The sequence below is a fragment of the Lepisma saccharinum genome, chromosome 14 (genome assembly GCF_977018435.1).
Source record: "Lepisma saccharinum chromosome 14, izLepSacc3.1, whole genome shotgun sequence".
Classification (NCBI taxonomy): domain Eukaryota; kingdom Metazoa; phylum Arthropoda; class Insecta; order Zygentoma; family Lepismatidae; genus Lepisma; species Lepisma saccharinum.
This window is the reverse complement of record NC_139242.1, coordinates 48001865-48242855: the sequence shown is the minus strand read 5'-3', so window position 1 is coordinate 48242855 and position 240991 is coordinate 48001865. Positions and strand designations below refer to the sequence as shown.

At 38.6% G+C, this 240991-nt stretch overlaps 2 protein-coding genes across 3 annotated transcripts; both read left to right on the top strand.

Annotated features, from left to right (window-relative positions):
• Positions 1-500: 500 nt before the first annotated feature.
• Positions 501-58376, top strand: LOC145998353 (LIM/homeobox protein Awh-like). The gene is made up of 5 exons (XM_083134760.1): positions 501-644; positions 3444-3625; positions 43836-44053; positions 51237-51566; positions 58282-58376. The coding sequence occupies exons 1-5, from the start codon at positions 501-503 to the stop codon at positions 58374-58376; spliced, it is 969 nt and encodes a 322-aa protein (XP_082990886.1).
• A 52827-nt stretch (positions 58377-111203) lies between these two features.
• LOC145998859 (LIM/homeobox protein Awh-like) lies at positions 111204-226577 on the top strand. Of its 2 annotated transcripts, none has more exons than XM_083135536.1 (6): positions 111204-111257; positions 173911-174092; positions 191120-191337; positions 212197-212436; positions 215034-215135; positions 224661-226577. In XM_083135536.1, exons 1-6 carry the CDS (start codon positions 111210-111212, stop codon positions 224726-224728), a joined length of 858 nt encoding a protein of 285 aa, XP_082991662.1. In that variant the 5' UTR covers positions 111204-111209; the 3' UTR covers positions 224729-226577. The 2 variants fall into 2 exon arrangements, with proteins under 2 accessions (XP_082991662.1, XP_082991663.1); XM_083135537.1 differs by lacking the exon at positions 111204-111257 and adding an exon at positions 119728-119833.
• Positions 226578-240991: the final 14414 nt, after the last annotated feature.

Here is a 240991-nt window from a genome sequence, read left to right as displayed (position 1 = left end):
TACAGGTGTAGATCTGTTAATGGTCTTGAAAGAGAGAGAGAGGGAGAGAGGGGTGAGACACAAAGAGACATAGAAAGAGCATGCAAAATTCACAAACATGCACAGATTCAAGAGACAGACATTATCCTTCGTTCCTTTGAGTGTGTTTTGGATATTTTTCTTAGTAATGTATATTTGAAATCAAAACTAATTGCTCAAGTTGTAGCAAAACCTTTCCCCCATCCAGTAAAGTTTTGGTGCGGTGCCATGTTTAAGACCAGATTGTTGGCGGAGGGAATTATTCCTGTCCCCCTAAGGATTTCACACCCTGACCACTTGTACACTTTCACAGCACAGTCAAAACAACACATTTCCAATCTTTGGTCGTGCCCGAGTTTACATCAACACCGCAACACCATCGAACCACAGGGGTCAGCTGGTATTTTTCATCTTCTTGCTCGGAACAATACGAAGGAGTCGGGTTTCACACGGGGATTTGGTTGTTGCCCGAATGATAAACGATGTGCCAAAAGCTGTCGTTGCAAGGAACAGCCGCGGGTAAGCGGAAAGAGATAAGAGAAAACTTTATCGAAGATGACATCGGAGACTTTCGGGAATTCCTGGGCCGCGAACAATGTGGAGACAGCCCTTACGGTGGCTCAGGGGTCAGTCGCGACATTACGCTGCAACATTTCCACCTGTTCAGACTTGGCAGAAGCATTGTCCCTTCAGTTACTCCTGTTATTATGCTGTGACATCTCTCGCGGCCTCCCCGCACACACCCTGCCACGGTGAGAGTCCCTAGGCCCGCTGGAAATCCAATGCTACCGTCTCTCCCATTATTGATGATATCGTTATTGTGGATACTATGCAGCAACGCTATGTTTCTCTTGGTCACATCTCACGATAAAAGATAATGTCCATCGCATTAAGTGGAATGATCCTTCAAATAAAATAGCATCGACCATCATATTGAATTACGTATGCCGTCGTCCATTGGCAAGATCACCGATGCCTCTCTGATATGTGCTTATTTCTTCGGTAGTTAGGCTCTGTTCATTTAACGGGTCGTTAATCTTTCCTTGTTCGACATAGAATGTACGAATTTCCGCTTCGTTTTTAAAGAGACGTTTCTCTTTCTTCTCCTATTACAAATATCATGTATTTCACACCACCCCATTTTAATTCATGAACAAAAGTGTTCACACCCCTCTTTCAATTGAAATTGGTCTCCTAATTTAACACTGTCAACAACACTAGCAAAATATATATAAATTTTGTCTCAAAAAATGTATCTCGTATATTTGTTACTTGATTCTAAAATCAAAGTTATTGTCACAGGTTGGAAAAATCCTATTTTAAATGTCCGTATTTTATACATGTATATACTATATTAGCTTTAGCACCATTTTAGTAATTTCACTTGTAATTTCCGTATTTTCAAACATTTGAATTGAATTGAAATCTATTTATTTGAGTGTTGTGAACAGACTTACACCTTTATACAACACTGTGTGTTTAACATATATGCATAAAACTATTTACAGAATAAGGTTAGATACATAGAAGAGGGTTGTAATAACATACATTCACTACATAAATCAGAAATTAAAAAAAAAGAAGATTAATAATAGTTAAAACATAATCGTTCTTAAAATAACCTAGCCATTTTATTTAGCTCGGTGATCCACATGCTTAACGAAAATTGTCATTTCTCATAACTGTAAGTCCATACTTATTTCCATATTTCGATTAAAATGACTAAACATATATTTGCACATGTAATACTTATTCTGGTACCTATAAATCTGGTCCCTATTTACTTTGCAGTTGCTAAAACCAATTATGATAAACCATTTTCACTCACTTTCATTCTCCTCTCAACTATTTTACCCCTCTCTGTCCAGACATAAGGTAAGGAAGTTTCCAGATTCCTTATTTACATCCCTCCCATCCCCGCCTCTCTGCCTCTCCGCTTTGGTAACAATTTTCATTATACTCTTACTTCCTCAATACATTTTCGTCTTGCCTTCCCTTTCAAACTATTGAATTTTTTTTTTTGATTTTTTGGGGTCGAAGTTTGCATGTATCTAAAATATTACTGTGACTCTATATGAGAGATCATGCCAGTGAGATAAAACGGAGTGTGGTTACTACCAGGTGGTTATAATGAAAGTGACGGTGTTCAGAGTGGTACAGCACGGGCTGTAATGAGAGTAGCAGTCTGGAACTTCGTAGATATGCTAATGAAGCAATGCGCTCGCGAATTATGCAAAAAAAAAAAAAAAAAAAGTTCCAATTCTCGCCACCAGGGTAAAAAATGGCGCTGTAAGCAGTCAAAACGTGGAATTTTCCGTAACTCTGACGTCAAAGTCGGTGACATTGCCTAACCATTGTGTGAGCTCCCTGGTTGTTGTTGGTGACGCTTGTTGCTTTTTCCTTTAGTAATGTTCATGTAATTCGAATAGTGAAATTGTAGCGATATTTTATTACAAAGAGTATTGTTTTCTGCGATTTATAGTGTTTTTCCTGTAACTATACCAAGTTTTGACTGCTTGCAGCGCCATTTTTACCTTGGTGGCGAGAATTGGAACTATTATTTTTTTTTTGCATAATTCGCGAGCGCATTGCTTCATTAGCATATCTACGAAGTTTCAGACTGCTACTCTCATTACAGTCCGTGCTGTACCACTCTGAACACCCGTACTTTAATTATAACCACCTGGTATATTCGCCATAGCGGTTTCATGTGAAGAAATATACATGGTTGCTGGACATTAAGACTCTGCTGGACGCCAGGGCAGCTGTTTTCGAATTTTCCTATGCTTTCAAAAACCGCTGATATTCCAAAAACTGAAAAATTACACATGTTTAGAATTCCTTCTTTAGAATTAAATCAAGAAGACTTAGATGGGCAGGCCATGTGGCACGAATGGGAGAGGAAATAAGAGTTTACAGTATTCTTGTTGGGAGTCATGGCGGTACCTGTAGCAAGGCCAAGACTAAGATGGAGGGGTAATGTTGACGTGGACCTAAAGGAAATCGGTGGAAAAGATTGGATTTATTTTAGCCAGGATAGGAACAGATGTAAGGCTTGTGTTGCTGCAGCCATAAACCTTCGACTTTAAGAAGTCTAGAGAGTTAGTTAGAATTCCTTCTAGAGCATTCATGTTGATCAACATGAACAACAACAACAACAGCGAAAGGAAACCACATGAGGATTCACGTGACTGCTCTAGAAATAATTCTAAGTATGTATATATTTTTTTTAGAGTTTGGATTATCCAGAGGAAAATTCGAAAATGTCTGCCCCGGTGTCGGCCAAAGGTCCATTACATCCTAGAAATTCTGCAACCCATTTAACTCTCTTGTTTGTCTTGGTTGCGAACACACAAGGGGTTTATTTTAAACCGTAAGCCTTCCATCGCACGCTGAGTGATCCAAGCGTTCCTGTTGCGTTCCAGGTGAGCAACGAGGTGTGCCACGGCTGCCGGGAGGAGATCACGGACAAGTTCCTGCTGAAGGTGAACGGGAAGTCCTGGCACGGGAACTGCCTCCGCTGCTGCGTCTGCCAGTCCGCCCTTGACAGGCAGCCGTCCTGCTTCATCAAGGAAGGAAACATCTACTGCAAGGGAGACTATGCCAGGTAAGCACCCTATTCGCCTGGTCGCTAGCCGGGAGGGAAAGAAAGAGTCCATGGTCTTCTTTAAGCGTGTCACCGCAGCATTCGCCAGGGGTTTTTGAGGAAACCAAGAACATCCTGTTGCAGAATGTGAACCTAAGATCATATTTCCATTTTACAAGTGTTTAGTAATTGGTTAAGGTTGCAGGCTCACGTCCTCGCCAAAGTTTCCAGGGCTTGTTCCTCCTGTGGACCCTCACAATATGAGCATGCAATATTAATTGGACATTGTCCATTGTCTAGTGCTTTAAATCATACGTATTCTAACGCCACGTTGTAGGAATTTCAACGATGTACGTAAGTTCCTATCTCACATTGTTTTCTCCTTCCTTATTTGTTAAATTCTTATCGGGATCTAAGTACAGGGCAAAATATAACGGGGCTAGCGAGAGGTTATGTAAATGGGCCCAGACCACGATGAGATCGGAGTGAGGCCTCCGTCCTCCTGGTATGTACATACCTCAGCCCTTTCTTCTATGATGTTGTCTCACTTGAATCCAATCCAAAACTGGCCTCGAGTTTTCCTTCCGATCTTCTCAGATCCACTTGCAAGTCAACAACACATAGCCCCTCCCTACTGTACGAATGAACATTTTCAAATTAAAAAATTGTAGATCAAATAGTTGTTTATAGTTAACTCACAGATAGGCACGTCAAAATTTTAAAGAGGCACTAGAACCATCTCAACACTATGAATCGAACCCGGAACTAGTTTGATGGCCTAAAGTGGGTGTGTGTCCGGTTAGCGTCTAAGATGAATTGAAAACTCAAGAGGAATGGTTGATGATGGTCTCCGATAGATGTTCTCACAAACTACAAGATATTTTATAGAGCGAGGAAAACGTCACTTGAGTTTGAGTTTGTAAGTTCACTTTATGCACAGATAGGCTAATCGGGAATGTATCTACAGCTTAAAGTGGGATCAGAACTTCCACCGGGTATCGATCCCGGGGCCCCTTATTATAAGACGACAACGTTACCACTACGCTACCGGGGAGACCAAAACTATACTTGAATGTGCTTTCCGATGACGTCTGAAAGAACGTGTTCAAAGTATCTTGCGTAGTAACAATAGATCGTGTTTTTAAATATTTTTTTCTAACTTCGTTAATGATATACATTTAGCACTATCTCATTCGCATCTGAATGTAAATGTGCTGCAAATTAGTGTCAAAACGTTTGCTCGTAGCAACAACTTGTATATCCAGCTTAATAATGATCTAAGATTTGAAATCCACAGGAGAGATACTCACCCCTACCCTTTGTTTCCCCGTGTTGCAGTATTAGTTAATTTTTGAGAACATATATAATTCCAATCCTTTTCTATATTGCATGGTTACCCTTGGGAATAATATAGGACAATCCTTAGAGATATTCAGAAGAATATTATATCGCATTGGCGCGAAAACCCTCTGGGCTATACTAAACCTATGGTAGCAAACCAGCAGCTGGCATTCGAACACCATATTGGATTTCTGTAAAACAGGAGAGAGGGGACATTCAAACGAACATATCTCGTCCGAATTCGCGTTGTATCTCTCCGTAGTTCAATCTGATGGAACCATGGATGTATTTAACCTACAGAAACACCGCGGCCAACTAGCGAACTAAAGTGGACAGTCATTTGTTTCCCTCTCAGTATAGCCCCTTCGTTCTTGTTCTGGTTCGGAAATTACGATACAAGATTTTGGTTTTCAATTGGGCTGTAGAATACCCTTCCGGAATACAGATGAACGATATCGTAACTGGTTTTCCAAAGGTTCGTGGTACTAAGTCAGCAACTCTATTAATTATTTTAATCAAGACATGAAAATGCACTGGATAACTAGGACCGTTTATTAACAAGCTTAATAATTGCATTTGAACAATAATAATGAAATATATAAACTGTCACTGAATATATGGTAACAATTTCCACAATAATATTAATACAATTTTACGTAACCACAACTTTCATTTAATAATCAAATAGAAGTAGTGTGAAATAAACAAGTGACTCTCTCTGCTGTTTTATTCACTGGATTTAAATAACAATCCGAATTATACTTTTATTACATTGCGCATTATCTGTTATTAATAATGTATTTGTATATATCCCCCCGTTCTGTCTGAAAAGACGATCATTCGGATCAGAGCTCAACAAATAATATTAAATAATAATACTACTTCTACAAAACTAAATAAAATAGTGTTAATCAAAATAATACCGTCACGTCAGGTGTTTGGTTAGAATAGTTACCAAGAGTGTGCCAGCTGAAAGTGTAAGTGAATGCTTGAGAATACATTACATTGAAATCGGTGGGGTGGATGACGTAACACCACCACTGCGCCATCGATTGGCCTTTACATAAACTAAAATTTTCTATCATTCTTTCAGCTAGAGGTCAAAATTCTTCACATAGCTATAGCAGTCATCGCAGATGAAAATATTCCCGGGTGCTCTCGTGTTGCCATATTTACACCCTCCCTTCCTTACTTCGTTTGCAAAGAATTCAACAATGTTAAGTATTACCACAGACAAGTGTATTAGGCAGACATTGATCCCAGGCATCAAACCTCCTGCGGTTTAAATTAGCACCTGCAAGAAGTTCACCGTATCCTCCGCTTGGAGGCGCCCGCTTTCACTTCTGGAACAAACTCTCAAACAGCAGATGGCGCTGGTAAATTTCAAGCAACTAGAGAACGTGACGTCATGGAAGGCAGGTGCCCGAGACCTGTTTTCGCTGTGTAGGGCTTTCCCCTTCGTGATGTAACAAACACTTGGCACTGACAAAATATGACGAGGATGTGTTGAAGAGCGCCGCACATGTTGTTAATGCAGGGGCCGTATTGCACGGTAAGTATCTGATTGCATCGCACACGTACCTTCCGCTCGCTTAAGGATGAAAATGCAACGATAGCGCTAGAGGATTGTTTCTTTTTGGTACTTGTTCGTACCATTTATATGTTGTTATGGAACCATAATGTGGTTCAGATAATGTTTAGGAGAATAATGTTCGTATTGATACAAAGGTTTTAAATTGGGTCATGGGCAACTCGATTGTTGATGCAGTTATGACCATGGACGTCCGGATGCGGGGGCAAGGGGAGCCGTGCCCCCTTCCTGGAAAATGATTGTTAACCAAAAATTATATATTTGTCACATAAAATTTCATTTCAGCCACAATAATATGTGTTAATTATTGCATGAATATGATAAGTTAAGATTTAAGCAATATTTTTTGAGGGAACAACACTATTATTGGGGGAAATGTACCTTGTTTGCCCCCCTGAAAAAAATACCTTCCTTGCCCCTCCCTGGAAAAAATCCTGCGGACGTCCATGGTTATGAAATGTACCTTACAGAGGGGGTAGTTGCCTCCTAATAATTTTCACTTAAAAATATTATAGAGGGATTTCTATCGCCGTTAATAAATAATTTTATAATATTTAGAAAAGATGAAGCATTTGCAGGCCTTTGAAAGTTCCAAGCTACGAAGGGGGAATTATTCTAATGTAAATGGACTTGTCAGTGACAAAGTCGAGGGGTTTGAAACTTGTGTAGCAATTGAAGGAAGACTAACATTGCAGAATAGGATAGTTTCGTTATGTTAAACCTAAAACATTTTCAATGCAACAATAGTATTTGTATTGTATTTACTCCAATATTTAAACTTCTTATTATTGAATAGTAATTAGAGCACGTCAAATTAAATATCAGAATACTGTGAAGGCATGGCTCATGCAAGTCATTGAAAGCCATCTGGTTACACACCAGCACCAGAACCACCACTGTGTCTGCAAGTCTCGAAGGGCCTCATGTGCAGACTTCCGTGGCAGAATGTTTAGCACAGCGCACTACGACTCAGGGGTCTCGGGATCGAATCCCGGATCTGGGCATGAGTGTTCTTTGTGAGTGTACGTTCATCACTTATCCATAAGTGGCAGAGAACCAAGTCAAATGAACCAATGAGGCGTTGAGTCTCGTTCTGATCTTGCATTTTAGAAGGCTGTCCTGATACCATCCTTAGCGGAATCTACTAGAAAAGAATTATAATCTCTGTAAATCTTAAGCATGTGTATGGTACCCTGGTTTCTATTCAGTGTAGTTTTGCAGTGTTATTATTGGCCCAGCCATTCCATTCAATTCCCCATGCTTTTCTTTTCTCCAGCCGCTGAGTCATGTATATAGTTTCCCAGTTCCTCTGCACGGTTTCTCTTTCTTCTGAAATTCCGCGTCTATCATGCTAATGCCTATCCGTGTGTGTGCGGTGCCGACTCAGTCGTCAATCAAATAGGATTTTTTTTTTATTCCGGTGGTAATTTTGCCCCTTGCAAAGAGCAAGAGCGGGGGATAAAAAAAGAACAAAAGAGATAGCGAGAAAAGAGAAATACGAATAAAAAAAAGTGTGCTGCAGACGATTTGCATGTAGAATTCGCGGCGCTTAATTCGCACCGAAGTCCTTTGATCGTCCGCGAATGAGAAAGGGAGAGATGGAAAAACGGACTCCGAATCTGCATTTGAAATATTTTGGGTAACTATTTACTTGGAGCATTGCTCACTCCCTTGATTCTAGGGGGCGCTGCTGCTGTGTCGTCAGAATACACACACACGAACAAGCGTTTTGCTTTTCCACCCTCCTTTAGCTTCGATCAATAGTTGGGAATACACAATAAGATTACCATTTGCGCGCCATGATCTTCAATTGTTCATTCGACCGGAGCAAATACAATTACTATTCCGTGCTTGCTGCAAATCCTATCTCGTCCCCCCTCCCCCACCCAACCTCCTACCATTAGAAATTCACAGCCACCAGCGGTAAATACAGCTTCCAACGAGGCAGATTTCGCGGCGGAATCATTTAAAAAAAAGAACCGAAAGAGGGGGGGGGGCATTGTTCCAAGCCGAAAGCATAATGCTTGTTGACTCACTAGCTGGATTGCTCTGAAGATAACGTGCAAAATAGATATTTTTGGTACGTGTGTGATCACGAATCTGTAAGTACACAAGGTAGTTAAACTGTGATTTCTTCACGTACGAAATCACACGGGTATCGGTGATGAGGTACCTGCATCGACGAACAAAACATAACAACTTTGATTTGAATATCGCACCTGGAAATGAGCGAGAATTATACAGTGTTGCCTCTCCTAGTTTGTTTCCAGATCGCTGAAAACCTTTTCAGAGGAAACATTTTGTATGTTATCTTGATAAATAATTTTACAAACATTTATATGTTTCTAAAAATCCCAGCGTCTCTCTGATATCTGCCAAAAAAAAAAATCCACACACAGAAGAAAACTTTCCCCGTGAAATATAAAATTCGACTTTTCCCAAAGACTGAACAACCAAAATCTAAAACTCAGTGAAGAATTTTCATTAATATGTCACAAGCAATGGCGACAACTTCTGCTCCCTTGATGAATTTAGGGAGAGGAGAAAGTCAAAAGTTAGACAAACCGACCATCTGATGTACGAGAAAAGTTCCCAAAAATGAAAATATGTAATGTCAGAAAGAAGTCAGAAATGGTTTCAAGAGAGAGAGAGAGAGAGAGAGAGAGAGAGAGAGACAGAGAGAGAGAGAGAGAGAGAGAGAGAGACAGAGAGAGTATGATTTTATTTATTTTATTTTAATTAAGACACAACAGGCGCATGCCCAATTACAGTGTTCAATATGGGATGACACCATTACATAAACAAGAACATAACTAAGAAAATTAACAAGAAGTATGAATGACGCAATATACATTTTACATTTAAATACAATTCTGAGAAGAAATTAATTATTAGATTATAGAAGCAAAGGGAACACAGAGACAATAAAATAATAAATGACGCTAAACTGTTGGATATAACCTTACAAGCTGAATGAAAACCAAGATTCAATGAACAAAACAAAACAAAACATACAGAAATTCAGCGAATAGATCTAATGTTACAATTACATTTAAATAGGTCTACGCTTAGATTATTCTTAGAAACTGAGTTAAATAACTTGCACATTCTCCTCATGGGTTCAGCTTCGGTCATTTTGGTTCTTCCAAGGGGGATTTGAAAGAGATCAGTTCTGGGCCTTAACGTATAGTTTGGCACATAAAAATTTAAATTCAACAACAGATTAAAAGAATCTATTTTTACCATTGATAAGCTTGGATAGAAAAGTTATTTGACTTGTTTGCCTCCTTTCGTCGAGTGACGGAATATTAAAGATTTCGCGTAATATGTTGCTAGGAGTGAGTTTTGGATATGTACCATCAAGTTTAAATAGTAGATATCTGAGAAATTTATTTTGAAGCTTTTCTAATTTTTCGATATCTTTCTTGAATTGCGGGTTCCAAACAAGATAAGCATATTCGAGTTTAGATCTGACGAGCGTATAATACAGCAAGAGAAATGTTTCCTTTTTCTAAATTGATTACCCATTCTCATTATAAATCCCACATTTCTGTGAGCTTCGCTTAAAATGCGGGCAATATGTGATTGGAATGTTAACTTTTGGTCAAAAGTGACCCCTAGGTCGGTAACTATATTCTCACTTTGTACTAACATAGTAGAAATAGTGTATGAATGTTGAATAGGGTATCTGTTGTGGGTGAATGATACAAGTTTACATTTATTTAGCTTTAGGCTGACTTTCTTAATTTCACACCACTGAAGCAAGTTATTCAGCTGTTCATGTAATATTGTACAGTCATCAGCGTTTTCGATATTTTTATATATTTTAACATCATCAGCAAATATTAATGTCTCAGATTTTGTGACTAGTTCTGGCAAATCGTTTATAAAAATTAAATATAGCAAGGGACCAAGGTTCGACCCCTGTGAATCTCCTGAACTGGCCACGAATTCGGTTGATCTGCAGCCTTGATACACGACATATTGTCGGCGGTTCTGCAGATAGGAAGAAAGAAGGGTAATAAGTGGAGGAGAAAGGCTATTGTTGGCTAATTTCTGTATTAATATATCGTGGTGAACCGTGTCGAATGCCTTTGAAAAGTCTGTATATAAAACGTCAACTTGCCCTTTATTAGCTATACTGGGTGCAATGTAGCTTGTCAGTTCGACAAGATTGGTTACGGTTGAGCGCTTTTGCACAAATCCGTGCTGTTTGGGGGAAAGAATGGGTTTAATATGAAAATATATATGTTTGTATATTATCTGCTCGAAGAGTTTTGCTGGTACTGACAATTTTGCAATAGGCCTGTAGTTACATATGTCAGCCTTATCAGCGGCTTTGGGAATCGGACAGATTTCAGTTGTTTTCCACATTGCTGGAAATATCGAAGTTCTGATAGCCAAGTTGAAAATGGTGTGAAGAGGGTACTTAAGAATTTCCGAACATCCTTTAATTACATAAGGGGGGATTGAATCAGGGCCGGCGGATTTTTTAGGTTTGAGTTTTTTAATAGCTTCCTCAATTTCATTTAGTGATATTTCAGAGATATTTAAGATACTAGGAAGTGAGTTCATGTTTACATTAGGATGCGGATCTTAGTAGGAAGATGGTTCTTTGGAATATACGGATTCAAAATACTTTGCAAAGAGATCTTGGATACTTTCATTATCGTCAATGGTTTTATCATTATACTTAGTTGGCTGCAGCTTGTCTTCTCTTCATTCTCCCCACTCTTTTGTTTTGTCTTCTTTCTTTTTCTCTTCTCCTTCTTTGATCAAAGTTCTCGCCTCCTCCTCTCCCTTTCTCTTTCTCTGTGACACACTCATTTTTGGGTCTCTCCGATGGCACAGTGGTAACACCGTTTCCTTGTAATAAAGTGTACCCGGTTCGATTCCCGGTCGAGGCACACTGTACAGTAAATTAATCTAGTAGCACTGTGTAATTTATAGAGCGCAATTTTGATCCCCTCATTTTAACATTTTATAACTTGAATTTAAATTGTTTACACTCTCACTAAAAAGAATTAAAGATCATTTACACGAATAGAAAATTTCTATTTAAAAAGGAATCGAATTATGTCTGTCGAACTGCCTCGCTCAAAAATGTTGTGTAAAGAAACGAATTTAGTTTAAACTACAGGTTCATATCCGGATATCCGAATAATCTGAATATCTGGATAATTTGGATACCCGGATCGTACAGATTTGATGAAGAATTTGTTGAGAATCCGCACTGTGAAACACGAACATTACGAATGGAAAATATATGGGTAACTCGTAAAACGAACAAACGATAATAATGTACGGAAAATTCATACTTTCGGATATCCGGACATTTTGGATAATCCGTGTACCAGAATATCCGATAACCGGATAGAAAATTATCCGGATTTGGCCATCCCTAGTGTAGAGTTATCAAATTTGACAAACTCTCATTTTTTAAAAGAGGGGGTGGAGGGAGACGGACCTCAATTGTTACAAACCAAAATGGTTAATAATTAGCCTCGAGCAGGAAAAAAAATAATAAGGATCTGTGAAAGTCGAAGCGTTAATGGAACAGAAAAAAAGGAAGAGGTGTTTCAGTACTGGTTCAATGGAAGACCTGCTATACACAGTCCTCTGTTGATACAAGAGATATTCCACGCAGCCAGCACCAAAAAAGAAAGAAAAACAAAGTGTACAAAGGAAGGCACAAAAAACCACAGGGACCCTGCGGGAGGGCCCCTGTATTCCGTGTCATTCCGGCACCTCCATTGTGGGGGCAGAGGAAAAATTTTTGCAATCTCAGTCCCGGCGGAACGCATAAGCACCGTGCTATGACGCAGCGGCTTCTCTCCACAATGGCGGACGGGATATCTCCGTTGACCCTTTCCCGGCGCGCCGGTGGTCCGAGGGCTAACAATGCTTGTCGACGAGAGGTGGCGGGGGTCGCAGGAAAGACGTTGTTAACAAACACGGCACCTGTCAATTAGGGGGTTGCGCCGGTGCCTCCCCCGCGCTGTGTACACTCCGGCTCGCCCTCCCCCCCAATTCTTTCTTCTTGCTCTCCAAGATTTGTGACGAGGTTAATTAATGATGTTCGAAATGACGGGAGTTTCTTGGCTTGCTCCGTTCTAGAGCGCCAAGGGAACGAGTGTGCACTCGAGGGTCCTTTCAAGTGCGCGTTAACGCTTTCGCTTGATGGTGTGAACGGATGCATTGTAGATAAACGTTGGGAGAGGGTGAAGATGATGCAGCCTCCAAAATAATGAACGAAAAATTGAGAACATGATTGGATGATTCTGATTTATATGTATACAGGGTGTATCAGAAGTGAAACGGTGAAAAGTACATGATAGTAGAAGCAAAAAATTACAGGACGGAAGGCATAACAGGCACGTCACTTGTAAAGTGACAAGCGTACGATGTGTACAAACAATCAAGTCAGTGGTGGCTCGTAACCATACATTCGAAATTATCTCGTAAACGGTTCGTTCGCGACCCCATGTTTACTGAGACTTTTTGGTTTCTACTATCGTGTATTTTCACCATTTCAGTTTGCACTATTTCCTCTGATATACCATGTATGTATATATGTATATATATATATATATATATATATATATATATATATATATATATATATAAGTATATTGATGCGTTCACCGGATATTTTACCAACATTCAACAAGAAAATCATGATCTACATGAATGTTCAGTATGCGGAAAAAGTTACTAAGGTGTAAAAAAAATGTAAAGTATAGTCCGGCCAAGGAAGGCGAAACTACAGGGAAAGGACGATTCCAAACGCGAGAGGGGAAGCACGGAGAAGCACTCGTCAAAGTAGCCTGTGGTATTTCGCTTGTTGTATTTATTACCGCTTGCTGTGTTGGGTTTGTGATTTGTGCTGGCTCTTACAATTCGCAAGAAATCCTTTCGAAGTGGAATAAAGAAAACTGGGACGTTTTGGCCCCTGTTGCACATTCTACAAAGCACCCTCGTTGTACTAGAAAATGTCGCAAAACATTCAGTTACTACATTTATAATACTATGTAAAATAATACTATTATTAGTGAATACTATCCTGATTAATGTTGTGTACACTACCATTCTGCTAATTATAATATTTACTAAGGAGATCAATTTGATTGAATGATCAAAATAAAGTTACAGGTTTACAAACAAGTTTATCTACCAATGTGACGTGATGAATACTTTCCTGATATGTTCTGTTTTCTGATGTATTTCTTTCTGAACCCTTACATAATCCGTAAACATCCCTCTATGTATTTTCGCGTATACTACGTTGAAACTTACTTGTTTCCATAGCAGACGATTTTCAAGGAACCCACTTCCTGGCGAAAGTGCCGTCACCCCTATTTAGCCATTGAACACGTCCGGTTGGCGCATGCGCACTTCGGTCCATGGTCTCGGCTAAGGCAGCCAGACTGTAAAAACAAACGGTTAAAAGACAGCTATTGAGTGTCTTGCAAAATATTTTCGAAGTGTATCGATGGTCTGTGTAGGTATTCATCGAATCGACAAAGTTTTACACATTTTATGCATTACAGACGATTTATGGGGTTAATTATGGCATATTCATTTAAAATGTAAGTTTCTTTAGGAAATTACAAGGTGTACTGGCAACATTGGTCGTGTCAGAGGGCAGTATCAGGTTTGCCCGACATCTGGCTATGTTGTTCCTTCAATGCCAAGATGAAATAAAAGATTTGAAATTTATTGCACAAAAACTAACCTACCTATCCATCATTTTGGAGCTCGGCATCTTCAAGGAAGCCATGTTGCCATGCAATGGCAGACAGGTTGCAAACTCCAAACAAATCAGGTTTCCAATATCTGAATAACCATTATCTTATGAAATGGACAATGTTATGTAAATATTTCGATTTTTCTTGTGGATTTTAGTCTCTGGGTTCCGTTTTCGCAGGTAGCTTAACTAGTCTAGAATATACGCTATGTACAAATCAGTGGTTCCTTAGTCTTTTTCTGTTATTTCTGTCGCTTCTTCTTCTCCTTCTCTCTATCTCTCTTTTCTGTCTTATTCTTTCCCTCTCTTCTTCTTTGTGTCTCTAACTGTTCCTCATTTTTCCCTTTTCTCTGTCTGTTGTGGTTGTTTTTTCTCTTTTCTCTTCCTTTTCATTTGTATGTTAATGACAGAGGTGCAACCACGAATTTTTGTCTGGGGGGGGGGCAAGTACCAGGATAAACGTACCAATAATAATAATAATTTTAATAAAAACAATGTTACTAATAATGTTATTATTGATTTGCTTTATTTTACTTCGCTTCTCGTGCTACTTTTGGCTAATTTTTGAAGATGGGGATGAGTGATAGCATGATGGAAATGATGAATGGATACGTGCAAACATCCATGCCCAAGCCGCGGACACTAAATTGTGTACGTATTGAAAGTCTCTTTAATAAATATTATATACAGCATATATTATTTAAATACATTACACAACCAATCCATCCATCTCACAATAAACCAACAGCAAAAATTACATAAATTGTCTTTCAAATGTGCACGCTCCCTCTCCTCAAAAGAATTGTTCATGCATTTAAAACAAAACCAATTAAGACAAGTGTTATTTCTCTGTCTGGTCATTTACAATGGATTACAGCGAACAAACAAAAATTGCGAGCGAAGCGAGCAAGAAATTTTTGGGATCTAATTATTTTGCAGGCTGAAATTAATATCAATTTAATAGGGTGCAAATAATTTCACGGAACTCCATGGCATTATATCATTTACAACGTTTGTGCCTCCCCGATGGTGTAGTGGTAACATCGTCGCCTTGTGATCAATGGGTCTCTAGTTCGATACCCGGTGGAGGGACATAGTGGTTCGGAACCCACTTTAAGCTATAGGTCCAGTCTCAATTAGCCTTTCTGTGCATAAAGTAGACTTTAAAAAAGACACAAATCAATCATTCAATTTTACAACTTTTTTTTCATTTAGATCGTTCGGCACCCAGGGCCGTCTCCCGCTGTCCCCTAGCTACGGTCCTGAACACTTGATAAGACTAAGAAAATCAGGCATTGCGAGCGAAGCGAGTAAGAAAAGTTTACGAAAAGTATTTTTATTTGCGTAAAATTTGAAGTTCTGGGCGGTAATTGCCCCCTTCAGGTACACTTGGCCGTCAATGTTTGCCCCCCCTAGAACTTATTTTCGACCAAGGTTGGGGGGGGGGGACAATGCCCCCCTGTTCCCTCTGTGGTTGCGTCACTGGTCATTTAAAAATGGCTATTGGCGTTGTTCTATTTGAGTGGGCAGGAGGTGAAGTAGTGCTAAAGGTAAAGTCCGCGCGTTTATTATATTCCCATCGGCAACCCTTTTATAAAACTTAACACTGACAACAATAGCAAACAATAGCAAACAATAGCCAAGCCGCTCCCGATAAGCGCGTGCACTCAGACGTTGTTGCCACATTTTCTTTACATTTCTTGTAGTTGCAAGGCGCCTCTCATTATTTTTGCTCCATAACCACGTGCGGGGTTGATTCTTTTTAACTAGTTGTGTTGTGTTATGGTGCTGTTTTGTTGCATTGTTATAGTGTTGTGCTTCTAGTTTTTCCTTAGACTTTGCATAATGCAAGTTATCACTCACGGCTGCTAGTGAAAATCCTCCCCCCTCAAAGCCAATGGCGCATTCCCCCCAAAAATCATGTCATGCGCCCCCCCAGATTATATCATGTGCCCCCCCCAAAAACATCATTCGCGCCCTCAAACCATATCTTAATCCCCACAAAGTATTTAATTACGACAGCGTGTCTACCGAAAGTAACTTTTTTCTTAGCTTTACAGAACACTATACTTGATCTGCCCTTATTCCCTAAACAGGGGTGCCCATCACTCATGACCACCCCTAAAATCGTTCATAAACCTCCGAAAATAGTTTGGATGAATGTGTAATAGTTGATGTCTATTTGAATGAAATACCATGTTACATTGTCCATATTTTTTGATTGTTCGATTTTCGAAAAAAACTTATAGCTAGCACATTGATTGGTTAAATGTATTAAATTAAAATATGTAAATATACATATAAATAGTATTTTTGAGTGGGTTTATAAAACTCAATTTGAGTATTTAACACAAATTGTTACACAACTTAAGATAAAGATAGAATAATTCAACCTTGGCAAACCAAATAATATGCTCCAGCCGTATGGCAGATTCAAATTGTTTCACGAGACATTACAGAACCATAGCTAGAAATTCTTAACCTCAGGGCGATAATATAATAGGGTTCCTCTTTCAAAGAACTCACCCTCACCCAGTGGCGTGCCCAAGGGGGGGGTTGGTGGGGGTTATAACCCCTCTGTGGCCCAGTATTCCTAAGAAAAAGAGGTGGCCCAGTATTCCTAAGAAAAAGAATGTCAAAGGTAGGAAAATATGACAAAATGAGGGTTGACTGCCAAGAAAAAGTATACGTAACCCCTCCCTTTCGACAATCCTGGGCACGCCACTGCCCTCACCCCCCGTTTTCCTCGGGTAAATATAATTATTTTAGTAACAAACCATAATGCATAACAATAATTACTTGGATTTTATCTTCAGTGCAAATTTAAAATTTTCCTGTGACAAGTTAGAAATACGGATTCGATATATTTTTGTCCCAAATGATGCACCTGCTTTAAATTAAGCAGTATACCAACACTAAGCATTATATTTTAAGAAGGGATGTTATTAATGAATATCGAGAATATCGCTTATGTCTTGTAATGCAGCTATAGTATGAAACTTCACATTCACCTCAGTAAAGCGCCAAACACGCATTCTCGCAACACATGATTGCGGGTGAAGCGAGCAAGAAAATGTTTACACCCATTTCTTTGCAGGCTTTCAAGAATATTAATTTAATGGGGTGTCAATACTTCCTTAAGATCCCGAGATATTTTGTCTTTTCCAGCTTCTCTTTTGGCACGTTTGGGATCGAAAACGTGTACTACATACAATATCGCTAAATACAGTCTCCAAAATTTAATGTTCGAACTCTCTCTCCACTACAGAAATCTCTCGACAATCTAAGATTTAACACTTTATCAAGAGCTGCCTATTTCCTCTTTTAAATTTAATACTCAATCCTACCACCAAAATTTCCATGCCAATTTTAGACTTTCTGTCAATATTGAAGAGTAGATATTGCCTCCTCCAAAAAAAAATAATTCTCAGTCTCCACACCAGAATTTCCGCAACAGTCTAAGACAATAGTAATACACAAGAATTGGATACCCCCTCAATTTAATGTTCAATCCCCTTCTAACTAAAATACCAGCCATAATGTAAGACCTAGAGTTGGATACTGCCCCCCCCCCCCCACGTTTAATTCAGAATCCCTTCCCCCAGAACCCCCGTGTCAATTAAGGCCTAATATGTAAGAGTTGGATATCCCCCCCCCTTCGATAATACCCTTAAACACTTCCTTTTTAATCTTTATCTGTATTTCTTTTCTCTTTCCATATTCTTTAATTTTGTTTCTCTTCCTTTTTCTTTTTTCCTTACAATTTCCTTCTGCTTTTCCTCTTTCTCTTCAATTTGGCAACATTGCTTTCCTACTACAGTTTGTTGCTTCTACTTCAAAAGAAAACCGCCAGCTTGGGTGTTTCTTTTAACAAAGAGTACCGCTCCCTTTGTTAACCGCTGGGGATATAATGAACGCGCGGACTTTATTTTACGGGGGAATAGAGTGTATGTAGTGTACAACTTTTCGCCTTATTGCTTTATTATGTGGCTAATTTAGACACACCGAGGAAGTGGTTGTCTGATATCATACAGATAGATTACATTTATATGTGATGTTTACTGTGGAAAACTAATGCTTTGGTATATTTTAAACACTTTTAAAACCATTCTCATGTCTTAGTTTGAATTCGAAATGAGAACGAGGCTTTTACTTCGAGACCGAGCCGAGAACGAAACTGGAGTTTTAGACATCGAGATGAGACCGAGCAAAAATCCTCGGATTGTCTAATCTCCGTACAATCCCAGCACGATTGATTGATTGATTTAAAATTTTGGGTGCGTCGGCACGTATAACCATTTTGCAACCTTCAGTGTATACGGGGGGAAATCCCCTTATGTTAAACCCTTACCTTAAAATTAAAAAGGGGGGTAAAGAGCCCGTTGAGAAGTGTTAAAAATTCAAGTTGTAAAGAGACCTAGATAGGACAAACACAAAACTTTAAAAAGGTAGGAATAGTCTAAAAACCACTCCAGAAACAGTGTAAGAGGCCTGCTCTTTTCAAAGAGCTAAAGACATTGGATATAACACTGCCATTGTGACAAATCGTTGGGAAGGTTCAAACCTTACCCGAGGTAATTTAAATCGGCACAATCGAGAAGAATGTGCTGAACACTAAATTCAGCACGAAACTACAACAAAAGTAAATGTAAAAATACACGAGAATCGTTCTAGATGAAATTCCAAACAGACTTTTTTTGTCTGATCAGGGTGGTTCTTCAGAATGAGAGAATTAAAAAAAAAAGACGTTGACGGGACAGATCTAAGGCCCAGCTGATTGTTAGGTGTGTTGCATAACCTTCAGGGTACCCTGTCCGTAAGGAAAAATCGAAGAATTTCCACAACCGAAAACGGAGATTTCACCAAAAAGAGAGTGAGAATTTTCTGTCAGTAAGGAAGATTCCTCCCCGTTACAAAGGTTCCTCTCATATTCCATCTACACTCGCTTCTTCCTTCCCTCTCTCTGTCTCTCTCTTCCGCCCTTCTCCCTCTCTGGCTGTACGCGCCAGTCTCTATTTCTCCGCTGGAATCTTGGCCGCTGGGAGGGGAAGGGGGGGTTGCAATTCCTCGCATTACTTTCGATTCGTTTAGCGTGGGACGTGACTCGGTGAGGCTGGAAAATTGGATTACGCAGCTCCTGCACGCTCCAATCGCTCCGAAACTCGATTTCCGATGGCAGACGCCCGGCTCCTCTCGGGGCCGCTCAGCCTCCGCAGCCAACGCAAGGACCGACTAGAGGGGGACGCTGCGAACGGAATTTCAAAATGCCTCGATATGGACGAGTATGTAACCTCGTGACGCCGACAACGAGGCGAGGACGAGAACGAGACGCTCCCTTTCCTAAACTCTCTTTCCAATCGAGATTTTTGCATCCTTGTCCACTCCCCCGCTCCCGTGCCACATTTCTTGTATATGTTCATTCAAACGTACCAAGTGCCTTTTCCAAAATTTTGATGTTGCTGGATTACACTTTTGTTCATTTTTGACAATTTCAAAACTCTGTGGAGGATAAGTTTTAGAGGTTTTAAGAATTTGAAAATTTTGTGGAAGCTACGTTGTTTAGGCTTTGTGAATTTGCAAACGCTCTGGAAGTTACGTTTCTTGAGCTTTTGAGAATTTGTAAACTCTGTGGAAGCTACGTTGTTTATGCTATGTGAATTTGTAAACGCTCTGAAGGCTACGTTTTTTGAGCTTTTGAGAATTTGAAAACTCTGTGGAAGCTACGTTTTTTAGGCTTTGTGAATTTGTAAACTCTCTGGAGGTTACGATTCTTGAGCTTTTGAGAATTTGTAAACTGTGGAAGCTACGATTTTTAAGCTTTGTGAATTTGTAAGCACTCTGGAGGTTACGTTTTTCTGAGCTTTTGAGAATTTGTAAACGCTCTGGAGGTTACGTTTTCTGAACTTTGGAGAATTTGAGAACTCTGTGGGCGCTACGTTTTGAGAGCTTATTGAACGAAACTCACAGGAATATGGCATCACGTGCACTACACTGAGAACATTTTGAACTGTAATTACCCATATCAGGGATAGTTGAATTTACCTAGTCATGGACGTATTTCCCAGATTTGCAAATAAATGGCACTCCACAAAGGATGGGTTGATTCTTTAGATATTTTCTTTGGCTCATCAAAACTTGAAGATATAATGAAGTTATTCTTTTTATAAACAGGCGGGGCGGTGTAAGAAAGATTGATGCCTATCTGTCAGGGTGACAATTACTAAAATACCGATATTTCATACAGATTGATTTACACGACTGGCTCATACGGGTTATTTCTTTTCATCTTTGTTTGTTGCTACCAGAAAAATTACTTGATAATCGTTCGCAGCTGCAGAAAATACCTCCGCTCGCTATCGAGTTGTTTCGAGGTCCCTGGTTCTAGATCGACACAGAGTGACTCTCCGATTGCGTAATGGTAACGTCTTAATGACTTCTAAATATATATTTAGTTATTTTAATCAAACTGTGGTCTTAAATATGGACTTGATGGATTCGATAATGGAAATTGTCATTACGTAAGCGCATCATATAACAAAATAAAATGCATTAGGGTTACATGACATTAATTATAATGCAAAATTAAAATACCAAATGTGCTTTATTTTTTGTTACCAAAGCAATGGATTACTAAACATTCTTTTAAGTGCTGAGACGGGAATTTCCTCTTATTTTCCTTAAAGACAGATTTATATTGACTAAAACTGCGTTTCAATATCGCACGAAGTATGGGAAGGATATTTGAGTTGAGTTTAGTTTCTAAGTCTACTTTATGCACAGATAGGCTAATCGGGACTGGACCTACATTTTAAAGTGGGATTCGAACCGCTATGTGCCTCCACCGAGTATCGAACCGGCAACCCACGATTACAAGGCGACAACGCAGGAAGAATGCTTAAAATATGCAATGGATTTCACCGTGAAACATTGAGCTTGCATTCTCTATTATTGACAGAAATGTTAGAATAAAAGATGCATTGCCTATTGTCAAGATTTCAAATAAAAAAAGAGCTCAAAACGAGAACAGAGAAGAACGGAAAATTTTTGGTATTATACAGAAGAAGTAAAACGTGGCAATAGCATGAATATGGAATACATGTCGGAAAATGTTTGAACATATGGAAATTATATGTAAACATATTTAAAATATGAAAAATATGTACTAAAAGCTAATAGCTACACGTAAATACATGGAAAATGAAAATAGCATTTTCGAGCTTACATGCCACATTTCGGAAAGATAATACATTTCAGCATTGATTTTTGCATAATATGGAGATATGAGTATGTATTTGCATATAAATCATTAAATTTTCTGTTGTAATCGAAGTAGTGCTGTCATTTCCTGCGATGTGCGTACTGTACTTGACTTTGGAACATGTTTTCTTTAGTTTCATATACATTACCAAAGCATATATGTCTTTCGTACCTTTTCATTTACATGTTCCATAACGTTTTGCAATTAAAATTTCATTTTTCTGGAGTTTGACGAACGTTGGCTTACTTGGTTTTTCCCTCTGACCCTTGATATTAGAAATGTGTAAGTTTTATGTGGCTTGTATTGTAATAGTGAGTGTCTAAGTTCTTTAGATAGTTTGAAATCGTTTCGTGTAAAAAAAAGAACGAAAATTAAAACAAAAGCATATCCTTCCGATATTGAAATTATCTGTTCGGTAAAGGCAGTTTTGTATTCGCTTGCTAAATGAGCAAAAAGTACATCAGAAAAATCAGATTTCGCTCAGGTTTTCTTAATGTAGTCTGTGGGAATCGCTCGCCAGATCAATATTTTCCTTTTTGGACCCTGAATGCGAATTTTCACGGAAGAAGGAGATGTTAGCACAGACACATTCTATTCAACCGTAAGATATCAGTAGGCTATGTTTTGTGTTTATTATCATTTTCATTATTACAATTTGTATTTTTATAGTACAAAGTAGCAACATAATCATAACTAAGCTTTGTCTTTTGTATTTTTCTTATTTTCCGCAGCTTCTCTGCCATATCTGGTCAAATGCAACGATGAGAGTGATTACCAGGGGCCGGATATTGATAACATGTCATATTTTTTGCTTGTTTAGTATGCATTGCTCTTAAGTACGTATTAAAATCCTGAATACGACCTCTGGTTATAAAAATGTGATTTTTATTCTGCATTTCTTAGTTATATTTTCTATTTCTTAAGTTTTAGGTAATTTTTTTTCAAGTTTTCAGTCATTTTTTGGCTATTTTTCGCGTTTTACTTCTTTTTCTGGTCTTTTTTTTTGCATAATTGCAAAAAAATATAATGTAATTGCATTATGTTTCACTCACTCATTTTCAGCTAGGAACTGACATTTATCTCCTTGATGTCAGTAACAATGAAAACAAGATTTCTATCGCCACGCGATTGTAGGAACAAAGAAAGCAACATGCCTCTTGACATTACCTATACTGCAATAATTAATTCTGAATATGATTTTGATACCTACAATTCACATACACCATGTAATTTCAGTTCTAACATTACAGAAATAAGAAATAAGCCGTACTAACTGTCATAGCCTAAAATAAAGACAAATTTTTTGTAATTTTTTTTAGGTCATTTTGTTGATATTTTTAGGACATTTTATAGTTAATTTTTCAGATATTATTAGGTCATCAAATTCCTGACCCTGGTGATCACACACAACTCTTGCACGTTCATGCTCTGGTGAGGACTCGAACCTGGAATTTCTGGTGGCGAGATAGTGAGCCGATTATAATAATTATTCAACTCGCTTTGTCACCGAGACGGCGAACAACTTTTCTGATGAAATAATAATATAATAACTATCATTGCTTTGAACAATGGATAAATGAAGAGGAAAGAACTTCTTACTGATAAAGGAACAATGATAGAAAAGCTATGTTTTAATTCTGGAAATTATTATTATTATTATCATTATTATTGGGATGATGAATGCAAGTTAATCTTATACATGTTTAAGTTCGTGCCTTATATTTTTATATTAAACAATACAATCCATAACTTGAACCGCTTATCAGTCTACCTAGGTACATTAACATGTATCAAGAGTTGATTTTAATAAGGAAATAACTAGGACCTTCAAAATGGATTATAATCCTCCCGCCGTTTTCGGGAAAATTATCGGGAACATTTAATTTGAATGAAGTCAACCCCTTCCTTCATAGAATGCAGACTCAAAGCTTACATTGAAATCAATTAAATGATAAATTTCTCATATCTCCTCTCAGGGGGAATAAAAATCATGTTTTTTTAATGAAATTAAAATAAATTTAAATCGGATTTTAAAAAAATTAGATCGATTTTTTTTTTAAAAAAAAAACAGGCTTAAAATTGCTGGTAAGGCTTTTGGCACCATAGATATAGATATGTTTTTTTTTTTATAGAAAGGGCTTTCTCTAGTAAAGGGCTCTGTAAAATATTTGAACAGTTTGATATAGCAAATAAAAAAATAAATGTAAATATACATTTTTCTCTTTCTGATACTATATATATATGAACATACTATGGAAATGTTTGTTGAATGTGTTAATGAACCTATATACATAATTCCAGTAACTTCTCTTCCAGTGAAAATAAAATATTCTGGATGTACACTAAAACTTAAAATATTTTTTAAGTATTTCTAGCTGAATTTTGGCAATTTTTTAAATGATAGTTTGCAAAATATTACCTGCCATGTTTATTTACAATTTAATGATATTGACACTATTTATGGTTTAACATGAATAGTATTTTTTATATTTTTCTACAAAAAATATTTGCCATTTTTGCCTATAAAAATTATTGAATTTTAAATCAAGAGGATTTAAGAGTGTTTACAGTTTGCATATTACATTTCTTTTCGTGTGAAATTCACCCCATCAGTACATATATATTTTGTTTCCTTTCTTAGAGCCTAATAAACGCCATTAAATGATTAAGAGATTAATGTACTTTCACCGAAAGTGATTCCGATATCTACAAAATCCTTATGTACATTATTCTGTAAATTTATTTAAAGTGATTTAAATCAGTGATTTTTTTTTCCAAAAAAAAATCACCTGATTTAAATCTTGTTTTAAATCGCGATTTAAATCAACCTGATTTAAATCAATCGATCTTGTCTCCTCTCCAGGTTCGAAGGATTTTTTTCATTGTCTGTGGCAATAGGACCTTCCATACGGTACTCAAAATTTGAGAGGGGTTGAGCAATCTATTCTCCGACAATGGTGGGTCAGCTGGAAGCAAAATTACAACTCAGCTCGATCAACAGCTAGACAAGCAGTTTTTGCTTTGTAGCTGATCAATGATCGGTGATTGAATTGAATGAGACTTCTACTGTTTTTAAATCCGACGCTTCGGAGACCAGGTCTGTGTCCGTCGCCAGGGAATAGGCTAAAGAGTTGAGTTGCACTCGGTGCAAGTTTTGAAACTCCAATCAGAAAAATATGGTATATTTACATTGTACTGAAATGTTTCTCGAATTAAAATCTATTTTCATGGAAAATAACAAACAGTCATTTAACATTTATAGATTGATTTTGATGTTTGTTATTTAGCGTCGTTTTTCTGCCATTTTGGCTAATCGCGACAATAATGAGGATTAGTGATGATACGCGTATGATTAAATTGATGAAGGGACACTTACAGGGAACATCCACGACCAGGTCGGGATTCAAACCTGGGACCCGTAACGCAGTAGCTCGGTTTGATAGCTGGTAGCAACGAAGGTTGGAGCCTTAAAGATTTAAACACAACACTATTATGGTACTATTGGTTTATTTGCGTGCTTCTTCCTTCGAGTAGCTCATGACGATAAATAGCAAGTATATTTCCTTTTTCTTTCAGTATATCTAATTATACGTAAGTAAATTGAAATCCCCAGATTTAAATTTTGATTTGCACTAAAAATTTTCAGCGAAGGAATGCTCAAAATGAGTCCATGGTTGACAAGTGAACATCAGTAAGAAATTGATTTACAAGCGCAAGAAATATAGTCAATGATAGAAAACTTAGCAGTTATGAATATGCTAGCAGCTACCAGCTAAGGCTCGATGTATAAATTCAGATTAATTTCGCGTGAAGGATCAGTGCAAAATGACTGATATGAATAAATGAATGCAAGGTGCAGCTGCATAACGTGCCGAGAATAGATTCGTGTCTAGCAGTTGAAGATCAGTTCAGAAATCTACGAAAAGTTCCAACTTATTTCGTGCCTGATAGTTCCAAATCAGCAAAAGATGCAGTAAAAAACCTAAGAAATGCTCTGATTTGTTTCATATCTGATAGTTGATGATCTTTAATTAAATATATAATTAGAAACTTAAGAATTGTTCAGACGTGTTTCATGTAGTTGAAGTTCAGTGAAAGATATAGTTAGAAACGCTAGACATGTTCAGAGTTGTTCCATGCCTAATAGTTGAAGTTCAGTTAGAGAATGTAGTTTGCAACCTAAGAAATACTCAGACTTGTTTAATGCAGTTGAAGTTCAGTGAAAGATATAGTTAGAAACGCTAGAAATGTTCAGAGTTGTTCCATGCCTTGCCCGACCCTGTGGCCGAGTGGTTAGCACATCGCGCTGCGACGCCAAGGGTCCCGGGTTCGAATCCCGGTCGGGCTTGGTTGTTTGTGAATGTCCTTTCATCAATTTCATCATTTCATCACTCATCCCCATCTTCGCAAATTAGCCAAGAGGCACAAAACGCGAAGTAAAATAAACTAAATCAAAATGTTCCATGCCTAATAGTTGAAGTTCAGTGAGAGAATGTAGTTTGCAATCTAAGAAATGCTCAGACTTGTTTCATGTAGTTGAAGTTCAGTGAAAGATATAGTTAGAAACGCTAGAAATGTTCAGAGTTGTTCCATGCCTAATAGTTGAAGTTCAGTGAGAGAATATAGTTTGCAATCTAAGAAATGCTCAGACTTGTTTCATGTAGTTGAAGTTCAGTGAAAGATATAGTTAGAAACGCTAGAAATGATCAGAGTTGTTCCATGCCTAATAGTTGAAGTTCAGTGAAAGAATGTAGTTTGCAACCTAAGAAATGCTCAGACTTGTTTCATGTAGTTGAAGTTTAGTGAAAGATATAGTTAGAAACGCTAGAAATGTTCAGAGTTGTTCCATGTCTAATAGTTGAAGTGCAGTGAAAGAATGTAGTTTGTAACCTAAGAAATGCTCAGACTTGTTTCATGTAGTTGAAGTTCAGTGAAATATAGTTAGAAACATAAGAAATGATCAGAGTTGTTCCATGCCTGATAGATGAAGTTCAGTTAGAGAATGTAGTTTGCAACCTAAGACTTGTTTTATGCTTGAAAGCTGAAGTTCGCGACTGGAAGGTGAAGATGAAAGCTAGCCAAAGCACTGCATCTTCACATGTGGAAGACTGATTGCCACTGCAAGAAAGGTGCAGTTGGAGGAGAACTTAGACGGGTGAACAAAGTTCCGTGCCATACGAAGGGTGTTTGTACCATCGAAACCCAGTTTACCCATCGAGCGACCGACTGTTTTCAGGAGGAAAATCAACATCCACGACACGTTCTGTCGTTTCCCCTCTTCCTTCCCTGTTTTTTCCCTGGGTCCAAATTCCCTTTCCTCCGTCCCCGTCAGCAGCGCACACAACCCCGAAGCAAGCAGCGCGTTAATGTGTCAAATGAGCTTGTTGTTGCGACTAGCTAAATCAATTGCCGGAGCAGGGAGCCGGGTCCCCGGGGGCAGAGTACATGGAGCTGATTGGTTTATGCATGGGAAGCTGGCTACGGAACACAGAGGGGGGCTTCTCTGTGTTCGATATTCTTGTCTTCGGCCAAAGGGCGATTGGGTCATCCTGTTTCGCGAGAGCTGTTGACACTAGGTTACGTCTACCGCGCTGAACGGGGTATAAAAAGGGAACTACAGTGTTTTCGGGGTGCCTCTGGGAGAATATTGCAGAGGAAAATATTGATCGAGAATTTATGAGCTTTCGTATGTTGTATGGATGCTAGTAATGGAAATTCGGTCTTCGGTGTTGGCGGTGATAGGACCCGTATTTGCAGCGAGTTTTGGAGGTCCAGATTCACGGAGTGAACTATAATACGGTAACGATCACATGAACAAGCTCGCAGACCTCCGTGGCCGAGTGGTTAGCACAACGCGCTACGACGACAGGGGTCCTGGATTCGATTCGCGGCCTGGATGTGAGCATGGGTGTTCTTTGTGAGTGTCCCTTCATCAATTCCATCACATGATCGCTCTTCCTCATTTTGTGGAATCTTTCAGTCTTTTGCTGATGATGTGAAGTAATTTACTAAAGATTAGCCAAAACTGGCAGAAAAGCCAAGTAAAATGAACCAAATCAATTAATCGAAACAACAACCTCGCATTGTAGTTCATATACAAGAAAGCTAATGATTTCAACATTCATTAATCCAATGATTTCTGTGGTAATTATACAAGTTTGGAGGACATCCTTATTTTACTTAACACAAAGGGAATGCAGATGGGGATAGCATAGGCGCCGACTTGGGGGAGGGAGGCACTTTCTGTCCCCCCCCCCAATTCACGTAGAAGAACACATTTTATGTATATTTACATATGAAGGGTTCGGGTGTAAAACATGGTAAGTGACATTTTGGTAATTTTTGAGTTACAAAGTAAAATGTGCCATCCTTCAACTTTCGAGTGAAATTGCCATGTCATACAATTTGCATTGGACTCAGTGAAGCCCTGTGATATTGGTAAACACAACAAGAAAACAGTATAGCTTCTGATAACGTTTTATCTTAATGAACTCAGAAATGACCAAAATGTCACATGTCTTACACCCGAACCCTTCATATATAAAGTATTGTTTATGCCGATCTTGCCTCCCCCCCCAATTCAACTTGCCTCCCCAAAATGCATGAGCGAAGTCATGTATCAAGAAATCTTTATATTGCGTTCTGTGACGTGTTTGTTATTTTTATATAACTATACCTTTTGGCCATTTTTGACATATTCAAAGTTCCTAGTGAGCTACATTTTTTGAGCTTATGATACGCAACTGTTAGGCTTGTTACGTCATCAGCTGTCTTACAACTCGACTTTTGAAGTGCATATATTGCATTGTTTAAAGGTGAACAGACTGACAGATAAGGGCGAAGTCAATAAATTCGGCCAAAAATTCTGATCGCTATACGTCCTCTATGGGGCACTACTTTCTCCCCAAATCTACGAACTTCCAGATGCCTCTGACATGATGTCAAAACAAATCTAGCACAATATGTTAGAACTATTTATTACTTTAGGAAAGAACCTTCCCGATATTATAGTGAATGACTCCGTCGTCTTGTGAACATGAGGCTTTGCGTTCCATTCCCGGTGTCTCTGCATAACTGAGTGGGGGTAAAGTCGCCGTGCGTAGTGGCGTACCCAAAAGGGAGTTGGTGCATCCCTTAGAGCCAGCATTCGTAAAAAAAGTAAGAAAAGATGGCAAAATATAGGACTGACCACTGAAAAAGACATAACTCCTTGCCTTGTGTTTACATTCCGACCTCTTTCGAAAAATTCTTGGATACGTAACTGTATGGTCGCAATGCTCTTATCTCTAACCCCATTTTACGGTATATACACATGTTTTTTTTTTCTTTTTATAATGCAATGAAAATGATACTAAAGAACTACATTAATTCAAACAGCGAGCAGCATTTTATGATGTTTTTACTTTGCGTCTTACAAAAACGGGGGAGCCGGCCCCCGTGGCGGAATGGTTAGCACATCGCGCTGTGACGCCAAGGGTCCTGAGTTCGAATCCCAGCCTGGGCATGGATGTTTGTGAGTGTCCATTCATCAATTTCATCATATCCTCACTCATCCACACAAATTAGCCAAAAGTGGCACAAAAAGCGAAGTGAAATATAGCAAATCAATCAATCAATCAAGAAGGAGAGAGGAGGAGGAGGACCTGGATATAGTGGCGTTAGTGTGGCGGGGGTGACTGGGATGCAGCCCTAACAGCACCGAGGTAAATAGCGTTGGGGCGAAAATCTAGTTCGCATATTTACCGAAAGCAAACACATCCTGGCGGTGCAGTGTAAGGCGTAACTGCAAAGGAGGGTTCATTACATTCCTCTGCAAAGAGGCTATCTCTGTTGCATCTTCCCGCAGTACATATTTTACCTCACTTCCTCACCCAGAGTACAGCCCACATTGTTTCCAGCTTGTGGCAAAACAAACAAACAAAGGAGCGACAGCAACTTGCTGTGTGGTTCTCAGCATTCTCGCATTGTATGTTAACCATTGCAAATCACAGTTTATAGCTTTGAATGGGTCATATTCTTCCCTTTTCGTTCGCTGCAAACGTTTACCTTCGACGAGGTAACACGAGGCGGCATAAATCATGGGTCATTAAGAATTCGTGCAAAACAAGAATCAACCTGGAAGAATCCCTAAACATGGCGGAGAACTCCTTGTCGGGAGGTTGCCTTTCTTCAGGGTCGCAGTGCGCTCTCGTTCATGGATTCGCTTTCACCGTCACACAGAAAAGTAAATGCATCATTTGAAACAAACAAATGCATACAGTCTGTAGCTCAGATCAGACGTTTAAGTGCATCATCGAAAAAGATGCAGGTAGGTGCATCAAAATGCATCAACTCATGCATTGAAATGCATCTCGACTGATAGAAATCCTCACTTGTATCATATGATGCACTTTGGTGTTTCTTTCATGATGTACAAAAATGCACTAGAATTCATCAAATATAAATCTGATTCTTACACACTTTAGTGCATCAATCGATGCATTCTGGTGCATTAATCGATATGATGCATTTAGTTTTCTGTGTGTACAAATGGATGGAATATTTATTTACTTATCCTTCCTTTTACAATAAGGCTCGTGCCTTGTACACTCAAACATAACACTTCTCCTTATCTACATTAGATCATAATATTATCCACACAAAACAAAGAACATACAGCCCCTTCACAAAGGCTAGGAAGCAGGTACCTTAACCGGACCTACCATATATTTTTGTGCCGAAGACATACTGATCCTTTGTACCACATGTTCATTCGGACATATGTTAATGTATGTGTATTCCAAATACCTGTAGATTGCAAGGATTCACGTACATCTGGTGTATTTATCTAAATATGCGAATTCGTGCCTCAAACTTGCCAACACGATTGCAATTTTGTCACGGGTGCCACACTACAATTTTGTCATTAAAGTAACTATTCTACTGATAGTTAAGCAAATTTCTGTGCAGTGAATTATGAAAATAAACACGGTTGATTAAACATAACTACCCTTTAAATACTTTCCCAGATTTCTAGCTATAAGTGAAAAATTTTTGTGAATATTTAAATTGTGAAAAATAAATTATTTAAGACTGAGAGGGAAAGTAATTGTATCAGTTAAAGGGGAAATTAATTGCTTCTTGTTGTCACGGGTGGGATACAATACAAAATACAATACAAATCAAAAAGTTAAAATAAAAGAGCAATATGCAAAATACCTTCCAACTTAATTAAGTATAATACTAGAATGTTTATCCAAATGACAAGACTAGATTGTTGACTCACAAGATGAAAAAAAGTTACAGCATTTCATTTAATTTCAAAAATTGAGATTCAGAGGTTCTTTGACATGGAAAATCACTGGAATATCCATTCACAGCGCAAAACAGTTACTTTGACAACATCCTGTTTCCCTAAGGGCTGCTTTGGGGAGGGGGATTTTTAAGGTTGCCACTTCTTGCTCAAGCGGTAGGTCCTTCATGGGTAAACGCGACAACAGAGGGTCACTGCCATAAAGGCGGTCTCCGCGCCGAATCCTAGGCCGTCTCTGCTAAAATTTCAACTGTGATTAGTAGGCCACGTGACTTAATGTCTTAACATATTTTTCATTTGGCTTCGGATCTAATATTGGTGTGAGTTCTTTACATATCTGATGAAAATCAACCGAAATAGACAAACTTGACAAAGCATATTTTGACATATTTCACCAATTTCGCGTTTTTACAACATATTTCTTCAATTTTGTTGTAATAAGACATATTTCTGTATAATTTCGTAATTCTCTCGCACATAATGGGTTATTTCATATATTTTTCTTCGTAGATTTAGCACAAGGGATAGTTCATATTGTCGATGGCAGGATATGGAAATTACAGAGGAAGAAAGGTGCCGTCTTTTCTTAGTTCAGAACATTAATACCCCACTTCTTTTTATCCCGCCGACAATTGATAGCCATGCAAACATTATTGAGGAAAAATGTTCTCTCTCATTGTTGCACGGAAAGTAAAGAAGTTTCGTTCTCATTTCTTTGCCTTTTTCGCTTTTCACAAAAATCAGTCAAAAGTAAAAATAACATTCGGTACATTACAGCCCCTACTCTACTCTATCGGGTATGGGAGAAATTTGAGAGTACTGTTGTGCATATTTTTGGCTTTACTGGGAATATTTCTGCATTTTTCTGACATATTTGTAATTTTTCATGACATATTTTCCAATTCATATGACATAGTTACATACATATTTTACAGTTTTATAGGACATAAAGTCCCGGGCCCTAGTGATTAGTGTAGAATCAGTACGTATTTATAAGCTGGGAAACGCATTTGCATTGTTAATTACCTTTTGAACGCTTTTGTTTACGTCTCTGTGTAAACAATAACAATTGTCATACCTGTGCATCAAAATATCGATATTTTCAAAGTTTAGGAATCACTCTTCTCACTCTAATGATCAGTACACATGGAATACGTGGGAACGTAAGCACAGCTCGAACTACCTTTATTTCTAATCAAGTTGATTTAAATCGCGATTTGAATCAAAATATACATCAGGTGATTCCTTTGGTGTAGGTACATTAATATCGTAATCATTTTATGGTGTTCATTCGGCTCTAATATATAAAAAGAAAAGGAACAAAATGTATGTACTGATAGGGTGAAGGGGATACGAAAGAAAATGTAATATGTAAACTGGAAACACAATCTTGATTTAAAATTCAATATTTTTTATAGGCAAAAATAGTAAACATTTTGTGTATTAAAAGTATGCAAAATACTAATCATGTTAAACCGTAAATAGTGTCGTTATTATTAAAATTGTGAATAAACATAACAGCTGATATTTTGCAAACTCCCATTTAAAAAATGCCAAAATTCAGCCACAAAGACTTTAAAAAATATTTTAAGTTACAATTATAGAGTACATCCGGAATGTTTTATTTTCACTTGGCTAAAAGTTAATGAATTATGTTTCATTAACACACTCAACAAACGTGTCCATGTGTTCATATATGCAGTATCAGAAACAGAAAAAATGTACATTTACATATAATTTTTTATTTGGATTAATAAGACTGTTCAAATATTTTACAGGACCTTTACTGTAAAAAGCCTTTCTTTAAAAAAACATATCTAGCTATATGTACAGCGTGTAACAAAAGTTCTGGAACACTTTCAAGAAATTATTGTTGCCAAACGAGTAGCATTACAAAGTAACAAAGTACATCATTTCAAAGAGTAAAGTTGTAAGTTTTTCAACAACACTCACTTTACAAACACTCTATGTGGGAACCATGCGTGACCCGACAAATGTCGACGCGATAATCAAACTCTTCCCACACACGGCCTAACATGTCTTCCGAGACTGTGGCTGTTACTTGTTCAATTCTCCTTTTGAGTTCCACAACATCACATGGAAGAGGAGGGACATATACATGATCCTTTACATAACCTCATAAAAAATCATCCGTTGCACTCTTTGTTTTGTCAAATTCTAGCAGCAGAAAGCCTTCTCAGCTTCAGAAAGCGCCATCTTTATTATGACACCACCTAGCGACGATATATGGAACTACATGTAACACCTGCAATGAGAAAAAAAAAATACAACTTTACTCTTTGAAATGATGTACTTTGTTATTTTGTAATGCTACTCGTTTGGCTACAATATATTTTTTAAAGTGTTCCCGGACTTTTGTTACAAGCTGTATAGTGCCAAAAACCATACAAGAAATTTTAATCGTGTTTTTTTAAATAAAAAAATCGATCTAAATAAAAAAATCATCAAATATGATTTTTTGAATAAAAATCATGATTTTATTCACCTTGCTTCCAAGTGAATAGATTTGACCAAACCATCACAGACAAGAAGGCAGACATTGCCGAACAATAAAGGGAGAAAATCCTAGCTAAATTATGAGAAGAATCTGGTAGAGAATAGTGAAGAGAAAAGAATGATAGAGAGAAAGAAGGAAAGTAGAATGAAAGCGAGGCGGAAGATGGTCCTTTGACAGCCCAATGATATATGTGAGTCTGAATCCCCACCTCTTTATGCGGCTAAATAACGTAGGTCCTTTAACGGAGTGATGCATCAGAACTGGGACAAAGCGGCGATGTCCTCTGGGATATTTTGACTTGTCCCCAGTGCCTGTAATGAGTGGGAACTCGAAACGTGGGACAATTCGGAAACCTTTGAGTTAAATCTGGAGTCTGCTTTTGACATCAATAGCTAACGGCATCTGATATCCAAGGACTTTCATTCTAGGCTTGGGGAAGGCGGCAATGTCGCAAGAGAATTTTGTTTCGTTGGACTCAATGCTTTCAAGTCGTCTCTGCTTCGGTAGTTAAGTTTCTCTATCTTTCTTACTTCATTTCTATTTTTCTGACACCCTCATTTTCTCCATTTCTCTCTTGTCTCTTTGTGTCGCTCTGTTTCTGTCTTTCTTCTTCCTTTATTTCTCTGTCTTTTTCTTTCTTCCTGTTTGTCTATCTCCTTCTTTCATCCTCTAGTTCCCTGACTCTTTCTATATTGTTTTTCTTCCTCCGTTTCTCTATCTCTTTTTCTATATCTCTTGTCACTACTTTCTCTCTATCTCGTTATTTTTCCCTCTATTTTCCTATCTCTTTCTAACCTCTTTTTCTTCCTATGTTTTTCCTTCTTCTATTTCTCTTTCTTTATATCTTATTTTGTCTTTCTCTACTCTATTTCTCTACCTCTTTCAATCTTGTTCTTTTATCCTCTGGTTCTCGATTTCCTTTTTCTTCCTCTCTCTCTTTCCATCTTTCTTTATTTTTCTACCTCGTTCTTATTTCCTCTAACCGTTCCAATTGTAATTTCTTTCTCTGTTTCTCTATCTATTTTTATATTGTTCTTTCTTCCTCTATTTCTATACCTTGTTCTTTCTTTCTCTATTTCTCTATCTCTCTCGATCTTGTTCTTTCCTTCTCTTTTTCAAGCACTTTCTATCTTGTTCTTTCTTCCTGTTTTTCTATCTTACTCTATCTCCTCCACTTTTTCTCATTTCTCTCTCATTCTTCCTATCTCTTTACTTAGTGATCCCTGCTATTGTAACTGATTCTGAAAATTTATTGTGTTGGCTATTAGGTAGGCAAAACTATTTCATGGTAGTTTGAGCTCATCTCTTGTTGCGACGCCATCTCGTTCGACACAGTTAGTAGAGCTTAATATTCTGGTACTGAAACGTAGCTAAGTCTTATGTAGGGTGTGTGTGTGTGTGTGTGTGTGTGTGTGTGTGTGTGTGTGTGTGTGTGTGTGTGTGTGTGTGTGATGGTGTGTGTGTGTGTGTTGCACATACACATATTATATCGTATATATAAATATATATAAACACGCTTCCGAAACTTAAGCATGCGATAGTAAAATCAACAAGAATGGAAAAGTAAAGCTTTGTTTAACACAAAATTACACATCAAGGTAGCAAATGTGTTTATGCATTAAAGAAAACAAGAATTGTGTACGAAAATGGAAAAAAATATATTTACTTTTCGTGTTATATGATGACGTCACATTTGGTTCATTAAGATAATGATGTTTAAAGGCAAATGAACCAAACAAAACACAGTAATATGGTATGTGACGAAAACAAAACTTACATTAATATGGTATGTGACCAAACCGGACCTTCACACAAACTTTACAACGATTTTCCATGCTTTCAATGAGTTGATCAACCATCGCAGATGCGAGCAATGCCCATTCATCCATTAGAGCAGTTTTCAACTCTCTGAGACTGGCTGGAGGAGGTAAACGTGCAGAGACAGCACGCCCGAGGGCATCCCAAAGGTTTTCAAAGGGATTAAGGTCGGGGGAATATGCCGGCCACTCCATATGAGAAATGCTCTCACTTTTCAGGTACTTGTCAACGATGTTGGCTCGATGGCGACGTGCATTATAGTCCATAAGTAGGAAATCAGGTCCAACTGCTGCAGCGTAGAGTCTCACAATGGGGTCTAGGACTTCATCCCGATACCGCGCAGTCATCACAGAACCGCCTTTAAAGATGTGCAGCTCGATGCGGTATCCCATTGAAATTCCAGCCCACATCATGACGCTGCCATCTGAGAATGCGTGATGTTCGATCATGTTCTTGGCCTGATTGCGTGTGCCTCGTTCTCTCCAGTCTCTTACACACTTATCGTGTGATTCCAGGGCAAATCTGGACTCGTTCGTGAACAGGACGTTGCACCAATCTGAGACAATCCAATTGACATGTTGACGACACCACTTTAATGTTGCCCCTCTGGCTTGGAGAATTAGTGCAACACAAACACGTGGTTCCTGGGCGTACAATCCCTTCATGTGAAGCCATCGGTGCACAGTACTGGCAGATATTGTCTTACCAAGTGCCGCTGCAACCACGGATGTAACAATTGTGGAGGTCGCTCGTCGATCCAGCTTGGCTACTATAGCAATATATCGATCATCAGAGGGTGTGGTAACCGTTGGACGACCGGGCACAGGTCTCCGGACAACTGTTTGACTTGTTTGGAATTCTTTTCATAATCGAGAAATTATCCAATGATCAACGCCAAAGAAAATAGCGACATCTTTGATTGACTGTCCTGCTTCAATGCGTCCGACAGCACGCCAGCGCTCACTACCTGTTATTCGTCTTCTTTCGGCCATAGAAATACGAATATTATTAAAAATAATCCTACAAAAGTTATAAACACTTCTTATCAGCTTTTAAATGCACCTCAAACCCTTCAGACGAAAGTGTCATGATTCTTGCACGAAATCCTTGCTTTTATTCTATTTCAAGAGCACAGATTAAGCACCTAGGTACAGATGATTCACTCTCTACTTACAGAAAGGAAGTTACACATAAAAACTGACATCTACATTCGCAGCGATTTTCAGCCACTCAAATACGCTTTCGAAAATTTGCAATGCGTGCTTAACGTTTGGAGGGCAGTGTATATACGAGGGCTGCCGGAAAAGTTTCTGCAAACTACCACCAACAGTGGCGCTAGTGTTCCGCTATTATGAAAATCGGAAGAATAGACCTTTTTTATGTTTGAATTATCTTTGATTGTTTGTTTAAGCCTATTTGTTTATTTTCACAGCAGTTTGAAGAAGTAGCTTCGTGTGGGAAATGGAAATTACTCGTGAACACTTTCGGGCAATGATTTTTTTATGATTTCAAATGTAGTTTAACACCGAAACAATGCATCGAGCGACTTCATTTGGCTTTTGGGGATCAAGCACCATACAATATAACTGTGTACAATTGATTTTCCGAGTTCCAGCGTGGTCGCACATTTCTCAGTGATGAATTTCTTGAAGGTCGTCCATCCACGTCTGTTGTTGCCAGTAACGTTGATGCTGTGCGTGAAATGATTGAGAGAGATCGGCATGTGACATACCGTAAGATTCAGGCAACCTTGAACATTGACATGAAAGCAATACATACGATTTTGCATGGTCATCTGAACGTACGGAAACTTTCAAGCCTTTGGATCCCACACAACTTGATCGAAGCTCAAAAACAGGCTCGTGTAAATTAGTGTAAAGAAATGCTCAAAAAATTCAACCGAGGCAAGTCAAATTTGGTGTACTACATCGTTACAGGGGACGAAACTTGGATCTATTCATACGAACCCGAAACTAAACAGCAATTCACTTTTTGGGTGTTTCAAAGTGAGCCGAAACCAACAAAGGTTGTTCGTTCGAGGAGTGCTGCCAAGCAAATGACTGCTTGTTTCTTCTGTTATACCTGACATGTGGCAACAACAGCTTTAGAAGATCGAAGGACTGTAAATGCTGAGTGGTATACAACAATTTGTTTGTCATCAATGAATTGCGTAAAACAAACCAAAATCGTCGCATTATTCTTCACCACGACAACGCCAGTTCCCACTCAGCACACCAAACTGTTTATTTCTTGTCCAGTAAAAATGTCGAATTAATGACTTATTGTCCGTACTCAAATTATTTATCATCTAATGACTTCTTTTTGATCCCACACATGAAAAATAAGATACGTGGTGAGCGATTTGTGTCGCCTGAAGCAGTTGTTGACGCATTCCGAACAGCGGTTTCTGAGGTATCAGCTTCAGAGTGGAAGAAATAATTTCAAAATTGGTTTGAGCGCATGCAAAATTGTATCGATCTTAAGGGTAAATACTTTAAAAAACAATAAAGGCATTCCCAGAATTTCACATGTCTCTTTCATATTGATTGCAGAAACTTTTCCAGCAGGTGTGTGTTAAAAATTGGTATAAACGCACAATTTGTAACTTTGTTGGTAAATGCCACAAAACTCCTACAAGCAACCTACATTTACTATTCTCTGTCGGCTGTAAGAACGTAGTCAATGTAAACAAATACACTTGGCTTCTGGGTTGTTCGAATGGAAACTGTGCAGGAATTTTGCACTTAGAAATAGTGCGTGTGATAAATTCCTATCCAATGACAAGATTCGTGAAAATCGGCGTTTCATGACAATGCCCGCCCGCACTCGGCCAATCGGACGCAGGAACCTTTACAGGCCTTTCATTGGGAGGTTTTCGATCATCCGCCATATAGCCCGGATCTCGCACCAACTGACTACCACTTGTTTACCCACATGAAGACCTGGCTAGCAACGCAGCGCTTTGATGACGACGCAGACCTTCAGGCTGGTGTGCAGAAATGGTTGAAGTCACAGGCGCCAACTTTTTATGACAATGAACTTTGTAAGCTTGCTCATCGCTATGATAAGTGCCTAAACTTGTACGGCGACTATGTCGAAAAGTAGTGTAAGAGTGTCGCTTCAAAATGTATATAATAAAAAATGACTTCTTTTTATTCCAAAAGGTGAGTTAATTTCTGGATAGCCCTCGTGTATGTATGTATATATATATATATATATCTTGAGTTCTTAGGCAAAATTTCAAATTGCATAAACACAATGACAACTGTGAGATTTTCGTAGTGCGAACACACACACATATATACATATATATTTATTTATTTAAGCAGAAACCTTTGGGTGAGTTTACTCGTAACCATAAAAAAAAAAAAAAATTGTAGTCTTTACCAATTTTGGTAATTCCAAACAAATAGACTAGATTTAATCAAATTATCATAAAGATAAAATATTTATTTTAAATAAAGTTTACATTATTATTTTTTGAATGAATTCACTCACTGTTACTCTTATAATTGCTACAGTTATTATCATTAATATATTTGTTTATTATGGGGAAGCGGTGGTCTAGATATCAATCTCTACGGCGGAGTGAATATCATAGCGCGCTACGACGAAAGGGGTCCCGGGTTCGAACCCTGGACAAGATACGGATGCTTGTGTTCTTCTGTTCTAAATGAAAGAAATTGAGAGTTAAGCCAAATTTATGTGAAAAGACGTGAAAGAGAATGATAGGAGAACTAACCTTTAGAGGTTACCCATTCGAAATAACGTTGTTATGCTGTCTGACTACCATGCAAAAGACCCAGGTTCGATTCCCGGCATGAGTGATCATTACTGGTTTGTTATTATTAGAGCTTATTACATTCATATAATTTTTGCTGTTTAATATTTCTAGATTCATGTTCTGAAAGTGATACGATAACATATTATTAATTCAACTAAGAGTAACATTTGCAATGAAAAAATAAAGTTAGTAATTTCAAAAACTAATCTTCTTCTTAAACGCGTTACTATTTTTTCCTTTGTATCACATCCACTTGCCATAAAAACCCTTAAAACTTCTGGAAGTACACAAACAAGAGATCTTCATCAGAAATAATTTCACGATGTTTCAAAAGCAAAAAAAGAAGAAGAAAAGGATAAGAGAGAGAAAAAGAATGTTTGGAGAAAATTCAATTTCTCTCCCATCTCGTATGCTCATCTCCGCCTCTTTCCCTCTGCTGCGAAATCTCAGAGACAAGTTTCCGGGTAGCTTGTTAAGGATTCCATTCGGAAGTTTCACCGAGGGGGCGGGAAGGGGGGCGAGGGCGACAGCAGAGGCGTGGAAACAAACTTGGCATTCCCGACGAGATCTTCTCCCCGAGTTTATTCAATTTTCAAAACTCCACTGTTTGCAGTGCCAAGTGTCTTGCAGATTCACCCCGAGAGGAGGATGCTATCGCCATTTTCTTGGCAAGTTTCCCGACTCCGCCCCGGGGGAGATGAATGGATGGAAACTTTGCCTCCTGTTTCATCCTCTGCTACTTTTATCTTCTTTCAATTTCTTCTTCTTTTTTCAGTTTCTTTGGAAGTGGAAGTGAAGCTGTAGCTTTCTTCCACATCCTTCAGCTTCCAGAACTCTAACCACATTTATGTATGTACGTCATTGCAGCAGTTTTGCGCATTGGATTGACTGTACGGAAGAACTCCAAACCTCTTGAAACCTCCACGCGAAATATTAAGTTGGGTCAATTTTGAATAATTTAAGAAATACAGGTTTTAAACGTCCACTGGACAAGTTTTTTAATTCGCGTTTCATTTTCGAAAGTAATTCAATTTATGAACAGATTTAACAGTGCAGTGGTTCCGTGCATCATAATAGGGATCCACACGCTACTGCAGTTTGACAACACTCTTGGCCTTGGCTACCAGTGTACCTTCCTGGAACAGTCCAGGAACTCTATTCGTTCAGCCATTGTTTGAAATTTATCCATTGTTGATTTGTTATAGATCTCACATTTCAGTGGAGCACAATAGTGATCCGCGCGACATGACGGGAGCGTTTTCGGATTATAAGTACGTGATTCTAAAATCTGTTGCAAATATATGAAGTGGGTGTGCCTAGACGACCACAAATCTGTTTGTGAATTTTTTTGGGGAAATAAAATAACAAAATTAATATTTTAAGCTATGTATTTTTGTTCGGTTTCATCCAAAATCTCTTCTCTAATGTGTTGAGTGAAATAATTACAACTTTTTGTTAAATGAACCAGAATACTTTAAAAAGGGCATTCTCGCTATAAAACCAGTTAAATTTTGACAAATAATGGGTAAATACGATAATATTCTATGGATCACAATAGTCATCCGACTACCGCAGTGTTAATGAAAAATAGAACATTAGTAAATGTTTTTGCACCTATGTGATAATTTGAACGGGTGGGTATGAGACAGTGCGAAGCCACATTTTTCGTAATTGTGGAAAATTGTGGCCCCTTCAGTCTAAGGTAGCTTTCAGACCTACGCGACACATGTCGCTTGGGAACGAGACAGCCAACAGCAACGTTTCACACCGTAGTGAAATGACAGGCCGCATAAGCCTCCGTTCGAATGGTGCAGTCGTTAAGCGACACGCGTCGCTTATCGCTTCGGTGTGAAATCTCCATTAAGACTGAATGGGCTCGCGTCGCTTCCGTCTGAAGGTTTCCTAACCCATGGTGAAAATTGTCTTGGAAATGTCTGTAACGGACTTTCCTGCCAATTCATTTGAAATTTTTTCCAAGTGCTTCGAGAGACTAAATATGGTTTGCCACTGTCTCGTCCTGACCACTTCAGTCCAGATTTATCTGTGCAAGACCGGCTACCATTGGCTGTTGCCATTAGCTATATTAGTAATGGCGATAAGTTTTGTAAATACGCGACCGGCCCTTTTGACAATTGTCGGAACTGTCCTATTAGCAGCCCGGCGCTGTTCTTCACTTACTTTTTGACTTTTCGCCGCCTTTCAGGTGCTGTAGTGGTAAGGTTGCACTTGTACTTTCATAGTTCCCACTCATTTTGCTCAAATTCCTTTATTTTTCCAGGATTATTCAAATAAACCTTGAAGCTGTTTTGTAATGTTTAAACTTATTTTCACTTTGCTCACGGTATATTTTACATTATAAACATGGAAGTTATGACTTCGTTTGTAAGATGTACGTACAATTCAACAAGTACTTCTTTGTTTTACAAACTTGACACTTTCTATAGCCAAACGGCGTTTCCAAATATGCAAAAAAAAACCTGTTTTCACTGCATAAAAAATAATCACAGTTAAAAATATTTTGTGGTTTTTCCAAGTTTTTCAATATTAATAAAATATCCTGACTTTTTTAGTTATAGGTCGATTTCTCTGACTATTCAAGATGATGATGATGATAATACGTGGGTGAAACAAATATAAACGGGCATTTATTTCTTACTTGCAGGGAAAGTGTGGTGGAGTCCTGTGGCCTTGAGGTGATGATAGTGGGTGTATCTGGAGTCTGTTCCTTCCCTGGAGTCCTTGTCAACCTTTAACATCAGTCAGTAGCACGATGAGTGAGCAGGAGGTACACCCGTCCATTGCGCAACGCATCATTATCAAATTTCTTACAAACGAAGGGGTAAAACCAAGTGAAATTTTGACCAGACTTCGAGTACAGTTTGGTGAGTCGACCCTTTCAAAGACCCGTGTGTATGAATGGCACAACATTTTTTGGGAGGAGTGGCGGGAAAAAGAAGAGGCTGGGCCAGTCAAGGCCAAAAGCCACGCATCAGCTGGGAATATTCTTGCCACAGTTTTATGGGATTTCAGAGGTGTCATTTTTATTGATTATCTTCATGAAAGAAGAACAGTAAATGCTGCTTACTATTGTCAACTCCTGGAAAGTGTTAAGGCTGCTTATCGGACCAAACGACGTGGTACACCCATCAGAAGTGTTCTGCTGCTTCATAACAACGCCAGACCTCACAAAGCTTGTGCAACACGTGACAAACTGGACGAAATTCATTGGACACCACTTGAACATCATCCATACAGTCCAGACTTATCCCCTTGTGATTATTACTTGTTTGGAAACCGGAAAGAAGCACTCGGAGGTAAGCGTTTTCAGGATGACGCAGAAGTGGAAGTGTTCGTGTGCAACTGGCTGCACACACGACCGAGAACTTTCTTGGACAAAGGGATTGCCAAACTCCCTATCCGCTGGCAAAAGTGCATTTCAGTTCAAGGGAGCTATGTAGAAAAGTAATTACTTTGTTTTGTATTTGTATTTTGTTTCAATAAATTAATAAATTATGAAAAATAAATTCCCGTTTATATTTGATTCACCCTAGTATATCTTTATTCGGACCAACTGACCACGTCAGTATTTACATGCATAGTAATAGTGATTAGAATATAATGTAGTAATCAAAAGATAATACATACATATGAGGAGGAATTAACATAATTCCTGCCATACGTAGGTTTACATGAACATGTGAAACAGTGAGTAATTATATAAATAGTAATGTCATTAATATGGTAGATGTCAGGATCAAAGATGGCTAAATGTTCTTGTAAGTGAGACCAGAATTGAACTAACAGGTTTATATTCTGTGACTTTGATGATATGATTTTATGAAACAATAGTGCAAATTTTGTACAGTGGGATGCATGAGTATTACCGTTCAAATTGTCCATGACTATTTTCATTATTTTTTCTCTTACATCCTGTGTGTTTTTAAGCGATGGATTTTTATGTATGCTAGTGCAGAAGTTGCCAACAGCTTGTTTTGAGTTTTCTTTTAATTCTTGAAGCTCTTATTGGGTCAAATAAAGTGCACGAACATCGTGATGGACAATTTGCACGGTAATACTCATGGATCCCACTGTACATTTGTAAGAAATGGTTACTGTAAGAAACGTAGCGTCAAAAGGATCAATTGCGATAATATATATACTGTATCTTATGGCGTTGTTTGATTTATTAAAACACATGTAGTTAAATTTTAGGGTAGAGTAAAAGAAAGGAAAAAAATAGTTTTCTTGGTAGAAGCCAGTTAGAGTAGTGCATGTGTCTAGTTCGGCTCGTTCGTACTCGTTCGAGTTTTCAACAATAGAATAATTTTAATGTGTCTCTGTATGTAAAATATCCGCCTTGGCAGTTTCAGCCCACAACCATCTGTTTCATTTTCATATGTCACTGTATTGGTAAGACAGACTAAACTGCATTTTAACATGTGGATGAAGACTAAGTTCACTTAAGTTTTAATTTCACTGCGTCTTTCACTTCAAAATCCATATTTGAGAATACATACCACAAACAAATTTCGGTTATACGTGTACTATTGGACTTCGAGTGTAGCTATACCGCTTGTTTTCCTTGTTCGAGCGGTGAAGCTCTCAGTTCCGTACGCTATCTAGCGTCGTCCCTGCGAACGCTCGAGCGAAATCATCTCCATGCAGCATTCTGATGCCAGTCTCATGAAACTTTATATGTGCTACTGTTCTGACTTTGCTTTGCACACGATTCTAGAAAAAGAACGACAAGAGAAACAATACATAGAAGCTTATTTGTTTCTAGGAACACGAAAAATTTAAGAAAAGCCTAGCGAAATTGTGCTGGTGTATTTTGAAGTACTGCATTATGTAAGAATTTACTCCTGACATGTTTCCTTTGCAGGCACTTCGGGGCCAAGTGCTCCAAATGCTGCCGCTCCATCTCGGCCACCGACTGGGTTCGCAGGGCGCGGGAGCACGTCTACCACCTCGCCTGCTTCGCCTGCGACTCCTGCAAGCGGCAGCTCAGCACGGGGGAGGAGTTCGCTCTGTCCGACAACAGGGTGCTCTGCAAACCTCACTACCAGGAACTCGTCGACGGTGGGCGGAGCTCAACGGACGGTAGGCACGGCTAAACTTTGTATTTTAAGCAGGAAACCCGTTTTGAACGGTCGGCCCGGCACAGCACAGGCCGGAAAGTAGCCCAAGAGCGTCCAGTTCGGTTCTGCTTTGTTCAGTTTGCGCATGAGCGAAACGACTGGGATGCCTACCCGAGAATTAAAACCCCCAACGATCAGTTCTTGGCTATTAACGGCCGAAAATGCTTAGACCAAGACACCACTACCATAAACACCACATCTGATGAGCTATCTCCATTTCAACTGTGGGCTGTTCTGGTTTGCTGATCGTTCAAAACGGGTTTCCTGTCTTAGCCTGTAACATCTTTATCAAAGAATTATATGCCATGCAATCTATTTTCTCATTATTTAGTGCTTCATTCTGACACTTGTTAACCCCCTATACACATTTTAAAGAATGGAATAGTATAGAAATGTGTGACGGTTCCGTGCATCCGCACAATATGATTATATATTTATTGAAATTATTGAAATTATTAATTTCATATTGGACAACTCATTTTCTGTTGAAGGATGAAAATTTGTAGAGTCACTCCGGGTAATACGCCCAACTTTTTTTTATTTTTGCGGTTTATAGCTTCGCTAAATGAAGGAGTGTCGCAATGAAAAGGATGTCAAATGAAAGCTACATGTTTTGTTATTGTTACCTATAAGTTATATTACTGTGAGTCTCATAGCAAGAGAACCATAGAAAAATAAACAGATGAACGTTAATTTGGACAAATCAGAGTAAAATGCCCACCCATTAGGGGTAAAATGCCCAATACAAGAAACAATTGTTGTAATACTTCTCATGACATATTTAAAGGAAAATAATACACAGCATTAACTGGAAGATTTTTAACGTTGGTTTCGTAAACAGAACATTACTTGTACAGACAAGCATAGCGTTTCTAACAACATTTATTTTGAATTTACCATTGCCTCTTTTACTGTTTACATTTGTGAGAAATTGCATTGCACTTTGGACACATGGACCTGAATTTAGTTCATATTTCATGCATCCACATACTACAACGAATACACTGGATCCAGTCACATTGTGGTCCTTTCTTATCATAGTAATGCCCATGGGCATATTGTACTTAATTTCTGTGTGCATATCACCCCACAGCTACAAGCAGAAAATTGAATCACTGGGTTGGCAACTCTGAGCACCATGCGGCAGTTTCACTCTGCAGATATGTTTCCCTGACTCTTGATCTTTACACCAAATATAATTCAGTTTCTTTCTCTCTTGGGAATATTATTGCACACTGTTAATACAGCAACGTCCAAAAAAATATTACCTCAAAAATTGTCTTCTTACCTCATGAAATTAACCCTGGATGGCTTCAGATTCTTCTCACAAACTCCAAACCTGCTGCCTCGTCTCACCATGGAGGGCGCTTTCAAACAAGAGTCGCAGAATTGTCATAACATTAACGTTGCGCGAGATACAAGGGAGTGGGCATTTAACCCCCATGGGCATATTCCCCCGAGTGACTCTATGATAAAAACGTTTGTACAACGTTAATAATATTTTATGTTATTCAATTTCGCTAACGCTGTATAAACGTTGTAATATTTGGAATTCTGACATTGCTGTAGCAACGAATATCAACAGTCATGAAAGTGGCAGTGTGTGTAACGAAAAATAAATACAGACAAGCATGGGCGTATATATAGTTCACGTAAGGGGGGATGTTCAACTTTTGGCATGATTAGGGTTACTTTATTTCATAAGTAAAAATCCAGGACTCTGCTGACCGGAAGCTTGTTGGGGAACGGGTACGGGGGGTTGCTGGACCCGACAAATTTGTGTGTATGTAGTCACGAAGTCAAGCTACTTAGTATTGATACTTTTCTGTTCATCTTGTGTCAAACAACTTGAGAATGTTAAGATGTTTACCTTGTTTTCTTGATATGTCTTTTTAGAAACTAAATTCCTTTAATAAGACTCGAGGGGAAAAAATTATAACTCATTTGACAGTCCCAATGCAGTTTCTTATCGCAGAAATTCTGAAACTATCAGGAACTTGCAGACATTTGGTCTGCAGTCCCATCTGGTGTGCGGAATTTCGTAATTTCCTTCCTATCCGTATCCCGTCCTATACGTCTCGAATTTAGGAGAATAAAAGAAGTCGGAAAAAAGTTTTATGAACAAGCGGATAGAACAGGTAATCTGGTAATTTTAATGACTCAAAAAGAGGGGGGTTGGACCCGTTGACCCCCTTTAAATACGCCCATGCAGAGAAGAGTGAACTGCATCTTGCGTTATTATTTTTTAAATATATAAACCCAGAGAAGAAATATCTTCATCTTCGTGTTATCTCTCAAGTTATTTGTGATCTAATTCAATTGTGCAAAAATGATTAACAAGTGATTGTTAATTTCCTCTCCATTCGAAAAACTGCTATGATATTCCGAATTCTGACAAAATTACATCTGATTAAAATTTAGTCTATAGCATTCACACGAATCTTCGTGTGGTTTGTTTTCGCTGTTGTATAGATATTCGCAATAGTTTAATATGGTTGCGTAGTTCTAGTTCTAACGTTTAGAAAAAATGATAATTTGTTTTCATGTGCTGCACGTTATGGGGACTTAATTAAGAGCACATTACATTTTTTTTATGTAGGGATTGCATCGAGCAACATATAAGTAGTGTGTCACTACACAAACGTTTGTAATAATAGAGCTCATTAAGACAAACAATTTTTTCTATTAAACTTTTTCTGTTTGACGTCTCGTTTCAATGAAACGAAGTAAAAAAACGTAATTTTATCCAAGACGTATGTAACTCCATAGACAAGTAGTGCCAACAAAATACTTACATATGCCCTATAGGTACGTATAAATCATCAGGTTGAATCCCACTCGTATATCTAAGTCTCATGATAATGTTGGTATAGGCAAAATTTCAAGTATTGTATGTAAGTTTATGAAATTCGCATTGAGAACGAGAGTCCTGGACACTAAATCTCGTATCGTCTCGATTTCACAGAGGTTTAGAATTGCTTGGCCTAGAATTTTAAAACGACCGCCTCAGTGCTATCCGTAAACCTGCATAAGACTGTTGGATTTCCAAATATCGATATCGTGTAACCATTCTAGAGTAAAGAAGCAGCAATATCGCAGACTTTGGATTCAAACACCTTCCAGCTAAAGGTCCTTCTCCAGGTACCAAGTTGACTGCGCGAAGCTGGAATTTAACTAACGCCAAATCTACACATGTGAACTGAATTGCCCACATGGCAGTTTGTGGTTGCACCGTGCTGCAATTACTCTTGAACATAAAGCATGCGCGTGTGCATTTGTCGTGTGATGTCATTTACAGACCTATTTGCATTTCATTGCTCCCCTTGATGGCAATTGCTCGCATAATACGCGAGCCTGTTCGGACAATATGTGGCCACTTGCTATTCCGTTTGCGTCCCTGCTGCTTTAACAAAAAACTTGCATATCTTAACGAACTCCAAAGTACGAGTAAGAGCTCTCGGCCTTGTAATTTAGTGCCATAAACTGACTTACTGGTACAAATTTGACAACTTCTTTCTGATTGAATACCTTACAATTTCTTCTCAATCTCCAAGGCTTTAAGTTCAGAAAGTTTGCAGTGTTATTACAAGTGCCTAAGGGTAATGTTTTAAGATGTTTGGCTACATTCTGTCATGCTTCCGCTGTCCTAAGTGGCAACGTACCAATGGCTATCCATTGCCCGATATTTGACCAATGAGGATAGGCGACACTTGAACTTTGTTCTTATTTATACGTCACGCCGTCAGTACTCTTTTCCCTTCCTTGGGCAGGCAGTGAGGAGGAAATCGCATTATTCTTACCGCCAAAGCAACCACTGTGCGAATTAATCTTTCTTGCTTTGGGGGATGTGCCCACTTAGTGGCGTACATGTGTTTTCATTTCTTAAGGTATTTTTGGGGGGAGTGTGGTATGCATTTGTATACTAAACTATTGCTTTGCGGTTCTAATCATTTTAGAACAGTGGTTCCAACCTAGGCCATTAAATCTTACTTAATACATTATTATGACGTAATTTAGAACAGTGTATTTACATTCTGAGAAACCCCAGAGTCATACACAAAAGGAGATATCGAAAACTTGATCAAATTTATATTGCCCAAGTTCAAACTTAATGTTCATATAATGTACCTACATGCTTCTTGTAAATGTTTTAATACATGTAAAATATCAGCACTATGCCATGCAAACTTAAGTGGAAAACAGCCTGCTGTTGTCTCGGCTGAGGTCGACCAGTTGCAGGATGATGTCCTTCTTTAATCCACAAGACTGCATACTTTTCAGCAGGGAAATCTGTGATGACTGAACAATTAATGGACGCAAATGATTTTTCAATTGTGTTTCTTACATAGAAAATGGCATACTACTTATATGCTTTCAATTTCTTTGAGGGATATAAAAAACATCTCTGGTAGGTATAAAAATTACTTTCTTTTCCCGGCGATATAACATTTTGTGGGGGATCCTCCTTCCCACCCCCACCCCGCCAACCATAGCTTTGTTAGAGAACTCCTTAGAAGTAATCAGAAAAGGCGATAGGATTATTGGGGAGGAGCCTACCAAGGACGTATTTAGGAGAGGGGTTTGGACCCCCCAGAAAGACTTACCAAGACCAAAATCAAATTGAGCAAAAATACTTGTTTACAGTTGTATAGTATGAAGTTGATTTATTTCTGCAGACCTTACATAAAGGTAAGGATTAGGTTGTGACCATAAACCTTTGGGTTGACAGTGCCTGCAAAACTTTATGCCTACCACTACTACTAATAATATGCATAAAATAATTAACAGAGACGTTACTTTTCATTAGCTAGATCTAACAAACCTGTTTGGTAATCAGTTAATAATCCATTAAAAATTACCATTAACATCTCTGGTAGGACAGCTTCTTCTATACATATTTTAGTGATCTTTACTAGACATAAGCTAGATAAAGCTTAGGTCTGAAAGCTGCCTTATTTCAGACGGAAGCGACAATTACATACAGCACGACAGGCACACCGAGTTACTCCTCTATGGTCAGTGCACGGCGTTTACAATTGAAACAACTAAAGTATTATTCCATGCGTGTACTGTATACGCTATAAAGTATGCATTTAAGCAACGCCATTCATTTGTACCTAATACCTTTTTGTAGGAAACGTTATTGCTCTCCGTTGAATAGTCATTGGCTTTTAAAAATTTGAAGAGATATATTGTTTACATCTCACTTGGCCGCCATTACATCTGCACTCGTGACCTAGAGCTTGCTTCTGATTGGTTATGCTACTAAAAATGTTACCGAAAGAGAACCGATTCCATCCTTGAGAAATGCCATGAAATATTTAACCTTACACGGTAGAATTTTTGTGACGGCATAAATGTTAAGAAAAATGCTAATGAAAATGCATTTCTCTAAAGCGGGCCTTAAGCATGTGCCAACAACAGACCGAGGCGACACGATGCACGACATTGAGAAAACAGTTCAGTCCGAGCGACACGTATAGCTCGACCACAAGGGAAAAAAACCTTCCGTCAAAAGCGTTCGCGCATCTTCCCTGCTGTTATCGGTGCTCGGGGCAGTGTTGCCAGATCAGGCTTGAAAAAATCGGGAGATTGTTCCTTGGGAAACCAGAAGATCTGCTACAAAATACGATGATCTAATAGTAGCGGATGAACGACGTTCACGGGGGCGGGGTTCGGCATAGGCGTGCGTACTGGGGGGCAAGGGGATGGCTGCAGATTTTTTCCAGCGAGGGGGAAACAATGTATTTTTATCAGGCGGGTAAACGAGGCATATTTCCCCGTAATAATGTTGCCCTCTCAGAAAACACCACTTAAGTTTGAAATTATCACGTTCCTACATCCCTATTATAATAATGGATGTAAATTACTGTGACTGAAATCAACTCATACGTGTGAAATAATAGGTACTTTTATGTCAACATTCATTTTCCAGAAGAGGAGGGAGTTGGCGACCATCCTTGCACTTCCTTCTGGACGTCCATGCCGCTGTATAATTTTGTAGAAAATTAAATATTTAAGTATAGCATAGTATATTAAGGATAGAAAATTAAGTATTTTCAAGCCGATGAAAGTTGGAAGCAACTACGGGGGAGGGGGTGCATTATTTCCTTTGTAATTGAACTATGCCGCTTAGTTCTCTAGCAAATTTCTTGTTATTAACACTCACATGCTTTATTCGTCAGTTATGCTGCCTCTATGTTGCTGCATTTATATATATAGACACACACACATACATGCCCACGCTACGAAGTCAGTGTTTCTACCTAGTAAGGTAAGGCAAGGACGTTTCACTGTGTTTGTGTCACTTCATCCATTTCATCAGTTTTTCATTCATCCATATTGTCGTACTTACACGTAGAGGCACAAAAGCGACGTAAAAAAACTAAAACAGAAATAATTTTCGGGTGGGATAAAATACAACCATTTAAAAATATTAATGTAGTAATAGTAATAAAATAATACTAATGTCCTAGCATAATTGAGTATCGTCTGGCATAATTTCACAGTTCAAACAGCACTTTTCATGGCTGAGTGGAGTTCCAATCTACCTCTCCCCTCAAGTAAGATGAGCAGGAAACGTGTTTTTGAGCAGGCCGTTGGAGGTTTCTTAGCAATTGTTTATTAAGGAATTTTCCCGAGAAATCAATAGGTCTGGCAACACTGACGTGAGCCGGGCTGAAGGCTCTTTCCCCTTGTCCTTTCTCCCACCCGCCAGCGCGATGGGGTTCTGCGCAGGTTTCTTTCCTTGTGGTTCCACTAAAACACGTGCAGTTTGTGGTGTCGCTTCGGTTCGAAAGGTTGCATTGAGGATTCGCTCCTAAACGCAGTCCCAGCTAACTGTAGAGGAGGCAAACGAAATTAAGTCTCTGCGCAAGTAGTGACGGGAGACGGCTCCACCAATGAACACGTGAGAGAAACGGAAAGCGACTGCCTTCCCAGCAGCGTGTACTGCTTCGCTCTGGCCACTCGATTTCTCTCGCTTCTCTGATGCTATGCGAGGCCTTGCTCCACAGTTAGCTGGAACAGGGTATAAGCAACAAGTGTCGTTTGTCCCTTCAGTCTGAAAACCCTCTTAAAGTTCAAACCTTCCCTTTTGGGAATCTAGCGCTTATTTACAAGACCTTTGCTTCGTATCCTTGCAGAGACAACTGACGGAGAGGGCCAGCACAAGGCAAAGACGAAGCGGGTGCGGACAACGTTCACTGACGAGCAGCTCCAGGTTCTCCAGGCGAACTTCCAGCTGGACTCGAACCCTGACGGCCAGGACCTAGAGAGGATAGCGCAGATCACGGGGCTGAGCAAGAGGGTGACCCAGGTGTGGTTCCAGAACTCCAGGGCGAGGCAGAAGAAGCACCTGGCTCAGGCAAAACAGAAACACCACCACCAACACCCGAACCAACAAGATCCACACCTTCACCATCACCATCACCACCACCACCATCACCACCACCAACACCACGCTCAGCAGAACGGTAAGCTAGTGTCCATTTGTCAAACCAACTTCGGTCATAGGCAGGACGTTAGGTCTCTTCTTCAATGGATTCTGATTCCAAGAGCTTCGCCATTTTTTTAACTTTGCAACATACTCGGATTAAGAGTAGCTTCTTATAGCCAATCAAGCAATACTGGGTCTTACTTACAGTCGACGCCATTCAATTTTCAATTAACTACTAATTTTGGTTTTAACGTTATATAAAAAAAAACATTTCTTATTTGCTCACATAACCGATAGTTCGATTTGATTTTGATTTTTTATTCACCGTCGCTTTTCAACCACTTATACCTAATCGCGACGATGAGGATGAGTGATGGTATGAGGAAATTGATGAAGGGGCATTCATATAAATATCCCTGGCGCCGTAGAGCGCTGTGCTAACCACTCCGCCACAGACGTCGGCTACATAATCGATTCTATCTATCGTATAAAATGGGAACATTTCCATACGTAAATAGCTATTTAATTCTGATGCTTTTAAATTCATTTTAAGTCCTGTGAAATACTTCATTTTCAATTAACTACCAATTTTAGTTCCTAACATATAGTTCAAATTGGGATCCGCACACTATTTGCCCCAGGGGGGGGGGCCTCCCAGATGGTGCAGTGGTAGCGTCATCACCTTGTAATCAAGGGGTCCCGGGTTCGATACCCGGTGGAGGCACATAGTAGTTCGGATGCACTTTAAAGAGTAGGTCCAGACCCGATTAGCCTTACTGTGCATAAAGTGGACTTACACCAACAACTCAATCAATCAATCAACTATTTGCCCCACAGGAAATTCAACCTGGGATAATTTGATTGATAGCCACTACATTATCAGGGTGGCGCAAGTATTTTTTTTCTCCATATAAGAAACAGTACAAAATGAAACGTACATACACTTACGTGGAGACTATTACAGATAACGGCCTAGTATTCGCCGCTGTGATAAAATATAGTTCCGATAAAACTTTTTTGGTTTCATTTCATTGATTTATAAGTCCATCATAGGACCGAAGTTCCATTTATGCTGAACATAATGTACACAAAGATAATTTTAATAATATACAATGTTAACAATAATGTTAATACATAAAATAATGTTAAAATCTATGATAGTGTGACAACATATAAATAGAGTTAAAATTCCTTTACACACATATCCGATAAAATATAATGTTTTACAAAATTTTGCGCCTAATAACATTACATGAATCGAAAAATATGTCCAAATCATGCCCTAACAATAACTCATTAAACGATTCCTGAACTCTTACTATTGGAGAGTATGCTTTAAAAAAATTCATAAATTACTTCCTCTCTTTTGGGAATAAGCTTTGCATATTTGGAAGCTAATTCTCATTTCTAATTAACGCTTGAAACTGATACTGTAAACTGATAAACAATGCTAGAAGAGTTACCTGCAGAGAGTCAATGTTTAATGCACAGTACACTTTGAAGAGTGCTCGATTTTGCTTTTTGGATCAGAATCCATCCTGAAGAATGAGTGCAAGGTTGGTCATTTCGAACATTTTTTATACAAATTATCTTTCTATGTTCACCAGAACTATTAGTATGTTTTTTTTGTTTTATTACTGTCAAGTTGTAACTTATTGTTACTATTTCTGAGCGATTGGTGAAATCTTGAGGTGTTTTGTGATTTGGCATTCGGAGTCGAAAACAGCAAATAAATAAATAAATAAAAATAAACATATGTATATTTTCTTCTTCTGTGCAAGGCGAACGCTTGCGTTGCATGTAAACTGACAATTATATGCTGATTTGATTGTCTCTTTGTTCTGGCTGATGAATCTGTCTCTTCGGTTAGTGAAGAAATTTGGGTTTTGAATGAAGATTGTGGACGAGTGAAAAATTAATAATTTCGTAAGCATGTGATTGAAAGGTTTTTGAGACACACTGCAAAAAGAAATGATGTTAAAGCGACACAGAGATCCCAGGAAGCCACAACACATTTTGGTCAATATTAAACTTCAGTGGCGTTAAAACAGCACAGACAATAATGGTAATCAACACAATTTTAAATCCACTGAGGTTAAACCTTGACCAAAATATGATGTAGAACCACAGTATATGTCACTCACTAAAGGACGTTTTCTTTTGTTTTTCTTTTTCCAGTGCAGGGTTTGAAATCGAGTCAAATTTTTACACACTCAAATTTCTTACGTACAAGAATCTTTGCCACATGCACGTGGGTGCGGGGCCTGGGACATGCAATATACACGGAACTTACATAAAGAAAATTTTTCAGAGATCTGAAATGAATGAAAATTGTATTCCTTAGCCTGAAGTACAAGTGTTCACAATTAAAAAATGATTATAACAATTAATAAACAATTAACTTATATATTTTATTATTATCTACGAGAAAAAAAGCAGAACATGCTGAAGGTTAAAACCAAGAATTATGAGAGGCTAATAAATGTTTCCAAACTAGTGTTTCTTTTCATTTTCGACGTGCCACTGGTTCGACGTTCGTTATAGCCTACTTGTATTTAATTACAAACCTGGTCATGTGCAAATTGGCAATATTTAATCATATCCAATAACATTCTCTACCATAATTATCTTTGTTTACTTTTCATTAAATTTTGACAATACAGTTAATTTACACAGTTTCATATAAAATAATATTTTCACTTCATTTCATTCTATAATTAAACGAATAGTGCATATTAACTATGTTTGATTGAAATATTTCAACACGATTTTTACGTAGTACCTTGTAACATTTCAGGTATTTTGTATACTTTAAAGTACGTTAAAACAATTCATGAAGTCAAGAAAAATCTAATTAGTTGCCTAATAGGGAACACCGGCATCCTATAAACTCGTAACAAAACCGCACATAAACCATTATTTTTATCTGGTGCGAGGCGGCCTGAAACGCTGGGCCTCGGGCGATGGCGAAGTTGCCCTTCCCTAGGGCCGGCTCTGGCCGTATGTAACATCATACCAGTGCGAATGAAAGAAAAACATCCATTGCTTTTCAATAGGTATATAATGAGATACATTTTATGTAACATTGATACAATTTTTAAAAATAATTAATACTTCGATTAGGTTCAAGAAAGGTGAGAATGTAATACATTATAACCCTTAAATATTCAAGAAAGATACCATTTGTTCTTATAGAGAATAATTATTTTGTAAGCGGTTATTGATCAGTTCATGTGCAAAATGAATTTATATTATTTTTACAGATATATATATATATATATATATATATATATATATATATATATATATATATATATATAACGACTATTTAAGGGGGATCCAATAAGAACAACAAATTATGTGTTGAGTCAGAAATTATCAATAGTGTAAAATTATTTTCTCTCATATTATCATTCCTTTCTTACACCAAATCAACTGTTTAAGTATTATATGATCAGTACAGGTTGTAATTAATGTCCTTGTTTTCATTGGTTTGCACAGCCATTATAACATAAATTCTTTATTATAAAGAAGAGCAAAGGCCTTGCGTGAACAGAAGGAATTTGCAGTGCTGAAGTTAATTGTACGCTACTAGTGCAATGTGGAGGTAGCGTTTCATCTCAGCGCAGTGTGTATGAGCGATAAGAAAAATAAAATAGAAAAAAAAAAGCTCTGGGAAACATTGAATATTAATAAGAGCAGAGTGACCAGCGCCGAATGACATGAAACGGGCCAGGGCAATTGTTTTTTCAACAGACGACTGACCATTGATGAAAATACGAATAACATGAACACGGGCGAATTTCAGTACAGGAAATAAGAGCATCTTCTGCCCAGAAAACACAGATAGCAATACTATAACCTATCTTGAGCTCATCGGAACAGCTGATTTTCTGATAAGTAACTAAAAAAATAATTTCCACGTTGTAGTCCTGCCCCCACCACTAACCACTGAAAAAAAATGTGGCATCCTGAGATTTTTTCTGTTGTTTGAATATCTTCAGGTCTTATCCAAAATTTTTGGGCAGTTATTCTGACTCCTGTGCATAACATTTATCTTTGCCATTTTCAAAATGTTGGGCTAATACTAACAGAGGGTGAAACAGTCTTAAATACGATATTAGCATGTATATTAAAATTTCTGATCCTTCGATTCCGATATGATTTGCAACACAAATATGAGAATTATGGAATAGTGAGCGCAGTCTTGAAAATCGAAACAGAAAATACTCTGACGATAAAAGCAATACTATTTTTTAATTGATCGCGAAAAACTATACTAATTGGATTCCAAATACGATATAGTGCAAAAGATGCTAGTCCAAAAATTCTGAAAAAGGCGAATAAAAAGAGCATGCACAGGAGTTGGAATGAATGTCAATGTAAGACCTCAAGATACGGAATCAAAAGGCAAATTCCCTGGATCTCAAAATTTTTACGGGAGTGTATGGTGGAGACCGATTTGTATCTTTCAACGGAAAATTTGTTTGGGCAACATTTTTGCATGGTTTTGCTTCTCTCTTTATACTAAACTGTTTATTTGAGCAATATTACGCAAGGGTTGTATTACTTTACTGTATCTTGATCCAGAAATGCCAAATTACAAAACCGACTTGGAGTTTTTGTAAAGTTTGTAAAGTTTTCACCGATCAACCTCTTCGGAGAAAAATATTATTTTTTTTTTTTTACTCTCTGACCTTCCTTGACTAACAAGAGACCGTTTCTAACAATCAGGGTGGTTAAATCCACATTTGCAACCAAAATGTACAATGTATAATGTTGTACTACACTTGCCGTATCAAGGCTTCACAATCATTACATGAAAATTGAGAATTAAGTTGCCTGCCTCAATTGAAACCTTTTTTTTTAACATTTTTTATTTCGAAACTCAAAAAACAAAGACTTTGGCTTGAGATTTGGACTTAGCCTACCTGGTTCTTTGCTGTTCGTTGCATGTGTGTATGCTGTGTTACTAATTAGCTAACTGTAATTAGTTGTAATTTATTTTCTAAACCTAGAAATTAACGTTATGCCTGTGATTTTAATATGTTTCTTTTACTCAATAGAAAGATGGAAAAAGTACTCATATTGAGAGTAATAGTCACCACCAGTTTTTTATACATGCTTCCATATTTTTTTAGTCAGTGGCGTACTCACGAATCTTGCAGGGAGACCCGACCACAAAGAGAGAGGTGCAAGGTATTCCTCTTTCTCAGAGGTGATTACATCTTTCCTGCATGTGGTGTTTTGCTTATTTAGGAAAGTTGCGTCTAAAGAGGATATCGTCCCCATCAAAACCCCAGGGCACACCACTACCTATTTATAGAAGTTTCACTACAAAACTGGGAGCCGTTGTTTCAAAATTAACCATCAATGCCAAAATTAGAATACTGCTCTTTTATCTGTAGATAAAGTAGATTTCAAAGCAACGATCGTCACCAAGATAAGCGCACCGCACTGCAATTGTATTTAGTGTTGCCACATGAGGAAAATATTCCTTGACACTGGGAAATTCGGGCAGAATTTTTTGCGGAAAGGAAAAGAGAAATTTCATGATAAATATAAAATTATAACGAAATTCTAAGTTATAAGCATTAAATTTAACCTCACTGAAGTGTGAAATACATTTTCTCTGGTAAAATTATCCCCCGAAAACATCAAAATCTTAAATTTGATTGGGAACCATTGCAATCTATCTATTATAATCTGACTTTTAACGTTACATTATTGTATAAACATACAGTGCTCGAAGTAGAAATTCCTAGCTTGGAGAGGATCTTGGTGGAGTTTGAAGATAGGTTGGATCAACATGTAGGTAATGCAGTATGGGGGGGGTGCTTATACAAGTTATCACACCTGGATGGACGCTTGATGAAAATATTCTTAACTTGGGGAATAACATCCTCTACTCTGAGCACTGATAACCTAATGATTATGAATTTTAATCTTTCGTATATTTTTCGAAAAATGTACAATTTGCAATTAATTAACTTCATTATTTATTATTCTTTTTTCGATCATTTATTCAATCTTGTTATTTCTACTGAATAATGATTTCTATGAGTCAATGTGGAAAAATAATAATTTACTACTATCAATGTTACAATTGGTATATTAATTATAATAGTTGTTGAAGGTTTATATGTGCTGTTTCATTTCTTTTCTAGTTGATGGAAAAAATTGTGATAAAAAGAAGACATTTTATTGATTTAACCCATTGTGTGGTCGTAGTCAAATTATTACATTTTCTACTTTGACTCATATAAATCTTTAATTAAATGCACGGCCATGAAAATAGGCGGCTGGGCAGAATTGCGCTGTTGCCACATATGGGAAAAGCAAAGCGAGAGCGGGACAAAAGTTGCTGGTTCCCGCGCACTGTGTGGCAACGTCAACCGGGCTGCGTTGCCTAGTTCGAGCGTCAGATCGACCTCTGTCCGGGGCACTTTTGTGTCATCCCTGACCTTCCGAACAAATACTGTCAGTTTGTATCACATGAATTACAAAGACCAAGTCTACAACGAGATCTTTCATTCTCTTAAACCTTCGAAAACACACGGGGTTGTGCCACCCGCTTAATTTCATGGCCGTGCGTTTAGTAGAAATACCAAAGTTAATTGAACGGGTGACGAAAAGAGGAAATAAGAGATTACGAATAGGAAACTGTACACTTTGCGAAAGATATACGAAATATTAATATTCATAAACATTAGGTTTATGTAAGTTGCTAAGCTCATGCTATTTTCTTCCAGCGTACCACCAAGTGGAGAAAGAACCGACGCAACTGCCAGTGTCCGATGCCTGCCTGGAGCCCTCTCCCATAGCCATGCTGTACTCCTTCGGATGACCGTGAAGCCGGCCAACTACGCGCTAACCAAGACTGCACACTGGAGGCCCTTCGCAGCTGCGACTTGAGTGTCCGCTTTGAACATTGAATCTCTGTTCCTACAGAATCGGATCCCAGTCGCAGTGCTTTATATGTATAAAGACTTATTGAAACTTTAGGCTCAAAGTGTTCGACTGCGATTGTACCAGTGGGTGCTCAGGAAGAAAGGAAATTTGAAGGGATTTTTAAATCTCCCGTTGCCTCAGTGTTTCCATAGGGAAATAACAGCAACAGGTATTTGAATAGTCGACGAGATTGAAGGGGAAAAGTTGTCGCGCATAGGGTCTCGTCTGCTGCTAAAAATAACGATGCAAGAATATTGTGAATTAGAAATTTCCAAATTTGTCGATTACGGTACAAATGAGGCGTTGCGGATACGAAGGGCGAACTCAACAAACGAATATTTTGAGGAAAATGCTTTACAAGTTGTGAGGCACAGGCTAACTCAACAAAAAGGTCATAACATCATATCGGAAAGTTTTCCAGTGTGATTTCCAAAGTTGTTTTTTTTTGTTAAGTTCGCTCTGTGGCTCATAACTTGAAACACATTTTTTTCAAAATGTACGTTTGTTGAGTTCGCCCTTCGTATCCGCAACGCCTCAAATGATTTAATATGCTTTTTTGAAACACAAAAGCAAGTAACGAATTTTGTATCAAACATTACTGAAATGGCACGTTACATATTAAGAATGTTTGACACATTAATATGTGCAGATCAATGTTTATATTTCCTTAGAGAGACACAATGAAAATAATGGTCGCTAGTTTCAATTCTGGCTGTGAATTATTTACGCCATCATTTTTGGGTTGCGTTTCACTCTAATGCGAATTGATTGTGTTTATTATTCTGCAAATTGCTTCCATGAATGTCCTTTATTAACAGACTGGATAGTACAACCACAACCTCCTCTATTGTTGATTCAGCACAACTACAGCTAGCCTCGAAGTAGAAGTGAGCTAATAGTGAAGGAGTTTGTTCATATCGATAAGAACTATTGACCTTTGCTTTGGTTGCGGAAAAGTTGTGAAGGAAGTTGTGGAAATGCTCTATTCTAATTTCCCCGAGACCAATATATCGAGATTCCCTGCTCATCATAGGAACGACAACAAACGAAACCATATATGGTGGGCATAAAGTCTTTCCAACATTACAAAGGTTTATTACAAATAAACTATTACAGTTAAAGATGAATGGCTTGTGGCAAAAGAAAGAGAAACTCATAAAGCCCCCCCACCCCCACCCCCACCCCGGCTTGTTCTATGTAGATGTTGAATTGGCACCACAGAGGAACTGCAATCACAGAAACTGAAAATGGTATTTTCCTGACAGGCGAATTGGATGCCACCACAATCGCCAGACATAACCTCCTAATATACGACGCTGGGTGAGCGCCGGAACCGATTAAACAGGTTCTTCCCAGCCGCATGGTAGTCAGACGTCATAACGACTGAGCTACCGCGCTAACTGGGAAATTGGTTAGCGGATTTGTTTAGGGTTCCAATAGTCAGGGTTCTCGTACCGCGAAAGAATGTACAATCAGTCTGCGTTATGCGCGTGCGCGAACTGGACAAGTCCACTTGGAAAATAGGGATGACGGCTGCGAGATAGCTAGACAGATACCGTGAAAATTGCCTCCTCTTGATAGAACTTTGAAGTATGGCGCGTAGCATCGTTGCTGTACTAAAAGCTAACGATTGTAAACAGAAGGAAACTGCTGGCATGAAACTCGTAGCCTAGCTTCGTGCATGTTCTACGTATTCCCCCCTCTTGAGATTGGATTCATCCACTCTAGGTAGGCGTCTTTTCCGTGATCGAACGGTAGGCTCGCTACGAATATGCGAACAAGATATGACCGGGGATGGTCGGAAAATATCGCAGCTATAGTGAAACCACAAGCAAAGAAACCTGCGCAGGGGAGGGAGAGAGTGGGCTATGCTTCCTTATGGCCAGAACTTTAACGGAAGAAGGAAAAGCTGCGCGGGGACTTTTCGTCCAAGGTTTTTTTCCTTGTGGTCGCTCTATAGGAAAGCATTCCCGCAAACGCATCGCAGGAGAGAGAAAATACTGTAGGTAAAGAAAATGCTAAAAGGGGGATAGAAAAATACAAATATTGAGTACGACAACAGAAAGTATGCGGCATGAATAAAAACTGAGCATGAGAAACGAAGTTGTTCCTATGTTGTCAGGGCAATCCATCCTAGAAAGCACACTGCACTTTTTAAACTGGAACTGGAATTTTAATCCAGAATTTTCCGGACTCTGTTGTCGATAGATGTGAGAAAGCAAGACTGAACTGGTATAAAATATCTATTGAGCTATTTAGCTTATCAACGTGCCATATATGCGATTGTCGAACCTTGTAAAGCAGGTCTCCGTGACGGAGTGGTTACCACGGCTCGCTACGACCCTGCATGCGCATGAGTGTTCTGTGTAAGAGTCCATTCATAAATTTCATCATATCATCCTCATCTTCGCGATTAACCAAAAGTGACAGAAAAGCAAAGTAAAATAAATCGAACCATTCAATCAATCAAACCTTGTAGTATCTTTTGTTCTAAGTTCGCATTATGCATAGAAAGGCTAATTGGGACAGGACGTACAGTTTAAAGTGGGATCCGAACCACTTGTGCCTCCACCGGGTATCGAACACGGGACCTCTTGATTACAAGGCGACAACGCTACCACTGCGCCATCGGGGAGGCCCTACAAACGAAGATGGAAGAACAACGTTTAGGTGTGTAGAAATTAGCAAAGATTATCGAAGTCTTGTATAAGGGAAACATATTTAAAAGCAAGGGAAAATCGCGGTTTTCGTTAATATCTGTAGAGCTAAACAATAACCCCACGAAATCATTTCTCTGTTATCTCGCTTTTAGCAGTTTATCATTGGCCTCTTTTACGCTTTGTAATAGATCTCTTTATTTGGCATTTGTCTTATTTTACGTCGCTTTTCTGCCACTTTATGGTAATCGCTACGAGAATGAATGATGATTTGATGAAACTAATAAAGGGACAGTATGAAAGGAACACTCATGACTACGGAAGGATTCGAATCTAGAACCCCCAGTGGCGATATAATGAGTCCGCCTTCAACACTCTACTACCAAGATGGCTCGGATGTCTATTACAATAGCTCTCGCACAAAGATATAGCTAGTATGAATTAGGGATGGCCATAAAATCCGGATTTCAAATTATCCGATATCCGTTTCGGATGGATGGATAATCCGGTTTATCCCAATATCCGGATAATCCGTATGTTACAGGTTTCGAACAGTGAAATACAAACATTGCGAATAAAATAATATGTGGAGAGTTCGTAAAACGGATAAATGATAAAACTGTCCGGATAATGAATACATTCGGATATCCGAACATTTCAGATAATCTGAATATCCGAATATCGAATAATTAGAATATCCGGATATTGCAGACAATTCGGATATTCGTATCAGAATATCCGATATCAGGATATTTGAAATTCGGCTAGAAAATTATCCTATATCCGGATAAAATTTTATCAGGATTTGGCCATCCCTAGTATGAATCTCAGATATCGATGGTACCTATCGACAATGCTTCTAAGTTCTCTCCCTGAAAGTTAAATTGCGGATCTTTTTATTTATTCAACATCACACTATTGAACTCTCAGAAAAACGGAAAAATAAGTAAAATTCCGCCTTTTGTAATTGAGACTAGCTACTTGAGACGGTTGAGCAAGCGAGCGAAGACAGCGCATGCGTGTTGTGTCAATATCTTACCACCACTACCGCCGTTTTCAATACTGAAGCAGTTGAACTGAGCGAAACACAGAACACAGATGATCGTTTTATAATGTAAATTTCCTTGATGTTATCAACATGAAATGTTTAACTTGTACATTATATTAAGAGAGAATTGAAATAAATACATGTTGGAAAACAATCACTGCGTATCACTTGACTATCTTGGTTTGATTGTGTGCGTGCGTGTGTGTGTGTGTTGTTTTCTTGTTTTCGGAGCTTTCATTTGGACAATAACAAAACATCACAGGGTATCTTCCATCATCTGCTCAACTTCACAAAATTTGTCAATACCATTGAACTACTGTATATATAACTGGAACGACTCCTTTACAGCGCAAAAGTGAAGCCATTCTCTCCCTTAGTTACGCCAGGGTAGTGTGGAAGAAACGCTAAAGTAGACGAATTTTTCTATGTCTGCAAATGGATTTTTACGTCTGATTATTTACGAAATAAAAGCCATAATTTATGAGAAAACACTACAATGAGTACGTCAAAATAGTCAAACACCACGGGATTTAATTAATATAACGATATCAATGTATTTTTAAGAACTTCTTTGCAAAAGTTGATTAATATTGAGAATTCAGCAGCTGTTGTCCGTGTCATTACGTGCCACAATATGCTGATATCAGAGCCACACTCTGAGCACGATTGGGTTCAAACCGTGGAAGAAAAATTGGGGAGAAATGTACAGTTTTAATACACGGACCCATATTTATTTATAAATGCGACACTACATGCAAATGTCCCCTCATCGTGTCTTCCAGCTGACAGCATCAAACTAACGAGAACTGTGCAAATGCATGAAAAGAAAATAATAATTAAAAGGTATGGAGTAGATTGAAAAGAAATGCACAGAAACTTCGATTTTACTCTGTATTGAGTGAGACTAAATTTTGGTTTCGTTATAAATGCATATATTTTGGACACGTTAATTCTTCCTTTTACTGTACGATCGCGATACACAATTATATAAATTTAACATATAATATCTTGGTTAAATTTCATAAAATGAGAAAAGATGAAGGACATGGCAATTACGTGCAAGGAAGCTACATCTAACAAAACGCAAAACGAAATATAGGCATTAACCCGACAGCACTTTTCTACTAGTACTTAAGGATGCGCGCTCTCCGTAATTCGCACTATAATCCTTGATAGCATGCAATAATAATACCAGCATTGATTAAAGTAATTACATTAGGTTTTCACATATATTTATAAAAAAATCTAATTGGTTACTGTACAAAGTTTAATCACTTGCGACAGTGTATGATACACGTGGCTATAAACACATTCGAAAGCTTTCGCTATAACTTTTAATTATCGTCATTAACTCTTAATAAATACTTTTAGGCGTAGTACACATATTTTAAGAATGAAGTAGACACCCAGATTTGTATACATCCAAATTCCGAACACGCCCGTACCATGTTCAACTCACTTAAGACTGGATAAATTGTTCGAAAAAACACATGCCGACCATTAATTGCGAAGAAAAAATAAGACATTCATTTATAGCACTGAATGCATATATATGGTTAAATTGTGTTTCTTTTTTACCTATTCGAATGCAAAAAGGGGAGTAAATACACGTAAGCTTATGGGATTATCAAGTTTTCTTCCAAACTTCCCTGGAGGAAGCGTTCCAGCGAGCGTTCCAGTTATATAGTTCAATGGTCAATACACCCAACGCTAGCAAAGATGGGTAAAGTTGTATCTCTATGTTGCCTAGTGTTAAACTTCAAGGGACATTTTCTCTGTGTCATCAAAGTCCTTTTCGAAAATTCTTCTTTCGAAAACCCTCCATGGTATTACAAATTCTGAAAATTACATCTGCTTAGAAATCGTTCACGTAAATCTTCGTGTGGTTTGTTTGCCTTCTCTGTTCTCTAGATATTTTCTATCACAAATATGTAGACAGCACAGAAAGCAAGGCACGCAAAAATTCATTCGTTTTCTCTCGAAGGAATTCAATTGTAGCGGTTTTGCAAAATGAGAGGAATTTTCGAAAATAACTATGATGGAGCAGAGCAAAGATCCGCCGCTGCCTAAAATGGTTATGTGGCAACAGTTCTGCTGTGCAGAACTGTGCCCTGCATCATTGAAATTCTCTCCAGAATTTGCGACCACTATGTAATACATCTCTTGTATGCGAAAACTGCAATGAAGATGCAATTGTGAAGTGTGCTAATTGATAGCGATTTCTATATCGCCTGCAAATAAGGGAAGTTTTTCCTGGAAAGGAAATTTGAAATACGCTCATGAGTCATGGGCGTCGGGAAGAGGAAGGGTATAGTTCATTTCAATTTATTGAAAAAAATATAAATTTTGTTACTATTATTGTTAATAACAGAAATAATATTTAGTTTGCATTCGAATAACCAATAACCAAAGTAAAAACTATGTTGGATCGAAAAAAAGTAAATGTAAAATAAAGGATCTACACACAGAACCCAAAACGTGTCATTTGACACATATACATATACTGCGAAACTAAGGGCGTACAAAATTACAGCTGTTCAAGAATTGAAGGATCCAGATAAAGTTAAACGTGTAGATTACAGTAATTGGTTTTTAATGTTTATTGTGCGTAATCCTGATATTCTGAAAATAACGTGGTTTACTGATGAAGCCTGGTTTCATCACTCTGGGTATGTTAATTCTCAGAATACGCGGATATGGGCAGCTGAAAATCCACATAGTGTAATCGAAATTCCGTTGCACTCACAGAAAGTTGGGGTATGGTGCGCTGTCTCAGCATCACGTATAGTGGGTCCAATCTTCTTCAATGAAACAGTGAACACAGAGCTGTACAGCGCAGTATTCATGGAATTTGTTGAAAGTTTGGACGACATTGAACTCACACAGGGTTATTTTCAACAGGATGGTGCTACATGCCATACATCGCATGACAGTATGGCACTGATTGAAAGTTTCTTTGCGAATACGGTTATTTCAAAGGGATTGTGGCCTCCGAGGTCTCCAGACTTAACTTCACTTGACTTCTTTCTGTGGGGCTTCCTAAAGGGACGTGTGTACACAAACAACTCTACATCCCTGGAAATGTTGAAGAAGAACATTATCACTGAAATTGCGAACATTAGCGCAGAAACACTATGTCAGACAGCCCTTAACATGGAACGGCGTGTTCAACTTTGTTTACAGGAAGGAGGCCGACACTTTCAGCACCTTCTTTAAAGGTGAGATGTTATGTCATATGTCTGTGCCATAATTTTTATGTTTTATTTATGTTTGAGTGAATACAAAAAAAAAGAACTCATTTTCATTAATTCAGTTTAGCAAAAATCCAATACTTCAATGTTATTGTAGGGTACACTGGTGAATATTTGCTGTTTTTGTTGAGGCGTGGGCGATATTACCCGGGATGCATATAAACCGGTAAACATACTCCAATAAATCTCCCATCCTTCCTTATTCATTTGCCACAAACCGCATGGAAATAATACTTCATTTACAAATTTTACACAACAAAGAAAACCATGAGTTTTAAAAAAATCACCCGTTATATTTTGATTTCAATAACACGTTAACGTGCATAAACTGCAAATGATGCACCTTTTAGTGTGCAAAAATACACATAGGAATGGATTAAAGGGTATTTCTTTGAGATGAAGTTCCGTGTGATGCACTAAAATCCATCAATTGGGAAGATCAGACAAGATCATTTAAAAGATAACAAAATTACACATTTAGCTGTGTCAATTGATGCATTGAAAGTGAAAGTTTGTTAACTTCGAAATGATCTTGTCTGATCTTCTTAATTGATGCATTTTAGTGCATCACACGGAAATTCATCTAATAAAAATACATTCCTATGTGTATTTTGACACACTAAAAGGTGCATCATTTGCAGTTTATGCACGTTAACGTGTTATTGAAATCAAAATATATATATATATATGTGTCAATTGACACGTTTTGGGTTCTGTGTGTAGTTTATAGCATAATATTCTACCATTTAATCCAAGAAATAAATGGTTCCATGAATTTCAAAATTAGAAAAATGAGATTTTCGAGTGAATGATCACACAACGTTTTCAAGCTCTTTCTTGAATGAGGTGTATAACAGTCAATAAAAAGATAGATTGACTCTACATTTTAGTACAGTAACTACACGAAATGTAAAAAAAAATATGATGGAAAACAGTCGTGCTGGATAGTCACTAATGTGGTGAATCGAGTAGCAAAGTCTCCCCAAGGACATAATATTATAATTAATAATAATAAATTTGGAAAAAATTGTTTCTTTCTTAATACTTCATAATAGGTTGGTTAGTATTGGGGCATTTCATGACAAAGTTCTCTGAATCTCAATTTTTGAAATTAAATAAAACACTGTAACTTTACTCTATCTTGTGAGCCAACAATCTAGGCTTGTCATTTGAATAAAGTTTCTAGTATTATACTTAATTAAGTTAGAAGATATTTTACATATTGTTCGTTTATTTTGTTTATTTACTTTTGAATTGTGTCCCAATTATGACACCAAAAGACAATAAATTTCTTCTTTAACTGTTACATTTCCCCTTCAACTCCACTAGAATATTAAAAAATCAATTACGTTCTCTCATTGTTTTAAATAATTTATTTTCCTTAATTTGAAAATTCATAGAAATTAAAATAAACTTTTTATTAATCAAAGAGGCAGTGTTTTATCTGTCCTACCGGTGACTCAAAATTGTTCACTATACCTATAGAACTTGAAAAGTATTTCAAAAGTAGTTATGTTGAATGAACTGTGTTTAGTTTCATAATTCATTGCACAGAAAATGTAAGAAAAGTTTTGCTTAACTATAGAATAGTTACTTCAATGACAAAATTGAAATCTTGGTGTCGACAATGGAATGACCCTATTGTATAATAATAATCATAACCATTATTATTATTATTATCTCTACTATTCAAGTTTTATACATGGTCCGACTCTTTACAAGAATTTCTAGCGACGCCCAAGCTCTGAGCAGTGATGTGCGTCTACGCGTAAACAACGATAGTCTACATTCTAGACATAGACTATTTTATACACGTAGATGACGTAATCTATGTAAACAACATGGCGAAAGGTGATAACTTAGCAAAGGGCGCCGTGGAAGTAAAACAAAATTATACTGCGTATCAGTTGCAAATGTGTGAGAAGAACCTTTCATACTATTCCTTCCAAACTCGAACAATTTCTCACCTAGGAAAATAACCTAACATAGGAAATATTCTAGTGTTTTATGGGGAAAAGACCACTCTTGCCTCACGACTGCCATCTGTTGCTTTTTTTGCATACTATTTATCTTCTTCCATAGTTTATGATAGAAGAGAAGAGAAATTTTGTTTTAAATAGGATTATTTTCAGTTCGTTAGGAATCAATATTGTTGAAAATGCCACTTTCCTTTCATGAAAGCCTTGAAAATTAATTTTAATGCACTTTAGATTGTCTACGTAGTCTATGTAAACTACAACCCAATGTAATCTACGCTTAGATTACGTGTAGACAACGCATGTAGACGTAAGCTTATAGTGTACGGCACATCACTGGCTCTGAGCCTTTTCGTTTCTGAAACAAAAGTGTACACGCAAATCCACGACTGCCCTACTAAGGTTCCAGGATGGCCATTTTCTTGGAAGCAACGGCCGACCGTTGTCTTGCAGTGGCCTCAGGAGACCATCTTACTCAATCTTCCCTTCACAATTCATTAAACTCATTGTAGATGAAGGAGTTGAAATGAAGCGATGCAAAATCATCGCGTCGCTTTCACCGGGATTGAAGGCTTGGAGCCGATCCCTTTCAAGCGCTGCACTCTAAGGTAGGGAGGAGACGACCAGAGCAAAGAGAAGAACGATCATAAATCACTTCTGAAGATGCGAAGATAATGCTGCAGAGATACACTCATAGTCGGGATCAATTTTTCGGTTCCACTTTATACTATATGTTTGGTTCAGAAGGAGCGTCGGGTTTCTGTCTTGGTATTTGAAGGTACATGGAGTGTTTTCTGCACCGTCATAGCAGATAAAAACTACCACCACCATCGCACTACTTACATTTATGTAACATTTAAACATTCAAAGAAATGTATGATACTATAATGTTATTTTGGAATTTTCGTATGCCTGATGACGTCATAATAACGTTTGGAAGATCCTATTGTACTCACCTGAATGTAATTCACAGAAAAAGAACTGGTTAAATCTTTCAACTATTTATGCTGGGCATAAACAGCTGTAAAGCTGTAAGTCCAATAAGAATGTGTTGAGTTGTTGAGTTCTTTCAAGTATCTTGGAATGGAAAAAGATAACAATTGTCAAATGACTGTAACAATAAATTATAGAATCCAAAAGGGAAACAAAGCCTGTTATGCTTTGGATTCTATAATTTATTGTTACAGTCATTTGACAATTGTTATCTATTATGCAAATGACAGTTATTAAAGAACAAATTCCTAGATAGGAAAACGAAAATGAAAGTATATGCAACACTAATAAGACCAGTAGTGACATACAGTTCAGAGGTATTGGCATTTAACAAAGAATATGAAAAACGTGTAATAGTATTTGACAGAAATATAATAAGAGAAATATATGGAACTATAGAGATAATATAAACGACAATTGGATGATTTGAAATAATAAGGAAATAAATTAAATACTAGAAATAAAAGATATAGTGAGATATATCAAAGCATAAGAATACAATGGATAGGACATGTAGAAAGGATGGAAGAGTAAAGAATGCTGAAGAAGATAATGAAGGGAAAGGTGTACGGTATGAGAAGAAGAGAAAGGCCAAAGCAGAGGTGGAGAGACGAAGTTATCCAGGACCTGGAAAGGGCGGGAATTATAGGCTGGAATAAAATGTGCAAAATAGGATAAACTGGAGGCATGTTGTGCAAGCAGCCAAGGCCCACAAAGGGCTGTAGTGCTGGATGGTAAGGTAAGGTAAGCTATGTAATTCACTAATTGAAGTCGGTTAACAACAACTTTTCTCATTATACATTTCATTGACTGATTTGGTTTATTTTACTACGATTTTCTGCCACTTTTGGCTAATCGTGAAGATGAGGATGAGTGACGATATGAAATTGATGAAGGGACGCTCACAAAGAACGCCCAAGTACAGGCCTGAATTTGATCCCGGGTGGAGTGGTTAGCGCACGTGGCGTTTTGCTTCTCACTTTTAGCTCTTTAGAGGTGGTTCCTGAGCGGGGCCAAGTTTATATGAATACCAAAAGAAGGAAGTGCTTTCCCAATACCTCCATGTTCAGCCTCGCATACTGGATACCTTAACGAGATCAATTATCGCGAATATTTTGCATTCCGCATATCACGTAGTCCACTTATGACAATGCACGTGCATTCCAGTACAGCAAGGTCCTCAGTGTTTGCGCACAGTATTCCAATTGCAAAATACTTTATTTTTACTTATTTTTTTTCTAGAATTATTTTCTACCATTTAAAAGGATCATCCTGATACTCTTCATTGCGTTTAGCCAAAAGTGGAAGAAAAGAGACGCTAAATAACATAAATCAAGTCAATAATACGGTGCTTAAAAAGTTCTTCCCCTTCCCCACTTTTTTTTTAATTATTTGCATCTGTCTCTATCCATTCCTGTTTATATTTCCGCATCTTTACTCTTACTGGATCTCCTGCATTGTGCATCTCTCTCTCTCTCTTTTTCTCTATCTCTCTCTCCCCCCTGTACGTATGCATTTATCCTTTCTCTTTTCATTTATCCGTACTTGTGATAGTATCTCCATTTTTCTCCGTAAGCGTGCAGGGTCTCACTTATCGGACAACGTATTGAACACCATAGGCTACTGACGTCACGATATACGTTCTGAGTTAGGTTTAGAGCTCTTAGCATAAATAATGCGTTTTTGGTCAAACCCTAAAAAAACCTGCTGTGTATTTATGCTAAGAAAACTAAATCTAACAGACCTAACCTAACAACAAAGGCATTGCGCGCTGACGACAGTAGACGACGGTGTTCAATAAAGTGTGCGATGAGACCCAAGTGTGCACGTCTCCCTCTTTTCTCTGTAGGTATGCGTGGCGTGGTGCTTGTGTGGGAAGTAAACTTACAGCTTTGTGGTGCCTCCTGTAACTGTTTAAGTCCCTGAATCGGAATTATAAAATGTAGTACATGTGGCTTAAAACATGACATTTTATAAGAACAGTAAAAACTTGTTCAAAACCCATTTAGTTTCGTGATATGTACTCGAGACGATTAAGACAAGACACGTTGATACTCGGAAATGAGTTTTTTAAAAAAAAACCAACAAAAAACTGTTGTTATTACATTGGCCTCTTCCAGTGCGTTTTCATTGCTTGCTCGATAAGAATGAACTAAACTCAGACAATAGCAAGTACGCCTGACTATGCGACCTGCATCCGTCGGCGCCAAGAGAATTTACGACGAAACATCTGACTGCAGCCAGCGCCTCAGTGGCGCCGCGGTGTGAGGGTTTTGTGGTCATTTATTGGTTACGAAATGCTCGAAGGAAGAAACCCTTGATACGTTGGTCTTGGAGTATGATTTCCATCGTGTTCATTGTCTGGAAGCAATTTACAGCTACGATTCGCACGAGTTCATTAATTTCTGCTGAAATCGGGTGCGTGAATGGTGTAGAAGCTGCAGGGGAATGGTTGAAGATGCTCTTTATTGGTTCGCAAATTATTGCAAGAGATGTAAAAGGGGGTTTGTCTGATGGGAAAGTTTCTTGTAGTTAATGGCAGGGGGCGGGGTGTGTGTACTCGGAATGTAGATGATCCGGAATCTCCTTCGAGCCAAGGTGAGGAGTGAAAGAAGAAAAAAAAGGGTCGTGTCCTAAATCACAGATCGTCATTTCTGCATGACAAACTTCCCTTCGAACCATAACATTAACATTTCATTACAAGTCATTAGTAGCGTTATAAGAGCGCCGGAAAGGCGCCCTGTGGCAGAAGGCAACGAACAGATGGCGTTACGGTCGTGGAAGGAGATTTTTGAGGTCTGCAAGTTTTTGTTGCGAGGGCAGTAAAATTCCTGGATGTGATTCTTGGCTTGTTTGTGTGTGTGTGCAGGGGAGAGGGACCATTCACGGGCTAGATGCCCTGAACGAGTTCTTCCTGGAGGGTGCATAAAATATGTGTCTAAGGTCCAGAAAAATAAACAATGGAAACAACTTCGGACGTTACCATTGGTAACAGAAATCGACGCCAAAACTGTTTTGTGAAACACATCTGTATATGCTGAACACTGTCTTCGGCAAGGGGATTTGCCGCTTCCCTATCCTAAGCTATAGCCTAGGGACTGCAAGTCAAGGGGGGTGCACAAAAATGAGACGCTGAAGGGGCATAAGTGACAAAAACCTTCAACAATTAAAAATCCCTTACTATTGTGATAATAGCAATATGAAACAACATGCAAAGTCCTCTTACTTATTAAAATTATATAAAAATCCTAAAGCATTATTAATTTGCGGAGAACAGTACTATTCGAATACATCTAAGAATTGAAAGTAAACAATAAGCACCAAGGTGCACGCCACTAGACAGCCTTTGTCTGTAAGCGACTGTATTAACCATAGGCGGCGCACGGGGGGCAAGGGGGGCAATTGGCCCAATAATCACGGACGTTCTCTGATTTTTTCCACGAAGGTACAATCAAGATATTTTTCCATGGGGCATATTACCCAGATAATAGTGCTGCCCCCTCAAAAAACACCACTTGAATTTGAAATTATCGCATTCCTGCGCTCCCCCATTGCATAATAATTAATGTAAATTACAATGACTGAAATCAAATTATAGGTGTGAAATATATACTCTTATGTTGATATTCGTTTTCGAAGGGGGAGGTGTGGTCATCCTCCCCTCCCCCCCTTCCAGACGTTCCATGCCCCTACATTATTATACTTTCACCTAGAAATTTAGTGTAGAGGAATCTTATCGATATAATAGGAGAAAATTAAGTATTTTCAAACCCATGAAAGTTCAAAGCAACAACGGGGGAAGGGGGCACAGAGGGGTAATTGCCCCCTCGACTTCAAATTTTATACAAATAAAAATACATTGCGTAAAATTTTCTTGCTCGCTTCGCTTGCAATGTCTGCTTTTCTTACAATCTTGTCAACTTCATAGCCGTAGCTAGGGGGCGGCGGGAGTTGCCCCTAGGCGCCGAACAATGTGAATAGAAAAATTGTAAAACAGAATGCCATGGCCTCCATGGAAATTTTTGCGCCCTATGAAATGAATGCTGTTATCAATTTGCAAAAATTTGGATAAAAAAATTTCTTGCTCGCTTCACTCGCAAATTATTTTCTGTAATACATTGTACATTACCAGAGAGAACTAAGAACAACTAACTGCTTCAGACAGTTGCTGTTATGACAGTTTGGCTTGGAGGAAAAGGAGCGCGTAAATTTCAGATACCATTAATATCATTTTTGCTGTTGGTTTGTTATGGGGCGTATGCATTAATTATGTATTGTATTTAAATAATATGTTATATATATATACACACACACATATACCGGGTGTCCCAGAAGTCTTTCCCTGATTACAAACTTTATTCATCTCCGCCATATGCAAGGTAGAGATGTGAAAGTGGTGCCAAAATAAACAAAGTTTATTTGTTGCAGGTTTCAGTAGTGTGGCTGTAGTGTAGCAGTGTCAGTGCCAAGGAATCCGGAATTAATGCTCTTGACATCGGGTGGCATCTTTCCATACAATGTTTCTTGGACTTGACAGGATTTGGGAATGAAGATAAATTCCATTTTTAAATACCAACTTACTGATGGCAGATATTCTAGACGAAAGAATTCTGAACATTTGAAAGTTCCTCTGCACCGTAATTGGTGACCGGGTCTCGTGATACCAGAGGACATGCTGAGCTTTTTCCTGATTTGTGAACATTTCCGGTTTTCTGTGCACTGACACTGCTACACTACAGCCACGTTACTCAAACCTGCAACAAAAGAACTTGGTTAGTTTTCCAACATTTTGGCACCACTTTCACATCTCTACCTTGCATATAGAGGAAATGAATAAAGTTTGTAATCAGAGAAAGACTTCTGGGACACCCAGTACACACACACACACACACACACACACACACACACACACAAATACCCATCAATGTAATAAAACTAAAACAGTGAGATAAAATGAGGTTTTTCTTCCCCGAATGAACTTTGAAAGCTTTTGTCTCCCACCCCTAATCAATGGGTCTGCGCACGTCTATGGTATTAGCCTACTGAGTGTCGGGACATAGGCGAGTTGATTTTTTCCCTTACTTTGGACGATGATATTGCAATCTCTAGGTCTAGCGACAATAATACCATAGCGTTGGTGGTCACATCTAATACCCCAACAGCATTTCCGATCTATTCTTCCTTCCCTCTCATTTTGGATCTGCCCCCCACCCTCCTGGCTCTGGTGGGTTGGATTCTCGAGGGAGCCACATTGCACAATGATTGGGATCGCATTTTGAACTGTTCCAGTCCCGATAAGCCTATCCGAGCAGTGGCGTGCCCAAGAGGGGGGTTGGTAGGCGTCATAACCCCCCCCCCCCTTTTTGACCTAGTATTACTATGAAAAGTCAAAGGCAGGAAAATATGGCCTGACTACTAAAAAAGTATACCTAGGTCCCCGTTTCGGAATTCCTGGGCACGCCACTGTATCCAAGCATAAAATGGAGTTAAGACAAACCTTGTACACGGGACATGCACATTTCCATCAAGGTATCACCCATCGACATATCCATGCGAATGCACTTGGCTCTCAGATACTGAAGATTTTGATCCAAGATGGATTTATCCAGTCGCATTTTAATCGCGCGGTTGCCCCCAATTGTCGCTGCTGAAAAGTCTCGTCAGCATGACGTCATAATGCTCCCCGCTGTGGAAATTAGCCCTTGTTTGGTACTGTTGACAGTGGACGGCATGCGGAGGGGACTGAGCCCACTGGTGCAGGCGAATCGTAATGAGGGTCGTAATTGGTGGTCCCCTGTCGATGCTCCCACAGCTCATCCCAATCGACCCCCCGCCGTGGGGCGGCTCCCCCTTAAAACAGAGAGCGGAGAATCATCCGTCGTCTCCACAAGGACACAATGAGCTGTGATGACTTCATGATTACGGTCTATTGCCACAGTTATATACCAAAGAATATATATATATATATATATATATATACTATAGCTATATACATACATATATACATACCCCCCACACATACATACATACATAATATATATATATATATATATATATATATATATATATATATGGGGTGTACATATTTGTGTGCGTGTGTGTACACTGTACAGTCACCGGAAATAAAAATGGAAAACCTAGATCCTGAAATACTCACTTCCCTGTATGGCGTCATGTGTGTTGCCTAACTCTAAGGCAATAAGTGGATTCTAATAGCAAATTTTCAATGACAACTTCTACCACCCCCGTAGAGTAGGCAACACACATAACACCTTGGAACGTCTATTTTGTTGATCGTAAAACGGGACGCTTAAAAATGTCCCTTTTTGTGACAATGACCTATCGGCATAGAATTATTTCAATAAGTGGCGGCCATTAGGGGGGGCAGTCGCTCCTGTCCCCACTTTTTACCACAATTGCCCATGCACTATGCTAAACCTTATCTACCAAGGGGAAGTAAACTGTCCTTGCGCCCCCAATTTTGGAACCCACTCACCGCCACTGAATGCAATAATACATCTTCTCTATTATTATCATTATTACTATGAACTTGTGTAAACTTTTACAAAATGTTACTTGAAAAGAAGGATGGACTGAAGAAGATCCATTCACCGTGAAAATGTTAATGAATGAGTTATAATTCTAAAGGACTGCTGCAGTGCATATCACCATGTTATGTAATTAATTTACACAGTATTGATTCATATATTTACTTAATTAAGTAGTTTTCAAACATAAGTATTTACGAGGAAACATATTTTACATTAAAATGTGTAGATTTTCCAGTCCCGTTTTTCCATCACGAAAATATGAAAAATGTACCGTTTTGTTGTTTTAAAAATCTGTTCATCTTAAAATGGTACAGATTTTTTTCTATATAATTTAAGAAGGTACACGTCTTTAAGGAAAGGGCCCTTACTCTCTAAATACGTTATATAAATCGCTAGTTTTAAACAGAAGTCAAATAACATGCCTTCAAAAGCTTTTAACTGCTATACAGGGTTAGTCATAAGTCTCCATACAAATGGTGAAAACGGGGACTAATGTTTATTTTTCCTTTTCAGGCAGGTGAGCCAATGAAAAAGAGATGCCACTAACGAAGGAAGAACAGATTGATATAATTCTGTTGGTTGGGAGTGATGCCACCCGTCATGTAGCACGTACGTTCAATGCAACCCACAGAACGCAGATAACCCATGACACCGTGGCCAAACTTATCAGAACTCTGCTCTACGGTCGGGATCGTCCTCTGTAAGATGTTGCAAGAGCTGCAGCTTGTATGGATGCCACTTGTTCACTTGCAAAATGCACATGACACTGCTTTGGCTGATTCCAATTTCCGCAGAAAGGCGTCGGGTCCCCTTTGTCGGACTCCTGGTCACGCTGTCAGCACCTGCGTTACCCTCCTTTCATCTGTTGCTGTCTTTGATCTTCCAGGCCTGCTTTCGTCGGCGACGGAACCTGTCCTTCTGAATTTCTTGATAAGTTTGGCCACGATGTCATGGGTTATTTGCGTTCTGTGGGTTGCATTGAATGTAAGTGCTACATGACGGGTGATACAGTCATGTTAGAAAAATCTGTCGCATGGAATTTTTCTAAGTCCAACGTCTTACGAAATTACGTTGGTAGCTCTGAAACAAGGAAGTGTTGTGAAATATCCGATCCTCCAATCAGAGTGAAGTTCGATTAGGAGGAGCAGGAGGCGTGACTCACGGTCTTGTCCACAGGAAGTTCAACCAATGCAGCATTTTCAAACATGAGATAACGTCCCCATTGGTTAAATATTGTTTCAATAACGCGAATCAGCAGAAAGATTGAGCAAAAGTTTACTTTGTCGCTTTAATTACCTTTAGTCGTTTCAAATTAGTATTAAATTCTCCCAATTATAATTCACGAACTTAATGTATGTATTCATGTATGTGTGGTTATCGCACTGGGTTGTCACTTTAATGGTCGTAGGTTCAATTCCCCACGGTGGCAAAAACTTTTCGCAAGCTTTATTCGTTCCCATTCTTACTATTTGAATTAGTCTTCTTTGAAATTAACAACGAAAGATTATACAATTAACTCTCTCTCTCTTTCAAAATGAAAAGATGAGGACAGGTTCCTTATTATAAGAATTGGTAATTTTAGTGGTCTCAACGCATCTAAAATCCAAAATACTAGATCGACGTTATTTTCCTACTGAATTCAAAGTCCACTTTATGCACAGATAGGCTAATCGGGCCTGGACCTACAGTTTAAAGTGAGATACGAACCACTATGTGTCTCTACTTGTTATCCTGCACTGAACTTAAGCAAACAGCTCCCCGCCCCATTTATAAAACCATGAAATATGGTATTTATAAGATAATCATTATTGATTTGATTGTTTTTATTACTGAACGTCAATTTTCTACAATCACCTCTTCGTCCCATGTCTCCCAATATCTTTCTGTCCCTCTCTTTTCTCCCTTCTCACCCCTCCCACACACATGTATCAAAATAAATATTTTCTTAGGTTTGTATGTGTATAAATATAACATAAAATACCCCCATAAATACTATTTATTTTCTACTTTCCGTCACCCCTCTCCCACTCCCACAACCCCTCATTATTATTGGCGTTCGCCAGACCATAGTGGTAATGTATCGACGTCTTTTGATCAGTGTGTCCTTTCCCGAGTTCCAGTCAGATCGCATAAGGTTTCAGATTCCAATTTAAATGTATCCCGAGTCGTGATTAGCTTATGTGTGCAAAAAGTGATGTTAAAACGAACTCTTGACCTAAATAATGCAATTTGTGTATTTTCTTTCAGCTGTGGTTCCCTCTTTCCGCGAAAAATAACGAATTAACCTAATCATTAACTCAACAAATAAAAATGCATCTCTAAATTAATTAATGAAAACTGTTATTACACCCAAACTACTATTTTATCGTAAATGTAAATGAAATGTCATCTCACGTAGTGAAAACAATGTGAAAATTGTTCTAATGAGTGATATATGATTGTCAAACACATACATGAATACATATATTAAGTTCGTGAATTATAATAGGGACAATTTAATACTAATTTGAAACGATTAAAGGTAATTAAAGCGACAAAGTAAACTTTTGCTCAATCTTTCTGCTGATTCGCGTTATTGAAACAATATTTAAGGAATGGGGACGTTATCTCATGTTTGAAAATGCTGCATTGGTTGAACTTCCTGTGGACAAGACCGTGAGTCACGCCTCCTGCTCTACGAATCGAACTTCACTCTGATTGGAGGATCGTATATTTCACAACACTTCCTTGTTTCAGAGCTACCAACATAATTTCGTAAGACGTTGGACTTAGACAAATTCCATGCGATAGATTTTTCTAACATGACTGTACCACTCCCAGCCAACAGAATGACGTCAATCCGTTCTTCCTTCGTTAGTGGCATCTCCTTTTCATTGGTTCACCTGCTGAAATTAAAAAATAAACATTAGTCACCGTTTTCACCATTTGTATGGAGACTTATGATTCAACCTGTATAATGAGCATGGGCGTATATTCTAGGCTATCAAAGCTATCAGCAAAGCCTGAAGCTTAGAGACTAAAATACAGAAGAAAAAATCGATTAGATAATGGCGACTCTGAAGTTGGCCACCTGAATTCTTAGTACTTGGCAACTTGAATTATTAGGATTTGACAACCTGAATTCTAAGAAGTTGGCAACCTGAATACTTTGAAGTTTGTGACCTGGCTGCTGTTGGGATGGCAACGTGGCTTCTTTGAAGAAGTCAAAATAGAGCAAAAATAGATGTGTCTAACCACTTATACCGGGGGTTTAGGTGAGCCTAATCTTCTCCCTTCCTCTATAGCCTAGGACCACGTGTCATAGCGAGATAGTCCAGAAGTTGCATTGAACATACGCCACTGATAATGAGGTCAATAGAGGCAGAGGTTATTGCACGATTTCTGCTGCGTACTGGAGTGTAAGTCTGGCAACATTGTAGAGATGTGACGAACAAGCACGAGAACTAACGAATGCAACCGAAGTGTTCTACTTGTAAACACGCACGAGGTAAAGCCTAGTTCTTGACGGTTAAGTTATAAAGGCTGGTGTTCATTCCATCACCAGCAGGGGAGCACAGAACCAGGATAGAACTCAGTCCGACGCCATCCTTAGGTACATGGACAGAAGGAGACGCCGGGTTTGCGAGATGCGAAGCTAAGATTCTGGCAACCGGCCAGCGGACTTTGGATAAAGGGAAACTACCCATAATACCGCAGCGGGGAAACTAAAACATGCGTCTTCTAAAGCCTTTTCCGTACGGTTGTCAGATTGAAGAGATTAAGCAAGGGGCACGAGGATGTGCTGTAAATATTGCAGACATTTCGTGCTCGCCGATTATGCGAAAATACATAAAGTGAATTTATCGCTGGAGTTAAATCTAAGTAAAGTCCCGTTGTCAAGGTAATGTAGAGATAAAAGGCTAGGTCTCGACAAGGGATACAGTGTTATTAGCACCTTGCTAAGGTTGACTCTACGACATCTGACGTATTGTTGTTGTGGAGCTACGCAAGAACCAAAACAAGCTGTAAGATGGCAGTGCACGGCAAATCTTAATACTTTCACGATTTCGATACTGTTTAACAACTTGCTCAAGTACAAGTCTCGAGTATAAGCATGTAGTATTAATTGGACATAATTGTAGCCGGGAGTCTCCGGGAATCGAACTCACTCTCCCGATCTCCCGGAAAAACATTGTTGCTTCTTCCGAAATGACAAGATTCAATATTATTAATATTGTTTAGTATCTTGTTTTTCTTTGTAGCATATTGTCAAGGGAAGGAACTTGTTATTGTAAACCAAACGCTCATAATATTACGACTCTTGAATACTTATTAGTTATTGTTTAAGTGGGGGGGAGGGAGAAATAGAAACTTTTAAATCCGTTGTTGCGCCAAAGTCTCGAGACTTCTAGTTTTTATTCATTACATAGATTTAATTCGTAGTATGTTACGGTTGGATTAAGTGAGTTTTAGTGTTCGTGTTGTTATCATGGCTCGGAGTCGTGAGAAAAGAAATGAAAGTATTACTTACTTTTACTTTCTTGTTTGTTTACTTACAAATTGTGGTCGCTAGGTTGTTTAGATCAAATTGATTGAATTTTGTATTCCTAACAGGAACACCACAAAAAGATAACAGTTGATATTCAGGGCTGTAAGGAAATCTCCTGGAATTGTATTCCTTAAAGTTGGCAAGACTCCCACTGTCTAGTGTTTTTAACTATGCTTATTTTAACACTGCGTTTCGAGATAACACCTCTTCTCTCGTCTTCAGGTGAACAAATGTCTTTTTGGTTGCGTTTGTTTTGTTCACCTGAAGACGAGCGAAGAGGTGAAGCAGTGGAGTTGTTCATGAACACTGATAAAATTAGTGCAACGATTATGATTTCAAAAAGCATGACGCTTCTGGCGATCTTCGTTATTTTTCTACAACACAATTATTGGAATTTTAGATAATAGTGCTGCAACAAATACAATCCAACCCAATAAATGTATTTTGCGGTCAAGTGTTGCAATGTAGTGTACGTACCAAAAGAGCAGAAGAGTTTTCAATTACTTAGAATATTTTCTGCACATATTCGAGTATGCTGCAATCGACGGACCAACAGGCGGGGGGCGCAGAAAGCTAGTCGACGCAGTCAAAATAAATATTTAAAAAAAAAATGATTTGATTTAAGTTGCTTCGAGAAGATGAGGATGAATTGGGATAAGATGAAATTGATGAAGGGACAATCACAAGCACACATGGACAACACAACACAAACCTTACAGAGGATCATACTGGTTATGAGTCCGGACGCCAGTAAATAAACACATCTTCCTTCACATAATTAACTCTACTCGTATTGCTGTTTCGCACGTTATGCTAATCGTTTCCGGCAAAACTTTAGGATGGATGGAAACATACCCTAATATCAAGGTCCATCGAAGCCCACTTTTCCCCGAAGGTCTGGTCATAACAGGCCTTTTTGTCAGTCCCCGATTTTACAACCACGGCAGGGTTTCTGTGACGCCATCAGGGTGATACTCTCTGCGTGTCTGCTATTTTCAGCACTGTAAAGCATGCAAATCTCTTGTTTTTAAGAGGAAAAGAAAAACACATACTGTAGAGCATTGCAAAACAACTTACACAAAATACATGAAAGTAATGGTGTATAGAAGAATTATAAGTATGTAAAAGCATAAACGTACCCACGGCTAGTGCTGGAAAGAACTGGAAGAAGAGCAGCTCTGGGTCCATTGTTTTTGTTTCATGGCATTTCTTCTTTTTATTTCTTGGGTCCTGCGGTTCAGATATCGAACCGGAAAAATGTTCTTGCTCTACAAAACAACTTGAGCATATTCGGATCTTCACGGGGAAACCTATTTTTCAGAATTTCCAACACACTGCTTATTACTTTTGTTCCCCGATTTATTATTTTTCCGTGGAACTGCCGGAATATTCCCTCACACACTTCTATAACTTGCATCCAACGGGGAGAAGGAGACACAAGGCCACCTCGTAACAAAGTTTCTATCCATCCTCCACCCGATGAATTTGATGCACAAATTTCACCAGCTTCGACATTCCTACATTTTCTTGCGATGTAGCCCGCAACATACCGCAGAGCCTCCTTTTCTTCATTTCTCATCAAGTAAAGCATGTCACTGTTTTCATCTGGTAGGTCTACATATGATGACGTAAACGTCACTTCTTGTCTTTGGTCAGTTGTTTGAGAATCGACGAGACAATCAACAATGAAGCAAGCATCGTGGTCTCCAAAGCATCTTCCACAGGAGCACTCGGTAAGAATATATTTCAAACCTTTTGATTTTAAATCATGGTATAATCCTCTTTAGCTGCGGATGGAGACAAGAAATCCTTGTTGGAATGGAAGAAGATTGCATTTTCCTATAACTCTTGCCTCTGATATTGCTTTCTCCATTTCACTAAGCACTTCCATTTGTTCGTCATAATGTATGCCAAAGCCACATTTGATTTTATTGCTAGAATTCAGTGGCACACCTGAATTCATAACGTCAATAAAATTGTTAGTGAGATGGGAAAAAATTGCCTCAACCTCATTCTCTGGGAAGACATACTCAATAAGAGTGCCTGGAGAAAAGTTCCTTTGCTGGCACAATCCTTTGTCTGTCGTTCTGTTGCACTGATATGTGCATCCAATTTAACTTTGTAGCAAGCCGGAGTTTGGAAGAATCCATTTTGAGTATCCTTTCTATGATATTTTTCTTCATAACAGTTTTATTCCACTGGATCCCATTATCGATAAAATGATTCCTCAATAATTTTATTAAGTGTGGCAAATCCGCAAAAACCCAAATTTTCTTTCCTGACAATTGAACTGAAAAAAAAAAAAAAAACGGCTGCTCACAATTGACACTAAGATCGTTCCACAGTTTTCTATTACTTCCACCTAGATCCGAAACTATAGCGACTATTTTATACCCAGCTACTCCAACCATTGATATAATATCAAACAACAAAGCCTTGGTCATAGCCGTATCAATGTTATAGTACATATACGTTCGTAACAAGAACAAATTCTCGAGTTAGCAACCTGAAATTTGTCTTTTCGATAACATTTGCTCTCCCAGATTTTTCGGAACTTCTCGTCGGGAGGAAATATAAGGTAAACAATATCAAAATTTTTCTTTTTCCTGAGATAGTTTCGACATGTGCTCACAGCACAGTTAGACATTATTATTATCACTAACACTACAATATATAAAACACAACAAAATGACTAAAAATACACGCGAATACACGAATACAAGAGCAAGGAAAGAACACAGAAACACGTTTCCCCTGCTAAAACTAGCGGATACTAAACTTTCCCCAGCGATCTGTCATGTCTATGACGTCACAGTTTTACAACCACCTCGGCTTGCTCAAAAGGTGCGTTATGAACGGACCTTCCAAAGCGAGCGGCAAATACAGGTCAACGGACCTTGCCCTAATTACTCCCTTTCGTACATCATATCAAGCCGTTTGATTCCTGTTTTCCTATTCATATGTATTTTATAGTACTAATGTTTCCACACTTATGGAACATGAAAAACATTACGGCTCAAGCAGTATACATTGAAATTTTGCATACCAATGTGTTCCTCATGAAATCCTATGCCATTTTCGTATGTCCCATGACTACCTTTCCATTTATGAAAGTTAAGTTGACTCGAAGATGGCGGTCATCTTCTGTGTGGATGGTGAAGTTTGTACGGCTTTCTCCCAAATCAGAAAAATTCTTGCGCCTCTGGTGTGAATAAATAACGGTTAACAATGAAAAAAGGTAGAACATGAAATAGTAGCAGGGGAGTAAGGACATCCTGAGTAGCCGAATATAGCAATAACAAGAGTATGCTACATAAAGTATAGTCACCGGCAATAAAAATGGGACAACTAAATCCTGAACAACTCGCTTCCCTGCAAGGCGTTATGTTATGTGTGTTGCCTAACTATACGGCGATAAGTGGATTTTAATAGCAACTTCCAATGACAACTTCTACCACCGCCGTAGAGTTAGGCAACGCACATAACGCCTTGCAGGGAAGCGAGTATTTCAGGATCTGGGTGCCCCATTTTTATTTGCCGGTGACTGTACATTAACAGAAAAATTTGGTTCAATATAGTAATTTAAAAATCTTCAAATTTGCTTACTAGCGAAGGCATCTAAACCGTATGTGTTTGGAGGGGGGTCCGGGAAATGTTAGACGGGAGACAGGGGAGATGCGTCTTTCTCAATAATTCAGGGACGGCAGACAATAGGGAGGGAGGGGGGGTATAAACTCAACTTTTGGAACATTTGCTGGGAGGAAACAATTCTTACTTGTAGATCAATCCAGTAGGCCTAGTTGTATGTAAGCAGTGATAATTTATGTGTGGATATGTGTGGCGGCAAATAAGCAAAAATCTAAAATTCAATAATGATAGACACACTCTAAAACATATGCAATTTATGCAACACAACACCTAATCGGGTATTAAACGCCTCCATAATTTATGTGGTTTGGAAGTAAATGGTGTAGCGCAACACTGAAAATGATGATAAACCCAATTCCATATTAACACTAAAAGATATGACTAGTTACTTCGTGTGGCAACTCAGTTGCACATTTTTCAGAGTTCAGTTGGTTCATTTTCTTTCGCATTTCCGCCACTTTTGGCTAATGGCGAAGGTGCGGATGAGTGATGATATGATGAAATTTGTGAAGGGAGACTCACAAAGAACACCCAGGCCGGGATTCGAACCCGGGACCTCTGGCGTCGTAACGCGCTGTGCTCCACCACGCAGGTCAGCGCATTTTTTAGTGTACCTTGTTATTATTTGTGATAATAATAATGAAAATAATACCTATAAAATAATTACAGTAACACTTTTCGTTAATTTGAGGATGTTTGCAATGTGTCTCGCCAGGGGAAAAAGTCAAAGCCTATGTGCCCCCCCCCCTACTTCCGGCAATTTGGATCTAGGGACGGAATGGGGGTGGAGGCAAGAAAGCGTATATCTCGACAATTACCATCGGGTATGCAGTATGACATTTCCAACCACAATGCGAAATTTACAGAAAGCTATTAAGAGCTTACGTCGACTATTAACTCAATTTCGAAACTCGCCGAGGGAAGATCTCTTCGATACGGGAATAATTTCAAGATTGTTCGACTAGATCACTTCCAAGCCATTACACCGTTGAGTAAATTACATAAACATAAAGCCGAACATTGCCGATCCTTTGTCGTTGCTGGATAAGCCGCCGTCGAGCAGCCGAACCCCTATTGCAATGGATTAAAAGGCGTCCAGAAGGAACCTTCACATGAATGGACGCTGGAGAGAACAAAATCTCAGAACTCCTGACCAGAAAACAAGAGAGCGAGGACTCGGGAAAGGATCATCCTGTAATGGAGGGAAAATTATACTGTAATTTACAGGGGGGCGGTAAGCATCCTCCACCCGTGCGACGCAAGGGTCCTTTGGAAAGGGAGAGAGAAAAAAGCTGCCTTTTCACTTTTGAAAGTGACAATCGCCCCCTCTGAAATTCTCACCCTCTCTTCTGATTGCAGGGAATTTGGCTGCAGGAAACAACGACAGCAATTTGGAGCGAATTGTGAACAGCTCGACTTTGATTCCCGAGTTTTCTCTCCTTCTGCCGTCTTCCTCTCTCTAGGTTGCAAATAAAAAAAAAGAGCTGTGAAAAAAAAGTGTTCTCCACCTCTCCAGCTCAACCACACACACCTTCTCCCCCGTTGCCATGGTAACCTTACATTTTTCTCTCTCTCATCCTGGAGAAGTATTCAGTTCTCGCAGCCGCCCGTTCCCGTTTCGCCACTCCCCCACCCATCGTGGTGTGGCCAGGACGTGCAGTGTTGCCATCTCGCGGTGAAAATGTATCAGTGACGGTTAAAGTTGTCCACGTCAAGGGGATGTCATACACGGCGATTTTGAAGCACGAAAATTAAATCTTGGGCCGTCAAAAGTAAACATTGCAAGTGCCTTATGCACAGAGAGAAAAGGGTAATCGTGATTGGACATACATTTTAAGGCTTGGCTGTACCTTTGAGCTTTGACCGACGCCAGCGAAGAATATATTTTCTCTCCTTTCGAGGACACCGCTATGATATTCCAAATTCTGAAGAATTATATCTGGTCGGAGTTCCTTCTAGACCAAAGCATTCACGGAAATCTTCGTGTGGTTTGCTTCACCTGTTGTCTAGATATTCCCAACAGCTTAATACGTTCACGTAGCCACGGAACTATTGCAATTATCTAGATAATAGCGAAAACAAATCAACTAACTAACTCTCTAGCCTTCTTAAACCCGAAGGTTCATGGCTGCAGCAACACAGGCCTTCCATCTGTCCCTATCTTGAGCAAGATCTATATACTCTTTTCCATCCCTACCGATTTCCTTTAGGTCCATCTCAACGTTGTCCCCCCATCTTCGTCTTGGCCTTCCTACAGGTCTTTTACCATCAGGTTTCCCAACAACAATCCTGTAAACTCCTCTCTCCTCTCCCATTCGTGCCACACGGCCTGCCCACCTAAGTCTTCTTGATTTAATTATTCTAATAATATCTGGACATGAATACAAATTATGTAGTTCTAAATTATGTAACCTTCTCCACTCACCTGTCTCCTCATCCATTCGAAGATTAACGTGAATGCTCTAGAAGACATTTTAAGGAGATGCAATTTTTCGGAATTGGGAACACCATAGCAGTTTTTCTAAAGGAGAAATTTCGAAAACGACTTCGTTATCGTCAGGACTAAAGATATAATTCGAACTGCTGAAATGTACCTCAACGGAGTATCGAACCTAGTTTTGATTTGTTGTTGAGGATGAGGATGAGTTATGATGAAATTGATGAAGGGACACCCACAACAAAGGACACCAATGCCCAGGCCTCGATTCGAACCCGGGATCCTTGGTGTTGTAGCGCGGTGTGCTAACCACGACGTCATGGAGGTCGGCTGTTTAGAACCTGGAATTACACCCCTTGAGTGTAAGGAGATCAATCCTACCGATCACTCTTTTCCAGTAACGTTTATTGGCTGTTGGCCGCTGGTAAGGATACGACGGGTTTTACAAATAATATTGTTCATTATTACATTATAACGTTAAAACTGTTAGTACTACATTTACTTTATTAACAAGTCAATAACTCCCCCCCTCCTCTTTCTTCTCATCACAGACATTTTCAATAGGGAACACATAACAACCGACACTTCAGTAGTTTACCATAAACATAGCTCAACAACAAGAAACAAGAAAGTGAGGCCACTTTCGAGACTGACGAGGGGTTATGAAGGTAAGGACATGATTCCATTGGACTTTATTTTCTTGAAGAAAATGGATCAATATGATTATTTCGTTCAATTTTTCTAGTCATAATAGCATTTGAGTTTTATTTCAGGAATGGACCCAAAAGCGTCCTAGGTGTCCCTGCGTTCCTGTAACTTTCCAAAAGTCTCCATCCCAAACTTATGTTCAACACTTAGCACATCTTTCAAACAAAAGTTTTTAAAGTCCACTTTATGGTCAGGTAGACTAATCGATTGATTAATTGATTTGGGTTAATTTAGATCGCTTCATTTCCACTTTTGGATAATCGCGACGGAAAATGATGAACTGATATTCAAAAGGAATACCCATGACGAGAAGTGTTGTCCAAGAGACGAGACGAGACGTTGGAATGTCTCTTTTCGTTTCGTGAAAATGTCATCTGGTCTCGTGTCTCATCTGGAAAGTATTAGTTTGCCTCGTCTCGTGAGCAACACTAATTCCCAAGGCTGGATTCGAGCCCGGGAACTCTAGCGTCGAAGAGCGCTGTGCCAACCACTTCGCCACAGAGGTTGGCCGTAGTAGGCTAATCGAGACTGGAACAAGGCACAGAGGAACGGGATAAATGCATAAAGCGCAGCCCTATTAGCTAATTGAATATTAGTAATTAAACTACGGAGTAGATGAGTGTTAGATATAAAGGAAACTAAGAATAATTACTTATTATGCATAATATACCTAGGTACGTTACTCACATTAACCTGACTCAACTCATATTTACGCATCATAGAGGCATAGTTATATGGTAAAAGAGTTATACAGAAAATTATTACCGTACAAGAACTTTCGCTTGTTACTGTAATTGTTCCAAATGTGTCACACTTAGATAATTTATTATTTCCCGTAAATGGATTTAAGAGCATGACATTCTTCTTTTGAATGATATAACTAGGCCTATATTATGGACATGCTTATAAAACACGTTAGAAGGGACCGTTTTTGAAAGACACTCAGGCAGTGGCGGCGATTAGTGTCCCCCACTTTTTTCCACATTTCCCCCCGCACTGTGCTAAACCTTATGTACCAAGGTAAAGTAAACTGTCCTTGCCCCCCCCCCCGTTTTGGAACCCAATCACCGCCACTACACTCAGGTGTCAGTCTCTCTCTTCAGTTGGTTAAATCCAATGATGCATTTAGGAGAGCCAAGTAACGTGACGCCACTAGGTTATCTTAGGCTATAGTCCCCAAAATGAGACGCTGAAGGAGCAGAAGTGTAAAGACCATCGACTAAGAAAATTCCTTAATGTTATGATAACAGCAAAATAAAACAACTATTTAAAACTTATTCGTGAAAAAAAAAAACATTTAACAGAGCTTTTCCCAAACCTTGGAATTGCTCTGAAATTTTTTGTGAGTATTTTACCATTAAATGCAAGTGGAGCACTGAAGTTCAGCATTCCAAAAACTGTCTTCAAAAATTAAGCATCGGATAGCAGACTTTCTAGTTTGGCATCCTTCACAGCTAATGCAGATGTCTTGCAAGAAATTGACTTTAAGTTTTTCATTCATCAGTTTGCTACCACGAAAGCCAGAAGGAAATCTAAGTATATTGTAGTGTCGAAGTTCAATGAATAGATTTTAATCAGATGTGTATACTTTTAAGGTTTACAAGTGTTATTAACAGAGCATGCAATTAGTGGAAGTACCATGATAACAAAACTGTTGTTAATAATAATAATAATAATCACGGTCGACAGGGCGTATAACAAGGAATAGCCTAGGGTCCCAACACCCCCTTGATGGTGATGCGGATGCAAGATTTTAAGCACTTACTGTTCGACACTGGAAGAGGTAGACTGCATGAATAAAAACACGTAAAGAGGTCAAGTCAAGTAAAAGCCAAAATTATTGTAATTAAATACTAGACAACATGTGGCGCTGATTGTAATGATCAATTGACCTGGAAGAATTCGGATTGTATTCAAGGTTTGAGGTGGGAAAGTCGACGAACAACTTGAATAATGCTTTGTTCACATTTGGAGAATAACAACATAGTCATGCGAGCATGGAGGAAGATTCAAAACAAATGGTTACTGAACACTCTTACACCTAATAAAATGCGTTTGGAATATAATACAGGGTGTCCACAAAAACCTTTGTTCCTTCTGAAGTTCCTTTGAGAAACATTTATGGCGAAGTTTGAAATCCCACCAAGTGTCTCCGGGTTCTGATCCGATTTGTTACGACCTTACTTATTTTGTAACTTTGAATTTCCATGTTAAAACAAAAATCTATATAGTGTTACCTCGAGTCCTTGTTAATGTCCATGATACTACATGTTGTATGGTTCGGGTTGTGACGCAAATATGAACGCGCCAATCAAGGCGTTGTTGAACTAATGTATTAACCTTTCTGTAGCAATCTAATGAAGTCAACTCGCTTAAGACAACGGGCATTTATTATGATGTAAATATGGATTTGCCAATCAAAGATTATCAATGTTTGATGAACTATCCTAATTGTAATTAAATAATGGCGGAACATTTAAATTTGTATAATTCCAAAATGTAAGATTTTATCAACGTTAAAGAAATAATTGTTAACTCAAATGAATATGTAAACTTTCTTTGTAAATTATTAATTGCCAAACTATGTATTTTTCAAATATCTTTCTGTTGTAATTTGGAGTATTGTAATAAGCAATTACCTAAAGACAGGTGTTCGAGGCTGGAACTTTGGGTATAAATACGAAGCAGTTTTATTCGTAAGGAGGTCTGTTCTGGTGTCAGTCTAGGAAGAAGTGAATAGGTGCAAGCCGCTCTTCTGTAAAACCTAGACTGGCCAAATAGGAACGGTCTAATCTAGGAAGAAGTGAATAGGTGTATGCCGCTCTTCTGTAAAACCTAGGTTAGCCGAATGGGATATAAGTTCCAATTTAGAAAGAAGTGAATAGGTGCAAGCCACTCTTCTGTAAAAGACTAAATTGGCCATCTCGGGTGATAACTCAAAGTCTAGGAAGAAGTGAATAGGTGTATGCCGCTCTTCTGTAAAACCTAGGTTTGGGCCACCCTAGTTTGACCTTTCTAGTAAGTTTGAAATTATCTATTAACAATTGATCTCCAAGTTCCAGTTACGAGTTACCTAACCACTGGCTGTAAGTACTCAAGCAGTAAATATACATTTCATTAAAACTTCACGACTTTGGTTGGATTTGTTCTGCACCTACCCTGAAGATAGGTTTCAGTATAGACCCTTAGAGCCTCAATGCTCCCGGCTATAGGAGTAAAGGGTGAGGAAAGTTACTAGGAACGTAACACATTGAAGTGGTAATAAAACAGGAATTGTGCCCAAGAAATTATACATGTGTCCAAATTCAAATCTGGAGATGTGTGCTATCATATCACGAGAGGCACTTACCGAAAACTGTCCGAAGTCACACCAAGTACGGAAGGACACCGCCTGATGTGAGAAACATAGTTATGCTATGATTGGTTCATGGAAACAGGGAGAGTCTGAACTTTCACGAAGGGCCGACGATCAACATCGGAAGCAGGCCCGTAGCCAGGAATTCTTTGTAAGGGGGGCGAAGTCAATCCTAGAGGGGGCAAATTTTAAATATAGTATTGTGTCGCATTGGCAGATATAACAGGGTACACAAAGGCACTTGCCCCCTCCCCCAAAAGAGATAAATAACATAAAAGGGATGATATCTTGAAACTGCAACGAACAAAAGAACTTCGAGCAACATCAAATAGCAATATTTCGATAATGACCTTTCCAGATTGCCAAAGAATATAAAGTTTAACATAAATACCTAGGTAGGCTAATAGGGACTGTATCTACTTGATATTTACAGGTCGATAATGTTAATAGATTATTAATATTCACCAGCAACTTTGGGCCTCTCTGCAGAACTGATTAAGGGAGCCCTTTATAAATCATGCTTCATAATGATTCCCTCTAGTTTCCAGTATGCAAGATTTTTACACACAAAGGAATCTAACGAGAATCCAACAACACCATTGTGTTGTGTTATGCAAGAAAAATTGAATTAATTAAATAATAATGGTTACATATTACCTTCACTTTGATGAATTGTGTAAAAATTTGTAGCTAATACATTTTTCTTTTGTACTTGCTAAAACAAAGGGGAGACTCTTGCTTCACTATAGACAACGTTTGCCTACTGGTTACGTTAACCATTTTGCAAAATATTGTGAGAATTGTATTATATTATAGTTGAAATACATGTTTTGACACCTGGCAAACAAATAGGAATCCCTTGATTGATCAATGACTTCTTAGATTACAGTGTCATCATTAATATTTCATATTAAGTTTACATAGAAAGAAATTGTTTTAATAGGGTGCTATCATTTTACGGGGGCACCATGGCATTCTCTTTAACTTTTTTTTCATATAGATTGTTTGGCTCCCAGGGCCGACTCCTGCCGCCCCTTAGCTATGGCTCTGAACTTGGACTTGGACTTGAATAGCAGAAATTGCGAGCGAAGCGAGCAAGAAAATTTTACGAAATGTCTTTTTATTTGTATACATTTTCAAATCGAGGGGGGGCAATTGCCCCTCTGTGCCATTTGCAAGTACCCTTGGCCGTCTGGTAGAAAATGCAAGGAACACGTAAAAACTAATTCCATCATGAGTATCCAATTGTCCTTCTATTCTTAGATTCTCCTAGTCTTGTTTCTTTTACTTAAATGTTTGCTTGCCCTAGAATGGACTTCTGTCCAAGGTCAGGGGGAGGGGACAATTCCCCCTACCCCCTGTAGTTGCGACACTGTTCGTGAGTGTCTCTTCATCAATTTCACGTTATCCTTCATTGTTGTGATTAGCTAGTTGTGGCAGAAAAGCAACGCAAAGTAACAAAAATCAAATATCCACTCCCTCTCTCTACCACACTATTACCAAAAGTTATACTTGGGAAACAAAAATGTAAGCAATTCAAAGTTCATAGCTACACATCCAAGAAAAACATCCAAACACATTAGGCACCTTTAATATAATACTACTCAAAATGTCACAACTGTTCTAGATACTGAAAATTGTGAAATCATTTCCCGAAGTCTGAATCTGGAAAAGAATTTTTCCCCCCAATCCTGATACATTATACGGAATCCCATACACCCTAATAGATCACAAAATCAATAAGTGTCTGTTATGTTGCTAGAGTAACACATGATATAATTGTAAAGATTAGTGAGAATTCCAGGTAGGATTGTGTTCTGTATTTTTTACAGGGGGGCAGAACAGGCCCTCGGGGGGGGGGGGGCAACTGCCCTCCTCTAGCTACGGGTCTAATCGGAAGAAAGCGTATAGAGCGAGTGGTAGAGACCAAAATGATCAGTTTCCTGTTCTGTGCAAATTATCCAAGCTTTGTAACCTACAAGCTACATATTGACACATTGAAGAACAGGATAGGATATATACGTACAGTAGAGTCTCGTTTATCCGACCTTCGCTTATCCGATATTCCGTATTATCCGACATACCACCGGACAAAAAAAATCAAAGACTGTTTTTTTAAGGAATTCATTCCTTCAACAGAGAAGTTTTTGAAAGAAAATAATTTACCCAGAAAAGCAGTTTTGGTGCTAGATAATGCTCCAACGCACCCTGATGCAGAGGAGGTTCAAAATGGTGACATTAAGGCAATATTTCTGCCCCCCCCCCCCAATGTAACCGACAGGCGATGATGAAAGTATGGGAACCGAAAGCACAGATGAAACCGAAGAAACCATTCTAACTTTAGTGCAACGTATCCCTGGATGTGAGGATGCATCTTTGCAAGAAATCGAAAGTTGAATGAAGGATGATGATCAGTATGAAAAAAAAAACTAATGAAGAACATCTATATATTGTTAGGTGAAAGGATTTAGGATTTGTGATTCATTGTATAAGTTGACTAGCACGCAGTCGTTTTCAGTTAATAACTTCTGCTTAATGCTCCATACCACACACTAAACATAAATTTGTTTCTAAAAGCGAGTTTTTCTTCCCTAGCTTTGTGGTGGTGGGACTACTAGTTGAGATTGTACTGTAGGCCAATACATATGAGTAAAACCTGAATCACACGGAACTGGATTTCTAGTAGGAATGCCCTAGTTGGCACTGGACTGGCTACCCATTTGCTAGTTTTCGCCTCACACGATACTTGTTACCGCGTACTTGTCGATAGACTTTTGTTGCCCTAAGATATTGCGCAGAGCAGACAATCTGTACTGTAAAGATGGACTAGCAATTTGAAGAATGTTGTAGGAGAATTATTGTTTGTGCTTTTATTAAAAATTAAAAAAGATAAGTATGGACCAGAGATTGACTCAAAGAAATATAGTAATCAATGCGTACAGAACAAGCCTTTTAATTAACTCGAGTATGCATATTCATACATGAGATTCGCAGGATTCATTCACAAATTTTTAAAAATCAAACATTTAATTTAATACACTGATAATAATAAGGATTTTCATTTTCGTCTAATTTTATTTGTCGCGTACACATCTCATCGCTTTGCATAAATACCTAAATATTAATGAACTGAACACGAATGCACTGCACACCATCTCATTGCTTTTTTTTTTATCGAGAAGCTAATAAAAACAGCCAGCCAACACTCGGAAACCACAGACAAAAAACTCCCCTTTGCAAACTCACAGGTTATCTTCACATGCCCAAACTTTGCTCTGATTGGCTGTTCCACAGAATCCAGCCGAGCAGAGCTAGTAGCAATTAGAACATGTCCTATTCCTCCAAACCAGTCAAGCAGCCATCACATCCGGGCAGGTAGCCAGTTCAGCGCCAACTTGAAATTCCAGTTCCGTGTGATTCGGCTTTTAAGAGGTGAAATAAGTCTTATTACAAGTCCAACACGGCGGAGAATGTGACGAAAAACCCGTGGAAAGAACGATATCACTATTTACTTTGCGAGCCCTCAAACCTGGTTTGCTTGCCTAACCACCACGGCATACCCAACCCAACGTATGACGAACTGATAGCAAAAGCAGAGAAATTACAGAACTCTTATGAAACAGGCTATTCCCAGCTATACTCTGTCCCAGGAATCCGTGGAGCAAACGAAAGGAAACGAGTCCTCGGCGAAAGAAGTGAATTGATAAGGTTCGGCCAGGGTGCGAAATCCTGGGGGGAAGGGGGGGATTTCCCCCAACCAACAATCTTGGCCTCAAAAATCCCCCACCAAAAAATTCCGGGGGGGGGGAGAGTTTTTGTTCAAACAAACAAAAGATAAGCAATTTCTTTTAATTTCAAGTATACTTTACTAAGAATAATATCGAAAACACACACAAATTAGTGTAGTTGTTTGTTCAATGCCATTTCTCTCTCAAGAGTTCATTAACAAATCTACATCAATACGCACAATAGAAGTAAAACAAGAATGGAAAACAATAATAACTATGAAATCTAATTATAATAAAACCACTTCAACTAGTATTTCATAATTTATTAACATCTTTAACCAGTTAGTGAGGGAATTAGTTTGCTACGTTATAATATCTGATATATGTAAAAGTAACAAATTATTTTATTTGTGTAATTATAAATAATAATAATAATATATTTTAATTTAGTAATTAATTTTTACTTTTAATAACATTATAAATATGTATATCGTCTAATTTATATGTATGTTTGTGGGGGAGGGGTTTGTAGATTAAGATCTTTCTCCCCCCCCCCACCAGTCGGCCAATGAACGACAGTCATTTGCAACAGCGCGCACTGCTTCTTTCCGCCCACTCTCTTTCTCCCCTTTTCTACTGTTATGCGCGGCGTTGCTCCAGAGATTCCTGAGACAGAGTATAAATTGTTTTTTCTTCAAACAACTATTACAATTGACATCAAAAGTTTCATCTGCACCATATAATATTGTAAAACTTCTGTGTGAGAAGTACAATTCTACTTAATCCCAAGAGGGGTAATGGGTTCGAATCCCTGTCTGGGCGTCAATTTCATCATATCGTTACTTATCCTCGTCTACACGATAAGCTAAAAGTTGCAGAAAAGCGAAATAAAATACACAAAATCTTTCAATCAATCAAGAAGTTGCTTTGTATTTACCTTATTTTTACCTTGTCTTGATTATCTACCTCCTTAGGATAATCGTGGCGATGGGAATCGTTGATGATGACAAGAAATTGATGAAGAGACTATCACAAGAAAAATCCCCATGGCAAGGTCAGGTCTCGAACCCGAAACCATCGTTGGTGATTTCGTGATTCGACCACTCAACATGCTCCAAGGCTTCAGATGTTTTGCTTGACTTGCAGAGAGGCGAGGGGGTTGGAAACTCTGCCGTGTCCCTCGACTCCATGGGAGTGGGAGGTTGAAGAGGACCTCGCCACCACTCTTGAGGCGCATGCGTCGTTGCTGTGGCTACTGAGAGGACAGCATCTTCGATCTTTGGAGAGCGTTCTCCTGACTCTCCGCCAGGAGTCGTGAATATCTAGTAATCCGAGACCGGATTTCTCTGCAATTAAGACGAGCGGCTGATTGAGTCGACTCTTCCTCCTGGAAACTTTAACTGCGTCATTAGCTTGTGGCTCCGGAGAGAGAGAGAGAGAGAGAGAGATAAACAATGAAGGCCCGTCAATGGCAACACCGCCCTCTTGCGGCTTCAGAACCATTTATCGCATGTGGCATCGGGACCGTGGTCTGACAGAACCTGGAGGTTTTATGGAGAATCAACCCAAGATTTTATTTCCGAAGGTTCGGAGTGGATCCTTTGGTTACAAGACGAGAAATACTAGGATAAGTTCCTCAAAATGTTGATCATCGATGTGGCAACACTGCAGGCGCCTAATTCCATGGCACATGCGGTAGAACTGAGTTTCAATTAGGGATCTGTCCAAAAATCAGTTTTCAAATCTTTACTAGCAATTTTTAGCCTCGAAGTAGGCCCGTAGTTGGAAACAAAGGGGTCAGAAATGAGGGGCCAGGGAAGACGCGTCCCTGCTATAAGTGAGAAAGCTACATGGTGAGGCAAAAGTTATATTACATAAGTGAATGGCCACTACTGTTGCCAAACCTAACACCCTTGTGAGACACGTAATGGCTATAGTGTATACTAAAAAATTAAGAGAACAAATCACCCCGCACCATTACAGCAGTCGTCTTACGCAACTGGAAGTGTCGAATTGAAGCACGTTTGTATGCACGTATATGACTCACTTTCTTCTCACGTTGTACAGGGATGAGCATAATTAGTTGACGGTTTAAAAATAGCAGAAGTAAAACGAACGTGTTTCGCTAGAGCATATTATGTAAATGGAGAAATTCTTCATTTCTTGGAGATTAATTTTAAAAAAAGCAACAATTACTGTGTCCATTGATGGACCAAAAGTGCTTCGACCTTGATTTGATGCCTTCTGTGTGTAATATTACTATATGTGGCACGAATGAAAAAAGTACGTACGACGAGTTTGCAAAATCCTTTCTGCCATAAATGAGGGTAAGAGACTTACAGAAAGCCTAAGACAAAGAAGGACGTGGTTAAGATAAACACCAATAAATAAATTAGCAAGAATTGGATGGTCTTGTACTAAGGCAGATGGAAGATTGGGTTGCTGTGACAGTAAACCTTCTGTGATTCTAGGGTGTCAGTAAGTTTAGCTTGGTACTGTCTGACGAGGTCAGGTGAATGAATAAAGGATTGAGTTAAAATTTTTGGGTGCTTCGGCACATGAGACCATTTTGCATCTATATCAAAGTATACGAGGAAAAATTCTCTTGTCTAAAATCCCTTTCTGAAAGTTAAATAAGGGGTGTAATGAGGGGACTTAGACAGGACATACACAACATATTATAAAGTTAAGGAGGAAAACTAAAACGTTTTCGAAAAACACTGTCATCATCTACCAACATGGATGACAAGAAGTCGGGAAGATTAAAAGTTTTAAAATCAGCACATTCAATAAGATTGTGCTGAGCTCAGGCAATCATGGTGTTTCCCTCTTTCGTTATTAGTCAAATTCTACATTGGGATCTAAGTATAGGGTGAAGAAAATGGGCTAGCGAGAGGTTTCTGTAAATAGGCTCAGACCATACTCAGATCGGAGTGACTCCTCCGTCCTCCTGGTACATACCTGCGTTCTTTCTTCTCCAGGTATTGACTCCCTCAGATCCAAGCTAAAACTGATCCCGAATTTTCCTTCCGATCTTCTCAGATCGGTTCGGTTGCTTAGATATACAAATTATTATACCTGTCGATTCAGATCCGGCTGTCAGGCTGGTGCCTTTCCACCGGATGAGGCAAGTAATGGAATTTGTAAGGCCTGCATTCCAAACCGACGAGAACATCCCCTGTCTCCGAAATATGTCGTTTTCAAAGTAGACTTTGTAATTTTTACTTACAAATCAACAATAGCTACTAGAAGCTTAGCCCAATAAAGACCATATCAATTTGCTTTTATTGATAGTGGGGGTGTCCTTCCGAGAGGCACCAAAATGGCTACCTCTCTTCCATGTAGTGCAACAATATTGCAGGCTAACTAGGCTCTGGCGTGTGTTCTCACAGCCAGTATAATCCTCTGTTAGCTTGTGTTGTGTCTTCCATATACGTTTTTGATTGTCTCTTCATGCATTTCTTCGTATCATCTTTCATCCTCATCGTCGTGATTAGCCAAAACTGGCATAGATGCGACATTAAATAAACCAAATTAATCAATCAATTGTATTGCTAGTGAGACAAGAACTTTGAGGCTCTGTTAAGAATTTCGAGCGATATCTTAATTTGGAAGACATCAAGTTCGATTCCAACTTTACTAGGATGGACTCGCAGGAACTATTTATCAGGTCCATTCATGTGCCTTGTGATTTCGTTCGGTGCATCATAAACGTCGGCACGTATGAGAGTTTCGAAATAGTGGGAAACCATAACGCTATAAAAATTGTTGCTTTTTCCTTAAAGGTAATAAATCAGAAGGCGATTGTGGCGAGTGATCTATATTCGGTCGGGTAGTTGCCCACAGTCTTGACTGTGAAGCACCGACAATACTTTAGGGGGGGAAAACGCAGCCGCTGCCTACAACCCAGCGGGTTTTCTCCGGTGAGTTATATTGCCACATCCATTGAACGGAAGCACCTCAAAGGCCGGTTCTCCGGTAGGGGGGAGGAATTGTCACTTCGTACCAAAACTCATTGAGGATTCACAGGGAACGGGGGACCATCATTAACACGGCGTATGACGTCGGGCTCCGATCCAGTAGACATGCGGCTTCTACCGGAGCATGTTTTATGGGTTTCCCGTTGGCTGGAGCTGGAGTTACAACCAGTGTTGCCACATGAAGGGAAATTCGGACCGAATAGGGAAATTTCGATAAAAAATACTACAATTTCTAGTGTTGTCCACGGGACGAGACGGGACAGGCTTTTAAAAATTCGAGACGAGACGAGATTGACCATGTGTCATGAGACAAACGAATATTTTCGAGATGAGACAGCATTTCCACGAGACTTCCACGAGACGAGACAGGCCAAAGTCTCGTCTCGTGGGCAACACTAACAATTTCAGGGAATTTTTTAAGACATCTGACACTACATTATTACAATTTATGTTAAGTTCCAGTTCCATATTCACATTTTTATTTCTTTATTTTTCCGCGTTCCTTCTTATTTCTGCTCCTTTGAATATAAGCCTGTATCTACTTATATTTCTGTTAAGCATATTGCACGTCACTTTTATGCATTTTCGGATAATAGTAACGATGAGGATTAACGAATTAATGCATCTGGCTAGGAAGCGATGAAGCTGACAAGTATGTACAACATTTGTTTAACATTTTTTGTTCATACTAAAACTGAACCAAAGGAAATACTACTACTACTGCTACCACAACCACTCATAATAATAATAATAATAATAATAATATTGTTATTGCTGCTATTACTACTACTTATTATTATTATTATATGATTTGTTTAGGTAAAGAAATAAATTATTTCATAGAGGGAAATTTTGCCACTTGGAAAGGGAAATTGTGCCCTCACACTGTGGCAACACTGGTTCCAGCTCTCATTTGGATTCAGCAGCCGTCGCGGCGCCACCACTCATCACGGCCATCGCGACAACCTTGGAAACAGAAGAACAACGCCGAACGTGTGTGCGGACCAGTGTATACAACCTCGCAGGTGGGCAACGGTGAGAAGATGAAGAGAAAAGAAAGGTTCCGTGCTGGGGGGGTGGGGGAGGGGGGTTACGGAAATATATTTCGTTCCCAGAATATGGCCGGGACACGACCGATAACTCTTAACCCGATCCGGGTGACAAAGGGTATCTCTTTCGCGGTCCGCACCTTCCCCGGCTATTGGTGGGGAAGAATTACTGCACTGGACCTCTCTCTCTCTCTCTCTCTCTCTCTCTCTCTCTCTCTCTTGTGTGAGTTTGCTCGGCTGTATTTTTTGAGAGAGGAATTATGGCTTAAAAGCCGAAATGAGGTACCAAGAATTCTGTAGGCCTGCGCGAAAGATTGCGGGGGAGGTTGTGTGGCTGCTTCTTCCCCTGACGTTCGGTAGTTAATTGCTTTTCCTACGGGTTGGGTGCCTCGCCACTTATGATTTCATTAGAGTATTCTCCCACTGTTTTTTTGGAAGCCTGTTTATTATTCCGTACAATGATCAGTACTTAAGACAATAACAGCGCCACCAGTACACTGAAGAAATGTCGTGAACTATAAATTTAGTGATTTTTTTTTATTTGGAAAAGGCTATGTTTAGTCTGGTCTGTTTCGATTGAGTTGCTTTATTTTAGTCAGGCCCGTAGCTAGAATTGATCTCCAGGGGGGCTCACGGGTTATCAGGGGGGGCTTTGCAAATCAAATCCATTTTTCAATAATTTATCAGTATTAAATGAAGATAAATTATGTGTGTGTGTGTCGGGGGGTCATTAAGTTATATAAAATTATATAAATATCTATATCTTTTAAGACATCTCTTGAAGTGGACTGCTGCTGTTATCATCCACACTACTTTTGATAATACAGATATTTATATCATACAAGAAAAATGCACACCATAGTGCCTACCATACATTCCACCCCTGGCCGTAGCAATGACACTCTCCTTCGTTCCCAAAACTTGGGAGCTGTTGGCCTTTGATGCAGATGTGGAAGAAATGTGGATGATGACATCAAAGTCACAGATTTCTGTCTAAACGGGAGGTCGCAACAGGGGCAGCGAAGGTACAGATAAAGAAGCTCCCCTATGAAAGAACTTTCTAAAGAATAGAGAATCTTCTAAATACTTGCAGCTACTTGGTCTTCAACTTATAAACAAGATGAGCGAATGTGATAGCTGCTGTTCATGTTCTGTGCATTTATCCTGTGATTTATCCTTAAAGTTGTGAGCGCTCTACATTTTCACTCTTCACTGCAAACAAGTTACACAAAATAGTTTTACCTAATGTCAATGGGGGCTGATGGCAGTTCCAAGGGGGCTCAGCCCCCCCCTGGCCCCTGCCTGGCTACGGGCCTGATTTTACTACGTGTATCTGCCACTTGTAGCAAACCGCGAAGATGAGGATGAATGGTGATAGGCATTGGCGGCGATTAGGGGGACGTGGGGAGCAGTTGCCCCCCCAAATTTTGTCACTTTTGCCCCCGCAGTATGCTAACCCTTATTTTCGAGGGAGCGTCCTTGCCCCCAGTTTTGGAAACTAATAGCCGCCACTGGCGATACTGTGAAATCGATGACAGGACGATCACAAACACTCAAGTACAGCACACAACCCGAGCCCCACGGAGGATTATACTGGCTGTGTATCCAGACGCCAGAGCCTCGCTAGTCTGCAAAATGCCGTCAAGGGTGTACTACGTGGAAGGGAGGTTGACATTTGGGTATCTTCGCAAAGGGTCACCTCTTATACCCCTTTTCAGTCTGCCCAAGAAAGCCAGAAAACGCGGCGATGGCACTGGAATCGATTACTACGATTCATCCAATGAAAAGGCCTTTTCGCAGGTTTGGCCCTTAGAGCGCTGTTTTTCGCCATGAAGTTTAGTTTGGTTTAGTTTAGTTTTAAGTCATCTCGCACTCAGATAGGCTAATTCTGGACTGGATCTACAGTTCAAAGTGGAATTGGAACCACTGCACTGCACCATCGGCGGAAATCAAACCAAGAATGCCGTGGTTGAATGGTGACAAGTGTTGGTCAATACCCCTCATGCTTTTTGTGTGTTCAATTACTGTAAGGGCGTAATTAGTAGCACTAATTAGACGTCTACATTTACACACATTGAGAGAAAGACACAGGTACACCATTTAACCGTGTTAAACCCATCCGTTTCTTGTCTGCAGGTGAGTTCATGATGTATGAATAAAATTGACAATTCGTAGACGCACAACTTTGTACTTGATTCTATGGTTGAAGTTAAATTTGAAAATTGGTGATGTCGCTGTCATTTTTTCATGATTGTATTATGTCGTATGGATATAACAATTTAATGTTTATAATTTCTAATTACAATGTCTTTCTGCCAATGAAAATAGTTGTGCGCCTTACTTCGTATACGTTGTCTCTTCCAGGAGATTTGTATGCAATGTTTCCATAATTTACGAAGTGGACGATATTGGAAACACCTGAAACCTTCTTGCATTTCGATTACATGCCAGCTGAAAGAACGAAGTAGTATTATTTTTAAGTTGTTCAATTAACCCCTCAGAGTAAATTATTGAAAAAATATTTTTTGAAGCTGTCGAAAAAAAATGTCATTGTATAATCTAACAGTGTATTACTTTTCCCTTTGCAGGAAGGGTTGACGCTTTGAATAGTGACTGGTGAAAATTGTCACTTCATGTGGGGGGGGGAAGCATATGTGACAATAGCGCCTTTCTGTCCAACCACCATTTCGTGGTTGCTGGAGAATGAAGCTATCCGTTGTACATGGCAAACGCCACGGAAACATATGGGGATGTGAAGGAGGGACCCCAGTGGCGTGCCCATGATTGTAGAAAAGGGGTTAGCTAAAGTATATTATTTTAGTATCTTTTCAATTATCATGTCAATTTTGCACGTTTCCGTACATTGTGCAGGTTTCGTGCAACCACTTCACACAAAATAAGCATTTTTCTTATCTTTATTTTTCTTTTTTTCTGTATTATGTAAGTAGTTACCATTTTCCTCATTGGCGTTGCTCTTGTCGCTGGCATCATCGGTTGGATGTTGAACAGATTTTTTAAAAAAAGTTAAAGAAAAAGCATTAAGAAAGTTTGAAAGTTTACATTACTTTTATATTTCCGTATTTTACTTTACTCCCCTCCACTCTGGGTTAATCTCGACAATAAGGATGAATGGTAATCAGTGGATGAAGAGAATATTGCACATATGCCCTGGCTGGGATTCGAAACCAGAACCTTTGGTGATGAAATCGTGAGTCGAGCGCCCAATACATGTTTAAAAGATCATCACGAATCAGTACTTCTTCAGAAGAAAAACTAATATTATTCGTAAATTTTAAGAAAAAAGAACACTAAAATGCAAGAATCTTGACAAATTCGGTGGGGCATCTCTCCTTTTGTACGGTAGAGATGCTCCAGTATCGATTACCAACCCACCGCTGACAAAGATAGCCCACATTGTACAACGAGTAACAAAGAACACCCACGAATGTGTTTTTATTGTTAGGATACGAATATAGACTCAAACAAACGCATCCTGTGCATAAGTTTAAACCTATGTCTTATAACAAGTGAGAAAATGCTGATATTTATCATAAATGGCCTTGCAACACCTATATAAAATTAATTCAATCGGACGAAAGTTACACTGTGACTCACACTGACTAGCGCTTGGATCACTACTGTAAAAACTACAACTTAGGCAACTCTTCCGGTAAGACATCTCACCCGGAATTACCTCATTAGAGGCTGGGCGAGCCCCAGAGCCGCTTCATGTAGGGATATTGCTGGGAAAAAATTACGTGCCACCTATCGACTGGACCACCTCGGCTCCCAATTGGAACAGGAGCTTCCCAAAATTTACTTTGTGTTTCAACACCAGAATGTACCAAAGTCAACATCTTTGGTACAGAAGAAAGAAGCACACGGACAATAATGTTCTTCTCTCCTTGCCTTTCCAGCCTTTTTTCTCTTCACGTGTCCTTCTAAAGTCCCTTTTGTGCACGGTGCATAAATCTTCACCCTCCTCCTCCCCCTGAACGGAGAGAAAACGCAGCACGCCAGTCCGTCTGTCAGCCCGATCCTCAAAGGTGCAGCCAGAACCATTCAAGCAGGCGCGTTAATAAACTGGCGATGAACTCCTGCCTGGAAGGAAAAAGAAATGGTCACTGCGGTATGTGGGCGATTCGGCACCCCCAAGAAATTGCCTTTTGGAGAACGAGAAAAAGACGCTGTTTTGAGGGCGTCACAAAGGCCAATTCGTGAAAAGGAGAGACTGCGTTGAATGTAGATCCATACACGCACAGTTTCCCTTTTTTTTGACTCGGGAGAGCACCTCCTCGTCTTTTCAGAGCTTCTTTTTTCCTTTCAGGTGAACATGCTCCGTCCCTTTCTGTTCCCTCTTTGTGGCTCTGGTTGTAAGGCGGAAGATTAGCCGAGGCTCGAGCTTCGAGGATTTCTGGCCCTTGCCTAAAAGGTGGGCATGAGCAGATCCGATTATTTCGCTGCCGTGATCGTCAAAGGACGTCCCTTGCTTGCCCTTCTTCACCCTTGACCAGACACAATGTCCTCGCTAAACCGCGAATTGCAGCGTGCTCGTGCGGAGGAAATCGTTGACTTTTCATTGGGAAATCATGAAGTCGGAGATCGGATAGATACGAGTAGGAAGGTAAAATGTACCGTACTCGACTTTTGTGGTGATGGGACCTCACATAGCATTTGGCAGCTTTTACAACTTTAGCTCAACTATTGTGAAGGTGGTGGCCGTATAATTCTATTTGCTGTTCTGGTAAGTGTAGCTCAACTTTTGTGAAGATGGCAGTAAAATAGCATCTGACAATGTAGTTTTATTTTCTGTTCTGGTACATATAGCGAAATTTTCTTGAAATTGATGGTCGCATGGAAGCTGACAGCATATTTCAATTTGCTGTTCTGGTAAGTTTAGTTCAACTTTTGTGAAGGTGCTGGTAACGTAGTACCTGGCAGGATAGTTCTCTTTTCTGTTCTGGTATATGTAGCTTAATTTTCGTGAAACTGGTGGTCACAACAGCTGACATCATAGTTCTATTTGCTGTTCTGGGAAGTGTAACTCAACTTTCGTGAAGATGGTGGACATATAGCAGCTGATAGTATAGTTCTATTTGCTGTTCTGGTACGTGTAACTTAACTATCCTGAAGTTGGTCGTATAACAGTTGACAGCATAGTTCTATTTGCTGTTCTGGTGAGTATAGCTAAACTTTCGTGAATATGGTGGACGTGTAGCAGCTGATAGCATAGTTCTATTTGCTGTTCTGGTACGTGTAACTTAACTATCCTGAAGTTGGTCGTATAACAGTTGACAGCATAGTTCTATTTGCTGTTCTGGTGAGTATAGCTAAACTTTCGTGAATATGGTGGACGTGTAGCAGCTGATAGCATAGTTCTATTTGCTGTTCTGGGAAGTATAGCTCAACTTTCCTGAAGGTGGTCGTATAGCAGCTGAGAGCATATTTCTATTTGCTGTTCTGGTAAGTATAGCTAAACTTTCGTGAAGATGGTCGACGTGTAGCAGCTGATAGCATAGTTCTATTTGCTGTTATGGTACCTTATCACTCAACTTTCATGAAGTTGGTCGTACAACAGCTGACAGTATAGTTCTATTTCGTGTTCTGGTAAGTATAGCTAAACTTTCGTGAAGATGGTGACGTATAGCAGCTAATAGCATAGTTCTATTTGATTTTCTGGTAACTATAGCTTGCGTGAAGATGGTGACGTATAGCAGCTGATAGCATAGTTCTATTTGCTGTTCTGGTACGTGTAACTTAACTATCCTGAAGTTGGTCGTATAACAGTTGACAGCATAGTTCTATTTGCTGTTCTGGTGAGTTTAGCTAAACTTTCGTGAATATGGTGGACGTGTAGCAGCTGATAGCATAGTTCTATTTGCTGTTCTGGGAAGTATAGCTCAACTTTCCTGAAGGTGGTCGTATAGCAGCTGAGAGCATATTTCTATTTGCTGTTCTGGTAAGTATAGCTAAACTTTCGTGAAGATGGTCGACGTGTAGCAGCTGATAGCATAGTTCTATTTGCTGTTATGGTACCTTATCACTCAACTTTCATGAAGTTGGTCGTACAACAGCTGACAGTATAGTTCTATTTCGTGTTCTGGTAAGTATAGCTAAACTTTCGTGAAGATGGTGACGTATAGCAGCTAATAGCATAGTTCTATTTGATTTTCTGGTAACTATAGCTTGCGTGAAGATGGTGGACGTATAGTAGCTGATAGCATTCTATTTGTTGTTCTGAGCTCAACTCTCGTGAAGGTGGTGGTCACATAGTTGCTGATAGTATAGTTCTATTTACTATTCTAATTAGTAGCTATAGCTTAACATTCGTGGAGATGGAAGTGAACAGTTGACAGCAGAATTCTGTTTGCCGTTATGACAACTCCAGCACAACTTTCTTGAATGTGGTCCGATAAATTTTGATTACTGATAATGTGGACCGGATATAGTATTATCTATTCCTAAATTGGAACTCACTGTCAAAGCCAACCTTAGACCTTCCGTTCTGTGCCTGGAGCACTCCAGGAGTTCAACAGTACTCAAGAGGCTAGTAAAAACTGTTTCTCCTTCTGAACCCTGGTGCATGTTGAAAGTAAAAATAGTGTTATAATTAATAAATCACTAATTACCGGCTTCTTGCTGCCCACAGAGGAATAGTAATTAAATTACAAACTATGTTAGTTGGTATGGGGCTTAATGATATTTCGTCTCAAAGCACACTCCTTATCACAGCCATGAGTCATAAATACAAATGCTGTCGACATAATGATATTGTAGTTCTTTTTCCAGCTTTGTTTACTTGACAGCAGGCACGGCGACAAGCTTTAAAGATCTGAGGAACACTTGTGCAAACTGAAAGTTGAGAAGATGCACTGTAGTCATTGAGACAAACAGCTGATGGTGACACCCACAGATTCCTCCAATCATTTTCGAGAAACAACGTTTCACCACGTAGTCAAGATAATTAGATTTTGGTTTAGATCTTTTTCGTTCTTCGACCTGGGACACGGAATGGAGTATTAGTACCATGCCACCATCTGCTTATGCATCTCAATTTCCAGATGACTTCTCGCTGAATAAACTACGCCAGAGTAATTGATATACTGTTTCTGTGTGCGTCATCACGAACGTTATTTGCACCTGTCGTAAGAAACGCACACAAATAGATCCATGTGACAGAAGGAAACACATTCTCTTTCTATACGGTGTGTTGCTGTGCATTACCGACGAACTTTCACGGCGTGTAGAGGAATTCAATGTTTCGTTCTTGTTTGTTGGGATCTCGTTTCGTAAAAATTGAGTTTTTAATCTGTATGTTCGCGACCACAGATTCAGTATTACACTGATTTCTAATTTTCTGTCGAAATGGTAGTGATATCTTTAGTACACACAGAGAAACTGTGTAACTAATCAAGATAAGGCCAGCATCAAAAATATGATAAGCATAATATGTGTAGAGTTGGTGGTGATCAGGGCTCGAAATGAACCGGAACGGCTTTCCTGTTCGTAAACATCTGGAACCTTCTGTCTCAAAGCACAAGGAGTTGAGGTCATGGGCCCGTGGTGCCCATTCCAGAGTCCCAATCCAACATCGGAGAAACGTGTCATCCACCCCGTCGCGTACACTTTCTGCATAACGAGGTGCCGCAACTCGTTCCAAACTTTATGACCACACTGTATATTTACTTTTAAGATATATGTTATTATTGCATTTAGTTAATTGACCTTGTCGTTTGGATTGCTAACTTTTTATTAGATACTTTTACGTGAAGTAGCTTGAGACCAGGGACGGCGCCAGAAATTTTCGACTGGGTGGGCAGAAGCGTCATATTGATAGATTAGGGTGGGCAGTATAAATGTAAGACCATATCTAGTATATATGTGTATGTAAGACATATGTATCCCCCTCTCTCCCGATTCTCCTCTTACTTCTTTTCCCTTTCCTTTTCTTGTTTTCCTCTTTACTCTTTTCTAATCTATCCTCCCATCTTGATCCATTTCCTTTCGCTTTGTCTCTGATGGACATAATTATTTCAAGGAAGTGTTTAGCATGTGTAGCCATACATTCTAACCACATTCTTTCATGCATGATAATACAGTGAAAAAAATGTGAATTAGGTTTAAGCTTGTGTTGCAAATACAAGGCACATACTTGATTTTATGTATTCGGCGACAGTGATAGATTGATTTGATTGGTTGATTCATTTGCTTTATTTTACTTCGCTTTTTGTGCCACTTTTGGCTAATTTGCGAAGATGGGGATGACATGATGAAATTGATGAATGGACACTCACTCACAAACATCCATGCCCAGGCCGGGATTCGAACCCAGGACCCCTGGCGTCGTAGCGCGATCTGCTAACCACTCAGCCACGGGAGCCGGAGCGACAGTGATGGAAAGTGCGATGGTAGACAATCGTGAAGTTTCTCGTAATTGAAGACATGTTCCTGAGCATAGTATTTTCATCGTATGAGTTTTGGACTCAAAGAGTTTTCTTACTCCTTTGGCGATCACTTTTCTTAGCTTACAAGGTTTGCACAACTGACAAATCTATCTGAATGTTTGTAGTAGCGGCGATTGGGTGCCAACATTTGAGGGGCAAGGACAATATACGTTTTCTTGGTAGAAAAGGCTTAGCATAAAGAGTCCATACTGCGGGTGCAAAAAGTGGCAAAATGTGACGGGGGAACTGCATCCCCCACTTCCCGCTCCTCCTAATCGCCGCCACTGCATGTTTGGATTAAAATGAACGTCTTATTATGAATGATTTAAAACACACACGGAAAACCAATTCTTTGTTCATTGTCCATGAAGTATTCCTAGGCTAATGAAAGGCTATTCAGACAAAATATCACTCATATGTAATAAACAAGTAAGACTGAAAAATCTGTTCAGAATTGAAGAGATTATTAGCTAAGTTGCTATTCGTTTTCTGAACTCTCATGTTACTAATTACATGAACATATTTTTTGAGGTAACAAAATGATTTAGGACAAGGAATTCATCGAAGTTGATCACTATACCAGTAATAATTCATCTATTTTCATAGATGACTTGGGTTGTATGGCGTGACCATTTCGAACACACTAGAATGTCAACCTCTACCCTGTGCAGCATACCCTGGAAACTTAATTCTTTCAGGGCAACGAGTCCCTAAAGCCTGGAACCACTGTCAAAGTAATAATTTATGAGGGTTTGTATTTTGAGTGTCAGAATGTATTTGTTTTCGCCCCTTCGTTACTTTCATCTAATCACAATTGAACCTTATCGTCATCATTATCAAAATTAGCAGAAAAATGACTTAAAATAAAACAAATCAACCACAACTTACTCTTCCAAAAATGGAGTTTCATTAGGTCGTACCTCTTAGAAAGTTGAGGTGGTAGTTTCAATTGCACAGCGTTTCATTAGTGGATCAAGGCAGCTAATTCCGTGAACAATGACGTTGTTTTCCGAAAGTCTCAATTTGTCTCAGGCAACACCCTCTTAAAATGGACGCATCTTCTGTGCTGATAAAATGACACGTTTGGTGCGAGTTCCTTCTGTATATTTTTTTCCCCAATGGCATAACGCTGTCGCATTACAATGAAGAGGTCATGTGTTGGACTCCCCACTCTTTTGGTGGAAGCACAATGCACACCGTTTCGGACTACACGTTAAACTGTAGGTTTAGTCCCGATTAGCCAATCTGAGCATAAAAGTGGGCTTAAAAACAAACTAACAAAATAGTCTTCTGGATACTTCGTGACATAACTTTTTTCTTTACTTCAGCTGCATCTACAGATTCTGTCGATATTTTCGGCTGATTCGTGTGGCAAAATTTGTGTGTCGAAAGAGGATTTCTAAATATGATAAGCCAGTCATTAGCAATTGAATAATTCTGTAGCTTTTTCCATACATAACTGGTTTATTAAAATGTATTCACTTCGGTATTGTAGTGATTATTGTGATTCCTTCTTATTAGTAGAATGAATATAAAGTTGATATTTCGCATACCATATTGATATTTGAAGATAACAGGTATATAAAAATTGTAATGAAATAAAAAAAGGACACTTCTGGAATTTCAATGCAGAGCTAATTAAAACTATACTATACTCTTTAGCATACTTAAACCCGAAGGTTTATGGCTGCAGAAACACAAGCCTTCCATCTGTTTCTATCCGAGGCAAGATCAATCCAATCTTTCCTATCCTTACCGATTTCTATTAGGTCCATCTCAACGTTATCCCTCCATCTTCGTCTAGGCCTTCCTACTGGTCTCTTACCACCAGGTTTCCCAATACATATCCTGTAAACTCTTCTTTCCTCTGCCATTCGTGTCACATGGTCTGTCCATCTAAGTCTTCTTGATTAAATTATTCTAATAATAATAATTTAAAAAGTTGAAATAATTTATTGTGTTGCTGGAGAAGTAACGCTAAGATGATGTTTTATTTCTTTATTTGGAGATTATTTTAACCATACCCAGACTGGGATTTATATACGTATGTGGAGGCCCGGAGCTTACAGCACCAAGACCTCATTCCAATCCTCTCTACACAGTTTCAGTTACAACTTCTTGCCAAGTTACAAGGTGTGGTTTGTTATTATATTTTTTTTACCACATCCGAAGTGGTACTTTTCAAAGCAGTCTTTCCCAGTGAAACCCGGAGCTGCAATCCTCAAGTTTACCCTAAATTCTTATCTAATCTTGATCATACCCTGCATAATTTTGAGCCTCCTAATCCTACTAGCTGCTTTTAATCATGGAAGTACTAATTTGAGCACAGTTTTTCTTTCAATAGCTCTAGTAATTACTTTCACTTTCTAATGAGAAATTTGGCTTTATATAGGATGATAATATGTGAACATTTCTAGCATAGATAATATTCACAAGTAAAATGTACATGTTATGAACACCAGAATACACTTATTTATTGGATCATTTCTATATCCCCAAGTATATGTACTTATTGAATTTGATTGGGTGGGCAATCGGGTGGGCACAGGAATTTTTGGGTGGGCGCTTGCCCACCCGTGCCCACCCCTGTCGCCGTCCCTGCTTGAGACTTTGCGTACTGAAAGGAAGCCTTATACCCTTCTGCACGAGACCCCCTAAAGTTAGTATCATCTGCATATTTGAATCATCGTTATCATTGAAGCGAGGCTAGCTATCATGACAATCATTTGAAGTCACGAAGCTCTCTACAAGTAATTATCGGCGTAGCGTGCAAAGTTATTATGTCTCTATCCATTGTCTAGTGCCGCTACAACTGAAACCTATTATAACACTACGTTTCAAAACAGCATTTCATCTCTCATGTTCAGGTGAACGATTTGTTTTTACTGTTTGTTGGGATCGAACCTCTGACAGACCTTCGGGTGGTTAGCGCATCGAATTTGTAGAAAAGTCACTAGTTATTGCATGCTGGATCCCCACCAGCAGCAAAAATAACTATTGTCAGTTGGATAAAACAATTATCAAAGAATGGGTTCTTTCATATTTCACATTTCATATATTTCAGCATTGTGTATGAATTGATGAAATAGGTGTGTGAGGACAAGCACAACAGAACGCCCTTGCATCATCCAGAAATCAAACCTATATCACGGATACAGGATCGAGATGTTAAGAACTGCTTTGCCCTTTAACTGCCACCCCGGTGCCGAGCGCCTTCAGTGGTCAATTCACATCTTTACCGAGGGTTCCAGGTTCGAGTCTCGATCTGGGCTTGCTTGTTTGTTCCTGACTGTCCCTTCAGTTTCAAGTGATCGCCGATTCATTCTCAGCGTCGTGATTAGTCAGGAGTGTCAGAAAAGCGACATAAAGTTCGGGCGTTCCTCGTACTGTCCCTTCCGCTGAGAAGATGTAATTTTAACTCGGCTTCATATTGAATACAAATACAGCCAACGGCCACTTATTGCAAGGGCTGGACCCTCCAATGTGTCGTGTCTGTAATGCTATTATAAGCATTCGGAACATTCTTATTGATTTTACTTCCCAACTTAACTGTTTATCATCCATGTTGGAAGATGATGACAGTGTTTTAAAAAAATATATATTTTAGAGAAGAGAGTGTCTCTTACACTGTTTCTGTGAAGTTTTTTACATTGTAATGTGTTGTGTACGTCCTGTACAGGTTCCTTAATAACCTTGCACTTTTAACCTATCAAAAGAGGCTTTTTACACCCTTATTAACTTTTAAGTAAGGATTTTAGAGAAAATGATTTTCTTGTCTACTTTGAAGGGTGCAAAATGACCATACGTGCCGACGTACCCAAATTTTTTTAACTAATTCATTAAGAAAAAGTCGGAGGTCGGAGTCATTACATTGAGGTAGATAAGGTCATTGTGTCTTTAAGTTTGTCCGGAAGTATAAAATACACCAAAAATCTAGTCTCTTTCATCATTATATAAAACTTACTAGAGAACGAACGAGGGGGCGTCTCCACAAGTAAAGAAAACACAACAGAGCAGGAAAAATAAATACATATAAACTGAAGAGGTTTTGGCTGTATTCAGCAACAAGTTCCGGAACAACAGAGTCAGCGGAATGGATTGCGTTGCGTGATTATATCCGCCCCCTTTCGACAGCTGCCAGTCGCATACGACAAATGGCTTCAAGATTTCTTGGGCAAACAAGAAGTTCTATTTCGGAACCGCAACAATTGACTCTCTGTACGGTAGCTATTTTTGATGCAACAAAAGCGACCATCCTGTGCAAACAGCTTCAAAACATAATTTCCTGTCACATTCTTGTGACGTGCAATGCCGCATTCCTTTAAATGACACATACCCTTAGTTTCATCTCGCGATTCGGAACAGATACATCCGTAATGTTGCTTGAAGTGTTCACCTCCAGCATAGTCGAGGGCCTTCTCGCAGTAAGTACCGAGTTTCATTCTGAATTCAAATTGTATTAACGAATGCAAATGTTGCCAAACGTTGGAGAGTTAAGAGACTGAAGGATTAACGCACTCACAGTTAAGGAAAAAGGTGTACATTTTTAATGGTATGCGGGTTATACCTACGTATAGCTAGCTTCAACATCGGTGAACACAAGTGTGTACAAAGCAAAGACCATGAATTACATGTATGGTGTAACTTCTTGAAAGCTGTTCAAATCATCATGCGTCTCCAGTCTGCATAGTCCATCATTGCACTGTGATTATAATTGAGCGCACTCATTATATACACACGGTAGCTTGCAAGCTCATCAGAAACACGGCACGTGGCGAGTCGGATAAGTACCCCGGATTTTTGGAAACATCATTAGTGTGCAAACGTTATCGTGCCACTACTTCCCTCTTTCGATCAGGAAGAGCGACCCGGTAGTTTCAAGCTGGATTGTGTCTAGCCAGAGGAATTTTGTTATTGTCGCTGCCTTGATTGGGTCGGTGTGCTCGAGTTAACTTGATTTTTACTTTAAGTTTTGATGCCCGTTCGCCTTCCCATGCCTACACCTCCTCCCCCCCCCCCCCCCCAACACAGTGCTTTTTTTCTGGAAGTAAGCAACGGTGCGCCGTACCGCACCTTTTTACAGGTGATTATTTATGAACATACCACAATGTTTTGACGATGAGCACAAGAACAAACCTACTTCAAAAGTACCGGAACTATATCATCATGTCGAACTTTCAATATCTTGCTTGAAAATATTTTTTTCAATATGTTGGCATCACCTTGGATCCTAAATTATACGTGTATTGGTTATATAAAAGTAAAATTATTAATATCAAATCTCAGGATTCCATATTTATTTTTTATATATATATATATATATTGCCTACAACCTCCAATAATATTAGTTATTATCGATTGTTCAAGAATTTGACAATGAAAGTTTTAAAATGAAGAGTTACGTGACTCATATATTTTCTGATCCATTCAATACCCATTTGATTTTTTGAAAATAGGTTTTGTTACAATTGTACCCGATCCCAAAGTTTAGGTATACCCATCATGAATTTGTACCGGTATGATTCTAAGGAGAGGTACGTACCGTAACGGAACCGGCATTCACAGAAGGAATAAGTTCCATCCTTTCTGGTAGGGTATTTCAACGTTCCACTTTGTATACGCAAAGCTGTCGTCCCCGAAGCTCTCTCGAGTACACACGGAACGGTACAGCAGAAGCGTTACTGTTCGCTTTACCAAGTGGTTCTGGAATTTTCCTTGGAACGGTCCACGTCATTTGGGCCGGTACGCGGTACCCGGTACGGAAATAACGCGGAACGGGGACAAATACCAATGAATTGCGTTACGTTACAGGTCCCTGGTTTTGAGTAGTTCTTATGATGAGCACAAGAACAAACCTACTTGAAAAGTACCGGAACCTTTCTTCCCAGAAAAGAACAACACTGTGTGTGTGTGTGTATATATATATATACCAGGCTGTCCCAGAAGTCCTGCGCCATCAGCACACTGAGGTGAAGTTTGCGAGGGTAGGTGGTGCCACCGGTGAAAGGCTGTTGGCAGGCATAGAGGACAGGTTCATGGGATCAAGTGAAGGCACGCACTGCATGTGTAGCGAGTGTTCCCGTGAAGTTAAAGTGGGCACGATGAGTGAGGACCAAATTGCAATTCGTGCAATGCTACGTTTCTTATGGAAAAAACGACTAACAGCAAAAGCGGCAGCGCAGGATATTTGTCGTGTGGAGAACGAAGAAATGGTGAATCAATCGACAGCTTCCCGTTGGTTTAAAAGATTTGCTTCAGGTGATCTACGCCTCGCGGACAAGGCCCGCACGGGGTGACCTCCGATGGACATTAACGAGTCTCTGCAGGATGCTGTGAATGCTACACCACAATGCAGCACACGTGTGTTAGCAAGAGTGGTTGGAGCATCCAAATTGACAGTAAACCGTCTCTTGCATGACATGGATTACACCGGATTACACCAATAAACAGCCCGACAAAGTCCGCACGAGCTGACAGAGGTGCAGGTCCAGCGCAGAGTTGCAATTTGCCAGACATTGCTACAAAACCCACGTCATCTTCATTTTTGGAGGAGAATTGTGACAGGAGACGAGAAGTGGGTGTTTCTGAAAAACCCTGATACACGTAAACAGTGGGTGAAAAGAGGACAGGAAGCCATCGCTCATGTGAAACAGGACAGATTTGGGAAAAATCTCATGCTGAGTGTGAGGTGGAATATTGACGGGATTGTGCATTATGAGTTCCAGAAGGTCGTGCTGTAACAGGTGAACTGTATTCTGAACAATTACGCCGAGTGTATGCCATTCTGAACGAGAAATACCCGGCATTAACGAGGAGGAAGAGGTTACTGCTGCAAATTGACAATGCTCCGAGTCACCGGTCTCGAAGAGTGACCAACACCCTGGCTGAGCTTGACGGGTTTGAGTTGTTACCTCATCCCACCTATAGTCCGGATGTTGCACCATCGGATTACGGTTTGTTTTGCTCTCTCTCACATTTCCTGTGTGGTCGGCACTTCAATTCATATGGTGAGGTAAATTTTGCCTGTCGTGAGATTTTCAATTCTAAACCTGCCACCTGGTATCGCCATGAGATTGAACTGTTATCGCAGAGATGGGTGAAGGTAATTGAACATGGAGGCCTGTACTTTGCTGAATAAAGTCTGTCTTTGTTTCTGATATTCTGTGTTTTATTTTCCCCCTTGTATGGTGCAGGACTTCTGGGACAACCTGATATATATATATATATTGTCCGACACTAAGAGCTAGTCAGAAGCTAGCTTTGGAAGCTGAACATAATTATGTCATTAATCGGAACCTTGTATTTCCTGCACATTTCTGTACAGGTTCAGTCTACAGACTCCCAATGCCCCCTAACGCCGTTCCAAAATTTCCTCAATACGCCCCTAAACGTTTTCATCAAATTACAAGTAACGATCATTTTGGCTCTAAATTTACCCACACTTCTCTAAATACGAACGTAAACTTTTTATTCCACACCCTGTGTTGGTTTAAGTAATGAACGATGAAAATGGCGATGGACAAGTTGCCTACTATTTATTTTGCCGTTGGGTGTACGTGCATTAAAAATACTTCCAGTTCGAGTGCTTGCGCCATGAAATTGTAAAATGTACATGTAATAAGAATTTGTTATCAATATATTATGAAAGCTATATCTTTTGAGGAGACCGACCCGTTGGTTCTCCGTTGCGCTTACATACTTCACATAATTACACATGTAAAAGTTTGAAAAAGTTTGTTTTAAGCTCATTTCATACAAGGCGACACTGGACTAGTCCAAGTTGCAAAGATCCGTCGCTATTTCAGCGACATCAACAGTGAGGTATACTCTATTCGGGAATCTCTGGAGCAAGGTCGCTCATAACGGCAGAAATGGGGAGAAAGCTAGTGAGCGGACACGCTCCTGCAAACCGCTGTTAGCTGCAGGCTATTTTCCCCCTCCACGCAATCCCGTTCGCTATCACTCGTTAATTGGTCGAGCACTCTCGAGTCAATACTTGCGCAGATAGTTATTTTCGTTCGCTCGCTCTAGAGATTTCCGGGACAGAGTATAGGTTAATTGGTTTATGGACTTCCCAGCAGACAAAGAACAGCCAAAACCACTGACGCGAATGGTTAGCTGGCATGCCCCCTGCACGTTCGCAACCTTGGAAATCAGTACGGTTTAACGGGTTGTCGAACTATCAGGATATAGTAACAGCTTGAAAGAATTCCTTCAATGCACTAAACTTTGCTTTCCTAGCGTGGCACAAAAAAAAGTAGACCTTGGTCGTAGCATTGTAACAGTGTGTAATTACAGAATAATAGGATCTATAGCATAATTAAAATGCATGCACACTGGCAGGGAAAGAAGGAGCGTGCGAAACAAATCCGCACACAATACAGGAACGGAAAAACGACACGGACTACTTTTTCGTGTGACTTAAAAACTTTATGAATCCATAAGCCAACATTTGCTCCTGCAAACTGTCAGTCAGCCTTAAGATTGCTGTAAAACCATAATCACCACGATCAGGGGCGTATCCAGAAAGAAAATTTGGAGGCGGTCCAGCCAGGGGTGTCTATTACAATTAAGAAAGTCCCCTTTTCAACTGCGGCTAGAATACCACTTGCTTCGGATGGTTCTGTCGGAAAGCTCCAGTTATTTCATAATGTTGAAGAAATTTAACAAAAAATAAAGTGAAGTTTTTTTTCCTAGAAATGGAGTTTCAAAAACACAATAGTTTGTTTTTACTGTCTAGTACATAATGCAATATATTTGTTTTTAGTATTTCACCTCTGCAAGTAATATCTCTATATAAAAAAAATCACTTACTGTACCAAAACACCTCACTCAAGTCAAGTTTTCAGCTCACATATCGCTACTCAGTGTGAAACTTAAAAATGCTTTTAGTGGATATTATTTTCAGAATCCACAAACCATGCACACAGAGAGAATTGTGCTATATATACTTCATCATGTGTCTCCTCGGAAAGTATGCTGAATCCACCATAGTATTTTCAAAAAGTAGAAAGGAATTTGGAGGGGGTTCGGACCCCTTGGACCCACCCCCTGGATACGCCCTTGACCATGATCTATAAATTCCACGGACCTTGCAATGAAAAATATGAAATTTGGAAACCAGCTGTTTGAAAGAGACATTCCCCAGGATACAACACAATGTAAGCTAAAACCTGAAATCAGGAAAATAATAATGTTCAGCTGCAAACTGTTCATAACTACATCATTTTGCGGTGCATTTTGGAGGCAAATATAGGTCTATTTTGAATTTAGGGACACGTACATAAAATCCTTGTAATGGCAATGTTTTAATTTACCATTCACGCCTGTATTTCGGAATCAACGTGAGAAAAGCATGGAAATAGATCACAGATTGATCGCAAATGCAAACATGCCAGATCTATTGTCCATTTTTTTCCACTACGAAGTGGATGTAAACAAAAGCACGTGTTCTAGAGAAAGCCAGTGCAGCCCTATTGGTGGATTCTGGCAGTAGTCCCTCCGCAGACCTTTTGCACCCTGATAGATAGTCCATTCAATGCCGTCTTGAAACTAGATTAATACAGCATTGTATGCTGTTCAAAGCATTTACTAGCCTTATCCTTGCTTATGAATTCATAATCATTCTTTAGTAAAGCACCTATGGTGACATTCACTCATTCAAATTAACGAAATTCCCGCTACTTGTCCGTCACTCTGTGTTGTGCAGTGTTGCAAATTTGCAATATTAAGTAAAGTCTATAATCTTGAAGCACCGGACTAGACAGAATCAGAAAACATGATTTAGACTGACAGTGACTGACATGGGAATCTCTAGATAACACACGTGTTGATGTATATACCACAAACACGCACACACTACTTTCAACTTCATGCGTTTTATCTAGAATGGTAAAATCAACGCACTGCAAAAGATTGTAGGGAAACCTTTGAGAAGAGCCAAAGTGCTTGGTCCAAATACAACCAGTGATGCTTAAAATCGTACGGAATGTTAGTTTAGCATATATTAAATGATCCACCTACGCTTCCTTTCCTTTACTTCCCACATAAAACATGCTCAGATTTCAAAAACCCGAATTCCCCCAGTTTGTCAAAGAAAAATGCCAGATGCATACACTGGCAATTGCTTGCAAGAAGGAATTTGTAGAGGGCGGGGACACAAGCTTTTGGCGTTACAGATGGGCCATTCAGTGTTGCTACCCGACCATTATAGAAACATCGTTACAATTCGGTAATATTCCAAAGCTGTTATCGTATCTAATTGCTATATAGCCAACTTCGCAACTACAAAGTTTTATTAATGTTCCAAGACGCGTGTACGTAATAAGACCTTTACATTTCTTGTATCTAATTCATAAGGGAAAAAATAACATAGTTGGAGACACTACTTCTCGTGGTCAAAAATCTTCCGAAACCCTCAAGCACACGGCTATTTATAGCTTTCCTCCCCTCGACCCTGCAAAACCTGCCCTCCTCTCCCTTGCCGTGTGGTGGTTCTCGAGATTTTGCGTAGTGTTTATAGGTTGTAAGTATCATTGAATGTTGATGTGGCTTCAACAGCAAGTGTTACAAAACATCTACATTTGAAACATTGAACAAGTGGCGATACCAAAATTGCGGTGAACCCAGAGTATTGTGTTGAATCGTTAACTTCTGAACAGGTGTCTTAAAAAGAAGCATTTATGCGGTCCGCAAGGAAATTCAGCCGAACAAAAACGCGGATGGCACATTTTAGCCGATTTTGTACTTGCTGCCGTCAGCAGGAAAGTGGATGTTTTTTTTTTCTTCATGGATATGAGTTTGTCTACGCTGGTTAAATTATTGCACGATTCATTTGGTTTATTTTACTTCGCATTTCTGCCACACTTGGCTAATCGCGAGGATGAGGATAAGTGATGATATGGTGAAATTGATGAAATAACACTCACAAAGAACATCTATGCCCAGGCCAAGATTCAAACTCGGGACTCCTGGCGTCGTAGCGCACAGTGATAACCACTCCGCTAGAACGGCCAGCTGTGTGAATTCTTCTTACATGGTATATTACCATTGACGAGAATTGACATCGTTGGTAAGTGTTTACCTCTATTTTATTATACTTTCTTCATCTCTCGTATTTACAACAGTGTTCATTTTAAAAACTAATATTTGCACATTTTTAAAAGTCACTCTAGTTTCGAAACGTTGTGGAAAATACTGACACTGAAGCTAACACGTGCGCTAGGAGGGAGGGGCAGGTGCTGGCGAATAGAAAGTGGGCACCGCGCGCATTAATACAAATTTCGGTAACTTATTGGCCACACCTACTTCGTTTTAAAGCTGGAAGCAGTATAGAGTCGAGCCAAGTGAACTCCCTGCGCGGGACCCACCTTTATGGCAGCAACCCGCTGTTGCCGCGTTTACTACGAAGAGACTAGCAAACAGCTGATTAGGCCTACCGCTGCCCCTCTGTTTGGGCAACAAGCGGCAACCTTAGAATCCCTCCTTCCCGAAGTGGCCAGCAGGGAAACAGGATTTTGTCAAACTAACCCTTGAGCGATGAGAATGGGGGCCGGGAGTTAGCGTGGCCCGTTTTTTTTGTTTTTTTATTGCTTATTGAAATAATTTTCAGATCCAATGTTGCGTCGATACATTCATAAAATTATTGTCAAATTCGCTAAGTAAAGCTCCAATTTGTCTAATACAAGATCTGAAACACTAGTACCGATGTTCTCCAGGAATTGAAGTAATAATTTATTCCCTGCTATATTTGTTTTGTGGAGTAGTATGCATAAGTATTTGCCAGCAACTTTTACACAGCCCCTTATCTCTTACAGATCCTTTAAAAATTCATTCATTTAGGATGCAATAGAAGAAAAATAATGAAAATAGTCATGGACAATTTGTAAAATTCAAGACGGGCTTCCCCGATGCGTTATCGTTGCCTTGTAATCAAAGGTTCCGGGGTTCGACCTCCGGTGGAGGCACATAGTGCTTCGGATCCGACTTGGGTTTGATAGCCGGTGGAGTGTTTCGAATCCTACTTTAAACCATAAGTCCAGTCCCGGTTAGTTTGTCTGTGTACAAAGTGGACTTAAAACTCAACAAACACTGTGCTCCTTCTTATTTTTACGTCACTTTTCTACGTCCATAGGTAAATCGCGACAATGAAGATGAATATTGATTAGATGAAATTGAAGAGACAAATGCAAGAATGCACCCACTTGAGTTGTGGGTCTCGAACTTATGACTACGGTAGCGCGCTGGATCACTATTGCATTGAGAAAAGTGATGCTGCTGTGCATTGATTTGTCAAAACACCTCAACAGCTCCTCTGAAACTGTTCACGAAGGCTCAGACCCATTCTGGTTCCAAATTTACCCTTACACTTCTCTAAACATGAACTCCACCCTCCCCCCTCCAGATTGAAGGATCTGGATAAACCCATGCGATAACGGAGTCTCAGAATTGAAGCTCGAATTACAAGCCTGGAAACTAAATCGCATCCCAGTTCGTTCAAGATCAGGATGTGCCTTGGGAATCATCCAGAAGTCATCTCTTGGATCTCCTTGGAGCAAATGCTTCCCCTCGCCTACCAGTATCTCCTTCTAATAAGACAAAAACAAAGCAGGCTCCACAAGCTCCACCTCGAGGAGGCCAGCCAGTCTACGCCACACCCACTTAAGGCCAGCCAATCGGAGCTCACCCGGGAGCGGGGATGCATCTGGGAACAACTGGGCATGTCTTCATCCGGAGGCAGTGCAGATCGGCTCCGGTCGGGAGGTTCCGTTTCGCCAGAGTGCATCGTCGCAGCAGGGGAAAAAAAGATTGATCCGGGGGTGGTAAAAAAGAAGAGAAAAAAAGGGGGTCCAAGTGGGCCGAAGAGGCCAAGATTCTGTGCGCGAGACTCGTAGCTTCAACGTGCGTTGTGTCCTCAAGTGTGAAAAACCTTCCAGCCCGCTGTTTCCGTACCTGCAGCATAACGGTGTTGGGAAAGCCGAAGGTCCGTCTCAGTATGAAGGTAAGTGATGTTGCCTGTCGCCTAACTTTTCCCTTACCGAAAACCGCTCATTCTTCAAGTGTTCACGGTCATAGCCGGAAAGCGTTGCTTCAGGAGGTTGAAACTTCAAGCGAAAACCTGTCCAGGTACGTGGAGGTGAAGCAGCCGATTAGGCGTACCACGGTAATTCCACAGGTATTTATTTTACGGTGCATTGGGTAGAGAGCAGGGAGCAAATGTGCATTGTAAAGAAGACTGTAATGTTCTCTTACGTGTTTATCTTGTATTGTAAAGTTCCAACCTCCGTGGCGGAGTGGTTAGCACCAGCGCGCTACGACGTCAGGGGTCCCGGGCTCGAATCCCGGCCTGGTCATGCTCTTCTATGTGAGTGTCCCCTCATTAATTTCACCATATCATCACTCAACCTCATCTTCGCGATTAGCCAATATTCGCAGCGAAGAAAAATAAACCAAATTCATCAATCGATCATTGTAGATATTGTAAACTTAAAAGCACTCTGACAGCAAGGCGAGCATGCTCTCATTTATATCTATCGGCACCATGGCCGTATTTAGAGGGGGGGTTTCTAGGGTTCAAACCCCCCCCGAAACTTCTGACATGTTGGATTAATGGATGTTCAGAAACCAAAATCTGTAACAAATCTTCAATTTTTTTTTCGAAGCATCACAAAAATTCAAGGAGACAATGTTGAAACGATCGAGATAGAATATTCATACATTTGGAATTCTGAAAGTTGAGTGAAATAGGATTTATTCTCGGAATCAGAGCCCACCGGCGACCCCTCCATTATCACTTCTGCTGTCATCTTTCCAGTGTTGCTCCTGCGTCACAAGGAATATAGACTGAAGATTCCCTTATGATTGTCCCAAGATTCCCTTTCCAGCTTATAAATTCCCCGTCCGATAAAGGCGAAAATAAATCCCCCTTGATAGGAGTTCAAACCTAGTACCTCCAGATTCGTAGCGCATTACGTTCGCGATTGAGGTTACAATCCATGCACCAGGCTAAGCTTTTAAAGAGAATAACTGGTTCCATACTTTTCAAAATTCCAAAAATTTAATTTTATAGTCAAACAACAAAAACTTTATGACTAAAATATCCATCTAACTTTTTTAAAGTTTTTTTCTTGAAGGTATCTAAAGTTTAATGACGAAGTAAAATAATTGTGCATTTCAGTACACACTGTATGAAACGTAAAAAAAACACAAAAAGAAACTTATGCTGGATATTCACTCATCTGCTGGATTGAGTAAGCCCCCTCAAGGATATAACAATAATATAATAATTATTAGTAGTATTATTATTATGGAATAAAATTGTTTTATTATTATGAAATTTTAATTATTATTGTACAATTATTATTATTATTTCTATTATTCAAATTTCTGGCGACGCCCTGGGAACAATTATGAATGAACCCCTCCCGAAAATTTTTCCTGCCTACGGCCATGATCGGCACAGTAGACTATATACATTGTCTAGTGCTTGTACTATAAGAATGTCGATAATTCGATTCTCGATAATCCGATGTTCCGTGTAATCCGAGTTTCTTTCTGATTAGTGCTCATATAAGTGGGTTTGTGAAAGAACTATTTTTTTTAAGTGCAAGTTTAACATTGCTTAAGTATTTTTTCCTAGCATCTTTCTTACTACTGTAGCGAACAGTATTAGTACAATATTCACAACAGTATCCTGTAAATACCAATTTTCTTACATTGCTTTTTCTTTCGCCTCTTCCGATTTTCCATAGGTTGTTCCGTACAGTCAAAGTTTTTGTAATTCGTGGTAGTCTCAGTCCCGTCCGCCTCGAATAATCGGGACTCTACAGCATACGTCTTTTATCGAGAAAGCACCACGTCTTCAGAAGTAGTGTTAGAATATGCGTAAGTAGTTGACCCACTGTTACAATTGAGGACTAAAAGTGGTAAACGTTGCAAGTGCCAAAAGCGAAAGTGTTGGTAAATCGCATCTTTCAGCACATCAGCCTGTACGAACGTTCACACTAGTGCCTTTTTACACGCCCTTTGAACTACTTAGAGAGCTACCAGCCACTTTTCACGTTTACCACATTATCAAGCATGGCACATTGCACAGTTTAACGTGGAAAACGCTGTTTGAATTCTTGTGGCACTTACAGCGTTTACCAATTTTAGTCTTCAATTAACAATGCATGGAAATAATGAACCACTCTGTCGCTAACATCCAGAAAAATTATAACATATATACATTACTTATTGTGCAGTTAAAGAGCTCAAATGGTAGACCTACACTCTCACCAGCTTTTATTCCGGGTTTGATTCCCGGCCTCAGCATGAATGATATTTGTGAGTGTCCATTCATAAATTTTTGTCTAACCATTATTCTTCTTCGTCGATGCGATTAACCTAAATACTCGGAAAGTGACGTAAAATAAAATAAATACAAATACTAAAAGCTTAAAATAAACTTGACAAGTATGAATTTGCATTTTGCCTGAAAACATCATTGTTATATCCAGACGGTACCATATGGCAAATGCATATCTCTAATTTGTTTAAAATTCTAGTAAGACGCAATGGTAAATATATTTTTCTGTGATAAATTGTGGAGTTTAGAGATTAACTGGCACTTTTTTGTTTCTTAGGCTCGTTTAAACCTCTTCACATTTGCATTTTCTAGAAAATAAAATCGAAGTATATAAGCTAAATTGTACCCCGAGTAAGAAGTATGTCGTAATAAGCTTCGAAGATAAATGTAATTAATTATTTTGTCATTAAACATTGTTAAGAATGAAACACTTTCAACTTTCTAATTCAGTAATGAAATGTTTAACAATTTTATTCCCCATTTGAAATGCGTGATTTTGATGAATGCCATGTTCATCGCCTTTATATTTTGACATTTTAATGTTTTCGATTCGGCTTAAAAAAAAATGTTCCTCGTTAAAATTCATAAATGCGGGGAAACTCATTAGTGTTTTACGTGTAACAATCGATAATCATTTTCTGGCTAATTGTAGATAATTCATGCAAAATTAAAGTTCATGTACCTATCAATAGCCATCAAACAAATTATTACATATTTTAACTTGAAAACATGACGTAGAAATTTATCCTTAATATTATCTAGAATCTTTGAATCTTTCCATAACTTTCGTCGTTATTATTAATAAGAATAAGTTAATTATAATAATAAGATCATTAATAGAAGTTTTTAATGCAAAAATGTCTTGTTATGTGATGGAATGTCGTGGATACTTTTTTAAATTCATGTTTCTGTTTCTATTAAGAGTAATTTGAGATAGTAATTTATATTATCATGAAAATATGAGATTATGAATAGAAGTTAATGCATAGTTTTCTGCAACACCACTGATTTTTCTTATTTGATTTTGTTTATTTTTACTTCCCTTTTCTGCCATTTTTGGCTAATCGTGAAGATGAGGATGAGCGATGATACTATGAAATTGATGAAGGGACACTAACAATAAACATTCATGCTCAGGCTGCGATTCGAACCCGGGACGCCTTGTGTTGTAGCGCGCAACGAGACCTGAAATCGAATCCATGAGGACATATAGATATGTTTTTAATGGCTTTGGGAGACCTTTAAATGCATATATTACTTATTGAAGAAATAACCAGAGCCTAAAATAGCATTCTTTTCTTCCAAGGAACGAATGTAATTTTTAAATACGAAAGCATTCAAATAGACAGCAGACAACGTTGCTGCAAAGTAGGGCTACAAGGAGACTAACAGATAACGTTTCTAACTTAACTTACAAGTTATATTCGTTTCACATAGTGGCGTAATGACCGATTTCTGGGCCCTCCCGCAGATAACTTTAAGGGACTCCTCACTCTTAAATATAAAACGTACATTTTGTTCACTTGGCCCTTTGCCTCGTGAATTTCTGATTATTTTCGAAGTGTAACTCGTGCTAAAAATAAACATGTATGATGCAATATAAACTTATAGATGTAAACTGAATCATAACTCACAGTATTGGTGCTAATTACCATCTCCCTTTTTCACTTTTTGAGTATTTTGCATTGCATGAAGAAATTGGGAACTGCAACCGAAGTACAAAAATATTCACACCGCATTGCAGTTGACGACTTGTCAAAGGATTCCTGAAAAACTATATCGACGTGTTTCCTTCATAACTAAACTTCTAACTTGACAATGACATCAGTTGTTCTATTTTTTTTGGAGGATTTCGTTTGTTTCCAATGCAGCTAAACACCTTTGATTCAAACTTTGGTGCTTAAAACTTTACTTCCTTCATACATTCTTTCATTTATTCAATCCACCTCCAGATGATTTGCAGCGATGTTTCTATGTTGTGGGGACTTTGTAACTATGCAATTCTGTTAAAGTATTTTTCAAAAATTTGATGTTCTTATGTAGGTTACCAAATGGGATGCAAGAGAATTACCAAACAAATTGTCCACCACTATGTTTACTCTATTTGTTATACGCAATGAGAGCTTCGAGTATTAAAACAAAACGCGAAACAAGCTGATGACAACCTCTTCACCAGAATACATAAAGATCTATTGCTTGAAAACAAGTTAATATTCGATGCAGTTGTTCCACAGTCTAAAGTTACTGTACTATAATATCGGCTTCAGTAGCCGCTGATAGCCAGAAACTCACGGCTTCTATCTTGGTAACCCATAAACCACAACGCAATGGACGAACTTTCAGCTGCGTTTTTCTCGGTTTCATACTTTTGCGAGTTATCAAGTTTTACTCACTGAGCAATACTTGTGAATTCCACTGTACAATTACATAAGACCGTTCATTAAAGTAGCTGCCCAAAATTCACGTCAATGCAGTAAAAAATGCTGAAAGAAAATTGATGAAATCGTTTATTTCTGCATTTGTCCTCGCCTCCTGTCGGATTAATGCACTACGACGCCAGGGGTTCCAGGTTCGAAAACAGGCCTGGGAATGGGTATTCTTTTAGAGTGTCCTTTCATCAGTTTCATCATGTCATCACTCATCCCGGAATTAGTCAAACGTGGCAGAAAAGCGAAGTAAAATAAACCAGATCAATTAATTTTGCATTTCTCCTTGCCGGTATAGTTATGCCACTGGTTTCGCATGTGAACATTCAACAAAGTGGTAAAAAAGCCATAGCGTGAGTGGAAGATAAGATACAAACTGCATCATGTACCGTATCCTTCACGTAAATTATATTTTACCATGTAGTGCATTCGTCATGGTTTCATCTTGCGCGGAAACATCAAAGGCTGACTATTATTACTAATTGTACACGTGGTCCAAATTAGACACAAAGGTAATTATATAACAAGGCAATTTTTTGCAGAAACAGTCCACAATATGCGCACTATCTGAGTGGTCACCCTTTATACAAACAGTTTATTTTATGAGTCGTAAAGAGTAGATTGATGGAAAACTAGTGAAGATAGTGCAAAGTTATTCATTTAACCCTAGAACACTACCGTGTTCCAATATTACAGTATAACTACCGCTACGTAAATTTTACGTACATGAAGAAATCTATTTTTAAAACAACCTCTACATCATGAAAACAAATTTCTATTCATTGTGAACATTATTTTGTTTATTTTTCCTTATATTGGAATGTTATTCTTCATTTTAAAATGTATAAGCATGGTTTTATTAAACATAGAATAATTTAAGACAAGGTCTTGCTTGACAAGCCCGTTCGTACATTAAGAATGAAGGCGAAAAGTTCGAACAATGAAAAGCAAATATTCATAACGCTGTAAATAAGGAACAAATGTAATTTTAGTCTTACAAGAAAATAGTGCATGCTTCTAAACTTTTGTTTTCAAAATCTAAGTATCCAAATCGAATTTACAAATGTCAAAATTACGTGGAAGATACTTCTCGAATTTACACAGCTACGTAAAATTGACGTACAGTGCACAACATAAGAAACGAAATCAAGACGATCAGCGCTTCCACCCTCCTTACCACAGTGCTGCCTTATGTCTGACAGACAACTTGAGGCATTGCTAGGCAGAGGGGTGAGTGGGTGCGAGGTGGGAGGTAGGGGAGGGATTTGAGCGCAAAGCATACGTAAATTTTACGTACGGTAGTGTTCCACAAATTGGCTTCCCACAGGAGCAGTACGTAGTTGTCATCCTCCTTTTCTTGTAGTTGCAGAAACTGCAATACTTTCTGTTCCCTTGTGACGTGGCTGCTACTGTACTTGTCTCTTCCTTCCCCAGTACCTTCAAAATTGACTTTCTTAACTCCTGTGACAGTCCCGGATTTATTAGCCTTTGCTCCTGCCAGATCTTGGTCAAGTTCTCATGGAGGTGAAGCATGAACTGAATTCGTGAGAATCGTCTCTTTTCTGAGTTGCCGTGATTGTTGTAGAAGTTGTGAGTGTAAATAATGTATCCATTGATCGCTGCGATGTTGATCATATTATAGAAAAATGAGATAATATAGAAAAATTCACGCAAATCTTACGTGAATACAAATGGCGTTATTACTATATGCACGTCAAAATTACGTGCAATATTTTTCTTCTGTTACTATCGCTACGTATTATTGACGTACAGAGTCTCACATAACGCACAAACTAAAGACGTTCACTGCTTCCGCCCTCCTTACCACAGTGCTGCCACGCACCAGACAGAATGCTCGAGGAATACCATAGGCGGAGGGGTAGGTGGGTGCGATGTGGGAGGTAGGGGCGGGAATTGAGCGCGAAGCATACGTAAATTTTACGTACGGTTGTGTTCTAGGGTTAAAGTTGCTAAAAATACTGTAGTATAGACTGTTCAGTTACGATTGTACATTCTCACATATTTGTTTACAAAGGAATTTGGTTTATTCTCAGTTCAAAGGTGACCGGTGCGGTGTATTCTGTGAAAGCACCGATCTAATTCTTTCATTATTTGTCTCGTCGTAGTGATCGAAGTTTCTGCATCAATATGAAAAGAAATCAAATCCAATCAAACAGAGGATAGAGTAAGGTTGAATAACAACAACAACCAAAAAAGAGCAGTTCCTGGTAGTCAAACGTTTGTTTACATATACTACAAACGAATGACCGTTCAAAACAACAAAATTCCTTTAGTCATAGTGAATATTGGTTTTAAGTTACCAAAGATATGATCAAAATTATCAAAGTTAAAAAAGGACTATTATTTTTTTTTTAATGGTTACAAAAAAGTTAAAACAAACGTGTTTGTTAATTGATGAAATAAGTCAGTTTTTTTTCTGCGTAACCTGAAATTCATTACTAATCCTTTACGGAAGGATGGTAATACAGCATTTTGTCCCTGGACTACTCTTCGATTAATACGAATTACTCAGTTTTATATCAGTAACACTGGTGTTCCAATTGCCGGTAACTTCACTGAAATATCATTAAAAAAATTCAGCAGCATTTAGTCGTAATTGTGCGCCTATAGAAGATCCCTTGAAATTTACAGTATACTATACCGTTCCATTTTAACAGTCTGTTAATTTACAGAAACAGTTCGGAATCCTTCTTTTGTTGTTGTTGTTGTTGTTGTTGTTATGAGCGCAGGCGCCTCACAGTGCTGTGGCTAGGATGACAAGCAAACATGTCGTCGGTAACCGCTTGGAATATTATACACAAGAACACACTCATACATGTTACAGACCTTTAGTACAGCGTTGAATATTTTATCTTCAATTAAAACAGACGATGATTACAACTTGAAGTTTTGTGCACTTTTAAAATAGTTTTTTAGTGTTTAAAAAAATATTAATTGGTTCACCATATTGTCGTTAATGCTTTCAAAAAGGCAAAGGTTTTTTCTTTACTGTAATTGGATGGCAGCCTGTCATTTCTCCACTCAAGTTTTTTACAGTACGTCCTGTATTAGAATACTGAACAAAAAGGTGACGCAATATAATGTATTCCGATATATCTATATTGATGCATATTAATTTAGCAGTTGTGATTGCAAGTTCGATGTGTAAAACAGCTATAAATAGCGAAACTAAATTGGTAGTTTAATTGTGGGAAAAAATATATGATGTTTATGAAATGCTGTCGGTTTAAAACTGTTAAGGAAATGTTAGGTAGTAAGAATCCCATCTTCGTCTCGTCCTTGTCATAGTCCATTTCCTGAAAGGTATACAGGTTGCCCTTTGCTCTTCGTTCATCTCTGTCTTCTTTTTCTTGTTAGCCGTCATTAAATATTGCTGTTAATCAGGAATACTTCTCTTCAAGACTGTGCATAACTAAATATATTGTATTAATTTCTCATAGAAAATGGGTTTCTATATACGATGACATATACCGTCTGTATTTTAAAAAGCCGGCTGTAATTAAAGATAAATAACAAATTAGTTAAAATTAGAAATCATATTATCTTTGATAAATTAACATAATTCATTAATTTTATAGCATTTATAGTGAAATATAACTGATAGAAATTACAACAATGATTTTTAAGACAAAAAATTCTGCTCCTTTCTAGCGACATCCAATAAATTATATTATTTCAAGAACCAAATAAAATTACTAACAAGTGCCTATACTGATGCGCAAGAGGTTCGGATCCAACTTTAAACTAAACTGTAGGTTCAGTCCCGATTAGCCTTATTGTACATAAAGTGGACTTAAAACCAAAACTCAAACTCAAACTAAAAGAAAATTCTTATAAGAGAAAATCATTCATATTTACATCAACGCTAAACCTTTTAAAGTAAATAGACCAGAATGGAAACATAACTAGACTATACCCCTAACCTTACTTCTAGATTTTTGAAGAATTCACAGTAATTATTAGGAAGTGTTTTTCTTTCTTTACTATTTCCACCTGTAAATCACGACAAGAAGAATGAACGATGAAACAATGAGAACGTCATCAAATCAGGGCTTCCAATTACATGTCAAGATATATTTAATTATATTGGCAATAATTAAGGCCGAATATTAAAAAAGTCACAGCTGACGCCGATGATACAAGGCCTAATTCCGAGCTGAGAAATTTTATTTTGACTTGGTTGCATGTGGGATCTCTACATTTTACCGATAATAAATTCACGGGATCTTTGCATGCTTGAAATGCGGATAACATTAACTTTAGTCTCGGTATTACACTAAATAATAGGCATAAAATGTAGCTTATTTATGCACTATAAATTGTATACTAGCTAACAAAAGACTGACTGACTCAAGTTAAACGAAATTCTAAAATATTGGTGAATCAGTCAGCCCTTACCAACTTACGCTGATGCTTCTGATTGTTGCTTTGGTTGTGCTATGCGGCAAAATTTACAACATTCTATCGTTGAAATTTAAGAATCAGAACGTAACCGTTTTATACGTGAGCGAATGCGCATGCACACCTTTCTGTGCTGTGGCTATAATGAGAAGTAAACATTGCTTCCGTAAATGTTTGGAATATTAAACACACTCAGACTTAAATTCGAATATTTTATCGTGCATAAACATTGTAAGTAATTATAAATTGCTGTTGTGTGCACCATAATATATCCTGCATCATTAAAATTACATTAATAACCGATAACTATGTAATATTTGTTAATATTTTTAAAAAGATCGCGGCCATTTTTATGCTAGTTTAATGCCACCCGAAAATGACGGTTTTGAACCGCCATTTCTCCAGTGAATAAACATGAATATACGTACTTCAGGTTTTCGCTGTCGCTCCAGGCTAGTTTCTACCTTGTGTGTGACGCTAAGAAATTATTAGTTCTTCCCTGTGTTTTCCCTTCTAAGGAAAACATTTCCCCGATCCAAGAAGAGATACTTAGTTAAGCTGAAAAATTTCCACCTGAAATAACCCACTCCGGGAATTGTACCCGGGTCTCCTGTGTGGCAATCAGACACTCTGCGGCTCTTGTAAGAGGTCTAAATCAGGAAGAAATGAGCGAAAGAAATATAATAAAATAGAATTCGATAAGTCATAAATAAATACAAATAGAGACAAGGAAAAGAGGGAGAGAAACATGATAGAAACAGATTAAGGAGGAGAAAAAGAAAGAAGGAAGAAAATATAGAGAAAGGATAGACGGAGAGAGAGACAGAAATATAAGCGAGAGCAAAAAATAGAATGGAAAAGAAAACATTAAGAAATAAAGAATAGAGAAACAGAGACAAGGAAGAGAAAGATGTACAAACAGAGGAAGGAAGACAAACAAAGGAGGAAAGAAAGAAATAAAGATGGATAAAGGATGAAGCAAAGAATGAAAGATGATATGGAAAGAAATATAAGAGAGAGAGAGGGAGAGATAGCATGGAAGAGAAAGATGTAAGATATTAATAAATAAACAGACAAGGAAGAATGAAAGAGGAAGATAGAGGTGTAGAAACATATGAAGGTGAAGGAAGAAAGAATGATAGAGAAGGATTAAGGGAGAGAGAGAGAGAGAGAGAAATTGTTTTAAAGGACAAAAAAATAGAATGAAAGAGAAAAGGATAAGAAATGAACATATAGGGAAGAAGAGATATGAAAGCAACATAAAAAAGGGGCGAAGAAGAAGTTAAAGGGAGACAAAGTGAGAAAAAATGAAGGAAAGAAAGAGAAACAGGTGATGGGAGAGAGAGAGAGAGAGAGAAAGAGAGAGAGAGAGAGAGAGAGAAAGAAAGAAAAGAGGAAGAGACAGAAATTTTTAGTAGTTAAAACTGCTGATGCAAAGCCCATCTGAATTGTCATTTCGTCCACCTTTGAACACTTAAACAGCAATCAAAGAAAAGTTATTGTATTGTATACAAGAAATTTATTTAATACACAAGAACTACTCTGAAGGTCGATACTCTTGAGTGAGAAAGGAAAAGGAAGGGAGTAATATATACTTGACAATAAACTAACATGCGGGTAGGCCTGCATATAAGATGAGGGTGTGAGTAAATCCGTTTTCCTGCATGACATGACGAGGTGATGTGATTTTGATGCATCTGGCAATCGAATTCACGGCTTTGCAAAACGAATAGACACACTACTGCAGAATTTGCAGTAGGTTATTAAAAATAATGCTACATGGTTACACAGAGAAGTCGAGTTAATGTGTAATTCTGGTTTCTTTGAAATAATCGTCCTGATCTTGTAAAATAATGCATTACATGGAACAGCAATTAATAAAAGTTGCCCTTTGTTGCATTTTCTGTGCATTTTGACTCCAAATGTGTATTATTGCAAGTTTGTGCAGTTTCATGTATTACTGGGATCAGTTGCATTCTGTTGTATTAAATCTATTTCATGCATAATCACACTGTCTTGAGACCTTCACCACAAATCTAAGGGAGACAGCAAAATTGGAGCTAACTTTAATCTTTACGTAGAAAATATTGCACAGCACCTTTCAGCAGCGTATTAATGGACTTATTTCTGCGATAGCAGGTGCCCGTTTGCTTTTCTATGCCGTCCATGCATTGAAATCCCGACATTTAAAATACAGATGGAAGTGATTAAGAATTTCCAACTTTTACGAAATCATTTATAATAATTTTATTTTGTAAAAGTGTGTGTCTTTTTTACTATGAAAATTCATATGAATAAACATATACATTCAATTATTATTATTATTATATAGTACCTTTGGACCTTTTGAGCACATTTTACATTCCATATAAATGCATGTTTGACAGGTGAGTGCATATCTTCTCGTGTGTATAATTTCAAATAAATGATATATTTTTGTACATAATTTTCACTTTCCCCAGTTCTTTTGCCTCACTTCACCGTTCGCCTATGAATTTGAAAACGCACGTCCACTGAGATACTATATTATCCAGGTCATGTGCTGAATAGAGAATTTGAAGCTCTTACTTACACAACACTACCCCATAGACAACATGTTAGGCCTCCTGATGGTGCAGTGGCAATGTCGTCGGTTTGTAATCAAGGGGTCCAGAGTTCAATACCCCATGGAAGCACACAATGGTTCCCACTTTCAACAGTACATTCGGTCCCGATTAGGATCTGTGCAGAAAATAGACAGCACAATAATACGCAACGCTTTTGCTTCATATGATTACGTGGTAATTTTTATGGTTTCATTATTATACATTTGCGGAATATCGAGGAAATAGCTACCTTACAGAGCATTTCAGATAAATTTAGACATTTTTGGTGCATTTTGAGTGTATATTAACCATTTTAGTATTTTTAGCGTATATGAATCAACCTCTTATAGTAGTTTGACCACTGCATGCGGTCACGGTGCGCGAGTACATCTCCATTTCTTTTCAAAATTACACTGCTCTACAATGTTTTTATCTTTTTTCTTATTTTTTTGTTCAGAATCAATAGTAGCCATTCTTAATACATATTGGAAGGTTGATTTCGAAAATGACGTCAAGTTTTGATTGGTTTTTGTTTCATAAAGCAAAGAAATATAACTGTAACACCAGCAAATGTTGTATCATATACCCCATAAATGGGGGCCCAATTTTTCACAATCATGTTAACACGAAAGAGAGTTCATCGTTGCAAGAAATTTGCTATTAGTGGATAAAATGACGATAATAAGCACATTTTTCATGTGAAATAATGCAGATCCAGTATTTAACGTAGACCCTAATATTTTAATGTTTCTCGGAAGTTTTACATTTTATGAAGAACACAGAGAAAATAGTATGTAGGCCATGTGTATTTAAAATATGTTTGATAACATTCCGAGTGACAAGGACAACTGATAAACAGCTATAGATAGTTACATTGTAAGATATTTCAGTAATATTTTCTCCTTAGAATTTTCCAACCCATTCATTGCTTTTCGAAGGTTGAACCCAACCGGAAAATGATTCCTGGATATGCCCCCGAGTTTGACGACATTTTGCTGTCTTGAATCCCTACATAGTGGTGCAATCTGCCATTTGAAGGGGCCGGTATCAGTTATACGAGGCCGAGAGAGGTTCATTAGGTCCTGTGGTTGACAACTAATTTAAACCTAATTTTATAATTGTTAACAAGCCTAGACTTAATCGAACTATTATATTACTCTTTATACTAGCGTATGGCTTAATACAGTTATTAAGGGAGAGTTGGGTAATGATGAACACGGGGTATTCGCGAACACACAACAATGAAGCTTCCGTCAAGTTTCAAAACGGCTTGATTGGTCCTGCCATCTTCCGTGTACTCTGGGATGTACTTATCTTGTATCGCCATTACTATAGGAGCCGTTGTTCAGTAGTAAAACAGTTTGTTTTTGTGTGTTTGCGATTTGTTATAAGTGGAAAATACATTTTGGAAGGAGGTTAGTGTTACTTGCCTTAACTTCATTCTAGAATTCAGTTATGAATTAAAGTAGGAAGACAGAAGAGTGTTTCTGTATTTTTTGCATTGAATACGGAAGGTTGTAACTTCAGTGTTGCTGGATAAAATAAAAGGCATGTTTGGGGTAATGGCGAACAGTCGTCATCCTCGTGTTCGCCTTTATCTCGTGCTGTTCAATGAAAGTTCCTCCACAATTGATTTACATTAACGATGATGTAAATATATTGAGATGTATATATATATAAAGTGTGTTTGAATTGTTTGAACTGTTAGTTTTATGTTTCATTGCCGACAGGGTTCATATTTTGGCTTTTCCTATCTTTAATATCATCTTCAAGGTTATAAAACTGTTGCTTAGAAATGGTATGTATGTTTTCTTGGTCCTTAAGAAGTTAAATCGACCTCTTAAGAAGTAACCAAACTTCATAATAAGGTAAATTTAATATAATATCAAATGTGTTCACCATTACCTCACGATGCTGCATTGCCACATTTCCTAAACTAGAATTCAATGTAACATTCTCTGCGAGCATTAAAATTATTAATCACGAAATTATGAATAAGTGAAGCATAATTCCAAGCATTTTAGTTAACAAATAACCCAAAACGCGCATCTCTCTTAAGTGTTCACCATTACCCCACTCCCTTAATACTTAATTTCAAGGGTACATATTAATTAATGTATAGAGTTTTAAAAAGTATTTACGAGTAAAATTTCATACATAACTGGTGGAAATACATCTAACCAATTGTTGCATGAATTGACACAGTTGAAAATTGAATTTTGGTTTCTTTGAAGTGATCGTGTCTGGTCTTCTCAATTGATGCATTTTTGTGCATCACACCGACCAGCAGCTGATAAGAGTACCTTATGATGCATTTCCGTGTGTGTACCAAAAGTTGCATCATTTGCAGTATATGCACTTTGAGGTGTTATTGGAGTTCAACATATTTGTATGAATTGAACATTTTGGGTTCTGTGTGTTAATTTTTTTGGGATCAGCGAAAAGACTAATAATACTAATAATAAGATCGGAAACCACTTGGTTAGACTGCAAAGCATGAGTGACAAAAGAAATTTCGAGTGTAAATATACGTAGATTAAGATGATTTTTTTCCGTTCCGTTTTCCTCACAAGTACGAAAATGTGGCTTGGTACTATCTGTTCTAGACACCTTCATTTGATATCGGGTTCCCTCACAGAAAATGTGCAAAATAACGGAAAACAGGAAAAAGCAAAACACGCTCTGCCTGAAACGAATCAATGCCACATTCACAACATTAATTAACACAGCAAACCAGAAAATAAGCAAGTAAACAACCGGAGGACATGCGGCCTGCGTACCAAATTGTTGGCTGTGCGCACATTCATGATGTTGATTTTTCCATTGTAATCTTCCACGACAAAAATTTCTCTTAGTTGTTTTTTTTTATATATATAATATATTGTCCAAGTAGCAAAAACTATTTCACTTATTTGTTTCCCTTTGTTTGGAGCAACTTCTGTTAATGATTCTGATATCCGACAACTAAGAACCGACTAATTCTCGTAATCTCGAATGGTGGTGATAATGAAATGTTGCATAATTAAACTACAAGGCCAAGAATAAGTGTGCGAGATGATTGGATGTTTTCATACTTGCTCCATTGCCGCTGAAATAATTTATTCCAGTTTATTTCCTCCCTGACTCATAGAACAATCTCATGAATCTCATGAGTGAGTATAGGACATGGTAAAGGCGCTACTCAAACTCTTTCCAATTTGGGCTTGTGTTTACATCAACAAAGATACTTTATTTTTAATTTGTGTTACTATAATAATACATACAATTCTTAATATCTATATATGGATGTTAATTAAGCAACCAGAGCAATGGTTTAAAAAATTCTAGATGTGCATTTTTCACAATAAAAAAGCAATTCGATTCTTAGATTGTAGCTACATTTTTTGAGCTGCAAGCAAGAAAAATAATTGAGGTTTCAGGTTACCCACTTAACAGGAACGTATCTAGAAATACGTTTCGGGAGGGGTCCGAACTAAGTGACTCATACGTAATACTACTACTACTACTACTAATAAAGTTTATAATCAATAGGTAAATAATATTAATATGTGTGTTTGCAATATATTCTTTTTAAAATTAGGCCAATTAATAATAATTATGAAGAGGTAAATATGGAAAATAATAGATATAAACAGCATTCATTACACAACTTATGTCTAGTTAATATCACTAAAATCTGTACAAAATGTTTATAAACGGATTATTTATTGAATACCCTCTAAATACGTCCTACATGGTAGATAAATATTTGTTACTGTTGACGAAACAAAGTTTTCCCTCGGTTTTGGTTGCCACCCATTTGGTTAAAACTTGCTGAACCCAATGGCACCAGCACCAATTTTTAGTGGATCAGTGCGTTCTGTTGGTGCGATTCTGGTGGCTGCTGCCCGCCCCCCCTTTTCCACGGGATACTGGGAGGACCCAATTTGCATGTACATCACGTAGCCAACTCTCTGAAGCCCCCCTCCGCCCTCTGAACCGTTCCTTTCAGAGGCGGACTGTTTACCTTCTCCGACTTTCACTCACGAACGTCAACATTTCAGGTTTTGATCCCCGGTGCCCCCGACAATGCAGCCTCGCTAAGCAAATAAACAGAGGAGCCTTCCCCTGCCGGTCCGCGGCCGGGATATTAGCTGAAATAGTCGAAGTGGGTTTTGTCTCTTGTCCAGGATAGCTCCTCGTAACGGTTTCGGACTCCAGCTACTTTGACGTCACCGAGATCTGGAGAACTTTCGGAGATGACAGAAGCGTTTGTCTCCGAGACAAGACCATGTCCTCGATCTGCCATTCAGAATTAGAAGTATCGTCGGGGTGACCAGACTTATAAATGAAAGAACGGGACAAGGAACTCTGCTCAAAGCGGCGTATTCAACTGGTGGTGTTTTAGGATAATTTCCAAGAAGACATGAGACCGTCAAATGCGAGTGATCCAGGGCAGGCAGTGATTCTCAACAGCCGGGACGCGGCCCGATTCCGTGATCTGTTTACGACTTGCAGCCAGTGATGTGCCGTAGACTATAAGTTTACGTCTACATGCGTTGTCTACACGTAATCTACGCGTAGATTACATTGGGTTGTAGTTTACATAGACTACGTAGACAATCTAAAGTGCATTAAAATTAATTTTCAAGGGTTTCATGAAAAGAAAGTGACATTTTCAACTATGTTGGTTCCTAACGAAATGAAAAGAATCCTATTTGCAACAAAATTTCTCTTCTCTTCTATCATCAACTATGGAAGAAGATAAATAGTATGCAAGAAAAGCAACAGATGGCAGTCGTGAGGCAAGAGTGGTCTTTTCCCCATAAAACACTAGAATATTTCCTATATTAGGTTTCTTCCTAGTTGAGAAATTGTTCAAATTTGGAAGAAAGAGTATAAAAAGGTATCGTTACACATCAGCAACTAATACGTAGTATAATTTTCTTTTAATTTCACGGCGTCCTGTGCTAAGTTATCACCTTTCGCCATGTTGTTTACATAGATTACGTAATCTACGTGTATAAAATTGTCTACGTGTAGAATGTAGACTATCGTTGTTTACGCGTAGACGCAATACACTGCTTGCAGCCCAACCTGCAACCAACTGAAAAAAAAATGACGTTTCGTTAAGGTTTCGATTTCGATAACAGAAAATACTTTCTCACCAGTGCTGGTGAGAAATCAGTCGCCGTTAGGGGACTGTCCCCGTGCAGCTTCCAAATTTAAATTACAACCGTGGGGCTGTTCACGAGTTAGGACCGGAAGGGTGAAGCGACCTTTGCAGCCCGAGCTGGCAACACCTGGAATGATAGCCTTTCGTCCGAATTTCCACTGGGATAACAGAAAATGTTTTCGTGACACTGGTGGTGAGCGATCAAACGATCTAATCGGGAGGCGCGTTGCTTCCCGCCTCCAAATTTGGACGTTGACGGACGGGGACGATGGCCAATTTAGTTAGAGCAGCAATTTTCATTAACAAATATACTGAAGTGGAAATATTCTATTAATTGGAATTTGTCTTTGTTCGAAAATCAGAACTTACCAAATTAATTTGATAATATTGGTCTGAGTAAACAAAAAGATTCCATTAGATCCAGTGGTTGTCAACTAATTAAAAAAATAATAAAATTTATCAACAACGAGCCTAGACATAATCGCTATGATTGTGCCATAATTTATTTATTTATATTAAATTTGATGGATACATATTAATTAATGTAAAAGTTTAAAATATTATAAAGCTATTTACCAATAAAATTGTTGGAATCGACATCGACTTTTAAAAAATACGAATTTAACGGTCACAGGTTCACGAACGTTGAGAATAACTGGCTAGAAGAGAGGACGCTTCCTTCCCAATAATTTTGTAAGCAATGTATTTAGATGAAATTACATATTGACGATGCGTATATCACTCGATTTATTCACGTGGTCGTTTGCACCTTATCCACCAACTGCATCACAGAACAGATTGGGGAGACATTACCATCACTTGAGATCCCACTTTTAATCGGAAGGTCTAATCCGGTATCTATAATGTTCTATAATTACACCTAATTTGGTGTTAAAATTCTAAACAGGTACAAATTAGAACTGCCCTGTTAGCAGTTACCATAAAATTTACAATATTCTACCGTTAAAGTTTAACAGTCTTGCCTGTTAATTTTAAGAAAATGGGATACAACCGTTTTTCTCGTGAGCGAAGCCATATTCATGTCGTCGCCTATACACAAGAAAGAAAATTTTTATTTTAAGTTTGAATACTTTATAATGCATAAAGAGAGATAATATTGTTATAAATAGCAGTTGCGTGCATCATAAATATATTTTTAGAAACTGAATTATGACATTGCATTACTTAAGTTAGCTATGTAGTAGGCGTTGATACTCGAAAAACGGTCTTTTCTTACGGTGGCAACAGTGAATATCTCCAGTCAACCATTTACAATGTGGACATGTAATATTATGTAGTGTTTAAACGAATGTGCACCTGCCGACCACTATGGCGGGGTGATTCCGGATTCGAATTCCGGCCTGGACATAAATGTTCTTTGTGATTGTATCTTATTCAATTCCACCATATCATCACTCATCCTCATCGTTGCAATTAGCCAACAGTGACAGAAAAGGGACGCTATATAGCAAGAATGAAAGTGTCGAATTTGCCCCTGATGGAAATCTAATCCAGGACGTGTGCTATATCAAATTTGAAGTTAATCACATTAAAAACTGAATGAATTAATTGGTGTTTTAAGTCCACTTTATGCACAGTAAGGCTAATCGGGACTGGACCTACAGTTTAAAGTGGGATCCGAACCACTATGTGCCTCCACCGAGTATCGAACCCGGGACGCCTTGATTACTAGGCAACAACGCTACCACTGCACAATCTGGGAGGCCCACATTAAAAACTGTTGATTACAAAATGACTCAACTGATATTTTCATGGAATGAGACTTTTTCAAGTAAATATAAAGTAGAAGGAAAGTTGGGGGAAGGGGGATACTAGGAAATGGATGCGGAAGATGGGACACGGAGATGAAAGTGAGGGAGTTATGTTTTGTGCACCCGAATGGTGTAGATCGCTGCCAAAGAAGATTAAGTCTGTAAAGCTGGCAGAGAGCAGAACGGCTTGTCAGGATCTACCTCCCCAAAACATTAGGGGAGTTGACCCCCCGCTGCGGGAACTTCTTGGCTGGATTTTTGAGTTCGCCTTTTCCATTGTGCTGGCGATGGAAAAGGTGGGAAAGTTGCTCTACGTCGAGTCAAAGGGCAAGGAGACAATCAGAGGAAGAGGAGAAACACCTCAGGTTTTTGGCAGGACTGAAAAGACTTTTTCCTTGACACCTCTGGTTCCCACAGTTTCGGGAATCCATGCCCCTTTAAAATAACGCTGATACTTATTGAACATTGCAAGAGACGCATTTCATTCTATTTTTTATAAGTTAACAACTTACAATGTGTCCAACCTTTGGAAGTGACGTGTTGTTACAAGTAACAGTAAATGTTTGCAGTAACCCTTACTTTGAGGCTCTGTTGGACCTATCGCCAACGTCAGCCAAACGTTTTTCGAAATTTTTCCTCCCTTGGAAAAACGCTAGAATATTCTAAAATCTGAGAAATTACATCTGCATGTATTTTCGTCTAGAGTCGTGTTTTTCAGTCACCGGGCCACACCCCTGTACCGGGCCCTGGCCAAACTAGACACTATCAAAGGGAAGGCTCTCAAATAACAAGTAAGGGGAGGGGAAATGAGCTCGTGGGCAAAAGCAGTTAAAGGTAAACTATTCGAAATCGGGTTGGGATGGGTATGGGAAGAAGAGCACGTAGACCAACGAACACTTGAACTCGTTAAACAGCGACTAGAAGATGCAGATCGGCAAGAAATAATGATGGAAACTGCAACTAAAATATCACTAGACCTTCATACAAGGGACATTCGGGAATAGCGACAAGCAAATTACTTGTATATGAATAAAGTAAGCAAGGAAGCAAGATAAGGATTAGTATGGTTGAGACTGGGGGTGGAGACACAGTGCGGTGAAAAGAGAGGGAGGTACATATGAATGTATGTAAGGGCAATGACGGGACGGTTCATCTGTTTGTGTGCCCGGGAACGCGCGTCCTGCAGGACAAATGGGTGGAGGGTGTGGGAAAAGAAGAAGCACTGAAATTAGTTGTGGAACAGAGAGCAGCAAGTGTGGAAAAGTTGGAGAAAGTGGGAGTGTTTTGGTGAAAGTGAAGGAAAGAGAAGTGAGGCGAGGAAGAAGGAACGAAGACTGGAAGAAGAACGAGTGGAGTGAATGAGCTCTTAGGGGAGGGGAGAGAATGTGTACACAGGGGACAAAGTAAGAGACAGCATATAAGATAAACTAAATACTATATATATATATATATATATATATATATATATATATATATATATATATATATTGTATATTGTATATGTATGTATGTATTGTAGAAAAAATCCAAATGTTATGTAGTGCGTACAGCTTATTGGCTCGCACATGAAAGACTAAAACTAAATCTAAAAAATATATATAACGGGCCGCGAGAGGTTCTCCTGAAGTTTGCAGCTAGCAGCCCGTCTCCCAATTTATAGGTTGACACCACCGTCAATTTAGTTTGTGCAGCAATTTTCATTAACACAAATATATTGAAGTGGAAATATTCTGATTTACCAAATTAATTGGTAAATTGGCTAGAAGAAACTAAAAGATTCCATTAGACTCAGTCGTTGTCAACTAATTTAAACCAAATTTTATATTTATTATTTTTAATTTATAGACACAATGGAACAAATACTCTTTATGATTATGCTGTAATTTATTTATTAATATTAGATTTTAAGGATGCATATTAATTAACATATAAATTTTAAAAAAAATTGAAAGCTATTTACTTAGCTATAAATTTTGTTGGGATCGGAGCAGCACGGGCTCACAAAGAGAACCACTGGTCAAGAGCATTCACGTGAATTCTCATGTGGTTTGCTTTCGTTGTTTTCTAGACATTCCCGATAGTTTCGTCAGTAGTACTCCTATTAAACTATTGCAAATATCTAGGAAACGGCGGAAGGAAACCACAAGAAAATCCACGTGAATCATAGGTGGAATTCTACGCAGATGATTTTTTTCTTCAGAATTTGGAATATCGTAGCGGTTTATCGAAAGAAGGAGAAATTTTAAAAAATGGCTTCACTGGTGTCCTCCAAAGGTCCAGACAAGTCTTAACTCACTACATTTATACTTTAATGAAAGTTCGTATTTAATAACGGGTGTAAATGTAAATTTGTTTCAAATTGAGCATATATTGGCTCCTGTTGTGAATATATAGTGGTGTGTTGAGGAAGTTTTGTGAGGGAGGGACGTGTGGATAAATCACGGTGTGTCCGTGACATTCCACTTAGAAACTTGCAAGTTTTCGGTTATTGTGTTTTCGTATTTGTGCATTATGAATAAACATCTAATTATAAAATTAGCAAATGTTGGCCAAGTTTACTTGAAGTTCACTTCGTGCACAGATGTAGGCTACTGAATCTACAGTTTAAAGTGGGTTCTGAACCATTGAAACGTGTTCCCACCGGGCACTGAAGCCGGGAATCTTAATTGTAAGGCAACAATGTTAGCCAATAAGCCATTCAGGAGTCCAAATTTTACATTTTAGAACATGCAAATTGCTAAATTGATCTTCCCTTTAAGCAAGGGGTTCCCGAATTTTTCGTCACGGTGTCCAGTGTTTCAAGATTTTTCTGCGGCGCCCAAGTCAGAATGTACGCCTTCTAACAGTTGCAAAACACAGTTCAAATTCACAAACATTTTACATGTAAAAAGTACTAAATAAACACATATTTCAAACAATCATATCATTAGTTGACTTTGCCACGTGGAGACTAACAAGTAAGTGTCATTTCAGTGAAAATATTGGAATATTTCGCGGCGCCCTTGTGAACCAACCACGACGCATCAGGGCGCCGCAGCGCACATTTTGGGAATCACTGCATTAGGCAATGTTTTTTACTCTCTCTATATAGATTCGTACACACCACGTTAAATGTGTAACTCTCATTTAAATATAGGTAGATATGATATTGAGTTTCCTGTTCATGTCAAATAATCCAATGGTCTTAGAACTCGTATTGTATTTCGTGCATTTTCTTTCCACTTGAGACAGTATGTTTTTGTACACCCAACGGCAAAAGAAACAGTAGGCGAATTGTCCATCGCCATTTTCATTCGGGCTGTATTACCAGAGAGTAATGTAAATAGTAAATACTCTCTGGTATTACACAATGTGATGATAATGAATTCAAAAAATAATGACGTCAATAAGCAGAGGGCATTGTCTGCTTCGAAGTAACATAGTTTCATTTCTTAAAACAACACAGGAAGTAAAATAGAAAAGTAATGAAAATAGCGGTGGATAATTTGCCTACCATTATCTTTGCCGTTGACTGTACCAGGAACTCAGAAGAAGGTCTTTAAGACTGATACAATACGGAAGTAATGATTCGGGACGTTTTCCTTAAAGTGTACCAACTTTTACTTGAAAATAGGCAAGGTCTATGAAGTCAGATAACAGCGGCGATGGGACTTCATGCACTGGCAATGAATCAAGTATAGCCGGTTAGAAAACCTTGGCCCTCGATGTTCTGTTGCACCTCTGAGTTAAGCATTTGTTCAGTTGAAAATAGGCTAAGAGACCTGCATAATAATAATTTAATTACTTAACCTACAAATACATACCAATGCAGAGATATCTAATTTATTCTTGAACGGATTATTGTGAACCCATATTTTACGCGTTTACAATAAATGTCTGTGCTCTGCATGCACGTATGCGACAGACTTCATGGATCAAGTATAGTATTTTAGCTACTCCTTGGATAGTTTGTATCCTTGGTGATCAACAAAAAGCTGAGACACCCGATGACCACAGCCATTACATTTGCAACGGTTGAAGGTTTTAGAAGCTAAATTTCTACAAAGTAACTGTTTAAGAGCTCTCTTCTCTTTTACTGCAGGAAGTTTTTACTGTCTCTATGTCAACGACAAGCAGGTGATTCCTGCAATATATTTTTTTTACACCTGACACCATAAAGAGAATATAATATATAGCCGTGGTCTTAGCCTTGAACGAAAGAGTTCCGTTCCTTTTTTATCTCTCACTGAAGGATTGAATAGAAAGAGAAATATGATGGTCGATTGGCGCTGGGTCCGAGAGTCATAAAGATCCTTGTGGAATCGGGGAGGTCTTTGTTGTGACTATTATGAACACGCCATTCCGACACCCAAATCATTTGCTCTCACAACAGGCATTAATACTCTTCGCACATAATGTGTGTCATTCTTGTACGCGGAGGCTTTTTATGTTCATCTTCCCGCGGGGGAGTTGGCTGTCAGAGGCGGTTGACGTATTAGATCTCCAGCACCCACGACGAGCATTGTCATATGTGCGGTAGATCGGCGGCTGGTGCAAGGATCCATCACGAAATCAGGGTTGGAAATTGTGCAAGAACTCTGGCGCACATGTGAGTAACTTGATATGCGACTTGGGGAATTCTTCGTAGCATCGAAGAGCATCTTGGGAAACCTAGCAGGGATACATGTAAGCAGGTGGTTGCAATAGATTTAGACAGGGCTCGAAATGGTGTTGGCGTTTATTGTTTCTTACTTCTACAGCGACAATATTAACGAAAGTGGATGAAATGCTGTATTAAAATTAATAAATAGTTAAAATCAAAATATTTACATGAATATCAAATAATGCAAAAAACATTGGACAAGAGGCTTCTGGAATTTTCTTTTTAAAAATTTAAACACACGAAAATCGTGAATGGTAGTCAGCTCGCTCAAGAGGGGAAATTTTCAATTAAATGTTCACATCCCGAATAGTTTGCGTCAATAAGACTTATTAACAAATCAATTTGTGCAACTGAAAGATTTTTCAATATTGTTATGTTGCGTGTGAAGATGGATTGACTAAATTATTTGACAACAATTTCAAGTTTTTGGCAATTATGAAATTTTACTGTTGGGTTAATCGGGGCAGAAAAAATCAAAAAGGAAATACTGCAGATGGTGTATGCTGGTGGCAGTTCCAACGCTCCATACATGTCTCCAACTTAAGCAAGATATGCACCATCATAGGTTTCACACTTATATTCGTCTTGCATTCTTGTCTTGCTTTTTTGTGCATGTAGTTATATTGGTATAGATCTGTTGATGGTCTCTTGAATGTGTGTGTGTGTGTGTGTGAGAGAGAGAGAGAGAGAGAGAGAGAGAGTGTGTGTATGCAACACTTTCAAACACACACAGAGACAGACATTATCCTTCGTTTATTTTCTACGTGTTTTCGATATTAGCCATAGTAAAGTATATTTGAAGTCAAAATTAATTCCATATCTTTGCTGTTGTATCAAAAACTCTCCCCCATGAAAGTTTTGGTGGTGCGATTCTTCAGGACAAGATTTTTGGTGGGGTGGGGGAGTTTTCCACTTTTCCCCCAAGGATTTTGCACCCTGATTGGCCGATACCGATAGAGTATCCATTAATATGTCCCTTCCCCAAAACCTAATTTATAAGATCGGATATATCTTCTATCCTTGTGCTAGAAATTTTCCAAAATATGAATGGAGGTTGCAAGCACAATATTCCGATTTCTGAAAAATTGGACATTGTTGGTACAGCAAATTCCTCTGTTTAGACTTATATTTTTAAATAAGATAAGTTGACTTAGCAGGTATCTAGTCAACGGTTCATTATGATCCATACCTAGACTTTATTTTTTAAAAAAAATTAGTCTACTTAGTAGGGACTCCCAAGCGGTCCCGGGTTCGATTCCTGGTGGGATTCCCCATCTTGTAACAGTTTCGTGGTTACCGTTTGTGTGCAGACACGTATATTCTATTAAAACATAATTATGAATTTCGGGTTTTCCGGGATATTTCCAGTAAACTTTTAGTGACATATTATCTCGGTTAGCAACACTGGAAGTCCAGAATTTTATTACTACATACAGAAAACATGTACCGTATAATACAACATCCAAAAGAGAAGAATGAGTAAATATTTATGAATCCAGAATAACAAACATCGAATTGGAAATACGGAAGGATTGATTTTAGGCTGAAGAAGCAATTCGTTCCAGTACTTACCCCTTCTTATACAAGAATATTGTTCTCTTCGATCACTGGGGTTATGGATACTTACCTATAAGAGAAGGACACAAGTTTTATCAGCAAGAGAAAGTTAACAAACACTAAAATTTTGCTTGGAGGACTACGTATAGAACATGCAATATAACCCTCTAGTGTCATAACTTAGGGTACTTGTATACAATGTATGCTTATCGTCTTATTTATGACGTGTAGTTCTACCATTGCATGACTGCATGCACGACATTGGTGACGTAGAAGAGAGAACAAGATAGGGGGTCGACACATAATCTACAACCAGTTACAATGTTGGTGGCGGATTAGTGAGTGTCTTTTTTTTTTTTTTTAACTGTCGCCCACTAGGCTCATAGAATCTTTATTGTTAGACATAAGACGTCACCTTCAGAAGTGTTAGTGTGATTCTAGGCATAACAGGAAGTGGGTTTTTTATATATTCTTTGTTAAATGATGGTTTATTGTTAATTTTAGGTGTATCGATGGTGGGAGGGGTAATGTAAAGTATACCTGTAGGGTACTGTACCTATGCCAGTGGTTCTCAACCTTCGTGAGTCTGCGGTCCGGTAAATTCATTTTTTAAAAGTCGATGTCCCGATCTCAACAATTTTACTCGTGAATTGCTCTCTATCAGTGGCGGCGATAAGGGTGGCAAGGGTTGGGGGGCAGTCGCCCCCCCCACTTTTTGCCATTTTTGCTATATAATTTAGTATAAAATTTAGTTTAATTAATTGACAACTACTGGATCGAATTAAATTTTTGTTTTATCTGGCCAATATCATGAAATTTATTTGATAAGTGCTGATTTTCATTTGCATGTCGCATTTCAGATACCGAAAAACTACAATTTATCAGAATATTGAATATTTACACTTCAATATATTTGTTAATGAGAATTGCTGCGCAAACTAAATTAACCCAGTTTCATATCCGTCAAACTCCAAATCTGATCTCTTGCTTGCTCATCGCTACTATCGCGAGGGCATTTTCTCTTTACCGCACTCGAAATTCAAACGAAAGGCCATCTTTGCGGGTGGTTGCCAACTTGGGCTGCAAGTCGCTTCATCCTTCCTGCACTAACCTTAGAAAGACCAAATCGTTAGAATTGAAATTTGGTGGCTGCACGAGTGCACGGGGACAGCCGCTTTGATATCTCACCAACGCTGGTGAGAAAGGATTTCCTCTTATCGCTGGTGAACCCCGAACGAAAGGTCATCTCTCCAGGTGGTTGTCAGCTTGGGCTGCAAGTCGGAAACTTTAAGATCCGCGCATCGTAGGAATCGGTGTGGAATCACAGCGCAGAGCGGTTATTTTGATTAACAATATTGTGTTTCCCTACTGGCTGCTTTGGGGAGGGGGATTATTAACGTTGTCGGATCTTGCCTAAGCACTAGGCCTAATTGGTTGTTTGACCGCGAGTTCCTTCATAGGGAAACGTGACGACAGAGCGTCACTGCCATGAAGGCGGTTCCCGCGCCGGATATAAGAGCGACGGGACTGTAAAGAACTTCTTGCGGCCCAGCCGTTGAGAAACACTGCTGCATGCGAATTTTATTGTTGGGCAGAAATGATTGTACCTCACTGATGGCCGTGTGAACGAACGAAGATCAAATTTTAAACTCGGATCGGGAAAGGGTCACTGGAAAATTCCATTGCACGAAGACGGTTCAACACTTGATCGCGATCTAGGAACATCAAAACTTGTTTATCTTCTGATCGGCCATTCGCGATCGTTGTAGTGTCTGATCCTGGTTCACGATACAGACGCTTCGACTGCAGGCAGTTGTTTTTTAATATAAAAAGAGCGGAAAGTGATATTGAGGGCGTGCAAGAGCTAGAGATGTTGGATGTACAATGCTGATAATTCGAGAACTATGTAAACTAAAAACTGCCAAAATAATAATAATAATTTGTGGTTCTGTGGTGAAAAGTCGTGTGTTTATAAATACTGCACTTTCTATCCCAGAACACAAAACATATATAAATGTCATATATTACGTGCAAGGTAAATTAGAACACAGCAATGTTTACGATATTGCTACATGGTGTTGGAAATATGATTGTATAAATTTACGAAAATACATATTACTGGCTATTTACACGACACGACAATATAAATATATAAGAATTAAGAAATGAAAAATTCAAATACTTACCACAGTACAGTAATAGATAATAATAATATATATATTTATTGAGCGGGCGAGGTTCAGCGTACGTACGCTGTTCTCTCAAAATCGAATGCATTTCGTAAGGCATTAAAGTCCCGTAGAAGAAGGTTCCATGCTTTCTCCTTCTCCTTTTGTGTTGTGCTGTCAGTTTTTTTTTTAATATTTTTTTTACACTCTACTACATCCTTGTACACGTTGACACGTTGACAAGGTTGATTAGTACATCTCTCAAATTCAGAGAAGTTTGCAGCCGGAATTATTTTCTTCTCCTACATGTTGATACTTTAACACATCGCACTACTCTGTGGGGTTCTTGATTGTCATTTGTTTTAGCCAACCAATCAGGTATAGCCTTACAAATTAATCTCGGATCAGTTGAACGGAATCTCGTGAACGTCGTTTTTCGTTGGTGCAATGCAAATCTTTAAACCAAGTTCATTTAGAGTGGATTAAAATTGATCTCGTTCATCTGAACTTCGAAATAATCGGCGTTGGTGCACACGGCCATGAGTGTAAAGGCGGAAACCGCCCTTAAACTGAATGATCTAAGAAAGAGAAACAGTTGGAAATTTTCCTTGGGAAAATCTGAGTGCGACAAACTTCCAACCATGCTTCTACGATGAGTGACTCACACCTACCATTTCAGCATCGTCTGTCCGTCAGTTGAATAATTGCCACCAGCAAGTGAAGAGGTTCAGAGGAGCGATTCCGTCGGAAGTTTCATGCGTGTGTGTGTGTGTGTGTGTCTTATAGATACACCCTCAGCGCTGACCCCGTGGCTACGGCGTCTAACAAATGGCGCGAGATTCTTCCACGAACCTCCCGGATTTTAATTAATGAGCCTCGGTGGCGAGGTGTAAATGAACAAATGAACATCGCATCGCAGTCGAGGCGAGCATAGCGATGAGGCGGTGTGCTGCAAGGTGCTTGGAGAGAGTGAGGAAAAAAAAGAGTATCCCCGTGGGGGGTTTGTGTGAAGCGGCCGCGTCTGAAAGAGTCTAGTCGGGAAGATATCACGACGTGGGGGAGGACTTCTGTTACCTGCCTCTGACGACACCATTTTTCATAACCCGAGATGTATATATACACTCGCGATGGTCTCTTGGTGTTGTAACTCAAGCGAGGGCGGTGTTGAATTGCTCGATTTTTTTTCCCTCCCCGGGACGACCTCTTCGTGAACTCGGTGGAGGAGCCTTGACAAAAGCCGAACCGCATTGAGGACAATTGTATCCAGCCCTGTCCACGATTCTCTTGCGATGGGGCGTGATTTATGTCCTCCTACACCGAATGACGATCCAAGTTGTTGATAACTAATATCTTCTAATCTACACTCACAACTTTCTCCACACCATAGTTTGTGTCTGTGATAGGGAAGCAGTATTTCAAATTGTATACCATGCATAAATGTTGGCGTCAGGTTTTGGAAAAGTTACAGTTCATAAAACCGGTCCAATAACTGTTTTCCTGTTTCAGTTTTTGAACACCGTATCTCGGTCTCAGTTTGTTTCCAAATTGGTTCCTTTCGCACCCACACAATTCCATGAAAATAATTTAACATCTGACAGAAGAATGCAATTTGGTCACCTGTTTATTGTTAATATCTGTCAGAGTATATCAGAGTATCCTAATTCAACATGGTCAGTTCGTTCTTCCCTTCAATATAGTTATCTCAACAGTCTACTTCTCACGACCTTCCACAGGCCTCCGTGGCAGCGCGATTACCACTGAGACGCCAAGGGTCCCTGGTTCGAATCCCGGCCTGACCATGGGTATGAGTCTCCATCATTTTCATCGTCGTGATTAGTCAAAAGTGGAAGAAAAGTGACGGTAAATAATAAATGAAATCGATCAGCCACAGGCAGCGTTTCAAAAGAACGTTTCCCGCTGGGAATTACCAACACTAGTGAAAAGTCTCTAAATATGACCGATTTTCAATAGAACAATTAGTCACACAAAATTCATTGCAGACGGGCACTATGTATTTATATGTGCATCTTTCTTTGGTGTTATATAACATCAGAAATATGGTATTCACATATAAGATGTATCTATGTCTAGATAGATCAGTTAGACCACATCGTCTTCGTGGGTAAGTGGTCGTCTTTCGATTTCGCCATCAAAGTTGTTCGAGTTCTGGTATGGGCATTTTCTTTGTGAGTGTCCTTTCATCAATTTAATATAATCATCACTCATCCCCGTCGTCGCGATTAGCCAAGAGTGGAAGAAAAGCAACGTAAAACAAATTGAAACAGTTATATTGCCTAATATTTCCGTTTCAGAGCCACAGATGGGAGAGGGTGGGTACCAACTCATTGAAATACACACAGAAAACTAAATGCATCATACCGATTGATGCACCAAAACGCGTCGATTGACGCACTAAAGTGTGTTTTATGGCATCTGCGAAGAATGCAATTCACATGTCATGCACTTTAGTGCAGTTTTGTATGTCGTAAAACACCAAAGTTAGTGTTGCCCACGAGACGAGACTTTGGCCTGTCTCGTCTCGTGGAAATGCTGTCTCGTCTCGAAAATATTCGTTTGTCTCATGACACATAGTCAATTTCGTCTCGTCTCGAATTTTTAAAAGCCTGTCCCGTCTCGTCCCGTGGGCAACACTAACCAAAGTGCATCATGTGATGCAAGTGAGGATTTCTTTCAGTCGAGATGCAATATAATGCATCATTCGATGAATTTTGATGCACCTTCATGCGTTTTGGTGCACCTTCCTGCATCTTTCTCGATGAACCACTTAGACGTTTCATCTGAGCTAAATAAAATCTGTAGCTCAGACGAAACGTTTAACTGCATCATTGAAAAAGATGCAGGAAGGTGCATCAAAACTCATCAAATGATACATTATAATGCATCTCAACTGAAAGAAATCCTCTCTTGCATCAGGTGATGCACTTTCGTGTTTCTTTTACGACATACAAAAAATGCACTAGAATGCATCGAATGTGAATCTGATTCTTCGCAGATGCCATAGAACACACTTTAGTGCATCAATCGACGCGTTCTGATGCATCAATCGGTATGATGCATTTAGTTCTCTGTGTGTAGGTTTCTGTCCATCTGAACAACACAAGAAATAATTTTTTTCTTGAAACTACTTTCTCAATATTTATTTTATTCATCGTTCTATGTCTTGATTAATTTCACTAAACCTTCTGGCTTTCCGATCTTGCGCCGTATCCGTACTCTTCATATCAGCCTAGGATCCACTTAATTTAATGTTCTCTATCATCTAATATCTTCTTCCGAGAATCCATAATTTAAAAAAAAAATCCTGTGAATCTTTTATGCAAGAGCCGATTTGATATAAGTCCTCAACACATTATTTGTTTAAAAAGAAAGTTCATTCCATATGTTATAATTTTCTCCGGGACAGCAATTTTGAATTAAATTTGTCGATTCGAGAATCCTCATGTCATTATTTTAGTAGCATTGCCACTGTATTTTCTATTGTTTAAATAAGAAAGTTAAAATATGAAATTAATATAGTTTAAGGCGAAATCGCGTGTAGCCTAATGGTTGTAGTGAATCGACGGGCAAAAGAGCGGCAAATCATGTATGGCCCGAGTTGAACGGATGAAGGTGAAGGTGCGAGAAGGATTTTGGCCGAAGGGTTCTTTTCCTTGTAGTCGCTCTATAGCGTCTTCACCTGGTACTATGTGGGAGCTCCAAAAATTTCGGCGTCATGAGTAAGAACGGTGAACTGTGGTCTCGAAAGCAAGAGATCAGCATAGATGGGACACGACCGAAGAACCACTTGGCTGATCTTATTTGCACCACGAAGTAGAGTTTACGGGAAACGATAAAATAAGTTTAGAATATGTTTTATGTTTGGTGTATGACAGTACTATATGAATGGAAAACACCTTAATAATTCATGCACGCTTTGCTATTCTTATTTACCATGATCAACTTTTATGTTAAAGTAATTTTTAAATGTGTAATGTCATTGTTACGTAATCACCCCAATTGGAACTTTGTTCTCCTTGCAAGTTCTGTCCCGGGAATCTGTGGACCAACGCCGCGCATAAAGGTAGAGAAGGGGAGAAAGCGAGTGGGCGGGGCAAAGCAGTGCGCTCTGCTCCTAAGCAGCTGCATTTTCCTCTTCATACACTCACTTCCCCTTTCATGTGTTCATTGGTCGAGCCTTCTAGAGCAGTGGTTCTCAACTTTCGTGATCCCACGGCTGGGAAATGCGTTTTTTAGAAATCGATTCCGGATCACAATAATTTTACTCGTAAATAGCTTTATAATTTTTTAACTGTAACATTAATCAATATGTACCCTAATACATATTTAATATTACTAAAAAAAATATGATATAACCATAGACAGCATTCGATTATAGCTAGGCTTGTTGATAAATGTAAACTTTGGTTTAAATTAGTTGACAACGACTGGATCTAATGGAATCTCTTAGGCCAATAAATTTAGCAAGAGCTGATTTTCATTGATATGTTCCATTTAGGGCAATTCCAATTAATCAGAAGATTTCCCCTTCAATATATTTGTTAAATAAAATTGCAGTGCAAACTAAATTGATAGTGGTGTTCGTCCGTCACCTCTAAATTTGGAGGCGGGAAGCAACGGGCACCCCAGGTATATAGTTTGATCCATCACCTCCACTTTCGCCGGTTGTCAGCTCGGTCTTAAAGTCGCAAACTTCAGGAGAACCTCTCGCGGCACGGTATAACTGATGTATGTACAGTAAAACCTCGATAAGCAGAACTTCGCTTAATCCGGACAGACAAAAGCCCCCCTCCCCCTCAAAAAAGCAGAATACAAGGTTTTAAATGTGACTAGAAGTCAACAAGAGAACTTCCCAAAGAAAAGACAGTCAACCACTGATGAAATTCTGTTTCCCGCAGACTTTACACTTTACTGTATACTGTATTTAGGCCTATGCCCTTTAAATACACTATAAGAAACGTGTTTTGTTGCTATAAATGCACTTTCTACTTTTCTTTTAGGTTATTTCAGTTAATCCGGACTTTCGTTAAACCGCTCAACTTATCCCCCCATTAGTCCGGATTAACGAGGTTTTACTGTAATGTGTATTTGCTTTCATGTGGCACTCGAGTTATGGACTATAAACATTTTAAAGCTGGTTAACAAAGTATTACAGTAACTAGCAACGTTTACATAGGGCAACCGCTACATTTTCTGTATCCTATAGTCATAAGTACGAGCACTTTAGGAATTCAATGACAAAAATCTACAATAAACAATGTAAAGTGTAAATCACCAACCCTGAGACCTTCTTTAACAAACCGTCTCACCGATTCGATGTATCACTGAACACGGAGACCTTCCCGCACGCATAGAACTCGCCATGTTGAAAGTGGCACTACTTCCTTGATGTTCACATGATTATTTTTTTTAGAAAATAACCATGTTATAAAATATCATTATGTACACAAATCTCTAAGCTCATTGAAAGTTACAATGCATATTCCTACAAAATGTTGACACTTATCTTGCATTGTCATGTTACCAAGTTATTTTACGAAGTGCGTATATTTGGCGGAACAAAAATCGTTATTAGGATGCTTGTCAAAGTTTCCAACCGCAAAAAACTTACGAACTTTTTTTGTCTTGTTTTGATCATCATCATCAATATATTTATTGGACTTACTGCATTGCATTTGGCTGTTTATGCCCATTATATATTTTATTTACATAAGATACAATTTACATAAAATCTACAAACAAATTTCAAATACACTCCCATCTATATCAAACCTTAGAAATATACATTACCATGCTATATCATTTTGTCTAAAACAATGCAAGTAAAATATATTCAATTCGCATGCAAGAAATTTATGGGAAATGATTACTGATGCAAAGAGTTAATCATAAAGGTGAAGCAATAAATACAAAAGAAAGAGCATTGGGTTTAAAGTAAGACGTCATTTGCGGCAGCGTATCCCATACTACAAATTGGCCGTTATTTGACCTTATGTAATGAATCCTGTAACAACGCTGGATTTTCGTGTGGATTATTTTACTTCTATGAATTTTGCCACGTCCTCTTACGTGAGCATCTACCAGCTTAGCATAGGGTAGAGACAATGAGATACCTCTGGGTATAGATCAGGTGACTAACACTACGAATATATGGAAAGAAACAATATAGATTTAACCCACTACGGAGGGTACAATTCGTCATATATTCTTGAATAATCATGTATAAATATTAGATAACTTTAGAAATATTTTCATACAATATTTTTCTTCTATTTTTATTTCTTAATAATTGTAGCCAATCTTCTTCTTTGGGTTTCTTCTTGTAATCGCTAAGGCTTCTTCTTCTTGTAATTACTAGGTCATCTTCTTCTTGTAATTACTAAGGCTTCTTCTTCTTGTAATTACTAATGCTGCTTCTTCTTGTAATTATTACATATTGTGTATTTTTTCTTCTCTGGGCTTCTTTGTCGATCTTATCCAAATTGACGTAAATATTAAGAAAATCGATCTCCCAGACAAACAAAGAGAAAGGGGTTAGTTAAAGATCACCGCCTGGCCGGTGCCAACCGTAACTTGGAGCTGCAATAGATGCGCCTACCCAAAGTGCTTGGGTGCCTGTAGTGTTGCTCACGGGACGGGACATGTCCCGTCTCGTCTCGTGTCTCGTCTCGAAAACGAGACGAGACACGAGACGGGACAAGCCTTTTGAAATTCGAGACGGGACGAGACGGAATGCCTTTCTCGTCTCGTTTTCGAGACGAGACACGAGACGGGACGGGACGGCTTTTGAAAAGTCTCGTCCCGTCTCGAATGTCTCGAAAAAATAAAAGCAAAATTTTTAATCAGTTGCAAATACTTGTTTGCTTGGAATAAATTATTTAAATTAAAAACGTTGATAAGCGTGTATTAAGTTAAAATAAGAAGACTATTCTAGAGAGAGGCATGAATGAATACCTAAACTTATTTCCTATACTCTTTCGAAACACAGCGTAACTCCCCATTTTTTTTAAAAAAATAACTTTATGTTACGATAGTACTCCAGATACTAATATATATATAAAATATTTATTGGTTGTGGACAAAATCCATGCACCAGTTAACAATTTATCAATTGGTATTATATACATGTATGCACTTAATATTTACTCACAATTATTCGTTTCATAATAAATAGTTTCCAAATTTCATTACACTTTTACAGAATTATATTAGACTTATTAAGATATTTTGTAAGAATATGGATTACCGAGGATGAAGGTGAAGTCAGTAAACAAGGCAGTGTCAGTGGCGCTTGATGTCCACTCCTGTACAATTCCTGTAAAAATGGTTCTCTGTAAGTTTCATAAAGTTTGCATTGAAATATAATGTGGTTTGGAGTTGCAGTATATTCGTTGCACAAACAAACTGGTGAAGTCACTAAATTCTTCTTGTAAAGGTGAGCTGCGGCGATAGTGTGATTTAACCTGCAGCGCATTATAGTTGTGAGGGAACTCCGGGAGAGCTGAATCTGTTTAAACCAACATTCCTTTGGAATTCTTTCTTGTATAGAATAGTAGGCCTTACCGCATTGAGTGCCAGTATTTGTCCACAAGCTTTGCCAGTCAGTAAATAATATTTTTCTAGTGTGTGATTCCAAAACTACGGACGGAAACTTTATTGAGAGCGGCCGTTGGATTGTTTGATTCGCTGCATATTTTGCCAAAGTATCTGCTATATTGTTCCCTTCTATTAAAGAATGTCCAGGTGTCCAAATAAAGTTGATATCATATCCCAATCTCGTTAATTTCAGTGTGAGTATTCTTATGTTAACAATGTACCATTCCGTATTACATGACCATGATGCAAACTGTAAAGAATTTAGCACAGAGGCTGAATCGGTTGCAATTAGAACTGAATTTAACTTCTTCTTTTGTACATAAAGCAATGCCTGTCGTATTGCAAAAGCTTCTGCAGTGTAAATGGACAGATACGATGGCAAAGGAAAAATTTTGAATTCTGCAGAATTATCACAGTAAAATGCTGCTCCTGTTTTTCCAGACCTTGATTTTGAAGCATCTGTATATATGTGATATTCACATTGTAATTTTGAATGTATGTAGTCTTGATATATATTATTTGAAATTGTAGGGATTGTCTTTCTGAAAACTCTACTTGGGTAGGCAGGAAAATGAATTCTCATGGGAGATATCATATTGAAGTAGTCTGTCATGAAGCATGGTGCATTAGGTAAACGAATAATATTAGCTTGAAATTTATTAATGTCCTTATAAGCATAATATAGTATAGGTAATCTGGATTTATATTTTGCTGTACGTCTGTTGAGCATCAAAGAGTCTAATAATTGAAGTTTTGGTATGATCGGAGATGTCGTGTTGGCAATTTTCTTAAGTAAAAATTTGCTCGCAAGATATTTAACTCTAAATTTGTATGGTGGATCTCCCACTTCTACGAAAGTTGCTTGTTTTGGAGTTCCTTTCCAAAGGCCATAAATCCTGGATAAACTGCTATATTGGATAGAGGATAGCGTGTTAAAAGCCCAACTTAGATTATCATTGTACATAAAGGAACCATACTCTAGTCTTGAGTTTAGCATCTGTTTATGGATCTGATGTAATAATTTAGGATCAGCACCCCACTTTTTCTTAACTGTCAACATTTTTATTATGTTAAACACTTGAGATCCCTTACATTGTGCCAGTTCTACTTGTGACTTCCATTTAAGTTTTTCATCTAATATAAGTCCCAAAAATTTATGACTTCTTTGTTGACTGATAGTTTTTCCGTTTATATTTATTGATATGCATGAATGAGATCTCTTCTTATTAAAAACTACCACCGAAGACTTATCTGGATTTACTTCAATTCCATTGATATCACACCATGATGATAATTCATCCAGAGATTTTTGAATTTTTTGAGCCCCTTCTTGAATATTTTTACTACTAGTGTATATAACAATATCATCTGCATATTGTAATAGACGAGTGTGTTGAATAATTTTTGAGCCTAAATCTGCCGTGTACATATTAAATAGCATGGGACTCAGCACTGCGCCTTGTGGTAGACCTTTATGTGTATAACGTGCGGTGGATAACTGTCCTCCATATCGAATGTACAACTTACGTGCCAATAATAGTCCAAGAATACTTTTTATAAAATTACGTGGAACGTTCATTTTCTCCAATTTTTGTAACAGTATATTTGGAAGGACAGAATCATAGGCGCTACTTAGATCGAGAAAAACTACGATACAAAATTCCCGCCGTATGAAAGATAGCCATATATCTAAAATGAGTGTCGCTAATACATCTACTGTTCCAGTTCCTTTCCTAAATCCCATCTGATGTTTCGGTAATTTCTGATTATATTCGACCCACCATGTGAGTCTGTTCAGTATTAAATGTTCATATAATTTAGCAAGGCATGATGACATTGCAATAGGTCTATAGTTCGTATGTATTCCTGATTGTTTACCTGGTTTTAATATGGGTATTATCACCACTTCTTTCCACTGTGATGGAATTTCTCCACTATTCCATATTGAATTGTATGTATTTAGTAAAATTTCATATCCATTCAAAGGCCAGTGTTGAATACATTCGTATGTAATACCATCTAAACCCGGAGACGTTTTCTTTCGTTTATGAACAACATATTCTAATTCATCCATAGTGAATAGCGATTCTAACGTGGATGTTTCTGGATATTTCATAGAGTTTAACAATTGACAAAGATTAGTTTCAACCGTATCTGGTGTCAACTTGCGGTGAAATTCTTTTATCCAGGCTGAATTGATATCTCCTCCAAAATAATGACAAGTATTATTATTGGACATACTTCTTATTATTTTCCAAGTCATTGAAATAGAAGAATCTTTAGTTAATGTAGAACAAAATGACTTCCAAAAGTATGATTTTGATTTCTTTAGGAACCTCTGAGTTCTTGCTGCAATTTCTTTATATCTAATAAAATGATTGATGGTAGGATTCTCCTTATAATTTATGTATGCTTTTTGTCGTTCGTTTACCCATTTCTGGCAATTCGTTGTCCACCACGGAGTCACTTTTCTTCTAGATCCAAGATTAGATACTGTTGCATTTATTTGTTCTTGTCGAATGAGAGACACCAATGTGTCATAAGATACTTCTTGTTTCAACAATTTATTCTTTATTGCATTGTTTACATTTCCGGAGAATTTCTGCCATTCAACCCTTCTTGTAATATATTGACTATTCTTTTGTTCAGAGTGCATAGTAAACCACGTTATATTTTTATTATGTTGAAAGGTTATCATAATTGGCATGTGATTACTGTTGTAACACTTCTCTAATACACTCCAATGGATTTTTGAAGCTATATCATTTGAGGTAATAGTTATGTCTGGAGCACTCGGCTGTTCATTAGGTCTTGAGATTATTGTAGGTGTTCCGTCGTTGAGTAATACAGCTGAGGAATCTTGCAAGTAATTATACAAATCTTTACCTGATCGATCAGTTAGAGAACAGCCCCACATAGGGTGGTGTGCATTAATGTCCCCTGCCAGCACAAATGAAGTGTTTGGTGGAAGCTGCCCAATGATATTCTGCCACACTGTAACAGGAAGGTGCACTGTGGGAGGGCAGTAAATTGATACATAAGACGTATCAGCAATCCGAACACCTGTAATCTGAATTTGACTGTTTATATTTTTAAACAAAATAATGTCATACTGTATATTTCTTTTAACACCTATAGCTGAACCACCGTATCCATCTAAACGATCATCTCTTATCCAATTGTAACCTTTAAACTTCAATGTTGAGTCAGTTTTCAACCACGTTTCTTGTATAAGAAGGACATCTGCAGAAAAATAAGATAAAATATGTTGTAAATTATGTCTATTAGGAATTAAACTTCGTATATTCCATTGTAATATTTTCAAGACTTTGTCTGGCATGCTGGTTGTTGAAATAAGTATTGCAAAATACTTGTAGCAATGCAAGTCCAGTCCTGGTTAACATTCAATGTCGAAGTCATTGCTAGGCTACATAATTGTTCTATAAATAATGAAAAATTATTTAGGAATTTTGTAGAATTTTGTTCTTGTGCCCGATTTGGCTGGATAGCTTGAGCCGCCTCTGCAAGAACAAATAGTTTATTTTGTTGGCACGTTGTCGACAAATCCGGAGCATTGTCTTTTCGAGATCCTGACAAAGAATAATCAGGGTTTGTCATTCTCTTTTTATATTCATTTTGTCCAAATGGTTTCAATGTTTGAGAAGATTTTTGGCGTTTTCCTTGAGAAGACTCAGTCTCTTCCAAATATTTTCCAGCTTTCTTTGAACTGTACAATGGCCTTTTATTAGATACACTGTATTGATCTTGTATTATATTATTATGATATGAGGTGCTACTCGAATTGTTAGATATCGAAGCATATGTAAATGGCATTACTGTCTTTTCTATTTCCTGAACATGGCCAGTAGATATCTGTTCATATCCATACATATAGTTAATTTTTGGGACTTTCTTCATAGCTTCGTTAAACGTAACATTCTGAACTGTCATAATTTTGATTATTTCCTTTTGGCGTTGTTTTTCAGGACAGTTTTTGTCAATTGTAGTGTGCTCCTGATTACAATGGAAACACTTGATCTTATTTGTGCAAGAGGACGATTCGTGATTCTCACCACAGCGTTTGCATTTTAATTTACTTTTGCAATTAGCCCTAAAGTGCCCATAATAAAAACAATTAGTGCACTGTTTAATCAAGGGAATGTACCTATCAATATCAAACTTTTTGTAAAACAGTGTGACATATTGTGGTAACGATTGCGAGTCGAATGTTACAATTATCGTTCGAGTTGGAACAGCAACTCGAGTACCATCCTCGTACTTATACTTCACAATGCGTTTTACCTTTATTACTTTGGCTGTTGATGAATTTATATTTTGCAAAATTTCATCTTCACTTATTGACTGATGTACATCTTTCATAATTCCCATTCTTCGTACTCGGTGTGATGGAACAAAACCTTCCCAATTATTCTGTAACAGTAATGGATTCGAAAGGAAATCATTTGCATAATTAGATGTCGTAAATGTAAGTCTAGCTAGATTTTTCCCAAGGCTATCTATCTCTTTCAAACCTCTAATATTTTCTTTGCTAACTATTTGACCTAATTTTAAAATGTGAAGTTGACCAATGTTTCCTTTGCCATTTCCACCTGAGGCATCCTGATTTTTAGATTTCACAAATATTTCATACGGACCTAAATGATTACTTCTGTACTTCAATACCTGTTGCTCATAAACTTTTTTGGAACTTGATTTACTAATTTGCTGGGTGTAATCTATATTATTACACTGAGAATTCAACTTATTAACTTCTTCTAGAGAAGTTATGATTTCCACGTTGCTGGAAAGTTCCATGGCACTAATGTCCGTGTCCATGTTGGATTCAGCTGGTTTTGTACCAGCAAATTTGGCTTTACGGCCTTTAGATTTTTTCATGAATTAATGTTCACATTGTCGCACATATATTTAGAACGACACTAATATTCAAACAGTAAACTATAAAGTCTCAACTTCTAACTTAGAACACAAAATTATCTTTGCAACAAATCACTTACACAATCACATCTGTAACCACCCCTTTTAAGGTTTTATATTTGTAAGAAGTTAAGATCCAGATACTAATACAATTCTGAATAACATCAAGTAAAAGGGCAGGTAGAGAAGGTGGAAGGAGGGACCAAAAGATCGTGGAATGTCTGCGTCCGAGGTTTATCTTGTAAAAATAGTCTCAGCTCTATAGGTTGGAAAGATAAACGGACCGACGGATATGGTTTATTTTTATTATTTAATTTTTACATCAAAGGGTGTACAGAAGTGATTGTTATTAGGAAGCAGGAAAAGCATTGTAGGAAACATGGCAGTACAAATTGATAAGGAGTTGTTGGGAAAGTTATTAAGGAGTCCAAGATATAAGCAAGACTAAGAGAAGGAGATAATTAGGGACAAATAATCTTGCATTATTCCACTCCTAACAGCTGAGAGCTAAAGAGGAGGAGAAAATACGGGAAATATGGAAAGAAGTAATTTGGTGATTTTAGTGTTTACAGGGAACCACGACAAGATTTTACCACATGATTATTTGCACGGGTTGCGAAATTATTAGAATGTTATGGAAATTTCGGATATGTCTTTGTTGAGAAAATTCTTGTTGTTTCCCTCAGGCATTCTGCAGGTGGTTGGATTCGATTTTTTTACGTCCGTTTGAAGATTATTTTCAATGTTTTATTTTTATTTATTTATTTCTTATTTAAGGAGAATACTATTCCTTGGATTGTAATAACGAAATACTGAGGCTGATATAGAATAGATTTCAAATGAAGGAAATGCACTAAGTTCTGTATAATCGTCGTAGAAGGAAACTTTGTTCTATGAGGGGACTCCCCGATGGTACAGTGGTAGCATCGTCGCCTTGTAATCAAGGTGTCCCGGGTTCGATACACGCTGAAGGCCCATTGTGATTTGAACCCCACTTTAAACTGTGGGTCCAGTCCCGATTAGCCTTTCTTTAAATCAGATGATGGAACGTTGTAGCTGTTCTTTTTAGTCTGTAAAGTTCAAGTTTATGAGCAAAATACATGTAGTATCTACTGTCTACATTTTCACTCGTTATTAAACACATTTCACGAAGTAGTTTTATCGAACTTCAGAGGAAAGCTGACAGCAATGTCAGGGTGGCGGGAGCTTGTTTACGACCAGGGTGTATTCCGAGACTATTTTTCGCCGTTCCCCAATGACAAAGGTTTCGCTTTGAACAATGGACACCGTTGCTTCAGGGGGCAAACACCAAACATAGGGCGAGGTTGACCTGCAGTAGCGGGTACGTGCCATAAATCCAGGCCTAAAGTAGGAATGAAAGTTGATGCAAGGGAGGGGCAATAAAAATTCTGTAATTTGGTTTGCTTGCTGACAGGAAGTTTTGCAGGAAAAGCTGAAAAGGAAAACGGCAGACTTTGAATGAAAGAGGGACAGTGAACACAAGTTATTTGTATTATTCGCCGACACACAAGCTTCCATTTCGAAGGTGAGGCTATCAGCAGCAAAGTTATTAGAGGGTTGGAAGCAGTGACGACGCCAGAGGGGCAGGAGGACGCCCCATGTCAGACACTTCGCCCCCCCACCCGGGGCCCCCAACTGAAGTTAATTAAATATCGAATAATAAGATAATTCATTTATAAGAGTATGACGATTTTCACCTTTTCAAAGCGGTGTATTCTGCATGATATCACTTTCCTGTTTATAATACCAACTTGATTAACAAATATTAATTTGTTTCGTCCAAGATTCGATCGCAGCCGATCGATGGGATATTATTTGGAAATGTATTGAACGTGAACCTTAAAATGCAAATTACACTTAAAATTCGATTCAAAACATATCGCGGGCAGGTAAAAGAACGCTTATTAGGATTTGCCACTCTTCAATCATTAGATGCAGGTTCGCTCTTTCTCGTACATATCAAAATCGAAGAACTTCTTCCCACGAACTCCATAGGTGCCTGTAATTGGGTAGCACAGACATACGTTGGAGTGGTAGAGTAAGAGTAAGTATTGCCAGGGTCAGAATATTCCTTGAATTATGAGATAACTATAACCTTTGTCTGACTTTTTATCCTGTGATAACATTTCCCTGAAAGGTGAAACACAAATTTTGCCCAAAACTCTTCAGCGTTACTAAGATGGTTGTCCTTAAAATCTTTGAAAAGGCTTGCTCGAAACAGGATGCTGGATGCAAACTACCTCATTTGGCTGTTCTTGCCATTGAGAAGAAATGTCAAGTCCTGGACGTACCAAAGGTGCGCAATGAGTTCTCCAAAGCACATAGAGCAGAATTCTCCTACAGGAGAATTGCACTTCACTAAGTGCCTCACATTGTTTCTAATACTTAAGAAGATTCATTTCTTCCAACGTCACGTTTATTTTGCAAGAAAATTAAACTCTTAGAAGCATTATTTTCATCATTTATATTATTATCTTATAACTTAAATATTTATATCAGTAGTTTCATCTCAAGAAAGACGATGAATTATAAAATTATGAATGTCTTTCAATACTGAAATAGGCCACTAGAGACAACGCAACTTACCAATAAAAAAGAATTAATGTCTTCATTAAAACGAATCATGTGGAGATAAACTCGTAATCAAGAAGTAAATTTAGGCAGTAAACGTCCACTCTAAATAAAAGACACACACAAAACACCATACATGAATATAATAATAATTATAATAATAATTATTATTATTATAATTTTTATTATATAAGTATATATATGTGTAGTGTTTTCGGGCGTTTTAATGTGACTGCCAGGGCCTCCCCAATGGCGCAGTGGTAGCCTCATTGCCTTGTAATCAAGGGGTCCCGGGTTCGATACCCAGCGGAGGCACAAGTGGTTCGGATCCCACTTTAAACTGTAGGTCCAGTCCCGATTAGCCTTACTGTGCATCAAGTGGTCTTTAAACAGCAACTCAATGACAATAATGTGACTGCCCCCTTACAATATTTTGTTGCCAGGCTTCCTCTCCCCCCCAGTCAAATATTCCTGGCGCCGTCACTGGTTGGAAGTAAATTTATTAGGACGAGGAAAGTAACATTAGCTGTTGACAGTGTTGCACCAAAGGACGTGATATGTGCTACTGTTTGTATAAATGATAGGAAATTTAAGCAAAAATTTATAATTGTTGAGACTTGAGAGTTGTTTCCTTCACTTGATCGTAGGAAGAGGTTTTCTGAGACAGAGTGGGATTATTTTACACATACATGGGAAAGGGTGGTTGTTTAAAGATAGAGACGTATTTTGCACATTTTTTAAAAGTTCAGATAAAACGAGAATTTAGCCTTACTCTTATGAAAAGAAATAACGCAGTACGGGAAAATAATAACTTCACATTTTTCGCACCTGGTGGGATGCAACACAAGAGTTTTGCAGGGAGTCTATGAACGAGGATGAAGAAGGATATGTGAAATTTGACTTACCTGCGGGTGAATTAGTTTATTCTAATATTCTTAAGGTTGATATTGTTGTTTTTTTTCTTTTTTTTAAGTCCACTTGATTCGCAAATAGGCTAAATCGCGAACCGACCTACAGTTTAAAGTGCGATCCGATCCACTTTGTGCCTCCATTGAGTATCGACGCGAGGACCCTTCATTACAAGACCTCGACGTTATTACTACGCCATCGGGGAGGCACCCAATTTACACAAATATGTTGATTCCAATAACACGTTATATGCATAATCTGATAATGATGCACTTTGGGTGCATCTAAACATATTTTTTTCAACTATAGCATGTCTAAAAGAATCATTGAAGTTGGGATTTTTATAACTTCGGGAGGCACGGCTCTGTAAACGTGCGATATAAAATTAATGCAGGTTTGCCTTCCATACGTGGTGGTTTTGTCACGTTTCTTCGCTTCGTAAAACATACACTTTTGCAGGAAAGGCTTCTTGCATCCTCCTGGGGCCTTGCTCTAGCTAAACAAAAAATATATTCGTTTAGCATAATCGAGGGTTACATATTCCTGCCGAACGTACTAGAAAACAAGGATTCTATTGGGATCATACTGCTTTGAATGACAGTATCAATGAAGTTTTATGTACACTACTACTTATAATAATGAGCATAAAATATTAATCAGGAACTTTATTTTTCGTCAACTGGATGTAACATCTTTTTTTGTTATTCAGCAAATATTCAATTCGTCACCTTTTTTGACATTAATTTTCTTGCCAGGACAGCTGTTTTTAAGCAGATTTTGACGATCTTAACTACACGTAAGCTTGATATTAGCTAATATTCGTGCTGTTATATTACTATTTTTCTACCATCTTTGTAACATGTCATGCAATAACAATAATAGAATTGATTAATTTACATATTCAAGTGAATAGACCTATGAATTATATTAATGCATTAATTTAAACATTTGCTTAATTGTTGTCGTTAATGTTATTATTATCATTTTTTCTTAAACACTTGTCTCAGACACCCTCCCCCGACATATATTTCTAGATGCGTGCCTGCTGAAGGATAAATTAGATCAAGCGGTGGTGGTACCGGACTTAGAGGCTAAAGGGAAAACAAAGAAGTATGTGCGTCATAAGCTGAGCATAAGAAACAGCACAAACACTCTTTGAAACTTATGTCATAGAAGATGTTTAACAATATTAAGAACAATAAATGCTTTCTATTTGTAATATACTAAATATTGAAATTTTAAATAGTCTTTTGTGTTCGTACTACACATTTAAAAACTTTTTTGTTGCTCCCGAGCGCCAAGCTTAGAATTTAAAGAAAAAATGTACATTTTCATAGTGCACGGAAGTTCGACATTCAGAAAGAAAGAAGGTCTATTGGAAAACATTTCAAGACTTCCAAAAGGTATAGCAGCAACGAAAGAAAAAGAGCACACACTTATACCGTGTTTGTTACAACCTGTCCGGCTTCCCGCGGTAGCTGATCGCTGGCTTTTCTAGCATAAACCATGCGGTGTTGCTGCTGAAGACCGTCTGAACTCCGTGCTGGGGAAAGCCAAAGCCAGGTAGCAAATTAAAATACGCAACGTGGCAACAACGTCTACGTAGGCTCCTCTCTTCTGGCTTCCATTCGCTCCTCGCTGCCCAGCAGACGACTTTCTTCTCGTTTCTCATTGGCACCAAAACTGTCGAGCGATCGCTAGCGCGGGAAACGGGATAGGTTCTAACAAACTTGGTATCAATGTACGATGGATAGACAGTTGTATGAAGTGAGAAAGACCACAAAGTAGATTTCATAAGATACCTAGCAATCAGTAACCAACAAACTTCATTTTTAATATTAATGTCCTCATGATTAACGAACCTTATTTATTCTCACCACGCAATGGGTAAAATATTTGGAGCTTTATCCCACTTTCCGGAAAAATATTTCGTGTTTCTGCTACTTTTGACATTTGTTGGCATGATATCCTGGATCACTTTTACGAGACGAGACGGGACGAGACAGAACCCTTCGAGACGGGACAAACGAATATTTTCGAGACGAGACAGCATTTTCACGAGACGGGACGGGACAGACCAAAGTCTCGTCTCGTCTCGTGGGCAACACTAGGTGCCTGCCGTGAGATGGCGCTACACCTGTGAAAAACAACCCAAAAACCGCACGAAACTCTCAGTTCGTGAGAATCGTAAAAGATCCAGAATCTTAATTACAATTCGACTTCATTATTTTTATATAATGATCACATATGTTATTACTAAATATTAATTACCCTTTCCACCTTATTTATATCCTGTTATTGTGCTAAGTTCATTTATTTCTTCCATTATAATTAGTATTAATATCTACAATCATTATTTTACCACATCAGCTCTTTTCTTTTTCTCTTTTTACAATTGTGTACGTTTTCTTGAGAGCTGCCATCTCTGGCCCACTTCCTAAACTGCTTTAAGCATCATCAAATATAAGCGTCGTTCTTTTTGCATGCTGCCATCTATGATCCTCTACCTCAAAGAACAACAATGCAGTTTGTGTACGTGACAGTTTGCAATGCTTTCTGCATGCACGTGGTTTTGTTTACGGAAGATCTCAGGGTTGGTGATTTGAACTTTAGTCTGTTTACAATAGCATGCACAGCCTCTAGTTTTCAAACATGTTAATCAGCAACATCGTCGGGTGTCAACAATAATGGGAATGATTCGTTGTTGAGATGAACGATCGGAAGGAAGAAGAAACTGTTTCAACAAACGAATCATCCCCGTCCGAACCAACATTGTTGCTGAGTAACATGTTTGAAAGCTAGACAGGCTGTGCATGTTGTTGTAAACAAACTACATCCGTTACACAAATTAGATTTTCAGCTCAAGAGATTTTCGTCGTTGAATTCCTGAGGTGAACACAAAGAGCACGAGCCTTTTGGGCAACAGCCCCCCTCCCCAAGAGAAACTAGTTCTAGAAAAGGACATCGTGGAACGCCAGAGAGGTCCAAGTCCATTAAATCTTTCGGAACGGAAAAACGAAATGGGTTCCGAGGCCTTCGCCCTTCAGAGACCATATCATCTCTTGGTAAAACCTTGCGGTGGTGTCCGCAAAAAGATCACTGTCACAAAAGAGGAGGAGGTGCCACTACCCTTGCTGTTTTTGGGGCGCATCACGGGATCAATATCATGTATGTGTCTTAGGGCAAACATACAAGCAATTCATAACAGTAAAATGAGAAAAGGTGGCGGTGGTGGTGGGGTGAGCCCTTGACTCTCTTTTTGTTGTCGCCTCTCGGAAAGAAAAAAGGGGGGAGGCAAGGACTGGAAGCACATAACCGTTGACACTTGGAAGGGGATTTCTAACAAGGCCGTAAACACGGTTCACTTACCGCCGACTATGAAGCCCCTCGTGAGAAGGACAAAGCGCACCCCTCCCCTCCATTTATATTCACTGACTTCGTTCTTTTTCACACTCTATCTTTTCAGCATTTACTACTGTTCCATACGGCCTTCCTCACCGTACCAGCACCTGCCTCCGTCGGGGCATTGATTTGTTATGGTTCTGGTAAATGGTCGACGGAGGGAAGGTGATGGTCTCCCAACTATAATTTTGGGCGTGCAACACTGTCCGGATGCCACAGGAGGGGAGGTTCGGGGACGCAAATCTGCCCTCACACCACGCCCATTTCGTACTCCCAACAACAACCCTGGGGAGATGTATAACCATCTGCTCGGGCCTCTCTGCTTTCAGGCGAGTGACAGATCTCCTCGACCCCTGCGAGGCTCGATATGGAGTTAATGGCCCGGGATACTCGCAACCCTTACTTCTTTTTTTGTGGCCCTCCTCGGCTGCTCGGGTGAATACGGTCAATGGGCTTTGAAATGTATACTGATGGTAATGATAACCACAAATGTTGCTTTTTGGCGGTTTTCCCTTGCTTTTCTTCCACGAGCCCTCGACAGTTTCTCATGCCAGTGCTCACAGGGCTGAGGACAATTTCTCACATGATCTTGGAGTCAAATGTTCACAATTCTTCACCCGAAACTGCTTTCCTCGTTTGCAACAGGAACAAATAATTGTTTTGAGTAGGACATTCAATTCCTATTTATTTGATTTGGTATTGCAATGAACCAAGTTCTTCAGTACCAGGGAACGAATTTATATGCAAATACATATCTTCATATCATGCTAAAATCAATGTCATTTTTGCGAATTGTGGTATGTATGCTAAAAAAAATGCAATTTTTCCTTATTTTTACATACAGGGTGTTCAATAATTATTGGGGGATTTTGTAAGACTATGTTTTCATCAGTAATGAACAGTAATGCATGATACTACCACCGGGGTGTTCCCGGTCACCAGACCTCTAAGCGTGCGATTTATTCTTGTGGGGTTACATCAAAGACAATAGTGTTGCCCACGAGACGAGATTTTGGCCTGTCTCGTCTAGTGGAGCCTCGTGGAAATGCTGTCTCGTCTCGAAAATATTAGTTTGTCTTATGACACATGGTCAATCTCGTCTCGTCTCGAATTTTTAAAAGCCTGTCCCGTCTCGTCCAATGTTTACGTTCCTCAACACCCATAGACACTGTCAAAATTGCGAAGGCGCTGCCATCGGAGACGTCACACAAATAAATGCTTAAGAATGTTTGGTGAGAATGGAAGTACCACGTGGACATCTGCCCTGCCACACGTTGGGTGCACATCGAATGCATTTAAGGTCTGCGCAAAACTTCAAATATTCCTCTTTCAAATTGTGGTAGTATCATGCATCTCTGTTCATTATTGGTGAAAATATAATCTTACGATATCGGCCAATAATTTATGAACACGGTGTACATTATTTTCTAGCACATATTTTAGCAATATCCATATTTTCGAACATTTTCCAACATATATTCCATATTAATGCCATTAGTACATTTGCCTCTCTTGTGCTAAATAGGTCTACCAAAAGTTTTCCGTTCATCTGTATTCGTCGTCGTCGCCATCTTGTTGGCTTACACCGCTTATTTCTAAGTAGTTTCTAGCCAAAAGTGCCGATATCTAAAGGTTTCATCATATTGATATCATTCACTTTCTTCAGGAAGATATGTCCTTCATTATCACTTTTTGAATACCGTTGTCCATTGTATTACGAGGTCTTGTTCTAAGGGGTTGAGTATGTTTCCATTGCATTCTGGCGTAGCTTGACCACATGGCCGCAGTACGAGATTCAGATATTAATGTTGATGTGGTATGGGATTCCTTCCTACACGTTGAAAGTTCTTATACAGAGTATCACGAGGTTTTTGTCGGTACTCAACGTAGCCTATATTTTAAACATTGACAAAAAACAAAGTATCTGTTTAGATAAGGCATAAATTACACCACATGTCATCATTTCACTAAATAATGAAGACCAGTTTTGGCATGTACTTACTTTGTTCAATAGGTTTCACCACATCATGTGGCTTTATCTTTTCATCTTGTTATCCTTAACTTACCTTCTCATGTCTTAAATCTTGACTATTCTTGTCCTATCTCCTGAGGAAGCCACATAATGTGGTGAAAGCTAGAGAACGAAGTAAGTACATGCCAAAACTGGTCTTTATTACTTAGTTAAAGTACAGTAAAACCTCGTTAATCCGAAGTAATGGGGGAATAAGTTGACCGGTTTAACGAAAGTCCGAATTAAGTGAAATAACCTAAAAGAACAGTAGAAAGTGCATTAAAACTCCGTTGATAGCAACAAAACACGTTTATTATGATGTATTTAAAGGGCATAGGCCTAAATACACTATACGTACAGTACAAAATCTGCGGGAAACAGAATTTCATCAGTGGTTGACTGCCATTTCTTTGGAAAGTTCTCTTGTTGACTTGTAGCCACATTTAAAACCTTGCAATCTGTTTTTTTTTTGTTTTTTTTGTGCCTGTCCGGATTAAGCGAAGTCCGGCTTATTGGGGTCCAGATTAACGGACTTTTACTGTATCTGCTATTCCAACATTCTTGTCAACAATAGACAATGCAAGCTCAATTTTTCCGTGATGAAGTTCATTGCATATTTTAAGTATACTCCCGTTACTTCAGTTAATATAAAGTCTTTAGGAACAACAGGAAGAGTTGTTTCAGTACTTAAAAGAAAGTTCGTCAATCCATTGTTTTCGTGTGCCAATGCATGGGCTCCAGAGTGGCATTACTTTAATTGTGGCTACTCAGTTGATTGACACACGTTCCACGTGTATAAACATGGTATGTCCTTGGATACTTGACGGCACCCGTTCTTTCCTCTTGATGGTTGTTGCAAGGTCCTAACGTTCCAGAAGCCCACCAAGAGCTCCCTGAGAGGGGGGAGCTCGCAAATAACAACTTCCCGATCAGCCCGACGCTTCGACGGAATTTCAAACGAGCGTACCTTGGGCGCCTTTCAATCAAAAATCGATCTCGTGGGATGAAGCGCGGCGGGAGGTCCCTCTGTCCTTCTGAGATGGATCCAGGTGCCGCACCGTATTGGGGTGCAAAGTGTTAATTAACTAATCTATTCTCCCCCGTGGAAATATCGCCGGGGTTAATTAATAACGTAACCTCCGCGACGCTGCTTATTGAATTGGAGAAGCGAGGCCCGTCTCTTGTGCATAATTGCCTCCTGTTGCCACGGGGCTCCCTCATCATTGACATGCACCTTGGGTGGAGATTGAGAGATTGCCTGAGCGATTTTGTTTCTCGGCAGGCACCAAAACTACACAAAATATACAGAGTGTCATTTGATAAGCAATAGTCGCGGTTCCAGGGACTGATGTCTGTGGCAGCAAGGTATAGTCCGAGTCATTTTCGCCGAGGTGTCTTATCGGTTCAATCCCGCCGTGACAAATGTCAAAGTTTCCTTGACTGTTTTTCCGCAAGCCATACCGTCAATACCGAAACGTGAAAGCGTGTTTGTGACGTTGTACCTGTGTTTATCCTCCATTGAAAAGAAATATGATTGGTGATTGAGTACAAGAAGAAACTAAAAACGAGGGATCTTACTTTGAGAAAATACTAGTTTAGTTCTGATCCTGAAAAACGACAAGTGAAAGTAAAGTTGAGTCTGGACGAGAGACGACGAGATTGCTGAGAATATGGGAATTATAGAAAGAAAGCATGGGAAGCCGTCCCTTATTTACGAAGGTCGGCAGTACAGGAATAAGAGAATATTGTAGAAAGTTTGCAAGACTTTAATAATGTATTTTTAATGTGTTTTAAACGATTTTATGTAGTGTATAATAATATCAATATAAATAAATAAATAAACGAATTGAACTTTGTATTGCTGAAGAAATAAAATTGATACAAGTAATCCTGCTTAATCCCATTTGAAATGAGTAAAAAGAAAAAGTGACGTTTGTTAAGAAAATCTGGATTATTTTGTATGTCTGCACGTATTCTTGCACGCGACGGTTTTGACACTCTGGCTTGCAGGAAAACGAGTGAAATAAACTCTGACATATGTCACGGCGGTATTGAACCGATAAGACGCCTCGGCGGGATTAACACGGCGGAAATAACACGACACCACAAGATCGTGGTGGGTAGTCGGAGATGGCGAATTGTTCATTACTATTTTCATTCCGTGTGTGTTCCACCATGAAGTGATAATTAATTAAAATATTGATTGATTGATTCCTTTATTAAATTTGCTTTCCTGCCACTTTTGGCTAATCGCGAAGATGAAGATAAGCGATAATGTGATGAAATTGATAAAGGGACACTCACAAAGAACACCAGTGTCCAGGCCGGGATTCCAATCCTGGACCTCTGGTGGTGTCGTAGCAATGAATTGGAATAGAAATGTCAACCTTCGAATCAACAGGATTCGGGTTCTTAAAACAAAATAGGAAGTAGATTAAAAAATATATAATAGCGTTGGGTAAGTTGCCTACTGTTATGTTTGCCATTAGCAGTACAATCAGTCGCAAAGACAAAGTAGGCAAATTGTTCATTGCTACTTTCGTTCCTCTTTCTTCTTCATTCTTTGCATTTTCTATTTCATCAACTATAGAGCATCAAAATCAGTCTTCCCTGTTGAAATCATCCCTCTCCCAAAAAGGAATATTTTTCAGAAGAAAATGAGAAAAGACCAAGCGTTTGGAATGACAACCAGTTCGTATTTTAAGAATGTAATATTCCATATAAATTCTTTGCATTACATGTCTACTTAATTCCAAATTAGTTACTGTTACATAATTTCAGTACAAGTTTTAAACTGATTTTGCAGTCTAATATTATTTTTATATTGCTTCCTACACGCGACCTTTTGCCCCACCGTATGCAAACTTTTACCACAGTTGGGGTAAAAGTCGGTGGTAAAAGTACATTTCTCTATTCGTTACAAAAATAGATATTAAAACAAATATATTCAGAAGCCGGCCCCCATGGTGGAGTGGTTAGCATATCGCGGCACGACGCCAAGGGGCCCGGGTTCGATGTTTGTGAGTGTCCATTCATCAATTTCATCACAATATCACTCATCCCCATCTTCGCAAATTAGCCAAAAGTGGCACAAGAAGCGAAGTAAAATAAAGCAAATCAATCAATCAAATATATTCAGAAGTTTAATCTGAGGCCTAGAGAACTGAAAGAAGAAAGTTTGAGGTTTGTTAGGTATACATTTTAAGATTCTGACTGCTTTGGTAGCTTAGATATAGGAAATCAAAAACAAAGTGCGCACTCTTACCCCGCTATACTCTATAAAGGGAGCCTTCAGGTCGTTGAAAATATAAACATTGAAAAAAGGTATTAAGCTACAGTAGCTTTTCTATTCATATTTTGAAAAAACTGACGTGTCGTGGCCAAGGAACCCCTTTTTTTCAAACCTCTGCTGAGGAACCTACCAAGTACGGCTTCTCTACCAAAGTCACTCCTACTGTTCAATGCAGAAGTGAAGTCTTTTTTCTTCCCTAGACAGTAAGAGAGGTTGTGAGAGGGACTTTCCCTTAACGGTAGGAGGTCCGTGGGAGGACCAGGTGATATAATTCGGCACGGAGAACACAAGAGGAGAGTGAAGGCAGCGACAGGCAGATGGATTTGGTAGAAAGTTCTTTCGTCGACCGCTAAACGTAGCGCCAAAGGGGCAACGTGGCTGTTCTGGTGCCGTAAAAATGCTCCAAATTCCACTGTCACGCGTATTAATTGGCTCTCGGCGCAGTCACAGAGACAATGAGCATCGAACAACTCGGGCTTGGGCTGGAACCAAATTGAGTGACGCCTCCAGCAGCTGTTCGATTGATGTAACGCCGTTCCACTGGAATGACCAACGGCACAACAGATCGCGCGTTGCCAGAGGGACATGCCAGAGAACATTCGCGGAACTGGACAAGGAATGCAGGAATCACTTTTCTGCCACTTTTGGCTGATCGTGAAGATGAAGATGAGTGATGAAACTGATGAAGGGTCATCATAATGAACTCCCACGCTCAGGCCGGGATTCGATTGTCAGTGAGTCCAGAACAATTCAGTCCAGGCTGTACTACGTGCAAGTGAGGTTGACATTTGGGTACCCCCCAGATTGATTTGGTTCATTTTACATCCCTTTTCTGCCACTTTTAACTAATCACGAAGATGAGGACGAGTGATGATATGATGATACTGATATAAGGTTAATCACACAATGAACACAAAGGCCTAGGCCGGGATTCGAACCCGGGACCCTTGACGTTATAGCGCGCTGTGATAACCACTCCGTCAAGGGGTCGAATTTGCACATTGAACCCTGAAAGAGTTGCTAAATATTGCAATTAAACTAAACCAAACTTCGTGTCGAAAGTCAAGGCCTTCCAAGCGACTTTTAGTTGGGTGGCATGTGATAAACTCGAGTCTCATCGCCGATATTCCTCTGGTTTTCGACACCGGAATATAACAACTGCCTAAGAAACATACATTTATGTATACCGTTTGTTGTATAATATCAAGTTTATTTGATTGCACAGAACTTTCATCAATGTAAGGATTAATAATATTCAATTCATTTTTTTATCAGCTGAAAATAATAATTTTTATTATATTCTAAATCTTGCATTTTTCGACATTATTTTCATTCGTATGGAAGGCATGTGTTTAAAAGAGTAAAACTATAGCCCTAGTTAGTGCCACTTGCGTACGCTGAATAGGTCTGATGGAGCCCCCCCGAACTTTTGAGAAAATGAACATTTTCAAATGAAAGCCGTAAGGAACTCGGGAAACCAAAGTAGTAACAAACCCACTCCAGATTTCCATTTTTGTCTTTGAACAAAGGCAAAATGAAGGCTAAAAATTATAATTGAAGCTCATTTTAAGCACACCCGCCCCCCAAAGAAATCCTGCTTACGTCAGTGACATGTGTGTATTTATGTAATGTGTACACATACTCGCACTATATACATTACTATATCTTTTGACTTCCTCAGATATCCTAATCCGGCTTCACGAACTAGAAAAGTGTATTATATAATACAACGAAAGCTTTGATGAAGTTTTACTACCGAAAAGTACACTATCATTACAGACTCGTAAAATATATTTTCTCCCCATCAGTTCAAAAGGCCTGTCGAATGCAGTTATATGTAAAATCCGCTATGATCTGGTTCGTAAATGAGTCTTCGTGTAATTTTGTTCTTTTACAGAAAATTAATTTGAAGCCTCTGGCCATGATGTAGATTTCTTCTTTTTGGCTTGGCGGGTGTCCTTCACGTCTTCTTTTATTTCTAAAGCTCTCTTTCCACCGATATGCCAGAAGCATGATAATATGAAGATAATTGTGTAAGCATGTTTTCTGCTTGGATTTCTTACTGCAACTTTTTTCGCCTCTGTTCGTTCTGCGGAGGTTATTTGAAGTTAAGAAAAAAAAAAAGTGGTGCCATCTTCCACGTGCCTGGTGGAGAATGCGGTCTCCACATATTGTGGACCGGAAATCAAGTTTTGTAGCAGTTTTCCAGGAGCACTTCATCAACGCTGTTGGTCTTTTGTTTCTTGCAGACGGAAAACCTGCTGTGCTTCTCGTGCAAGGAGCCCATCCTGGACAAGTACTTGCTGCAGGTAAACGGGCGTTCCTGGCATCCGCACTGCCTGCGCTGCTCCGTGTGTCAGCTTGCCCTGGACCGCCAACCCTCCTGCTTCATACGGGACGACAGCGTTTACTGCAAAGCGGATTACGCCAAGTAAGTGTGTGCGTGCGTGAGTGTGTGTGTGTGACTTGCATCTCTCTCCTCTCTTGGTGGGATTTTCCTTCTCCGGGCTTCGCCTTAATGGACTTGCAGCAGTGTTGCCAACTGGACTTACTTTTCTCTACACCAAGTGTCATTTAAATTTCGAAATATTATCCTTTTTATTAATCCTGCTACTTTGTCTTGTTAGGTTCTTTTTACCGAAATATCTGTTAGCGTTGGCTACAAGATATAAATATCTTAAGGAGCTTCCCCGAGAGCGTAGTGGTAACGCAGTCGCCTTGTAATCAAGGAGTTCCGGGTTCGATACCCGGTGGAGGCACATGGTACAGTGGTTCGGATCCCACTTTAAACTGTAGGTCCCGTGGCGATTAGTGGAGTCCGGGAGGGGGGAAGGTTTGGAACCCAATCGTCGCCACTGACATTTCATAATTTTCACATTGAATCGATAAACAAATGATGGAATTGTTCTCTGTTTACTGTTCCCAGTAATTTACTTTCAAAGAATCAATAAATATCAATGTACAGTAGTGTTTCGATAATTCGAGATCGGTGCTCCGTAAAGTCCGAGGCAAACAACATATCTGACATTTCTTCTTATAAGTTCTCACGGAATTGCGTTTGCAAACGGAAACGACGCAACGCCCAGAAGCAGAAATCACTTGACCATTTCTTTAAAGCGACTTCAATGTTGTTTAGATATTCTTTTCCTAACATAATTATAACTATTGCACTGAGAAATATAAGTACAGTAAAAACTGCATATCACGGAACCTCTATAAGAAGGAAACCTGTAAATACAGAAAAAAAGTCCCCAGAACGGACCGATTTGATACCTGAAAATGGCCAATGCTTTATTCTCAGTAAGAAATTTCTTCCTTTATTTTTTCGCTCGCAAGAAGACAATGCAATACTGTAAGTGGAACACGCCTCTGTTGCCACTCGCTTAACGGTAACATTGTCGATATGAAAGAATGCGCTACAATACTCATAGCTGTTATGATTCCGTTCCTTTCTTTCTTCTCTTACCCTCTTTCTCCACCTTACTTTGCCTATTTCTCCTCTGTTCTTTCGTCATCTTTCTATTTTTCATGTTATCTCTCTTCGTTTCTTTCTTTTTTCTTCACTTTTATCTCAATCTTTCTTCACCTCTCTTATTCCATCTTTCAATCTTTCTTTTTCCCTCTATGCACATCGCACTACGACGCCAGGGGTCCCGGGTTCGAAAAGATACATAAGTACGTACTGTACGTTCTTACAATACTGTAAAAAGTATACTAACATGTTGTGTAGTTACATAATTGTAATCTCTGCTATGCTTATTGCGACTGTATCGCATTTTTATTAATGTACGTACATGCATTAGTACTGTACATTATACGTGGTGTGAAATGTTAAAGTCAACCCTGTATAAGAAGGAAAACTGTTAAGACGGAAAATTTTGCTCGGAACCATCATGTTCCGGGATAGACAGGTTTTACTGTACAATATTCACAATAATACTGTATATCCTATTCCTAACATACTATAGTTTTTTTCGGTGTATATACTGTTTTATCTCTCGCCTCTTCCTATCTTACTAGGTTATTCCGTATAGTCCGAGTTTTTCGTAATTTGAGATAGTCTCGCTCCCTTCCATCACGAGTTAACTGGACTCTACTGTAATTCGTTCTAAAAAGAAAGTTAAACTTTTGAAGTCCACTTCATGCACTGATAGACACGGGACTGGGCCTACAGTTTAAAGAGCGATCCGAACCACTATGCAACGTGTCTCTACCGGCTAACGAACCCGGAACTCGCTTGATTACAAGGAGTCGACGTACTGATTCACGTGTTGCAAAATAACTATAGATCTGACACAACATATCTCATCTTTTTCTATTTCTGTTCCCAAAGCATGGAATGCAATATCAACCAATGTTAAATCCATAAAGTCAATAAGAATTTTAAAATGAAATTGAAAGAAATGCTTCTACAGGAACAGCAGCAAAATTAAGGTTGCACTCAACAAACGACAAAATACTTATATTCTATAACTGTAACAATTGAAATTTAATTACTATCTTCAAATTATATATACACAAATTATATATACACAAATTATATATACACACATTTGTATTTTTTCAATATTTATGTTCTTTCACATTTATATTATTTTTTACTAACATTACTGTAATGAGTATATTCATAATTGTAGGTATATGTGAACTTCTTTATTTCTCTTTAGTTTAATCAATCTTTCTATCTGTATTCATGTATTGTTATGGTACTTATATTTTCTTGTGTAGCTCATGACAAGGGTTAGGGGGTAGAGCAGCCTACGGCTGAACTTCGCCCACTAAATAAAGGAATTATTATTATTATTATTGTTATATACTAAAATCAAGGTAAAAGTGAATGGGCTTTGAGTGTATCTACATTGAATTTTCTTTTCTCACCCTGAACGCGTTGAGGTTGAGAAATAAATTAACAGCTGAAGTTGGCAACACTGACTCACTGTCACTTGGGCTAAGATGTCGTGTGTGAGAGCTTCTCTCTTTTTCTCCTCTTGAGATTATTTATCGCTCCCGATTTCTGGTTTCCTCCATTGTCGACTACGCAGATTAATGGCATATTGCGGTTCTAAATAACCACTAATGTCAGGAGAATTACCAAGATGAGCATTTTAGCCAGAGTCATCTGCCGGCCGTTTCATTTCAGCATACTTGTTGCTTCGTGCGATTTTTCTTTTGCAGTAGCTGCTACTTCTGAATCTGTCCTTTTGTGTCCATTTGTATATTATCCTTAGTATATGCGGTCTTGTAACAGATTCATTGAGTTCCTTCATTCACTGTCTCCTAATAGAAGCAGTGACTTAACCACATCTCCCTAACACGCCCAATTTATGGTAATTTTGGTTAGACATTTATCCTTACACCCCCTTAAATTCGAATCCCCCCCAGCACGTATCTAGAACAATATTTCTGGAGGGGTCCGAACCACTCACATATAATAATAATAATAATAATAACAACAACAACAACAACATTAAGTTTCTATTCTAAGTCCACTTTTATGCACAGGTAGCCTAAACGGGACTGCATCTACAGTTTGAAGTGGAATCCGAACCAATATGTGCCTCCAACGGGTATCGAACCCGGGATCCCTTGATACCCCTTGAGTACAAGGCGACGACGCTACCACTGCGCCATCAGGGATGCTAATAATAACAGTGATAAAAAAATAATAGGTTGATGATTTTAATATGTCTATTGATAATAATAATAATAATAATAGTTTATTTTAAGTGTTGAGCACAGTATGAAACCTAATACAGCACTAAGTCAAATACAAAAGTACAAAGTTACACGAATAAAATACATAAGCTGCAGAATAACATAACATAACAAGTTAGCATATTTACACTTCAAGTTACAGTTTTCAATGAGATCTATTATATCTCTGATACTAATAATTGTTTATTGTCATATAATATTGTGCAATTAACTGTGTATTGTTCTAATAATAATAATGATCATATTTATTGAAGTGATGATAACGATTAAACAACCACTATGTTATACAAAATTAAAAAATTGAATACATAATTATAAAATAAAACAGTAGATCCTACAATTTTATACATCAACATAAATTCAAATTGTAGGTTTCAACAAGATCTGCTACTAAACCTCTTGCCTTGTTTAGGCATGTGAGAATTGAGATATACCTATGTGAATATCTGGGAATTTTATAAGCTATATTATTCAAAAAGTATTCACTGTCAACTTGGAAATTTAATATCTTCTCTACAAAATTTAACCTTTTCATTTTTCTTCTTTCTTCTAAGGAAGACATATTCAACTGTGATAACCATTCAGAGTAATGTTGGTCATAGTAATTTTTTTTAAACTTTGCGCATAATAACCTGATAAAAAGTTTTTGAACTGATTCAACTTTTTGGAGGTGACTGGTTGCAGTCAGAAACCATAATTCATTTGCATATTCAAGAATAGGACGAACTATTGTTTTATACAGGAATATTAAGGTATCTTCCTTTTTAAAAACTTTCCATGAGAAAAATATATAACCAAGCATTCTCTTTGCTCTCTTGCAAATTTCTGAAATGTGCTCATCAAATATGAGAGAGGAGTCTATTACTATTCCTAAGTCTTTATGACTGTCGCACACTTGGATTTTATTTTCATAAATAAAATAGTTGGAGACTATATAATGAACTTTCTTAGTACATCTTAAAACTTTACACTTTTTCAAGTTAATTTCCATTTCATTAATCTTGCACCAATATGTCATTCTATCGAGATCAGCCTGAAGTTCAGCGACATCATTATTTGTTAAAATACTCTTAAAAATTTTTATATCATCTGCATATAATAAACATGTGCTAGATTTAAAACATAATGTAACATCATTGATAAAAACAGCGAACAGAATTGGGCCGAGTGGCGACCCTTGAGGTACTCCACAAAGTATTTCTTTTTTAGAAGAATTTGTTTCACCAATCTTAACAGAGAAACTTCTATTTACTAAAAAGTTGGAAAACCATTTCAGAAATCGTGGTGATAATCCCATTTGGTCGAGTTTGTAAATTAATAGCTGATGGCTGACACTATCAAAGGCTTTAGCCAAGTCAATAAATAAAATATCGGTCTGGGATTGCTTCCTAATGTTAGATTTAAGAGAGTCTATTAAAACCAATAAATTTGTGATAGTAGACCTTTTTCTAAAAAATCCATGCTGATTTCCATCAATATATTGTTTAAAAGAAGAAGACAAATAGTCAGCAATTATGTGTTCAGAAACCTTTGCCATGGAATTTAATATAGTAATTGGTCTATAATTATTAAGATCATTGGCTTTCCCATCTTTGTTTTTAGTTACAGGTACAATAAACACATTTTTCCAGATATCTGGAAATATTCCAGAAGTAAGTGACATGTTGTAAATTTTAGTTAACAATGGTACAAAAACATCTTTGTTTGCTTTCAAAATAAAATTAGGTATGCCATCAGGACCTATTGAAGACCTGCCTTTTAGTTTGTTAATTGTATCACTTACATCCTTTTCCAAGATAACAGGTACATCAATTAAGTTGGTGTATGAATGAAGATTAATATTTTTAAAATTTACATGACTTCTTTTTGAGAAAGATTTGTGAAAAAGCTCACTAAAAGCATTAGCAATATCATATTCATTGAACAGTACATCATTATCATAAATAATTTCAGTGATAGTATTTTCTCTCTTCTTTCTATTAAAGTGAAACCAAAAAGCATTCTTATCACCATTAACATTGTTTTCTAAGGAGGAGTAGTAATGCTCCTTTACATTAGAATATTCCTTTTTAACATCTTTCCTTAATTGGGAATAAGTAGTGTAATATACACACTTATTTGTAAGTTTAAATTTATCATGATACCTTCTCTTTTTATTGATCATTCTCTTTAGTTTCCTTGTCATCCAAGGCAGTTGATTGTTTGTTCTTTTAACTTTTGAAGGAATATTGTTTTTTAATATTGCATACACATTTCTAGTCAGTTCCATAACAGATTGTTGTACATCATTAGATATTTCAACCATATATGGTAAATGCAACAATTCATTATAAACATTCACATAATCACCTCTGGCAAAATTAAGACATCTATAAATATTATTTTCCCTTGTATCTATATTGTCTTTTTTAGACCTATCCAATTCAAAATAAAATGAAAATGGTGGATGAAACTTATCAATTTTAGATAAAGGATGTTCATTAAAACTAATGTTACAAGTGGAAATGTTAGTAAGTAGAAGATCTAAAACATTAAAAGGCAGTGAAGGGTCATACGATACATTGTGCTGAATTAGATTTGAAAGTGTTGCGATTTCAACAATTTTTTCAGCCTTTCTTTTAACATAATAATTAGAGCAATACAAATTTCCAGTAGCCCAGTCAATTCCACCAGCATTAAAATCTCCAACTAAAATTATTTTATTGTGTTTCATTAACATCTCTAGAACTACCCAATCAAAGTAGTTTGCAAACAAGTCACAGTTTAAATCAGGTGGCAAGTAATGCAATCCTATTATGGCTGGATCAGAATTATTTGACATTAATTTTACCCAAATTACATCCAATTCTGTAAAAGGTGATTCCAAGATCACAAACTGAACCTTGTTTTTGATAAATAAAAGACAACCACCACCACCAGATTTCTGTTTGTTTAAATCCAGATTTCTATCTTTTCTTATCACCCTGTACATTGGATCTAAATCTATAAAATAATCTCTATCTTGTTTACACCAACTTTCTGTAAGAAAAATTATGTCATAATTTTCAATATTTATATTGCTTACTAATGTTTCAAATTTGGTGTTAATTCCTCTAACATTCTGATAAAAACATTTAATCATATTATTACTAAGGAAAGACAAACTTAGTTTTTTGAAGTTGAGTTTTCTCCAGACTTACTGTTACTACTTGTATCAGATACACTTTTGTTTTTGTTGGCAACTATAATGTCATTTTTCAATTCGCCATAAAACCTTGTTACTAATACCCCTTTAGGCCAGATATTTTCATCGAATAGTACATCATAGTCATCCTGGGAAACAGCTACATGAAAAGAAGAGTAAGAATCATATTTAGTTTTGAGCCTTGTACATACCATTTTCTTTACGGAAGAAGTTTCAGCAATATATTGCTGAAGGTCAGAATTTGAAACTTCAGGATGAAGTCGAGTCACAAATAGAGCTCTCTGAGGAAAAACTTTGCGTTGCACTGCTAACCTAGTAGAAGGATTCTGACCTTGCACTGATTTCTTCACGTCGTTCACCTGTTTGTTTACATTTTGCAAGGTCGAAGCTTGATGGTTGTTTTCTATCGAATGCACTGATTGACCCAGAAACTTATCAGATCCCTTATCTGTGTGAGTTTTGTGAGCTACTGTAGATAAAGGTAAACAAGGAGTACTGCGGGGCATTCCGATTGTGTTTTGTTTTTCTTTCGGAAGATTCGTTTGAATTACGTGTGCATAAGTGTTTTGTAGAATCTTTTTTTCTTCTGTTTTCATTAGTACTTCATTCTGTTCTTTCAATACAATCACTTCGGCTTTAAGAGATTGAATTTGATCACTTAAATTCTGCACTGTCCAGATCAATGTTGACATAATGTCTTTAACATGGCAGCAACTGAAACAGTTTACATTACCTGGCTTTTGTCCTCCAAGTTGATGTTCTTGATCAATATCATCTTCATCACTATTATCACTATGTATTGCCATTTCTTCATTATTTTCTCTATTTATGTCCATGTTTTCATTGGCACTATCGCGAGCAGCTACACGATTCACCGGAACGGGTCGTGGCGTCACAGGCGTTTCATCGCTACGCTGTTGTAAACATTTCGTACATTTATAGGTAGATATGTCGTTCACCATAAAAAATTCAACTTCATATTTAGAAAGTTTCAAACATGGTTTAACGTGAAACCTTGTATTACACAGACAGCATGCCAATACCTGTTGCTTTCCATAAATTCCTTTGGAGCAAATTCCACAGTGATCAGAGGCAGGCGCCATGTTGAATCGGTAATGATAATAATGATAATAATAATAATAAAGTTCTTAAAATATATAAATTTATTATTTATTATTATTGGAACAGATATAAATATGACGAAAAAAAGATAGATATAAAAGCACGTATTCATTATCTAGTCAAGATCACTAAAATGTGTATAAAAACAGCTGTCCTACCAAGGAAATTAATGCCCAAAACAATATTAAGTGGATTATTTATTGAATACCAAAAAGGTTTTAGGTCCAGCTGAGGAAAAGTAAAGTCCTTGATGATCATTTTTATGCGTATTATTAGTAGTAGTACATAAATTTTCACAGGCACTGAAAAGTCTTTTAGGGGGTTCGAACTTCCACGACCTCCCTCGAAATAGTCCCCCCCCCCCCCGCGGAAGGAAATTTTGGATAAGCCCCAGACTAGAAGTGATCATGTTTAAATCTTCGTACGTCAAATAATGCATTGATGCACTAGGGTAACGATTTCTCATGAAAGTAAGGCATTATGGAATAGAATATGGAAATATGATTCCGACAAACAGATAGGTTGCGCATACGAATATGCTTTTGACAAGGATAAATATTGTATAACTGCTGCTATTATTCAACTATTGTAAAGTAAAGTAATATTGATTTTTGATAACTACATATTCACAGTGTGGAAAATGTGGCGTTACGGTATGCTATGTATTAAGATCTCCACAGCTAAGAAAGAACAGAGAAACGTATTTCGTTTAACAATTCCTATCGAATAATTTATATTAGGTTAGTTTCAGTTAAATATATATAGATGGAGCAGCAATCTTTAAAATAAAGAATAATGGTAGGTTTAACACATCAGCATTCATTTCTAAACCGTTTGTCACTCTTAACTACAACCTTTTTCATTAATTAAATCTCTGTGTAGTGACCTTTAAACTTCACAACAAACTATTTTCCTCTTTGTGTTTATTTTGAAATCGCAGAAGAGTATCTGGTTAATTAGGAAAACAAATTGACATAACTCCACGTTCAAAAAAGTTGAGTTCTTAACAGTGGATAAAATAATATATGGCCTTTCGGTCCAGTGAGTATCTGGTCACTAATCAGAACAACATTGGCATATCCCTGATTTAATTGGTTATAGATATTTTAATGAACTTATGAAGATAATTTATATCACCAGGATTTCATTGCACAAAATTTTCTTTGTAGCTTTCTAAATAGACAAATTATATATTATTTTACACATAAAATATATTCTATTTTTATTTGTTAAGGATAGGTCGCTACGAAGATTGTTGTCAATTTTAACTACCATTGACAGGCAGACGGACAACTGAATCGAAACATTAGACATACTAGTGTACTAGTACCTGATATTTCTTTTAGTCCACAAAATTATGTAGCTTTAGTAGTTTCTTAATAACAGATATCGCATGGTTTGATTGTTGATTACAACAATCAACTGGAGAAATAGGCAGAGAATATGGATATCGCACTAAATTGAAAATACTGTTCTTTCGGCCAAATTTGTTATTTCTAGCTCGCATGGTTGATCACATTTGTGTTGACTTTAAATTGTTTCATACCTATAGGCAGACCGATAGGCCAATCAAATAAATTTATGTCGCGTTAAATTAGCATTTTCTAGGTTTTCTATTGTAGAAATATTTAGATCTTCTCATGTGCTAGTTTTTGAGATATTGAAAGGTCACATTTGATCGGTTGCGTTCCAGAACTATTTGTTTTCAATGGATTTTGAAACGCACTTAGCGATACATATAATACCCTCACAACTGACATTTTCATTATTCCAAGTTAAAAATAGAGCTGGCTGTGTAGGATCACAGAAATACCTGCAAATAAGTTATCTGATAAAAAAAAGGGCTACCCATCATGATGGAAAAATTTGAATTGGCACTCAAAGAAATGAAGAACGGAAAAGCAACAGGAAGTGACCAAATTCCTGTAGAACTTATAAAAAATCTGGGTGAAGGAAATAAATAAATGCTACACTTGTACAATGAAATCTATGAAAAAGGTGTATGGTCAGGAGATTTTGTGGAAACAATCTTAGTACCTGTAAAGAAGAGAAGTAACACCAAGAAATGTTCTGAGTATGGACCAATCAGTTTGATATCACAATCAGAAAAAGTTCTTTTGAGAATTTTAAATAGACGCCCACACTCTAAGGGAGAATTCACACCGAAGAAACACGCAACACGCGACACGCAACATGCAACATGCGACATGCAACACGCGACACGAGTGTTTCACACTAAAGAGACAAGATGCACGCGGCAAGCGACCCTTGGTTTCTTTGCTCAGTTTGCATGATGGTACCTATATAATTGCATTAATCAGTTGATTAGTCACCCGAACATAATGTAACAAGAGACATTGTTAGATGTAAATTGCGTTGTAAAATTTGTGCAAGTTATTGAAACTTGGGAGAAGCATGTTGTGCATGAGAAAACTGAGAAATAATATGCACTGACCTCAAACTGTATACGCTAGACTTCTCAGCCTGAATAAAGCGAATACCTAAATACTAGAGAAATGGTTCTCAACCTTCTTGAAACCATGTCACGGTATTCTTTTTAAGTCAATGCCCTTGGCCGAAGAATTTTCCTCGTAAATCTTTACAGTATTGAAGATTTTATGCATGAATTAACATGTACCTATGAAATTAAATATTGATAAATAAATTCTAGCATAATCATAAGAGTAATAATAGTTTGATTATGTGTGTAGGATTGTTGACAAATATAAAAATATGGAAGACAAAGTGGTAACGTCGTCTCCTTGTAATTATGTGATCCCGGGTTCGATAACCGGGGAGGCTCCGGGCAGATCCAGTTCTGATTAGTTTGTGCACAAAATGGACTTAAAAAACGAAAACTCACAACTCAAATATGATATTGGGATTATGATAGTTGTCAACCAGTTTCAGCAGAACATTTCGGTGCTCATTATAGTTGATACGAGGGCACGGTATCGGGTCGCGGCCCGGTGGTTGAAAAACAATGCACTAGAGTACTTTTCCATGTTGACTAATATATTTTGGACTAAAGTGCCTCCATAAGCTGACTTTTTCAAATAAAAGCAGTCAGGTAAATGGCCAAAACATGGCCTCTTTTCACGATGTTGAAGGCAAATTACAGCCGATAGATAGCTGCATCAAAAAACTTGATAAAGCGAAATGAACGTTGTTTAAATCTTAAAACATTGTACATATCAATACTTTATTATATCAACAAATTAGAGGATCAAACATAATGCCGGTTGGGCTCTCTTCTAGAGTCTAAACACAGCTCGTTGGAATGAAGCATTCGCTGCGCATGCGCGAACAACAAACTGAAGCAACACGATGCACGGTATTGAGAAAACGGCCCAGTCCGAGAGGCACGTAAGCGACATGCGACACGTGCATCTTGCCGTGTCTCTTCGGTTCGAAAGGTAGCATTGATTACTGAGTGTTGGCTTCCAAGCGACACGTGTTTCGTGTTGCATGTCGCGTGTTGCGTGTCGCGTGTTTCTTCGGTGTGAATTCTCCCTTAAATGAACAGAGAGATAGAGGAAGAACAGTTTGGTTTTAGAAAGAAAAGAGGTACGAGAGACGCCATAGGACTAGTGAGAACACTTGGGGAAAGATACCTGAAAAAAGGCAAAGAAATGTTTGTAGCATTTGTCGACTTGAAGAAAGCTTTTGATAGAGTGAACTGGACCAGGCTCTCAGGGATCCTGAGGAATATTGGTGTTGATTGGAAGGAAAGGAGACTTATCTACAACCTATATATGAGGCAAAGTGTACCAGTGAGAATAGAAGAAGAAATGAGCCAGGGAAGTGGAAATTGGAAGAGGGGTACGACAAGGCTGCTGTCTTTCCCCTACATTATTGCAGATGACATGGCCCTGTTGGCAGAAAATGAAAGAACCATAAATGCCATGCTAGCAGAAATTAATACCCAATGTGAACAGTTCGGGATGAATGTGAATAAAACGAAAGCAATGGTGATCGGAAGAAAACCGGGAGAGGCAAAAGTGAGTATGAGAGGTAAGAGAATCGATCAAGTAGACGGCTTTAAATATCTTGGATGCATCATCACCAGTGATATGAAATGCAGCCAAGAAATAGAAGTAACAATAGCAATGGCGAAGGAAGCCTTCAATAATATTTTCTGTGGATCTATGAACAAAGGAATTGAGGAAAAGACTAATGAAATGCTTTGTATGGAGTGTAGCTGTATATGGTGCGGAAGCATGGACACTGTGAACAAGTGAGAAAAAACAACTGAAAGCTCTGGAAATGTGGTTATGGAGACGAATGGGACGGGTGAAATGAACAGAAAAAGTGAGAAATGAAATAGTGCTAGAAAGAGTTGGGGAAAAGAGATCAATGCTGGAGATAATCATGAAGAGATAAAGAAATTGGTTGGGGCACTGGATGAAAAGATACTGTATCCTAAGGGATGCTATTGAAAGGATGGTCGAGGAGAAAGAAGATCCGGAGAAGAAGAAGATTCCAAATGATTGACGACATCGAAATAATTTGGTCCTACGATGCTACAAAATGAAGAGCTGAAGATCGAACAGCATAGAGGATGCAAGGAAAGACCTGCCCCTTGGCAGAAAACAATGAATGAATTAATAACATTTTATGACATTTCAATACATATATTTATGCATAAAACTGGGAAGATATACATGCTACTTATAGAGATGAAATATTTATAAAATTTCATATAATTTATATATTTTCGTAAGTAGTATAAATTCCCACAATTTCCGTAGTACTAATTGTGGAAGTATTTAGTTTCGGAAAATTCCATTTTCAAAATTCAAAATGGAAGAAGGTCAGTCATATACTCCTCTGATGCAGATTTATAACTTATCTTCCAATCGACTACTTTTATACAAAAGTGTACCCCTTACACAAAGGTCACTAGCCTTCAGCGTGATTGCCTCAAACTAAACTTTGTCTGATTACATCGTTTCACGTCCATTTTAAATAATTTTCATGTCCTTAAAAAGGGTTTCAAACAGTGCTCGAAGTGAGGGGGGATGATATCCGCCCAGCTAGCAAAATTTTCGCAAAGTATCTAACTAGTAGCAAAATGTAGCAGAATGGGTTTACAATGGTTTGAATTCTCGTGAAATATAAACTTTTTTGTTGAGCTATTAGAAAATATATTTCTTTTACAGGAGCACCTTGCGCTTCTCAAATTATTTGAGAGGAATACAAGGAGTACAACTGACATACGGACTTACGGAGTATTGCAGTCCCTTAAAAAGTTGGTAGATCTATCAGTAAACTAAATTTTATCTTTGTAGCTCTGGTAGTTTCCGAATTAACACGGATACGACTGTCGCGGAAAGATACTTTTTCATTTTTTTGGTGATCAGTACCCTATAAAAATCTTAGAACGCTCTCCCGCGCATGCGCTGTTTGACCGTGGAAGACAAGCCTAGCTTGATCGGACCAATTCAAACGCTAAAGGTGAAATGGATAGAAAATATGTGTGAAACTACGCTGTAGGTTTCAGATCACTATTTCGTATGTATGCATTTGTTTATTATTATTATTATGAATACCTTAGAAAACTCACCCGGTTCTGGCAGTAGGACGCAACTGCGTTCTACTAGCAGCTGTCACCCCTATTATACCACTGGACTCTTCCACTTGACGCATGCGCATTTGTGCCGATGGTCTCCACTGACGCATGCGCACTTGTGTCGATGGTCTCGACTGACGAAAACGAACCGCACAACGTGCATTTCCAGATAATGCAAATAGAACCCGCTTACAACTTGGTAAAGTGTTCCGGTAAAATTACAACATACTTAGAAGTCTTGACCAGTGGCGTAGGAACGGTTTTGATTTGGGGCTTACAAAGTTCAACCTCCAACCCCTGTGTAAAACTTGCATAACTTTGTCCTTCAACTTAAAATAGCAGTACTCACAAATTTGTTCTGAATTCTTTTTTGGTAAACTCTTATAGTTATTTTCATGATAGTTCTAGTTAAAAGAAAATGTACAATTCCCGAACAGATAAAGCCCTGGACCTCATTCCATTGTTTTGCAGTCATCTTGAACAGTCTTTCATAAAGTTTCTCTAGATCACGTGAATGTAGTACTAGGAAACTTCTTGCTCTTCTTTGGGGGTATAATATACCCCTGTACGCAACCACCCCCGTTCCTGTGGTACTATTATTTCATCCACCCTCCAATCAAGTTACTTCGACGCTACTGATTTTAGTACAGGGGATGGTGATAAATAGGGAAAGGATTTTAAGGTGCAGCACCTTTCAAAAAATATAGCTGTTTTCATACCGATCGTTTGAGATATGTACTGTATTTTAGGACATGAAATCAAATAAAATGAGCACACTTTGTTGCACCTATTTGCATCTTTTGGTGAGATAAGCACATTGATCCACTTTTTACCCTCTCTTTGATGCCTCAGCACCTTTTCCCTTCCTTTTCTTTCATGTTTTGCTAAAAAATTGGACAGAAAAATAAATGATTTTCACATAAAATCCTGTAATCTCATTTTGTAGAACAGAACGAGAGCTATAAAATGGTATAGTGTCTATAAAAGATGTCCGGGGTTTTAGCACGCAAACGGTATTAGGTAACTCAGGTTAGTTAATTACGTTGAAATCAGTAGCTCATCAAGTTTTATTCACACCGTTTGGAGTTTGTTCTAACAAAGGTTGGCAACGCTGTGCAGCGTTGACCTTGAAGTGGCCGAGCCGAGCCGAGCCGAACACAGTGCAGTTCAGTGCAACGGCGACGCCACAACAGAAGGCGCAATGTATGATATGGCTTGTAGAAACTGGATCTGTTATTATTGTACAGCGGAACTTTCGACGCGAGTATGGTGGTGTTGCGCCTTCGGACAAAACCATTCGTCAATGGCTTAAGGCTTTTCAAGAAACTGGAAGTGTGGATTGGAAGGAAAGGGCCTATTCCATGGCCTCCAAGAAGTCCGGACCTTACTCCCTTAGACTTTTTCCTATGAGAACATGCAAAGAACATGGTTTATGCGGAGAAAATTCATGATGTGAACCATCTAAGGCAAAGATCGCATCTGTGGCAACCATCGCTCCAGACATGCCGGCCAGGACGTGGCAAGAAGTTGATTATCGCTTGGATGTGTGCCGTGCTACACACGGGGCACATATTGGAATTTACTAAGTTGTAAACAAAATTTGATAACATTACCTTCAAAAATATGTATTTACGTTTTCCTCATTTTCAGTTTTTAATAAAATATTTAGCTTCAAAACCCCGGAGTTATTTTATAGATACCCTGTATAATCATTACAGCACCAATAGTCCCCAAGATACTGTAGCAAAACCCGCGAGAGAAAACACAAACTTCAACAAAACCTATTCGGCGGAACCGCAGTTCTCTATGTGGTCCGCGCATTATATACAGTAAGCGGAAAAAATGAGAGAATTGAATATAAGCATTTTATCAGCACCTTCTTTTGCACCTTTTTTAAAACATTTTCAGAACCCTTTTTTTCCCTTTCCCAACCATAATTTTGCACCTTAGAATCCCTTCCTTAGTGAAGTAACCATACGTCAAACTAATACACTGCAGGTCTTCCGGTCCACAAACTGTCATCTTTATAGCGCTGGGAGTTTCTGACATATTGACAAGACCCGAAGGAGTGATTGGCGCTCCCAAAACAAGCAACCGAAGACCTCCTGGCACCTCCCTAAAGACGATCACGCTGTATCTATTTATTTTTCAAAAACTGTCTACGTTGCATGCGTTGTGGGAGAACCCTCTGACGTGCTTTACAGAGGAGAATCTTCGTGGAGGATCCAAGGGTAAAAAACAGAATAAAAAAAGAAGAAGCCGCGAACGTTTTCTGTCCGACAGAAGAAAAGGATTTGGTTTGTATTTCTGATACTCTCTTCTTGAATTCCCCATTGTGCTATCTGATCAGAATATGACATGAGAAAAGAACGGGGAGACCGACCCCTCCTCCCCCTCAGACCACGGCCTCATGACTTGCACTTCGTGGTACTTCCATTTGTCATTCTTTTCCTCCCACAATGCCACACAACTGTGACATCTGACTGTAATCCTGAGGATAGTTTTGGGAAAGCGCTGTCGAAGCTGGTTGACAATGTATCCGTTGGTCCTTTTTGATTCATTGTCCTTTTGAGAAATGAGAAATGCTTTGACCAGCTTCCTCCTCCTCCACAAAGAAGTCGCCCCCAAAAATTGTTCATCAACATTCTCAACAGTGTATGTCTCATGACTCTGTGTCTCATCAAGATGTTCCCGTAACATCAAGAAGTTTTGGGTTGGAGGAAAAAATGTGGATTCACCCCACATGCAAATTAAAATACTATTAAGATCTGCAACCAGGATTTTCTGTAACTACTCCAAAATGAAGTTCAAACCCTCTTTCAATGGGTTGCTGATTTTACCTCGCTTTTCTGCCACTTTTGACTAATCGCGAAGACGAAGATAAGTGGAGATCTGATGAAATTGTTGAAGGGACAGTCACTAAGAACACAATCTCCAGACCAGGATTGTGCATCCTTCGCACACTTACTTACTTATCCGGCACTACAGTTCTGGATGAACCTTGGCCTCCCCAATTACAGCTATCCTTTGCAGTGTTTCTCCAGTTTCTAAGTCCTAGAGATTTCAGATCGCTCTCCACTTCATCTAGCCAGCGGTTTCGTGGTCTTCCTCGTTTTCTTCTCCCTTCCATCTTGGCACGGTGAATAGATCTTGGTGTCCTTCATTCTTGCACTCTCTCAATATGCCCCATCCTTCGCACACTACCTATCTAAATAATGAGGTTAGAGCCTTGCCATTCCCTTCATTGGATATGTAGACCGATGAAATGCAATCTGATTAGTTGTTGTATTTTCTCTCAACTACAGAGCACTCTGATTGGTTGCCACCGGCAGATGCACAATTTATGCTCTGTACGATAGCACGAAGTGATATAAATCAAGGCTATGATATAAAAATGAAAGACACTCGAAATCCAACCATCCAATCATTTTAGGCAGTCAAAAAGACAGTTATCTTAGAAATAGGCACTAAAATAGGCAAAATAGGCAACATAAACCTCATGTATTCGTCTCAGAAATAGTCTGAAACGTTGTAAACTTAAAATTCTACATTTTCTGGCCAAGGAACAATAAAAGAAGCATTTTAGGGCAATATTTGAAGATATATTTTTATATAATAAGTTACTGTGTACAAATATATCTGTCTGACATAGTGTTATAGCTTCTTTGAACACTGTTCATTGTATCGATCATGATTAAAACATAACATGTAATATTACTTGAAATTTGTTTATTATTATTATTAAGATATTTGTGTTATTCTGACTTCGCCTTCCATACTCTGAGGGTATCAACTCTTGAAGACATATAAAAGAATGCATGTTGAAAACACCTGATATCATTAACGTGTGTGCGTGTTCTTTCAGAAGCTTCGGAGCGAAGTGTTCCAAGTGTTCCCGGTCGATCTCCCCGACGGACTGGGTGCGGAAGGCGCGGGAGCTGGTCTACCACCTCGCCTGCTTCGCCTGCGATTCCTGCAAGCGGCAGCTAAGCACGGGGGAGGAGTTCGCCCTCCACGAGAACAGGGTGCTCTGCAAGACTCACTACATGGAGATCCTGGACGGCGGGAGCACGTCCTCGGATGGTAAGGGTTTTTTTTATTTTTTTTAATTACTCTCCCTAGATACCGTATAAATTGGTCATACATTTCGCGGGGGGAAATGAATGAAAGAAAAAGGCCTGCAGCCTCCACCACGTATAAAGACCACTTTGTTAAGATTAAGGGATCGTAGATAGGCTATGTGAAAGCCTGATATTCGAAGTTGATTGGCTGCGTGAGGTGTATCATAAGAGAGGGGGGGGGGTATAGCTCTGAGAAGCTACGTCAACACTCGACCAAGCAAGGGGCTCGCCCCTTGAAATAAGAACCACACTCACGATTAAATTTAAACACTTCAATTGACTGGTCTGGACAGGGGTGTGAGAGAATGATAGACAAAGATATAGCAACGTTCGTTACCTGTAGAACTTGAAGTGACGATCGACTCGCCGATCCGTTGATGAATCTCTCCTGAAATAAAACTCCTTTTGGTAGCGCACTTCTCCTCGCCGTAACTCCTTTAGCGCCTCCGACTATAAGCCGGAGGCAACAACTATTCACTCCATAACTTTCGTAGTTCAACTGCTTGTATAATTCTGAGGCTATGACTGTGCACTCGATAGATTTCAGATACCGACTGGGGGGAGAAATATTCTCTGGAGCTATTTAAATAAAATTGGAACGGTGCTTTCAGCGTAAAGCTGTGTTTGCAGTATCTTTCCTGCGATTCGGGAAGAAGTCGTATCAGTGGATTTTTACATCAGCTGAAGATCGCAGGTGTCATTTGCTTGAAAGAAGCTCTTTCCAGCTTCTTTCATACTCGGACCCTTTTTATGAGGCGATAAGATTCAGTTATAACATTCATTTTAATGTGACAATGTATATAAAATGTGCGCTTAGGCAGTTTCAGCCCATAATCATCTATTTCATTTCCATATATCACTGGGTATTGGTAAGATAGACAAATCTACATTTTAGCATGGAGTCTTTCACTTCACGATCCATATTTGAGGCCTGACTACCACAGACAAATTGCGGTTTACTCGACTTCGAGTGTATGCCGCTCGTTGAGCGTTATTCACTCGAGCGGAAGAGCTCTCAATCCCGTACGCCATCTAGCATCGCCTTATAGAACTATCGGTAGCCCGAATGAAATTCCCTTCATGCAGCACTCCATACTTCATACTACAGCGCCTTGAATAACGTAGTGTGGATCATTGCATCGCGTATGCGCGAACAACAAACCACGGCAACATGTTGCAAGCTATTGAGGAAATGACCCAGTTTGAGCGACGCAGAAGCGACAAAGCGACACGTGTTGCTTATCGTGTCGCCTAGATCTGTAGTTGTAATGTGCGGTTTATCGTGTCGCCTATCTGTTGTTCGCAAGCAACGCTTGCTAATAGACTGAAGGTACCATGTCGCTTGTCACTTAGTTGGGAACTCCCCCTGCAGCGCGTCGCTTCGGTCTCAGCACCTTTCCTTTAAGGAGCTTTCCGACCAAAGTAACAAGTAGCACGCGAATACGCCATATGAACGTGTCGTTTGCTGTTTGGACCCTCATGTGCAATGAATGCTATTTTACAGTCTGGAAGTGTGTGTCACTAGTGTGACAGTGTGAACATCCCGTGTCGCTTGTCCCATTGGTTTGAAAGTTTCCTTACAATCATGTCGATGGCACTAAGAAAGTTTTGTGGGGTTCCCCTTGTCGTTTCATGCAATCATCATTATCATCATCGCCGCGATTAGTTTAAAGCGGAAGAAAAGAGACAGTAAATATCCAAAATACAAATGCTTCAGTGTGTATATCTTTAAAAGAAATGATGATGATGATAATAATAATGAACTTAATTCATACACAAAAATGCCCGACCCTGTGGCCGAGTAACGTCAGGGGTTCTGGGTTCGAGTCCCGGGTAAGGCATGGGTATTTGTGTTCGTCCAGTTGATAAGAAACAATGAAAATGTAAGAATTGAAAAGTGTAAAAGTGAGAAAAAGAGTGAATGGTGGGGGATACCTCCGTGTAGGGGGTATTTCCTTTTTTTTTTTAAAAAAAAAAAAGTGGTTAGCACATCGCGCTGCGACGCCAAGGCTCCCGGTCGGGCTTGGTTGTTTGTGAATGTCCATTCATCAATTTCATCACTCATCCCCATCTTCGCATATTAGCCTAGAGGCACAAAACGCGAAGTAAAATAAACTAAATCAATCAATCAAAATACACAAAAATTTAGTTGCCAAGAGCATTCCACGCGTATTTTTTCTCCCGTATTATTAACGAAAGTATGACGATAACAGGACGTGGTCGACTGTCTAGAATGTTCGTTAATATCTTCGCGACCACTGTACCAAATATCATAGCAATTATCACATTCATAGAAATGCTTCATGTAAAAGAATCAGACGTTGCAGCGAAAACTCCATTTACTTCCATTGTAAGCAGTCGAACACCAAGCACCGGGGTCAACACCAGCGCCTCTAGTGGATCATTTTCGAGTGGAACCATTCAGAGAGTGCAGAAGCATGCCGTTTTCCTCACTACGTTATTCTAGGCGCTGTACTTCATACTGAGACGAAACGATTTTTAAATTACTATTTCGAGACTCGATATTCCCTACTTGATACTGAGAGGAAACATTTTATTATTATTGTAATTACTATTATTATTTCGAGACTAGAGACTTTCCCTCGGCAGTGAGACGAAATATTTTTTGTAATTATTATTTGGATACTAGAGACTTTCTCATCGATACTGAGACGAGACCATCTTTACGAGACTGTATTTGCAATATCGACACAAACCTAGAACGAGAAAGGCATTTGTAACACGAGATGAAACTGAGAAGGAGAGAGATGTTTTTGCAATACGAGCCCCATAACGAAACATGCATCCTTACTCAAGACGCAAGACGAGATTGTACCAAGTCTCGTCTCCGTAGCATCCCAACTATTCCATCTGGAGCAAATTATGGGAGATCCTACGCAACACCGAGACGGACTCTCTGATGAGCAAAAGTTCCATACGATCCAAAGACAAGGCACAAAGACACGCTGAAAGAGAGAGAGAATCGGCGCTTGTACTTCCTTCTCTCGGTCCAAAAGCCTTAATCGATTGGGCGGGGGTTAGCAAAGGTCCCTTGTTCCTCCCCCTCTGTTTAGGAGGTGTGAAATAGGCAGAAAATTGATTTGTCCCCATCTACAATTCAGATTCTTCCGGCTGGCGTGAGCAGCGAAAGGAAAATTTCCTGTAATCTTCCTCGCCCTTGTTACAAGCTCCTCTTTCCGCAGTCGGGGGGAGCGATTTAACGTCATTTTCCAAAAGGGGGACGGATCGATTGACGCCGATGTTGGATGCTGGAAGAAGGGGGGCAACTTAAAAGTAGCAGGACAGAGATATCTCCGCTCTTGTGCCCGGGGGGCGAGCGAAGTTGGAAAAGTAAACTGAGCGGCGACAGAGAAGTCTTGCAGATCAATTATTGTCAATGAATCAGACAGTCTCTCTGCGTGTAAAGTCCATCTGTATGTCTGTTCATCCCTTTGACGACCGGCACCGACATTTGAGGATTACAACAGACTGAGTCACTAGAGTAAAGAGAGAGCTAGAAGACTGATGCAGCTGCTGGCAGTGTCTAGTGTAGGGGTTGGTGGGGTCAACCCTCCCATGCAGGAAAGTACGGCCAAATATAAGCGTGACACCTAAAAGAACAGGATGAGGGAGGATGGATTCTGGCCGAGCCGTAAAACAGTCTTCTCCTACTTTCCTGCCTCACTAGAACTAGATTCACACACACACACACACAGACAGAGAGAGAGGGGGAGGGGGACACTGGAGAGAAAAAGTAGTAAAATATAGAAATGATAAGATGAAACAAAGGGGAAGAAGGAAGAAAGCATACAGAGAGGTTAAAATCAAGAAAGGAGTGGAACATAGGAAATGAAGATAAAAGAGAGGAAGAGTGAGACAAAACAGTTGAGAGAGAAGAAAGGAAAGGGGAAATAAGGAAAGAAGCAAAATTCAATAGAGAAATAGAAGAAAGGAAAGAACGCATGAAATATAGTGAGACACAGACCTAAATAGAAGGAGGGGAATGAGAAATATGGAAACAAGAGAAAAGAAGGAAAAATGAATGAAAACAAAGGTAATGAGGGAGGGGGAGAGAGAGAGAGAGAGAGAGAGAGAGAGATCCACATTATAGATGATGGATACGTAGCAAAAAGAAGGAAGAGATAGACGGTGAGAAAGAATGAAGAGAAGAAAGAAAGAAATCAACACAGAAAGAAAGAATGAACAAGAGAAAGAAAAGGCGACAGAGAGAGACATAAAAATAAAGAGAAAGAGAATGTGAAAATGGAAAAGAAGAGAAAAGGGGAAAGAACGAGATGATACAAAGAGAGAGAGAGAGAGAGACAGAGAGAGAGAAAAGGCACTGGAGAGAGAAAAATAGCAACAGGTATACAGAGAAAGACTGATAGAAAGAAAAGAGAAAGTACAAAGCAATACAGGGAGAGAAAGAAACAACGAGTGAAATAAGAGGAGAGAGTATTCACGGCCACCAAAGCAAAACGCAATTTTCTGTCGAAGTCTCTGATAGCCACAACTTTTAACAAACGGACACTGTATGCTATCTCCCTCTGGCTTATGAAACACCTTGTCCCTGTGCCTTCCACATCAGAACACCAGTTCCTATAATTACTCCATAAAACTCAAAAGAATACATTAGCACATTCATCGCACTCACGACGGATCACAAATGGAATAAAGATATCCGACCGAACCCAGTCACGTGCCATTTCCTTTTACTGCCTCACGGCTGGAGTCCAAAATTCTGGTAGAGATGATACTGAAAAGAGACAGCGTCGTCGTCATTGAGTGGACGCGGGGGGTGGGTGACTCTAGCCCGCCCTTCTGATTTAAGAATTATTTATAGATGAGCAATGACGCAAACACTGAGGTATGGAAAAGTAAGAGAAAGAGTAGAAAAAAGGAAGGAAAGAGAATAAGAGAAAGATAAGCAGAGTAAGAGAGAAAGAGAATTGAGAAAAACAGGAAGAAAGATAGAAATAAAGGAGAAAAGTTAAGAAAGAAAAAAGACGAAGAAACAGGAAGAACGAAAGAGAGGCAAGTGGTAGTAGATAGATAGAAAGGGATAGAGAAACACACGAAAAAGAGAAAGAAAGGAAGAAAATTGGAGAAATAAAATAAACACTACTGAACCTGTTCAGATGAAGACCTCCACTGTAGAGATTCTTCTCTGAGCCGGCCAACGTTCAATGGCAGACTGTATGCGAGTCTTGCAGCTGCCTAAGCTTGCGAGATTCGGAATGGGTTACTAAATGAAATTCCTGGAAACAATATTGATTTGATTTTTGTTATTTAGAGTAGCTTTTCTGCCATTTCTGGCTAATCACGACGATGAGGATGAAATTGATGAAGCGACACTCACAAAGAATACCCATACCCCGCCCGAGATTCGAACCAGGGATCACTGGTGTCGTAGAACGCTATGTTAACCACTCCGTCGGCGTGGATACAATATATGCGTCACCATGTACCTACAAAGAGTAACAATTGAACAATTGAACACACCTTTTCCTGGATTTCTGGTGGACCTAGGATTGATGTAATCCACACTAGACACGCAGTCCAACTCGACGGGAAAATAAAAGGAAGCGTCGGGGTTTTTTGTATTGGTTTTGCCGCTTCTACCTTCTGGGCCTATGATCGTGATAGGCCCTAGGAGTAATTGAGACAGAATAGAGGCAGCCATACTTGTTGCAGAGGTTCATGTGATTATAGTTCCCACAGCTGCCACACGTGAGCGTGATAGGCCCTTGGTAAGAATCGACGAAGGTTGGGCTGAGTGGTGGTGTGTGCATAAGAAAGCTCAAACCAACCAACGAAACGGATACGGGGCAAAGGAAGATCAGGCTAGAAAGAGGGTGAATGGGGAAGGAGGGCACTAAATACAAAAGAGTAGATGCAAGGAATTGAAAAGCAAATCTTCAACGTGGAACATAAAAAGGCCAAAGAAGAGTTTATACATTTCGTTAGCTTACACTTACTGCGGGTATACCGGCACAACACCAAGTATAAACAACCCACATACCTTTGTGAATATTGTGAGTTAGTTTTAAGTCCATTATATGCATAGAAAAGTGGGATCCGAACAACTTTGTGCCTCCATCGGGTATCGAACGTGAGACCTTGATTACAAGGCGTCAACATTAACACTACACAATCTGAGAGGCAGCTTAATGAATGCAAGTAGCGCTATTCCTCGTATATGTTTTGCTATTCGGATCCGTTGCAGATAACAATTTGGCTATCATGAGACGTTTCTTTCATTGCCAGAGGAGAATTTGCAATTCTGTTTATGCAAGTTACATTAAAAATTAACCTTAAAAAAAAAAGCTCACAATTAATTGATGGTCATGGTAGACAACCCCCCTTACATAGGCCCCTGACCCTTTATTCCTCAGCTTATGCAGCTTGTGCGTATATACATTAGGACCGCCGATAAGAATGTGCGATGCGTGTCACCGCAAAGGACCTCGCGCTATCGATCATATTGTGGGACGATTCAAGGGAGACTCTGTAAAAAGGTAAAATCTCTCTCCAGACATCAGTGCTCGGTCAAGCGACATTACACTACACAACACAACATTCCACAAATAGCGGAAGCACATGACGTCAGGAGGCTCTGCATACTTCGTTACTACCGGCACCGGGTTCAAACCCGTCATCGGCAAATGCGGAAGTGCTGACCATGCAGCTAGGAAGTATTTGCCAGCAGCTTAAAAGAGCTAGGCACTAGAATTCGGTAGTCAGTCACACCTCAGAATTCAGTAGAAGCTCTAAGACAATACCAGCTACCAGGCGAAGACCTCGTGCACTTTTCAGGTCTCAAGCTTGGCTCGGCACTCCGAGACGTAGCTTTCGCCAAAGGCAACTGCACAGTTCATATGTGAGTTGACCAACCTCAGTACCACGGTTTGTAAGTCAGAGGCGTAGATCAGCCGCCGCCCGAATAGCTTTCCCAAGGGCTATCTCTCCAAGACCAGCCTGTGCGTCGCCGCCTGTCACGGGAAAGAAGACCGTGAGCTCTCGAACCCAGGACTCCGTGCTCTGTCGCCTGACGTCTACACTCAACCGCTTGGCCGAGAGGTAAGATGCACATCGTCGATATCCCTTGAAATCTTTTCACTCTCTGCCAGTAGCCTGTCAGCGAGATTGTATGGGGACCTTGCTCTACCATCTGACCCCAAAGCGTTCACAATCACATTCCCGTAGTTTATACTATTGAAACCAGTGAACGCATCAATATAGAGAACATAAATCTGAATTAAGATTCTAAAAAGCTGCAAAGAGAACGCAAAGGGAAGCGTATTTCGGAAGTCAGAAAGGTGCTTTCGAAATATTTTTACAGCGTTTAAATACCGTTCTACAATGCATGAATTGAGCACAAGCAACAATCTCAGCATTTAATCCTGGCGGCTTCTCTGTTACCATGATCCCGTTTTCGTAGAGTACTTACGTTATGTTGTCCGACAAAAAAAATAAATCAGTGACAACAGTGAATGCATGCATACAAATATGATAATATTGTATATTCTTGGAGCGCTATTATTGCAGAAACACGGTCTCACTCAGCAAAAAAATATTTACATCTCTTTTCTGACACTTTTGGCTAATCTCGACGATGAGGATAAGCAGTGGCGCAGGAATTTAGGGGTACAGGAGTATATTTTATCCCCCCCCCCAATTTTTGAAGAGGGTACAGTACCCCCTTAATCCGTAGATCCAAGTTGTACCCCTTGTACCCCCTCATTAAAATAATTTAAAAGACGCATGCTGCTGCTACAAAAGAACTTATTTTCAAATAGCTTAACACAATGTTTATATTGTTTACAAACATTATCATCCTTTCCAAAAAAAAATAAAACCACAGTTAACCTATTCTATTATACTGTCGTACTATAAGTTCACTTCATCTGTGTTCTTGGAAACCTTTTTAATGAGATGAAAATTGTTTAAAAGAAGCGTAAGTGATTGAATAAGATAAAATTTAGATTCAGGAAGTCATGTTGCAGGCTAATGCCCCTTTTTGTAAGGGGTGAGGTACACTTCTCTAAAGTAGTAGTCGATTGATTGATAAAATATATAGCCTATCTGCTTCAGAAGATTAGCTATACGACTGACCTTCTTTCTTTTCCATTTTTTCAAAAAGAGTTTTCCTAGACAATGCTTTCACAATTGTCACAAACTAAATTGTGAAAATGTTTACTACCTATGAAATTATATAAATTATAACTAGCCTATCTGAGCAGAAAGTGAATCTAGAATAAGTTTTTGACAAACTTCTGAGTACAGACCGAGACAAGAACAAGCAAAGTACAAGAACGAGAACGACCTCATCACACAGGAGTCTCGACTCCTCTCATGTCGATACCATTCCTGGTTGAGATGGAGTGGCGATGTTTCCTAGACATTAATAAAGGTTGCGACCTTTGATTTTTTCAGAGGAAGTGATGGACTTATTGGGAGTAGTCTACTATATCAATTAACTTACAGATGTTTGTCAATAGTACCTAAGAAAAATAGCTTTACATTAATGTCAACCTCACATACACTATCCTTGTTTAAGAACATAGTTTACATATCCAGCGAGTGCGAAATAGTTATCCCTGGTTGGGATGTGTCGTTCATAACCAGAGGTTGGGATTTTTCAAGACAGAGGGTGGGGAAAATCCCCACATCCCCCCTTCAGATCGCACTCTGTATTAAAACGAATAGTTGTATGTTTGCGACTTTCATATTACAAACTTCTGATTTTCCGTTCCATTAAATTCCAAATGAGCCCAGAACAAGATCTAGAGCTTTGCATGTTTCGGAATTGTTGTGTGTTTTTAAAACATGTTTTGAAAATAACCATAAATTCTAAAACAATAAAGACAAAAATGTTTTATCTTAACATTCCATTAAAAAGCCAGAAATTCATGTGTGTTGTTCTGCAATGGAATTTTCCGCACCCCAAATATACAGAGTGTCCCACAAAGGGGTTTACACTATTTGAATGTTTATAACAGAGAAGGTATTACAGATAACCTGATGGAACTTTTTGTATCTGGATCTGTCATGATTAGTGCTTGTTGCCATTCATTTGTTTTTCTCTAATTTCAGTTCAGTTGTCAGTAGTGACAAGTAATTGACAAGATGGCTGGACACTTTCCCTTGAGCAACGGAAGTGGATTTTAAAGTGTTTTTGGAAATGTGAGAACATGAAAGAAGTGCAGAGACGATGGCGGGCAGAATTTGATGTGTGGACTTCTTGGGGGATCTTGTGAAAGTTTGTACCACTGCTTCCATCCCTCTTTCGTCCGATACTGATTTCTTCCTGCCACACCGTTCCAGATCACACACAGTTCCTTCCCTCTAAAACTAGTCGCGTAATTTCGTAATTGTTACACGTGACGGTGGCGCAGTATCAAGTTCTGCCCGCCATCGTCTCTGCACTTCTTTCATGTTCTCACATTTCCAAAAAACACTTTAAAATCCACTTCCGTTGCTCAAGGGAAAGTGTCCAGCCATCTTGTCAATTACTTGTCACTACTGGCAACTGAACTGAAATTAGAGAAAAACAAATGAATGGCAATAAGCACTAATCATGACAGATCCAGATACAAAAAGTTCCATCAGGTTATCTGTAATACTTTCTCTGTTATTAACATTCAAATAGTGTAAATCCCTTTGTGAGACACTTGATATATACGTACATGCGAGCGCGCGCGCGCTCGTGTGTGTGGAGTTGAATTTTGTACCGCCCAAAATGAAAAACGTTCCTGCGCCACTGAGGATGAGTGATGATTAAATGAAATTGATGAAGGGGCACTCACAAAGAACACCCATAATAAGACCGGGACTCTAACCTGGAGCTTCGGCGACGAGATCGAATGTCTGTATATTATCGTGTTCAGCCAATGGAGCGGCACCATCTTCAAAAGTTACTTCAGACCAGGGACCTGTAACGTAACGCAATTCATTGGTATTTGTCACCGTTCCGCGTTATTTCCGTACCGGGTACCGAGTACCGGCCCAAGTGCTGTGGACCGTTCCAAGGAAAATACCAGAACCTCTTGGTAAGGCGAACAGTAACGCTTCTGCTATACCGTTCCGTTCGTACCCGAGAGTGCTTCGGGGACGACAGCTTTGGGTACACAGAGTGGAACGTTAAAATACCCGTACCAGAAAGCATGGAACTTGTTCCTTATCTGTAAGCCGGTTCCGTTACGGTACGTACCTCTCCTTAGAATCATACCGGTACAAATTCATGATGAGTATATCTGAACTTTAGGATCGGGTACAATTGTAACAAAACCTATTTTCAGCAAATCAAATGGGTATTGAATGGATCAGAAAATATACGAGTCACGTAACTCTTCATTTTAAAACTTTCATTGTTGAATTCTTGAAAAATCGATAAGAACTAATATTAATGGAGGTTGTAGGCAATAAAATATAAATTGTATATATATAAATAAATATGGAATCGTGAGATTTGTTATTAATAATGCTACTTTTATATAACCAATACACGTAATATTGGGTGCAAGGTGAACATATTTAAAAAAAATATTTTCAAGCAAGATATTGAAAGTTCGACATGATGATAGTTTATGTAATTAGAATATTACCAACTAATAATACATGTGGAAAAAAGGGAAAGTTAATGTACGCCATATTGAGTAATGTTACCATCTAAGTTACAGATCTGAAATTCGGGTTGACCTGGCATTGCCAATCAAAATTATTTTGGTAAAACTGGAAATTAGACGCCATATTGAAAAATGTCACTTCTTAAGATAGAGAAGTGAAATTCGGTTTGGTGGTAGATCTTGCTAATTAGTGCATGTTAAATCAACATGATTGTTGAAAACCGGAAGTTGATGGACGCCATATTGAAAAATGTTACTTCTTAACATATAGAAGTGAAATTCGGTTTGACGGTAGCTTATGTGAATTAGAGCATGGAAAATTGACATGATTGTGGAAAACCGGAAGTTCATGGACGCCATAGTAAAAAACGTTACTTCTTAAGATAGAGAAGAGAAATTCGATTTGGTGGTAGATCTTGCTAATTAGTGCATGTTAAATCAACATGATTGTGGAAAACCGGAAGTTGATGGACGCCATATTGAAATATGTTACTTCTTAAGAAAGAGATGTGAAATTCGGTTTGACGGTAGCATATGCTAATTCGTGTATGGCAAATCAACATGATTGTGGAAAACCGGAAGTTGGTGGACGCCATATTGAAAAATGTTACTTCTTATGATAGAGAAGTGAAATTCGGTTTGGTGGTAGATCTTGCTAATTAGTGCATGTTAAATCAACATGATTGTGGAAAACCGGAAGTTGATGCACGTCATATTGAAAAACGTTACTTCTTAAGATAGAGAAGAGAAATTCGATTTGCTGGTAGCATACGCTAATTCGTGTATGGCAAATCAACATGATTGTGGAAAACCGGAAGTTGATGCACGTCATATTGAAAAACGTTACTTCTTAAGATAGAGAAGAGAAATTCGATTTGCTGGTAGCATACGCTAATTCGTGTATGGCAAATCAACATGATTGTGGAAAACCGGAAGTTAATGGACGCCATATTGAAAAATGTTACTTCTTATGATAGACAAGTGAAATTCGGTTTGGTGGTAGATCTTGCTAATTAGTGCATGTTAAATCAACATGATTGTGGAAAACCGGAAGTTGATGGACGCCATATTGAAAAACGTTACTTCTTAAGATATAGAAGTGAAATTCCCTTTGACGGTAGCTTATGTGAATTAGAGCATGGCAAATTGACATGATTGTGGACAACCGGAAGTTGGTGGACGCCATTTTGAAAAACGTTACTTCGTAAGATAGAGAAGTGAAATTCGGCTTGAGGGTAGCTTATGGGAATTAGAGCATGCCAAATCAACATGATTGTGGAAAACCGGAAGTTGATGGACGCCATATTTAAAAAAATGTTACTTCTTAAGATAGAGAAGTGAAATTCGGTTTGACGTTAGCTTATGTGAATTAGAGCATGGCAAATTGACATGATTGTGGAAAACCGGAAGTTCATGGACGCCATATTGAGAAACGGTACTTCTTAAGATAGAGAAGAGAAATTCGATTTGGTGGTAGATCTTGCTAATTAGTGCATGTTAAATCAACATGATTGTGGAAAACCGGAAGTTGATGGACGCCATATTGAAAAATGCTATTCCTTAAGATATACGAGTGAAATTCGGTTTAATGGTAACTTATGGTAATTAGTGCATGGCAAATAAACATGATTGTGGAAAACCGGAAGTTGGTGGACGCCATATTGAAAAATGTGAAATTTGGTTTGATGGTAGATTATGGAAATTACAGCATGGAAAATCAACATGATTGTGGAAAACCGGAATTTGGTGGACGCCATATTGAAAAACGTTACTTCTTAAGACAGAGGAGTGAAATTTGGTTTGATGGTAGCTTATGGGAATTAGAGCATGACAAATGAACATGATTCTGGAAAACCTGAGTTTGATGGAATTCATATTTAATTTTTAATATATAAAAACTGAATCGACACTCAAATGTATTTCTTTTTCAACATGGCGTCTATCACCTTCCAGTTTTACAGACAGCATATGCATTGTCCATGTTCAAATTAGTAAGCGCAATAATCTAACCGAATTTCACTTCTTCATCTTAATAAATTGCATTTTTCATTATGGCGTCCATCGACTTTCGATTTTATAATATCATATAAATTGACATGTTCTAATTAACATAAGCAATCACCAAAGGAAAGAGGAATATTAAAGTAAATTTTTCCGTTAACGTCCGGTTTTCCCTAATCATGTTGATTTCCAATGCAGTAATATCCATAATATCATAAAACCGAATTTCACTCCTCTATCTTAAGAAGTAACATTTTTCAATATGGCGTCCACCAACTTCCGGTTTTCCGGAATCACGTTGATTTGGCATGCTCTAATTCCCATAAGCTACCCTCAAGCCGAATTTCACTTCTCTATCTTAAGAAGTAACATTTTTCAATATGGCGTCCATCAACTTCCGGTTTTCCACAATCATGTTGATTTGCCATGCTCTAATTGCCATAAGCTACCTTCAAGCCGAATTTCACTTCTCTATCTTAAGAAGTAACATTTTTCAATATGGCGTCCATCAACTTCCGGTTTTCCACAATCATGTTGATTTGCCATGCTCTAATTCCCATAAGCTACCTTCAAGCCGAATTTCACTTCTCTATCTTACGAAGTAACATTTTTCAATATGGCGTCCACCAACTTCCGGTTTTCCGGAATCACGTTGATTTGCCATGCTCTAATTCCCATAAGCTACCCTCAAGCCAAATTTCACTTCTCTATCTTAAGAAGTAACATTTTTCAATATGGCGTCCATCAACTTCCGGTTTTCCACAATCATGTTGATTTGCCATGCTCTAATTGCCATAAGCTACCTTCAAGCCGAATTTCACTTCTCTATCTTAAGAAGTAACATTTTTCAATATGGCGTCCATCAACTTCTGGTTTTCCACAATCATGTTGATTTGCCATGCTCTAATTGCCATAAGCTACCTTCAAGCCGAATTTCACTTCTCTATCTGAAGAATTAACATTTTTCAATACGGCGTCCACCAACTTCCGGTTTTCTGGAATCACGTTGATTTGCCATGCTCTAATTCCCATAAGCTACCTTCAAGCCGAATTTCACTTCTCTATCTTAAGAAGTAACATTTTTCAATATGGCGTCCACCAACTTCCGGTTTTCCGGAATCACGTTGATTTGCCATGCTCTAATTCCCATAAGCTACCTTCAAGCCGAATTTCACTTCTCTATCTTAAGAAGTAACATTTTTCAATATGGCGTCCATCAACTTCCGGTTTTCCACAATCATGTTTATTTGCCATGCTTTAATTAGTATAAGCTATCGTTGAACCGACTTTCACTCCTCTATCTTAAGAAGTAACATTTTTCAATATGGCGTCCATCAACTTCCGGTTTTCCACAATCATGTTGATTTAGCCGTGCTCTAATTAGCATAATCTACCTTCAAACTCAATTTCACTTCTCTAAATATTATAAAAGTAATGGGGCCTAGTGCACATGCCTCCTAGTAACAGGTTGCCTGAATGACGAATATCGACTTTCTGCGCAGGTCGTTGTAATTAGTATAATATACATGAGCTTGTTGAAACTAATTGTTTCTATTGTTAATAGTTTGCCAGAGTGACGGTCTTCAAAATTTTTGCATAGCTGATACCATTATTAACAAATTAATGAAAGATAAACTAGATAGCATTTATACATATTTTTCGGATAAATAAAATCCAGAAAGATCACGAATTACTTTTTTCTAAAGTTATTATAATTAGTTTTAAACAAAGAAGTGTATATTTATCGGTATTCCATTTGCTGCTGTGGAATGTTGATTGACAGTAAACTGTTATGATACGTACTGTAAGTTCCTGTTACAAATGTTACCCGCTTCATCCATTTCTATCCACGTACCGGTATTTTAATAACAAGCGCTGGTCATTGTGCTTCAGTACCGGTTACCAACTTGTGGTTCCATTTCGTACCCGGTAGCCACCGTTCAGGTACAGTATGTACGGGTACGATCGTACCCGTTCCATCCGAGACCCGTTCCACTCAGTACCTGAAGCGAATGGGTCGTTGAGTAACGGTACGCCTAATTTACCCAGGTTGTAGGTAGGTCCAATCTGTCCGGTACTGTGTGGAACGCCAATGCCATTGTAACGCATATCGATAGTTCCGTTCGTAACTTGACAGCGTTACAAGTTGGGTTACGTTACAGGTCCCTGCTTCAGACACTGTTGATTCGGCTGTATTGCCGGTTCTATGGATTAATTGATTGGTTAGCTTGATTTATTTTACTTCGCCTTTATGCCACTTTTGGCCAATCACGGAGATGATGATGTATGGTGATAAGATGAAATTAATGAAAGGACAATCACAAAAACACATGGACAGCATACAAGACAAGTTCTCCAAGGGATTATACTGGCTGTGGAATCAGACGCCAGAGCCTAGCTAGTCCGGAAAAATGCAGACCAGGGCTAGTACGTGGAAGAGAGGTTGACATTTATGTGTCTTCAGAAAGAGTCGCCCCTTACTCCCGGTTCGAATCGTGGCCTGAAACTCGGCGTGTCCGTTCCTTCATTTCATCATCATCGTCGCGATTGGCTAAAATGGCAGGAAAAAGATCTCAGCGGTTTGGATCGCACTTCTAAACGGTAGGTCAAGTCCCGATTAATCCATCTGCGCACAATGTAGGTTCGAAAGCAGGCATGAAACAAAACTGCATAAAAAAAATAATTCCTGTTCCCGTATGAAATTAATCATTTTAACTGGATATCCAATGGCGATTTCCTCTTTAAATTGTGTCAGCGTTCCTGTTGGCCAACTGAAACGTGGTGGAGGCTCTATCCTGCGTCCGAGGGACGTCTGCCACCCAGCGACGCGTGTAATTGCTTCCTGGTTGCGAGGCTAATTTTCCATCGTTTGAACCTCGGCGGCCCCAACGCACCAGTCTGCCACCGAGGGTGAAGAAAAAAAAAACGGAAAGTGGAAAAAAATAATTGCGGAAAATGAACTGGCTGACAATCTCGCATTGTAGTCCAATCGGCCGGTTTTCATCTGACTGCAGCGGGCCATTTGGAAAACACGGTACGGGCAGCATGTATATGCTCAACAGCTGTTCCTTTCATTTTTATCCTAGTTCTCGTTTTATGTAACGGATATCATTGTGCACATGCATAAGCCAACTTTTTCCAACTTCTTACATCATTTAGTTGGATAATTTCTGTGTGAACTGGGAAACCAATTAAATTGAACCAATACATTTTTAAAAAACAACTTAAATTGCAGAAAGTTCACGCTGTAAAACAACAGAGGTAGTTGTCACGTTGTACGGTAAAAATGGCAAAGGAAAAAAAGGCAACGGTAAAAAATGACAAACGGAAAAAATGGCAAAAGTCAAAATGGCAAACGGAAAAAATGGCAAACGGAAAAAATGGCAAAAATAATAATGGCAAAAGTAAAAATGGCAAACGGAAAAAATGGCAAAAGTAAAAATGGCAAACAAAAAAATGGCAAAAGTAAAAATGGTAAACGGAAAAAATTGCAAAAGTAAAAATGGCGAAAGTAAAAATGGCAAACGGAAAAAATGGTAAAAGTAAAAATGGCAAACGGAAAAAATGGTAAAAGTAAAAATGGCAAACGGAAAAAAATAGCAAAAGTAAAAATGGCAAACGGAAAAAATGGCAAAAGTAAAAATTGCAAAAGGAAAAAATGGCAAAAGTAAAAATGGCAAAAGGAAAAAATGGCATAAGTAAAAATTGCAAAAGGAAAAAATGGCAAAAGTAAAAATGGCAAAAGGAAAAAATGGCAAAAGTAAAAATGGCAAAAGTAAAAATAGCAAAAGTAAAAATGGCAAACGGAAAAAATGGCAAAAGTAAAAATGGCAAACGGAAAAAAATGGTAAAAGTAAAAATGGCAAAAGTCAAAAATGGCAAACGGTAAAAATGGCTAAAGTGAGAATGGCAAAAGTAAAAATGGGGACAAAAAGAAAGTAAAAGCAAATCATAAATAATCGATATAAATAATCCGCATGTAAACTGTGAAGATGAAACATTGATTCTACATTAAAATAACAATATTTGTTCATCTTTGATTTCGTGACTTTACAATACTGTATTCACAATATTTATTCAACTATGATATTGTCACTTTGCATGCATTGCAACTTTAGGATATGTACAACTCCTCGTAAGAAATCCTGCATTGCTCATTTGTCAGCACTTTAACCAATGCACAAATTTCGCAGTCTGTGTTTCATGTCGGCATAAATTTGAGTTTATGTTCCAATCGACTAACAGCCCATAAGGAAAGGTAATTAGAAAACAGACAAGTGTATCGCTTCAAGAATATTGTATGAAATGTTCTCTAAATGTCCAAAAACAAACCTTCTAGCGTTTTAGGTTCACTTGGATTGCACGGACGTTGATTTCTCATAGTAGGCTTACAGGTATTTTCCGGAGGCAGTCGTCCACAAACACAATCTTCACGCTCTTGAAGAATCTCTGCATATATTCGCGATGGAACACCGGCCGTGAGTTTAGCTCGATTCTTCATATCATTACGAGACTTGGCTATCTTTACAGCATCGTAATCAGGGGGGTGCGTATGGTCATAGCAACACACAGGATTTTGTTTCAATAAATTTGTTTTTAGAATTCCTCGACACTTGAATTTGTTCCTCTCAGCACGCCTCCACCATATAAAATTTTTGGGATTAGACTGTTTTGTACACGTAGAGAGAATAGCTTCTATCCAACTTTCCGAGATTTAACAATTTTCATTTTGAAGAAATAAACAAGTTCGTATCTCTGAGCGAAATTAGTGGAAGGGAGTTAAGTAGATAAGGGCTGGGCTGGCTTGAAATCCTACCAGTAACAAACACGTATGATTGGTCACCAGGTGAGCACAAGGCGTGAACTTGTTTTCAGTCAATATGAAAACCCATGTTATGCTGCCCCTCCGAGTTTCATTACACATGCTTCAAATTATTTTCAAAGGTTACCTTTTATTAACATACGATTCTTCAGTGGCAGTAACTCCTGCCACTGAAACTCCAGTAAATAAAAGGCATTACAATTATTTTTGGAAACATCAAATAAAATATATCCATTCAAAGACAATGAATGTTAAGAGATACCACCATTATATTAAATTTTAATTTCAAACTGTGAAATGCAAGATACTAGGGTGATTCAAAAAGTAAGTACACCTGACCCGTGTTCCTGTACTAAGAAAGATAAAATAATCACGCTTGGTGGCAACACTGCCTGGAATGTTTTCTTCACACACCAGAAGCAGCCGTGCTTCAGCTGGTTTAGTATGCGAGTAGTCACGGTGTGAGTATGGCGCGTCGTATTGAGGTGGCGTCCAACATTGAGGTTCGCTCCGTCGTCCGATTTTTGTGGGCACAAAGGCATAATCGGAGTGAAATCCATCCCCAGATTGTCGACGTGTATGGTGAGAATGCGATGTCACGCTCCATGATCGCAAAATGGTGCCAGATGCTCGACGAGGGAAGATCGAACGTGAACGACGAACTGTGTGTTGGGCGGCCTGCATCTATGAACACTATCGACAACGCGGAGCGTGTGAATGCAATCATGGTTGCTAACCGCAGGGTGAACATTAAAGAGATTACAAGTGAACTGAACATATCCTATGGTACTGCGTCTATGCTGATTCGTGATCAGATGGGTTATCGTAAACTATGCTCTCGATGGGTGCCGCGCTTGTTAACCGACGGCCACAAAAATCAACGTTTTGATGCTGCGCTGTCATTTCTTCGGCATTATTCCACGGATAGTCCGCAGTTCCTGAGCAAAATCATCACAGGAGATGAGTCCTGGGTGCACCAATACACTCCCGAGACAAAGAGGGCATCAATGAAATGGAGACACAAGGATTCGCCACCACCAAGAAAAGCCAAAACCTGTCCAACGGTTTGAAAGGTCATGCTGACGATCTTCTTCGATTCCGAATGCGTTGTTTATAGTTAGTTTGTGCCCCGAGGAACAACAATCAATGCCGCAACATACTGTGAGACTTTAAAGAAGCTGAGAAAAGCCATTAAAGATCGAAGGCCCAGAAGATTGAGTGATGGGGTTGTTCTTCTTCACGACAACGCTACCTCCCATACAGCTGGTGTCACACAGGATTTACTGCAGAAATTCAAGTGGAAAGTGTAGTCTCACCCGCTCTGTAGCCTCGATTTGGCACCCTGTGACTACCACCTTTTCGGTCCTCTCAAACAAGGCCTAGGGGGTCAGCGTTTCGCGTCAGATGAGGAAGTGCAGGAAGCAGTCTCAAAGTGGTTCAAAGAAATTGGACGGAATTTTTACACGCAAGGAATCGAAAAAGTGGTCACACGATACGAATAGTGATTGGAACACTTTGGTGACTATGTCGAAAAAAGTTAAATGTTCATGCGTTTTCGTATAATAATATTTTCTTTCTAATGTGTTTTGTTTGTTTTTTACAGGGGGGTGTAACTTACTTTTTGATTTACTCACGTATATAATTTCTCAATTTTCAAGTAAAATCAAAATAATTGTATTTGCCACTTTTATTTTCGCCATTTCTACTGTTGCCATTTTTTCCGCTTGCCATTTTCACTTTCCCATTATATCCGTTGTCATTTTTTTCCTTTGCCATTTTCACCCAAATTCGCGTGGCTTCCCAAAATGGAAACTTAAAATAGTCGTCACAAAGTGGACACAAAGTGATAGTCACTAAACGTACGGCCATGAAAATAGGTGGCTGGGCAGAATTGCGCTGGTGCCACATATGCGAAAAGCAAAGCGAGAGCGGGACAAAAGTCGCTGGTTCCCGCGCACTGTGTGGCAACGTCAACCGGGCTGCGTTGCCTAGTTCAAGCGTCAGACCGAACTCTCTACGGGCCACTTTTGTGTCATCCCCGACCTTTCGAGCAAATACTGTCAGTTTGTATCACACGGATTACAAAGACCAACTCCACAGCCAGATATTTCATACTCTTAAACCTCCGAACACACGGGGTTGTGCTCCGACGTGGCAACAGCGCGAACTTCTGTCATCCACCTACTTTCGTGGCCATGCGATTAGAACACATTTTCTCCATGTTTGTGACAGTTTTGCTTGAGGAGATGCAGTCTGAAGCTTATACGTTTCAGTAATCATTGTTGATATAAATAACACAGAACGATGATAATATGCATAAAAATATTAATAACTTTACTTTTCATCAACTGAATCCTTTTTTTATTCAATAAATATTCAATTCTTTATCTATTTAACAGTAATTTCCTTGCCAGGACAGTTGTTCTGCATGAATACGTGCTGTCATGTTTCTATTGTTACACCGTCTTTTTATCTATTAATGTAATAATAACATGTCGAAGCCCTAATGGCTCGGCACTCGTTTGTTCATGTACCCCCAAAAGACTGGTTTGAGGTACAAACCTGACCAGGTTGAATAACAAAACGAAATGTGTTTATAAACCCATAACCGTCGTGATCGAGAATGGCAGACACATGGGAAGATGGAACTTCCCTGTTCGGGCACGCAGAGTCTCGAAGCCCCCCCCCCCCCCCTTCTTCTCTCTCAAGATCTCCAGCCCTTTTCCGATTATTGTCGTCCCTTTTTGCGCTGTGCGTATTTCACAATTTCACCACGCTCACCCCGGCAGTGACCGGACATTTGCCTGCGAAGCTTCTGTTTCATCATCTTTGCGTTGCGAGACTCATACCTGCACCGTCAGACATTCCACGATAATAATACAATATTAATTAACTTAATTTCATATTATTATTATTATTATTATTATATCTGAGACACTTGATTCGGACCGCCCCGAAATATATTTATTTCTAGATATATATGTGCCTGTGTGTAATTAGTTACTAATTCTTCTCCTTGAAAATGAAGCTTTTCTACTTAATTAAAAAAAAGACACGTTGAAATGAGTGAATCAAAATTGCGCTGTATGAATTACACAGTACTACTAAATTCGTTGACTGTACAGCCCCAAACATAAATCACGCTGGGGCCAGTCGATATCTGCTGTCCGTTCATAGTTGAACAAAGAAGAACGGGAAGAGCAGAAGCATTCCTTTTCGTGGATTGTCCCAGGTACTGCCGAGTCTCGTCTTCCCTCGAAACCATGGAAGATAATAAGTAGTAGTAGTAGTGGTGTTGGTAGTAATTATGAAGATCAAGAAGAAGTTGATATTTATGGTCCCAGATTGAAAATGCAACTGTCTCTTTCAGAAGGAGGCGAATCGGAGAGCTACCAGAAGAACAAGGCAAAGAGGGTGAGGACAACGTTCACGGAGGAACAGCTCCAGGTTCTCCAGGCGAACTTCCAGCTGGACTCGAACCCTGACGGCCAAGACCTGGAGAGGATAGCGCAGATCACGGGGCTGAGCAAGAGGGTGACCCAGGTGTGGTTCCAGAACTCCAGGGCGAGGCAGAAGAAACACCTGCACACGGGGAAACTCAAAACACAAAGTAAGACCATCTATATTCGTTGAAAATACTTTGGTGCGACGGCATTTGTTGAGGTCCAACTAATTATACTCACAGTAAGACTAATCCCGAAAGACTAACCAATTCCAAAATCAAATAAGCAAAATTATTGTTGTTGTATAATACGAAATTCCCGGGTTCGATACCCGGTGCAGGCCTCCCCGATGGCGCAGTGGTAGCGTCGTCGCCTTGTAGTCAAGGGGTCCCGGGTTCGATACCCGGTGGAGGCACATGGCACAGTGGTTCGGATCCCACTTTAAACCGTAGGTCCAGTCCCGATTAGCCTTACTGTGCATAAAGTGGACTTAAAACACCAACTCAAACCAAAACCCGGTGCAGGCACATAGTGGTTCGGATCCCACTTTAAGCTGTAGGTCCAGTCCCGATTAGCCTTACTGTGCTTAAAGTGGACTTAAAACACCAAATCAATCAATCAATCAATACAATACGAAATTGATCTATTTTCCCAGAAGCTACAGCTAAGCGTGAGCGATAGTGAAATTGTATGCGCAACTCTCCTAATAACGACACGCACATAAAGAATGGCCAGCAGGGACATTACTTTTCATTGGCTTGACAAAACAACCTTTTTGTTATTCAATAAATAATCCATTGATTTTTTGGCATTCGTTTTTTGGTAGGACAGCTGATCTTAACTACACATAGGCCATATAATGATTACATGGTTCTTTATATATCTTCATATAACATATAACATAATAATAATTAGTATGATTTTCCCAATTTTAATCGCCGATTTTCCTAGAAGAGTGGTTAGCGCTACGACGCCAGAAGTCCCGGGTTCGAATCCCGATCTAGGCATGGCTGTTTTTTGTGAGCATCAATTTCATCATATCATCACACATCCTCATCTTCGCGATTAGCTAAAAGTTGCATAGAAGCGAAATAAAATAAACGACATCAATCCATCCTTGAAACTTAAATTAATTTTATTAACCTGTTGATTATATAAGCGGGATGAACGTACCATTTACAAATTACTAAGCTATTTGGTACAGAGGAGCAATAATTTGTATATTTCTTATATAACTGTAGGCCCAACACAGATATTTCACGTTCTTTTTCATCATAGTAGAATGGAAATTACAAAGTACTAATACCAGGGGGCCAACAAACTAATGGGTGGGCTCAAACACTTGAGTACTGAGTTCACAAAAAAAAAAAATCTCTTAAATCCTGCCTTCCATATATCATGATATTAATGAACACTAACAATGCACCCTACTATATTTAATTCCTTAAATGCTATTTACGGATTTCAATAAGTAATCCACCACTAAGAACAATAACAAATATATTACACTACTAATACCAAAAATTCTCGGTTGTGCTCGGGTCCTAAATTTGGCGCCACTGATTATACTGGAGGCAGGATGTATTACATTTCAGAGTTTAGAGCAGACAACACATCAAAAAACGAAAGAAGTTCAGGCTTCAGTGTCCATTACAGATGGCAAAATAGTAATGCAAATATATGTAAAGTACGATGAGGGATCTATTGGGAACTCATAAACAAATTCCATCTCTTAAGATATAATTGAAAAATAAGCAATTTACTCTCAGGGATCTTTTTACAAAATAATATCGTGCATGCTAACGAAACTAATTACAGTAATTAAAGGTGTCAGAATTTCGAACACGCCGGGGAACTGAGAATCTGCTACAGTTTCATTTATGTTTTTCTTTGATTTGATTTTTGTTACTTAGCGTCGCTTATCTGACACTTTTGGCTAATCGCGACGATGAGGATACGTATTTCATGAAATTGATGAAAGGACACCGACAAAGAACGCCCAGGCTGGGATTCGAACCAGGGGCCTATGGCGTCATAGCTAATCACTCCGCCGGGGAAATCGGCAGGAAATAAGATGTAGGCGTGAGCTCGACAGAGAATGCACGTTTGATTGGAGCAACCTATTCGAAGATAACTTTGCAAATAAAAAGCTGTTGAGTAAACAAAGTGTGTTATTAAGACCATTTACAAGTTAAGGAAATGCAGAACTGGAAGTCAGATCCAAAAAATACGCTACCCAAGTGTCGTACAAAAAATGCGTAACGTAACTTCATTTCCATGTAGAGTGCAGTAGGTGTGTCTGTGCTTTCCCCAGGTGATATCTCAAGACAAAGTCCTGTGCCTTCCACGAGGTCCTCAAATAAAAACTCAACCAGAGTAGGTTGTTCACGTGAAACACTGTTATCAGATCTTATTTTAAAATAATCACTGGCACTTTACCTTACGTTTTGTTTGTGAGCAGAGGGTTACATACATAATTACGAGCAGCGGCAGCGATTAGGAGGGGCGTTGAGGCAGTTGCCTCCCCCCACTTTTTTCCACTTTTGCCCCCGCACTATGCTAAATATTACCTACCAAGGGGAAAGTACACTGTCCTTGCCCCCCACCCAAGTTTTGGGACCCAATCTCCGCCACTGATTGTGAGTATCCATAAAATATTGCGAACATACAAATGTAGCGTGTTGGAAACACACACACACACATGTGACCTATATATTCTGTACTTCCTGATATATTTATGAATGTATCGACTTTGCTTTTACAGTGCACCATGCATCAGCGCCATTGTCACGTGACCACGAGGCTACATACGGACGGCCAATCAACCTGCATCTGACGTATTCGTTCCAAACGCAACATAATCCAGGTAAGCTGGTCCATTGTCTAAGAGTACTGTACAAACCACAAACCTGGTTTTGATGTGATTATTTATTTACTTATACATAGAATTTTGGTCCATGGAAACTGCACACGGGATTAACTATTAATTAGTGGAATCATGTGCGCTGTGCTCGGATTGCATAATTTAACTTTGGACATTGATTCGGCAACCGAGAACCAACTTATGATCACACCAAGCTGTAACATTACATCTACAAAGTCATTATCGTAAAAAACGAAGGCTTATATTTCGAAATGTTTGGTAGAGACAGTCGTATGTAGGCTACAACAATATCGTGTATTTTGTATATCTATCACTATTTCTCCACTTTTGGCCAAAGATAATGTGGATGAAGCATGATTACATGAAATTCATGAAGGGCACTCACAAGGGATCAGCCATACCGGGACTCGAAAGTGGACCGTTGGTAGCTAAATTTTTAGCCGACAATGCAAAACGCTCTCGGCCTCCTACACTAATACCATAATTATTAGTGTTGCTCACGGGACGGGACATGTCCCGTCTCGTCTCGTGTCTCGTCTCGAAAACGAGACGAGACAAGAGACGGGACAAGCCTTTTGAAATTCGAGACGGGACGAGACGGAATGCCTTTCTCGTCTTGTTTTCGAGACGAGACACGAGACGGGACGGGACGGCTTTTGAAAAGTCTCGTCTCGTCTCGAATGTCTCGAAAAAATAAAAGCAAAATTTTTAATCAGTTTCAAATACTTGTTTGCTTGGAATAAAGTATTTCAATTAGAAACGTTGATAAGCGTGTATTAAGTCAAAATAAGAAGACTATTCTAGAGAGAGGCATGAATGAATGAATACCTAAACTTTTTTCCTATACTCTTTCGAAACACAGCGTTACTCCCCATTTTTTTTAAAAAAAATATTCCAGGTTAATAACTTTATGTTACATAGTACTCCAGATACTAATACAATTCTGAATAACATCAAGTAAAAGGGCAGGTAGAGAAGGTGGAAGGAGGGGCCAAAAGATCGTGGAATGTCTGCGTCCGAGGTTATCTTGTAAAAATAGTCTCAGCTCTATAGGTTGGAAAGATAAACGGACCGACGGATATGATTTATTTTTATTATTTAATTTTTACATCAAAGGGTGTACAGAAGTGATTGTTATTAGGAAGTAGGGAAAGCATTGTAGGAAACATGGCAGTACAAATTGATAAGGAGTTGTTGGGAAAGTTATTAAGGAGTCCAAGATATAAGCAAGACTAAGAGAAGGAGATAATTAGGGACAAATAATCTTGCATTATCCCACTCCGAACAGCTGAGAGCTAAAGAGGAGGAGAAAATACGGGAAATATGGAAAGAAGTAATTTGGTGATTTTAGTGTTTACAGGGAACCACGACAAGATTTTACCACATGATTATTTGCACGGGTTGCAAAATTATTAGAATGTTATGGAAATTTCGGATATGTCTTTCTTGAGAAAATTCTTGTTGTTTCCCTCAGGCATTCTACAGGTGGTTGGATTCGATTTTTTTACGTCCGTTTGAAGATTATTTCCAATGTTTTTTTTTATTTCTTTATTTCTTATTTAAGGAGAATACTATTCCTTGGATTGTAATAACGAAATACTGAGGCTGATATAGAATAGATTTCAAATGAAGGAAGTGCACTAAGTTCTGTATAATCGTCGTAGAAGGAAACTTTGTTCTATGAGGGGACTCGCCGATGGTACAGTGGTAGCATCGTCGCCTTGTAATCAAGGGGTCCCGGGTTCGATACCCGGTGAAGGCACATTGTGATTTGAACCCCACTTTAAACTGTGGGTCCAGTCCCGATTAGCCTTTCTTTAAATCAGATGATGGAACGTTGTAGCTGTTCTTTTTATTCTGTAAAGTTCAAGTTTATGAGCAAAATACATGTAGTATCTACTGTCTACATTTTCACTCGTTATTAAACACATTTCACAAAGTAGTTTTATCGAACTTCAGAGGAAAGCTGACAGCAATGTCAGGGTGGCGGGAGCTTGTTTACGACCAGGGTGTATTCCGAGACTATTTTTCGCCGTTCCCCAATGACAAAGGTTTCGCTTTGAACAATGGACACCGTTGCTTCAGGGGGCAAACACCAAACATAGGGCGAGGTTGACCTGCAGTAGCGGGTACGTGCCATAAATCCAGGCCTAAAGTAGGAATGAAAGTTGATGCAAGGGAGGGGCAATAAAAATTCTGTAATTTGGTTTGCTTGCTGACAGGAAGTTTTGCAGGAAAAGCTGAAAAGGAAAACGGCAGACTTTGAATGAAAGAGGGACAGTGAACACAAGTTATTTGTATTATTCGCCGACACACAAGCTTCCATTTCGAAGGTGAGGCTATCAGCAGCAAAGTTATTAGAGGGTTGGAAGCAGTGACGACGCCAGAGGGGCAGGAGGACGCCCCATGTCAGACACTTCGCCCCCCCACCCGGGGCCCCCAACTGAAGTTAATTAAATATCGAATAATAAGATAATTCATTTATAAGAGTATGACGATTTTCACCTTTTCAAAGCGGTGTATTCTGCATGATATCACTTTCCTGCTTATAATACCAACTTGATTAACAAATATTAATTTGTTTAGTGTATATATATAGAGCTATGTGTATGTGACTTTCGTTCAAGATTCGAGCGCCGACCTGGGCATATGTGATTTCTCATTCATTTATGTCCTGTAATAGCCGAGATTAACCTAAGTTTTACCCAGTCTTAAGAACTGGGGAAAGTGTTGAATGTTGATGATTTTAAAACATCACGAATATTTTCAGAACCACAAGACATCATCTGTTGTACGGGCAAATTATTCTAATCGTGGTCGTTAGTGACAACGCTAAATATTGAAAGACATTCAAAGTTGATTCAAGATTTGGTTGGTTGGTTGATTTGGTGTTTTAAGTCCACTTTATGCACAGAAAAGCCAATCGGGATTGGACTAATAGTTTAAAGTGCCTGCACTGGGTATCGAACCCAGGACCAAAGGTGATCGAAGAAAACCAGACACTACATGTCTGTTGTTGTGGATTCATCACGGTTTCTTACTATTCAGGGACTTGAATTTCGAGATGATGAGTCTGAGGAAACCTTAACAAAGGGAATTTCTTCGATACTCTTGAAGTTAATGAGGGGATATTATTTGGAAATGTATTGAACGTGAACCTTAAAATGCAAATTACACTTAAAATTCGGGCAGGTAAAAGAACGCTTATTAGGATTTGCCACTCTTCAATCATTAGATGCAGGTTCGCTCTTTCTCGTACATATCAAAATCTTCCCACGAACTCCATAGGTGCCTGTAATTGGGTAGCACAGACATACGTTGGAGTGGTAGAGTAAGAGTAAGTATTGCCAGGGTCAGAATATTTCTTGAATTATGAGATAACCGTAACCTTTGTCTGATTTTTTATCCTGTGATAACATTTCCCTGAAAGGTGAAACACAAATTTTGCCCAAAACTCTTCAGCGTTACGAAGATGGTTGTCCTTAAAATATTTGAAAAGGCTTGCTCGAAACAGGATGCTGGATGCAAACTGCCTCATTTGGCTGTTCTTGCCATTGAGAAGAAATGTCAAGTCCTGAACGTACCAAAGGTGCGCAATGTGTTCTCCAAAGCAGATAGAGCAGAATTCTCCTATAGGAGAATTGCACTTCACTAAGTGCCTCACATTGTTTCTAATACTTAAGAAGATTCATTTCTTCCAATGTCACGTTTATTTTGCAAGAAAATTAAACTCTTCGAAGCATTTTTTCGTCATTTATATTATTATCTTATAAATTAAATATTTATATCAGTAGTTTCATCTCAAGAAAGACGATGAATTATAAAATTATGAATGTCTTTCAATACTGAAATAGGCCACTAGAGACAACGCAACTTACCAATAAAAAAGAATTAATGTCTTTATTAAAACGAATCATGTGGAGATAAACTCGTAATCAAGAAGTAAATTTAGGCAGTAAACGTCCACTCTAAATAAAAGACACACACAAAACACCATACATGAATATAATAATAATTATAATAATAATAATTATTATATAAGTATATATATGTGTAGTGTTTTCGGGCGTTTTAATGTGACTGCCCCCTTACAATATTTTGTTGCCCCCTTCCGCCCCCCCCCCCCCCCCGTCACATTTCCCTGGCACCGTCACTGGTTTGAAGTAAATTTATTAGGACGAGGAAAGTAACATTAGCTGTTCACAATTTTGCACCAAAGGACGTGATATGTGCTACTGTTTGTATAAATTATAGGAAATTTAAGCAAAAAATTATAATTGTTGAGACTTGAGAGTTGTTTCCTTCATTTGATCTTAGGAAGAGGTTTTCTGAGACAGAGTGGGATTATTTTACACATACATGGGAAAGGGTGGTTGTTTAAAGATAGGGACGTATTTTGCACATTTTTTAAAAGTTCAAATAAAACGAGAATTTAGCCTTACTGTTATGAAAAGAAATAATGCAGTACGGGGAAATAATAACTTCACATTTTTCGCACCTGGTGGGATGCAACACAAGAGTATTGCAGGAAGTCTATGAACGAGGATGAAGAAGGATATGTGAAATTTGACTTACCTGCGGGTGAATTAGTTTATTCTAATATTCTTAAGGTTGATATATTTTTTTTTTAAGTTGATTCGCAAATAGGCTAAATCGCGAGCCGACCTACAGTTTAAAGTGCGATCCGATCCACCTTGTGCCTCCATTGAGTATCGACGCGAGGACCCTTCATTACAAGACCTCGACGTTATTACTACGCCATCGGGGAGGCACCCAATTTACACAAATATGTTGATTCCAATAACACGTTATATGCATAATCTGATAATGATGCACTTTAGGTGCATCTAAACATATTTTTTTCAACTATAGCATGTCTAAAAGAATCATTGAAGTTGGGATTTTTATAACTTCAGGAGGCACGGCTCTGTAAACGTGCGATATAAACTTAATGCAGGTTTGCCTTCCATACGTGGTGGTTTTGTCACGTTTCTTCGCTTCGTAAAACATACACTTTTGCAGGAAAGGCTTCTTGCATCCTCCTGGGGCCTTGCTCTAGCTAAACAAAAAATAAATTTTTTTAGCATAATCGAGGGTTACATATTCCTGCCGAACTTACTAGAAAACAAGGATTCTATTGGGATCATACTGCTTTGAATGACAGTATCAATGAAGTTTTATGTACACTACTACTTATAATAATGAGCATAAAATATTAATCAGGAACTTTATTTTTCGTCAACTGGATGTAACATCTTTTTTTGTTATTCAGCAAATATTCAATTCATCACCTTTTTTGACATTAATATTCTTGCCAGGACAGCTGTTTTTATGCAGATTTTGACGACCTTAATTACACGTAAGCTAGATATTAGCTAATATTCGTGCTGTTATATTACTATTCTTCTACCATCTTTGTAACATGTCATGCAATAACAATAATAGAATTAATTAATTTACATATTCAAGTGAATAGACCTATGAATTATATTAATGCATTAATTTAAACATTTGCTTAATTGTTGTCGTTAATGTTATTATTATCATTTTTTCTGAAACACTTGGCTCAGACACCCTCCCCCGACATATATTTCTAAATGCGTGCCTGCCGAAGGATAAATTAGATCAAGCGGTGGTGGTACCGGACTTAGAGGCTAAAGGGAAAACAAAGAAGTATGTGCGTCATAAGCTGGGCATAAGAAACAGCACAATATCACAAAGAAACACTTTTTGAAACTTATGTCATAGAAGATGTTTAACAATATTAAGAACAATAAATGCTTTCTATTTGTAATATACTAAATATTGAAATTTTAAATAGTCTTTTGTGTTCGTACTACACATTTAAAAGCTTTTTTGTTGCTCCCGAGCGCCAAGCTTAGAATTTAAAGAAGAAATGTACATTTTCATAGTGCACGGAAGTTCGACATTCAGAAAGAAAAAAAGGTCTATTGGAAAACATTTCAAGACTTCCAAAAGGTATAGCAGTAATGAAAAAGAGCACTCACTTATACCGTGTTTGTTACAACCTGTCCGGCTTCCCGCGGTAGCTGATCGCTGGCTTTTCTAGCATAAACCAAGCGGTGTTGCTGCTGAAGACCGCCTGAACTCCGTGCTGGGAAAGCCAAAGCCAGGCAGCAAATTAAAATACGCAACGTGGCTACAACGTCTACGTACCTCTCTTCTGGCTTCCATTCGCTCCTCGCTGCCCAGCAGACGACTTTTTTCTCGTTTCTCATTGGCACCAAAACTGTCGAGCGATCGATCGCTAGCGCGGGAAACGGGACAGGTTCTAACAAACTTGGTATAAATGTACGATGGATAGACAGTTGTATGAAGCGAGAAAAGCCACAAAGTAGATTTCATAAGATACCTAGCAATCAGTAACCAACAAACTGCATTTTTAATATTAATGTCCTCATGATTAACGAACCTTATTTATTCTCACCACGCAATGGGTAAAATATTTGGAGCTTTATCCCACTTTCCGGAAAAATATTTCGTGTTTCTGCTACTTTTGAATTTTGTTGGCCTGATATCCTGGATCACTTTTACGAGACGAGACGGGACAAAACGAGACGGGACGAGACGAGACGAGACAGAACCCTTCGAGACGGGACACGAGACGGGACAAACGAATATTTTCGAGACGAGACACGAGACGAGACAGCATTTTCACGAGACGGGACGGGACAGACCAAAGTCTCGTCTCGTCTCGTCTCGTGGGCAACACTAATAATTATTGAAAACATATGGTCCCTATGTTGTACATTATAACCAGGAGTAGAAAAATACAGGACGCCCGGCCACCATGTAGTCTGAAAATTTTCACCTGGCGCCTGAATTTTCAAATTCGGTGCCAAATATATATATATATATATATTTAATTTCAAGTTCGCTTATGAAAAATTTTCATTACCTTCTTTTAATAAAAACTAGTAGTAACTATGTATTTTTAATTGTTGTGTGTTGTCTGTATCACGTGCATCATTAAATCATGATAATAGACATGCCATTATAATTATTTTTCACTGTTGCTAGCCGAATTTTAATATCTGCGGTGATATGGTAGAGTTGGTTATGTATTAGAATGCATTGCATGGTTATTCATGCTGTTACCAGCTGAGCCTTCTTTAGAAAGGCCAATCTGGTGCAAGAATTAATAACTTTTAATCCAATCTTGAAATAATTAATAAATTAAATGTTTGTTGGATTCATGGCTTTCTTAGGACATAATTGCCCCCCCCCTCCCCCACCCGCCAAAAAAAGACTGGATCCTGAGAAAAAGAGCCTGGCGCCTGAATTAGTTTTCTTTCTACCCCTGATTTAACCTATATTTTGTTTACAATAATTAAATAGTAAAAGTGTGCAGGTTGATTGTGAAGATAGGTTATATATAAACTAGACATTCGGACTACAGCCTCAGAATATATATAACAAAGTATTTGTGTAATTTTAAAGAAAATATTTAAAAATTAGATACAATTGAAAGAGGGCTATACCCTCATTTCTATGGCTTACAGAATTAAAGCTAGGCTATATATTGTGACAGTTTGATTTCGAATAAAATCTAAAAGTTAGAGTTCCACCAGACCTTAGGTAGCTAACTGATTTGAATACTACGTATTACCATGATGACGTGAACCCAATACTATTGATGCCTGCTGCAAGCCACAAATAAATAAATAAATAAATAAATAAACATGCGATGACATAATAACAGCATTATAAAAGGACCATGTTTCCCAACCTCAAAACACAAGTTTGAGAATTATTGAGGGCTACTCATTCTTTCTTGTCCCTCGCGCTTCCGACGTCAGTGTTTTGACGACGCAGTCTGGCAGGATGGTAGAGTCAAATTACTTTCGCAAACCGCGCGAACGAAGCTACACTGTCTCTGACACTGCTACAGCGTGAACAAGAGGGCGAACTATAGATGCTGAGACGAGATAACGCACGCCATGCGAATGAAGGTTTGGGGAGTTGTAACTCGCTTTCAAGCTGCAAATGCAGAGCATTTCCAACTTGTTCCGAAAATAATCGGATTATTCTCCTGACAAAAAAAAAAAAAAAATAGAGCACAAAACTAATTGTAAATTTTCACTTTAAATATCTTAAACTTCTTTTTCATGCTAATAGATGGCTCCACAAGATTGTACTATTTAAGTGGTTGAGAGAAAGAATGCAAACCTGAAGATAACTTCACGAATGCAAACCCAAGAATCGTGCATTAGAATGTAGTTTTATACGGTATCAGGGTGTTATTGAATTATCCAAACGTTCTGAGGACAATACATTTTTGAGAATAGTATTCAAATTAGTTTTCTGATTTATGAGACTATAGTCCGAATGTCGTTTTTCCCAATTTGTCCTCTTACTTTTTCTCGGCATTGTAGCACACAAAATATAAGTTAAATCAGAGGTAGCCCTCTACTCATTCGCGCTTTTTGTTTCAATTCTTGAACAACATGTTGTGGAAAACGGAATGAACAAATATAGGACGTCGCCCTCGACAGAAATTTTTATACGGGGGGAGCAAGCCATTATAAAACTTAAATAGTAGAAATAATTACAATAAGGATTATTATTATTATCATGATTATGATTAATGTACAATAATAAAAAAAAAATGCATTCCAAATTTTATTATTACTATATACTTGAGCAGATTTTTACACTTGATTCACCGGATGAGTGAACATTCTTGTACTAAAATGTATTTAAACACTTCGTTCAAGAAAAAGGTTTAAAAGTTAGTAGAAAGTTTTACACATAAAGTTTATGTTTTTTGACCTATCACATAAAACTATAATTTTGGAATTTGGAAAACCTTGGAATCATTTAATCTTTGGATTGAGAGGTAGAAATAATATTAAAAAGTACTTCCTGTATTTTACACTCAATTTTTTCGATCTAACGCAGTTCTTAATTTGGTTATTCTGTTCGAATACTAACTAACGGAAATTTATTTCTGTTAATAACAATAAAAGAACAAGCTTTCTGCTTATTTGTAACTTGAAATGAACGATGACCATTTTCAGGGGGACGACGAACCGATTAGAACTCCCCTTGTGAACACCCACGATGGTAATGAACAAATTGCCTACTGCTATTTTTGCTCTTGACTGTACACTTTCCCGATTTCGGATATTTTACGTCGCTTCTTTATCTCTTGAGTTAATCGCGAAGATGAGGATGGATCATGAACTCATGAATTTGATGATGGGTCAAACACAATGATACAACCATGCCCGACAAAGCTTCGAACCTGGAGCCTCTGGTGATGTATGTAACCAGCGAGAAATTTTCTTTGCATAGTGCATCCTCCCAATCGTATGAAATTACTAAAAAAATCAATTCTGATCTCTTGCGCTTCCTTTTCCCATATTTCATTCACCCTTTCTCTAAGCCACCATGATGTATTTCCATTTAGCAGTTAAAATATATGATTTTGGAAATTGTGTAACGAATAACGGGGGAAAAAACTAATTTTTCTACGTCTTTCAGTTTCAGACTCCTCCCTGGACGAGCTCTCGCAGGACTCGACGATGATGCCTTGTATGAGGGAAGTCTGAAAACTGGAGCAACTCTGTGAATAGCATGTAAATACGGTCTCCACCCTCCACTCGTCGAACGCTTTAAGGACTCGTGCAATCTCTACCCCGACGCAGCCAACCAGCGAAACGCCACTTGTGTTATACTTTGTGCGATGGCTTTGTAATTAATCCTAGTGAATTCTGCATCATGAAACCTACATACACTTTACCATGCTATGTATTTCGTCATCTGGTTTTGCCGTTCTGTTTGTGACTACAGTTTCTTGACACTTGACGCAGATGTTGCAATTATCACCATGTTGATTTGTCCCCCCTCCCTCACCTCTACATTGAAAGGAAAATTATGTCAAAGCAACAAGACATTGGCTCTAGGAGATCCACAACACGTTTTGGCCAATTTTGAACCCCAGTGGTGTTAAAATGATGTTGATTACACCAACGAGGTAAAACCTTGGCAACCACATGGTGTGGACCTCCTTGGACAACTGTCCGTGTTGCTTTAACATCTGTGCAGCGCTAATCAATTATTAATGACATGTTTGGTTCCAGCATCATTTCAATTTCTCGTTTCTGCCACTTTAGGATAAACGCAACGATGAGGGTGAATAATGATTAAACAGAAGTGATAAAAGGACACACAAACAAAGGAATACCCATACTCGGGACTCGAATTCGGAACATTCGATGACGAAACTTGCCCACAGAGGCATTATCATATGGGTTCCGCTGAGAAACACAGAAAAGAATAACTTAAAAAAATACTATTTTCTCAGTCACATTGAAAACACACTATATCTATTGCAGAACATGCAACTCCCTGTAGAATCGCTCTAAAATAAATATCGAGAAATGTTCCTTTACATAAAAAAAAAGGCCAGAATGTGCATAAACACACTCCTTTCAATGTTTCGTGCACCTCACACAAAAGTCTGCTTCATACTTTATTTATTGTTAGTGTTGATCTTGTATGTGCATTTGAAATTATAAGCTTTCTTTTCAAATGGATATAGTGAATATTTTTATAAAACCGAAAATAACACCCTACATATATTCTAATGTACATTTAGCACCGACATACCCCTCAACACCAACAAACAGGGTCAAACTGTGCCGCTGAATCCAAAAATCAAAATTATGCAAGCGTTTTGAAAATGCAATATTTTTACAATTGGAATATTGTTTCGAAAATTCCAGATTTCTATTAATACATAGCAATGTAATTTGTACAATCACACTTTCGGGTCGTAACATAGAAAGTTCTTGACTATACTTGACATAAACATCACTTATGACGTCTATCAAAGAATGTAATTAATCTACAATCCAATTCTCCTTGTAAAAGGTCGGCTTCAATATGACTGGTCAAAGACAGTTATAGATGTATCTTATAATGTAGAGACACTAAATTCAAATTACAAACTTTCTTACAAAGTGTAATAATACTTAAATGTGTGTACATTTGTCGATTTATAACGCTGTATATAACATATAAGTTGAACGTTCTGAGTGTACATAACGTTGTGTACAGGTGACCGGAAATGGCTGTGTATGTGGGAAGTGCTTAGCTTTTAACCATACATCGGGTTACTCTTATGTAGTAAACTATAAATAGTTTGTGCATAATAAGTGTATTGTTTTCCCTTGTAATGCTAGAAGCAGTAATTTGAAAGTGAACCTGGATCTTCAAAGACAAGAGGATTTCAATCTGTATTATTTCAGTGTACATACGAATGCTTCAAAATATTACCACGCAGTGTTTACACGGGAGTATATGTTACAGAGAGTATACTTTTACTTCAAGTATTAAAAACATTTTCGAAGATCATGTGAACAAGAAACTAAAATTCAGTATACATAATTTTGTTTCATCTTGTACAGAGAAAATAAAACTGTTTTTCTTCATTACATGTATTTTTAAAATACACTATGTGGCCAAAAGTCAACGGACATCCAGTGCTATTCATTCCAAAGATACCAGCCTGGTAACTAATAAGTTGTCGGACATCTCTTCGCTATTATTACAGCATTTACTCTTCGGAGCAGGTTTTCCACGAAGTTCTGGTATATTGCTGGTGGATTTTTTGCCCATTCGTCTTGTAGCCTCGTGCATTGTTCATGAGTGGTTTTTGATCGAGTGGGTCTGGCAAACAACCGACGCTCCGACGATGAACATCCCAAAGATGTCCTATGGGGTTCCAGTCGGGACTTTGAGCGGGCCAGCTAAAAACATCTACCTGATTGTCCTCAAACCATGATGCAATGGACCCTGATTCTTAGCATTATCGTGCTGATAGAGAAAGGTTCCCCTTCCAAACTATTACCACAGTGTTGCCAGCATGCTATTGTCTAAAATGTCCTCATAAACACCACTGTTCATCTTCCCATTGACCAAAACTAATGGCTCGAGCCCAAACCAGGAAAAACAACCCCAGACCATGACATTACCGCCACGTTCACTTGGGTATCCGTTGACTTTTGGCTATGTAGTACCTACGTATATTAAGATGATATTTAATTTAACCTTTCTAGAATTTAGCAGAGCTTTTATCTTCTTTAGTTGTTGAGATTCCATCCAAAAAAGAGCATTTTTATGTATAACTATGGTAATTTTCTTAGTGCGAAGGGGGACCATTTGGGAAAATTTGACGAATAAAATATACGAGATTATTTAAAATTACGAATACGAGTGTGGAGCTGGGGATCATAACAGGGAAGTGAAACAAACAGATCGTATAATCAACAACTTTCTTCCTTCACTGCATGAATATATAATACGACGCTTTGACATAAGATAGTGCATCAGACTACACTCCTCAAATAAAATAAACTTTCAAATGCCATGAAAGTTCGCCAGTTGCTGAGGCAGTTTAAGCAAAGAAACAAACCAAAGAAAAAAGGTTCAAATTCATTTAAACTCCAAATCCAGTTCCCCTTTGTGCAATTTAAATCAGAAATCATTAAGATTATAACGAAAAAGAAAATCGTGCCTGAATTCATGTTTTTAAAAATTCGGACATTTTTGCGTTCTGATTGCAGTCAGACAAATAAATTAGTTTAGAAGTAGAAAAGGAAAAACTGTCCAGACTAAACCGGGATGTCTGGTAGCACATCATGTATAGTACCATCCTTGATTTGTGCAATATGTCTAACTATATCTTATATACAGGCAATTTATACGTCTGTGGCTCACGATTAATCCTAAACGCCCTCTACTTCATGGTACCCAGAATAGCGAGGCCGGAAAAAGGTAAACGGAGGGGGGGGGGGGAGGGGAGGGTAGAGTGATAAGAGAGATGGTAATAATGATGCTATTATAATGACAGACAAAATATAATTCCTGGAATCCGGGGGAAACCTCTTTAAGCTGGAAGGGGTCGTAGCCCAATCTGGCCATCCTTTTGCGGCGCCACTGGTCGCCAGACGACGCACCAGAATCTAGAATCTAGGGGTGTCGATGAGGTAGGAGCTTATTATGAGGGGTGTAATGTACGTATATTTAAAAAAAATCACTGCCATTTACTTGCATATATTAATTTAGGCTCATACATGCTTGTGTTGCTGCAGCCATAAACCTTTGGGTTTAAGAAGGCTAGAGAATTATTTTGTTAGTTACATTGCAGCTCACAGCCAGAACTGTATATTCGTATATATCACAGTAAAAGCATCATTAAATTAAATTAATTGTTTATGGTATGTAGTAGGGTTAGACCTAAGCTTGCATATATCATGGGCGTCCGGTGGCCACGAATCATCCACCATAAAAATAAAACCAGCACAAAATTATATATTTCACGCATAATTTAATTATTCCTTTAATTTTTTAAGGGGATGTACAACTAAAGCTGGTACACGTCGTCGCAGGAATGCGACAATTTCTAACAGAAGCAGTATATAAGAAAACAAGGGCAATATAAGCAATTTCGTAGCAAAATTAGGAAGCTAACTACAATGATAAAGTAATCGTACACATTAGTTGTATTATACATCAAAAACTGTACATGTGGTAACGACAACCCCGATGCCCAACATTTATTCTTGGAATGGGAACAATTCTCACAACAACGAAATATACTATATAAAAGTTTGATACGCTTAAAAATTCAATTTTCTATTTCACTACCTTCCCTTTTATCCCATCTATCCCCGCCACTCATTTGGATTTTATATGGATATGCACGCAAATGTCAACTCGTATATTAACAGAACATACAGCGTAAAAGTGCAAGAATCATGCTTTATTTCCAAAATAGTGTCGTATCTCTCATGATTTCATTGACTACATAGGAAGTGAAAAGTTCGCCAAAGTCGACAGCCTTTTGTTTGACAGAGTCAAAAGCAGGAATGAATTAATGAAGATAGCAGATCGGGGATGGACGAGTATTATCAATTATCACGCAAAAGAGGGAAGGGGAATCTGTTTCGTGGTTTCAGGCTTTACACAGTCGAAGACGAGTCATTGATGAGAATGATAACTAGTGCTAATTTCGTTCTGTCCCAAAAATTAACGTATATGGATCAAATCGAGTTTTAAAAAGAAACTTCTCGCATGGATTGTTTAAAAGTCTCATATCCTTTCTGAATTAGCAGTTTTAAAGGTCAAAGAAAGAGAGTGACTCGATATCGACTGGAAGGTCGCCACCTGTAACCACTACATACGTACACAAAGCTTATAACAGAACACAATCGTGAAAGTTAGAAGCATGTTCGTGTATCTTTTTTATCATTATTTTACGGTCATAATTTGTATTTTGATGGTTAACTCTTTTTCGTTACGATTTACTGAAATATATCGATTTTTAACTCTCACACACACACACACTTGAGTATATACTAGAAACAAGTGCTGCATGTTTAGCACAGGCTGGGCACGATGAAGAAACCAGCTTCGCTGTGTCAACAGTTGGTGATAAGATAATTAAACAGAGCCTGTTAAAGGAAACATTCGCAACTTTAAACACGTCTATGAACCTAATAGTTGTACACTGGCCTCAACAAGTACTCCGGCAGTTTGTTTCTTTATACAGCATATTGCAGAAGATACAATTTAATCTACACGTGTATCAACATACGCTATATAAAACACACCTTATTACCAACTTCGTTGACCCTGTACAGTTACTTCAGCTGACAGAAAGTTAGTTAATTGTTTTGCACGAAGAGTAGAATTTTATTTTTGTACTAGTTGAACGAAATTATGTCAATCTATCTGTGTAATTCACGCAGTTTCGAACATTATCTTTCTAGATGTGTCCTGTTTGATAACTGTGTATGACACAGTGAAATATTGGTTATCATTAAATACAATTTCCATACTTACAATAAATTTTACTTTGTAACAAGCAAGTAAGTATAACTTTGAGATACATTACCTCTTTCAGATCGCTCGGATGACACGATTCCGGTCATTAATGGACGCAGTGAATTTTTATTCGTTTACTGTTATCTTCTAAAGCAGTGGTATTCAACCTGGGGTACTCGTACCCCTGGGGGTACGCGAAGACTTTTTAGGGGGTACGCACAATTTAAAATAATTATAATGTAAATAAAGGGAAGCAAAGAAAATATGCTTTTTACACAAAAACAAACTCCATTTTTCACATTCTGAGTGCTTTTTTTTTTATTTCTTTCTTCGCTTCCGGAACACACAATATGGCGGGCACATCTTTACTCACGTTGTGGGTATGCAGTGTTTCAACCTTCTTCACCGAAAAAAAATACCTACTATCGTGTTCGTCACTGGTGGAAATTATACATTATGCACGGGTAGCTGACGGATAGCCCCACGAACCATACACGGATAGCCCCACGAAACATTCACGGATAGCCCCACGAACCATTTCCGATAAGGTTAGGTTAGGTTTGGTTACGTTAGGCAAGCATAGTTAAAAAGGGGGGTTGAAATACTGACAGGGGCTTACGTCATCAAACGTACGCAGCATCCGGTTGTCGTAGGGCAAGCAAATGAAAGCAATGGCAATTGTGCGTCGGTGAGATATTTCTCTGGAAAAATACATGATTTCCCGGTCAAATATATTCCACGGTGAAAGAAAATACCTCGACGATCGACCTTGGAGAAACTCATTTCCGTAAGTAGTTTCTTGTGTAAAATTGAAGAAATGTGTCTCTGATGTATGAAACTGTTACCAAATCAAGCTCAGCCATCTCATTAACAGGTAAGAATATTAAAGTTCATAATATATTTTTGCTATACCCGTAATTTTCCTTTATTTATTTTATAATTCTCCTTTTTATAGTAAAACTGTATTATTTAATAGGTAATGATTTGCATAATATCTGAATTAAGGATAACTCTGGGAAGGGGGGGTACACGCTTGAGTGGAAAAGTTTCTTTAGGGGCACGCGGAGAAAAAAGGTTGAATACCACTGTTCTAAAGGGCTTCTTTCATACTGGCAGTCACAATTTCATTAATAATACGAGCACATTATATATTTAATAGACTACTACAAGAAATCACAATATTTCTAGGTATTTTTTTCACTAAACACAAAAGCAACTTCAAAACCGTATCACGATGTTCTACAGACGATGCAATGTTGCCAAGTAAAAGACGGAATGTGATCGTGCAATTCCACCATGACTCCACTACATTCAATTGCAGATTGAATACATGTGTGGTGATTCTGTTTCTACTTCTATAGTATTCTGGTTATTTTACATCACATTTCTACTTTCTGTATTAATTGGATGAATGATAAATTGATGAAACGGCAATGAAACATCAACGCTTCCCTAGAATTTGAACTTCGGACACTTTGCTTTGTAACGTCACAAAATAATGGTGACATTTTATATATTTTCTCTGATAAAAGGTGGTGGATGCTATTGTTTATTTGTATTTTGTATTATCTCGCCTATAGGCGTGCCCATACTATTTTACCTATTTGGACAATGTTAGCCTAATTATTGTAAGTTCATGTTCCTTTTTCACGTAAATTATTAGGTACCTTGGTATATGAGCATGACATTTTAACATTATAGTCTCCGAGTGTTCGTTATCACTTTAGCACAGGTTTTCGTGTCATTGTGACAATATTTATGTTGTTTAAATAATGAAGATATTGTACCTGGTCGCTTGATAGTTAATACCATGTGTTATGTAATGTTACATCAGTGGCGGCGATTGGGTTCCAATACTATGGGTCAAGGTGCCAAAACTGGGAGAGGGCCAAAAACAGTTACTTTCCTTCGTAGATACCTAAGCTTTAGCATAGCGCTGGGGAAAAAGTGGCAAAAAGTTGGGGGGCAACTGCCATCCCCATTGTACATCATTTTAAATGGCAGAGTTCTAGCGTACTGAAAATTGATATTATTTATATATTTTGTTTGATACTTTTCAATATAATTTGTGACTTATCTTTATTGCTTTTCCATTAGCTTCACATTAGAACTCTATTACACAACTTCATGCGACATAGAATTTCTTAAATGAGCAAATATTTCGGAATAAAGCCATTACAGTGATATAATATTAACTTTTTACTTACATCATAATCCATTCAAAACAGATATATGTATATGCTTTATTAGTTACAATGTAGCTTCAATAGCGTTTTAGTACTATAAACATTCAGGGCTGTATTTAACATTTTGGCATACTTTTCGTTAAACTTATTTAAGACTGCTCCTCAGAGATTTACTTTGCCTGGAAATTTACAATAATCTGAATTAGCAAACACAAGCCTATTAATGATTATATATTAACATACCTTGTTGTAACACCACTTACAGTGACTAAAGTGAATGTAAGAAATATCATTTTTCAGATTGTATTAGCCGGCTCCCGTGGCGGAGTGGTTAGCACAAAGCGCTACGATGCCAGGGGTCCCGGGTTCGAATCCCGGTCGGGGCTTGGGTGTTTGTGAGTGTCCATTCATCAATTTCATCATATCATCACTCATCCCCATCTTCGCAAGTAGCCAAAAGTGGCAGAAAAGCGAAGTAAAATAAACCAAATCAATCAATCAAACCAATCAGATTGTATTATTAGGGTCATTCAAAGTGAGAGGTCGCACCAGGAGAGATGTAATTCAGAGAATTTCTGCGAGATGCGTTGTTTTATTTGTGAATCATTGTTCTCAGGTGTAGTCCGAACATTATCGTGTGTGAATTTTTAAGTTGACGCGTCTTATATTTTTGAAATTATTGAAGAAAAAGGTAAGTTCCATCATTTTTCTACCTCAAGAGAGTAACATATCAACTTTTTTTACTGTTGTAAAAATAGCACAATAATGGTTGATTTAGCATCTTTTTGTACTAAACGGTGCAAGAAATGAACAAATCAATTGCTTGTTCAGATTTTACTGTCATGTTGTCCTTTCAACAAGCACGAGAGAGCATGCCATGCCATCTCTCCTTACACAAAAGGACAGTTGTATTTAGAGAAAGGAAGGATATCACATTAACTTCATGTGAGAAGAGATGTCCCATTAATTTCATGTGAGAAGAGATGCCCAACCTTTTTATTATTAATTTACTTTAATGAATAATTAGCAAATGAACAAATAAAGATTTTTGGTAAAATCTAAGTAAATCCTAATAAATTACAGACAAAAAGTCATCTCTGCACGATGAAGAATACAAATTGAGCAAATAAATGATGACGATAAATCTATGAACATGCTCTGGAAACTGGATGAATAGGCCTGAGAGGAATATGAATAAGCCTACCTACGACGTGTTTTCTAATTTCTATTTAAAAAGAAGCTAATCTGTAGATTTTCAAGTTTTCCTTAGATTTATACGTATGTCTATGATTATTTTTTTCTTCTCATTCCACAAAAAAATAATTTGGATAATGTTCATGTTCACCACCGATTTATATCAAGCAATGTTTATAATGAGGGTGAGGGGCATCTCACCTTTAATTCTAAGGAAAGATGGATGGCCAAACGCATCGTTTTAATAAATGGATCAAATTTTAAGTTCTATTTCATTTCCAGAAATGTAACCTGACCCGTTGAAACAAGAGTACATTAGGATTGGGCTAAAAATATAAACAAACTCGTAGACTGAAAAATGTAGGCTCTTCAGCCAATTGTTTCTTACGTGGAGCAACCCACCTTCAATTACCCTATCCACTTGGGACTTCAGTGGTAAAACCTCAAATTAAATCTCCATCCATTTTACTTGAGAAACATAATTGCTCATAATTAGCCTTTATTAGAGCACTATTATTATCAGTTTATAATATAGTGCTGAGCTCCTCCACGAATCGGTTTGCAATTCATTTACTTGCTGGTAGAGTTCTCATTGCCACTGCAGTCTTCTTGTTACGTATAAATGTAAATGAACAAATAAGCCTTGTGAGTTGAAGAAGTCATTAGCAATCAAGAATGTGCTCAAGAGAGGGATAATGGGCCGATTGGTGAAGGAGCTCTATGCAATTTATAAAATGAAAAGCATATCTTTACTACGTGATTACAGACTACTTTAGTAAATAATTCCACATCGTTTCTGGGCAGAGAAAGAGAGGGGGCATCTCAAATGAAATGAAATTCTTTACACGGATATTATTTTCATTATTTTAATGGTAGTTTCTACATATTATATTTTTTGAGGACATATTAGGGGCTGTCTGGGAACCCCTGGCACCCCCGTGCGCACGCCATGAAGCCGCGGGATAAAAAATACCAATACTACGTTGTCTCGTCTCAATATCGAAAATTATCCTCATAATCGATTGCGATTATGTGAAACTGGTAAAAAAAAACAACGGGAAATGAGGAAGAAATTCAAAATTCAAGTACTAAAATTGCCGGTTCCGTGACCGAACTCGTTAATTGGGCAAGTTTGAATCTCGAATCCCGGCCTAGGCATGAGTGTTCTTTGTGAATTTCCCTTCATCGCTCACCTTCATCCTTGTAAGTATCCAAAAGTTGTAGAAAAGCGAAGTAAAATAACAAAAATACACATACTAAATCATTGCTTTTTGTCTCCTCATCTCTCAATATCAGTGTGAACTAAGGGCGGAAGGCGTTAGTGACAGAACATATCACAAATTGCATAACGTAAAGCATCGTCATCGTGAAGATGAATAATTATCTGGTGACCTTGCTTTACCTTACCCAAGGTTCGAACTTAGGGCCTCTGGATTCGTAGTGTGTACCACTCCGCCGCAAACGCAGGTTGGTTGATTCCCAAGTACTATAGTAGTATTGTCACTGAACAAACACACTAATACCTTACACAAAACACCGTAACTGTCAATCTGAATATTATTCTTGAGTTCAATTTTTCCTGCGAAAAGTAACAAAATGGGGAATGACAAACTTCATGGCTATCTCAGCTTCAATTCGAACAACTTATGTTCATGAAAACTTGATTTGATATTTCAATTCGGAACAAAATAAAAACAAGCAGAAACTCCCACATTTGGCGACAATGACAACAATTTTTTTTTCAGACAAGAGATTTGTAACAAATGTAACAAATGATGTTCAATATTTTGCTTGGTATAAAATTGGTCAGAGTAAACATTTCAACTTCCCACGTCCCATTAGGAACGTCCCTCAGTCATTATGTTCTCGAATGTTATTTGCCAAAGATGAAAATCATTTTTCATTCAGTTTTATGATTACTATTGATTTTGTTAGGGAAAAAAAAGTGTTCCGGACAGCTATTGAACTTCGTGGGCATGTTTTCTATAATTTCGCAGAGACAAGGCGTTACATCGATCGTAGCGCCACCTACAAACTGACCTTGCCATTATGATTGTGTGCCACAGAAGAGCAACAGTCCATGGCGAGCAGGTGGAGATTTAAGAAGTCTGAATGGCTTCACTTAGTGGGCTTACCTGGAAGACTCTCTTTACGTAAGTGAGGTGTTTATTATCTCACGCACAATATTCGGCAATGACCATTTTAAATTATTTTTCTACAAGTGCCGTGGAAATTATATATCTATTTTTATTGCATCATTTCGGCTATTGTACTTCGATACATCTCCAAGAGCATGAATGACAGACTAGTTTTGAACCTGAGACCTCAGACGATTTAGGCTAACAAATCCATGTGTATATATAACATAACATGTAATTTAATATTATGATGTAATTCTACAATATTTTGAAGCAAAGATCTTGGTAAATTGATGCATATAATTAGACTGGAATACTTACACACTAATATTAATCAACATTTTGAACAATTTTTAAGTATTCCGATTTTCAAACATCGGTATCGGTTTGGGTGGGAATCGGTAAGAGTATCGGCATCGATATCGGTTCAAAGTGGTATCGGCTCAGCCCTAGTGATGATATGATGAAATTGGTGAAGGGACACTCAAAACGAACACCCATGCCCAGAGCGGGATTCGAACCCGGGACCCCTGGCGTCCCAGTGCTAACCACCTCGGCACGGAAACCGCCTAATCAACTTTTTGGAAGATGCTGAAATACTAATGTCAATTATCAAGCGTGGACTTTACCTTGTCTGTCTAAGAACGGAAGAACCACTCTGGTATTCTAATTTCTGAAAGATATATCCGTTTAGCTGATTGTTACTGTTGAGTTGCTGTCTTGAGTCCACTTTACGCAAACATACGCTAATTGGGACTGGACCTATAGTTTTGAATCCAACTTTAAGCTGTATATCCAGTCCCAATTAGCTTATCTGTGCATAGAGTGGACTTAAATCTCAACTCAGCTCGACTACGGTATAGTTAGATAAGTGGGCGCAAGGTAACCCGACGACAAGGTGGGGGACCGCTGATTTGATAGAGGCAGGAATCGGCACAGTGGCGAAGCGTGACATTTTTACGTAGTCATCGCAAGATTTCCCAAACGTCAGGGTCGATCCTTCAACGGGGAGGGGCTGGTACAATATAACTTTGCTATAAATGTCAAGGTCATTGCCATACCACAGACCTTAAGAATGCAAAACACACATTATTCTATCCCATACGATGAGAATTATTAAATATGATCGAAACTGAAATGAAAACACCTCAATTGTCGCGTTTAAAGGTAAGAACTTTTATGGTCCGCCGTCAATTGTTGTTTTGATAATGAAAAGCAGCTTTCATATCGTTCAATGTGTGCTTTTCCTCTTAAGAAGTGGAAATACCAGACATTTGCAGTGGTGTACCCGTGCACTTTTTAGTAGTCATTCCTGAATTCCTCAATTTGCCATCTTTTCCTGCCTTTGACGGTTTTTTTTTGTTTTTTTTCTTTATTTTGCAAGATTATTGAGACAAAGCAGGGGATTATGACCCCCACCAACCCCTCCTTGATCACGCCACTGGACACTGAAGAATCTTGATGACTCCAGACCCAGACAAACCCTGCCGTGGCTGTAAGCATAAGGATGGGGGCTGAAAGAAAGGCCTGTTATGGCCCAGGCCTTCAAGAGTGGGGGAAAGTAGAGGTTGTTGAGACTGCCTGTTCAAAAGCGTTCGGTCATGCTTCGGCTGTTCTCGGCACCGTCAAGACGATGGATTCGCACCTCTTCTGCGATGAGCTGGGGCTTCTAACACCATTGCCTTCAATGGGAAACTTGGCGGGAGGGTTCGGCCCGGCGCGGGAAGTAGTACTGTTGCATCATTTCGATGCGCTAAGATTACCGAATCTCTTGCGTATTTCCAGGTGTTTCATGCTGTCGCTTGGCTAATTTCGCACAAATATGTGAGTATGCTGATTTATTTTTTACTTCTTCTCTAAAATATATAAAATGCAATATTTTTATTACTTTGCTTGGTCATCGCCGCATCTCCCGATGACCGGACGCCTCGCCTCTGAATCGGCACTAAATCTCTTACCTTGCTGAAAACGACTAAATAAACCTTTTTCGAGCAGGCCTCATCTCCAGGAAGGTATGAACTCAGGGCAAGCAGTTAAGTCGTTTGTTGAGTCAATTTACTACAAATATGTGCCACTTTTCTGCTGCTGTTTCTGCAGAAGCATTTATTTCACTTAAATTTTGAAACTCTTATTACTTATTATATATTTAACATTGGTTGGTAGTGCATTCCATGCTTTCGTGGCAGATATAAAAAATATGAGCTATATAGAGTAGTCGAGTGGTGTAGACTGTCAAATTTGTTGTGACGACGTGTCCCGTACCTGTGAATTGTGTTGCGAGTACATAGTTTCTCAAATAAGTATGCAGGCTTACTTTCAGTTTGCAGATCATGAATAAAAGAGAGATAATGCAGTAGCCTCCTGGTGGCCATTGTTAAAATATTATAGGGTAAAGGTTGGTATTATTGTGATATAGGTAATATCGTGGTAGTTATGTATTGACGTATCCTGGTCAACACGTGTATTTCTGCCTGGTGCCATTTTGCTCACTTACTGGCAGGACCTTTACCAAACACGTACGAACGACAGGCAGTTTCTCGCACGCGAGGTTATTTCGTGTTACGTCAATACAAAACTATCACGATATTACCTATATCACGATAATACCAGCCTTTACCCTATTTATTTAAGATGTGAAGAATATGATTACGTTTATCCAGTTTATGAACTGATCGGATAATTCTATCAAAATCCAACAAATATTAACAAAACATTGCAGAACACAAGCAAGTGACTAATGTGTTGCAAAATGCAACAACAATTTGTGAAAATAAAAAAAATAAGAGTATAGAACAACATTAGAGCTGTGAAAACGTGGGAAAAGTATCTTTGGCGAGGAAATTAGTGATGTATTATATAGTTGTAATTACTTTAATATTTTGTCGTGAGGACAGTTGGGAAGGTACTTGAAGGCAATAGTCGCCGACGCCTGTTGTAGCTCCACGGGTTATTGTTTATCGATTTGGTTCATTTTAGTTCGCTTTTCTGACACTTTTGGATAATCGCGAATATAAGGATGAATGATGATGTGATGAAATTGATGAAGGGACACTCACAAACATCACGCACTCATCTCTCGTCAATAAAGAGATAATTTCCTCTTTACACCTGAATGCATTAGTGGATATGGCATCCCCCAATAGCAAGCAGCTTAATTCGCACACTATAATTAAGCTAATCACATATTCATAACAAACCACTCCTACTGCACACGGAAGGGACATTCCAAATCATATGTTTGTCACTTCATGTTGTATCTCTCTGCTTGGAACTATTTGATCGATGCATTCGTGTATTGAACAACGACGCTGTCACAACATGAAACAAAGAACCTAAAATCATGTAGTCTAACGTTGAAGCGATCTGGCGATATGGGCTTCGATCCTCTGTGCATTAGGTTTCCGTCAATAAATAAGGGCAAGGACGCTATTTATTATTATTTTAGTCTGATCTCCTCGATAGTAACTCCCTTGCTACACCGGCAAATTGATTAAGAAATGACTTCTAGTTCTAGAGTGAAATGGGGTATGTGGGACTTCTGGATAAATTGGTAATTCCACCCGCAACATATTCATAGCTTGCGTGCTATGTAAACATTATGAAAGTTTTGGAATGCACAGTTTACACTTTTTAACAAATCTGAGGAAAAAACACAGCAACGTCATAATTCGTATATAACTATTATATACAAAACGAGAAAAAAATCATTATTATCAGTAAATTTAAAGAATGGTGGTGAATTTATAAAAATATTAATCGATGATTATAACTATGACTTCCCTTAAAATATTATATTTAGGTATAAGATGAGGTTTATTGTAAAAACCATTATGAGTTAATCCATTGATATTACTCTTTGTGACATAGTGCTGTATAAGTTGTTTCTTTTAACTGTTCTCAGTACTTTAAAATAAACTATTATTATTATTATTATTATTATTACAGAAACCAGTGTGTATGACAATCCTCAGCACGATTGACCGATAAAGCACATATCATGAAATCTGTGAAGTTGGTAGCGTCAAGCAAGGTGGGCCAATTATCCCACTTCAGGGACAACTTGGCCAGGCATATAAAAATTGTAAATTATTTCACTGTAAGAGAAAAAAATTGGCGGAAAAATGTAATGGGGGATTTCTCCTTTTTCCGATATCATATATTTTCCAGATACAATGTCCTTTGTTTAAACTTTAACCTGTCGACATTAAAAAATATTTGTGTTCGGTTTTGCCTAGTTGCAAAATAACATTTACTATTTGTCTCCTCCAAGTTTGTATTTGGTACATATTGTGAGCTAGTTTTAGTTTGTCTTGTCTATGCTTGATATATTATTTCTATTGTTGGTTTTATTTTTGATTGTTTTATTTACTTGTAACTTTTTGTTTGGGCTACAGGGCAATTAATCATATACCAGCTCTCCTTAGGTTACTTAATGAGAGTGCTCGTATTATTAATATTCTTTGGCCAGTGTAGTAATTTTGAACCGCCTACGTGTATTTATATGTGTTAAAAACAAGTCATTTACTTGGGCGCGTCTCCGCTCTGCAGGCTTATTTCTTTTTGTTTTACGCCCACTTTATGGTCAGATAGGGCATGAGATTTCATCCGGAGACTTTAATACATATTACTCTCGTTTACTTTTAGAGTAAACACGCTGACTGACTAACTAACTAACCCAAAGGTTCATGGCAGCAGCAACACAGGCCTTCCATCTTTCCCTATCTTGAGCAAGATCTATATACTCTTTTCCATCCCTAATGATTTCCTTTAGGTCTATCTCAACGTTGTCCCTCCATCTTCGTCTTGGCCTTCGTACAGGTCTCTTACCATCAGGTTTCCCAACAAGAATCCTGTAAACTCCTCTTTCCTCTCCCATTCGCGCCACATGGCCTGCCCACCTAAGTCTTCTTGATTTAATTATTCTAATAATATCTGGACATGAATACAAATTATGTAGTTCTAAATTATGTAACCTTCTCCACTCACCTGTCTCCTCATCCCTTTTAGGTCCAAATATTTAAATATATAAGTATATACAAATATATAAGAGTAAACACGCTGGAGACATATAAAGAACTAAGTGGCTACAAAATTTGTATAAATAATGTATGCATAAGATCTTCGACAAAATTATGTACACAGTCTGCCCTATAATTTTCCAGACTGATGTCGTAGTGCATTTACATATTGCATGATTTGGAAAAACACCCCTTGTCCAATTACACTGATGTTTTCCCTCTCTTGCTGGTAAATTTGAACGTTGGGGAAGGATCCTCTTAAAAGTTACAGTAACACATGCGACACCATCCAAGGTGATCATGTCGGAAATGACCAGAAAAACCAAAGGGTTCAACATTGCCGAGACCTGGTTAGGGCTGTGGACCAACACCATCTTAGAAGCTTCCTTAAAACAATCGTGACTGGTGACAAAAAGAAATGTTTCTAACATGAGCAGGTAACAAAG

Bases quoted from the DNA above. Each gene is read 5' to 3' on its own strand.
- LOC145998353 (XM_083134760.1), top strand. From the start codon at position 501: ATGTGCCAAAAGCTGTCGTTGCAAGGAACAGCCGCGGGTAAGCGGAAA. The intron at 645-3,443 runs GTCAGTCGCGAC...GTTGCGTTCCAG, and splicing joins GCCCTTACGGTGGCTCAGGG to GTGAGCAACGAGGTGTGCCA. The intron at 44,054-51,236 runs GTAGGCACGGCT...GTATCCTTGCAG, and splicing joins TGGGCGGAGCTCAACGGACG to AGACAACTGACGGAGAGGGC.
- LOC145998859 (XM_083135536.1), top strand. From the start codon at position 111,210: ATGTTGCTTGAAGTGTTCACCTCCAGCATAGTCGAGGGCCTTCTCGCA. The intron at 111,258-173,910 runs GTAAGTACCGAG...TGTTTCTTGCAG, and splicing joins TAGTCGAGGGCCTTCTCGCA to ACGGAAAACCTGCTGTGCTT. The intron at 215,136-224,660 runs GTAAGCTGGTCC...TACGTCTTTCAG, and splicing joins CCAAACGCAACATAATCCAG to TTTCAGACTCCTCCCTGGAC.